Genomic DNA, 213,423 nt, shown 5'->3' with positions numbered 1-213,423 from the left:
AGGACCGAAGTACACTGCTGAGGGGAGCAGCGGGCGGCAGGAGAGATCCGCGTGCCATGTGGGACCCTCCTCCGGTGGCCAGGGAGCAGCCGGGGATCGAACTGGCGCTGTGGACTGCGGGCAGCTTCGCAACCCAGCACTCAACCGCTGCGCCACCGGGGAGGCCCTGGGCTGTCCTTTTAACAAAGATTTAAAGCCTGGTTCTCCACTTCCTTGTTCACCTGAATCAGAATTTCTTAGTGCTGGGAGTTGGTGATATTTGGTTTAGTAAGGTCTTCAGTTGTTTTTATACACCATAAAGTTTGAAAATCACTTTCTATTTTACTTCCATGCAGTTTTTGACATAGAAGTAAATACCAAATTGATTCAAATTAAGTTTCAGCAACTTTACTTTCTTAACAGAAACAATTTGCAAATTTAAAATACATGGAAAATCAAAACATCATCTACATTTTTCTCATATGAATGAAATAAGCCATGTAAATAAGACTGAAAATGATTTATTTAGGATATATATGTGTATATATATGTATATATATATAATATGTATATATATATAACTGTTACACTTTTATTAAGAAGGAATAAAAACACAAATAATTTGCAATTTTGACAGCATGGTACAAATATAAATCACTTACAGAGGCAAAAGTCATCAACATTTACTTCAAGACTTGTTAAGAACATTCTAAATAATAGATAGAATGTTTTTTTAATTCAGGAAAATTATAAAGAAACAGTTCTGTTTTGTCTGCTTGTCTGATAGATAGCAAAATGTACCCTCCCAATCATACTTCCTATTTCTATTTAAGAATACCAACCACAGCCATCTATTCTAATATATCTTTTGCCCGTCAATTTGGCTTCTTGGAAAGACCCTATCTAGAATTGGTTACTTAAAATTCTAGATTAGATAAGAGTGACTCTGAAACAACACCCATAACTCTAACCCAGGGGATAAAAGGTCAATGTCACTGTTACATAGAAAAAGCCCCATCACAAAATCTGTTTTGTCTTTTGGGGAGAAAAGTTTTTATGGGATTTCATATTTTCGTTGCCACAATTTCACACATTATTTTTACATTGAGATCCTTTATTAAACTGAAATGTAATGCCAATTTTGTCATTTTACCATTTCTGTAAGTCACCTACCTTTTACATTTGCTTCTCTATTCTAACACACACCCCACATTCATTAGCACAGCAGCTCACATATTTGTTCAAATGAATCCTGGTCTTTGTTATCCACTCTGCATGAGGCCTATTGCATTACATAATAGCAGCACCTGAAAGTCCTACTGCCCTCAAGCTATTGAATAAAGTTGTAGGCCATTTTTGAAGTAATTAGATTCAGGACATTGGAAACCATTTCTTCTTGCTATATACTTAAGTGGCTGCAATCTCAGTATTTTAAAACAAATCATCTTTAAACTATAATACTTCATTCTCATTTGCCTCATTCTTTGGTAAGAAGAACAGCAAGATACAGATGTGATGAAGGAAAGTATATTGGCCATACTGGTCAACAAGATACTCTTTTCTCCATTCCATGAATAGCACCTTAATTTGCTATTGCATTACTCATCAAGCAATTTGAGTTATCAATCTGCATTTGCCTGATCAGATAGCTACAATACCTCTTCTTACAGATTTTAATATTTATTCTGACATCCACAAGTATATTAATTTAGCAGCATTATGTCACATTCATATACATTAATTAGCCTATGTGCCCCAAACACCGAGTCTCCACTTGGCTTATAAATGTACCATATATTAATCACTCCTACCTGGATTTGTGTAGCCATCTAACAGGGCACATGAAAGCATTTGTTTTTCAGGTGTGGGGAACATCTACCCTACATACAGTTGCTGTAACTCATATCTCTACTGTTCCATTTATTCTTTCCACTCTTCTCATCAAGTCTACTGTTATTTTTTTCTTTACATTTAAGAGATTCAATATTTGATGAACAGAGAAATTGTTCTTATATGCAAGACCAATTGGAAATATATTGGAAATATACATATTATCATCACTGTATTTATAGTTAGTAAAATTACTACATTCTTTATTTTCAAGAGTGTGTAGTGAACTGATTCTGATAACACAAACCTCTCCTCCTTACATGTCAGGAAGAAAGAAAATAATGAGTTTTTATACTGGATAAAATGTAACTAAGTTTAAATGCTCTCTTATTCATGATATGGCTCAGTTTTGGAGAGAAGATTTTGTTGTTCAAATTCACAGTATAAGAGACTTTCAAAGACATTTCTGGGAGAAAGTTTAATCATCTGTCCTATGGAGTCTTAAGACCCACGCACCAACATGGAAATCTTGAAAGTGAAGCTTCTCAAGGCAAAGAATATCATTTGACATTTTGTTGGACTCAGACAATGGTGTAGTCATGCTGATTGGAGATCAGGACCAGAGTTAGATTCTCACACATATGGCTGCATATTCTGTAGGTGCTTCTTTCACATGTGTTTCCTGTCTTGGGTTCATTCCAATAACCGAATGGTTCAGGGAAGCATAAACAATGCCTTGTCTGTTTTCCTCCACAAATGTATTAGAATAAACCCCAGATACATCCTGAATCCTGGACCAGGGTTCATTATCATAAATCCCAATTTCTGATGGTAGTGCTTGGGAATTTTGCCTGGTGTCCACTTCAGTTTGTTCACCACTAAAGCTCTGGGGGACATTAACCTGTAAGGAAAGAAAAAAAAAAAACACCACCTAAAGATTGATAAACCATCAGCAAACTCTGAGAGTAGGCTAAATTAAATCCTCATATATTGAGAAAAATAATCTACTGTCCCCAAGTATTCTGCTGACACTATGTTTTTGGATTTCTACTTATTAAAGACCCACTGCTCTCCCAAATAATTATTTGTGCCTTATTATTAGTCACCGTTGAAGTCACAGAACACTTTTCAATTCCTCTACAAAATGAACAGCACAGCCCAAATTCATGAGAAAAACAAAAATGAAGCCATTATAATATAAACAATAGCATGAACACAACTTAGAATAGATGATTAAAGGTAAAGCAGAATAGATATACTGCAAAAGGACAGAAAGAATAAATATTATGAGCTATTCAAAAGACATGATTATGATTTGAAACCTGGAATTTAAAAATCACTGTCAATTTTGGGGCCAGGGGTGAAACTTAGAAAAAGTTCTAAGAGATTCTAGTTATTAATTCTATTACAAGGGAAAATTCTTACATTTCCAAACTGAGTCAAATATCTTCTGTGGAAAAAAAAAAGCTGAGAGTCTTTTAGTCTTAGAGTCAAAATATTTCTCAGAAGAAGTGAACTTATATAAAGTAAAAATAAAATGGGACCTGATGTTACACACTTTTCAGTAGTTAGCTATCCCTAGCTGTATAAGACACCCACTTGGTAAAAATGAAGATACTGGATTAATGCTAAAGGTTGTTATTTTAATTTTTTAAATTCAAATTTGCCATTTAATTATATTTTTGAAATTCAGTCTAATTTCTTTAAGGTATCAGATATACAGTTTTTGATGGTCTACCTGCCAATAGCTCCTCATTGTGAAATAAGGGGGGCATCTCCTACACCTCCTTGGCAGAGTTCTACACACAAGCACACCTGGTACTATTTTGAGAGGGTTAAGTATTAACTGCTGAATACACAGTCTCCTCTGATAAGGTTGCTACCCAGGAAACAGTAGGAAAGTTGGGGTTGCCCTCATCTTCCTTATCTCTGGACTAAGATGGAAAGTACCACAACTTCCACTCACAGGGACCAGGTTAAAGACTCTTGTCTCAAGGATTATGGGTGTCTTGGTGGTGGGTGTGAAGTGGAAATACCTGAAGGGAATGATCCTACACCTCTAAATCTTATACAACGTTGTAAACCAGTTACCTCAATAACAAATTAAAAATTAATAAAAATATTTAATCTTAAAGATTTAATATGATTATTTTCTGAAATGTTTGGCAACTTAGATATGGAAAAACTGAATTCTTGTGATAAACATGAAAAACTAAAAAAAATTCCCAAATAATTAGACACACAGGAAAAAATAACAAATATAAATCACTTACAGAGTCATGTGACCTAGTCAAGAGTTATAAATCCTTCAATAGCAACAAGGTCCCTGTTGCATTTTTCAACCTGTTTAAGTCTGTCAATTCAGTAACCTGGTTCCCTTCCCCAAATATGACTCATCCCCTTGGAAATTTTTGTTTAAATGAAGAGGGAGCCAAACACATGGTGCTTAGCAGCTGCACCTCACTAAAAAGAGTGGGCACTTCAGAGCACCTGCTGTGGTAAGGAGAAATTACAAGCACTCAGCAGCTTCTTACTCTACATTTGTATGGCACTTCACAGTTTATAAAGCACTTTTGAAAAAAAGTAAAAAGGATTACAATTAAATGTTCTTAGTATAAAGTAATTTATACCCTCAGTGAAACATTCTAGAATCAGATGAGAACTCTGGTTTTTATATTTACCTGCTATGTTTTCACCCATTCCTTTCTCCACTTTGGGTTTCTACTCGACTGGTTCCCATACAAATTCCTTCTTCTTTTTTTTTTTTTAAAGATTTATTTATTTATGTGTAGAAGAACTGGGATACAGGCCAGAGGTGCCAGGGGTGAGAGGATTCACTAGAGACAGAGCGGGGAACAGAACAGGCAGACTCACTTGTCAAAGACCAGCTTACGGCAAAATGTCGGGTCAGGTGTCCCTGAAAGGATGAGTCAGCCTAGGCGAAACTTTAAGGGCTGAAGGGAAGAGGAGGTGAGGCAGATACAAGCACTCTTATTTTGGTGAAAGCATCTCCTGCTGAAGGTCTCAGCGGGTCTTTATTTATACGTTAAGGCAAGCGATGGGATTACATCATCATATGCATAGAAGCAAAACAAAAACAATCAGTACATTCTTTTCCCATGGACATTTTGATGCCTACATGTTTTTGAGAAAAGAAACGACCTTAAAAGTTAATAGATAATTAAAACTTAGACTCATTATTTCAGCCTAAACAACTACCTAGGTCAGCTAACAGTCCTTGGTACATCCCTATTGCAAAGGCTACAATATCAGGAGACTCCTCTATCTATATGGCCTGCAGCTAGAGACCAGTTGCTTCCCTGTAATCAGTTATTAGAACTTTTTTCTTCTGCCTAGAAACTCCTAGCATAATCAACTTCATGATTCATTACAAGGCTTCTCTACGGAACTTCCATCTGAGGAATATTATTATGACCAGCTCTGGGTTGCTTATCAGACATGCCCTTGCACAGTAATTATTTCCCATTGTCAAGTGGGCCAAATTATTCAGTGTTTAATTTTTAAGCAAGTGTAGGGTAAGGAAAAAATGTCAGGCTTTTCTGCCCTCCCGCCATCAGGATAGATGATGGATCCTTGTGGTCCTGAATGCATGCCTGATGGCGGGCACCTGGAATAGGGTGTGGGCATAGGTAGATGAGATCCACCTGGGATAAGAGTGTGCTTTTAAGGGCGGCGTCACGGGGATGCCAGCAGAAGCCAAGAATGAACAGAAGCCAAAAGAGAAGCCAAGAGAGAAGCAAGAGAAGCAGAAGCTGAGAGAAGGCCGGAAAGCCCAGAGTGAAGACCTGCTGGGGGCTGGAAGGCCTGCCAGCCTCCCGACCCCCCAGCACCTCTGCCTGCCATATGCCTGGTAAACCCCAATAAAAGACCTGCAAAAACCACTGAGGACTCTGACTCCTCCTTTACCCAGTCTGCTGGTTCAGAAAACCTGCTCAGTGGTCTTCCTGCCCTTACAGCAAGTAATTTTCCATGCCACGTACTTACAATATTCATATACTTATAATTTTTTGCCCAATGTATTTATGGAGAAGTTCTTTCTTATTATGACCAAGAACAAAAAACAAAGGAATGTTTAATCTTCAGCCCCACGGTGTGAGGCTCTTTAAAAGTCTTCGGCTCCACGGTGTGCGGCCCTTTTTCTTCAGCCCCATGATTTGAGGCTCTTTGAGCTTCAGCCCCACCGTGTGAGGCCCTTTTCTTAGCTGCTTGCCAGTGTCTTACCTGGCTGGGGCAGCAAGGCCCCCTGCAGCACTCACTGAAACACACCGCTGAAGGGAGCAGTGGGCGAGACAGAGGAGGTCTGCTGCACTATGTGGGTAGTTCCCTGGCTGGCTGGGGGATCGAACTCATGCCACAGAGGCTGTGGACCGCTTCACAGTGCTGCGCTCAACCCTTGAGCCATCAGGGAGGCACCACAAATTCCTTCTTAAGAAATATTATTCTCAAACACATGCAATTTGCAGCAACATGGATGGCGCTGGAAGGGATCATGCTCAGCGAAATAAGCCAGAAAGAAAAAGAAAAATACCGGATGGTCTCACTCATAGCAGGAATCTAGAAAACTTAAATATGGGACCAGGTAAATGAATAACTATAAGAAAGTGAAAATCAAAATCAACAAACAACTATGAACCAGAGACACTCTATGGGGGGTGGGGGGCAGGGAGGGGAGGGATTGGGGTCAAAATAAGGGGGTTGCAATTGTATGGGGAATATAAAAATGAAATTTATTTTAAAAAAAGAAATATTAATCTCTTGTCTCAAGGATTATGGGTGTCTTGGTGGTGGGTGTGAAGTGGAAATACCTGAAGGGAATGATCCTACACCTCTAAATCTTATACAACGTTGTAAACCAGTTACCTCAATAAAAAATTAAAAATAAATAAAAATATTTAATCTTAAAGATTTAATATGATTTTTTTCTGAAATATTTGGCAACTTAGATATGGAAAAACTGAATTCTTGTGATAAACATGAAAAATTAAAAAAAAATTCCCAAATAATTAGACACACAGGAAAATATAACTCTGAATTCAATTTCAATTCATGAATGAGTCTTCTAGCTTATACAGGATGAAATATGATTATGTTTGAATAACCTTTACTTACCCAGCAAATTATTTTTTAATAATTTACATAACAGAATAAAGGGAGAAAGGGGATAATACTTAAGAAAATTTCCCTGTTTGAGGAAAATAAGACCTCAGCACCCAACACAATCACACCTTTTGATGCTTACTAAAAGTTGAATACATTTGACTACATGTAAAATAGACAACTGGCAAGGAGGGCTGAGTCCCAGTTAACATTATATGTAGAATTATTGACTACATCTGCCTCTGATAGCTCTGGAACTTTCTAGAAGTTATTACATTGTTATCTCTACTCTTTCTTACTGAAACACACCTGTGCATGCACAAATGTGCACATACCTGTGCACACACACACACATCCCTCATTTATGACTATTTGCTTTTAACCAAGAGTTTCAAAAATTTTTTCACCACTCTCTTGCCTTATCTTTCATTCTGTTTTTGAGTTCCAATATTTATACAACATTGAATCCAAAATAAATTTCAAAGGTTATATTCCAAGACTTGAAGGAAGACTTGGCACTGCTTCTACGGCGCTCTTTCCTTTGTTTGGGAGGTCTCTTCCTTGATGAACCCACACACATTACCAAGACTTTTGCAAAGTAACTAGACCTGTAATCAGCCCTATTTTTTTAAATACTGAGATTTGTGAAGGAATGTAGTAATTTTATGAGGTTACTTGTGTGTACATTCCTTTGCTAACTCCTAACTTTCTCCCAGATTGATTTTAAGGTGTTTTTTTTTTTTTTTTTTTTTTTTTAAGAATAAATGAATAGTCTGACATCACATAACAAGTCAAGGGCAGGTTACATGGTTCAGTCTCTAACTTTTTTGCTTAGGATCTACACTTGGCAGCCACACCCTTCCAGAGGACCACTCTCTGGAAGAGACATTACTCTTGAAGAGTCTTATCTGCAAATGGACGTGAATATAAAGTTAATACATTTTTAAAATGTCAACACATATCTCATTCAGAACAGTGCTGGCAAATGGCATTATAAAGAGTCAGTAAGCAGGCTCTGGTGAATTCTCTCACCCTCCCGCGCTCTGACTGTACCCAGTGCTTGTATAAATAAATAAATAAAAATAAATCTTTAAAAAAAAAAGAAAAGAAAACACACACATACAAGTATCGAGAAGATGTGGAAGGAAGGGAAAGGGAAAGAAAGCTTGTGTACTGTATGTGAGAATAAAGTGATACAACCATTATGAAAAAAAAAAAAAAAAAAAGAGTCAGTAAGCAAAAATATAAATACAAACATGGCATAACATATTGCATTTGTTTTAACAAATACAGCCAACATACCAAGTTAATTTCCCTTCCTGCTGTATCAGAAGACTTCTTTTGTTCCCCTAAAATTCAAAATGACAAATAAGAAATCAAATGAAGTAAAGAACAATATATCTCCTCCCCCATTCTGTATGGTGGGCTAAAGGTAAGAATATGGGTTCAGGAATAAGACTGTGAAGTTGATATTCCATCCCTAGAGCAGAGGCGGGATGCTTTCCCACCCATGTGCACCCATACTCTTGCACTTCAGGGACAGTTACTAGCTTGGACTTTTTATTTCCTGTGACTAGCCCGATACACATATCTCAGTGTGTGAGATTTCATGCTGCTTATTTTGTTCACTGTTTCTTTCCTTCACACATTAAGCAGCCATAGCGTATTCAAGAGGGAGGCCTGGGGTCTAATACATCGCTTTAAGAAAGGTTGGAAATTGTTATTCTGGGGACATTTTCTTCTTGATACCAGACACTTTTTGTGTCCTATCACCTACATAATTAGCATATTATGGTTTACTTCAGGTGTGGTAAATGAAAAGACTTATCCCTGCCTCTTTCTCTGAAATTCTCCAGGAAATTTCAGCAACCCCAGGAAAGCAGTGAAACTTGGAGAGGGGCCATGGGGAGGGCCAGTGGTTGCAAATGCAGACTTGGGGTGACGGAGGAGTCTCACAGAATTCTGAGTAATTTCTGGGTTCCAGAAGTCCTCACCACAAAAAGCAAGATGCACTTTTCTTTAGACAAAGCTTTCTGTTATGACAGAAACAATGGTTGCTCTGTCTAGCTTAGTATTTATAGCTACAATGTGGCTGCAGTTATGGGAAAAGAAGTGGAAGGAGATGACCACAGGGAAAAAGGAAAAGAGAAAGTGCGTGGTTCAGGCCAGATCAGATTCAGATGAGAATTCTCCACCTGCCTCTCTTTCATCATGTTGACACCTGCTGTTGAATGAATTCTTACAAAAGCTGAAAAAAATTGTTTTCAAAATACCACATACTTCCCATCATAGCAAAACCCACATATTTCAAATGAATTACTGATTAGAGAGGGTTTAGTCTAAGAATGTGTCTGTGATAGGAATAGCAAGTACAGACACAGGGATTTCCTCTGGGAATACTGGATCTTCAAGGGTGTGTGTGACTGGCATGAGGTGGTGTGGCTGTAACAAAGGAAGATGAGACCAACTAACTCAAATCAGATACGCTGACCCGCAATTATTTCAACCTCCCTCTCAACACCCTTAAAGTTTAGAAGAACTACTTTTCACACAAACCTAAGACTGACACAAATAGAACAGAAAGTCCCAGCAATGTACCCTGTTTACCACAACCTTCCCACTTACTGCGCTGTGGTGAGCATGCCTCATGATGACTACAGGAGACATGAATTCATCCTTTTGGCTTTTTGGTGGAAGGATGAGTTGTCCCCCCAGAAATCATTATTCATGGTTTATCACAGAATGTTGGGAAATAAGAGAAAAATGCACACCCTCATAAAATGCACACCCAGCTAAAAATGCACACCCTCATAATTAAACATGGAATATGTGACACACAGCAGCAGAGGAAAGATGGAACCCACCTTTGTGCCTCCTTAGGCGGTAGAATAGATAAATACAGGTTATGAGCACGAGCAGTCCCCCCAAAGCAACCAAACTATGAAGGATCCAGCGTGTGCCCATCTTCTCTTTCTTGAAGAGTGTTCCTGAGTCACTTGTTATATCTGAAATTTGAGATGTTGAAGACAGGATCTGATAATCAGATAAGCACATGCTGTGCATGCCAGAACTTGAACAGAGGAGATTTCTGGCTAAAGCTTCCATTTCTATTCCAGAAGACTTTCCCTAAGAATTCCAGGCCTCGGTGCTCTCCCCCACCTCTTGCTTTGCTGCTAAGCATATATAAGTGGCTCTGGGTTATAATTTATCTTTTGCAAAAGTTCTTTGTTCTGCTAGGGTTAACCCCCTGTAAAATAATATCCTTAACAGCTCACAGAAAGCACTTCACCAAGTCCTTTCATTGACATAATCATATTTAACTCTCACATTAACCACTTAAGTAAGGAAATTACTGATTTTGTTCAGTCCCATGCCTTGAGAAGAGTAGTATTATTTATGGACTTGCTCAACATCAGACAAACTAGTGAGCGCAGTCAAAACTCAAACGAACTGTTTCTGAGGCTAAATTCACGCTCCTTCAACATAGTGCCTTCTCATTCCATTTCTCCAAACACCAAATACTTCTGGTATCTCCAAATATGCTTTGCTGGTCACACAGCTGGTGCTCATTACTATTGATCAGTGTCAATGTGCTTTAAGACCCCGTTTGTCCTTGGGAAGTGGCTACCTTCTAGCTGGCCTTAGAATATTTTAATAGATCACAAATAACATTTTTTAAAACATGAAACATAAAAGAACAGGAAATATCACAAGGCATCATTCACTAGAGCAGTGGTTCTCAATAGACATTTTTACCTCCCAGAGGACATTATGAAAATGTCTATAAACATCTCTGCTGTCATAAGAGAGGAGTGTGGCCCCTAGTCAGTAGAGGTCAGGGATGTTGCTAAATAGCCTTCAGCATGCAGAGGAATCTCCACCCTGTCCATTCCAACAAAGAATTATCTGGCCTACTATGTCAACAGAGAAACCCCATCAGGCGGTAACTACGGCTTTGTAAAACTTTTAGTTCAGTTTGCATATATGTATGTGCATTGAGTTATGATGTAAGCGATTTTTTTTTTTATTTTAGATTGCTGCTAACACAATGTGAAAAATACAGGAGTAAGATGTTCTATTCTGATGCATGTGATTTGTTTCTTCATACGCTTGCTTTTGTAGTGAAGATGGTGAGGACTTCTGGAGCAGGGCCTAACGTGGTTTGGCAACACAGAGTGGGAGTAAATGCTGTATTGTTCATGCTGTAGTTGCTGTTTAGGTTCTGTGGGCAGCTGATTCATTATCATGAGAGGCAGAAGCAGATGTCTGGGTGCAGGTCATGGGGAGAAATAGTGATTAAGTTTCTACAACAGCTAAGATTGCCTAACAAACAAATCCACCCAATTAAGAAGATCCAACACTAATTATCCACCAAATAATCTAGTTTCCATAATTTTATTTGACTCGTTTGATACTTACTTCCTAGACAACGTTCTGAACAATTTTCAGTTTTTTCTGAAAGGGAAAAGCAAGATAAAGAATTAAAATTGGTTGTGAAAACATACATATGCTCATGTATATCCTAGACCAGACTTAGTTTCTGCGAGGACGCCTGCATCTGCCCACTCACTGAGAATCCAACAATGCAAGTCACAGGCAGTCTGCATGATTTGTAGAGATTTACCTTGATCAAGAGCACAGTAAATCCCTGGGTTTATTTTAAGGCTCAAAGAATGACTACAGAGATGTAACACAGCCTTCATCCATTTGCTCCGATTCTCTCTTCCCCATTCTGTCAGTGTGCGACAGCACTGGCCCCTGGAATAACAGGATGCACAGGTGCTCCAACTGGGGAGAGTCACAAGGATGCTTTGGATGACGTGCTGGGTACTCATTCAAAATACAGAGTTTGGTTCACTTCCTGCCCATGCATACCATCGCACTCCCCTTTCCTGCTTAGATAATAACCACCTGCTTTTAAGAAGCTCCTAATAAGGCACTGAATAAGGGCATGTAGAAGAGGATGAAGATGTGGGCCAATTTATATTCTAGTGACTATTCTGTAGTTCAGTCAACTTTCCTTCTGGGACTTTATTTTGCAAAGTACTTTTCTTTATTCTAGGAGAATATTGCTTTCCCAACAGTGTCCAAAACCCCACCCTGTCACAACCCTCAACCAATTTTTAATTTACCATAAAAAGCAAAGGGGTATCAAATACCAAAAGAAGAAAATTCCTGACATACTTAAAAAAGAGCTTTTTAAGGGGAGAAAATAAAATATTTATCACACCCTCAAAATTTATGAAAAGCACAGTTCTCAAACATAATTTCAGGGTATGCATTTTTTCTCAAAGCTCACTCAGCCCTAGGAACAGAAAGAAAAGGAAATTTCATTTGACCCTTTTCTTGTTATGTTTGTTTTCATCTTGTCATGAAAAGAAAATCCACACCCAATTTGAAGTCAATTCTCGAATAATTCATTTGACTTTTTGGAAAGGAAGTAGAGATAATCCAGAAAAATATGAAATATTTCTTGCTTTGCAGGACATCATAAACATTCATGGGATAAAACAGATTTCCAGACATTATTGCGGTACAAATAATTATGATAAATGAGAGGCATAGATATAAAATGTCATAAAATTGCTAGTAAAGAGAAATCACTTCCTCTAGGGTGAACATGGATAGCTTCATTAAGAACCAAGGAAATGAGCTTGATAGGATAGGTAGAATTGTCAGAGATGGAGGCAGATGAACGCTGAAGGCAGCATAAAGCCCTGGCAATGGCAAGTCGGGCTGCTAGGAGACAGTTGAGATATTTTGTGTGGAATCCAGAAGCAATCCAGCAAATCAGGTGGGGAGGGTCTGTGGAAGACCTTAAATGTTGCGCAACAAACCTGAGCCCCATAACATGAGCCCTGGGGATGCTGTGCCAGAGACTCAACAAGTAAGAGTGACATTATGAAAGAAGTTTATTGGGTAAATTAATTGCATTTGGAATATTTGGAGCTGAAATGGACCAAAAATTGGGAAACACTAGTCCATACAATTAATTGGAGTCCTTTTAAGAAGGAGGACAATGAAGGTCTAAGATGTTCATAGAAGTTATAAGAAGGAAGAAATCCCAGAGTAGAAGGTTGTTTGCAGACAAAGAAAGAAGGCTAATGTCCTGGGGGACTTCTGGTGGGGATGAGGAGCATGAGCTAACAAATCGGAAGAAAAAGCTGGTAAGAGAATAGGAGTGAGGACAATAGCACTGTTCCAAGAGAAACTTCATGGCCATTCATATCTCCTACTTAGTTAGCTCTTAGACTCTCCCTTTTACTACTTCATTCTTTACAATCTTCATTACAGTCATCCTTACAATAATAAGCACAAATCTTCAGGGTACAGGGTTTAAGAAGAGCACTCCACTCCCTTGAAGTTAGGGTCCCTCCTCCTCAAGAGAGACAGGTTTTTGATGCTAATTTCAGTCCCTACTTCATCCTTTACACAGACACCTTTGTGTATTTCACAAACTGTACCATTCTATAGTGGTCATAGAATAACCCAAATATGGAATAGCGGGGAGACCATAATATTCCTGGGATACTTCTATGTCCTAAGTACTTATTAGCTTCTCTCTGATCCTACCTAAATTCCTCCCTTTTGAACAGATACGGATTAGTTCCTATGAAGAAAGACTAAGTTACACAAGAAAAATTCTTTTCCTAGGAGAACTCAATAACACTACCTTTAACTTTCTTATACATATATTGATATATACTATTCAATGGTACTATTAAATAGTACTAAATTATGTTGTATTTAATAGTATAATATCCTGAAAACAATGTTTTTGCAAGTTATGATTATTCTTATCACTTATTTTGCCAACAATAAAAATCATAGTTCTTTACAAAATCAACTTTTTATCTCATTATGTGAATTAATATCACAGTACTCCCCAGGAAGTGTTCACTGCATAATATCTTCAACATAGGCTTCTCCAGGTTGTTAAGAGCAATCTTTTCACTTTTCATAAATTATGTTATTTCACACATTTACAAATAAATATTTATTGGGCATCTGTGACACTGTGCAACCTATTTACAGAGAACCAAAGATATTTAAGACACAACTTCCATTCTAAAGCCAGAACAAGGATGGCCCCAAGCAATTAGCATCAACTTTGATCTCAAATTTGCAAAAGTGGTTGCTCAGTCTTTTGTAAATCCCTTCTACACTTTTATGCTTCATAGTACAGGTTGGCAGCAAGCACTAGAGTGCTGTGCATTTCTGCAGTGGTCTACCTTAAGGGATGCTGAAGTTACTTAACTGATTTTTAATGGATTTAAATGGATTCCTTCACTTTAAGGGAGTTTAAAAACTAATTCCAAAATATACTTATACAATAATTTTTAAAAACACACACCAAAAATATGCATTCATTTACATGAATGATGGCCATGGAAGAAGTAACTGTATGAGGCTACAGAAAGATTTCAGACATGCTAACACTGGGCCTAACCTCTTTCCAACTTCTCCATTATATACAGTCAGATTATGGATCACAAATGAGATTCATTTCCTTTCTTCACTGTAGAGAGGAACATCCAAAAATTAACCAGAGGGACACTACACTGAGAAAGTCCTGTGACTCAAGGTGAAACTGCCATACATTTTGGATATCAGGGACCAGGAAAATCACACTTCATGGAGATGGGTGGAGAGAGATGTCTTGGGGCTGCAATCTGAGGCAGGAGACATGGATAGCAGGTCTGCCAGCTGGGACAGGGGAAGTAAGGGGATGAAAGAAAAATGGAGGCACACACTGGAGAACCCCATATAGAGGAGCCAGGGCTTGCACACAGGTCAGGACCTGGTAAGGTAAAGAATAAAACTTTTAATACATAGAAGGAAATATAGGTGAAACACTACATGATATGCACATCAAAGACATATTTACAGACACATCACCCAAAGCAGTGATAGTGAAGGCAAAGATAAACAGCTGGGACTACATCAAATTAAGAGCTTCTGCACAGCAAAAGAGACAATAACAAAAACAAAGAGAAACCCCACCGACTGGGAGAACATTTTTGCACACAACAGTAATGATAAAGGACTGATCACAAAAATCTACAAAGAGCTGATGAGACTCAACAAAAACAAAGAAAATAATCCAGTCAAAAAATGGGCAGAAGAGCTAAAAAGAAACTTCTCTGAAGAGGAAATGCAAATGGCCAACAGGCATATGAAAAAATGTTCAACATCACTTGTAATCAGGGAAATGCAAATCAAAACTACCATGAGATACCATCTTACACCAGTGAGAATGGCACATATTAAAAAAACTAGCAACAACAAATGTTGGCGAGGGTGTGGAGAAAAAGGAACTCTCCTGCACTGTTGGTGGGAGTGCAAACTGGTCCAACCACTATGGAGAGCTGTGTGGAGATTTCTGGACCTACTAAACATAGAGCTTCCATAGGATCCAGCAATTCCACTCCTAGGTATTTACCCAAAGGACACAGAAACATCAATTCCAAAGAACACCTGCACCCCTATGTTTATAGCAGCACTATTTACAACAGCTAAGCTTTGGAAACAACCCAAATGCCCAAAAATAGATGACTGGATCAAGAAGATGTGGTACATATACACCATGGAATATTACTCAGCATTCAAAAAAGATAAACACATGCAATTTGCAGCAACATGGATGGAGCTGGAAGGGATCATGCTCAGCGAAATAAGCCCGAAAGAAAAAGAAAAATACCGGATGGTCTCACTCATAGCAGGAATCTAGAAAACTTAAATAAGGGACCAGGAAAATGAATAACTAAGAAAGTGAAAATCAAAATCAACAAAAAACTATGAACCAGACACTCTGGGTGGGGGGGGGGTGAGGAGGGGAGTATTGGGGTCAAAATAAAGGGGTCGCAATTGTATGGGGAATATAAAAATTAAAAAAAAATTATATAAAAAAAGAATAAAACTTTTACATGCTAGTTTTTTTATTCTTTACCTTTATATGTATATATACACATATATAACTTTTTTATTCTTTACCTTATGAGGGTCCTGACCTGTGTGCAAGCCCCAGCTCCTCCATATGAGGTTGTCCAGTGTGTGCCTCCATTTTGCTTTCATCCCCTTACTTCCCCTGTCCCAGCTGGCAGACCTGCTATCCATGTCTCCTGCCTCAGATTGCAGCCCTAAGACATTTCTCTCCACCCATCTCCATGAAGTATAACTTTCCTGGTCCCTGATGTTCAAGAGGGAGGGAAGAAGGGGCACAGGGGACTGTGGTGATGGTGCATGGGTGTACTGGTGAAGGAAATTCTGTGGGGACTATACCTGAGGGCGGGGTGGGGAAGCAAACATTGTTGAAAAATGAACAATGATGTAAAAAATATATAAATAAATAGAAAATTAAAAAACAAAACAAAACAAAGGTCTTCTAGACTATCCTCCTTTATCCTTATGTCTCAAAACTAAAGTGACTTCTTGAAGCACTCTGACAGTGCATAGACTACTGTATCTCAGATCTGGAATCCCAGAAAGGAACGACATCAATGGTACCATAAACACAAGTCAGCCCATATCACTACCACATTTGCAACAGTGCTGAACCACTCCAGGCCCCTGTCCCACCCTGCTAAGTCAACAAATGCAAAAACTGTTCTCAGTACTAATGGAATATAGCAAAGGCCAAATAAAATAAAATGAAATAAGACCACAATGCCACCTACAGGAAAAGTGTTGAATTCTGTAAGCTGCTGCTACAGATAATTTTTTTAAATAGGTAAAGATAAGGCAGCAAAATAGGCAGGGAAAGAAAAAGACATAAAACATGCTATCTGTGACTTAAAGGAACTATGGCATCACAAGAAGAGAACAACTCTCCATAATCCAAGCACAAAGACATGAAAGATTATATTTCCTTATCAGAGAGTTCAAAATTGCTATAATAAGGAAAATCGAAGAGAAGAAAATGACAAAATGCAAGTCAAATTGTTACAGGGAAACTCAGAAAATCTAATCAAAGAGATACAATTTGGAAAAACAAACTAATGTGCTCAGAAATAAAATTAGCAAATGGAAGTCAGAAATGAAAAATTTAAATAAGAAAATAACAGAGCTGCGGCATTACACTGAGCTACATAGAGACAGCACCAGGGCAAGTGAGAGCCAGACAGGCACTGGGTGACTCTGTACTTCACTGAAGGAAAATATTTAAAAATGGGCAAAGGAGATCTTAAGAAACTGAAAGATGAAATGTCACCATATGTATTTTTTCTGTGCCAAACTTCCCAGGAAATGCACAAGAATACCAGGTGCTTCATCAACTTCTCAGAGTTTTCTAAGAAGTTCTCAAAGAGGAGGAAGATGGTACCTGCTAAAGAGAAAGGAAAATTTGAAGACATGTCAAAGGCAGACAAAGCCTGTTACAAAAGAGAAATGAAAACCTATATCCCCCCTAAAAGCAGACATTGAGAGCAACACAATAAAAGTCAGAGTCTTAAACCCCCAATTATACCAATGGACAGATCAACCACACAGAAAATCAACAAGGAAACAAGAAACTTATATAGAAATTAGATAAAATGGGTTTGATAGACATTTATAGAGCACCCTACCCCGCAAAAAAGCTATGTGCACATTCTTCTCAAGTGCACATAAAACATTCTCAAGGGTAGACCACATGTTGGCACACAAAAGAAGTGTCAATAAATTTCTGAAGACTAAAATCATATCAAGTATCTTCTCTGATTACAATAGTGCAGAACTAGATTTCAACCACAAAAAGAAAGCGGGGGAAAAAACCTTAGGTGTGGAAACAAAACAACATTCTACAGAATGAATTGGAGTAATGAGGCAATCAAAGGGGAAATTAAAAAATACCTGGAGACAAATGAAAATGAAAACTGAAATAGCAGACCATACACTACTGTAAAAGCTGCACTGAGAGGAAAGTATACAGCAATACAGACTATATAAAAAATAAGAAAGATATCAAGTAAATAATCTTATCTTTTACCTTAAAGAACTAGAAAAAGAACAAATAAAACCAAACACACACACACAGAAACAATCAGGAAGAAAATAATAAAAATTAGAGTGGAAAAAAAGATAGTTCGAAAGGTCAATGAAACTAAAAGTTGGTTCTTTGAAAACATAAACAAAATAGAGAAATCTCTAGCTAGGCTCATGTAGAAAAAGGAAAAAAATGCCTATGAATACAGCCAGAAGTAAAACAGGAGTTACAACAGATATTATAGATAAACAAGGATCGTAAGAGATTACTAAAAAGATCATTATACCAACAAATTGGATATCTAGAAGAAATGGACAAATTCATAAAATAATAAACCACCAGAGACTAAATAAAGAAGAATTAAAAAAATTGAACAGACCAATTACAAACAAGGAAATTGATAATTCTTTTCAAACTTTTCTCCAAAATGGAGGAAGAGGAAATATTTCCAAACATATGAGGCCAACATTAGCCTGAAACAAAAACAGACACATCACACACACAAAAAAAGAAAACTACCAAGATTATACATCATGATCAAGTGGGATTTATCCCAGGGATGCAACAATAGTTCATCACATGCAAATCAATCAGTGAAATTCACCACATCATAAAAAGGAATGCTAAAAATCATATGATCATATTCATAGACGCAGGAAAAGAATTTGACAAGATTCAACACACATTTATGATAAAAACTCTCAAAAAATGTGGATAGACATAATGTACCTAAACATAACAAAGGTCATCTATGGCAAATTCGTAGCTAACATAATAGTCAATGGAGAAATAATGAACAGTTTTCCTCTAAGATCAGTTACCACATGCTGTGCACTTTCACCAATTCTGTCAATATAATATTGGAAATTATAGCCAGAGAAATTAGGGAAGAAAAAGAAATAAAAGGAATCCAAATTGCAAAAGAACTAAAATTATAACCCTTCAGATGATATGAAAATATACATTTTAAAAAGAAAAATACCTTAAGAGTCCCCTGAAAAAAACTGTTAGAAACAATACATCAGGTAAGTGGCAGGCTACAATATCAATATGAGGTAATTGGTTGTGTTCCTATACACGATCACTTGGAGTCAAGAAAACAATCCCATTTACAATCACATCATAAAGAGTCAAATACTTAGGAATAAATTTAACAAAGGAGGTTCATGTACAATGAAAACTATTAGATTTTTTTAAAAGATTTATTTATTTATACAAGAACTGGGTTACAGGCCAGAGGCGTGGGAGGGTGAGAGGATTCACCAGAGACAGAGTGGGGAGCAGAACAGGCAGACTGACTAAAACACACTGCTGAGGGGAGCAGTGCGAGACAGGAGAGGTTTGCCATGCCATGTGGGTATCTCCCTGGCTAGCTGGGAATCGAACCAATGCCGCAGAGACTGTGGACAGCTTCATAGTGCTGCGCTCAACCCGCTGTGCCACTGGGAAGGCCCACTATTAGATATTATTAAAAAAAATAGAAGACACAAAGAAATGGAAAGATATTCCCTGCTTACAGACTGTAAGAATTAACATGGCTAAAATGGCCATCATAACCAAAACAATTTACAGTTATCAAAGCTGCCTTATATTGTTGACCAATATTGATATATTGTTCACTGTAATTTTTTCCATACTTCAGGATCAACATGTAAGTTTTATCACACCTAAGCAAAATACAAAAACTCTTACTGTATTTTTCTCTACTCTTCTCTAATTCACTCACACCAACACACACACAATTGCATTAGCACTCATCATGATCGGTGAAGTGTGGCAGTCTTCTGATGTTCTACATGAGTTCAGTATCTAACATAATTATTTGATAACCTGGGTTTTCCTTTTCCTTGAAACATGATGGGAAAAACAAGAGTTCGTCTTGGTGTCTACAACTCACCTGTCACATGGAGGGTTACTGTGTGGCTTTCCACGCTTGTATTTGTTGCACGAGCAGAACAGCGGTATGATCCAGTGTCATCAACACGCACTTGATTAAAATGCAAAACAAAAACTGAAATATCCATCCAACTCATCCAACTCATGTGTCCTTGAAGTTTATCTTCAATACTTAAACACGTTGCATTTAACTTGCACCAAGTCATGTTAGGTCTCTTGCCACAGTATTTCACAGGGCATTCCAAGTCAACTGATTGCCCTGCTTGGGCAGTGTATATAGAATTTCTCTTAACTCTGATTTCAAGGCATGATTTTTCTCCTGAAAGATGAAAACAAAATTAAAATCAAATCTGTTCTGGAAGTACTATATATTTGTCACTTTGAAAGTTTTGCCAACGATTTCTTAAGTATGAGTCTGTAGTTTTCCAAGATAACATTTTTTAGTAATTAATTCTCACTAGCACAGTGTCTGGCACATGGTAAATATTCATTGAAAAACCAAAATAGATAATTTTTTAATTGTCCAATCATTTCCTCAATTTCAATATTTTATTATAAAATTATATTTTACTTTTATTATTTTACTTTTATTTTATTATCACTACTACAATCTGTAGCAAATAATAAAAATAATTTCTTATCAATTATTTTTTATATTCCAGGAACTGTTTAATACACATTAAATATCTTCACTTGTATAATATGACAAAAATAATGTTATTATGAGCACTATCCTACAGATAAGAAAACTGGGGTAGTAAAAAACTTCCTCAAGTCATATGCTAATAGTTAATAGAATCAAGATTTAATTTTTAAGCTCATACTTAGAGCTGACTGATCTGTAATTAATCAATGATTCCTCTATATTGTTTCTTGAGCAGTAGCCAAGTTTAATGTTACTGGCTCTGATATATTTCAGTAAGTGGAAGAGAGAGATTTTTAGACAATTCTTATCTATAACAGTTGGCATTAGGAATCTTTTTTACCTGTTTTTTAGTGGCTTTATAATGCTGCCTTATGTTTTTCCCTCCATGGCTTTTTTCCATGCAACACAAGGTAACTCTCTGAAGATAGGATGTTTTGAAATAACCTAAATGATTTTGTTTTCCAAGTGGGAGGAAGAACAGTTATCCACATCCTTTTGAAGTTCTGCCTACTGTCTGACATACAGGAAATATGCCTCCCTTTGTCTGGTGGGGAAGACTTCCCTAGAAACAGATTTCTTTATCATCTGTGAATCTCCACTTAGTAATTACCAACTGTACATAAAATCTGCAACACAGAAATTTGTTTTTAATTCTCTATATCATTGAAAAATTGTGTTGCCCTGAACTTATCATGAAAGTATTCACCCAGTAATCTCAACATCTGGAATATAATTGAGACCCAATATAAACGCAAAGGAAATTTTCTCAAAACAAGCAAAAGGTCCAAATTGCAAGGTCCAAATTTTATCTCATTTTATACACGAGTCTTAAAATTCCATTGTCATTTTCCAGTTAGCTTAGAGTATTATAAAATAAAAAGTAATAACCATGTTCATAATGCTATGCTTAAATCAACTATAAAACCTGAAATTATGTTTAATGTTTTCCATTTTGGAAACAAAAAGTGTTAAATTTGTTTTACAAGGAAATTCACCAGAAACAGTTACTTAAAAATATTTTGGCCTCCAAAGGGCAAACTTCAATTACCTAGAATGTACATTTATTCATTTTCTGATCACTGTTAGGCTATAGTGTCCCTTTTGAGACTCACACTAAAAAAATGTGAGAAATGGCACCAATTTATAACAATCACTTAAACTTATTGTACCAGTTACATCAGGAGTGTACATAAAACATGGAATATTCTACCATGGAATTGACTCCCTGTGCTGGTAAAATATAATAAGCAAAATAGGTCAAAATTCCTTTGAGTGAAGCACTTTGTAGTGATTTATACCTTTGTATTTTCCCCCCAGTGGAGTTAAGGCTAAGTATGTGATCTTAAGGGCCTCTTCTCTAAGTTCTTTTCCTACACTCTTCTTATTCTCTCTTGGCTCTGTTTTGAACTCAATCTCTCAACTCTGTCCTAGCAGTCCTACTTGCTATTCATTCAACAATATATGTAATCCATCCCCTGCATTAACATCTTTCAATAATCTTCAAGCATCTTAACAGAAACACAACATCACAGGTAACAAAAACTTGAGATTATAACCAAGAGTCTCTTTTTTAAAACAAATCAAGCTAACCCTGATCAATTGTTGCACTGTGAAAACTTTTGGTGTTCCATACACTCCCCTACACAACATCACATTCCACTTTATTTCTACATTGTGTCAGTAAGAACATTCTCATTTGTTAGCTATTTCTTTATACCCAATAATCCTCGCTACGATATTTGTGCTCACATCTCATCAACCTCCAATTAGAATAATAGAAACCTGATTGAGTTTTCAGGAATCACATTGAGACAAGGGCCCTGCAGAAAACTTTTAGATCCTCCGAATACCACATATTTATAAGTACTTGGAGATTTCAAAAAAGTTCACTGTAAGACTTCCTAATTCAGCTGCTTCCATAAATTCAGAATAAAAATGAAAGCAAACTAATTTATGAGGATGAGGTTTTAAAAAACTGAAGAGAAAGGGTAAGATAACTTATCAAAAGGAAGTACATAACAACATAACACCTGAGTGTGGTTAAACTTACGGCAAAGAAGGGTGGACAGAAAGGCCAAGTGAAACCCTTGTTTTCCCAAAGTTCATTTCCCTCCCTAAAGTTAACTGAGACTGCCTCAGTCTCGTAACTTCCCTTTTCACTTACTTGGAAAGTCAATTATATATTATGGAGTCTATAACTCTGTGCCAGCGTTGTAAAAATATGTAAAGAATATGAAAAAAAAAGATACAAGAGTTACAGACAAAATCCTTCTTGCACTGTATTATTTACTGAAATAATTTTCAGTAACTGATAAATGAATTTTATTAAAACCAAAATTCTATAAAGGTGAAATTTAGCAATTACTAAATTGTACCATTAATATAAAATTTTATTTTCTTGATTCATTCTTTAATTTTAAAACAACACTTTAAAGACAAAAGTACATTTCAATTGTAAAAATATTAATCAATAAGACCTTTCATGGATGAACTAAAGAAAAAAAATAGACCTTGTAGTTTGCACTCTGTTTCACTGTTTTAAATAATAAATATTCAAAAGGCTGCATGGAATGACAGAAATGAAACCGCTCACATTCATTTCTTAGTGACTACAATTACTGTGCTATGATTGGTTCTTCAAAATGTTCTTTATAAATGCCAACATATGTAGCATCACAGGGATTAGAAAAACAAATAGGGCTTCTGAGTTGAAGTGATTCTGAACATCATGAGTTTACTCTTGAACACATGTATCTGAATCTGTGCCTCCAGGGGCGACTCCATAAATGAAAAGTTCTGAGTTGATCTTCATGTGGAATGCACTGCTTATCAAAGAGTAGCAATCATAGTAATTACTTAGATATTTGCTCAAAAATATTTTTAAGGTGAAGAATATTTTATCACAGATATTGTTTAGAATTGCTGGTACATAGTGATAATTTTTTTTTTTTATAGAGGCATGTTTTTATTTATTAATTTGTTTGTTTGTTTATACATGCACTGGGTACAGTCAGAAGCGCCGGAGGGTGAGAGAATTCACCAGAGCCAGAGCGGGGAGCAGAACAGGCAGAAGGACCGAAGTACACTGCTGAGGGGAGCAGCGGGCGGCAGGAGAGGTCTGCGCGCCATGTGGGACCCTCCTCTGGTGGCCGGGGAGCAGCCGGGGATCGAACCGGTGCCGCAGAGGCTGTGGGCAGCTTCGCAACCCAGCACTCAACTGCTGCGCCACCAGGGAGGCCCCCATAGTGATAATTAAAAGTAGATCAAACTTTTAACTGTTTCAAAAATTCTGTACAATGAATGACTGCACAAACCCAGCGCATGGACTTCCCACTGCCTAGGAGTCTTTGGTAATGTGATAAATCCCAGTGCAAAGGAGATGTGGGAAGAGGCTTGTATTGACCATTAATTTCCCCATCAGACTTCTATTATCTTGAACAAGATACGATCTCTCAGAGCTTTCAAACCTCTAAGAGGGAAGGGGTCCTTCTGGCTGGGTCAATCAGGAAAGGCCTCATGGAAGAAGTTGAAACTTCTCCTACACTAAACCCCACCAATGGGTAAAACCAAGCCTGCTCCCATTGTCACAGTATACCATCATCTACCTACTCACAGAAACCAGAAGCTGGGAGTCATGTTGGTTTCTTTCCCCTTTACTGCCCTATTTCCCCTTTACTGCCCTATCAGTCACCAAGTTGATACAGCACCCAATATGTCTATCATATTTGTTTTTATGCTGCTGTTTTAATTTAGTTCCCATTCTATTTCCTGTCATTATTGTCACAGCCTACCAACTAGTCTTTTACATTACAAATTTGACCTTGCTCCACCCATTCTGGCCTGGTAATCATTATCCACATCACTTTTACAGTTTGTATTCATAAAATAAAAATGTAATCACAAGATTTTTGTGCCTAAAACCCTTTAGAGACTCTTCAACATCTTCAGAAAGATGATTCAGACTCCAACACATGGCATTTAGTTCTGCCTCATTATCCAAATGTATCCACCCCCATACTCCAGCAATCCAAATCTACTTGACACCCCCCCACCCAGGTGAATGTCCCGTGCTATTTTGTGTGACATGCATCACTATTATAATTTAATATGTGTTTATACATCTGTCTTCCTATCTGATCTCTTGCCTTTCTCTTGGGATGGTTCCTGTCTACAGCAGGAGATGGCCTTAGAAAAGGCATAAAAATGAGAAATTATGATGTACCCTGAAATTTAACACAAAGAGCTTCATGAAGAGACACTGCCTGCTCACAACAATGACTAGTGCTCCTGATCATGAAGGGTGCAGAGCTGGTGGCTGAGCTCTTAGAGAGGTGGCCCAAAAGACACTGAGGTGAAAAAATGAATATATCTCCACATACCTTGTAGTGGTTAACTTAGAACCACTAAAGAAAAACTAGAACTTACAAGTATGTACTGTGGTAAGGCCTGATTTATGTCCCCTAGAGTGACACTCAAAATATTTAAGAAATGACACTCCATGGCCATCCAAGAACGCAAATCATCCAACCAGAAAGGAATGTTTGCCACAAATAGCTGCTTGGTTCAGTAACTTAAAATGGAGCAAATGTAGCTTCAGGTGTAAACACCACAAGGAACTAAAAAGAGTAGGTAATTTGTGAAACTTATTAGCTATTTTTAAAAACATATTTGTGATTATGAATCTTATAATAAATAAGAAATGCTATATAACATTTATATAGCATTTATATAACATATATAACATTTATATAACATTTATTTATATCTTATATAATTAAGATATAATTATTAAAATAATTAAATATAATTATTTCTTATTTTTATAAGCTTCGATTTTAAATATTATCATGAAGAAAATCCTCAGTTTCATTATCTCAGGACTTGACTCAAGAGTCACATGAGACAGTGACTTGAGCACAGTCAATTCCCATCCACATACAATGGCTACCATATCATCCCTCATCAAAGATCCTAGAAGGACGTGCCTGGATGTCCTTGGGGAATCACATGCATGGCATCTGAAAGCCCACATTGCATAATAAGATAAAACACTTAACATTCCCATGCATGGACCTGGCAACCAACATGTAACAGATCACAGGAACAGAAGTAGTTTAAAATATAGTCCTTCTCAAAAAGAAAAATATCGGATGGTTTCACTTATAGGAGGAATAAAGGGGAACCAAATAAGACATCAGGGGAAAAAATAATAATAACAGTACAAAACACAACAAAACAAAATCAGACAATTATAAACCAGAGACATCGTTCAGGGGAGGAGGAGGGAGAGGGATCAGAGGGTGGGAGGGAGGAACACAGGGGACTGAGGTGATGGTGCACAGGTGCATTGGTGAAGGAAATTCTATGGGGACTACATCTGGAGGGGGCAGGAAAAAAAAGCAAACATTGTCTAAGAATGAAGAATAACATAAAATTATATAAAAAAAATGTAAAACAAAAAAGAAAGTTAAAGAATAAAAAAAAATTCCCTCTCTATGGCTACTGTCTAATATTTTTCTTTTGACAGAGATAGGTTTCGCCTCCCTTCCTAAATGTGGAGACATTAGAAAGAGAAAGAGCATCTCACAAAATATAAAGTTCCTCTAGTAAAAATGGAACTGAAAACAACTTAATTCACATCCAGAATGCATATGTGTGAATCCATATTTAGTCCTTTTACTTAAAAACAAAGATCTTGAAATGAGAAAATTGAGTTTCAAAACCACCTTCTGCTACTATTTTCTCTTGAAAATCTCCTTATAATGTTTTGTGAAAACTTTGAATTTGTTTTAACATGGTATTTATTTGTTTTAACATGGTATTTAACATGGTATTTAAGCAATTTCTTCTAGGGCTAGATTTTCTCATAGTGTATGTGATATTACTATTTGGGGAAATTTGAAGATTATCTTCAATCAAGTTGTAACACTTTAACACTTCAAACCCTATGTCTCTTGGTTTTTAGCTTAGGATAATTATGAAATTGTTTTGTCTTGAAATAATCATTCAAGTATTTGTCATTGCTTTTACTAAGTTAGCAAAGCTAACAAAGTACCTGTGTCAATTCCTCTCCTTGAGCTACTAAAGAACAGACCAGGAGAGAGTTTTAATGAAAATCGGGTCAGGTAGCATGTTGATCGTCTAACTCATATTTGGAGAATGTCCTGCACAATCACTGTAGGATTGTGATTCACATCCATTGCCACTTGCCCACAGGACACTGCATCTCTCATTGTCAAAGTGCTACTGACCCAGGCTAGTTCCCCCTAAAGGAGAGAAATAGGGAAGTAAAATGTGTTTTGAAGTCTCATTATGTGCTGTGCACTTTTAGTTGCCATATTATACTGTTTCATTTGATCTTCACACTTTATGGGATAGTTACTACTATTATCTGTAAGTTGGAGACACCACATAGTAGAGGAGCTAAGACATTTGCTCAAGATCACCAGCAGCTAGTGGCACATACAGTCAGGCTAGGACTTGAACCCAGGCCTGGCTAAGTCCTAAACACAAATTTTTATCTGATAGGATAGTTGTAGAAATAACTGAGAACATACAGGAAGAGTTCTTAGCACTATGATTGTCTCAGAAACAGCAATAAATACTTAGTTGGATAGTATTGAATGATTGTCCAAGATTCAAGACCTGTACGTGGCTGAGGCAAGATGGAAACCAGAAAGTCTGCCAATTGACTCTGTTCCGAGCATTCCCAGCTGCTACTGGCAGAGATGCACAGGTAAACAAATACAGTAGAGAGAGAAAAGGCAGGATATCCCATTAAAAAATGTTCTTTTGATAGCTAAGCTTTGGAAACAATCCAAATGCCCCAAAATAGATGTCTGGATCAAGAAGATGTGGTACATATACACCATGGAATATTACTCACGGATGGAGCGGGAAGAGATCATGCTCAACAAAATAAGCCAGAAAGAAAAAGAAAAATACCGGATGGTCTCACTCATAGCAGGAATCTAGAAAACTAAATAAGGGACCAGGAAAAAGAACAACTATAAGAAAGCAAAAATCAAAATCAAAAAACAACTATGAACCAGAGACACACTATGGGGAGGGGGGGAAGGAGGGATTGGGGTCAAAATAAGGGGGTTGCAATTGTATGGGGAATATAAAAATAAAATTTTAAAACATATATTCAATTAAAAAAAAGAAATGATAGCTAAAGTTTCAAACAAATAATAAGAGGGGGTGCAATTGTATGGGGAATATAACCAAAATGAAAATGCATACATTGTGCAAAAATGAAAAATGATGTAAGAATTATATAAAATATCAAAAAAAGTTCTTTGTATGAGAGATAAGATCTTAAATCATACTAACCAGCAGCTATATAATACTGAATTATTTGTAGTGACTTTTGTTAATGCCAAATGAGAGATGGGCTTTCCAATACTACTTTAAGGCACCCATCAAGATAATTAAATTTGGACTAACAAGAAAAATAGCATTACTAGGTAAACTTACACAGCATTTATCGTGCATTAGACACTGTTTTAAGTGCTTTGCAGAATTAATTCACTTAGTATTCACAGCAACTCTGTAAAGTGAATATCATTGTTGTTCCTATGTCTTAGATGAGGAAACACTCTTAGAAAAGAGTGTGTGTAGGAAACATACAGAGAGGCTATAGTCATGGAAGCAGTGGCAGGAATGGGGCAGGGCAGGGATGGGGCAGCAATCCAGGCAGCTGGCTCTGGAGTTCCTGATCTTAACCACTCCACCACTGTCTCAGCAAGAAAAAAAGTGAAAGGTTGATTGCATTTTGGGACCTGATCACAAATGCTTGTGAACATTTTTCTTTCAGCCATTCTGAAATTAAGTCGGAAAGTCCCAGTGAAGCAAAATAAACAGCATTTGATTTCAGCATTGTAAAACAGAGGAAATTTTGATGGTGAGACAGAGGAAGCAACAATTAAAGAACTTCTCAGTACCAGGAAAGTCTGTTCAAGCCTGTGATCATCACAGGGGTTAATCTTTTCATTCATTAATCCAGGAAATCCTGTGCTACAGAATGCATTCCTAGACATTTACGTAAAAGATACACCTATTTTGTGGCGGGCATCTTTGTGCATAACATACACAAGCATTTGACAGAAGGACAAGTACTCCCTCTAGCACACTGTGTGAATAATTCAACAGGAACAAATAAAGCCATAGAAATAAGTCTGATAAAGACCCTGAGGCACAACAGTATAACTTCAAGGGCTGCTAGACAGCTGCATAGCACCTTCAGCTCCCCTGTTCCTGCTCTGACACAAAGATACGGCCAGTTCATGGCAGAGCAAGAGTGTGTGTAGAATGTGTAGTGCTGATTCCTAAGCCAAGCTGAACTATCTCACCAAGGAGAAAGAGGACATAGGTGAGACCTGAATGGAGACAAACTATTAGTGTCCTCTGCTATGAGAGCACGGTATTTTCTCAGGGTGAACAGATCATCCAAACATTTCCTGCTGCCTTTATGCCAGCAGCACCCAGATATTAATTGCAGTGCTCGGGCCTGCTTGCAGGAGGAATCCTCAGTTAAACCTCAACTGAACAAGTGGCATTTGTTGGACCACTCTCAGCTGGAGCTTCTTGTCAGCCTTGTGGCACATGATTGACTAGTATCCCCACCTGCAGCCTCATCCTTGCCAGCAAGATCTGTCCATCTGCCTGTAAAAGGAAGGTACTAACACTTTTGGTACTTTCATTTTGTCCCTCCATAGGCCAGATGGCGAAGGACAGAATTCCCTCTATTTTTTTTGAGATACACAAAGCAAGTGAACATAATTTCATTAGAAAGAACGACCTTCACAGGAAGTTTGCAGAGAACATTATACATATTTTTAAACTTACTATAGATGCAGCCTTAGCTCCAGGAAGGGGCACACAGGTCTCATGTTGCTTTGAAGAGGAGAGGGAAAAAAATCTTTACAAATTATTTTTAAACACCTGGAGACTGTGTCAATGTAAAGATTCTGTATTTTAGTTAGTCATAGGAAATATCCAAGAAATAAAGGTTAAAATGAGTGTGGTTTTAAGGAATAAAGTCATCAGTTCTGAGAGAACAAATTCTCTAAACTGTCCTTATCTCCACCATGTCTTTTAAAATGAGCCACGCTGCAGTTCATCAGTCGCAAGACAAGATCTTCAGCCGGCACTCTGCCCGAGGCTCTGTTTCCTTTTCCAAATAGATCAGCTCATTCTATTTTGAGCTAAATGTATTGTACAGTGTGTTTTGTTATTCACTCAATTTTAGCTTTAAATTCAGCTATTTTAAATGATGATGTAAAAAAATCACCTCTCTTTTACTATCCCATGAATCTTGTGGGGGTTGCTTGGTGAAAAGAAGATCAGCAAAAATGCCATTAACATTTTTTTTTTTTTTAGGGCTGTTACTTGAAATGGTCTTTATTTTCTTTTTTTTTAATAATAAATTTTATTTTTATATTCCCCATGCAATTGCAACCCCCCCATTCTGACCCCAATCCCTCCCATCCCGCCCCCCACCCCCAAAAAGTGTCTCTGGTTCATAGTTTTTTGTTGAAAAAATGCTATTAACATTTATCAAGCAGCGATTATGTATACTTCCCACGCCAGTCTCGGCACCCATGGCATTGCCTTTCTAGTCTTTACAAGTATTGGCCATAACTTCGATAAAAAACTTAACCTGGGAGGGAGGGGGAAGAGCAAAGGTGGACGACAGTGGAGGACAGTGGGTGCATTGGCATACAAGGTGTCCTGTTGTGACAGCACTTGAAGTTGTGACCCCAAATCTCTAAATCACATATTGTAAACCAATGTCACCTCAATAAAAAGAAAGAAAGAAAGAAACTTTACCAAGGTCACACAGTTAGTGGCAAAGTGGTAGCACCAAGGAATGAACCCAAGTCTGACACACAAGATAATTTTTGTAAACATGTTGGGATGTGGAATAGAAGTTGTTTTCTCTTCCAGTGTGATATAGCACTATAAAAGCTTTTACTTTATTGCACAAAGAATAATCTATTTGTCCCTCAAATAGATATAAAATTTATTTAATAATATTTGACTCCAATTGTATGGAGTCAAATGTTTCACTTTCCTGTATGGAAAGTGAAAAAAATTCAGGCAGCTATCTCAGCACCTCATCAAACTAATACCAAGTTCTTACAAACATACAAATGCTTAGGTGACTGAAAGGGATTTTTCTTTGCACCTGGTTGCATGCCATCCTGGCATCAGAGAGAGCACAATTCTAGAAATGAAGATGACAGTCTGACTATATTTTCTGATTTAAAACCACAGCATGCAAACTGATAAGATATGTGTGTCTGGTGGGGGATAATAAGGCATGATATTTGAAACCAAACCTGAGAAACCAGAAACTTGTAACTATTAATAGTTAGAATCTGTGGGTCTCTGTGCCAATGCAATGGGGCAAATGAACACACCAGGAGTAAGAAATTATCTTAGTTAGCCTCCATAAAATCTTGCAGGAGTGGGCAAACATCCTCTCTGCAGAAACTGAGCTGTTTTCTATTCAAATGATGCCCACGGAGGACCCATTTTCTTGCAGCACAATAAAAGCGACGATGGAATGCTGCAATCCTTTACTTGTCAACATTTTCTTAAGTCAGTTTTCTCAATGTGCACACTCCATTGAAGCAAGTGGTAGTATTTTATTTAGCAACATTATTCAAGAGTAACCAGAGTCAGGTATAACCCCATAATGTAACATTACCTACCCAAGCACTGATGCACTTCGCTAACCTTAACTTAGAAAGAACAGGCTATTTATTCACCATCAGTATGGCATCCAGAGCATTTCTGCTAGTAGTTGTGATAAATTTGTACTTAACTATTTATAACATTTGCCCAATTCTCTTTTCTTACAGTGAGAAAATGATTTGAAGAAAATTGGCAAAACTATGACTTGATTACCATATTTTAATTCGGTTGCTGTTCTATAAAGTCTCTAGTGAGCAAATCTAACTACATCGTTTCATTTACCATCATCCATTTGACACTATCTTACTAGGACTGACAAGGGAAAACATTGCCTCTAACACTTCCTGACAGATAAACAAGAAATAACATGAGTAAGGTGTCTTACCATCAGTACTCCAGATACCCAGGTATCGGTCTAGGAAGAGGACCCAAAACAATTTCCCAATTCCAAGCATGGCAGATGATAGCTTCACTTCCTATGCATATCAGGACTGGGAAAACTCAGATATCAGTCTTCCCTTTTTCACCTGAGTTCTTTAGGGTTGGATCAGTAACATACCACAGCAACATCTGTGAAATAAATGAAGAGAAAGGACATAAGAGAGGACAGTAGGAAGAGCCAGAATTGTTTTGTGAAACAAAATGAAGAGAAAGACAACGTGATACACTGTTCTGTGGTTTTGCTTCTTGTCAAATTGACTGTTCACTTTCAAATGCTCTGATCTGCAAAGCAGCTCCTTGTTTGACTTCTCCTTCCGTTTACTACCCTTTGTGCCCCACACTGAAGCTTTTCTCATTCAAAATTTAGTGAAATGAACAATTAAACTGTAAAGAAATCTGTATTGTTGCCATTTTTAGGTTGAGATTTTAATCAAATCAAAATCAGGAAAATCATGGTAAAAAGTACCTATGGCAAGCATACATTTTCCCCCTTCTGATATCTTATGATTATGAAACTTCTTTTATGTAAAAGAATTTGGGTTTTTCTTCCCAACCATCAAATCATGTCAAGATGAAAACGCCTATTGTCATTAAACCAGTGGAGATTTACTTGAGGTTATGGAGCAAATGAGTGACAGGAAGCACTTCCTCAACAGACGTGGGAAGGGCAAATGTCTTTAATCTCTAGATAATTATCAATGGAACAAGATCATTGCTAATATTGGCTACATGTTCTCTTTAAATAATAGTTTCAAGCTACAAGATATCTTGAATATCTATTAAGGGAAACTTCCATTTCCAAATTCTTCATGCAGTTATTTTCTAATTTAAATAAAATAAAGGCAATTTAGGAAGAAGCAGGAAATCTCAAAATCAGAAAGCTCGGGTCGATAAAAAACTGTTTTCTCTGGGCTAATTGTAATAATTAACTTACCTTCTGGTTATAGAAGCCAATCCATTTGAGATGCCAATGAAAAATCCAGATTTGTGACATCTGTGATCATCGACAGAAGTTTATTTTGTGAGTCCTTCTCTCAAAGGCTGGTGATATTTTTTCAAGGTCATACTTCAATGGTTTTAGGCACATAAGGTTAAAAATTAGTTACTGTAGGGCTTCCCTGGTGGCGCAGCGGTTGGGCGCTGGGTTGCGGGGCTGCCCGCGGCCTCTGCGGCGCTGGTTCGGTCCCCGGCTGCTCCCCGGCCACCGGAGGGGGGTCCCACACGGCGCGCAGGCCTCTCCTGCCGCCCGCTGCTCCCCTCAGCAGTGTGCTTTGGTCCTTCTGCCTGCTCTGCTCCCCGCTCTGACTCTGGTGAGTTCTCTCGCCCTCCCGCGCTTCTGACTGTGCCCAGTGCTTATATAAATAAATAAATTAATTAAAAAAAATAGTTACTGTATATTCATGGATTCAAATGGACATTGTGTGATGGCTGAAATCATAAGATGACTGAATAACTGTGCCTGATTTTGAAAAGCTCAGTCAACCAAAACTGTAATTTCCTCTTATCAGTCAAGTGTTGGAATTTAAATATTCATACAATTCAACTACTACGGGGTCACATAGAGCAATGATACATAACTTCTTAGCCCTTCAATTACTTATTAACATCCTGAGAAACATTTATACACCATTTATACAGCTTTATCCTCCTGTGTTCAAGGTGGGGTGCAAACTTCCTGTGGTGACTGAGACAAGGCTCATGTTCCCTTTAAAATAGTTCCAGAGGTGGGCATCCCTGGTGGCCAAGGGGTTAAGCATCAGCACTATGAAGCTATCAGCAGCCACTGCAGCATGAGTTCAATCCCCCGCTAGGGAGATGACCCACATGGCGCAGCAGACCTCTCTTGTCTTGCCTGCAGCTCCCCTCAGCAGTGGATTTCAGTCAGTCTGCCTGTTCTGTTCCCCATTCTGTCTCTAGTGAAACCTCTCACTGACTGACTGATGGTCCTGTTTATGTCTTCAGCGCTGGAAGGAGTCAGCATTGAAAAACCCAAATAATATATACCTAAATTGCACAACATAGTGGCTTGAAAGGAAAGTCCAGGTCCAAGGGAAGCATATTGTCCTCATCCTTTGAACAGGTTTTTAGCTGTCTGCTCAGCAGCCTTGTAGGATGTTCCCCTGCCCGTTCCATGAGCATTTCTCCAAGTGATTCAGAAAAAATGTTCTCCAGTAACATATTTAAACAGCTCAGTAATATTCCTTCTTGTAACTATGGTACTATTTAGTCATTTTCTTATTATAGGACATTTATGTTTGTTGAATTTTTCACCTAAAGATAAACATTTTTGTTCTGTAACATTTTGGATGATTTCCCAAAAGTGAAATTACATTTGTGTTACGAACATTCTTAGCATTCTTGAGCTTACTGCTAAATGACTTACCAGAAAGACAAACATACATTCCTAGAGGCAAGTAATGGGTATCCAGACCTGGTAACTGTACCCTTACTATTAGGAGTATCTTACTGAGAACATTACACTTTAAAAAGTAAAACCTTCCAATTATTCTGGACTTTTATGCCTAATGGGGACGAACAGACTAGGGGGTCTTTTATTATCTGTGAATTTTTATTCATGCACAATTAACTCCTTACCAAAATATTGGAGTCTTAGTTTTCTTACTATTTTTCAACTTCAATGGTGTATATATTGAATATATTAAACTGTTGACACATTGTGTTATATTTTCTGCACATCATTTTTGCTTTTTAACACTTTAATGTAGTTTTTGACTGAAGTTGCCTCTTAAAAATGTATGCCTATATGCCAATTTTGTTGCTTTTAAATTAGAAAAACCTTTTCCAATGACTTCTAATTAAGATTTCTAGGTGAACTGGTACAGCAAGTTTCTCAAATGTGTCCACATCATAAGCTCTGGAAATCAGGAACCCCATTACCTTATAAGGCAAGTCATTTGCACTTTTGATTAAATTAAGGATCTGTGTTTATCCAGGTGGGCCCCATGTAATTACAATAAACCTTAGAAGAGGGACATATAAAGAGTCAACATCAGAGGAGAGGGCAATGTGACAACAGAAACAGATGGAAGTGGCCACAAACCAAAAACATGCTAGCAGCCTCTAGAAACTGGAAGATACAAAAATTAAATTCTAGAGCCATCCGAAAGAACCAATCCTGCCAACTTCTTACTTTTAGCTTTATAAAACTCATCTTGGATTCCTGATCTGATCAAGAACTGTAAGAGAACAAATTTGTATTCTTAAGCCACTTGGTTTGCAGTAATTTTTTATGCTGGCAACAGAAAGTAGTGAGTGTTATTTTACTTTCCTTTCTCAGCAAATGTTAAAAGATCTAAGTCCAGGGTCTCCCTGGTGGCACAGTGGATTAAGCACAGTGCTGTGAAGCTGTCCGCAGCCTCTGCAGCACCGGTTTGATTCCTGGCCAGCCAGGGAGTTTCCCACATGGCACAGCAGACCTCTCCTATCTTGCCTGCTGCTCCTCTCAGCAGTGTATTTTGTCAGTCTGCCTATTCTGTTCCCCGCTCTGTCTCTGATGAATCCTCTCACCCTCCCACCCTCTGGCTTGTACCCCAGTGCTTGTATAAATAAATAAATCTTGGAAAAAAAACCAAACATCTATGTCTAGTAGTCTTACTAATACAAAAAGAAACTTGTGTCACTATAAAGCTTTTAAGGAATTTCTTTTAGAAAATCTGTAAATGATCTTAAACCATAAGAAGCTATGCCATTCTTCAGCCAACTAAGTGTCCTGTGATATTTACCTGGTAACTACCAAGGACACCAGGCAGTTCATCCCTAACTTTTCTCTGGAAGAATGACAGGTCAAAGGGCTATTTTAGGATTGTATTATGTGAATTCTGCACAATTTGTATGAGTTCAGCTCTATATATCAGAAAAGCCCAAAATAGTGATGTCTTTAATAAAACAGAAGACTGCTTCACATGCACATGAGGCTTAAGGACAAGTGGAATAGGGCTGATATTGTGGCTCCTCATTCATCAATGACCCTGCCTCCTTCCATCTTCTTGCTTCACTATCTTAGCTCTGATATTCACCCTCCAGGTCCATGGTCCAAGATGGATAGTCTCAACACCAATATCATCTGAATTATAGGCTTTCAAGAGCTGGCTTCCATTGTCAGGCGAAGAACACTTAAGGGACTTGTTAAAAAAAAAAAAAGAGTTGAGATCAGAACCTTATCTTCTAAGTCTGCAATTTTATAGTCACCACTGTTGGAGTGACTGATTTTTTTTAAAAGACCTTTTTTTTTTTAGCAGTTTTAGGGTTCACAGAAAAACTGAGTGGAAACTATAGAGTTCACCCTTCCCCCACACATGCAGTCCCTCTCGCCATCCACATCCTGCACCAGAGTAGTTCACTTGTTACCATAGATGAACCAATACTGAGAGATCTTTATCAAAATGGATTTTTGACAAATGAGATTAGATGAAAAGTTGATAATCTGGAAGGGGTAAGAATAACTGAGTGTCTGAGCTTGAGAGGCTGGAAAGAACTATGACTGGGGAGGAGAGAATTTTGTGTTTTATGAGCTTGAAATAAAGTTGACTATGAGGAACAGAGTAACTGAGAAACTGAATCAGAGGAGCTGGGGCAAGAAACAGAATTTTGTGAAACAGGTCCAGAGTTGACTCTGTGAATAAATGAGAATGCAAGGGAATGTGAAACAAGACAAGAAGGGAAACCAAGACAAACCCTTGAGACTGCTATTAGTGATTGTAGGGGTGAGGGAGGAGGATGGAGGAGAGGGAAGAGACGCTGTGCTATCCTGCTCATGCCAGTCTCCAAGCACCCAGGCTGCCCCACAGTAAAGATTAGATCAACCTAACCACCTCCCCCGGAGACCAGTCCACAGATGGCACATCATGGAGCAGGGCTTTCCAATATAAACCTGGTGAAAGACCAGGTTTTTCTTTCCAATTTGTTGCGATCAACACTTTTGTGAAGTCAGTAATGATTACCAATAATAAAAGAAGACCAAGGGCTTGGATGTCGTGACAATGTCAAATTTCTGTAAAATTTCTGCAAACTTACTTTCCTTTTCTGTATTTACCTTGCGGTCAATGAAAAATAAACACCAATACGTGTGCATAGGACGAAGAGGAACTGACACCAGGACAGGATATTATTCATGGCTCTGTAGTTAGTGCTTTACAAAAACATTGGCAAGTTTCTTCATTTCTCTGGGCCTACATTCTCTTGTTTGTAAGGTAAGGCAATTAAATTTGTGTGGTGCTTAAATGTTAGTTGACACAGAAAGCACCCAGCTAAAATTTCATTCTGCCCATTCCTTGTCTAAAGGAGAGCTGTTTGTTCCCCTGTGAATATTTTTCATGCTCTCTAGTATTTTGAGATGTATTGTGTTTTGAGATTGAAAAGAAAAGCAAATACAGGGAGCCAGATTTTCTGCAAAACCATTCTAGGCTAATTAAATTGTCTCTAATCATGATAGGTAAAAACCACAGGAAATCTAAAATAAAAAGAGTTCTGAACCACAGACACCAGCTTATGTAACAGGATCCACGACTCGCTAGTTCAGGATTTTAGGCTACCAGCACATTGCATAGATCTGAGTGCACATTTCCACACTTCCCAGCCACTTTGTGATGGACAATGGCTTTTCTCATTCATCTATCATGTTGTTAATGCCAAATATGACAGGCACTCAACTGATGCCCAACAATTGTTTCTAAAACAAATAAATGAAAATGACTGATTTCCTTCAAAATCTTTTATCTGAATTTAATATTACAAGTTTTTTTTTCATTTTTTTCTAAAGATTTATTTATTTTTATACAAGAGCTGGGGTACAGGTCAGAGGCGCGGGAGGGTGAGAGGATTCACCAGAGACAGAGCAGGGAGCAGAACAGGCAGACAACAGAAATACACTGCTGAGGGGAGCAGCAGACGAGGCAGGAGAGCTCTGTCCTGCCATGTGGGAATCTCGCTGGTCGGCCGGGATCGAATCCTCACTGCAGAGGTTGTGGACAGCTTCACAGCGTGGCACTCAACCCGCTGCGCTGCCAGGGAGGCCTTTTTTTTTTTTTTTTTTTTTGAAATTCAGTATCCCTCCAACACTAATTCTGTGAAGAAATTATTTACTGTCATTTACTTTAGGAACAGATCTGGGTTCAAATTTCAATTCTATTTTAATATGCATAGATTAGGCTTTGATACAATAACAAACTCCCAAATATTGTGGCTAAGAAAAGTTTAGTCTTTACTTTCAGTGTCTGCTTGAAGTTTAGGCAATCGTCTAGTCTGGGGTAATTAGTCCCTCAATGGTGACTTAACAATACAGGCTTCAGCTATTCAACATTCTATCAACTATTTTTTTTGTATGATTGGTTCTCAAGGCTGCATATGATTTAGGAGTACAGGTTCACACCTCTTCAGTTGTATGTTAACCACATCTACCATCAAAGCACTCAATCCTCCATCATAGTCCATTCAGGCCCCTCCAGCCTCATTCCCCACCCCACACACTTCTCATCTGGTAGCATCAATTCTATAGTCAGATTTCTTGTTTTGGTCCTTTGTTTTTTTTTCTCTATGTTCCACACAGGAGTGAAATCATCCAGTATTTGTCTCTTTCCTTCTGACTTATTTTGGCTAGCATAACCCCCTGCAGTTCCATGCATGTTATCACAAATGGCATGATTTCATCTTTTTTTTTCTTTTATAGCTGAGCAGTATTTCATTGTTCATATATGTATATATATCACATCTTCTTTATTCACTCATCTGTCATTGGGTACTTAAGACATTTCCATAATTTAGCTATTGTAAGTAGTGCTGCAATGAACATAAGAATGTATATTCCTCTTTGGGGCCCCCCTGGTGGCTTGAGGGGTTAAGATGCAACCTATGAAGCTATTCACAGCCACTGCAGCATGAGTTCGATTCCGGGCAAGCCAGGGAGCAGCCCACATGGTGCAGCAGGCCTCTCCTGACTCGCCCGCTGCTCCCCTCAGCAGTGTATTTCAGGCAATCCCCGTTCTGTACCCCGCTCTGCCTCTGGTGAGTTCTCTCACCCTCCACACCTCTGGCCCCAGTTCTTGTATGCATAATTAAATAAATCTTTTTTAAAAAAAGAAATGTATATACCTCTTGGAACTACTATTTTTGTACTATGTGGGTAAATACCTTGGAGTGGTATTTTTATGGTAGATCTATTTTTAATATTTTGAGAAGCCTCCACACCATTTTCCACAGGGGCTGGCTGAATCTACATTGCCACCACAAATGGATGAGGTTTTTTTGTCTACATCCTCAACAACACTCGGTTTCTAGTGTTTTTCATATGGGCCATCCTTATAGGTGTGAGGTGTATCTTATTGTGGTTTTGACTTGCATTGAATAAGTGATGATAAGCATTTTTGCAAAGTTCCATCACCTTAGTGTAAGCGGAAGAGAAAAACTAAAGACTTATGCAAGATCTATTCACTGTTCATGACTTATTGATAAGAACTATCACATGGCAGGAAGTGCAGGAAGTAAACTCGCCAGGTTCAGGAAGGAAAAACATCAAACTAAATGCTGGTGGACATAAAGCATTATCTCTGCCACACTCTCTAACCTATTATTCAGGCAGTTTAATTAATCCTTTCAGCTAGTAGCATGTCTAGCAATCAAAAAAGGTTCTGCTACAAATTACACCAAGATGCTGGAATGATGCATACATCTGTTTGTCTAAAGAAGAATAGAAGAAAAAAAAAAAAGTAGAATGGGACTTGTAAAGATCAAGCCAAAGGAGTGATTGAGGGCCCACCAACATGATCCCAGTAAGGAGAAGGCAGTGGCTGATGCCCATGCAACTGGCCCTAGTGAATCCCATGTTGGTACAAGTGAAGATGGGGCTCATGACAGGAACTGAGGCACAGCTATGGGAGCTCGGATTATTCTGTCTTTGCCTTGCCTTTTCAGTGCCCTTCACCCAGGGTACAAACAGGGAAGTTTGAGACAAGGAATCTCTCAACTATACATGCTGAGGGCCTCCCCGGTGGCACAGCGGTTGAGTGCTGGGTTGCGAAGCTGCCCGCAGCCTCTGCAGCGCTGGTTCGATTCCTGGCTGCTCCTGGCCACTGGAGGAGGGTCCCACATGGCGCACAGGCCTCTCCTGCCACCCGCTGCTCCCCTCAGCAGTGTACTTCGGTCCTTCTGCCTGCTCTGCTCCCCGCTCTGGCTCTGGTGAATTCTCTCACCCTCCCGCGCTTTTGACTGTACCCAGTGCTTGTATAAATAAATAAATCTTTAAAAAAAAAGAGAACTCCTAAAACAACAACAAAAAGACAAATCAACAACTATATATGCTGAAACAGCAACAGATACTAGGCTTAGATTAGCAAAAAACCTGAGGTCTTCCTGAGTCTCTCCCTGACTCCACACGTTACTGCATTCCCCACTTCTTCTGCTTCTTTGACTTTCGCTTCTAAATAAACATGAGATTGCCCTTGTAATGGGGTTGCACCTTGAGTCATCCAAGGAGGATACTGGCAGCAGTACATTACTCAAACTTGCCCTCTCCTGCCTTAGAAGTGCTCGAGCACCAAGTTAAACCAGCAGCTGTGACTACAAGCTGGTGGCCAAGAAGACAAAGTTAACAGTGGAAGTAATGCGCATGATCAGGACTCAGGCCTGAAATTCCAAGGAAGAAGGGAGAAATGGGTGGGTTTGCGCCACTGAGGCCTCCTTACCTTCAGCAGTTGCAGCTAGGTTATCTCCTCACAATCCTTCCCAATTACAATGGAGAGCCAGGTAGTAAACCCCATGACCCAAGTGATCCCCAAATGTAAATGAGGCCACCATCTATCTCTGTGACCCCAGCAGTGAAGCCCATGGTCATGGCACATGCAGCAGCAGTAGCACATCAGTGACCACTCTGGCAGGGGCAGTGGTCCCTGGATACTGCCCTAGAGGCAGAGGCAAATTAGATAAATCAAAAATTAATGCTATAGCATCACCTAGTGGAAGCAAAAAGGAAAGACTACTGAATTGGAATCAAAGCAAAAAAAAACTTGACAAAAATCAGGTGTTAAATATACTACGTGCACAGAATGAGGAACAGTTCATCGAACACCATTAAAAATCATGGCAACATGGCTTTGCAAAAAGAAAAAACAATTCTCTAGACACAGAAGATAGAAATGACTGTTCTCTAATTTGTAGAGAATTCAAAAGTATAATGATGAAGAAATTCAATGACCTAAAAGAAAACTCAGAAAATCTTTCAATGAGCTCAGGAATAAAATTAATGAGTAGGAGTATTTTGCAGAGGGATCAAAACTAAAAAAGAACCAAAAAAAATTCTAATGCTTTAAAAATTCAGTAAATTAGATGAAGAATACAATAAAAAGCATTGGAAATAGACCACACAAAATATTAATGATAGAAATTAAAAAAAAAATTAAAGTGGAAGAAGAGAAAGAAATAGAGTATCTGACACCATAAATAAAGGTGTAACATAAGGATAATGGGTGTCCTAGAAGAGAAGGTAGAGAGGAGAATAGAAACTCTGCAAATAAAGGAAAGCAGCTGGAAGAAAAATTGGTGGAGAAATTACAATAGGATATGGACATGGAAGATGTTTTTTGAAAGGCCTCACTGCAATAATTTTTTAAAAAGCATCTGAAAACATCCTTTGGAGACTTAGAATTTCTAAATTATTATTATTATTATTTTTTAAAAATTTATTTATTTATATAAGCACTAGGGTACAGTTAGAAGTGTGGGAGGGTGAGAGAATTCACCAGAGCCGGAGCGGAGAGCAGAACAGGCAGACTGACAAAGTACACTGCTGAAGGGAGCAGTGGGTGGCAGGAGAGGCCTGCGTGCCATGTGGGACCCTTGCCTGGCGGCCTGGGATCAAACCGGCGCTGCAGAGGCTGCGGGCAGCTTCGCAACCCAGCGCTCAACCGCTGCACCACCAGGGAGGTCCCAGAATTTCTAAATTATTTTTTTTAGTCACTCAAATGAAAAATGATTAAAAATACATCCACAATGCTATTTGAAAACATGAGATATTATGGATGCTAGATGGCACCTCACTGTTAAAAGTTCTCTGAGAAATATATTATGTAAATCACAAAAATTCTGTTTGAAATTACAGAGGTGAATCATGGACATAAAGTGGTCATGCCATTTGGATAATGGCACTAGCAGCATTTAGTTGAGAAATAATACACAAAGTCAGGGCTCGTGATCTGCAAAAATAAAATTTTCTTGGCATTAAAAAAGAAAAAGAAACAACAGTATAATAGCAGGAAACTTCCTAAACTTGGGGAAAAGGGAGGCAAGGAATTTTAGTAATGCATCACTTTATGACAGGGATCAATTCTCATAAATGTAGTTATGTGATTTCTCCTTTGAGCAAACAGCATGGAGCACACTGATACAAACTGAAATGGCAAAGCTTACTACACACTTAGGCTACATAGGGACCATCATCTACCATTATGTGGTGCATAACTTTATACAAATACATGAAGAATTATTCAAACACCTAAGTATTTAAATGCAAAATAACCTATTAAGTAAAATTGTCAAAAGTCAAAGATAAAAAATACTAGATTTTTCCCTTTCATCTTCACTATAGAAAATTCCATCCAAAACACAATTAGGGCCTCCCTGGTGGTGCAGGAGTTAAAGTCAGCGCTATCAAGCTATCAGCAGCCACTGAAGCATGAGTTAGATCACGCCAGGGAGCTAACCCACTTGGCAAGGCAGACTACTCCTATCTTGCACACTGCTCCCTTCAGCAGTGTATTTCAGCCTGTTCTGCTCCCGTCTCTCATGAAATCTCTCACTCCCCCACCTCTAACCTACACCCCAGTTCCTATATGCATAAATAAAAATCATTCTTTTAAAAAAACATACATATTACCAAACTCCAGAAGAAACAGTTGTATATTTATAATAAAGCTGTACCTACATTTAAGAGTTTCCAAGAAAATCTCGAGGCCCAGATAGTGTCACTGACAAGTTCTAATTCTGTACAGGATCTTTTTTTTTAGATTTTTATTTATTTATGCAGACAAGAACTGGGGTGTAGGCCAGAGGTGTGTGTGGGTGAGAGGATTCCCCAGAGACAGAGATGGGGACAGACAGGTGGATCTACTGAAATACACTGCTGAGGGGAGCAGCAAGCAAGACAGGGGAGGTCTGCTACTCTACGTAGATTAGCTCCCTGGATGGAGATCGAACTCATGCTGTAGTGGCTGGCAAGAGGCTGATAGTACTGACTTTAACCCCTGCGCCACCAGGGAGGCCTATAATTCTATACAGTATCTTTGAGAACACAGAGAGAAGGCTATACTTCCCAACTCATATCACGAAGCTAATAATACTATAAAACCAAGTCAGATGAGGACATTAGAAGAAAACCATTGCCAAGCTCTGTCACCCCGAGATGATGCAGGTGCCTCTTTTTCTTTCTCCTTTTCTTAATAAACGTGTCCATTTAAAATGTTAAAAAAAAGTGAAGAAAACCACTGCCAATATTCCTCATGAGCAGAAATACAAAATTTATCAATAAAACTTTAGTGAATTACCAAACTCAAGAAGATATAGTCCTATATACATTTTATCTGAGAATGCAGGGCTGCCTAAATAATCATTGTTGTTCATATTAACAGAATTAAAAAACAAACAAACTATATTGAGCCAATACAGATAACAAAGCTTAAAAAACTCAACATTTGTGATAAAACCTCTGAGTACACTAGAAGGCTACTCCTTAATCTAATAAAGGACATGTATAAAAACCCACTTAATAGTGAAAACTGGAAAACAGGAACAGGCAAGAATGTTCACACTCATTACTCCTACTCAATACTGACTGAAAGTCCTAGCTATTCCAATGAGGCAAGAAAAGTGTAACACATCAATTAGAAAGACGTAAAATTGTCTTTATTTAGAGATGGTATTTGTTTATCTAAAAGGATCTAACATAAACTGCAAGAATTAAAAATGCACTTAGGGTCTCCCTAGTGGCACAAGGGGTTAAGCCTCAGCACTATCAAGCTATCTGGAGCCACTGCAGCAAGAGTTCAATCCCCAGTCAGGGACCAATCCACATGGCGCAGTAGACCTCTCCTGTCACTCCCCTCAGCAGTGTATTCCAGTCAATCCACTTGCCCATACTGCTCTCCGCTGTCTCTTGTGAATCCTCTCATCTCGCTGTACCTCTGGCCTACACCCCAGCTCTTGTATGCATAAATAAATAAACCTTTAAAAAATAAAAATAAAAATGCATTTAGCAAGATTACAGAAGATCAGCATATGAAGTCAATTGTATTCTATTCTAAGCAATAAACCGTTGGAATTTGGAAGAAAAAAACATTTAGAATAGCACCGAAAAAGCACTTGTTATAAATCTAATAATGCAGTTTGTGCAGGATGAAAAAATTTAAAAGCCTAAATGCAAAAATATTTCACTTAGAGATATTCAAAGGCTTGAGGATTCAATAAAGATAAGAATTTCCCCTTATTTGAACTATACATTCAAAATCTCAGCAAACTTTTTTGTAGAGACAAGCTGATTCCAAAATTTATACGGAAAGGCAAAGAAACTGGAATAGCTAAAACAATTCTGCAAAGAATGAAGTTGGAAGAATCACACTATCCAGTTCAAGGCTTACTACTGTACCCAAGGCAGTGTGGTAGAAGCAAAAGAACATACACACCATAAAACACCACAGTAATTGCCACAGGTAAGATCCTGTGATGAATGCTAAAATTATTGGATGAAGCCTTACAGAGGAACTGGATATTCCCGTAACCTCAAAGTATTTCTTCCCAAATTTACCAACTACTATGGTGGTTATTTATGGCCACATGTTTTTTGATATTCCTTTCTTCAGGATGCAAAGCTTAATTCCTCTCCTATTGAGACTATACATCTAGTGACTTACTTCTAACAATGGAAAGGCACAAACAATAACTTTACAGTAGAGAAACCCAGCAGATACTACCCTAGATACAACCCTGATGTAAATCAAAATGGGCATTATTACCTCTGTGGTATTCTTCCCCCAAATTCATACTTAGGCTAATCATGAGAAAACAGACAAATCCAAACTAAGGAACACCACACAAGATTTCTAATCATTACTCTTCATGGTCAGGTCATGAAAGATAAAGACAGAAATAATCAAAGATTGGAAGAGACTAAAATATGACAATGAAAGGATCCTGGACTGGATTGTGAACAGAAAAAAATAAAAGATACTAAGTGGAAAAACTAGGGGTAGGACTTGCAATTCTTGTGCAAATCTAAATTTTTTTTTCAAATAAAATGCTTAAAAAGTAAAAATTACCAGTTGTTATGACTTATTCAAATCAGATGTTTAAAAATACTATGAAACTACAATTAAAAATAAACCAAATGCAAAGACTGGTAAGATTGTCATTCATAAGCTGAATTTCATCAAAATAACTGCATTGTTCATCAAAACAATCCATCATCCTTAATAAGCATTATCAAGTTGAACTCATAAAAACACATTATACCCACTTTTGTTTTATGTATTAGGGGTCCCTATAAAGATTTCATTGGAAAAAAAATCTTCTGAAAAAAGACTGCACATTTTAGTTATGCCACATGGTAGTGACTGAGATAACTGCTGACAAAAAATAGATTTGATATTACCTGTACTTCTGATAAATGACTTAACTGGGAGGAAAATGTTGTCTATGTGGAATATCCATATTGATATTATGAACCATATTGGTCATCAGTTAGAATAAAAAAAACATTAAAAAATTAAGACAGTCTTTTGGTGCTATTATTGGCTTCATAAGCTTAGAGGATATCTGAGGTATATTAGACGAAGCCCATTTTATATGTCCATATTATCCCTTATCAAACACCACCTTAACACAGAGTCACACATTTCTTTAGAAGAACTGAACTACAATTGGAAAAGAGGTGAAAATACTGGGGCATGGAAGAGAGTAATCTTGAATGCAGGGGAAAACCAAAAAAAACTAAGTTTATTTAGAGGCAGGGTTAATCACGCCATTATATACAGGATGGAAAAAACAAGGTGTAGAAGCAATGGAAACTGAGTATGAGAGAATGTAAAAGGTGGATTCAAAGAGCCTGTGCTCTACTTGACTTCTACTGTGATTCCCACTGTAGAACACACTTAGCCCCTCTGAATTCCTAGTCTCAGATCTATGGTTTGATGAAGAGATGTGATACAACAAAGGGTTCCCGTTAAATTCTATTATTCTATCAGGCAATCACAATTTGGGAAATATTCCCTAAACATAAAGAAAAATGTTGTTGGCATCAACTTAATAAAAACCATCAAGAAACAAGTAATATATATCACTAAGCATATTTCCTGTCACAGTGAGGACAGGAAATGGAAGGGAAAATAAAAGGAACAAAGAGGAAAAGGGAAGATAAGTTTAGCATGCAGTATAAGTCTAGCATGTCATTCTCACACCATCAGAGATTTAATACCTTCCTCATAAATGTCACCTAAAAACATCATTCTATATGAGGTATTTCTTTAGGAGTTTAGGAAAAATAATGTCACTTTCTGAGGGGCAAGAAAAAGTCTCTTTATACTCATTTTTATTAAACAAGGCTGATAATGGAACTTTGTTTATTTAATGCAGAAGCACATAAGTCCTTCTATTAGAGAAATTGTACATATTGGTGAATATGGTCAATGATCACATCTATTGGTCAATTCTTCAAAAATCAGAACCAGTATTTAGAATAGATTCTATGCTCTTCATTACATTGTGAAATGTCTTGTGTAGTCATATTCTATTGTTGGAATGACAGCTTGTACAAATTTCAAGAAAATCAAAAGATACCTAAAGGTCTTCAGTTAAGGCAAATAAATTAGCAGAACAGTTTTATGATTTAAGCAAACACTGTAATTATTCATTTTACTAAGGAATAATTTCTCAGGAAAAAATATAAAACAAAGTTTTAAACCAAGTATATCAAATAAATTCACTCATGCAACTTTATTCAAGATGAGGCTCCCTGTAACCTTGATGATTTACTATTTGAGTATAAAACTCCTGTAAGTCCAATTATTTTTACATAAAAATAGGGACAAGGTTGTTTATGTTTAAGTGAGTGGAAAATAGTCCCTTTACTACTTCTAAGGTCAGAAAATTAGGCAGCATAAAGAATATAAAAGTCCTAAAGAAAAAAAAAATTACATGTGCAAATCCTTCAAGAGGACTGAAACTGGGTTGGTATATGTGCATGCCACAGAATCTACTATAGTGAACTGTCTGGAAAGAAATTCTGAATTTTTTCCTATGTTCACTGAACTTGAAAACATTGAGCTTCACATTTATTGGAGAAATGGATGACTCAATTATGAATTTTATATTTGAATATAAAAGTAAGAATTTTCTAAGTTGCTACCTAGTTTCCAATTTGAATGTTTAAATTATGCTTAATAGGATTTCAGCAGAAAAATCTGTTTGGATTAAAAGTTCTTGTTTCCTTATTAAAGCAGTCCAAAATTCCTCTCAGGGACCACTTTATTAGCAATGCTTAGGTAATCTACAGTTCCAAGACAGACCCTTCAGTCTACATCTGACCCTGAATGGCATAAACTAACAAGTCTAGTATTGATCTACCACCAAACTAATTCAAGGTATTTGTCCTCTAAATCATTAACTTTGTGTCCTTTTGATGACTCCTTTGTACATGTATTTTTAGATCCTAGAGTTTATGTAATTTATTTTTCTTGTCTACCTCAGAGAAATGAGTAGGAAAACCAAAAGAAATTACAAGTATGTGCTCTTATCTGGAGTAAAATTAAAATACTGTTTTTTTAAGAATATCTGAAATATACTTCACATGCTTTACTTTTTAAAAAACCTATTGTTAAATTCTTTGCTTCAGAGACCTCAAACCAACATAACCTAACTTTTCTCTTACCTGATGGGAAAGCCCATTTTGGGCAAAAATGTTTAATACTCATTATGTTATCCTCTAATCTGGTAGGTTACTCCACTTTCACCAATACACTAATCCACTGAGAGTAATGGTTTGGTAACGGTTTGGAAAATTCTTACTTATTTATTCATTTATTCACACACTTACCCAGTGCCTCTGTAGCAAACAAAAGCATCTGGCAAGCCCGGCCTAGAAATAAATATTGATCTGAGGTCCTGAAACAAGATAGGGTTACCTGGTACACACAGGTACATTTGCTAACCAACGGAACAAAGCAGAATATCACAATCTAATGTTTCTACGTTAGTAAAAAGCTTCCACTAAGATTTTCAGATATTAGGAGCTAAAATCGAGATACAGTTATTGTGCATTAAGACTGTACTAAACTCCTCCCCTCCCCCACCAAAAGTAATCCTAAGAGCCAATCTATCAATATAGGTAAGGATACATATGAACACCAAGCTCTCCTCCTCCTTCTGCAACAGTCTCAATGATTTTTTTCATCACCTCAGCATGCCTAAAAGCAAAAGAACAAATCGTAGATAAATTAGATCAAAATAAAAGCAGTATTTTGTTTTGTGAAGATAGCTTCCTTATTATTGTCAGAATATTAATTTTAACAAATAAATTGTTCTTTCCCCTACTCTCCCAACATGTCAAGATTGTTTAGTCAGAAAGCTTTATTGGGGGAGGGGGTAATTTTAAAAAGCTACAGTAGCCACAAAGGAACACGGCACTAGTGAATTTTACTAAAGGGAGGAGGACAGTAAACCAGAGAAAGGGAAATCACACCAAGGTCTAAATGCAATGTCTGCTCTGAAAAACAAAAAATCAAAGCAGGCACATTTTTAAAAACTCCATGGTATCAGCTGGTCAAAAAACAGTTTTTATAATTCATAAAATTTATAATGCTGTGATTTTGAATATTTAAATATTTAGCTGAGACTAAATAAGAACTGGATTTTTGAAAAGCTACTTGATCAGCCAGCAATATCACATGATTTTTCCTTGTCTTAATTTTATTATAAAATTTATGATTTAGAATTATTTTTGGCTTTATATAAAAAATATTTGAAATTTGTGTCTGATCCACAAATCTATGCATAGCCAACTGATGTTTCTCCTTTGCTTTGGAAAAGAATGCTATCAAAATAATTGCCTAGGCATACAAACTAAGAAAATAGTAATGTACAAAGAAATGGGCAATCTTTCATACATACTCTGCTTGAATAAGGTCCCTTTAATTGTTACAAATATAGCCTCATAACAGAGGCAGTCAACTTAGAACAGTAATTGTATTAGCACTGAGGAAATGAAGGTATAATCTGGGTTCAGGATGGCCCATGACAAGGAAGGTCTAAAATATCCTTGAAGTCTTACTTTACAGGCTTCTAGTTTTTCTGCCCCCTTTACATACCATTATTAAATATTTAACATTAATTACAGTTAAATTATTTATCTCTTTTCCCTGATTGAGCAAAATTTCTACCTCAGAAAGAGACATTTGATAAGCACCAACATCCTAAAACATCTAACCAGAAAAGGAACCAACAGAAAAATTCTCAAATTAAAATCTTTTAGATCAGATAATTCAAAACCTAAAACTAATGAGTCCTGAATTTCTATTCACAGTTAGCAATATTGACAGTTTTTGACATAAGCTAGAAAAATGAACTAGGCTTTCTATGGGATAAAGTTATATAATAAAGAAACTACAAAAAATGAAAAACTGTTAAAGGATGTTCTTAAAAACTAGAATGTTGCATTTAATTAGTCAATGGGATATCAGTTTTCATCTAAAAAATATTATCAGTTATTCAATGATCCATTAGCAATAACTAATCCAAAGAAATTACATGTAACTTTTTTTTTAAAGGAAGATTGTGAATAAATCATGCATATAAAAAAGCCTGACTTACATGGCTCTGTAAAAACAAACTGCTACAGAGAAAATCCCAAATTATAAAATACCCTTGATTTGGTAGTGCTAAAAATCCTCTTAACAGAATAATAAAGACGACTAGAAACTCTGTATACATCTTCCTTCCCCTAACCAATGAGTGGGGGTAAATAGGGTATTCCAGGAAAAGCACAAGGTTAACTATATTCATTCAAGAAAAGGCACATACCAATAGAGCAAACCATGTCTAAATGATGAGTACTTTTTAATGGAAGAAGGATCTTCCAAACTAATGTTAGAACTAAAAACAGAAGCAAAATCAAAGAGAATACAAATTAAACACATGCACAGAATACACTTAAATTAAATAAATTTCAATTGATTAGGTTTTTTTCCTTTTATTTAAGCACAAGAACACTTCTAAAGAAGACAAATTTTATTTGCTTATTATTAAATAAAATTTGTCTTTAGGGTGATATGTTTATAGATTCCCAAGTAACAGGTCCATGGAGTGTGGTACACACAGGTACACACACTGTGTATATGTATATATATATATACACAAACACACACCTGCATGGGTGAACTGAACACATAGGAGGTGGTGGGAGATGAGGATGGTTTTCAATGGTCACTGTTTTCTTCACATGATCCTGACTGATGTCTTCATACATGTGCTCAACTGTTAAAGGCTGCCGTTGCTGAAACCATTAAAAGATGCCATGAAATGACTGTTAAAAAAATTTAGGTCTAAACGTCAATGGTTGCATTTATCCCCACCCCCACAATCACTTGCAATTTAGAATTCCAGCTTATTTAGGATTACCATATTATTATGGAGAAAGTTTAGAATTCATTTATACCAGGGAAGGCAAGGAGGATAAAGTCTATACATTAAAATTGTGTGACATCAGTCACCACCTATTGCAGTAAAGATCTCATAAAAAAGGCAGTTTCTAGGCTATTTAAGCACTTTATAACTCAGTTTTTAGGCCTATTATATTTTTTTGTTTTCCATTTAAAGTCACCAGAATAATGGGATAAAGTTAATTTTATTTCAGTTATCTTTTAATTCAATTAAGTGAATGAGTTAAAAGAAAGTTTTCTCAAAGAAATTTGTGACACAATCATTCTGTAAGTGCTTTATATCCAATAAATATAATCCTGAACAAAATTTAACACAACAAATCAAGTTCAATTTTCCTTCTCACTTTGAAGAGATAAATGCAGAGGCCAGGGAATAAATATGTAAAATTATATCTGCTTAATTCTTAGTATTGTTACATTGAATAACTCATAGCTGCTTCCAAATAAGAATCAGTATTATTCATAAAATTGTAAAACATATGATGTTTAAAAATTAAGACTAGAATATATACCCATATTCTATATTAACCCCCATATGGGGTTAATAAATAAAATATTAAAGCCAATAATTTAAAATATTTACATTAAATATATTTTTATCTTTACCTCATCATAGCCAAACAACCAAAGTCGTGGTGTCTGGTAATATTTATCATAAGTGATGTAAAGGTCGTAAGTTCTGGTTTGCAAAATAGCATCTTCACTTCCAGCATCAGTTTTAGCTTTACAAGATTCTACTATTTTCCTTGTGTCAAGGGTAGCCTGGTAAAAATGGAGAAAAATTTGCAATCATTAAAATCAATATAAATGTGGTATTTTAGAACATCTATTTTTCCTATCTTATATTTTATTCTTTTTTTAAAAAAAAACAATATAACATGACTCAAAACTAAAGTTATGTGCAATAATCAATGTAAACACACAAAAATTTATGTGCAAGATCAAGACATTAATAAGAATACTAATCCCTAAATTTGTTCATTAAAAGGAAAATTCAATTCACAAACCTCATCTGTTTCCAACAGTCCACTCTCTTCATACTCTGTTAGAAAAAGCAACAGAATATGATCAAATTCAAGATTATTTCCTAAACCAAATTATATATTACTTGATAATATCATTCAAAAAGTGGTTTTTGCTTTGGTTTTTTAATGAAGATAGGCAACAGATATGAGTGAGCTAATTCTATACTTCCAAAACAGTACATGCTTTCCCTGACAGACCCAGAGACAGTTAGCATGTCATAAGGCCTATTGTGCACTACTGTCTATTAGTAATACCAGTTGACACAATAATATTGGTGACTCCATCATACACAGGCTATTTATATAATTGTATAAAATGTGCTTATTAATGTTTTCCACTTTGCTGAATCCAGTTGCAAATATCCAGTTTTTATCTTAAATGACCTCCTGGGAACATCTGACATGATTTATTCCTTCCTCCTTTGAACAATTTCATTCTTCGGCTTTTGAGATACTTTATTTTCCTTCTATCTCTAGTTCTTCTTAACTATCTCCTATTCTGATTCCTCTTCAACACCTCATTTATTTCCCCCATTAACTTGCCATAACCAATGGCTGAGTTTTTGAACCTTGTCTCCTCTCTATCCATACTTACTTCCTTGATGATTTCATCTCAATGGCTTTAAATGCTGATGGCTTCCATATTTTACTCCCTGACTGCAGACCTGGAGAGCTAATGGTTTTCTTACAGTTCCACTAATTTACTGTTTACTTACAGTTCCACTAAATGACTAATGGACATTAAAACATAAAATATCTAAAACTAAACTCCTGACTTCTCCACTCAGTCCTATAATTATCCCCTAATAGCAATTTTCCAGATGAAAACATTGGGATCACACTTGACTACTCTGCCATATCCAAACTAGCAGCAAATCCTTTTGGCATTACTCTCAAAAGTATATTCAGAAAGCTACTGTTTCTCATCTCTTTCACTGTTTACTAAAAGCGACTACCCCAGCTTAAACAACTGTTCAAACAGTCCAGCAATTATTTGTTCAAGAAGATGATTCTGACATCTTACAAGATATCCAGAAGGAAATGAAACTAAATAAGCAGATATAGAGTTCAAGAGTTCTGGATTGGACATTTAAATATGGAAGTCTTGAGCACAAAGATGGTATATGAGGCTGCTGTGAAGATTTTGGTTTCAAGTAACTCATTTAGATTTCCTCAAAAAATGCAAACTTGCCATAGAAATAAGGACAATACTCTCACTAAAATTCCTCAAGAGATAAACAAAACTTTGGCTTTGAGACTCTTTAAGAATTAGCTTAAGAATCTATATCTTATAGCTATATCCAGCATTGAAGATTTAAGACTAATATTAAACCCAGTAAGAGTCAAGGCTACCCACTAGGTAGAGCGGATGTGTTTCAACATTAAGATAAGGCCTACAATGATTAAATTTAATCTAAACAAAATCCTCTCTGGGCTATTAAATGTTAAAAACTAGAACTCAATGGAATAGAATTCTTAATCCACATGAATTATAAATATTCCAAAGTCAATATTCAAGTGTTTAAAGCAAATTTAGAATAGAAATACCTTCCATATCTGCAGCTTCTCCTTCTTCTTCCTCTTCGTCCTCCTCACATAATGTGGAGCAATCTTGGAGTTTTATACTGTCCTTTGATATTAATTATATTTAAAGTTACTTAAATCTGTTCGAAATTCAAATACTGAATACCCATGTACCAGCAAAGTGCAACCACAGTGAAATAAAAATATGACAGTTCTTATCCTCAAGAAACTTCCATTTTAGTGGAAATGACAAACCTACAAGTCTGTCATAAAAGTGATGTGCTTAAGTGCTATGACTGAAAAACATAAAACAGTATTTCTAGCTAATTAATTCATTAGTATTAGAAAATCAGTTTCGGAGATGTTAACTTGCACACCTAATTTAAAGGAGAAAAAAGGTACATATTTATACATCACAATATATTTATAAATTACATTTCTTACTATAAATTACACTATTTTAACTTGCTAACATCTTGGCTACATTAAGCAAAAGTTATTAGACTTTATAGTTAGTACAACATATAAGAGAGATTTCAATTCTATATTTAACTATATGTAAGAATAGTGAGAATAATGCTAACCAAAGTCTAGTATAATATCCAAATATCACTTTTTCACAAAATTAGTATTTAAAAAATTTGAAGTCAGTGTAGTTAAGTCAAAAAATCACTTATCTAGTTTCACCAAATTAACAATTCACTTTGGCATGATCTTATTTACCACTAGAAACTTAAAACATGTGTGTCATTGTTATGCCCAAGATGAGAAACCATAGAAAAAGATGGTCAGTATCTTGGCAATTATTAAATGAGTGAATATTTGGCAATCTGATAATTAGGTAAAAATCTTAATTATGTTAGTGAGGTTCATAATTGATACAACAGAAACTGACAATAAAGATTAATATTTGGGTCTGGATGCAAGTATTCTAAGAATATAGTATTCTAAATTATAAAAAATAATGTGAATTCTACATTAAATGGGACATGACAATAAAGATAGATTCTAGTTGTAAATTATTCTAAGTATGTTGTCCCTCAACATCTAAGCAGGATTGGTTCTAGGACTCCCCTTACCCCTCCTTCCATATCAAAAATCCCCAAATGCTCAATCCTCTTACATGAAATGGCATAGTATTTGCACAAAATTTACACATACCCTCCAATATATGTTAATCATATCTAGATTAACCTAATATAAATGTTATCTATATAGTTATTATACTGTATTGCTTAGAAAATGACAAGGCAAAAAGACAACCAACCACTGTAGGCCTAACTAGACAGAACATATTTTCAATCTGAGATAGGTTAAATCCATTACTATAGAAACCCAACAATATTCATCCTTTAGAACCTAAGAATGTTGGGAAGAATACCAAGTACCTTATCACATATTTCAAAAATTTCTTAAAGAACTATCATAAACTTATCCAAAATAAGATATACATACTATTCTGCCACTTATCATTCTCAAAGTCTGATGTATAAACACTAATGTTGGTGCAAACAAGATATAAAGCAGCAAAGCCATTTGTGTGATTTCTCCTTAGTCATTCAAACTCTCCAAAAAGTAGAATTTTACAAAGATATATTCTCAGGCCAATGAGAGCATAAAATTGTATATTTAAAAAAAAGTTTTAATTTTTAAACACTTTCTGTTAAGTCCTAATTAAAAACCCCAAAATATTCAAATGACAAAAATGCACAAAGAATTATTAAATTGTAACCGTTGTAGACAATGTTTCATAAAAACAAAAGGGATGAGATTTTCTACCCAAATATTCTATCTTCTAAGAGATTTGACTGTTAACAAGAGTTAAGATAAAGATTAAGATTTTTTGCACTATTTTTCATACCATAACAACTATATTAAAAATCTGAAAAAACAAAAACTGTAATCATTCTTTTTTGAAATGAAGAATATAGCCTGAATTAACTGAAAACTTTCTTGTAGAAAAATTCCATCTAACTTTGTTTTAATCCTCCCAGTAAAATAAATCATATAATAAAAATCTAACTGACTTAGTTTTCACTCCTTTAAGATGTCACGATTTTGACGATGTTAATCATTCAAAATTTAAACTTTACCTTTCAATTTTCACAAAAGAAAAAAATCCATTCAAATTAGCAGTAAATTAAGAAAAAAATAAAGAAGGAATGAGTAAATTGCTTAAGGCAATGTCAAAATGTCAAAATTTAAACAATATACCATTAGCATTTACTAATTAGCACCTTCAAACACCTCCACTTTCAGAACATTTGGAACTTCAAAAATAAAGTTATCTCTTTTAAACTAGCTTAGAAGTCTTCCCCATTTATAGAAAATAAATGTTACCATTTATAATGTCAAAAAAAAGGCAGATTAAGGAAAAGAAGAGAGGCATTAGGAAACCGTAGTGTTCTGGTATGCCGATATAAAAAAAGGACAGTAAAAAAAAAATACCTGGAATGTAAAAGAACTTGATGATAAACAGAGCTCAAATAAAGACATGCATAATCTCAAAATGATGTACATTATATATATAAAATGTAAATATTATACACATTACACACATAAACTAGGTCACTGAATTTAAAAATGTAACTAATTAGCCAGTACCTTGCTTTCCAGTGTAATCTCCTTAACTGCTTCAGTTATTCCTGCAACACCTGTTTAAAATGCAGCAGAAAATAAAAGTTGTGCACATCCCCCATTTACCTGATTCAAGCAATACAATAACACTCAAAATATCTAAATTCTCTGAAATGAGGAATCAATGTTAGCAGCATTTTTTTCAAATGAACTCTAATAGGAATGAACAATTCCAAAGATACTGTTCAAAATAAAAAATAAACCAAAACATACCAATTTACTATTTTATCACAAATATCCTAATTTATCACAAAGTATCCTAATCTATCATTCCTCAATAACCATTGCTCATTTACTTTCCTTGTATGAAGTCTTATCAAAATACATATGCATTCTTAGAAAATGAAGAGGTCAACAAACTATAAGATGCATATTTACATTTTATTTAAACCTGCATCAAATTTTCTCAGTAAGGTATTAGTTCTATTAATATGCTTTTTGTTTCAGAAACAGGACTTCCAGAGGTAGTAATATCAGACTACATTTATTTAGAACATTCTATTTTAGTTGCCACATCTTAATCATCATAAATACTATTTCATAAGGTAGGTAGGATAATAATTTATCTTTAGAGAAGTAAAATAACTTGTCTGAGTCTCACAGTGAAGAAAATGGGATTCAAATCTAATGTGCTGACATCTGTCTGGCTCAATGCTTTGTCCACTGCACCTCATTAAGCAACTACCTTGAAATCTATTTTTCTCAATGAAAGGGTGATTAAGGCGATGGTAGCACCACAAGTTAGCTAAATAATATTTCTAATTCAAAATATATGTCAGTGTTCTCCATTAGATAGCTCAACAATGATGGGAAATATTTAAAATAATCACTAAGTATAAAATATACTTTGCTCCTTTGTTAATCTGAAACTGATTGATCCATTTAACTTGTCCAAATCAAAGCTGACTCACTCCCTCCCACCCCCACCGGGAATATGAATATTTTTTTAAAAAAACATTATTCAATGTTGATCTTCAAAAGCTTATATTACAAAATATCATAAAACCTACGGTGAGAGGATAACTCAGCAATTGTGTGGCCCAGCTTTTCCCCAACATTGTCCACATGTAGCTGAGCCTGGTGGTGAGAGGGAGTATGGTGAGTTGAAATAGTGGGCTAAAGAGGGGAAAGATAGCCATAACTACAAATACCGTCACACAGTCAGTTTCATTAAGAAATTCTGGATTTGCTCAAGATATATACATGGTGCCAGTGTGTACCAACTATGTGCCAGACTCTCTGCTAGGTGCTAGAACAACCCAGATTTTAGCCAGGATTTCTCAGTGTCTCTAATATGCCAGTGTTACTACGACTGTGAAAAACAAATGTCTCTGTCTAGACAGTTCCAGTTATTAACTGTTGTTTCAGCATCAGTAGCACCCCCCTTTCATTCCTGCCATCATACCTGTGACTCTAAGAGGGAGAGGGATAAATGCAGTGCACAGATTTTCCAAAACTTATATGATCACTGAACTACATGCATCTGCATTCCTACAATCATCTCCTACCTTAGTGTGGGAAATACTGATCTATTCCATTCTCCGCACTTGATAGCTGAGGAAACTAAGGACCAAAAGACTCAACTAGGAAAAGGTTGAGATAAGACTAAAGCCCATGACTCCTGGTCTCTCTTTCTGAGGTGCCATCAATTATAGATTGCCATACTAAACACTTTCAACATGAAGAAAATGTCCTGTGATTGGGTAACAAGTATTATATATTTTCTCCTAAGACAAAAATAAGTCACCCAATCATATATTCTATTTTTCATTAAAATGGAATTCAAGTTAATTTTTTCTTTAAAATCCCAATTGTAGAATAAACTGAAGATAGATTCAATGAGGAAAGTTGTTAGCTCTTCAAGCTTGTAAATTAGTCCATTTATTTCCTACTGTCAGCTTGCCTTCCGCTTGATCTCTGATAAATATGGGGTGTGTTTGGTAAGGTAAGGGAGGAATAAATTTACTAACCAACACACTTTTCACTCCCTTCTTTGATTTTAAGAGTACTTGAAAACTCTAAAGAGGTTGAATTACAATTACAATACCCTCAAAAGATGACTTGCTTTTACAAATGGAAAACATATCACAGCTCTAGCATGAAGCTTTTACGTTAGTTTTTCTAGAAATTTATTACATCGTAGGTATGATTATTTTATAACAGTAAAATCCTAATTGCATTAAACTTGTATAACAAAACAATTCACTGAATTGAGTACACAGAAACAAAGAAAACAGATTTGATCAATGTGTTTAAATATAATTATGCAGTACTATTGCATTAAACCAAACTCCTCTAAAAGTAAGGACACTGAGGAAGCAAAAGAAAGCTCAAAAGACAGTCCCAAGGGTTGTGGTTAATTTTATGTCAACTTAGCTAGGCTATGCATCCAGATGTTTGATCAAATACCAGTGTAGATGTTGCTATATAAACATTTAAATCAGTAGATTCTGAGTAAATTAGTCTACTCTACATATGGATGAGCCTCACATAGGCAGCTGAAGAACTAAGAGAATGAGACTGAGGTGAGGTAGCTCTTGAAGAGAAAGGAATTCTGTCTCCCGGCTACCTTCAAACTTGAGCTAAAGAATCAATCCTTCCCTAGATATTCAACCTGTTGGCCAGCCCACCCTATATATTTCAGACTGCTAGCTTCCACACTCACATGTCAATTCCTTAAGTTAAACCCACCTCTTACCTATACCTACACATCTATTTAGGTATAGACATACACATTCTACTGATTTTGTTTTCCTAGAGAATCATAATAGAAGGGTTAACAGAAATAAAAGAAACCTGAAAGAAATGAGGTAAGGAACCAGGCACCAGGCTTTGTGAGTCAGTTTGCAAAACTGCTTTAATGAAATCACCATATAGTTCAAATCTAAAATCCTCAAGGTATCTCATAAATATATGTTAAAATTTATTATGTATATCAAATTAACCACAATATAATATGTTTCTACATATGAAAGTGACATGTTGTCCTCCATCAGTGGGGCAAATATTTTAGTTGCTGGATTTCTTTAATAGATATTTGTCAATCTATCATAGTGATACCTACTTATCTCTGTAATGAAGACCTCTGTAAATATCCACCTAGATTTTGGAGTGTAACAAGTAACTAATTAACTTGGCACCAGAAACAAAATGCCCTTAGTCAGGCAACAGAAAATTGCCCACAGATTTGTTGCCCACATCTTCCAGTCATGGGAAAACTAAACAGAGCAGTTTAAAAATTTTGGAATGAGGGCCTTCCCTGGTGGTGCAGCAGTTGAGCGCTGGGCTGCGAAGCTGCCTGCAGCCTCTGCAGCGCTGGTTTGATCCCTGGCCACCGGCGAGGGTCCCACATGGCGCGAAGACCTCTCCTGCCACGCCTACTGCTCCCCTCAGCATTGTATTTCGTGAGTCTGTCTGTTCTGCTCCCCGCTCTGGCGCTGGTGAATGCTCTCACCCTCCTACGCTTCTGAGTATACCAAGTGCTTGTATAAATAAATAAATAAATCTTAAAAAAAAAAATAAAGATTTTGAAATGATCAGGGGGAAAAAAGTCTAATAGCATTACTCAATAAAGGAAAAGATTCATGGAATATTTTTGAATTTTTAAAAGTCGCTCAATTTGCTGTTTTCTGGGGGTTTTGACTTAACACTGAACTCATTAATAAACAAGAGTCTCAAATCAAGAAGCTCAAGTTCTAAGAGTATACCTATATTACTATAAGGAAATAAATGCCAATGCCTCTTTTTCAGAATAGAGGAGAAACTGATCTGACGAGGCACTTTTTCCCGTGCAGATAACTCAGCCTTCTGCCTATTACAGTGGGTTTCAATGGAGGGCAGCAATTCTGTTCCTCATGGAATATTTGCTAATGTCAGGAGGCATTTTTGGTTGTCATAACTGGGAGAATGCTACCAGTGACTAGAGCCGAGAGATACTGCTAATTATTCTTTAATGTATAAATGCGGTGAATACTATTACAAATAACTCAGTCCAAAATGTTAGTAGTATTAAGATTGAGAAACCCTGCTCTACTACTTTTGATATATCTGCTAGTCTCTAGGAATTAAGAAAACTTGTTTGTAAGTATCCTTGATTTAAACTCAGAACATATTTTCTTCATTAACACTAAAAAATGGTAATAAGCTATAGCAACACACAGCAATATTCATTTACACAGTTATATAAACACAGTGGCAAATAAACTTTTAGGACTTGGAATAAAAATCATATTCAGAACTCCAAACACTTCATGCAAACATACACTTATGAAAGGCTTAGTCAATTCTTTTAACAAAAATATATTAAATAATTTCTATAGATACTACGATAGATATTGAGGATTCAACAATGAATTTTACCTTTGTGGAACCTAGACTCCTTACAATCCATCTACTAGTGATTCAGTAAATAAAGAGTTTTATTTTTTATTTTTTTAAAGACTTATTTATTTATGCATACAAGAACTAGAGTATAGGCCAGAGGTGGGGGGGTGGGGGGTGAGAGGATTCTCCAGACAGAGTTGGGAGCAAAACAGGCAGATTGACTGGAATACACTGCTGACAGGAGCAGCATGCGAGACAGGCGAGGTCTGCTACGCCATGTCGGTCAGCTCCCTGGCTGGGGATCGAACTCATGCCGCGTGGCTGGCGGTAACTTGATAGCACTGAGACTTAATCCCTGTGCCACCAGGGAGGCCCCTAAAGAGTTTTAAATGCCCTCTAAGTAAAATAAATGTGAGGATGGTATGATTTTATCCTTCAGTTCATTATCCAGCAATGGAATATGTAAATAAGGGATTCTAAAACAAAGCAGTATTCTCATTATCTCTTATTGGCTTTCTTTTATTATTTAAGATGTTAAAAAAATACAGATATTTTGAAATTGCTACTGAATTACCATTACTTTAGAAATCAGGTATAATTCAAGGAAATTTTTTCTTCTTTTCCAATCTGTCTCCTGATTTTCAAGTAAGAGTCCACTGGGACAAAATTGTGCTTCCCTTTCTCTCTCTCTCTCATTTTTTCTTTTTTAATAATCAAGGCTATTATAAAAGATTGTAAAAGTTAAAAATTTAAATATGTGCCAACGCTCTATTTTCCTCTTACCTGTGTTATGGTAAGTATCTACCCATCCCCCATCACCATCATCTTCTTCAATAATAGCTTCCAATTCATCTGAGTATTCCATTTGTTTGCACCGCTTATAGCACGGTACTATTAAAAAAAAAAAAAGTTAAAGACAGTAGCACATAATCTTGCTTTCTATAAATCAATATAAGAAAACATTTATTGCATAAGATATAGTGTTTCCACCACCAAATATTAAGTGAATATTACATTTTACTTCTAATGAACCTGACTGATTAAAGAGCTTCATCCAGCCTATAGACATATATTTGATTACATTTATCTTTCCCTAAATAACTTTGTCAGAAGATAAGTAAAAAGGCTTTACTGGGAGTTTTTACTTTTAAGTAGTCTTTACTCTGATGACCTGTGAAGAACAACAGGCTGAAACCAGAGATAACTTTCAGCTTCAGATTAATGTGTAGGTTTAATGGCTTTACTTTCAAAACATGGAGATACCACCTGTCATTGCCAGCGAAGGTAGAGTTGACATTTAGTTTGAATTGCCAAAGTAACTTGCTATATGAATTAATTCATATTTAAGGGGCATTTATTCATAATGAATAAACCAGTATGTAATTCACTAAAATGCTAAACTATACTCTTTTATGTAACATTGGTACCAAGTTTTTCCATACAATTATACATTATCATACAATATCAACAAACTCAGTAATCTGATTTTTCTAAAACAAGCAGAATATAAATGATCAATATGAGTAAAAAAATATGCTACAGGAAGGAAAAAATTGATTTTTGGCACATAGTTTCTCTTTCCTATAAAGGCTAAATTAGAATAAAAATCAACGTACTTTTATGTGATAAAAGAGGGACCAGAATATCTTTCCTATAATGGGTAAATTAGAAAAAAAATCAATGTATTTTTATGTGATAAGATAGGGACTATAACAAACTTTTGATATTGTTTTCAAATTAACTTCCTAAATAAGATTATCTGTTTTAAAACATGTCGTGCACCTATTAGCAATCTTTCACTTACATAATAGCTAACAAAGCCTTTAGGTTTGAACTTTTATATTTCAAAAGTAGTAGTATCCATTCGTTTTCCATGAAAAATTTATATTTAAAAAAGGTTAAAATCAACAGCTAAAAGATTAAGATTATACTTTCAACTTTAAAACATCTAATCAAAAGTCTAACTCTATTTAGGACACTTTTCTTCCATAATTTAAAACTAAACCTTTTGGAAAAAGAAATTAAAAAATGGAGTTAAAATCAAGTAAGGAAAAAAATACTCTAGCAACACAAAATGCAGAGTGTCTCATTAAAGTATGCAAATATGTCTGAGAGAAGCTGTACACAGCTTTCAGCACAAATTAAATCTGTAAGTGCTAACATTTGTTTTTTATTTTAAATATAACTGTGCAAAATTTACAAATATATACAACATAATTCTTACCATTTTTTGTGACCAAAAATTGTTTGCCTGTTGGTAGGTATGCCTTTACTTTCAATTCTTCCCCTGCAGCCCTTTGAGTGAAAATCACCAAAACACAAAAAATATTTTAAAAGGCAAAGACAGAAATGATATCACATGTAAATTTCAAAACTACATAATCCATAGCCCTGAGAAAACTGTTTTAAGACCCATTTGAGAAGGATGCTATGAAAAGATGTGAAAGCATAGAGGAGCACAGTAACATTAGGTGAACTGCACTAGAGCTACAGACAGAACTAAGAGAATTAGGATTACATATTAGACCAAAAAGGCAGAATAATATAAACTATTAACCAACTATTATGCCTGCATCTGAGAAAAAGAAAATGCTCTTCCTTAGTATAATCTCATTCAGATTTTTAATCCTCAAGTACTGCTCATCCTGAGATCAAGAAGAGGCAGAAAAACAGCGGCAAAACTACATAAGAAAATAGCTGGTTGGCAAGATCTCTGTTGCTATCACTATTAAGAGATAAAAGGTGATCTGAATCACAAGATAATGTTGAGAATGACTGAAAAAAGAAAACTGTTACGGAGTGCTTATTAAATGCTGGACTTAAAATGTTAACATTCATTATTTTTATTTAATCCTCAGAATTCAATATCCCCATTTTATAGGTAAATGAAAACTTAAAAATGTCAGATTGTCCACTGTCAAAACCAGAAGGTAGAAGAACTGGGATCAAATGAAGTCCATGCTCTTAAATACCATTCCCTCTGAGTCAGAACCAGCTGTAACATTTCTTTTATTTCAGAGCTACTCTAGAATATCTCATTAACAATTTGTTCAATGATTCTTCTGTAGATCATCTAGAATTGGCCAAAACTGGGGTGGCATGTGGTGACAGTCACAAAGATATACGCATAAATTTGGAACTCTGTTGTCTTCTGAAGTTTCAGTCAAAAGTTCACACCACAGATTCGAACACAAAATAAAGTCAGGAAATGAGTTAATATCATTTGGTAGCTATCTAGACTCCTCTAGAACATTCCTAAGCATCAAATTCAACAATGTCATGCAATGACTAAAGTTCTGAAAGAAGATGCTCTTGCAGACATGAAAAACAGCATGGAGATAATCTGATTTAACAAGAGTTGTTATCTTGGCCCCGATCTGTTGAGTCAAAAATGTGGATAATGGCACAAGGTATTACTGAATTCTAAGCTACAAAAAATTATGACATGAACAGGACATTTCAATCATCACAATTCATAAAGTGTAACTATAAATGACCAATGTAGGGTAAATGGTTTTCAGGCTTTTCTGCCCTCCCACCATTAGGATAGCCCTGCCTACTGGAGCACCTGCATTTGTTACATTATTATAGCTGTGTTGTTTACTTCTGTGGGCCATGGCTGGAATATTGAGATATATCTGCCAGAAGATAGAGGCAGGAGAAAGCAGGGGAGAAAGAACAGAGAAGCCCAGAGTGAAGACATGCCTGGGGCCTGGAGGCCTATTGGCTCCTGGCCCCCTAGCACCCCTGCCTGCCATGTACCTTGTTGCTGCACTACATGTAAAAGCTCAATAAAAGCCTGAAAAAGCCACCGAGGGCTCCAGGACTCCTCCTTTACCCGTCCAGTCTGCTCAGATCATAGAAAACCTGCACTGTGGCCATCCTGCCCCTACAACCACCTGTGGAAAGAAGATCCTGTGCATAAATAAAAACCTCTAAAACAATACTACAAATCATATCTCTAAACTAACTGGGCAATTAAGGGCTATGACAAAGCAATTTGAATAAGGAAAATGTGTTATCACATTGAAGAAAATCCTAAAATAGTTCCTTTTGAAAAATGATTATTATTTAACCCTTTGCACTCCGCTGTCCCCTCTCAGGAGACATTGGTAGCCAATGTCCAGAATGGTTCGGAGTGCAAAGGGTTAAAATTTTATATACCTATTTGACTTGAAATATATATAAATTATAGGAAGAATCTTAAAGTTTTAACAGACAATTTAGGAAAGAGAAAAACAAGTTAACCACCCTTGAAATCAGAACGCATCTATAGGGACTCCCTGGTGGCACAAGGGGTAAGCACTGCACTATGAAGCAATCTTCAGCCTCTGCAGCACAAGTTCGATCCCTGGCAGGCCAGGGAGCAAGCCACATGGTGCAGAAGACCTCTCCTGTCTTGCCCGCTACTCCCCTCAGCAGTGTATTTCAGTCTGCCTTTTCCGTTCCCCACTCTGTCTCTGGTGAATCCTCTCACAACCCACCGCGTCTCTGGCCTGTACCCCAGCTCTTGTATGCATAAATAAATCTTTAAAAAAAAAAAAAAAAACACGTCTATAATAGTGACTCAATTTTAAATATGAAACAGATACATATAAGAAAAACCAGTGCATAAAAATAAATGAATCTGACATTTTGTCTTTTCTTGGTACATAGGAAACAATGCTATAAAAGATAAAGGGATATTGATAAAAAGCAGTAACAACTATTTTGGATGTGTTAAATATAAAAATTAAGGAAAACAGGTAACAGAAGACACAATTCTAACTCTGGTTTAAAACAGTTTATTTAGGTTCTTTGAAGAGATTAAGGAAAACATTATCAATTAGAATCTCCTGCTCCCAAATAAAAATTGTTATCTTACAACTGTAATTAAAAAGTGTCACTGAGGGGGATAAAAAGGATATAACAAATTGAATCATTTACATGCAAGCAAGTGATAATTCCAAACGATTTGAGTCTAATTAAAATTTTATAATTAAAAGAAAATTTTATGAATGAAATAAGAATTTTATAAAACAGTTACAGACAGATTTCCTATTAAAACTTTCATCAGCATTATGAATCTCTTAAATTTTGAGCTAATTCCTAAAAGGGAAGCATATTTGTGAGTCTTAATAGATCTTTAAAGAACATGACTGCAGAATTTCTGCATTTATGCCATAAAAATATTCACTAAAATTTTTAACTTGAAAAAATGAGCTGATCAAATGTATTAAACACTTGAACATTATTTTTAAAGATTAATCACAAAAGCAGACCTAGACAATATAAAGAAATATTAGTAAAGGAAACAAAGATACTTATCCTCAAAAATGTCCATTTTTTGTGCTAAAAGAGTAAAACAAAATAGGTATAGTGCTCAATTTTTTCTTTATTTTCCTTTGAGTGTCACTGTGACACTGCTAAAGAAGAAAATCTACTAAAAAAGCATTAAACTGGTCATTCTAACTTCCATGAACAAAACTATTTTGCAAACTGCCGTAATTATGAAGTCATGCCATTTAATAACTTTTTTTTCTTAATTCAAGATTACTTACCATTGCCACGTTGGGCAGTGGTGGACTAAGTGATCTCCAGCTGCCACAAACTATTCACAATTTAGAAGGAATATGGAAAAAAAGAAAAAGAAACAGCAAACATCACTGAATACAAGGTAGCAAAAACACCGAAGTAATTCTCCTCTGTAACCTTGATATCCAATAACCAGTTAAAATAAGAATAGCACCAAAATTATTCTACGAGTCTAAAGATTTATATTTGGTTATTATTAAAATTGTAAAAATTAAAATATCCATAAAAATAAAATACTATTGGAAGAAAATCGTGAGATATTTTTTAAATATCTGGATTAAATAAAGCCAAAAACATAAGGAGTCATAAAATGAATAAAGATAACACACAGGATTTAAAATGTCAAAAACCATTTTACGGATAAACAAAATATAGAGAAATTCTTACTAACGGTAAAAAGTTCAATGAAAATCTTCGAAAAATTATTAAATAAACAGGCTTATGATGTAAAAACAGCTTATTACATCATAATGCACATTTTTCCTTCCTTTTTTTTTTTTACTATTTATGTAAGAGACAATTTTGAAAGCTTTTTTATGCTTTTATAGGAATCATTAAGAATAGTGAGAAATGTCATCCAAGCAATGGAGAAAAGTTAGCAGCTTTTAAACCAACTTAGAAAACACCTAGATAATTAAGAAATTGAACCTTCTAAAACATCTTACACTTTCTGGTCAAGCTGAATAAAAAAAGTTTTGTTTTTCTATAGAAATAAAAAACAAACTCAAGAAGAAATAATCTTTTTGAGAATTTCCATTATACATGAACATGAAGTGACCTTACTGAAATCATGCTTATTTTGAGAGTAGAAAATGAAGTCTGTTAAGCATAACTGCAGTGACCCAACTCAAGCAACACGTGCACATACTTTCTCAATCACTTTTTATTTCAGAATAGCTTTTGATTAAAATGTTATTTGTGGGTTTATCACATGGCAAAAAATTATATTATCTTTAATTTTCTAATGTCTGAGAAATGCACATCTATAATACAACTCTATTCTGAGTGTAAAATTGTGTTAAGAATTATGAAAGTAACTTTGTTTGAGAAGATGTATCACCAAGGTTAAGACTTAACAGTATATTCCCAAGGAAAACTTTACACGTGTCACTGTTTTTTTAATTTCAAATAATCTCTCATTAAACTGGTTAAGTAAAGATAAAAACGCAAAAGAGAACAATATTCTCTTCCCATGTTGTATTTTTGGTTTGCTGCAACTAACTGCTAGGAAGGAATCTAACATTACCAAGAGTGTTAATTTAGCAAAATGCAAGCAAAAAAAAGAATTTTGAAACATATATTAATGATATCACCTTGAGGTCACAAAACTAATATTTTATTCATTGGCACCTCTGATGGCATCTATTTAAAAAAAAAAAACAACACTGGTAGGTAAAGAAAACTATGGGAAAAAAACAACCCACAGAATTGCTGATAATTAGTACATGTGGACATCTGCCTTCATTAACAATGGACACTATCACATGTTTCATATCCTCAAATTTCTAAATTCTCAATATTGCATACAGCTTTCTCTTAATGATTAATTATATAATAGTGAATGCTCCAGTAAGATGGAATCAATATTAACATTTTGATGAGCTATATTTCTCAAGCTACCCTCCATTACTAGTACTTTTCTTAATCAAGTCATACACACACTGACTTTAAGTCAGACAATATTATATTAGATAATGCCTGTCACTCCTTTAAACACAGTACTTGGGGGTGTGGGGGTAAGATAGCTGGAGGCTGCAATCCAGAAACCCAGACACAGTAAGATAAAAAAAAATTGAACAGATCAACTTAGTATTTATTCAAAGTAAATGATGCCTTCTCATTTTCCTCCTCTAGATTCAGTCTAATCTCACTCAATCCTGTAATTGTGCTCTATCCCAATACAACATTATGTGATTGGTACACAGCTGAAATAGTTTTACCTTGCATTTTTTTTTTTTTAAAAGAAAATTCACAAACCACTTAATGACACAATTAAGTATAACAAACATTCATTCTAGGATTAACAGCTGTTTTAGAAGTTTGCTTAATTCTATCCAATGACCACAGACTTCAATCTCCCACTCCAACTATCTATTTACCAATTAGTCATGTTCACACAAAGGAGATAGTCAGTGCATGAAGATAGCACACTTACATCTCTGTTGTTGATTTCAGCTACTTAGTTTCAAAAGTCACTTCTAAATTACACCTTTGTTTGGTATGAAAGTTAATGATATCCTTAACATCAAAACTTATCTGGCATTCAAGGTATTTATCTGGCATTCAAGGTATTAAACTCCTAATTTCTAAGGTAGAATGGGTGCTTTGAAGACTGTCTAGCCAAAATCCCTCGTTATATAGATGAGGAAACATAAGATTTCTCCCTAGCAAGTTAACTGATTTGCCTGAATCAAAATAAGAGATTTCAGATAAATACATATCCAGAAAGTAGGTCTCTTGTATTCTTCCCATACTATCGTGTCTCCACTAAAAATAGACAATTAAGACTTAACACAAAAATCACTTTAGCACATTGTTCTTAGAATTTCCAAGAATTTGGGACTAGAGATATTTATAACTGAAAATGGAAAACAGTTAATTTTCTGGCTTGACGTCCCGAAATGTGCAGCAACAGTCAGATCGTACAACACGGCTTATTTTGAAATGTTTTTTTAAAAACAGTGAATAAAATTCTATGGCAAATGAGTGGTGCTTTTAAAAAGCATTTCTTTATTTCTTTGTCAAATAATTATTTGCAATATATTATGCCAAAAATAAATATGATGCAATTATATTCATAAAGTTGGAACCTAAAAGGGTTTTTAGACCAGTATTTATTTCTTTAAGGATAACAAAAAAAATCACCCAAAGAGAACCTTTTTTATTATATAGATTTGGTGGATAAGTAAAACGATTCCTCAAAACATAACACCATGTTAAAAGTTCAATAAAACACAATTATCCTACAAAATAGATATTAGTTTCAGCATTAAGCATATTCAACATTACTTGGTTAGCAGAAAAAGTGAAAGAATGGTTAAGAATATACTACTGCACAAAAACTTAATACGCAAGCATTAAGTGAAATTTAAAATGGATAACCATGAAAACTGATGTTTGGTGTAGGAAGAGGCAAGAGATGGCAATTAACAGTGTTTACTGCACAGTTCAATTTAATACAAACATTAATAAAGGATTAAGTGACCTTAGGAATTTTTCCATCCCCTCTCCCACCCTCATTTCTAAATAAAGAGGAACCAGAAATATGAGAAGTGGAAAGGTGAAAGGGAAGTTACACAGGAAGTAAAAAATCCCTATAATATTGCTAATACACAGCAAACAATCTAATTTTACTCAATAAAGATTAAAGTTCAAATATTTTCTTGAGAGTATCTTCAACACTCACCTCTTCTGGAGTGATAACACCTGTTTCCTTAAACTTTGATTCCTAAAGAAAACAATAAGAATAACAGTGTTACACTGCTTTTCACTTGAAATTAAAAATGTTTGTGGGGCAATTATTTGCTTAGCACTCTTCTAGGCAATGGAACACATACAAAAAAAAATATCACTGGTATCTGACCTCATGGAACATACAAGTCTAATGGTGAAAATGACATAAAAATATTACAATATAATTTAATCAGTATTATAATACTGCAAAACTCTGGAAAAATATTCAAAATTTTGTGCAAACATTACGCCTTACAATGATTTTGTTTACTATTGTTTCATGAAACAATAAAAATGTCTTAAAGACTTAAGACATAATACAATTCAGGTAACATCTTATATAAACTGAGTAATACATTGGAAACCAAATCTAAAGACATGTCTTTTGATATTTTCCCATCTCATCTCCACCAACTTATTGTTACAATAGCCTCTCCTTTAAAGCAAAGGTATTATTTACTTTTTATCGATATTTTAAGTTATATGTAAGATTTTGTAGTAATCTACAAAGATAAAAATTTATGAACATCATTTATTCAACAACTATTCAGCAAACAATTACTAAGTGCTAGACACTATTTGAGCTAATATGAATGTTGGCATGCACAGACCTAATTCATCCTTGACCTCATAAATTTAAACTATGGGAGAAAAAAAGGCAAATTTTAAAAATACCTTGAAGAAAAATGAGCTAAGAAACTAGTAGAGAGATAGGAGAGAGATGACTATGAGAAGTAGGATGGTCAGAGAACAGACTTCATTAACAGGTGAATATTGAGCAGAGACCTAAACCAGTCACAAGGCTGTCTAGGGGAAGAACATTTGAGGCACAGGGAAGAGTAAATGCAAAACAAAACAAAACAAAACAAAAAAACCCCACAAATACAAACAAACAAAAAACCCCAAACAAATGAAAAAACACAAAGCAAGAGAGCGCATGACAAAATAACAAAAAGGACAGTCTGGTCTAAGAAAAAGCGAGCAAGAGATGGAGTAGCATATAAAACAGGGGCTTCAACCAGGTCAAGTATAAAGTCTTAAAGTTCGTTGTAAGGCCATTGGCATTTACTGCTAAGTCTTCCAAATATGACTATTCTTAATTTTGATTCTGGGAGAAGGCATCATTTCTCTCCTGGGGTTTTTAGGTTTTTTTCTCCTTGTTTCCCCCTATCTAGTAGTAAACTTCAAGGATCCTCTCTGTAAACCAATAGTTTACACAAGGATTGGTGGCAAGGAAAGGACATTTCTCTTTTTTATTAAAACTAAATACCATACATACTGACAAGTTAACACTTCCTTTTCAGTTTTGTGAAAAAGTAAAATGGATTTAATAAAGCAAAACTGCTAGTAAGATAGCAGTTTTCTATTTAACCCAGGAGATCTTTTTCTCTTACTCCTAGCTCCAGAAAATTAAAAAAATTGTAATAATTGCATATTATTCAAATATCTTATTACCAAGATGCCTGTTTCTGAAAAAAATTACATAATATGCAAAAGCAGCATTTGATTCAAATGTCAAAATTATTTTCAAATTCAAAGTTGATTGAAAAATCTTGAAAGGTTTCACCATGAGCACAGCAAGAGTTGGAATTCTCATTTATAAATTTTCTTTACTCTTAACTTGACCAAACAAGGTATCATTTTAATATCAATTTTAGAAATAAATAAAAAAACAAAGTATTGGGCAAACATTTTCCTATGTCATGGAAAGAGAGAAGTAAAACTGTTCAGTGTTCTAGGAATACCAAAATAACTTCTTGAATACTACAACTAAACATTTCAGCTGTATAACAAGATTTGCAAAAATTTAACTGAAAGCTTAAAAAAAAAAAAAAAGCGACAACTTGCTATTTACTATCACTGTTTGCTTTTCCAAAAGGGAGAATAAAGTTACAATAACAAAATGTTACTCTACATGAATTGAAAAGCCTGAATGCACTTCTTGAAATTTATCTTGAAAATAAGTCAGGCGCTGCTATAATAGCTAATATGTTACAATTTTTACTTTAAAGATGCTTTTTTGTCAAAGCGGGTAAAAATTATCTAAGTGGGTCAAGCTGCAACTTATGATCACTGACGTCCAATATCAACAACTCGTTTCGGCTATTTTTAAAAATTTATAGGGAAGGGAGATTTGGCTTGCTGAGTTCAATGGTACTGACAAAGTAACACTGCCAATGTTTCTTGTTCCTCTGAAATCGCACAACTTGGGACTCAGTCACAACTACGTCCAACAGTTAAGAGATTTCATGAAATTTGAAAGAAAAAGACGACATATATTACTTTATTTCATTTTTTTAAAAGGATAAACAAAATCCTTGTTTAAAAAGTTCAAACGACTTTCAGCTCAGGATTTCCTAACGTTTTTAAAACTACTCAGCTGCGGACCCCCTTCCAGTCCGACGTCCCCCGGATTCGCCGCGCTCCGGCGGGTGGAGACTCGGGGTGCGCCGGAAGCGTACCCAGTTTCCCAGCTGCCAGAAAGCCCTGGAGAACCGCCGAGCGACACTACGGGTGTGGGGCTGCACCTTTTTTGGCGTCCCATCCCGCCCGCCTTCCCACCCCACCTTTCCCCGCCGGGAAACAGGGCGACTCGCCGGGCGCCCGGCCCCGGGTCTGCAGAGCAGAGCGTGCGCCTGACAGCCCCCGCCCAGCCCGGCCCAGCTTACCTTGAGGACCGGGGTCAGGTACTCGGCCACTTCCAGCGCCTTTCCCTTCACCGTGTTGATCACATTCTGCATCCTGGGGCCGGAGTCGCGGCCGGCCCCGCGGCGGGGTGGGGAGGGCAGCCGGGACTGGGGTCGCAAAGTGAGAAAATGTCCCCGCGGCCGCTGACTCACAGAGGCGCCCCGCCAGCGACACCCGAGGGGACGGGACGCGACGGGACGGACGGGACGAGGGGGAGGGGTGGCCGGCGCGGCGCGCGCGAAGCCCGGCACGCGGAGGACCGGGCCCGGCCGTCACCCGGCCCCGAGGGCAGACAGTCGGGCCGAGGGGAGAGCTGGGGAAAGAAGTGGGCCCACGCGCCCCCCTCGCCCTATTGGGGGCTGTCGTCCCCCGGCTTCACTCGAGCCCCCTCCGACTTCCCCTTCTCTCTCTGTCTCTCTCTCTTGCCGTAGCTCCACAGCCACCTGGGCCTCACGTGACAGAGGCTCTCCCGACACGTGACGCGAGAAAGGCCGCGCTGGGGCGGGACCAGGCCGCCCTTCCCCTCCCTCCGGAAGCGTAACACTGAGCGCGCTTGCGCAATGGGCCGCAGCTCCGCTTTTTCCCTGTCTGGACATTATTGTGTTTTTTTGTTCCGGAATAGGAGGCTCGGGGGCAGAGGCTTTTTCGCCTTTGTTTCCCATCCATAGCTTCCCCGCCTGTGGACCCCAAAAGCTGCTGCTGCTGCTGAGGAAATAGTTATGTCAGCTCGCGTCTGTGCGCTCTTCCGCTAGAAGCTCTTCGGTGGGACCGAGGTAACCGCGCCCCGCGGGCAGCGATCTGCGCGTGCGTACGGGGGAAGGCGCGCCAGATGAAGTCTTCCCTACTGCGCATGTGTAACTAGAGGGTTTTCCTTGACGGGGAAGGGAAACCTACACTTCCGAAGGGGAGGAGTCTCATTGGCCTCTGTGCGCTTGCGCCGGGCTGGGCTGCCGGAGTTAGCATTTCAAATCCATCTCTGACCAAACCTCCAGGGTCTATGCGCCCTCCGTGTACTGGGAGGCTTTGGGCAAGTTACTCACTATGGGCCTTGGAGTTTAATGTCATAAGTATATCAGAACAGGGCCTTCAGAATCATTGATTTCTAAGATCGTTTCTATTTCCAACATTAACTAGTTCATTAAAAATTAACCCCAGTGTTTCAGGTATTTCCATTTTGGTCACTCTTGTAACGAATTATTTTCCAGTAAGCTTTTTTTTTTTTCCTCCTAAGGAAGCGCTGCTCCTTAGGAGAAAAATACTAATCTGAAATTTCCTTCTCCTAGAGCATAATTGCTAATGAGAATGAAAGCTGAAGAATTATTTTTCTGCACACCGAAAGTGTCAGTTGCTTACGTGCTGCCTTAGGCAGCATATCTAACTTAGCTCTTTTTCTATCTCTAGTGTTGCCCCACATGAAATTTTGACTTTTTTCTTTTCTTTTCTCAGTGTTTCTCCTGTAGACCTCAAGTTTCTTGGTTTTGATATAACAATAGACGAGCATCTAAAAAAAATCCTTTTTCTGGTCTTCACAAATCAATGGTATTAGCTTTACGTTCAGTTGGCCAACATGCTTATAAAAATGTTCTTCTCTTTAAGGCAGTTAAAAACCAGTGGAATGGAAAGCAAGTACTGTGGTCATCCTTTGTCATGCTCCTTTTCAACAATGTATACATTCCTGCTAGGGACCGTATTCATTGCTTTAAGTTCCAGTCGCATCCTGCTGGTAAAATATTCAGCCAATGAAGGTAAGAGGAGACTTGCAATATGTAGGGAGCACTTCATCTAATCACATACTAACTCTCCTGTCTTTGGTTTCTTTGTATATAAAGTGGGGATAGCACCCTTGCAAGTTCTGTGTTTCTCATGATTGCAAAGAATGTTTAAATTTGAATCTTTAGACATTCATTCCTTGGCAAGAAAAATGGTGATGCTGAGTTAAATTTGGGTCAGTTAAGTACAAGTTTTGGTCAATCCCTTTACAAAACAGATCATAGCATCTGACTGTTATTTCAGTTGGGATGCAGGGCAGTGCAGGGTAGTACTGGGGGATAATGGAGTGTGATTTCAGTGTAGCTTTGCATGCAGTAAAGAGAGAAGATGTTTTAACTAGGCTTTGAATGATGGAGAAAGTTTAATAGGCAAATATTTAAATTCAGGTGACCATTTATTAAGGCCTACCTGCTAAATGTAGAACAGTGTTAACAGCCAGGTATAAGAAGATCACTCTCATGGTCCCTTTCTTATAAAGAATTTATATTCTAAGAGTAAGACATACACATAAAAAACAACTTTCATAATTACAACATGACAAGTCTTTTAGAGGTAGTGCTTCAGGACCAGAGGTGAATAAACAATTGCTTATGCTTAGGTTGAGCAGGTCAGAAGAATCATAGAAAAGAGGGGAAAAGTTAAATAAATAAATAAATAAATTTAAAAATGACATATTTGTTAAATAAATAAATAAATAAATCTAAAATATGTCAAATTGACATATTTTCTCTATTTTATCAGTTTCTTTTTTTTTATTATGATAAGAGAAACAAGTAGTTATCAAAATGGGGGAAAAGTACATTACTCAACTTAGTCACTCATGGAGCAAGTTCATAAAGTCTCTTAAGAATTATATCAGCAGTAAAGTTTGTTTGTCCTTGGCAAATTATAGAGTAAGTTGTTTGCTAAGCACTTAGAAAAGAAGTTAGAGCTAAGATCAAAGCATGCTAACCACACCTCATTTCCTAATTCAGTTGACCTATAACTTAGGCTATTGCTTCTCAACTTGTCAGAGGGTTTGGCTCTTTGGGAATATTTTGTCTTGGCTTCAGATGTAGCCAGAGCTCTGGACCAGTTGCCTCTTGGCCTCAGGTAGCTTCCTTCTTCTACCCCGTGTACCATTCATTTATTCCAGAGTATCAAACAAATTTTCTATGTGTGTCAAGATATGAAACACATAGGAAACTCTGAGTAAGAGACAATCACAAAGTGTACCTTGATTTTAGCAAGACAAGTCACACAAGGTACCATGAACTGAGTAATAATTGGACCAGGAAAATTGTAACTATTTGATGAGTCAGACATTGAGTGTTAATGATCAATTTAGAACAAGATCTATTTAATTTAGAACACGATCAATTTAGAACAGCTCAGAATAGTGCCATGCCATAGAACTTTCTTTGTCCTTAACTCTAGCCTCCTCGGCTTGTTCAGCAACAACTTGAATGAAAATCTGAGAGGCATGTTTATCAAATTTAAGGATTAATAATGCTAAATGGGATGGAGATAACCAATATATGAGGAAAATTGATTTAAAATCTAAAAGAGCAAAGCCAATTAGATGAAGTTTCATATAATCAGTATTAAAATCCAACTTTTAAGTTTAAAAATAGCTATAACTTAACTGTATATGAGCATTATATTGAACAAAATTTTTGGTTAAAAGTCATTTTTATTGTATTTCAGAGAACAAATACGATTATCTTCCAACTACTGTGAATGTTTGCTCAGAACTGGTGAAGCTTGTTTTCTGTGTGTTTGTGTCATTCTGGGTTATAAAGAAAGGTGAGTCTTGAAATGATCTTAAAACCTTGTTAAAAATCACAGAGCCAAAAATTTTTAGGACAGGAAGGAACATTTTATATTGTTTGGCCCACTCATTTGCCCACTGATTTATCTGGGAAGATGCTAAGATATAAACATCAAGTATCATTACCCATGTTTTTGAAGCAAACTCAAAGAGAAAGTTACATTGTGGAAATTGAGCATTTTCTAAATCACTGCTGTCCACCTTGATAGGTAGTATATTGCCCATCTGTGTCCATTTCCTACACCGGAGTCAGCACAGTGTATTGGAGCCAGACTGTTGTAGAACGAATGAGCTTACGATCGCAGAGCTGCAGTTTTACCAGCTATCCAGTGGGGATACTAATCTTTATATCCATAGGATGTAGCATTTGTGACTCAGCATCCATGATGTCTCTTCCTCAGATCCCTGGTTATTGAGCCTCGGCTCTCTTATTGCTTTGATCTGCTTCCCATGTAAAGTAAACATAGAATTTAGAGTATTAAATATTGTACTCAGGAGGATAGGTTTTCATACTTAAGGATTTCAATCCATGAGGTTACTAGTTAGTGGAATGCACGCTTTATTTTATCTCATGGAATTCATGCATTATTTGCAGGACTTAACCTTAAAATTATTTTCAGTCTTTTCATTTTATTTTAGATCTGTTACATTCATTACCTTTCTAAGTTTAGAAATCTAGAGATGGAATAATAACTCATACCAAGATTAATAAAAGTTAATTTACTACCTCCATGTATAAATGAAAACTAGTATCTTCCTTCCCTAATCCCCCTAGAGGAAAAAAAATTCCCAGTGTGAATGGGTGATTTTTCCCCCTACTTATTCTAACTTGTTGCTCTGTCTCTTGGCTTTAGGCTTTGTATTAAAAGAAGCCATAAATGTATCCAGAGTTGCCTTAAGTGAAACTTCTTTCTCAAGTTAACAGGAATTAGGAGAACCAGTATTTCTTAGGATGATGATGAATGCCAATGCTTTTAAAGAATTATATCAGTAATCAGATATAATTTCTGTAAAAATTTGGGCATTCTCATCAAGTTCATTTATTGTTCTCTTCTTCTCTTTAGGAAATTATCAAAACAAAAGCTTGAAATGTGCTTCCTGGAAGGAAATCACTAATTTCATGAAGTGGTCTGTTCCTGGCTTTCTGTACTACCTGGATAATTTGATTGTCTTTTATGTCCTTTCCTACCTTCAGCCTGTAAGTAAATATGACAAAGAAAATCCCACTGGAAAAATGCAGAGAAGTTAATCCAAGGAAAAACTAATTTTTTTTAGCATTTTCCTTGGCATTGTTAGTTTCTCATTGCCCTCATTGTCTTTGCTGAGGTTTGTCCAGTATCATCTGACTACTGAAGTAATAATATGCTTGGTAGATTCTCTCACTGTTAAAGATTGCTGTATTAAACTGTATTATTGACTGGTGTGTTGGGGGATGGAGGGAGTGGTACTCCCTGGAAAATGAATCTAGAGCCATCTGTCTTTGTGAAACCTTAATCAGTCTGCCTAGTATCTGATCCATCTTGTGTCACCAACTTCTATTAGAAACTGCAGCATCCAGGCCTCCAAGCAGACTTCTGTGATTAACTCAGAAAATTACACACTTCATGTACGTCTCCTTCTTACCTGTTGTAATGTAGTTTATATGTATTCTATTTGTATGATTTTTTTTTCTGTTAGTCCAGTAATTTAACCAACAAGTTCTATAAGGGTAGAGATTGCATCCTTCCATCTGTAAATACTAACTACACTTGATTATACTACAAACTACAAATTTTTCTAATCTCTTGCCATATTCTTTGCCAATTTAGAGAGTTATCAATTAGCAGAAATGGTCTTCTGTTTTTACATATTAATATGTATTACATAAATATTTTCCCTTTGATTTCATTAAATGAAGATTTCTATTGCCATTTTTAGCTAAATGTGTTTTTAAGTTTCTTAAAAGTAAAATCAGACATTTTGATCATAAATAGGATTTTTATTGGTACTAGACCTCATGTAAGACCTCTTAAATATTGCCAACTCAGTTTTACAGTAGAGTGAAAGGGGGGATTAATAGAGCACTGTAATTAAAAACTGTTATCAAAATTGAAAACAGAAATTCTTTTTCACAGTTTAAAAGCTATGTAACTAGGCAAGCCCCAGCTCCTCTAAGCTCCAGTAACCCATCTGTAAAATAGGATATTAATACTGTACCAACCCAGGGTCAGAGAGCTGGGCTCAAGGTCACCCGAAGTTCCTTTCAGCTCTGTGATCCTGTTATTAGTTAAGTATATGTTCTGTCTATAACATATACAGTTCTAAATTCTTTCATTCCAGACAATTCTTGTCCCACCTACTAACATAATTATTCACTTTCAGTATGCATATGTTGGTTTTATTTGTAGTTAATAAATTAGTGCTATTTTCAACCCTTTTCTTACATCCCCAATACCAAAACAAGATCACAACTTCCTTGTTCTCCTTCTAACTTATTGCTTTGCTTTTCCTTCCTCATACACAACTATAGATATTACAAAATAAACCTTACATGGCATATTCTGTGGTTGTTTCCATGTCTAGTTGGAAAGAATTCAGTAGCGATACATGTAAGTTTGCTGGCAAGAGTTCTGATATTTTGTTTATTCTACTGCATGGGAAAAGTTTTCAGAATTCATCATGCCTGCTTGTGATGTGCATTTACAAGGCCATTATTTTGATTGATCACATCACCACTTACCCCCTTTATACCATCCACTTGCTGAACTCATCTCCTCTCACTTTTCTACGTTAGGGGATCACAGCATGCATTTGTCTACAGGGGATTGTGAAAGAAAGTCTTAAAATAGTAGTTCCCATAATATAGTAGAACTTCAATAGAAAAACAACAATGTTTATTCTTGGAATTCTTGCCAGTCTTTATTAGATTTGCTCTTATTTAATTAAGTTGCATATTCACAACTCTTTGGGATTTAATCAAGTTAAGATGACATCAAGGAAGAAAGAAGAGTGAACTAAATCAGTAGGCTTTGCTTTTTTAAAATATTAATATTAGAAGAACACATAAAAAATATTAGTATTGTCAGATCCAATAATGGGGAACAATGATAAAATTTCATACTTTCTGAGCTTTTATATATATATATATATATATATATATATGTTAAGATTAATTTCCTATGTGAAATATGACTGAATTCACAAAAACAACACTTCCAAATCTTTAGAATATTGTGAATAAATCCAAATGACTATCAAATATGAGTTTGATGTTTAAGCACATGTATTGAGTCACTATATTTCAATATTGAATATTGATTCAATTCTTAGAGTAATAAAGATGCTTAAAGACCTGTACCTCAATTTTCTGATGTACAAATGGACCTAAGAGTGCCTGCCTCCTCGCTACCTATAGAAATAATACTGTTGGCTTTGTGAGCTTGAAAATGCATGTTTCATAAGTATGATAACTGATATTTCTAGACCTAACTAAACTTTTAGTTTGTATTTCCAGATATTTGTATATGCACACATAGATGATTTACACATGCATTTGGGGATTTTGAAAGCACATTTTCAAAGCCTGAACAATAATTTGATCATATCTGTAAACATTAGTAAGTAATAAAAATGGAATTTAATCTTCTAGTGAAATTGCTGCCCTAATAACTCTGGTTTTTGGCTAGAAAGTTTTTTTTATCAAGTGAACCACAAAGCTGGGAAATTTCTAAGGTCAGTCTGTTGTTTGGATTGTAACTCTATCACATCTTTCTTTCTAGGCCATGGCTGTTATCTTCTCAAATTTTAGCATTATAACAACAGCTCTTCTATTCAGGATGGTGCTGAAGTAAGTAACTTGCTATGAAAGCATATATCGTACTTTAAAACGTCACAGCCTTGTAACAGATGATATACTCAGAGCACTGAAACCTCTGAATCCCAAGATCGGGATTTTCTTCCTACTTGGCATTGTGTATTGGGCAAGTTATTTAACCCCTCTGGAAATCAGCTCAGGTGCTAACATTTTGGAATCCTCAGTAATTCAATATATGAATTTCTTTCTTTTCTTTTTTTAGCATCTCAAAGATAATCGACTGGGTTATAATTAGCACTTTAATTTTTAGTGCCAGATTTTTCAACAGAGAATTTATGAGCCCTATTGTTTTTTGGATTTGGGTTTTTTTGTTTTTTTTTTTCTTTTGTTTTGTTTTGAGATTTGCTGTATACCAGTAGGGAATTAAGAAGTTCCTAAGATTGTTGCTACATTTGTTACTTGGAGTTTGGAGTGGCAAATTCTTTATTAAGCTTCTTACCATGAGTACATAATTTAAGCTCTTAACTGACAGAGAATTTGCATGAAGAGTTTGTCAGTATTACATTTAATGAGAGTGATAGGCTGTTAGATTTTTGAAAATGCTATAACCAGTCTTTCCTATCTCTAGGGAGACCTTTGAGTAAAATAAACATTTTAAGTAAATATCATGCTGCATAGCCATGAATAGGACAGAATGTCCTAAGACAGGATGGTAATACACATCTGGGTACTTAACTGTAGTTTAATTTATTGTTTAATAGTGATGATGATGATGATGATGATAAAAATAAAATTAACTTCTTGTTATATTTGTTGTGATTGGTTTTTTTTTATTTTATATTCACCTTATTTATTTCTTTGACTTCTTGTATCTTTATTATATAATAGTGTGTTCTTTCATAATTTATGTGGACAGAAGGATGAATGACTTGGTATGCAGGCATTCAGAAAATATTTGTTGAACCTATGATGCATGCAGTACATAAATTATATGGAATCCTTGAAAATTTTCTTTTACCCTAGGAAACATTCAATTTAATGGTTGATATAAGAGATGAAGAAATATATTTCATCTAGCTTAAATGTTACAGTACACTAAAATTTGCTTTTGCATCTTGTTTTTGTTTATGGATTATGAAAATAATTCAACTAGCAAGTTAAAAGATGCCATTCTAAAAAGATTTTGAAGTCTTTAAAATCAAAATGAAAGTTATTTTGTAGGATTAAAAAGTTGGCTGCTGTGGAAAAAAAAAAGTTGGCTGCTGAGAAAATATATGTAAATAATATTTTTATATTGATGCCGATGATAAAATTAGAGATACGCTTCCATTGAGGAAAAAACTAAACATGCAGTAAAAAGCCTACTATTTACTAAGGGGCAAAGTTTTCAAAAACATGTTTTCTTTTTTAGTTTTCATTTTTTTTCCCTGTGAAATGAGTTTGTGAGTGAGTACACATGGTGCTATACATAAGACATATAATACATAAGTATTTTGTCAAATCTACATCAATTTAAAACTGAATTTACCAAAGAAAATATGTATTGCCTGACTTGAAATTGACCAATATATCTAGTTGTACCTGAAGATGTTCTTTATTTTATTTGTTTTTAGTGGATCCAGAATCTTGACTGTGAGGCCTAGATGAAGGGGCCACTTGAAAAGGCCCTCCCCATGGCCAGCCATTGCTATTTATAGGCAACAGAGTCAAGGAAATTCTAAGTCAGGCTAGGAAGGGAGAACACACTAAGGACTCTGGGCCACGTGGTGCCCTAAAGGCCTTTCTGCCCTATTTCAACTTAACCCCATACCGCTTCCCTGAGGGCGGGTATAGTTATTGCCTGGAAAGCAATAGATTGTCCTAAGCTGAGTCTGTGACCAGATTCCAGAGCCACTGCGCATTTTGCATCCTGTTGGTGGTTCCCTGTGACTATTGGGGAACACTGGGAGCATCCCAACACTGGGATGGGCGAGGCTGGGGACAAAGGGACCAATTCAAAATGAGCTGCCACTTATTAATTTATATTAATAAGGAAATTCTTAAAACCAAATCCAAGTGTATTTATACTGTAAACATTAAATGTTTGCTTTTAATGCTATATTAATACCTTAATGCTATTATATTAATACCAGTTGTATTATTGCTTGTTTTAGTAATAATTGACAATGTTATGAACTAAAGTTTAAATTTTTACATATTTTGCCCCTTAATATTCAGAATAGTAATGATTCTTTTGTAGTAATAGTGAATGTGTTGGCCTTGTTGTTAATGTATATATTTTAAATTCTTGGAAGTTATTTATTTTAAAGAAACAATAAAAGCACTCCATATCATTTCCACAAGTACAAACTTAGCTCCCAGAGTGGATCCTAAAAATCAAAATGGTTTTTCACCGATTCACAAATTGGCACTGAAGCTACTTTAATGGAGCTACAATATGATAATCTGTCATTGTCTTTTATGAGAATGCTTTTTAAATATTACCGTTTATTATGTTTTAAAATCAACTTTGTTCTATTTTCATCTCTCTGTTGTTGGCAGTATGTGTTGTTTTTGTTTGTTTTCTCCTATTAAATCTACTCTTTGTGAGTCATTTGATGATTTTTTTTCCCAACCACGGAATTTTGAAGAATAGGAGTACCAACTTGAGTTCTATAACATTTTTAATTAATTTACCATAAATAACTAATTTTTTAATAAGGCTGTTAATTGTGTACTTTAAAAAGCCATCAAATACCATTCCCATACAGATAAAGAATGTAAGACTACAAAGATAGGAAAAAATAAGTCTGGTGACTAATGTAAAAATTACTTGCAGAAATTGACAAGTAGGAAAATGAAAAATATCACCATTCAAATATCTTACTATTGACTTTTCTAGAGAAACTCCATGTGAATATATAGAGCTATTCTATGAAGTATAACCAGTGGTTCAGATGAAACTAGTGGTGGGAATTATGCCTCAAAGCCATACTGGTTTGCTCTTAAGACTTGACAGCATTGTATGATCTTCTTTGTTTGGGCTTTTAGTACAAAAGCTAAAGTCCAATTTTGAGTTGTGGGGGCCAAAGATAATTAAGACCAGCAGATATTTTTACCTAGAGATAATATATATTTTTTCTTGATTTCTTCAAAGAGAAACTATGGGGAAAACATTCCAAAACACATTTGAAAACATAGTGGGTGTTTTGGAAGTTGTGATAAAGATTAGTTAATCTCCAAACCAGCAGAAAAATAAAAATGCTAGTCAGTCATATAAGTATTTCTCCAAGATCATTCACATTTGTGTGACTAGTTCACAGTTTCTGCTTCCCTTGCATAGGGCCCCATCACCCAGTACTAGATCTGAGTATTTGAAAGCAGATGCACAAGAAGACATGATAGTGCATGGAGGTGTGCCATCTAAACTAGCCTGAATATTTAGCAGTTCCAAAGCATGGAACTGTTTGGTGAAATCAGACACATCTTCCTATATATTCATCCCGGGAACTCAGAATTATACTTAAGAGGTGCTTCGGTCAAGAAGGAAGATAAGCACAACCATGGCTCCAATCCCTTATTTTTTCATAAACGTACAGCCTTAGGATGGCAGTTAATCTCTCAGAAGTTTCCTCTCTTACAGTAGGAATTGCCTGATGCAGTGGGCACTAAATAAATGTGGTTTACACTTCCACGTTCTGTTTTTCTCTTTTCTTGCTGTCCTTCTTCACTTGACAATTCATCTTCAAACGTCAAGATTTTATTTCCTCTGCAGGCCTCCCTTTTTATCCCACGCTTTTTGCTTAGTCAACACTGTTCATTCTTGTTGCCTCTGAATATACTTTTTTCTCAGCTTAGATATGTCACCAATTCCCTGTTCACATGGCAAACTTGAATTTATTCATCTTTCAGCTCAAGTATCATTTTTCCTTTGAAGAAATGCCCACATTCTTTATAGACCCGTGTCCCTTCCTCAGTGTTCCCCAGTTATTCCATGTATCATTTGTCACACATTATATTGTCATCATTTAGTTTCATCCTCTCTCCTTATTAAAGTGGAGATAGAGATCAAATCTCTTTATCTCCCCAGGGTGCTTAGCACATAGTAACTTCTGATTAAATGTCTACTAAACTGAATGAGTTCACAAAATGAAATAATACATTGCCCTATATCTTACAAGTTTATCTTTAGGCAAAATAAGTAAATCAGTCGTTGTTAGCACTTTGTAAATTGAAACACTAAAAATAATTTTTTCTTGCCTGGTAAACATTAGTTTGCTGTATGCTGCATGACTAGCCCATGGCTCTTGGAGCTAGCTTCCTCCTTAAATCTTTTTTGAATCATGAATACCTTTGAAAACTTAACAGTACTTTGAAGGGTCTCCTGGGGACTAGAGGAGGGCTGGGAATTCACCTATATATTAATAGAAGATTTGGCACACACAGCAAGTATTCACAGATTTCTGTAATTCATCACATTCTTTCTGTTTCATGGAAACCGGGGTGAGAATTCCTCCTATAAATTACTTTATAGTAAGCAAGATTAGAAGTTACTGTACCAAAGACCCAAGGTCAGCTCTAGAGTCAAAAAGGAGGCTTAGTTACACCTATTGGTTAAAGGAAACCTACAGTGAAGTGGACTAACTGAATGGCCTTAAGGGACAGTTATTATAAAATTGAATAAAAATGTCAAGTTTGAGAAGCAGAGATACCACCAAGTTTTCTTTGAATTTTGGAAAATGCTAATTAAAATAGAGTATAATTTATTCAAGTACTCAGGTGTCTAAGTTTTCAGTAGAAACGGTTAATGTGGGAGGGGGATAAAAGCAGTAAAATATGTTTTTCATCTTTGAACAGGAGGCATCTAAACTGGATACAGTGGTCCTCCCTCCTGATTCTCTTTCTATCTATTGTGGCCCTCACTGCTGGGACTGAAACTTCACAGCATAACCTGGCCGGACATGGATTTCATCATGATGCCTTCTTCAGCCCATCCAACTCCTGCCTTCTTTTCAGAAATGAGTGTCCCAGCAATGGCAATTGCACAGCAAAAGAGTGGACTTTTTCTGAAGCTAAATGGAACGCCACAGCCAGGGTTTTCAGTCACATCCGTCTTGGCTTGGGGCATATTCTTATTATTGTTCAGTGCTTTATTTCCTCAATGGCCAACATCTATAATGAAAAGATATTGAAGGAAGGGAGGCAGCTCTCTGAAAGCATCTTCATACAGAACAGCAAGCTCTATTTCTTTGGTGTTCTTTTTAATGGGCTGACGCTGGGCCTTCAGAGTGGTAACTATGATCAGATTAAGAACTGTGGCATTTTTTATGGCCACAACGCATTTTCAGTAGCCCTTATATTTGTAACTGCATTCCAGGGCCTCTCAGTAGCTTTCATTCTGAAGTTCCTAGATAACATGTTCCATGTCTTGATGGCCCAGGTCACCACTGTGATTATCACAACAGTGTCTGTCCTGGTTTTTCACTTCAGGCCTTCCCTTGAGTTTTTCTTAGAAGCTCCATCAGTACTTCTCGCCATATTTATTTATAATGCCAGCAAGCCTCAAGATCAGGAATATGCACCTAGGCAAGAAAGGATCCGTGATCTCAGTGGCACTCTCTGGGAGCGTTCCAGTGGGGTAAGTAGGAGGGGATACTACATTTTGTCTGTTGTTGACAAATTCAAGAAAAGAAATCAGTCAGTACTGATTTATCAAAAGATCTATCTCTGTGACTTAAAAATCATTCAACATTCATTGAGCTCCTTATGTTTGCAGGGACTCATGATAATGGTATCAGGTAGATAAAAAAGTTTAAAGCACAATCAGGGTTCTTATATGTTAATTATATCATAGGCTATTAGAGATCCACAGAGTTAGAAGATTTACCACAGGTTATCTTGTCCAAAACTATCTTCCTACTTTTGCAAACCAAGAAACAAACTCAGGCTGAATGGTTTATAGCTAAGTAATGAAAGAACTGGTACTAAATGCCTACTGTCTGACTCCTACACCATTACTCTTTCTGCTTCACCATAGCTGGGGAAATGAACCTCACTCACAAGAAAATTTGATCTTCTGCATGAGTACATCTTACTAATTAAAGTGGAAAGCTTGGCTCCTTCATTTTCCCCTGTATTATTTATAAAACAGTCTGTCAGAAGGGTACCCTGTTTATTGCACTAGGAAAAGAGTGTTCAAAAGGATCACAAGTAAGAGAAAATTATTTTTTAGAAAAATATGTATGCTTATAAGCATCATGCACATAAGCAACTACCAATTGCTGATAATTGGAGAAACTGCTAGACATATTATTAGCAAATTAATAATGCTCTTTTGAAGCTAGTAAGGCATTAGATGTAAGTTTAAATAAAAGATAAAATACACTCTAGTTTTAAATTTACAATTTTCATGAACATACAAAGTATGAAATATTTCACAAAATGAATGTCTCACTGGGGGTATTATCTGTTGCTTATTAAGAGTTGTGGCAGAGCTTCCCTCAGTAATTCTGAAGTGGTGATTACAACAGATATTTAAGATGGCAAAACTAGAATTTTGGGCCCTATGTGCCTTGATCACAGCCAGAAAAGACATTTAGAACTCATGTACTCCTTTCCAGTGTTCTGATCATACTGTTTGCCCTACTATTTTAGGTAAAAGAAAAATCATCCGACCTATCTTTAGTCATTTCCCCTCAAGACCAGCAGAGGGTGCTCCTTCTCTCATGTTAACTTTGAAACTCAAGCACTGCGGTGTATTTCGATTTTTCACGAACCCATTATCCATCTAAAATTAATTCTCCAAGAACTAAAATATTTGATTTCATTTGACCAAATTATAGTTTAATGATATAAAATCCATGATTTGTTAGTAGTTTCTTCCTACTAAAAGTGCTACATTTTCTACTTTTGTTTTAATTACTGATTTCATGTTTCCTTTTAGGATGGAGAGGAACTGGAAAGACTTACTAAATCCAAGAGTGATATTGAATCAGATGAAGATGCTTTCTAATTGCTCTCACAAACCTTATTTTCACATTTTAAGCGTGTGTAATATTTATCTTTTCTGTTGATAAACCAAGAACATTTCTAAAGCATAATATTCTTTGCATATGTCTATCTACTCTAAACAGTTCCATTCAGACTTACAGTACCTGAAAACTGAAAGGCTTTAAGGAACTGACATAGGAGTGCTAGGGTAGAAACTACTTTGACACATAGGCAAGATATATTCACAAATTGTTTTCCTTGTTCTCTAAGGTTCCAGAATGCTTATACAGTCACGTTAACTGTACCCTATAAATATGCAAATAGTGATCAGTGTGCCAGATATCCATAATTAGGTAGTTTTGCTTTGCATGCCAAAATCTTCCCTTTTATCATTATTTATTATTACCTCAGTCCCTTGAATTTTGGGACCCTGGAGATACTCATTTTGCAGTTAAAAAGTGGCATGACTAAAAAATGTGCTTGATGGACCTTAATATTTGTGTACAACATTGATTTAGGGTAACATAGTCTGTGCTAAATGTTTTGCCAAAGAAGCAATTTTTCAGAAACAAAATATAGAATTTTAATTTTTAGAAATTCATAGGGAATTTGATTTTTAATAATAATCTTTTGATGTTTTTCTACAAAAATAAGCTTAAATTTAGGTGGAAGTTGATTCCCACAATTATCACTTGTACTTTTAAATCACTTAAGCTGTGGTAGGTTTTTTCCTCCTCAGTTTGACTCCATTACTATTGGACGATTATATTTTGGAAAATTAATGAGGCATTTCATTTTATTATTAATTAGAATTTATAATTATTATCTATCTCGATAGCCTATCTTTTTTCAAGAGTCACATTGACATCAGAGTCAAACCAGATTGTCAGTAAGACTACTGCCTAACGGTTTCTTCTAAAAGATTCATTTTGCAAATAAGTGAGTTTTACTGAAATATAGTTAGTATTACTCTAAAAAGAGGAGGATCAGTAATAAAGTACTTTGCAGTGATGATATATTGCACATTAAGTACATGGTATTCTTCAAGGTAATTTTGCATGCAGCTAGTTCATTATGAGGTAGAGAAGTCAGGTGATAGATTAAAAATGAGAAAACGTAAGTCTCTTGTCCAAGGTTGTGCAGCTGGGTGCTAATAAGATAAAAACTGAGTCTTTAGGTAATAGGCCTGTGTGTTTACAGAACACTGCACTGTAAATATGAGCTTTCAGATGTCATTCTCATGTAATATATACATTTCATCTCTTCTTTCTCCTAACTTTAATACAGATCAGTACAACATAAGCTATTATGTAATTTACCTGTGATGTCCAGAATAATATGACTGGCAAGAGTTGGTGAATATTTATAAATAAAACAATTATTAAATCTATATCACTGTCTCTGTTATATGGAGTGGGATGCAGAGGACTTTAAATTTTTAAAAGTGGCATGAGGTTAAAACTCAAACAACTTTTAAAACTTTCCATAGATCTTGACTTCTGAGAATACAAAGGTGTTCTCTTATCCCAGGTCTTCCCATCAGAGTTAGATGAAACAGGAAAATTGTATATGGCAATCTATTTTAAATATATTTTATTTTAAAATATATATTTTAAAGATCTATTTTAGATATAGGAAGACCTCACTTTTAGGAAATGTAACATAAAAAACATGTATCAAAAAGATAAAATTACAATATAATTTGCAAAAGTATTGTCTATAAAATATATTAAATAGAAAATTCTACTACTTCATCGAGAATATCTGGAACCTGAGAGCTCTAATATCCATACCCTATAATCTTAGATGATCTTGGAGAAAAGAACAATTGTAATGTGGCAAAAGAAATAGACTACTTTGCTATTATGAAGAATCAAAAATTAAAGGATGTTGTTGACTCTCTTTATGAGAAAGACCCTCCTGTCAATACTTTCCAATCATAAAAAAGGGTCTTCCTGAAGAGTAGTACAGAGTATTAGTAAATACTCTATCATAAGAGTTTTAGGGAAGAGATTATATACCAGGATGGTCTTAGAAGAGAGTCTTTCATTGGTATAGAAGTTGGACTAAGTGATTTCTTAAGTCCCTTCCTATTTTTAGATTCTAAGCAGTTTATAAGTAATACACTGAATATGCTCTCTTCGTAATTTCTGAATAGCCTTTATTGGGACAAGTATGACATAATTCCAGCATTATCTTTGGTATTAGGCCCAAACTTCTGTCCAGCATGTGCCTAATCCTAAGGGGAGACAGGAAGTAGCTGTTGGTTATAGAGGGAAAGATGGCTGACACCCAGGATCCCAGATCCTTGGCCAGCTGCATCCTGCTGCCAAATGTTTCCAAAGTCCACGTGCTGTAGAGACACTTGGGGCAGAATTATTTTGTTTATAACTCTAAGGCATTTGTCTGATTCCCCATGTGGAAGCCCTGTGGCTTGTGAATGGGATTGGACTCCATGAAGCCACAGGGAATTCTTTTATCCTTCGGTACAGAGCCAATGGACTTGACCAAACACAGTCCGGGTTCTCCCTTGCCACCTTTCCTATTTATGTTCTGAATGGCCCACATGAATTCTTATTGGTCTGTTGAAGAGAAGAGGCAGAGAAACTCAAAGGAATGAATGATTTTATAAAATTGAGTAATGAACATTCCTTCTTTAAAGGACAAAATTTTCACAGTTCTCAGGGTAGACCTTTATTCTATTTTACTCAATACCTACAAACATAAACTTCTTTGTATACACACACACACACACACACACACACACACACATACTGCAAAGATTTCCTATGTTCTTATATTTAAAAGGACTCACTGACACCACAGAGCACACCTACATTATACTTTTATTAAAGGCAAGGAATATAGTGCAGCAAGAAGTAGAAAGTGTGAACACTGCAGTCCCAGAGACATCACCACATTTTTGTTTGCTCATATAGACCACAGTCTCCACTATCTCCAGCTTGAACTACCAAGACCTATGAGGAAACTTGACTTTGGAATAGCTCAGAATTTGGAGATAGCTCAGACTTTGGAATAGCTCAGATTTCTCAGAATTTGCATACCTCACTGGCCATATAATCAATGAGATTTACTTAACCTATTAAGCCAGTTGGAAACCATATTAAAGAAACTGACCCTGGGGAGCACCAGAATAGTCTCAGACTTTAAATAACACCCTATAAATCTCACTCTGTTTATGTTGGCCAAAAGCCAGATGTCCTGGTGGTCCAAAGATAAGATAAAATTTTTCCAAGCTAACTGTAAACCAACTTTGTCCTCTATAGACACTTATCTCTGAAACTGTCCTGCAATTAGGAAGCACAGGGGTGGGAAGGTGGGGAGGAAAGGTAGAACACAGTCATGTCATTTATCTTTGGCTTCTCAGTCACAACTGATCCTCACAGGAACAGCAAGTGTATTACTAGTCTTTCTGAGTGCCCAGTTCCCCCAAGTTGGGGATGGTAAAGAGGAACACATTTTCAAAGTTCATGCTAGGTTAAGGCTATTCCTTGCTTTCAATCATGATGAAGTTTTCTTTGATAAATTCATTTTCTGTTCATTTTGGTTCTTTTTTGAAGGTGGTGGTATTTATAAATGAATACAAGTGCCACCAACTTTCTGGACATCCTGACAACTTCTTAAATCTGGAGGAGCTAAGAAGTTCCCCAGGTAAGCAGTGCCAGTGTGGTGACTGTCCAAGGGCCGTTGACCCTAGTGACAATGGTGTGATTATGAGTTACTTGCTCAAATCAGAGGGAGTATGACAGGGAGAGCAATGTAATAATTCTAGCCTCTGAAATACTAAAGAACTGTCCTCACTCATCTCTCTCTGCTTCCTTCTACCCCTCATATCAGGTCCCATCATTGATTTATACATACTATTTTACAACTAACTGTGTACATGACTGTCCTTTACTGCTCTGTGTACTTCTGTACAGGGAAATGCCTTTTTCGGTTTTGTATTTCTGGTTTTTAGCAAAACACATAGAAAATATAAGTAAAAAAATCTAACCTGATTCTAAAAACGACATCTGGGTTCTCTGAGAATTAAACACCAATTTGATCAAGGGAAGCTTCTGATCTTAACAGTCTTAACTGTAATAGTAAAAAAAAAAATCCATTAGAGTTAGACAGAATTTAGAGATCTAATCCTACTCTTCTATTTGGAGATGAAAAACTGAGAGATAAAATGAAACCTCAGGTCGCACAGATAAATATATGGCAGGACAAGCACTAGCAATTTCCCCAAGGGCAGTGACTTTTAAAGGCATCCATCAAATTCTGTTACAACTGACCCTTTGTCCTCATTACCTATGGTCTAAGCATCTGTCAGCTTTTCTGATTATAATGCAATTTGATATGCCACATATAAAAATTAAATTCTTTTTCAAAGGCAAGGATTATATTTTGTACTCCAGCTACTCTTTTATACACTGTTTAGTAACATTTGCCTTTGAAAAAGAATCCCTGCATATAATCCCTGGATATAATCTCCTTCACCATACTTTCCTTTTCTAAGATGGTGATAGCATGGTAATAGGCCCCTTAAACAATTAAGTACAGAGGATCAAGCATGAGGAGTCAAGGTTTTCTAGGCCAGGAGTCCATGAATTTGACCTGCAGTGCCAGATTCTCATGGTGATTTAGGAATTCTTTTGACCTGATCTAGCTCTGAGAAATACTAAAGATAACAGAAACAGGGCAGGAAGCTGATTTAGGTACTCTGCTGGCTTTGGTAGCCAATATTACTGGACTCCCAAGGTACTGAGCTTCATAAAAGAGACATAATAGAAAGCAGAGCCAAGTTAGATTGGATTGGCATTTCAAAAGGTGGTGAAACTATTAATATCTGTTTCATATGTTCAGGTGTATCCTGAAAACATCTGTGCTGCGATTTCTAATTTTTTTTTTTTTTTTTTTTGGTGGGATCCTTGTCGGTGGCCGGGGTAATGAACCGGTGCTGCAGAGACTGCAGGCAGCCTCGCAGCCCAGCTCTCAACCGCTGCGCCACCAGGGGAGGCCCTGTGATTTCTAATTTTAACAACGATGGTTTTCAGTTAAACCAATTAATCCCTTTTAAAAAAGTAAAAGGAAGGTATAAATACTAATAATTTTGTAGAATTTGTATGCTAAAACTCCTATTTTTGTAAGCAAAGGAAAATGTCTATTTTCAGGACCATTATTCAGCCCTAGGGCACCATCCAGTTAGAGAAGCAAACAATTCTTTCAAACATCTTTATGATTTAAGAGTTCAATAATTCACAAATAGGCAAAAATTTGCTATTTATTTAATCGTGGAAGAACTCTGAAAGAGAGAGGCAAGGAAGGTAGGCAAAGTGGAAGAACTCCCTCTGTAGCTGGCCACACGTGGCTTTAACAGCCACAGGGAAAACTGGGGCTAAGTTTACATACTTCTGTTCAGTACGGGTATCCATGGTGGTAGCTCTCATGATGACGGTAGTCATCCTGGTAACCATCCTGGTAGCCTTGGTGGTAACTATGGTAACCATAGCCTGCATACTCATCTTCCGGGCAGCGCATTCCCAGTGACTGCTGAATGGCCATTTCCTGTCTCCGGAGTTGCATGGAGTCAATTAAGTCGTACACGATCACCATGGACCACATGGGGGAAGGATACCAGGATTTTACATTTCCATCCTTCCCAACTAGAAGCATGGAGAAGTATTCCGGGCTCACTTGAAAATAGTTACGAATGTCTTTCACCAAATGAGCTGGTATGTCTTCCCGATCCACGACAGAGCTCCCTAGAAGAGAAACAGAAAAGGTGTTGGTGGATTCAAGTTAGAGCTCAAGCAAACCTCCACTCGAGAAAAAAAATCCCTGTGATAATACAGGACCCAGGAGTCTGTTCTCTTTAGCTCAAAATTCAATTGAAGAAGTTTATAATATTTTTTCTACTAGAAATAAAATGTCCCTGATCTTCTACAACATTATTAATGTCAAATGTTGGGGCAGGTAATGTCTCTTTTATAGGAATGTTACTAAATATAAAACTAGAATCTTAATTTAATCTTAGAAAGATTCATTAAAATTTACCATGAACAAAGATTTTAATATTTACATTTCTAAGTTTATTTCCAATTAGCTTAGTTACTTCTTTGCAAGGATAGTTTTCCTTTTGATATTATTATATTTATAACGAAAAGTGTATTTCATTGTCAAAGGTGGAAAACACCAATTAGGATCAAGATAAAGGTATTTAAACTCTAATGATTAGTCAAAAGAAGAAAGAGGGAGAGGGGAGGGGACTGACACCTGCTGGGCGTCCACTCTGCCCAGTACTGTGCCAGGGATTTTATACACATTGTCTCATGTAAAGAGTTTAATCTTAGAGTAGATTTGCTTCTTGTAACTTCTAGTCACTAGTCATTTTCTTTCAGTTTCTCTGAGCCTTTTTGAATATGTCTTCACATATGAAAGGGAATCATTCAGATGATTCCCTATCAATCATGCAATCTATGGCCCACAAAACTCTGTGCCTCATAAAATTACTGTAAGAATTAAATGAAGTAACATAGATGAAAATGCTTTGTAAACCCTAAAACCAAATTTATACAAAAAACATCATCTTAGTTAAAAAAAAATTTACTGTCACTTATGAATGTGTTTATATTACAGGTATTAGGGGTTGTGTTTCATTCACACACACACACACACACACACACATACACACACACACAACTTGGGGAGGATTCAGCGAAAGTTCTTTATTACAGTCATACCACTTCTTGCATATAGCTTGATATGATTGAACTGAACTTAAGACTGCTTGAAAATTACAGTACCATACCATTAATGGGGAACAGTTCTAAAACTCCCCCAACTTCCTCTCCAACACCTAGAAGCTTCAGAATGGTTATGTGACGCAGACCTGAGGGGGGAAAAAAAGAAAGCCATAGAATTAGCAAGCCATTTTTTTACTTCCCAAGATTGGATGCCTGAATTAAAAATCTCTAAGTTTAAAAAGTATATAACCTGATTTGGTAAAATAATCCATTTTTAAATTTTCCCTAAAAATGAATACCTTTAAAATCTTGGAAAAGACAAATTGTAGATTTTAGGGTTAACAATAGAGTAAGATGTGGTTTGGTTTTGTTTGTAGATTAAAATAGAATTTCCTCTTAAACTGTGATTCTCACTGTGATTAAGTGACAAACAGGAACATTAAAATATCTGAGATGGTCTAAGCTGATGAGTGTTCTGAAAAATGTCAGACCTGAAGTCATAAAAACTAATCTGGAAAACCCAACTGTCTCTCAGGAAAGACTGCAGACCCCAAAATGTGAGTGTTAAAGCAATAGGTCCTGACTTCCTTTGCACAAACATTTGTTGGCTTAAAAGGCTGGTTCTTATCATTTATTTTGAAGATTCAAAGGTGCATTTGCTTCTCACCCTTGGCTAAGGTTGCAGGAAAGGAGAAAAGGTCATGCTTTGGCAGCTTCTTGGAATTCTTTTGAAGATGAAGAGCATGTGAAGAGATTCAGAAAAAAGAATATAGGAGGACAAAGAAACCTACACTCATATCAAGATTTCATAGTTTCAGAATCCTAGACTAGCAGGATCATAACTCAGCACTAACACTAAGAATGTCAATGATCCCAGGGAGAAGAGAACTAGAAGTTGTCTGGGGTAGAAGAGTGAAAATCTTTATAAAGAAGAGTGAAAATCCAACCAAAATGCTATTCCTTCCCCTCACAAATGTTGTGGCCTTTACTCTTCTCTCAGAAAAGTGAAACATTCCTTTTTACATGTTGTTGAGCCATGTGTTTAATAGGGGAGATTATAGATTTAATTATAACTGGGAGATGTGAATTGTTCTTATTTTCTGCATGTTATATTTATGTTTGCCCACACTAACATGACTTAAGTTCTGTGTGCGGACATTAAAGATAAAACACCACTTAACAGCTGTTGCAAAGAGACCATTAAAAATTAACAAGTCATGATTTTATTTATATTTTTATTGTGAAGGGTGATTAACTGTTCTGAGAACTGTTACCTAGCACCACTGGTGGCTATCAATAATTTAAAATATGCTTTAAAATACTGGCACAATCAAATCTTATATATTGAATATAAAGACTTAAGTCATTAACCTTGATTAAAGGGATAAAGGCAAAATTTCACAACTATTCTAATTATTCTTAATATTATAAACATGTTTTCTGTTTTGTTTTATTATTTCACATCTCAAAACTTAAATGTGTTTACAATTTACAGAATCTGGGTCACAGCCATGCCCCAGGCTCTGTTGATGCTTTGCAAAATGTTTACTTACTCTCTCACTTAATAACTCAAGAACATGTTGCTTTGAAAATAACAAATGATTATTCTTTCTAATAGATGCATCAAAATAAATTTGATTCATATAGGTTCCAATTATAAATGTTTAAATTTTGGTCACCAGTTATTTTTTCTCTTCTTTAGTGACTTGCACAAAATTTTTCCTCTGTGGAAGTATATCAATTAATTGAGATTTCAGTTGTGTTTTCCACTTTTGAAATATCCATTGTCTCCTTGGCTCCCCACTGACTTTAACAATAAATTCAGTGTACTATGCATTTACCTTTCTTTATGTTGATATTCAAAATGATTTAGCTCTTTCCACCACTAGGATAATAATGTTTGGGAAAGGAAGGATACATCAAAACACTTAACTACAAAATAATCAAAATAACTATGTTTCTCTTTGACATGCTTCTCTCAAAAATAAATTTCTGTTTAACAGATCTTGCTATCTTCTTGGTGCCCAATTATAAATCAAGTACTTTTTAAGGGAATGGCAATATAATATAGTGCGCTTCAATGAATACATTAACTCCCAAAAACCCTGTTTTACAAAAGACAATTTATGTATATGTACCCAATGTCAGGTAAGTACTGTCTAAGTGAATGATGATACCTAAAGATTTATGATCTTGAAACAAAGTAAAACAAGTAAGACACATACTATAGATCACTGAAAGCCAAACAGCAAATATTTTCAAATACTTCAACAAAGAACCTGAAAGGATTGAGAGGGAAAAAAAAAAAAAAATAGAGCCAAGTTGACTAAGGCCACAGTCTGAAAGTAACTTTATACTCAGTAAAACTGAGTAAGTGTCTGGAAATCAGTCTGAACTGGGGAATATTTAGATGATCTAAGCTACTATGTTCCATTTCAGAAATGACCAGGATGAGAGGGTGGTATGGGAAAGCAGGGAAGATGAGGCGCCCCACTCACCAAAATTGCATGCCTGGCCACTGAGGGCAGAGAGCTGCTGTGAATAGGCCCAGTCTTCATCATTAGGAGCAGAGATCACCAGCAACCGCCGCCTCCATCGGAACCTGGCAGAGAAGCAGAAGCTACCATTACTGCTTCAAACAAACAATAGAGGTCAGTGTGAGGAAGCAGGGTTGTGTTGCCTGCCAGTTTTTCCTATGCCCAGAATTAAAAAAAAAAAAAAAAAAAAAAAAAAAAAAGACTGTCCCTGAGAAATACCTCATTGCTCCTCAAAGCCATTAAACTGTCCTACCACATTACTTGCCCTTTTTCTGTTGTTATTTCACAGTCTCCCTCTGTGGCAATTGCAGGAGGCCTCAGGCCTGAGTCTGGTCATCACACCTGGTGGGGTCACATAGGGAGAGATGAAGCTCTTGGGGAGAGATGAAGACTGGCCAAAATGATATGCTAAATTGTAGCAACAGAAATAGGGAAATGAGAAGAGAACTAAAGAAAACTTAAGTTCCAGCAGAGTGCCCTAGAGTTTGGAGGGTGTTAAGAAATGACACTACGGGTATCAAATAGAGTAGAAAAAGAGCTGCATGTAAGTAGATGACAGTGGCAGGGGTAAGGAAAATATGAAAGTATGGGTCAAGGAGGTTTTCTGGGGGAAAAAAGGTGTGTGTGCCTTCCTCAGTAGCCAGTGGTTTCTTTCAGAGGCCAATGTAGGTTCTAAAATTTTCATTAATTAGGACCAATGCACACAGAGTGCTCCTATGATGTGGAAAGGTCTAAACCTAGAGCCACAGGATTTTAGAACAAATAGTAAATTTGATTCTGCTATTCCAGTTCCAACACAATAAGGTAACAGACAGAGTATTGTGTTGTACCTTGAAAACTTGAGTTCATGTTTTGGTACCCCTACTTTTTGGGTGTCCTTGTGCATGTCACCCAGTTCATCCCAGTCTCAGTTTTTTGCTAGTCAAGAACAACTACTTCAAAGAGGTGTTAGAAGAAATAAACTCTAAAACCCATCGATGTAACCTCTCCATGTTATGACATAACTATAGGCCACGTCTTCACTGGCTGATGTCTCCATGTAGAACTTTGCCTATTAAAGACTTTGGACATTATCGATCACAATGCTCTATGTTAATCTATTTAATCCTTATGTTGTATGTCATTTTATAGCTTTCCTTCACCTACAAGGTATGTGTTCCCTCATTAGAGCTCAGTGAAGGAATGGCTTATTTTCTGCATTTTACAGATGACAAGATGAGACTTAGAGAAGTGAAGGAGTAGCTAAGAGGTGGTACCAAAATACAGATTTCTCCAGTTTCTGGTACAGTGGTTTCCCTAGCTGGGCACCCATAGAGATGCAGATACTTGACTGGGCTGTCATATCCTTAAGAGGATATGAAAAGGGGGGGTTACATCCAAGGGACAGTTGAATGCAGTTGTCTCAAATTCCACCTTCACTAGAGAAGAGGTTTTGTTTCTGCCTTCAGGGCAGGAGACTATGGGGTATTAGTGCACTCACTGAGCTGAAGCCAGTTGATTTTATTCATGGCTTCTTTCCCTGTGCCCCTTCCAGCCTCAGAGTGAACATGAGCGTTTTCAACCCCAAAGAAAATGGCCTCTTAGGGGAATAGTGGTTTGGGTGAATGAGAGAAAATGATAGTCTGATGAAATCCAGCCTCTGAATGGACGCCTGTAGCAAGGCTGGCCAAGAACTGCTTGCTGTGGCATTACATTCACTTCCTCAGCTTGTTTTGCTTCAAAGGGAAAGAACAACTAAAATCTCCACTGAGGATAGAGAGACGAATGTATTTGGCACAGAGGAGGGGAGAGGAGCGTCTGAGACTGTCCGAGTTTCCTGGGAAAGGGAACAGCAACTGCTATTGGGTCACAAATACCCTCTCCAGTACTTTCTCTGCTTCCTTAGGAGGCATGCCAGACCAGCACCAGCCCCTAGTCGGCCTCCACACCAGGCCAGCCTTCCTGGCCTCACACAGAGCTGTAGGGTGTCCTTGAGGGAGTTATTTTGGGAGAGGTATATTTTAACTTGTTTACCTGTGTGCACCACTGAAAGCTGTCGTGATTGGCGAGGGCTGGGCTCTGAGACACAACCAAGAGAAGGTTGCTTCCTCCTAAGTTAATGATGCTTCCACTCACAGACATCTACATTAAGATACTAAACCCCAGGACAGACACTGAAGGAAATAACTTCCATAGGATGTAACAAGAGATATTGAATGTGATGCAGAGCCTTATTTTAGACAAACTGTTCTTCTGTCACTTTAGGCTCTTTGCAAATAAAAATTCTATAAGCTGTGCTTGTATGTACTTCTCTTAACCAATATTCCCAAATTAGTCTGCATCTGCCCACCCTCTGTGGCTTCTGTCACAAAGAAAGGTAATTATAGCCTGAACCAGATTAGTGTTGCTAAAAACTAGACTAACTTCAGAATCTGGTCAGCTGAAACCAGGCTGTACAGATTTACCAACAACTCAGCAGATTTGAAGGAAAATTCCCATTGGTTATTGGTTTATTTATAGACCTGTTATTTTTTTTTTTAATGTCAGTTTTATTTGCCTGGGTTTTAATTTCAAGGTGCCTATTAAATTTCCTTCTCTTGCCTCCACCTTTATGACAAAGTTCTCTAATGTGGAGCTTAATAATTGATCTTAATACTACTGAAAGCCAGAATTTATTGATTACTTACTTGTTCTAGGTTTGGGTGTTCATTATCTTTAGTATTGAAAGACATCTTACTTAGTGAGAGAAGATATTTGCACATCTTATGTTTGACAAGGAGTTAATAGCTAAAATATACAAAGAACTCATAAAACTCAGCAATTAAAAACAAAAACCTGATTAAAAATGGGCGGAGGGGGCCTCCCTGGTGGCGCAAGGGTTAAGATGCAACCTATGAAGCTGTCTGCAGCCATTGCAGTACTAGTTCGATCCCCAGGCCAGCTAGGGAACAGCCCACATGGCACAGCAGACCTCTCCTGACTCGCCTGCTGCTCCCCTCAGCAGTGTACTTCAGTCAATCTGCCTGTTCTGATCCCCACTCTGTCTCTGGTGAATCCTCTGACCTCCCACACCTCTTACCTGTACACCAGCTCTTGTTGCATGAATAAATATTTTTTTTTTTAAATACATGGGTCACTTTATATTGGTCTCTTCTTGAGATTTATTTATTTATTTATATAAGCACTGGGTACAGTCAGAAGCGCGGGAGGGTGAGAGAATTCACCAGAGCAAGAGCGGGGAGCAGAGCAGGCAGAAGGACCAAAGTACACTGCTGAGGGGAGCAGCGGGCGGCAGGAGAGGTCTGCGCGCCATGTGGGACCCTCCTCCAAGTGGCCAGGGAGCAGCCTGGGATCGAACCGGCGCTGCAGAGGCCGTGGACGCTTCGCAACCCAGCGCTCAACCGCTGCACCACCGGGGAGGCCCATGAATAAATATTTTAAAAAAAATTGCAGAGGATCTAAAAACATACTTCTCTAAAGAGGACATTCAGATGGCTAATAGGCAAAAGAAAAGATGTTTAGCATCTCTTACTATTAGGGGGACACAAATCAAAACAACAATGAGCTACTATCTCACACCGATGAGAATGGTATTTTCAGAAGATATTGGTGCAGTCATTATGGAAAGCAGATAGAGATTCCTTAAAATATTAAAAATAGAAATTCCATATGATCCAGTTATCCCACTCTGAACCTCAGTGACTCAGCAGAATTTTGATCCAACATGGAGGAGGAGTGAAGGGGGAAGTTGGTGATAGCATTTACATTTTTCTCTGTGTACAAACTGGAGTTTCCCTACAGTGGTTTTCAAAAATCACACTTCCCTAGGAATAGGGAGCTGGGTCAAGAGGATTTCTCCTTTTGCAGTCCTAGTGGGCTTTTTTGTCATTTTCCACAGAGTTGGAAGGAAGCATTCAAATCCTTTTTGGAACTAAATGGGACCTAATAAATAAATATGTAAGTAACATCCTGTGTAGAAAGCCCTCCAATACACTGACAGAATAAATTAATCTTCACAGCTCAAAACTCTATCATCTGTGCTCAAAAAGGAGAGGAAGGGAGAAAAAACTTCTCCAAAGCTACCAATCACCATTCAAGCTTGGAGCTGGCCCCAACCAGCCTTGTGACCAGAGCTACTCCCAACAGGACTAGACTGAACCCAGCGGCCAAAATGCTGTGGATAAGACTGCTTTCAGCAGGAAGTTCACAGGCACACAGGTGCTGCTGTATTACTGGGACATTTTCATTAGCTCACTCAGAGAACATTCCCATCTGCCTTCTGGAGGTCTCCAAAGGTGGGGTACCTGGATAGAAAGTTCTCCAGTGACTGCTTCTTGTCTTCCTTGCAGACAATGCCCTCCTTCTTCTGCTTTTCCAAGTCTTTGATTCGGGACTGAAAAGTGTCAATCAAGTCGAACACAGACTTCATTGCTATAGGCACCTCATAGTACTGCTGTTTAAGACAAAATAGAATGGATATAATGTATAAGTGTGTTTCTTCCCTCTGTTTAGAGGACAGATAACCTGGAAGAATTCAGGGGAGGTCTGGGGAAATCAGAACCTAGAAAATTAGATGATTTATAAACTTTCTCCTATAGTGGCACCTCTTCTATGTTTTAAGGCTCACTATCCATGAAACAAATGCCCCTTATATTTTACAAGGATTTCTTTTCAACTGCACTCCTTTTATTGGAAAGGGTACATGCCTTCCTCACTATACATATCAGATTCATTACCATGCCTCTGGGACCAAGCTGTTCCTTATTCACTATACCACTGGAGAAAAAGTGGGAGAAGCTGTATATAACACAGGATGGAATAAGATGAGAATCTGACCTGAGCAAGAAGGGTAATTTTCCACTAGAAGGAAGCATGTTCTGTGTCATCAGGAAGCCACATAAACCACTCAAAGAGTACTTTATTGAGTGAGTATTACTAAAATTAGGTCATGTTTGTTTATGTATTCTCGGGAAAAAGTTGGGATCAACTTAAGGATAATGAAAATCAGTGTCCTGGATCATAACTGTCTGGATTTACAACAACAATCTGAGATGGATTTGGGGCTGGATAAACAGAACCAGCATAAGCCAAAGAGCAGCTTGGAACGCGACTTGGAGCTATGACCTCATTGGGAATTCAGTAAACCATAGAATGTGAAAGCTGGCAAAGACCTTAGGGATGATCCTCCAAACTTCTACATTAGAGGTGAGGCAACACAAATGTGGATTGAATTAATGAGGAGATCTTGCTCCAGATCTAGAAAAATATTGCAAGTTGAATCAGCTTTTCAGAAAGCCCAGGCAGTCTTTTTCATAAACATAATAATATCGACATATTAGAGTCTTAAGCCAGTGGGCTCTGGAGTCAGCCTCTGTGAGTATCAAGTCCATCTCTTACTGGGTGAACATGGGCATATTATTTAATAACCCTGAGTCTTTGATTGTTCCTCTGTGAAACAAAGATAATACTTGTTATTCATCTTAGAGGTTTGAAGTAGGGGTTGTAAAGACTTTAAGTGAGCACCTGGCAAATTGAAAGCACTCAAAAAGTGAATTATTTTTGTTATTATTCTTATGATTACATGGCACAGTTTTTCGTGGTTCAGAACCTTTGTCCCTAAGTATAAGGAGAAAGTTGTTGTAAAACCCTGCTGTCTTGTCCATGTTAGATCAGGGGGCAATCTTCCAGAATCTTGCAAAATAAGCCTAAGTTAAACCTGGCTTTCCTGAAGGCAAAGACCAAACACTCTCTTTTTAGCTCCACAACCTGGCACATCATAGCTATTAAATGTCTGATGAACACATGTACTGATGTTAGAGAAGAATTTAGTCTGAGTTAAGTAGTTGGCCTATGGGAAGTCATCCAACCCACTGTTTTATAGAAGCCACATTTCTAGACACAAATTTTATAAGATAAAATGGAATATTTTCTCTATTTCAAGTCCTTTCCATTTATAAAATAATCTGGGTTTACTCATGAGTCTAAGACTCATTGAAAAATAATTTAGTCACTATCTTAAGGCATGACACTGTGTTATCTCAAACAGGAGCCCATACCTTGACTCTCAGGTCTGTATCCGTCAGCACCATGAAGAAGTCATTGTAGGTCATTCCGTATTCTTTCCTCAGCTCGCTGATGAGATGCTGGTCTACCAAATCCTCATCATCCACCACTCGCATGGGTTTCTCATTATCTTAAGGAAAATGAAATGTGAGTAAATCTGGGTGTGTCAGGACAGAAATCAGTGGGGCATAAGTGAATAGAGGCTCTGGGCCTCCATCTTGAGACTTAGAACAGTTTTTATTAGTTGCACTTTTTCATTAACATTTTGTTTGAATGAAAACTTTCCAATGTGAACACATAAATATAAAAATAGATAAGTGAACCCATTTTGAAAGTCCCTCGTCTAAAGATGATGAAGCCCCAAGTCTGCCCATCCTGGTGGCAGTGAATCAGAAGCAAAGCCAGAGTGAAGACTGCCGAGTCACCCCTGGGAGAAGACTTGCCGTCTCATCCCAGTAATGAGTCATCACTCCCACTCACCAGGGAACTAGATCCACATACAGAGCATGCAGAGAGTAACACAGGTGCATGGTAACTAATGATGAAATTGTTTATAGTAACAAAATATGAAAACAATCCAAGTGTCCATCAACAAGGATACTGGTTAAGTAAACCATGGTAGACTCTCACAGTGGCTTAATAAAGAATGGGATGATCTCTAAATACTCATAAGGAAAGACCTCCAGGAAATATATTTCAGTGAAAAAGTAGAGTGCAGAAAAGTACATATAAAAATAAAGGAAACAGAGATATTTATAATTATTTACATAGAGAGGCACTAAATAAATAAACAAGGAGTCATAAAAATAGCCATAGAGGCAGGAGTAATAGGATAATGGGGTCAGGAATGAGTAAGACTTGTCTATGCATACTTTTTAGATAGCTTTGACTTTGGAATAAAAAGCAACATCATTTATTTTTAAAAACTAAAGACAAAAAGTACCTCAAATAGATTTATCACCTCTCAAAAATCTACTCAGTTTTCAAATCCCCTCCAAAAAATCCACTCAATTTAAAAATTCTCTTAATATCTTCTAAGATGACTGCAACTGGAGAGCTAATCTCTTCCCTACATTCTTCAAACACTTATATTTTTTTATATTTGATTGATCAGGTGCTTTTTGTCCCTTGATTGTCGGGGGTTGACCTTGACATACTCTTGATGTTGGAAATATCCAGGGCAGAAGAAGGGTAATGAACAAGTTAGGGGAAGTCTCTCTACCTTCTCTACCCTCTAGATTATCAATCTAGAGTGACTGATAATCAGGCTGAATAATCAGAGAGGGACACCATAGCCGGAGACTGGAAATTTGATCACTCCCCCAGCATTGCCTCCCCACACAGGGTGCAGGGGCTATGGAAGGCAGTTAACTGCCAGGCATTGTCACCACTGGTAAAAGGAGGATTTGGGCAAAGTCCCCTCCTAAGTGAAAGCAGCATTTTTACACTGTTATAGATCAATCCTGGTAGTTGTGAGACATTCATAAAGAACAGTTATCTTCCACAGGATCAAAGTCAGAGTTGTTTAGGCTGAAATGTATTCCATCATTCTCACAAAAGTTATTTTAAAAATTCACCTATGAGTTCCTTGCTCATGTAAATAAAGAATCAACACTTTCTCTCCTGTTTCCACATTCCACTACCATCAACTATTCTACCTTCTTCTTTATCTATTACCCTCAAAGTCCTCTTTCTTTAGAAAAAGTTATCAAAGAACTTCCTTTGCCTCATAAAATGTCTTATGGGTTCTAGTCCTTAGAATTTGGTGATCAAACACCAGCGTCAAAGTATTTTTTATCCCTATATTTTCCTCAAAAAGAAGCATGACTGCTGGTTTTCCCCCAACTTCTCTTTCCATTCTGAAATAAAGTACATTTAATCAGCTACATATCCCTATTTGACAATAATTAATCCTCTTAACATATACACCAATGTTTCTATTCTAGATTGTTATGTTATTATTATTGTTATAATAATTAAGAATGCTGTTTAATGTCCAATCATTCTCAACCCTCACATATATTTGGGATGGTTAAACTAGATGGACTTATTCTGCTCTGGAATTTGCTGAAGCATAAAAAAAACATTTTATGCTGATATCTGGGACCTTAAGGTAAGTGTCCTGGTATTGTAGGTCCATCACAGATGTTTCAAATACATTTATGGAGATTGAACAGCTGGTGAGTATAGCTCATACTGGAGTTGAATATGAGGCTCTGCTTTTAAAGTCCAGTAAATATCTGGAAAAGTAGAGTGTTTTATTTTTTAAGGAAAGTAAGGCCATCTGATAGACATCCAGTTGAAAATTGGTCAAGGCTGGAGTTTGGTTCACTGAGAACATGGTGCATGCCAATTCCTGTTTTCCCACGGCAGACTCCCAGACTTGGCTGAAAAATACTCCAGTCTTGCCCATGAAGGTAACTGGGACATGACACAAGGAGAGAAAGACCTTCCAGGAATTAAATGAGGAACAAAATTAAAGGCCCCCCAAATCATGTCCAAGCTGCCACTCAATGAAAGCCAAACACCCAAATTGTAATACCTGATTTCCAATAAGACAGAAAAGAAAACCTCAGTCCCTCTAGAATCGTATTCAATCCAGATGTCTAGTCTAAAAAGCAGCAGGAATGGTGCTAAAAATTGCCAAGGCTGCACCAGATGCTTATAACAGTTAAGACCATATAAAGGTTGAGGTGGAAGATATAATGATTTTTCCAAACTTCTCTGAAATGAGGAATGAGAAGGAACTCTGTGTAACAGTTGGTGGAACACATTTGACACTGGGAACACCTGGTGGAAAAGGGCTTTTATCACCAGCCAACACCAATTCTGTATGGGGCTGAAGTCCTACTTCCTTTCTAGACATCTGGATTATAATTAAGCTTGCTGGCTCATGCTACTATTTGAAAATGCAGGAAGCAAACAATGGAATCCTAGTTAACCACTAAATTTGTGGCCTTATAATATTAGTCTCATGGGTTTCAACTTTGTCACCAGGCATTGTCAGCCTGACATTGAAGAGCAGCTGTGAGAGTTCGTTGTCAACATTTGTCATCAGCAGAAAGCAATTATAAGTGCTTTTCAGTTGTAAGAGCTCTAGTCTCCCGTGACAGTTCATCAATCTCCAGATAACTGCCAGAACAAATGGTGGTAATGATGACCACAATTATGTACTTAGTACATGACAGATATTCACACACATGATCTTACTAAATCCTTACCATAGTTTGTAATAGATATAATTATTTTTTAAGCTGAAATTTAGGAGATAGCTTGCTTAAGGTCACCCAATAAATACATTGTTACTGTGAATTTGAACAGGTCTGTTTGACTCCAAAAGGCCTGTGCCTTCTGCTAGTATAATTATTGTTGATTTGGTTAAGGATAGTTTTGGTGGTGGTGGTGTCCTACTCCCCACCCCACCAAATATACACACAACACAGAAATAAATGTCCACAAACCAATCACCAATTCAAGGATTTATGATAGGACATTGGAAAGAGAGCTATTTATTTCTTTTGGTGCTATCTCAGTGAGAGGTGAGCCAATAAATGTAGAGAACACATAAATAAAACTTTCTTCCCAAGTTAAGTCCTAGAGATAAACTGGCCAGCATTGTGCCTGTAGCTAGTAATACTGTACTATCACTTAAAGGTTAGGAGAAGATAAATCTCATGCCAAGTATTTCTATCACAATAAGAAAAGCTTAGATCATATTCAAATCAAATTATGGCATAATTATGACTGATTGATGTTCAATTTTACCAGGATCACAAGACAGAAAAATTGGCGAGGTAATGTGTTATATGTGCAGAACTTAAATGTTCACTATTGGGGAAAATATATTTTGTCTTAATGCAGATGTTTTCAAATTAAATATTTTATGAAAAATATGCAGAATATGCAAATAGTGGAACAGGAAGGACTTTCATTGTAGTTAAAAAGAGAACTTTTTTAAAAGTAGAGAATGCATGTAAGAAAAGATTTAAAAATAAAATTCTAGAGATGGAATAATTATAAAAAAACTGCATGGGTCATATTTGGAGATTCTGACTAGGAGGCTTAAATACTTACAGTAATTCTTACCATGTGCCTGTAAGAACCACAGTAAGTTAAATTTCAATTGCCCAATGCCAATTGTGGGCCCCTCAAGTCTCACATGCATCATTAATATGAGAAATCATGAAAACTTTATATTTAGCCAATTTTTTTTGTTCTCCAGCATGACTTGGGCACACTTCTAGCTATATTTTCAGTGACTTTTTATTTAGCTTTATATCTTCTTTCAGCCCTGGTTATTTCCCTCTATTACCTGGCCTTGCAGGTCCCCACCTGTAAGTGAGTCACTTGCAACCTAAAGGCTGTTTAGGCTGTTTCTAAAGGAACAGGAGATAGTGATCTGGATTCCTCCTGACTGGGTCTGAATACTTCTCTGCTTCTCTCCTACCCCAGGCCCTTGCCCCCCTGCATTACTGCCCTCATTTTTTTCTCTACCTTACTGACTTTCAAACCTCAGAGTACTTGTAGGTTTTTCATTTGAAATTGCCAAAAATTTAATTGCCAGAACCATCAGGAATGAATAAACTGACCTTTGTTACCACAACAAAAGAGCCTTCTGTACATCTGAATTTTTCTTTTGATTCCCCAGCAACCTCTCCAATAGTTTGTCCCACTTTAGAATGAGAACTATAATATAATTCAAATTTTTAAGCAAACCTAGTTGGAAGTGGTCGATTTTCATGGTGCTGTTGTGGATAGGGCCAAAGATAGTGATCACGGAGATTTTCCTGGTGGCCATCTTGCAGAAACTTTCCAGATACTCATCTCGCTGTTGCACATACATGTTGTTCTCAACCTTAGGAGCAGTGATCAGCTGGGGTTGAGTGAAGACAAGCATAGGTTAGTTCATAGTGATAGTTTCACACTGAGGCAAAATTTCATCTTGATTTGGAAGAGAGGGTTAATAGTGACTGACAACTAAATTAAAGTAAATAGCTGTTTTGTTGGACAGTTCACATAATTAGGTTCAAAAAAGAACACTGGAAAGGCTTTTTTAAAATGGCTCCACACAACTTAGAATTTTCTATTAACTTCCACAATTTACTTTCACTACTAGTCTATGTGTGTTTCGTTTGTGAACTCTGTATAGGAATACTTATTTTGCAAGACGGTTGTAAACATTACATGAGTAGTTGCCATGTAATAATTATTCAATAAATGCTATTTCCCTTCCTTGATTTTGATGTTCATTATCCTAATGAGCTCAGATTTTTGTGAATTTAGAGTTTACTGTTATTATTATTCTGATCATGCCTCAAAGAATTGAGGGAATTTTGTACCCAGGCCCTGGGCACTATGGAACATTCTATGCTTTAGAAGTTGTATTAGCCCACCTTGTACAGAGCTTTCATGATGGTCTTTTGGTCAGTGTCTTGTCACATTGAATATGCTCATTGTCACTGCACAGAGTTCATGGTGGACTCCAACAGGAAAGATTTTTCATTTTCACTTCAGCCTTCTCTCCAACTCTGACATGATATTTTTCACCTAGCCCCTGTGTCTTTCCCCTTCACTTTGTAACCTCTAACTTCTTCTTGGGAAAAAGAGGAATAACAGAGCAATAGAAAGAGATGCCCAAGTCACCAGCCACTTGGGAAAAGGCACATTCTGTTATTTTGGATAAAATGAGGATACCACTCTTTCCTACGGATCCTTTTGCACCCTCTCACAAAAATGTCTCAGTGTTTTCATCTAGCCAAATAAAAACCTTTACTATTCCCTTGATTATTTTAGTTGCCCTTTCCTGAACCCTCTCCAGTTTCACTAAGTTTTCCCTAAACAGAAACCAGAACTGTGTATCATACTCCACAAGTGTATGGGTATGGCACTGTTTATCCTGGAGGTGGGAAGACATGAATTTTTATTCTGGTCATGTGCAGGTCTTGGTTGAGCTTTTTGATTCTAAATAACTCACTAGGCTGATATCTGCAAAAAGCATGTCTTATTCACCCTTTATTGGCTCATCACTGAGCTCAGAGACCAGACTCTTTATTTTTTTTTATGCCCTTTCTTCCATTAGACAACATTTATATTTATCAGTTGCTTTTCTATTTACTCCATCTAAACTTACAAAATATATCTTGAATTTGGGGCTATTAACTTGGTATGTTTTACAAAAGGGAAATCACAAGTGGTTAATAAATCAGCTTAATCTTATTTTTCTCTGTCAGAGATGTGGTTATTGCTACCTACAGCTTTCCCTTCTAGGAATTCTCTGTGTCTGACAAAATATTTTCCCTCATGAGAATTAAAATGTGTTCAATAGAATTTGAGTGGAACATTAGCAAAGGTTTTCTGGGATGAAGTTTGTTTTTTGCTTTTCTTAGACCATTGAGTAGACATGATTTAGTTATTTTTGATTACATATGTATATGACTATTCAGAAGAACAGGGTGGGTAGGACATACTTGGTTTAGAAATGCATTCTCCCAAGAGGAAAAATAATAAAATATCCCTAAATTTATTCATTAAATCATACTTAGCCTTAAAAAAAGATTTACAGTGGCTATAAAAAGATGTGGTGATGGTATTTTTGGTTTGTTTTTAATTAACTATATGACATTTAAAAATATTTCTTCAGGCTTTGATGGTGACCCAAACCTTGAAATTTTTATTGTCAGTCAGTATGTTTTAGGTTTTTCCTTCTGACTATTCTTTGTTCATAAACATACTGAATTGATATAAATAAAATTAACGTTTAAGGGAGAACACAAACTGGTCAAAAGTAAGTAAGAGAAAGGTTTACTATTAATGACTTTTGAATATCTTCTAAATAAAGGAGAAACCCATTTCAGAATACATTTAGAGGAGTCTCTATGGCACAACTGCCAAGATGCTGGATGACTGATAATGACCTGCCTCTGTAACTGAAGTTCATATATGGACTGCATTTTATTCTTCTCATACTTTGCTCTGGACCCTTAAAATCCACAGACATACCCTGATAAGATCTGATTTCAAGAATCCGCAAAGCTCTCTCAGTTCTTCTCCATCTTGTGCATAATCGAGATTTGCAGACAATATATAATCATACAGAACCTCACCCTTTCCTTCCTGACAACTTCTCCCATGAATCTCTGAACACAGTGGCAATTGGTCATGGACAGCCAGTCAGTGGAAATCACACTTAAATAAAGAGCTCTAATGTTTATTTTCACCTTGAGACCTTTGCCTCAAGATTCTTCAACCCACCAGTGAGGGGACATTCATTCTGCATGACTCATTTCCTAGCTTGGGCCCTCCACAGCCTGGCTTCAGACTCTCTTGCTAACCTTTCCTCCATTCCTCTCTCAGGTGACCTCTTCACAACATAGCCAGATTAATCTAAATTATTAAATGAAAGGAAGCTTGGCAGAGTGGCACAGAGTAAGGGTGACTGTGTCCTTGCTGGAAGGCCTGCATTTCAGTCCTAGTTCAACCTCAGCTACTTTGTAGCCTTAGAAAGTCCATTTACTATTATGCACCTCAGCTTTCTCATACTTATGTAGAAAAACTTCTTTGCCAACTTCATAAAGTAGTGAAAATCAAACAAAACAAAAAACAAAATGTATGTGTATGTGAATGTACAGGAGCACATAAATATCTAGGTGCAGCCCACAAACCATTCAGCAAAAACACTCTCCCTTACCCTGAATCTGCTCCTGGAGTTTGCAACAGGGAAAGTAGAAAAGGCTGATGACCTGAACGTATTTCCAGGACTTTTTCCCTATATATTGACATCCCCATTCCATTTATTTTCTAGTTTGGAAATATTTCAAACTTTTTAAAATGGTAACTGTTTTCAGCCTCCTCTTCCTAAAAGAGACCCTAGAAATTCTCAGCAAACATTGTTGTCCAGCATTGGCCTCTCTCCAGTTTGGAGTTGATAAATCAGGGCATGAATCATTAGTTAGAATTGTGCTGTGGTTCTTTTTCATGTTTCTGTTTCAACCAGTGTGCTCACACAAGAAGTCAGTTTGCATAAGTAGTGAAGGGACCAACCAAGAATAGGAAGATGCTGGGGAAAGGGAGAGGTGTTCTGAGTCTCAGATTAGTTTAAATACTGTGTTAGGCTTAAATACTAGGCTTTCTAGAATTCTGAAAAATAACATTCATGCAAGTGCCTTAGTAAAGCAGCCCTTAATATTCTCTTCCAGAATTAAGCCAAATAAGTAGATTATTGTCCCAATATCCAAATTTCTGAGAAAGGTTGAAAGTATAACTCACTTAAATGACAAAAGATTTGATCTCCAAAGAATGCTTAAACCTGAGCTTAACCAATGCAATTTCAGCCTCATGAGGACTCTTGTTGCTAGAAAAGCAGGTACATCTCAGGACACAAAATGATAGTTTATCAGTTAGACTCCACTTAGTGCTATGTCTTAGCGATAAACAGTTTACCTGTGTTCTCACTATTGTCAACTCCAAACTGACACCAATCAGTCTGAGGGATTAGGTTCACTGGCATTCAATCTAGCGTTCTCCCCTAACTGCCAGGAAAGTCAGGTAGTGGAGGTTCAGAGAACTAGCTGGCTATTAAGGCAGAAATGCCACATCTGTACTGAGCACAAAATGTTGCCAGTAGATATAGCCCAAATATTGGGGTAAGTCAGGTTGAAAATGAATTTTAAAATATCTGTATTGATTAACAGGATAATTTCTTGTCTTTCTACTTTATTGCATATGTCCAGATGAAGCTCACTCCCCGCAGGAAGACAGGATGAGGGGATGGCTTGAGCAGGAACTTGGAAGACAAAGTCTTGGGTTCTAATTCTGACTTTGCCCCTTATTATCTGTCCACCTTGGGAAACGTCTAAACCTCTCTTAACTTCCTTTTCCTCATCTGTAAAAAGGAGTTAATAAGTCCTTCTGCCTGGGATTGTTATGCAAATTAAACCACACAATTTGGGCAAAGCACCTTGCAAGGTATGTCTTTTGTGGTTGATGGGCTGAGAGGCAGGGGAAATTGAAGGACTGATTTTTGACCTAAGAATAGGATCCCTGGCTCTACCTGCAGCTTCTTTGGAGGCCTCTAGACTGTTCACCCAACTGTTGTTGCTAGCATTTCTCTACATAATTGGTTAAATAGCCATCATGTTTTCACATATAAACAATGATATAAATAGATGTAAACTACTACAGGCTTATGACAAATTGTAGTTGGACACAAGGTTACTGAAAAACTGGAAATCTGGGCTAAAAAAAAAGCACAATTTTTTTGGAACGCAAATTTCATTTCAGTTTGAAAACACTGAGTTAGGTGGAGGCTAGTTAGAGTTATACGTTGTCAACAGTACTTGTCATTTTGCAGAGTGCTAAGTCTTAATGAATATTAACTGAATCATGGAACTTCCTGAAAAATATCAGCCCTATTTGATAGGAAAAATAGGTGAAAAAAGATAAATGGCACCAACAAATTCTTTTATCCAAAAACACTGGTCTCCTCTGTTTCTGGGGAAACAGATTCTACTTTCTACAACTTCTGTATCATATCATTACACTTTGTCTTTTCTACCTCTTTGCCTCTTCAGAAAACACATTTCTGATATGACCATCAACTGGGCCCATGTGTAACTATGAGATTGAAATGTTTCCTGTTGGTACTTTCTAATAACAGACCTGGTTCTCTCACCAGCCCTAAAGAGCAGCACTACACAGAGCAGCTCCAGCTGGGTTCTGTTTTGCTTCACATGACATCAGCAGAAGCTGTCATCTGAGTTTCATTTGGTAGAAATTTATGATCAGGAATACAGTTAAAAGCAGAAAAGACCCAGCTGGGCTTTCAAATCCCTGACTAAGGGAGTGGAGAGAGGGCAGAGTGAAAGGCATGACTAATATCAGACAAGCAGTTTGAAACCCTTTTCTTTTGACTCACAAACTAGGGGCAATGGGCTATTTGCCAGATGGGTGCACAATTACAATCCTGGCATTCTACCTATTGTTATGTGCCCCTACTCAAAACCTGATGTTGAGGAATACTTCGCTTGCCCTGTCGCCTGAATGGGTGATGTGCTTTAGCAGATTGGACAATGTCCCAAGTACTCAGGAAGGAGGAGAGCAACAGAGCACACCACTGATATGCTAACACTCAAGCACCAGGTAAAGTTCTACTCTGAAATCAGTGATATTTTAGTACTGATGGAAACATTTTCATTTACATTTATGTGCATGGAATAACCAAACAGCTGTTAAACCACTCTAATAGCAGCCTATCCTCTGCTAACCCTAGTTTATATGGTTACTTTAACGTTGTGGTTAAAAATAAGGGACAATAAAGAAAAAATACACAGTAAGACTCAACACACACACACACACACACACACACACACACATACACACCCCTACGCAATCATATTTAGGTTTTGTTATAATACACAGTCAATGGAACAGTTAAGAGACTTTTCGGACACCAGGGTCTCTGCTCTGAATAACATTTCAAATGTACATGTACATATTTTGATGCCACTAAGGATAAAAGGGCACCAGAGTTGCTCTGCCAAGATCATTAATCAAAATTTAGGCCAAATGAGAAAAACTAGGGCTCTGAGAGCTGAGTGACCCACTGTTTTTGCTGAGGGGGTTACAGGGTATGGAGGTGCCTTCCACCTTCAGCAGGAGGGAAATTGCCCCTGACAATGTCTCCCTTTAAAGAGATTCATTATTGAATCATATTACCCAACATGGATTTTTCTCTGAAGTAATTGTACCACACTCTTTTCCTCCTTGACAACCTAGAGTGTAAAGATAGCATAAGAAGATGGTGTAGACCTCTTGGAAGAGCACTAAAGGAGTAGGCAAGGACACACAGAGCGGAGAAGGAGCCATGCTCCCACCACTGATGAGAACCACCTTTGCATTTAGGATGGCATGTCTCCTGTCCAAAGCCTGCTTTGGGTTTGACTAGATTCTGTTATTGTTCTTTGGATCTAGTAAGTTAGGACCAAAAGAGAGCTACTGAGAAGGACCTGTGACTTGCTTGATACGCCTGACACTCAGAAACACGGGCAAACTGGAGAGTAAGAAATGCCTATGTCCTCTGCATATACACATGCCACACATACACCAAGCCCATCCCCACACCCCCCCCACATCAGACATACCAACGTACCCACACATACCACACACACCCACAAACTCCCACATACTACACACAGCAGCACACATACCACACCCACCCACATATATCACACCCACACACCACACACCACACACAACCACATATACCACACCCCCACACACATACCACACCCCCCACACACATATACCACATATACCATATACGTGCTCATTGTGCAGAGATTCAGGAGAAACGGAAATCTTGACTCCAAATTCAGATATGTCTCTAGGGTACTAGAAATCAGAATAATTAAACCAGTTCCCCACTCTCCATCTTTTTGAAAGCTTTTTACTGGTGTTTGGGTAGTGATGGGGGAAGACAGCCTTACAGGGGAGATTTCATGCAGCGGTTCTCAAAGTATTTGTGAGCGTCACACAGACAAGGACCCTTCCCTACTCACACAAGTTGCCTTACTTTTTCCCTTCAGAGGCTTCCAATTGTTGATATAATTAGAACTAATTAGAGAGGAAAGAAGGAACCTTGCCATTTCCCCACACACATGCTTTTAGTTCTTAAGTTCACACAGAGAGAATCCCTTTTCCTACATTATGATTAGAGTTGATGCATGCCAGCTTAAGAACTCGTTCATTCTTTTATTCTTTGCACTTAGTAAAAGGAAGCCACACCCAGAACTATCACTAGGAAGAGTGCAGTAAAGACAGGGGATGGGTACTGGTGGGTTTGGAAGCAACTGACCACAGGGGCTTTCTTCAGCTTATATCCCCAAATATTGACTTGTGCCTTAGGGATGTGAGTTTGTGTGGCTAGAGGTTCACAACTTATCTATGGCAAAAGTTGCTGCTGGTCTGGCTAGGCTTTCTTGACAGACTCCTGACCTTCCTGAGGGGGGTACAGGTTCAGCCATGGCTGCCATCTAGCAATGTGATCTCAGAAAAACAGCAAACCAAATTTTAACCCGCACTGCCGTTCTGCCACAGAACAATGTCAAGGAGATTACTTACAAGGAGCCTTCGTTTGCCTTCAAAGGACCCCAGCAGGTCAGTCACCGACTTCTTGGGACTCTGGGTGAAGAGTTTTGTGGTGGGCTTCAGGTAGCCATCCTGCTCTGTTTTACCTGCCTTTTTCTTCTTGTTCTTCTCTTTCTCCTGTTTGCTCTTTTTCTCAGCCTTGTCCTTCTTCACTGGCTTTTCACTCTTGAGTAACTTCTCTGCTTTCTCATTCTTTACCTTTTTTTTCTTCTCCTTCTCAGGTTTCTCAAGCCTTTCATGCTTTTTAGTCTCCTTTGCTTTTTGGGAGGGAGTGTTCCCCACCTGCAACTCCTCCTCCCCCTGAGAGGCAGTGGGCTGGCTGACGTCATACTTGTCCTCGTACTCATTGCTAAGAATTTTGTCTTGGACCTTCTTTTTGGGAGGTTTCCCCTTTGTTGGTTTGTGAGGCCCTGGCACCACAATTGGGTCCCGGGGGCCATGCTCCCGCCTGTCTGTGCGATTGTCCCTGTCTCGGAAACGGCCTGTGCCAGTCCTGGCTCCGTGCTCCGAGATGGTGGTGGGCGGGGCAGCCGTGAAGCTCTCAAAGCTCGTGGCCTTGCTGGGCCTCCTGGTGGCCTGCGGCCTCTCCCTGTGCTGCTCCTTCCTGGGTGGAGGGTAGAGATTTTCTGAGGCCACTGGTGTCCTGACAGTGGTGACCTCAGCCGTGGCTGGAAGCTTGTGGATATCTAAGGAAGGGTTCACCCGGGGGGTCCAGGGCCTCTGAGTGGTCGGAAAGGTCGTGGTGGTTGCAGGTCTCGCAGCCACAGTTACCACCCGAGAGGTGGCCCGAGTCACTGTGGTGACCGGCGCAGGCGGTGGGGTGGTGGCTCTTGGGGTTGGAGGAGGTGGGGGAGGGGCCTCCGTAGTGGTGATGGGTTTTCTAATCACCTTCACCCGACTGTCTCTGGTCGGTGGGACTTGTGCTTTCCTCGGGTCCTCTTTCCTCCTCTCACTGCTCAGGCCTGGTCTTCCTGTCCCTCCACCGTTGTTCATTTCCTCTACCACCTGGCCCTCTAACCCAGAGGCCTTACATTTTTGGACAAAACCTTTCTGCCTGATCTTCTCTATTTTGCGGATGGGACCCTGGTCGATGACCTCATACATGGCCTCCAGCCTGACTGGGTAAGGGTAGCGCTCCTCTACCTGCAGCGTCTTCTTCAGCAGCACCATGCCAAACTTCCCCTTCTCCAGCTTCAAGAAACTCATCAGCTTTGGGATGAGGCTGGGGTCCAGGGGCTGCTCTAGCACCTGGCCCTCACTGGTGATCCTGCGCACCTTGCCTCCCTCCTCGCCCGCCTGGTGGAAGAGCACAATCTGCTGGATGTGCCTTTCTGCCAGCTCGCAATACACATCGTCCTTCAGGAGGCTCATCATGAGGCGGTAGTAGCCTTCTGAGGGATGAGGGGCGGAGATGACCCACACTCGATTCTTCCCTGCAAAGCTGGCGAGGATGTTGGGAGAGCTGGACCCGGAGGGGAAGCGCAATATTCTTGACCGAGCGGAGGCCCCCTCGTCTCGCACCATCTCACGGGGTGGACTCCGGGCTGTCGGTCTCAGCAGGACTCTGTGGTTGCCCAGCGGGGCCGGCAGTGCAGTTGCACGAGCTACTTTCAGCAGAGGCACACCCCTTCTTCTTTGGAGAGGCTGAAGGTGTGGTTCTTCCAGAGTGGTTCCCTCCATTCCCTGAGACGTCCGTGCCTGCCTCAGAAACCGAGCTGGCCTACTGTTGACTGGGGAAAAGAGAGGTGTTTTCCGCCCTCCGTGGCTCCCTCGATTCGTGGCCTGGGGGTGGGGCTGCGATCCGCACACCAGCCACATTGCCAGCAGCATGGTGAAACTGGGTCCCATTCTCCATGTCATTGTGCAATCCACTTTGAGAAACATCAGGATCAAAAGACAGAAGGGGGTGGGGAGAAAGAAAATCTTTTAATTGCAAACAGACCTGGGCATTTTCTCTCTCTCTATCTTGGCTAAGGGGAGGGGAAAGGAGGTGGTTAAAGGAGGGAGATCAGGGAATGGAAAATAGGATGAGGTCCTGTTGCTTTTAATTTGTCTGTGCTGTAATTTGTCAGTGCTCAGCAGAGGCAGTTACAGTAAGCATGCTTTCACTCTTTCAGCGGACTCCCTGATGCCCCAGAGCAAATGCCCACTGAGCATATTAATTATGACAACATGCATGTTTCATTTCTTCAAACAAGCAACAAAGAAACAGACAAACCCAGCAAAGACAGAAAGGATCACACACTTACATTGTGGCTCATGGAGATGGAATGCAGAGGTTTAAAAAGCAATCTGGAGTGAGGTCCCAGGACAGTTTCCTAGATGCAACGCTTTTCTTCCAAAACTCTCTCTCTTGGAGGTTGAGTGATGCAGAGGGGGTGAACTGCAGTTCCGGTCCTAGAGCACCCCAGACCCACACCCTGTTCTGACCTGAGGGCTCAGCTGCTTCTTTTTCTCTGGCGCTGTCTTTTTTACCTCCTTGACAAGTTGGAGGAGGTGAAAGGTGCTGGCCTTTTAAGTCTTCGCATCTCCATTTGTCTGTAGTCTCTGCTCGATGCTGTGTCTGTGGCCAGTTCCCTGTGCCGACACGGGATGTCCCTTAACGTGGAGCCCCAGCTATTTCTGAATCTCGCTCTCTCTCTTTAAGTTCCAGGATCCTTCTTATCACCCTTTCCCCCACAGTCTGACTCAGTCCCTTTGTCTCGGAGTGTAGAAGCACTGGGATTAATATGTTTTCCAGGCTGGGGGAAAACACAGGAATGTGATGCTGAAAGGATTTTTTTTTTCTTTTCCTAAGTTTCTCTCCTCCCTTTATTTCTCACCGCCACTCTTTTCTTCTCTTCTCCTTCTCCTTCTTTTTCTTCTTCCTCTTGCCTGGATTCAGTCCCAGAAATGCCAGGACAACCTCAGTTTTGATCCAAACCAAACTCAAACAACAGCAGCCGCTGGAAATCAAGGAAACTTGACTAAGAATTTAACAGATCAGCAAAACACGCCTCCTTCCCATTTCAGCACGTTGAGAGAGGACTCAGTGGGGAGGGAGAGGGCTGTTCACTGGGGTGAGGGAGAGTTTTGAAACACTACACATTATCATAAATCACTTTAGAATAGGATGGCTGAGGACTTAACCCCTTCCATACCAAGCTATCAGGACACTTTCCTTTCCTGTCTGTACTCATGCTGCATTTTGGAAGGGGAAAACGTTTGAATTTTTGCATCTGGCTGCTTGGTTTTCCTAGAAACAGAGACTCATTTGGGTCAGGGTGCTTTATATACACTGACAGTAAATAAATATGGTTTTATAGTTTATTTTATCTCTTTCTCCCTGTTTCATACGTTCATTTGAAGTTGGAAAAGTCCATGGAAAACATGACTGGTTGTTTTTATTTTATGCTAATTGGGGATCATATTACCATGTTCTTGTTCCTAGTTTCTCCTTGGCATGGAAGGAAGCTGGTAAAAGGTTAGAAATGCAGGCAATGGCTGCTGTTCCCCTGAGAGTGTGCTCAGTCATTACATGGGGGAAAGAGCATTCTTATATCCAGTTCTGGGGTCTGACTAGAGATGGTAGTGGAAACCTTCCTTGAGGGTGTGTGCGTGTGTGTGTGTGTGTGTTGTAATATTTTGCTCTTTAGAGGCTTCAGGTGTCTGGAGGGTTTTAGGCCATCCTTAGAAATAGCCATACCAGGTGTACCGGGTCTGTGTGTCTACCTCCTGGACCAACCACGGGGACTCAGCTTTTAGTGAGGAAAGATGCATCAGGTGATACAGATATTTCTTCCATCCTCTCCAAGTGCATTCAGTTGGTATTAAGTATCACAAGCAGTGTGAGCTAGGATCCTCAGGAGTTTCCTTGCAGACTAATGGCTACTCTCATTGACTAAAACCTGGTCCCTTGTTGCTACCCCCTGAGTAGTCATATCACCAACTTTTCCCTGACATAGACTTGGAGCACTGTGCTGAAGACCTATAGGACATTGAGTGCAGGGCTGTCAGCTTATGGCTTGAAGCCCAAGGGGGTGCCAAGGAGGGAGACTTTCTCACACATATGTGAGTACAGTAACAAAGATGGGCTTCAGAGACCCTCCATCCACCAGTCAGAAGAAATGTCTCCTTCCATGGGATTTACTTGCTAAGTTGATCAAATGTCTTGTGCTAAGTCAGACAGTCCTAGATTTATTTTCTTTCTATATCATAATACCTTCCACACAAGTCATTACAGCTCTTCTTTCTTTTCTTTTCCTTTTGTTTTCTCTCTACTAATAACAATAATAACTGCCATTTATTGAATCATTTGAGATTCTGGGCTTGGCATTTTCATATATCCTTTAACCTAATCCTCACAAGCATCCCTAGGAGATAGGTGAGATGATCTCAGTTTAACAAATGAACAAACTGACGCTTAGTGAGTTTAAATAAATCACCAGCTATCACATAATGATAAGTATTCCTCTGATATAAGAACCCTGGCTTAGAACTGTGATCCCATCTCTTCCCTTCATTTTCTTCCTACATCTTCTCTTTTTTGCTCTTCTTTCAATTCCTTTTTGGTGTTTCCCATATTAACAGAGTTTCATTTGTTTGCTCAACCTAGAGTTCTACTTTCTGGAATTATTGTGGAGCAGTAATTTTTGCCTTTCTTAATAGATTCTTAAAGTTTTTACCCTTTGTTTTGAATACTCCATGACTTCCAGCAACCTCCCAATGATATGTACGACATTCATCACCTGTGCACTGATGAAACTGAAATACAGCCACTTTGGTGAGGGCGAGTTGACCCAGGGGAGAAGCCAGAGCCCCCCCTGAGATTCCTGGGGAGCGGGGGTGGTGAGGGGGCACAGTAATCTTCAGCCACTAGATGGCGCGCTGAACACACACGCGGGAAGTAGCTAATGCTCTGCTCCCTCTTGAGTCTCCCCAAAATGCTCTGCCTCACCAGACACCCTGGTAAAGTGAGATTTCTCCTTCCCGCTCAAAATTTCCCAGCCCCAAAGCTTGGGACCTCAGAAAAATCCCCCAAGGAAGCACATGCCTAAAAAGAGCACTTAGGAAGCAAGTTAACATCCACTCCTTTCTTGAGAAGTGGAGAATAATTTATAGCTTATAATGGTTCTCAATTTGTAATCCATGATTTAAGAGTTCTGTATTAAAACGTCCCCCACTTAGATATTTCCAGGTTTTTTTCTGCAAGCTTAGAAACATTAACCAATTAGCAAAAGAGAATAAAATTTAAAAGCAAATTTTAGAAATGCTAATTAAAGAATTCACTCATAAGAAAATGTCCTTATCTACACTAGCCACAAAGTGATTCTGAGAGAGAAAACCTAGGATGAGGGTAGTTATTTCATGAAAGTTGGGGTAAAGGTAATGGGGTATCCGGAAATGGGTGTTTTACCTGGTCAGACCCACAAGGACCTAAGGTTGTAGCTAGTTCTCTTGTGCAGAATAGTAACATGAGATAGATGTTATTGAAGTAGACTCAAGTCATTGTTGTATTATTTGACAAAAATAATTTACTTAAGAAAAAAATAGAAAAGAAGGAAAATACATACTTTTCTGTGTGGTCTTAGAGGGAAACCACACCGCCTGATCTGTGATAACCAGTTCCTCCCCCATAAGAAAAAAATAGCAGTCATTTTTTTCACACCTTTGTGGCAGAGACAAATAATATTGCCCACCCAGACTAGTGCTATGTGATTTTCCTTTTCCTTTGTAGACCTTAGACAAATATTTAGTCTTAAGAGTGTTGACCACATTTTATGTGCTTCAAATTGAAAAAGGACTTTTTTCTTCTTCAGTAATCGTAGTATACTCCAAAGTAAAGGAAATAAACATTCAGGTAAAGGGAAAAGTCAGTACTGGCTATTATCTCGGGGTACTGCAGTAACCCCTAGGACCCCTGAGAAGGATAACACCCAGAAAGAAGCACTCTGAAATTGTTTCTTAAATCCCAACAAGATCACATGTTTAACCCAAGGTTGAAGGACATGTATACTTTTTAAAACAAATAAATAATAACTTACCAGATTGCATAGTGGACAAGCTATTGGGAACAACAGTTTTTTAATATTCTGTTTTTATTGATTTACTTAAAATTACTGTGCACTTTTCTGGGGGCGTGGGGGAGCATGAAGTTATTTTTTTCCCAGGTAGAAAATTATTTCATTAAGAAAATGTTGAGCTCCTATTTTGGACAAACTGTAGGAGGGTTTTGCCCTAACAGAGAGCTAGGTAATGGACCTGTGTAAATAATTTAATGATTCATTTTAAATCATAAATATCAATGATTTGAAGTTCAAATTTTTAATGGTGTTATTCTGTGTGAGAGGTATAAGCTTGTATGCATATCAATTTGCTGCTTGCGCGATCAGTTCTGGTCTGGGAAAGAATGGAGAGTAGTGGGTTTAAAGTCTTAATCATTGGCCATTAAATGCATATAAAAGATCTCTATCCATCAGATTCAGAAGGAGAAATTCCAATTATGCAGTTCTCCATGTGCTTAAGTATAGCTAAGAGGAGAGCAAGGTCCAATTTCTTTCTCTCTTTTTTCAGTCCTTCTCTTAAATGTTTGACAAGAGTGCAGACTTTGTACCAGGAGAGAAAAAGAAGCAATCTCTTCCTTTTAGAAGTTCACAGCCCATTGGAGACGATAAACAAGTATTAGTCAGGTACACTCTCCATAGTAGGACTGCTAACTTTCTCTTCATGTAAAATTTCAATGCTGACTGTGACTGTAGCTAATATGTAGTCTTTGTTTGACTTATGGAACAGACTGAATTCACTGCATGATCCCTGGAAAATATGGCCTGGCATGTTCCATTAACTCTAGAGTCCTCTAAAGTCTATGGAATTCCAGATATTCTGCCTGACAGTCCTTTCATCCTCATTTTATCAGTTCTCATTTTGACTGTCTCCTGCCCCTGCCCAGCCAAAATTGTCCTGTTTTTGTTTTGCTGTACTGATCTAGTACTGTAGGTTTTGATCACGTCATTCAGAACAATCACTCATTCAACAAATATTTATTGAATACTAGACATTGTTCTAGTCACTAGGGATATAGCAATGAACACTCTGACCTCATGGAGCTTATATTCCAGTGGTAGAAAACAGGCAATAGGACTATAAACAAATATTTATAAATGTGTCTAAACATGTATATGCAGCTGGAGCAGTGTATGGTTTTCACTAACCACTAGCTTGAACTACATGACCTCAGACCTGGTGTGCATAGGTCTTAACACATAAGTCCACACACAGCTCATTCAGTGTCCAGCTCTGACTTATCTCTTCCATGAATTTTCTCAGAAGCTCCATCCCAAACCACTCCCCCTTCTCTCGGAAAGTTTTCTGTAGAGCTTCACTCTTCTGATCACTTTGTATTTCAAATATGGTTCTTGTTTTTCTAAACAGATCTTTAAGCCTCTGAGAACATGGAGCAGCTCCAATTATATTCTCCATTCTGCTCAGCATAATGCATATCATGAAGGTACCAAATTTATAGAAAATTGTAAGACTATATCCAACCAAATAAAAGGAGAGATGGCAAAACCCTAGGAGGCAAGCCAACTATCATATTTCACTTTAAAGAAGGAAAGAACAGGAGAAAAAAAATCTACATTGCTGGTGAATCAAAGATTTTCATTATCTTTATTTATTAGGTACTAATAATAATATGCACATAAGACATAGTGCTATCAATCATTAAAATTTTACCTTATGTCTACATTGAATTATTGAACTGTGAAATCAAACAAATACATTTTATGTAAAATAATATAAATCATTTTATTGACTTATTTATTCACAAATTATTTCTGGAGCACTTTTTATATGTTGGACATTATTCCATTGTTGAGAATACTGCAACAGGTAAGAATCACTGCTCTCAGGGAATTCACGTTCTATCAGTGAGAGATAAAATCTCTAAAGAAAAACAATGCTGGGAAATGCAATAAGAAATGAAGAAAGAAATGACTGGTGAAGATATAATAATCAGACATTATCAAGGGGTAACCTCATCAAAGTAGTTACATGAGGAATGTAAAGGAATCTTTGGCATATTTTCAATTTTGTCAATTCTTCAACCTTTGAAGTTGGAGACTTATGTCTCCAGGAGTCTGAAGGAGGTAGATGATCAAATTGTATAATTCTGATGGAGTCATAATATTGGATGGTTATAAAGTAACATTTTCTTCATGGTTCATTAACTGTATTTGGAAGAAACATAAAAAAGGAATTTCAAAAATTCTCTGAGTATTTGGAATAGAATAAGTGCTTATGAGTTTCAATGAATGAATAATCAGAAATCATGTCCTGCAGTCTTCTAAGATGACTGCTTTGAAGTTATTTAATTTGAACTATGTTATATTTTTTAAAAAAACAGTTACATTAGTTTGTAATCACATCTCAAAAAGTTGTTTGAAAACCTATATTGGGCCTCCCCTGTGGCTCAGTGGTTGAGCGCGGGGCTGCGAAGCTGCCTGCTGCCTCTGCAGCACCGGTTCAATCCCGGGCCACCGGTAGGGTCCCACATGGTGTACAGACCTCTCCTGCAGCGCCCACTACTCCCCTCAGCAGTGTATTTCGTCGGTCTGTCTGTTCTGCTCCATGCTCTGGCTGTGGTGAATTCTCTCTCACCCTCCTGTGCTTCTGACTGTACCCAGTGCTTGTATAAATAAATGAATAAATCTTTAAAACAAACAAAAATACCAACAAAAAAACCTATATTGCTCTAACTTAAGTGCTTTAAAAAATTTTAGAATAAAGATCAAATACAGTGTAGTCTTCAACGTGAGTTAAGAAGTTCAAAGTAGAATTCATTCTGAATAAATGAACAGGTAATGTTCCAAAGTTTTAAATAATTTTTTATTTAAAAGTGGAGTGTGGAAAATAAAAGCATGTGGTTCTTTTGCAAATAATTTGTGATGGTGGATTTTGGCAGAAACGTTCACATTAACTACTGGGAAAAACCAGAGTAGTACAAATAAATAAGTAACAGTATCAAAAATAAGAAAAACAATTTAGCATGAAAAAATGTATCCTGATTAGAGAACAGTTCACAGCTTTGGAGATTTCATTCATTCATAGGATAAGATTTATTTTGCCTATCAGGAGGCAGTACAAAATTTGTAGCCAAAAAAACTTTTGATTCCCAGGCTCTTCACTCATGAGTTGTATGACTTGGGCATGGTGTCAACCTCTTGAACCTCTTCTTCATTTAAGAAAAAGTAAATGGTTACTTTATATTTCTATATAAATAATAGGGTGAAAATTTTTAAATTATGATTTTATTGGAGTGCTTCATAGTTTAAATAACAGAGATCCACAGCTCACTGCTATAAACAATAGGAAATTTTTGTCAGTTCTTACAAATAAAATGTCCCAAAGTAGTTCAAGCTTATTGGTTGGTTTGCTCTTCAAGTTTTTGTTTTTTGTGTGTGTGTTTTGTTTTGTTTTTGGTGTCTTGTGCTTAAATATGCATTACAAAACATATAAGATTTTAATGATTTTGAAATGTAGAGTTCAGAAACACTAGTACATTTATATTGCTGTGCAACCATCACCACTGTCCATCTCCACACCTTTTTTTATTGTCCCCAATTGAAATTTTCTGTACAAATTGATATTCTGGATTTAACAATAACTCCTTGTTCCTCTCATTCCTTGGTGCCTGCTAATCACCATTCTATTTTCTACCTCTATGAGCAGGGCTAAGAATGGCTATTTAGTGTAAGAAATGTGCCCACCACAATGCTAATCATCAGACAACCGACTGTGCCTGCAGCAGAGCAGCCATCAACTCAGATGTCAAACCTAAGGCGAAAGACTTGTAAAACCACACAAGAAGGAGTTAAAGGGCCAGACTGAGGGGCTAAGCACCAAACATAAATATTCACCTATTAGCTATTTGGGCCCAGTCTGTCATGAAATCAGAAGCCAGAGCTTCCTGTATCTTTTAGTTCTTACCTCTCTGGCTGTGGTCCTCTTGCAGTTAGTCACCTGACCACCAGACTTGTCCTCTCCCATCCACCCTCCAAGTGATCATCAGTACAATTTTCTTTAAACATCAGTGTTTCATTTTTGTTGCAAATTCCTCAACAGTGAGTAGGGAACTTCAGAGAGAAAACTCAAGAGTCCCCTGGTCTAAGAGTGAATGGGAAATAGGAACGGACACCAATGGCATGGATGGAAACCTGGTGATGGCATGCAGTTGGATCAGCGTGAAAGGAGTAGTAATGAGACCGTGTGCCTGCAACATAATATGGCAGTGGGGTGTGGCTCCTGGGAAATCCTCTTGCTGAGAAGGTTTTTAACTCCAAACCACAGAAGAATGTGGTATTGAAGGTGCCATACGGGAGCAAGGGGAGTGCCCGGCCTCAGGGCCATAGTCCTCAGGAGACAAGCACTTTATGGTTTGAGCATGAACTGCACAAAATGGACTGGAACTATGACACACCCTCGACACATGTCATAGGGCACAGGGAACATCCCACATATGCAGGGCAAGTAGAGCCCCTGGGTCTTTGCTTCCAATGAAAGAGCAGAGCTATTGCATGGTTTGGAAATTGGAGGACAAGGAGAAGGATGCCATTAAATAAGGGTTTTAACAGTTCAGTTAATGAGACAGTATGCCTGAGTGTAAACTTGGAATAAGATGAAAAGAACTTGTTTTTGATATGTTAGACTTGAATTAACCTGACTATACTTAAAACTTAAAAAAAAAGACAATAAGCAAAAGAAAATTGTGTTTTTAACTAAATAAAATTATTTATAAAAGATTGTAGCTCTAATTTTATTTCAAATTTAAAGTTGCCTCAAAATAGAGGGGCTTAAAATATGGAACATGTATACCTATTCAAAATATGGAACATGTACCTAACTGGTACATATAAATGATCAAGATTTCTGTAGAAGAGATTAAGATATAAACATAGCATAGAACAATATTTTAAATCCAGAGGTGACTTTAAAATTTATTTTTTAAATGGCTTTTATTTTGGGTAAATGAGTAATATTCACCTAGTTTATTGAAATAACACAAGCACTTAGAGATTTAGAACTCTGTTCCATAAATATTAAGAGCATAACAATCTGAGAGAAGCTTGCATGAACCAATCTCTTTCCTGTGTTTTCAGCTGCAACAGAGACAGCGAATTGTTCACCTAACAATTCTAACTTTGTTTCCCTTGATGGAAAAACTAATCCTGTTGATTATTTCCTTCCCTATTCCCCATTATTTTTCCAGCATTCTCAGAGCTGTGCTTTCATATGCCCAATTACTACATAACATTTCAGCTTCCTATAAGAGAAGAGTCATAAATATCAGAACTGTTCAAAGATGAAGAGACATGCCTGGAGAGGTCTAAGCTCACTGATGGAGTTCATTTCTACTCCCACAATTCTCACAGGTGTCACCTAGGTTTCCTCAAGTGAATTGAACTCTACCACAAGGCTCTACCTTAACAGTGACTGTCCAGGAGAGGTTCAACTTCTAGATTATTGGAAGTCAGTTTGGTTCTTCCCTAATTATAGGCTATAGTGCACCAGGAGAGAGTTGGGCAATCAGGAATTGCTGGTACTAAGGTGAAGGCTTTGGTTTACTCACGAATTAATTAGGAAGACTTTGGAGGCAGTTTCAGAAAATACAGAGGCACAAGTGTAGACTAGAGCCCGAAGATCAGTCCAGTCTTTTAAGACCTTTCTGGCACCTTCCTTGCCCTTTATAGAACTCATGACCTCACACATCAGCCATGAACACACTGGCATTGGGCCAAGGCAACAAGGTGAGGCTTGAGAAGAACAGGCCCTAAGGTGGCACTTTCCTCTCTGGGAATTTTTCACTTACTTGCTCATCGTTGGGAGAAAGGGCTTAACCTCTGGCTGCCTCCCTTATTACATAATCTGTTCAACACTGAGAACCCACACCTAGTTGCTGGTTGCTTATTTGGATGAAGAGAACTTTAATTATGAAATTTGAATTATTTAAACTATTATCTGGGTAGCTTAGTGTCATTTTCCTCTAAACGCATGCCAAAGATTTTATTTAATGTGGTGACTTTTGCATGAATAAGATGGAGTCCTCAGCTACCTATCTTGCTCCTACTTAATGAGTTCTTCTTGCCTGGGGAATAGGAAGCCCATGTCTGCCCTTGACTCCAAACAAACCCAGCACAAACCCTGAGCCTTCCTCTGTTGGACATACCAAGACAGTGTCTCACACTCTCTGGAGTTCATCATGGAAAAGTGACAGAGGTTAGAAATATGTGGATCCTTCTCTGTGTGTGTCTTCCAGACACCCTGTGAGGGCTGGCAAAAGTGTTCTTACTCTCCAAATATGCACTGGCGTGGATTTGTATAGTAAAATCATGTTTTGGGCTTGCAGTTTTTTTGTTTTTGTGTTTTTTTTTTTTTTAAATGAACATCTGTTCTTCTCTTTCATTTGAAAACTCTGAACCCAGCTGGGCAGGGCAGCTTGGCTTCCTCTGCCTTCTCTGTAGAGTCACAAATGGAGCCTGTCATCTGTCAGCTGTTGGTTGATTGGCTGACCAGCCACCACTCACGTCGCACAGCTGTTTGGCTCTGAGAAGCTCAGGGGTAAAAGGGGGTTAGGATCAGCTTGTTCTGTGCATATAGCCCATGGGACTTCCAGAAGCAGGGATATTTCATTAATTTGCCCTGATCAGCCATTACTAAATGCTACTCACAGCCCTGAGTGGGTGTGAAACAGGCAGCGGGTCTGTAGCTTTTAGAATGGTAAGTCATAATAGCTTTGGTTTTAGAAAAATTTGTTTTATCTCTCTTCCCTATTTCTGTGATATAAAATTATAGATCATGTGACCCATGCTGACAAATGAAAGAAATTACAAGAATGCTTTAACTTCACAAGAAATATGCTCTTTGACTCTATATTATGAACTACATGTTATTTAGGGAGTAAAGTTTATTTTTTACATGTCTTGGCATAAGAAAATACAAATATACTTCATATTCTCTGGACTACCTGAATTCTGATGGCTTCAGGATCCTGGATTTCAAAAGGACCAAAATAAAGGGACTTCAACAGCTCTTTCCCTAACCCTTCAGCAAAATTGCATCAATAGTCATAATGATCCAGGCAACATGCTTTATAGAGTGATTACTCTTCCTGACCTAGTGTCTGTCATGTCTTGCTCAAATTCCTTCAATGGCTTGCAAGCTGTCAAAAACATAGGTCACACTCCTTAGCTTGGCATTCAAGGTGCTTGATGATCTGATCTCAAACTACTTGTCTAAATTCTTATTGCCAACTATTGCCTCCTTCAGTTAAGCCAAAATGCACCTCATACTTTTCTCTGTTATCCTTGTTCTTTCATTTCTCTGCTTTTGCTTATTATATGTCCTGATCTACTGGAGTCCAAATGCCCCCATCTCTCAAGGCAAATTCCAACAAACCTGCTCTATAAAGTCTTCTTTGATTCCTCCCAAATGAGTCCCTCTCTGCTTCCTTCAAATAGTCAATTGCTTTCTTCTGCCTCTAAGTACCTTATGGTATGTTTTGCCTGGGATCATAGCTTAGCATGCCCAGTTGTCCTACGTCCCTCAGTAGAGTGAGGCAGAACCTGCGTCCAATTTGTATTCTACCTAGGTCCTTGTGTTGATAAATTTTTGTTACAAACATAGCAATTGTAGGGTAAAGAAAATGTCAGGCTTTTCTGCCCTCCCGCCATCAGGATAGATGATGGATCCTTGTCTTGAATGCATGCCTGATGGCGGGCACCTGGAATAGGATGTGGGCATAGATAGATGGGATTCAGCTGAGCTAAGACTGTGCTTTTAAGGGCGGTGTCATGGGGACGCCAGTAGAAGCCAAAAAGAGAAGCCGAGAAAGAAGTAGCAGAAGCCCAGAAAGAAGCAGAGAAGGCCGGAGAGTCCAGATATAGTGAAGACTTGCTGGGGGCTGGGAGGCCTGCCAGCCTCCTGGCCCCCCAGCACCCCTGCCTGCCATATGTCTGGTGAATCCCAATAAAAGACCTGCAAAAAACTGCTGAGGACTCTGACTCCTCCTTTACCCAGTCTGCTGGATCAGAAAACCTACTCAGTGGCCCATTCCTGCCCTTACAGCAATAAAAATTTGTAGTGAGTTTTAGAATTTCCAAAGTGGATTGATAATTATTAACACATTTAAATCTCATAAAGGTAAGTAGGAAAAACAAGTGTTTTCTATATTACAAACTAGGAGAAGGGGAGAGGAACTAATTTTTGGTTAGAATTAACTTTTACTTATTTACCAAATGATTTGTGGCATTCTTAGAGTCAACCTCTTCTATTAAGCATCATGAGTGGGGGAACCAAGTCTATTTTTTGTATTTGCTATGCCTAGCACATTGCCAGACACACTGTATTCAACATTGCCAAATGAATAAATAAGTGAATACTATGAGATAAGCAATGTGGTCTTAACCACTATTTCAGTACATATCAGAGTGTGTGTAAGCAGCAGCCAAGCTGCATATGGGGCTGTGGGAGAGAAGAGAGGTGGCAAGTGTGTGCATGGGGCAGAGAGGGGGGAACTGAAAGGAGTGGGGACATGCACAGATATGGCCCAGAAACCCCTCTACTCCCAATGTGGGTGACAGACTGAAGCTGTTCACTTCCAGATTTTCAATGGGCTTTCTTTAATATTTGCAAACATGTAATTTTAAAGTCAAAATTCAAGAGGCAAATTTTAAATAATCAAGGGCTACAGTAATAGTGGGTTTGAATGGGAAACTGGGGAAGGCATAAATACAAAAATGATACTAATATGGGCTTCAAGTCTGAAAATATATAATTTAGAATTTCTCTAGAATTTGTGTTTCTAGAATTGACAAGTATGTGACCTTTAATTTTAATTAAACGCTGTTAACAAATGTCTTTATGTTTGGCCTTTTCATTTAACGATCTCTTTGGTGCTTTGCCTTTTTCTGCCACAAGCCATGGACAGCAGGCAGTGCCTATGACCATTCTGAGCTGGTCATGTTACTGAGCAATCCCGACATAAAACTGGTTGCCTGACTGTGGGTCCTCGCCTCTGCACTTAAAGGGGACTTATTAATGCTAAACTGCAGGAACACACAAAAGGTTAATAAAAGGTTTATTTACAAGGGAAGGGGAAATAAGGAAATGAATAACTCAGGGAAAAAAAGAGGGAGATAAGTTCATAAATGTGTCCTACCCATTCCGCTGACCTGGAATCCCAATGACCCACTGAGCTGGCAAAAAAACACGCACTGTCAGGCCAAGAGAGAGAACCCCCAGCCACATGGCAGGTTAAATATTCAAACAGAAAACCTGGGTGCTTAACTCCGCCCTCAGGTCCTCGCAACCTCTCTTTGGGGATCATGGGATTTGTAGTTCCCAGTGTCTTGCTGGAGTGAAGGTGGAGTCCACAAAGCCTGTATGGAGTTTGCCTAGGACATCCTTTTCCCCAGTCACTCAGCTCACTAGGGTTCCTTTTGAATGGGCACACTGCCAGCTCCCCTCCTCCCACTCAGTGACAGAACCCTGCTGTAGCTAAAGGAAAGGAGAGGCAAGAAGGGGGATGTGGCAGAATGGGAAATCCAGATTTTGTTTTGGTTGAAGAAAAACTTAACGATCAAACAGTGAGCCTCGATTACATTGACACTATCTATTCTGGAATAAATTTATAGAACTCTTTTCTAACCCGAAGCTTGTTAGCAAAACTGATCACATCTGAAGAGGCAGAGAGTGGGTAGATGACAAGCTTCTTGAAGAGAAAAAAATAATTATCGAGAGTTCACATCTGCAGTCCATAGCTCCTGCCTACCCTAAAAAGTCTGCTGGTGGAAAAGTTGAGAACTTCATCCTCTCTACTCTTCCTCCTACTCTAATTCAAAAGCCTAACAAAACGCCCACATGTTTTGAGATTTGGGGGTCTTCCTGTAACTTTGTCTTTCCCCAGTTTGAGGTACTTAATATTTTGAAAAGCTTTCAATTATATGACCCCATTTTCATCCTTTGACAGCTTATATATTTCTGAGCCTACTTTCATGAGTTTGGTCTCCCAGACTTGAGCCCCACATGCCAGGAGTGAGAGAAAATGCCTCTTTTTGTCTTAGAGTCTGGTCAGGACCTCCCTACATAGCCCTGCAACACCATGGAGCCCAGATTAGACCTGGCCAATGACCAGTTTTTACAAATATTCTTGCAAACTGTTTAGGAAGAACCCCTAATAGGCATCCCCACCCTTCCACAGAGTAAAGTAAGAATGTGGAGAGTGTTTGTGGTCCTCAGTACTGACATTGCAGGGGAGGTGCCAGGTTCCCTGCCCCTACTTGCCTGCAGTCACTTTGAACTAGCTACTGTAAACTAGGGGTGAAGTTGAGAGGCCTGGTGAATCTATACAACCTAGAAGGCATGTGGGCTGAGAGAAAGAGCTCTCTCATTCCTGCTGCCTGGCTTGAACCCTGAGAAAGAGACAGAAAGAGACGCATGGAGGAGAGACATGCAGAGACACTTGGAAGAGACATGGGTGGTTGACAGTAACAGTTATCTTGATGTGGTATCTCCTTTTGTCCCAGCTTTCTGGGATCTACTTCAGAATCCCTTTCCTATGGTTCCCCACCAGAAGTTGCCTCATAATTGTGAAGTTTTTGGACATCGGTGGCCCTGCTTCCAGCCAACCCTGTTTGGCTGAACATTTACCCTCAGGGGATGGGTAACTTAGGGGGTTTTATTAGGAAACCATTATTCTTTCTTTTCTTCCTTCTCTATGCACACTAATTGTATACAAGTACTTTCACACTGAAAATCTGCTTTGCTTTGTACACACAGATGGCCAGATCCCTTTAGAGTATGCAAGTTTGGGGACCCCTGGGTACCCCTTGGTCACTCACTGAAAAAATTGCCATTAATTGTTCAGAGTTCTCTTGAAATAAGAGAAAACATAAAATTGTTCAGAATTCCCTGGAAAGAAACAGTGTTAGATATTAGTGGCTTAAAATAAATCCTAGGGGTGGGTGAATGAAAGAAGTAATTGCTGCTTACAGAATAGAAGCAGAAATAGCATGGCTCTCAGGAAGAGGAAGTAGGGCAAAGGACACCTGGAGGCTTAAGGGGAAGGAGAGGGGAGAGGGAGTGTGGGAGCCCAGCATGTGGATTTGGAAAGTCCAGGGGTGTGTCTCAGCCTTTAGGAAGAAGTAAGGGTCCTCTGCTCTCTGGTGGCCACAGGTCCAGACAAGACATTTCAGCCTGGACTAAGGGAAGAAGCACAGCGGTAGTCTTGAAAATCCTGAAAAGATTTTCTGATATTGAGGATTGGTGATGATCTGGTCTTAGATGCTGAGACAGAAATATGTAGAACAATAACTTGGTAAACCCTAAACTAAACCACAGTTTCATATCTAGTTTATAACATTAGGTGTCCTAATTTTCTAGAAAAAAATTTCACACATTCTCATTTTCTTAGTCATTTTCCAGTCTCGCTTCAATGCTCCTCGTTAAATTTTTATTTCAGTCTCTTTTCCTTTAGTCATCTTGTATTTGAGTCTTCATTTTGAGATAACTTTGTTTTCTTCTTATGTTTCTTTCTGATTCAATCAATACTCATTTTATCTCTTCTCGACTGGATTTGCTTTGAATCACTCCAAGGCTTGAAGGGAGAAAGGGAACAAATTTCCTGATGTCTGTAGAAGTCAAGGCTGTAAGGAGCAAGGAGCCTTTGCAAAGGCACTCATGCAGGTGCAAACCTGGCTCATTTGAGTAAGCTCAAGAAAGCCAGATGGCTGGAGCAAGAGAGGAAGTATGTAAGGCACTCCCTTCAATATTTTTAAAATACTAACATCCTTTCTCTTCATAACAACCCTACGAGCCTGATACAATTTTTGCTTCATTTTACAGATGAACAAGGGACCCACAGGCCAATCAATTTACCCAAAGACACACAGAAAGGGCCTCCCTGTTGGTGCAAGCGGTTAAGACGCAACCTATAAAGCTATCTGCAGCCACTGTAGCACGAGTTCGATCCCCAGCTGGCCAGGGAGCTACATACATGGTGCAGCAGACCTCTGCCTGTTCTGCTCCCCACTCTGTCTCTGGTGAATCTTCTCACCCCCCACACCTCTGGCCTGTACCCCAGTTCTTGTATGCATAAATAAATAAATCTTTTAAAAAAAGAAATTAAACATACACACACACACACACACAGAAAGTAGGGCCAAGGTTTAACTCTGGGTAATCTGATGGGGGAAGTGGGACCGGGAAGGAGAACAAGAGTGGCAAAGTGTCCCACCAAGTAGGGTCACAGAGAGCATTTCTGGGACTTTCAGTTTTTTGAGTGAGATAGACATTACAGAAAGATTTTGATGAGTAGAGTGACATGCTTTGATTTCTATTGTAAGTTCCCTCTGGCTAATATGTTTAAAACAGAGTTTAGGCAGAAAGAGTGGACAGGAAGCTGTTAATATAGATGAGGTTGCCAGATTAGTTATTATTCATCAATTCTGATATTTTTATGTAAAAGAAAAATTCCATTTAAAAAACACATTGGCAACTAATTCAGGTCTTTGTAAAACACTGCAATTGCCAATCAGAAGACACGTCTATAGAGCCCTCTGCCAGCCCACACACCTCTGCTCCTAAAAGTGGGCCTTGTGGCCTGCACCTTACCCCTTTCTGAAGTCCTAAGTGCTCTTCTCCATCTGAAATGGATGTGCACAAATGAATCAGCTTAGTCATGGCTCGAGTGAGGGGGCGAGACAGCAAAGAGGAGGCACAGCAAAGATGGTCCCAGTAGGGATTTCACTTCCTTTAGCAGAGTTTACTCTGCCCCCACATTTCACACTGCAGAAACTGTTGGAGAAAGGCCCTGCCACTTTTTCTGCCTGTCTCCAACCTGTAGTCACCCAAACGTAATCAAAGAGAGGAAATGGCAGGAACGACCCAGATGGGAAGCAGAGATCATCCTAGTTATGTATTCCCTGCCCTGGGGGACCTGAGATCCTGAGCTATAAATGCTCCTTCTGTCTATGCAGCCTTCACAGTAGAAACTATATTTTGCAATCCCATGTGAGACAGCTGTGCAAGGTTTATAGGGAGGGGAGAAGTGAGTGATCATTTTTACCTCCTTCCTAACAGAACGAGACAAATTGATGAGGTGTGCCTAGTACACTCTAAGGAATATCCCTATTGATTCAGCTCTCAGAGGTGCCAGTGAGGGGGGTACTAGCCTTGACCTCCCAAGGACTGAGAGTCTCCAGGAATTCTTTTGTAGGTGTTCACAACAGCAACACACAGTTAGATCAGCCTTGGGAAGACTACAGAGAGCTTCTATCAGGATGGAGGCAACTTTATTTTCATAGTAACTGACAGAATTTCCTAAGAGACAAACGGCCCCAATGGGCTTATAAGGAGGGTAAAAGCCATAGTTTGCATTGTAAGTGGAGAAAGAAAATACAGGAACTATCAGGACCAAGTGCTGCACGGCAAATAGGAGAGATGGGACACTGGCTGAAGAGGGGTAGTGAGCCTTACAGTAGAAGATGCAAGCCCAAGGTAGAGGGGTAGAGTAGATGCTGTGTGCTGGGAGGTGAGGCCCTCTTGCACAAATGCCCATGTCTTTGTGAAAACTACAAACAAGATTCAGGATATGCTAACTGTATTGAATTTCTTGTGCAAGTTGGTGAGTATTGAGGTTGACCTGGGGTAAGAACAGTCCATCTGCACAAACAGGGGACAGAAACAAGGTCGAGGCTAACTCACTGAGGAATCACGCACAGAACTAGGTGGGCATGCAGGTCCAGTGTATAGCAGATCTGGACTACTTGACACTGAGAGTGCAGACCTGGGTGGGTGTCTCTTTCTGGACATCATTTAGCCTTTCTCTCTGGCTCCCTGAAAATCTCCCTCCTAGTCCTATTGGTGCTACTTCAAGCAGGTGAGTTGGGCAACCATTTGAGTGCTGTGCCTGTGAAGCAGTGTAATGCAGTGATAAGCAGTGAACATGAGTGCCAGATAGTCTGGATTTAAATCCTGGCTCATCTAGTTTCAGCAGTGAGTTCTTAATTATGTCTACCTGTGCCTCAGTTTCACCAATTGCATAATACTATAATGGAGTCATCTACCTCACAGGCATGTTGTGAATATTAAATACACTTTTACAAGCGAAATACACTTACACTGAGTTCATGGTAATCTTTCAGTATGTACACTTGTTTATTATTACTCAACACTGGTAGGAATAAGGAAATTTATTCAAAATACCAAAACTTACTTTTTTGATCACTGAATTAATTTTTGTTTTTAATTTATAGTCATAATTCTGTTAAAAATATTTGTCATTGTGGCATGGGTTGATATACAATAAGCTGCACATATTTCAAGTATAAAATTTGATAAATGGGCCTCCCCGGTGGCGCAGCGGTTGAGCGCTGGGTTGCGAAGCTGCCCGCAGCCTCTGCGGTGCCGGTTCAATCCCCGGCTGCTCCCTGGCCACCGGAGGAGGGTCCCACATGGCGCGCAGACCTCTCCTGCCGCCCGCTGCTCCCCTCAGCAGTGTACTTCGGTCCTTCTGCCTGCTCTGCTCCCCGCTCTGGCTCTGGTGAATTCTCTCACCCTCCCGTGCTTCTGACTGTACCCAGTGCATGTATAAACAAAACAAACAAACGAATAAATAAATAAATAAATAAATAAATAAATAAAAACATGCCTCTATTTAAAAAAAATTTGATAAATTTTGAGAATATGTGTTTTTGTATTTACACACACACACACATCCCTGAAATCACCAGCAAAATTGAGAGTGAATTTTTGAATCACCCAAAAAGGGTAATCCCTCCTTCCCAGAAACTCACCCCAACTCTCTGTTATGAGCAAGCTACTGACCTGTTTTCTGTCATTACAAATTAGTTTGCATGTTCTATATTTGAATAGACTCATACAGTATATGCTCTTTTTGTCTTCTTTCACCCAAAATGCTTATTTAAATATCCATCCACACTGCTGGATGTGTCCGTAGTGTTTTTCTGTTTATTGCTGAATAAGGACTATTCCCTTGTATGGGTATATCACAATTTATATAGTCACCAATTGATTGATACTTGGATTATCTCTAGGTTTGAGTTATTTCAATATTTGTAGAAAAGTCTTTCTGTAGACATAGGTTCTGTATTTTCTTGTGTAATTAAGAAAAGAAGACTTGATTGTAGAGAAGACATAGTTTTAGCATTTAAAGAAACCACCAAAAACTGTTTTCCAAATTTAGTTGTGTCATTTTCCATTTCACCAGCAAATGCTTCATATCCTTACTAACTTGATATGGTTAGTCTTTTTAGTTTTAGCCACTTTAGTCGGTATGTAGTGTCATCACATTATGATATTAATTTGCAAATATCTAAAAATGTTGAGTATCTTGTCATTTGCTTACTTGTTATCTGACTATCTCCTTTGATGAAATGGAGTGCTGTTGCAGCATTTTGTCCCTTTTTAAAAATTGAGTAGTTCACTTTCATATTATTGACTTTTGAAAATGCTTTATATATTCCAGATTCAAGTCCTTGTTCACATATATGTTTTGCAAATATTCCATCCCAGTCTGTAACTTGACATTTCATTCTCTTAACAATGATTTTCAAAGAGCAATTTTAAAATTTTTCATTAAGTTCAATTTATCTTTTTCTTTTTCCATGTAGATAGTGGTTTTGGTGTTAGACAAAAGAAATTTTCCTTAACCCATGGTATCAAAAATTTTCTTTGATGTTTTGTCTAGCAAGTTGGTTGTTTTGCTTTTACCTTTACGTCTATGAGTCATCTTAATGTTTTTGTATGGTCTGAGCTATGGTTCAAAATTCTTTTAGTTTACACACAAAAAAGATATTCAATTATTATAGCATAGTTTGTTGTTCTTTTCTGATGTGTTCATATGGTTAATTACATTGACTGATTTTGAATATATATTCATGAGATAAACACAATTTGTCATTATATTTTATTACCCCCTTTAAACATTGTTGGTTCACATTGCTAAAACTTTGTTTTGAGATTTTACATCTATATTCATTGCTCTGTAGTTCTCTATTTTTGTAAACTCTTTGTATGGTTTGATATCAAGACAATGCTGCCTCATAGAATAAGTTAAGATGTATTCCTTCCTCTACTATTTTTCTTTTAATCTGAGAAGAGTTGGTGTTAAATTTTAAAAATATATTTGGTAGCATTCCATTCTGTTCTGTGCTTTCCTTTCTTGGGAGGTGTTTAATTATTGACTCGCTCTCTTCACCTGTTATAGATGTATTCAGATTTTCTGTTTCTTCATAAGTCAGTTTTATTAGTTTTTGACTCAGTTATTTAGAAGTATGTTTCTTAATTCCATATACTTATGAACTTCCAGAATTCATTTGCTATTGATTTCTAATTTTATTCCACTGTAGTCAGTAAGCACATTTTGTATGATTTTTAATCATTTTAAATGTATTGATCTAGATATATTTTCTAAGCTAGGTCTGTTAAGGTTGAGATAAATGCTCTGAACTTTCTCACATTTTACTCTTGGATTTTTGGAGTTTTTTGAAGCAAACTTGGCTTCAGTAGGTAGCATGTAGCCAGTAAGGGCAGGGCTCAGCTTTTCTATCTGTGCTTCTTCCTGGCTTAGGCCACAAATCACCTGGCTGGGGTATTGTTAGGAATGCCTTTGGCTGTCTGCTTGATAGAGCAGAGGGCATTCTCAACCTGGCTTAGTGCACTAGATGGGTATGAATGTAATGTTTATGCTTGTCAGGCTACAAATTCAAGTGTGTGTTAGGATATATGTGGTTAGATTTCTGATGGTGGGATTTTTGCCGTTACAGCTTTCATTTCCTTATCTGTTATCCAATCAACATCCCCTCACTGAAGCGGTTGAAATTAAAACAAATTATTTCCTCCTTCAGAAGTTTCAATAAGATTCTCCTTCATAACGTGATTTTAGCCAGTTTACTAGGATGTTTCAGATGTTTTTCCATTTCTCTGAGGATCTTAGAATCAGCAGTTCATGGAATAGGTATATGCAGATATTCTGAGGCAAGTAAGATTCAGGGTCTACTCTGCAGGGTTATTTTGAGAGGAAATAGCAAAGCCAGTGTCTCTGAGACCCAAATTGAGCTCTGCAAAGAAAGGGGAAGAAATGGAACACACTCTTTCCTAGAGCAGTTTGCAGGTTCCTCTTTGGCACATCACACAACTGTGATCATGCCCAGGGACCTCCTATAGGCTCTGGTTACACCACTGGGAAACAGGAAAGTTAAACCCAACTTCAGAGCATCATGGGATATTTGCCACAAATAAAAAGATACCACTTTGCTTTTGTTGCATTATTTCAGCAGCTGCCACCAAGTGAAGGGGGTGGTCTTAGTTACAATTATGTTTGGCCTATGCTGTTTCCCTGACTCAATAAATATTTCCTCAAAATTTTAACTTCATATGAAATATCAAGTTGGAGAAATTAATGCTATGCATAAGAATGAGCTGAATAAGTTAGAACAGGATTTCAGAGAAAAATTAATTTCCACCAACCTATGACTGTTATTTATCACTAAATTCAACTGTTCAAATCATGATTTAATTTATCTAACTTTAATTCCAACTCTGAGATATAAAAATAAAACTCACTCTGACTTCTTGCTAGATTTAGAAACTGAGACCCTAGATAAATAGGTAAAAACCAATAAATAAAGCTACACTGTGGCTATGTTCTATATAGAACAAGATATTTGTAGAATATGAGCAACTATAGAGGGCATTTAGTCCTCTAAACTGCTTTTGAGTGAAAATCAGCTGTTCATTACAACAGTGATCAAGAAAAATTAAAATCTGTTTTGCCTGTAACCAATTCTGTGAAAACTGTATAATTCTATGTCCTAAAACGATCTCCTTTCCTTAAGGTATCATAGCATAGGAATCCCAAAGGCTAGCAGTATTAGACAAAAACTGACCTGAAAATTAGGACTAGAAACCTCAGGGAGACAGAGCATCTGGAGCAGTCACTCTCCACTACACCAGTGTCTCATACCTCTACTTCCCAAGTCATCAATATGGCCCTGATGTTCATCATAAGGTAAACTGCCATAGGGATCAGAAGGAAGCAATAAACCAGTCTTAAAGAACACTTGCCATCATCTGCCTCTGCCCTATCACCACCAATTTTGGTTGGAGGAAGCAGAGCTGAGACATAGTGAGACATAGTGTCCCACCATCTAACTCTGCACGACCCCATAAGTGCTTTCTCTTGATTGGGTCCCAACTTTTTCACTCAGAAACCAAGATGATTGGCCCAGGTGATTCAAGGTTTGCCCAACTCTTAGACTCAGAGATCTTAGAATTGGGAGCAATCAACCTGAATCTATGAGAGAAATATTAAATAATAAACATAAAACAGAAACTGAAAATAATCAATAGGAAAAAGTCATAAAGTAAAACAAAAATAACACAAAGGAAAGAGAAAGATTTACATTGTAACCTTGGTGGACTCCACTAGCTAACATCTCTTCCCAATGTCCTTCCCTTTTAAAACACAAGTTGAATCAGTCAATTCAGTGTTTAGGCAGTGACCTCACAGATAGTCTTTTCCGGGAAGACTATTGTTCTATTATTATGGATTCATGGCTGTTTTTACACTTAATTTTAGTCAGACACTAAAGAACATCTGGCGTTTCATAAAATGTCACCTTTGAATAGAAATTTGGCAGTCACATACTGAATCCTGGAAAATGACATACTGTCTAACCAGAATCCAGGTGTGGGTTTCTGTAATAGATCCTAAAGCAAATAACTTGATGTAACCCACCTAGAAACCCTACTGAAGGTTCCATGCTATGGTGACTCTTCTTAGAAGTGGACACATGCCACATCCCCAGCATCATTTCAGACATAACCAGCCCTGAGCTACCAGCTGGGACATGGAATAGATGCCTGCCTGGTCAGGGAGGGGTTGGTTTGGAAAAAGGGGCACAGAACTAGATCCACAGCCTGAGTGTCAGCACTGGTTGGCTCATGGTGTTTAGTTCATGTCATGCAAATGTGAAACATGACCACCTAGAACATACAAAAAAAAATGTTCGAGGCTGCTTTCTGTCTTTAAATTCTCCCTTTTTTTCTGGCACATGTGGTTGGAGCATCATAAGTCTCTGTCTGGATTCAACTCCTGACTCTCCTTACTCACTTATTTGGGCAATTTATTGATCCTGCCTGCACTTAGTTCCCTCATACTACTATAAAATTAGTACTCACTTTATAGAGTAGTTTCTGTAAAAATTTAGGGACTTGATACATATAAAATATTTTAAAAGCACTTAGACAAGTGTCTGGCATTGAATATACTATTGGAGAATTCTTAATTTTTTTACCACCTGGATTAATGTCATTCTTTCTGCCACACAACTTGCTTCTTTGCAGATGAAAGAAACCTAACAAAGTTCTCAGACTTGAAACAATCGGTTGCTATCCTGAAGGTGACTTTCCTCTCCTATCCTTGGGTGTGCTCAGAAAAAAAAAGCAACTTATGAGTAGGAAATTAAAGTTTTCCTTTCTTCTAGTACTTCACTGGTGCAAATAATATTACAACTACTCCCTATTTCCCAGAAATGGGCTTTGTCCTGCCAACCAGCCTGAGTTGTCTGCCTGAAGATTGACAGCACTATATTGCTGGTAAGCCACAACCCAAACAAAAACTTTGGAGTTTAGACAATTAACTGGGCACCATCCCAGAAGAGACCAAGCTCATTGTTACAGGTCTAGACAATAAAACAGCTGTGTTTTTTAAACCAGTTGCCCAGATATTCACTATATTGGCATGGGATGTGCCTGTCCCATGACAGTAGAGATTCACAACAAGGGGAGAAAGCAGGTTCCTGTTGTATTCTCTAGTATAGCTTGGTTGACTAGAATTGCAAGCTGTGTGACATCAGCAGGGACTGACTCCACGATTCTCAGGGTCCAGGGAGAGGGTCATCTTGATTGGCATTTCAGTCAAACAAGGAGGAAATTGCAAACCTAGATGAGTGGAAAATTGCCTAGAAATTCTAGCGGATGTGCTATGATCTGAGATAGGTGAGCATTATGCCCAAACCATAATGCTCAACAAGAGTAGCTGGAGTCAAGTAAAACACCTGCTTAACAGCCCTAGGATCAATCCTAGGGTCCAAATGGCAATGGGAGACTCATTGGCCCTCACAGCATTAGAAGCACCCTTCAAAATTCCTAAATTCTAAGATGCTTATCTCCTGAGGGGAAAAAAAAGACTGAAGAAATTAACTCTCATGAAGATGTTCAGCCCTAAAGTTGAACTTCGATCAATACCCAGGAGTTATGCACTCTGTGAAGAGAACTGAAAAAGGAGGTAATTAGTCACCTCACACAGTAATCCCAGAGGCTGAACTCCAGGTTACATGTAATCCATCATATAATCATCACCTATGTCACCACCTTTTCCTCATTCACAAGGCTGGCTCTGCAGCGCTTTCCTGTGTAAATAGTCTAATTCCACAGATGTATAAGTGTGTCAATGTGCAAGAACCTGTGACTCCAAACTAATAGAATGAAGCACAGATTTCAAGGGCACTGGAGCGAGAGTTAAACCTTTGGTTAAAGCCTCAATTTGCCCAATACTGGTTCTAGAAACTGGGATAAGTTATTCAATTTCTTGAGTTTTAACTTACAAAATAGAACTGACAAATTTAGCCCTTATTTGATTGCTGCAGATATGTCACAGGATGAAGGTCTTTGTTCAATATCTGCCATGGAGGCAGGGCTCAGCAGATAGTACCTGCATGTATGAAGTAGAACCCAAATGCATATAAGAGTAAGTCCCACAAAGCTCAAGAGCAACTACCTCACAGACTACTGAAGTCTTAGCTCTTTGCCCTGGGTAGATAATATTTGCTAAATAAATAAAGTTATGAATGTGTTTCTGCTTCATCTACCTATCAGTCTCTCATCCTCAACCTCTGCTTCTATTAGAGCCCATGGAAAAACTATTATTAATAGTTGAGTTGGATATGGCAACAGGTTTTGTCAAGACTAGGGCCAAAAGCAAGATCCCAGCAACAAAACAGGAACCAAAAGTAGCCAGATATCTGGGGAGGTCACAACTAGGAACCAGGCTTGGAGCAAGACTGAGGTGAGGGCCAAGTCCAGGACATGTGAATCCTGTGTGCTTCTCTCTCTGAGGGTTGCTGTGCCAGGAATCCTAACAAGCTGAACCCACTAACATCAAAAATTAAGGTTTCTCTCAATTTTTTTGAGGAACTGTTTTGTGACTCATTCCAGGTAGGATATACAGGATCATGCTCAACATGCAGACACTTCAGCTTATGAATTTATTGCCTCCTCCCTCAGTTTCCCTGATACCATTCTCCCTCTATCTCCAGGGCTTCCTTCTCTCATAGGCATGATGGGGGTGGAGAGAGATGGGAAATTCTTATTTCCTTGCATTTTTGAAGTTGAGTGAGAATCTGCTTTATAAGCATCAGTAAGATCCAGAGTGTCTACCCCCAGTTGTGCAGAAATTTATCACAAACCCAATTCAGATAAATAAAATTAATGATCTGCAGCCAGATGAGTGGGCAGGCAGTGTTGATCACCAAGTATCACATGTTAGTCCTGGGTCTACAATGTCCCTGTTCCAGTGACACTTTTTTATGCACTGTGTCCTAATCTCTTATTAGGGATGTCCCTTCAAAGAGACATTTCCAGTCTTGGTTTCAAAGTCTTCAACTTTGAGGAGGGGGTGGAAGTGTCAAAGAAATGTTTTTAGCCAACAGATGGTAGTTGACTCTTGCAAGGCCAACTTGAAATAGGTGTATTTTTTTAAAAGAGGTGTATTTTAAAATAGGTGTATTTTTTTTAAATAACCTATTGGTATTGGCAAGGAGTTTAGTACAAAAGGAGGGAAGAATTTGTCCCTGGTAGCTTTTAATTCACAAAAATCCATCTTTTGCTTTGCAAACACATTTCTCCAAGGCTTTGTGGGCTCCTGCCCACAGTAGGAAAGCAGTTTACTCTTTTCCTCAGCAGCTCAACATGTTCCAAAGGCTTCCTTTGGTGCTAATTTCTTATTCAGTGGGAGTTCTGAAACCTATGGAAGTCTCATTAAGACATCAGCATTCAAAAAAAGATGCTCACACACATGCCAGCAGAAAAAGACTCTTCGATTTTTTTTCCACAACCCATTATTCAACTGTTTGTTTATAGGCAATAGTGTTTTTACTTGCTTTGTGATTCTGTAGCTACTCTCTCTAATTCCATAGTCATACTTGTCAGATAACACCAAAAATCAATCAACATTTCGCAATGACCCTTGAGAAAGTTGAGGACATACAGGGTTAGAAAGAGGTTTGGAAGATGGGAATGTTCTGTGAGACATAAAAATATTATGCAATGGTCCTGTGATTGACATGTGATATATATGTGGATGGCATGAAATTTCCACATGAATGTCATGTGATATTCAGGCAAACATCATGTGATGGTCATGTGATGTCCTCGAGAATGTCATGTGATGCCATTGAATGTCACAAGATGGATGAGCATCACATGACAATCTCAGGACCATCACATGACATTAGCATGAGCATCACATGACAATCACATGAAACTCTCATGATGCTTTAATAACATTGGCAAGAACACCATCATTGTGTGACATTCCCATAACAATCACATGACCATCACCTGATTTTCACATGACCATCAAGAACGCTGAGTGGCATTGTGTGACTAGCATGACCATCACATGACATCCACATGACCACCATGACAGTCACGAAATTTCACATGACATTCACATCACCATGCAGCCCTAATTAGATGCCAGAAATATGAATATACATATGGCCAAGAGTACAAGGAATACATGGAAGATGGAGAAGCAGAGAACCTTTGGATAAATGTCAAAAATTTTGGAACTTCAGAAACAAGGAGAGGTGATGGAAGGGGCTTTGGCATTCACTTATGACTGACAGTTTCAAATAAATATTCTGACTTAGAGTAAGGTCAGTTACAAAGTTGATTAGTAAATGACATTCTTTAGAACTCTACTTGAAGTACTTGCATTCTCATACTGCAAAACAAGTTAGCTCATCCTTCCTTTAAAAAAAAAAAATGTATATCTTTTGTAAGAATCACCTAAATTGCAGCTGGCTCCTGTTTGTACAATAAAATCTTTTTTTAAAAATCTTTTTTTTTTTTTTTTTTTGCTTTATGACAACCAAATAAAGTCAAAATGCTTCTTGAATTTTTGCATTACGTGGTTTGAGGGAAATTATTTCTCAGCTGCCTATTTTGAACATTTTTCTGCTTATTATGTAATCATATTGAAAAGAACTAGAAACTTTCAAGTTTCCACCAACTGGCACCAAACCAATCTCAGAAGCCAAGACTGGCTCCCCCAACCACACTTAGTTCCACCCTACTCAAGCCCTTCCCTGACTAAAAGACAGTCACATTATTTCTTTGTGCCAATAACAATCAATCAAATCCAGGCTGAGTTATTGGGTTGAAGAAAAATAATGTATCCCATAAATAATGCTAAGGCCTATAAATTATCAAAGTTATCAATAGCTTATGACTTACTAAAACTAATGGTTACATTGTATTCATTTTATCAAAACTTCTATTTCTTTGGGGAAAAAAAGATTGGAAGCTTACACTAAATGAGGAAACAAGAAAAGGATGGGGATAGAGAAGGTAGAGGGAAAGCAACACAGGCTGAGCAGTGGGTAAATCACAGCCAGAGGAAACCGCAATTCCAGTCTGAGTTACATTTTCCAGAAAGCAAAAATTAAGATAAAGGTTTTGAAATAACACCAGCTGATAACCAGAGGCAATGTCTTTTTCCTCAGTGTTTTTAGTAGGAAACAAACCAATAACCACAGCTAAGAAATAGATTCTGACATTAATTTGCCAAATAGTTATCATAAAGTACCATATGCAGAGTACTCAGCTAGACTGGCAAGTGAGGTATGGAAAAAGTGAGAAAAACATGATATATTTCCTCTATAAACTTAAAATGTAGTGGAGATTCCAATAAATACAAAACTAAACAAAACAGAGAAGAGAAAGTAGGGAGCGGGGAGGGCAGGGCAGGGCAAGGGGTAGAGAGGACAGGTGGAAGGAAAGATACTGAAGACAAGAAATTTCCTGAGTAAGTGAAGAAATGTGGTATAGCTTCTAAACATAAAAGATCTGAAGAAGTGTTTTAAGCTTGCCAAAATTAAGATGTCTCGCCTCTCTGGGCAAGACCCTACTTTGGATTCTGATGAAATGGAAATTTCAGGGAGAAAAAGCATAAGATTTTATAGGGTCTTTATCACCCACCAAATGAAGTACAGCACCACCCCCAGCAGAAACTGCCATGGCTTCTTGCCCTCTGTCTGAGGACAGACTTCTTCATTTCTCCAGAGTTCCTGGGCCCCAGGTCTGGCATTGCTTCCTGAATGACCTGAGATAGTATGTGAAGGAGGGTATGCTACTCTCCTGTCCAATCTGAAATGTGGAAAGTTCATTCTCTTTCCTCCTTCAGAGATACAAAAAACAAGAAACAGTGTTTCTAAGTCAACAGGACATTGTGGTTTGCCAATATCACATATTTAGTTTGCCAATATCACATATTCTCACTTCTTGGTGCCCCATACAGCCCAGCACTTGAAGACCTACTGTGTAGTGGCTCAAAGGACAGATTTTAGAGCTAGAGAGGGGATGAATTTTGGTTTTGCTGCCTCTTCACCTCACCTATAAAGATGAGTAACAATAGTACCTACTTTATAGATCATTATGGGGATGAAATGAAGTAATAGATATCACAAATTTAAAATAGTACCAGGCTTAAAAAAGACTTCAGTAAGTGCTGCTCATTAGTAAAGTTGCTTTAGGAAAATAACTAATAATAGTATCATGCTAATTTCTCATGTTTACCTTAAGAAGAAATAATTATGGGTGTTAGGGCAGCTCAGATCCCAAAGGGAACACTTCCCGAGCATCTCACAGTAGGCAATCATGGAGTCAATAATAGCCCACATATCTAGAGATGAAGCTCTGTTTTCTCTAGAAGCCCACATCCTGCCACCAGATTCCTTCTCTCTGACGAAAGTATCTTCCAGTTAGCGTCAGAGAAGATGACAAAACCTGGATGCCACATTTCTTTAGCTATCCCCAAAATTATCAAGCACAATAACAGTTTATCCCAGATTTGTTTCATAGATAGCTGATGAGTATACTGCTCTTTACATCTGAATATACTTCTCTTTACATTTTTATTTAAATTACTGATAAATCATTAGATAGGCCTTTTCTATCATACTCATTTTACCAAGACATACTCGTATTATCATGTTGGTCTGCCCAAGATTTCTTTTCTTACCTCTATACCCCAACCTCTTCTTATAGGTAACTGCTCTCATGTTTAATAAATGTGTGTGTGTGCACACATGTGTGTATGTGTTCGTGTGTATGTGTCATACGTGTACTCTCAAAATGTGCATGTTTTTTCATGTGGATGTTTTTTGTTTTTAAACTATATAATTGATATCTTGTTAGATATCTCATCACATTTCCTTCTGTTTTTCACTCAATACCTAAATCTCTTTAAGTTCCAAACAAGTTGCTATAAAGCTCACACTTTAATGCACTTTGCAGATATTGCGTTTTTTACAAACTGAGGTTTTATGACTACATGTGTAGAATGAGTCCATACATGTCATTTTCAACAACACAGGCTACCTTTGTGTCTCTGTGTCACATTTTGTTAATTCTCACAATATTTCAAACTTTTTATTATTAGTACATCTGTGGTGATTTGTGATGAGTGATCTTTGATGATATTATTGTAATTGTTTAGGGGGATGCCATGAACCCCACCCATATAACAAACTGAATTAATAAGTATTGTGTATGTTCTGGCTGTTCTACCAACCAGTCATTCCCCTGGCTCTCTTCTCCTTGGGCATCCCTATTCTCTGAGACACAACAATATCGCAGTTAAGCCAATTAATTTTTGAAAGTGTTTGAGATGAAGAGTGACATGTCTCTCAATGAAAAACACAACAACAGGGTGCCTCCCTGGTAGCCTAGGGGTTAAGTCTTAGTGATATCACCACTATGGCCTGAGTTCCATCCCAGGCCAGGGAACTAATCCACAAATGGCCCAGAGGAACTCTCTTGTCTCTCCTGCTGCTCCCCTCAGCAGTGTAGTTCAGTAAATCCACCTGTCTTGCTCCCCACTCTGTCCCTGGTGAATCCTCTCACCTCCCACACCTCTGGCCTACACCCTAGTTCCTCTATGCAATAAATATATATATATATATATTTTTTTTTTAAAGAAAACATAACAATAGCTAAGATAACTGCAGAGCTAGGCCTCTTGGGCCAAGCAGCTAGCCAAGCTGTGAGTGTAAAAGGGAGAGCTCATGAAGGAAATTGCAACTGCTACTCCAGTAAACACATGCATGATGAAAAAGCAAAACAGTCTGGTTGCTGCTATGGAGAAAGTTTAAATGGTCTAGGTAGAAGACCAAACTGGTCAGTATTCCCTCAAACCTAAGTCTAATGCAAGGTAAGGCCCAACTTTTTAAATTCTATTAAACCTGAGGAAACTACAGAAGAAAAGTTTGAAGGTAGCAGAGACTGGTTTATAAGATCTAAGGAAATAAGCCATTTCCATAATATAAAAGTGCAAGATGAAGCAGCAAGTGCTGGTGCAGAAGCTACAGAAAGTTGGCCACAAGATGCAATGAAGATCATTGATGAAGGGAGCTATACTAAACAACAGATTTTCTGTGTAACAATCTTGTTTTAGAAAAAGGTGCCAGCTAGGGCTCTTGTAGTTAGAGAGAAGCCAATGCCTGGCTTTAATGGACAGATTGACTCTCTTGCTAAGGGCTAATGCAGTGGGTGACTTTAAATTAAAGCCAATGCTTATTTACCATTCCAGAAATCCAAGGGTCTTAGGGAATTATGCTAAATCTTCTCTGCCTGTGCTTTTTAAATAAGACAACAAAGTCTGGATGGCAGCACATCTGTTTACAACTTGTTTTACTGAATATCTTAAGGCTAGTGTTGAGAATGACTGCTTAGAAAAAAAAAAAATTCCGTTCAAAATATTACCCCTTATTGACAGGGCTCCTACCTGGTCTCTCAAGAGCACTGAGACAGAGGTGCAAGGAGATTAATGTTGTCATGCCTGCTAACACAACATCCGTTCTATAGACCATGGATAAGGAATAATTTCAACTTGTCAGTCTTCTAATTAAAAGAAAATGCATTTTGGAAGGCAATAGCTGCCATAGACGGTGATTTCTCTGACAAAGCAATTGAGAACCTTCCGAAAAGGATTCACCATTCTAGATGCCATGAAAAATATTTATGATTTGTGGGGAAGAAGTTAGACCCAACATTAACAGGAGTTTGGTAGAAGTTGATTCCCATTTTCATAGACGACTTTGAAGGGTTCAAGACTTCAGTGGAAGAAGTAACTAGATGTGATGGAAATGTTAGGGGGAAAGGATGACCTGAGCTAATCCCATACAGGCTTTGTGGAACCCACCCCCACTCCAGACTAAAGCCATCAAGACATTGGGAAAGACAAATCCCATCACCACCAAAGGGAGGGTGGCTGGGACCTAAGAGTGGAGTTGGGCAGCCAGGTTGGATATAAAAACCGAACACGTGGGCCTTGGGCTGGCTAGCTGTCGCTTGCCTCCTGGCTTCACAGCTCCTGGCTTGTGGCCAGCTCTCAGAGAGCCATTTGGGATTCCAGATCAGCGGATCGGGTAGGACTCATTTAAAATTTTGTCTCCCCCTTTTCTCCCCGAGCTGTACATTTCCTCATTTGCCCTTCCCTTGTAAATAAACCTTTTATTAACCTTTCGCGTGTGCCTACAGTAGAGCATTGATAAGTCCTTTTAAGCGCGCGGGTGAGGACCCACAGTCAGGCACCCCGTTTTGTATCGGGGTTGCTCTACAACAGAAATATCAAGAGAACTGCATTCAACGTGGAGCCCTAAAAACATGAGTGAATTGCTAGAATCTCATGATAAAACTTCATGGATAAGTATCTTTTAGAGATGATGAAAGAAGTGGTTTCTTGAGATGGAATCTACTCCTGGTGAAGATGCTGTGAACATTGTTGATAAGACAACAACAGATTTAGAGTATTACATAAACTTATTTAATAAAACAGAAGATTTTGAAAGAATGGACTGACTCTGATTTTGAAAGAAGTTCTACTGTGGGTAATTGTTGCATTGACTGATAAGCGGGAGTTGCATCCACACTGATAAGCGGGAGTTGTGGAAAAAGCTGTACAATGCAGGAAGCCCTTGAAAGAGCAAGATCCTGGCCTTTTTATTATTAAAATAATCATATAGCATCACTGTGTGGGGAAGGAAAACAAAGAGAAAAGGGAGGGGTGAAACTGGAAAATGTGCTAAATCATCTACTGTACCATGGGTCATGAGTCTGTCCCTCAGGCACTTCTCATTTGCTTGATGACTCAGTATTGAGATTGAAATCAAGCACTACTTTCCCAACCATGGTTTCAATCTTATCAAGGCAGTCCACTGATCAGTTTTAGGGGCCCATTGTCATGCATAAGTCAGTGGCCCCCAGAGCGTTCCCAGTCATACTTTGTGATGTATAAGTTGGGAGTAAGTTTATGCATTGGTCAATGCCTCCCCCCCACCACCCCCTCCACCTCTGGCCCTGCATTCCCGGTCGCCCTTGTGATACATACCCTTCCCTGGGTGATCAAGCTTTCTGCTCTTTTTTTTTTTTTTAGGAAGTGAGGTATAGGCCAGAGTCCAGGGGAATGAGAAGATCACCAGAGAGAGTGGGGAGCAGAACAGGCAGATGTGCCGAAACACACTGCTGAGTGGAGCTGTGGGCGAGACAGAAGAGGTCTGCTGCACCATGTGAGTTTTTCCAGGCTGGCCGGGTATTGAACTCACACCACAAAGGCCATGGACAGCTTCACAGCACTGTGCTCAACTCCCTGCACCACCAAGGAGGCCCCTCTGTTCTTGATTGATTTGAAAGGCACCTTGTAGAGTTGGGCTCCTATAACTGATTGACCGCGTAGTTCTGACCTTATATAGGAGTGCAGAACTGTAGGTAACAAAAATGGTGGCCGAACAGGCTGCTTAGGATTAGCAGACCCACAGGTTAAAAAAAAACACACACAAACCAGCATCTCATGCTACAGAAAACCTTCATGAAAGGAAGAGTCAATTGATGTGACAAATGCCATTGTCTTATTTTAAGAAATTGCACTGTCACTCTAACCTTCAGCAAGCCACACCTTGCCCAGTCAGCACTGCCCCCCTCAATACTGAAGCAAGACCCTCCACATGCAAAAGGATTATGGCCCACTGAAGGCTCAGATGACAGCACCTTTTAGCAATAAAGTATGTTTTAACTAAGGTAACTACATTCTTTAAGACATAATGCTATTCCTCGCTTAATAGGCTGCAGTAGATAACGTAACCTTTATATGCACTGGGAAACAAAAATAATTGAGTGAGTTGCTTTATTGCCATTTTGTTTTATTTTTGTGGTCTGGAACCAAACACATTCTATTAATATCTCTGAGGTAAGGATGTAACTCCTTGCACTCTGCTGTGTCTAACTGTTGCGAGATGCTCCACAGAATTCCCCTACACATTCTGATCATCGACTTTCCCTCAGTGAACACCCTGATTGCCCCCAATTGCCACCCCCACCAAAATAGTTGCAAAAAATTCTTATGGACTTGGATAAGACCCTCTGAGTATATCCAAGGGACAAATTACTGGATTCTAAACAAACTTACAATAAATCTGAATAAGAACTGTCACTTTATGCTTCAGTATGCTTGTGCAAGCTCGAGGAATCTTAATTATCATTCCCTAAGATATATGTCACAATCGTAAGCCCTGTCCTGTTGCATCTTCAAATGATGCTCACAAAATCATATTGACCGTGCTGTGTTAAATGTCACGTTCTCTTAGTTTTGTACTGATTCTCTATGAATTGGGACATATGTACATATATATGTACATACATACATGTATACCTTACACATACCTACCTACCTACCTACATACATACATATATGGCACAGCCACAAATTGATGTGTTGCTTCTCTTCATTGCTATTTTCTTGTTAGAATAACTGACAATTTTGTTGTGATTCCTCCAGTGTCATATCAATGACCAGACTTGTTCAGGGCTTTATTTATTTATTTTCTTACTTTCTTTCATATTTCAGGTTAAATCCCTTTTGAACAGGTTAGGAATTCTCCTGTCAAACACAGTTTTCCTCTTCTCATGGGCCGTACTTCATCTCTTGCCAAGGCTCAGATGTTCTGGCATAAAAAACCATGGACCAAAATATTTTAAAACCATTTCTGTGGCCAATGGTTCACTTCCCCAATGCCTTTTTCTCTTCCAAATGCTTCAGTTTGTAACCTGGACTTCAAAGTCACCAGCACTACATTCCAGATTTCTTTGGCTCCTGTATTATGAATTCCCGAAGAGATCAGCTATACAGCCAGAAGTTGGTGGGTTTGAGAGAATCAATTGCTGTTATTTTTTCAGATGATTCAGTCACCCTGTCCTCTGAGTCACTTTCTCTGCACATTAACTTCTTGATGTTCGCTTCAATTCAATTCAATTGCTTGGAATAATTTTTCCTTCTGACTTCTCTTTTAGATAACTTTATCAATCCCATTATAACTGGTTTGATATTTCTCCATTGTAGCTGTCCACTTAACTCAAGAGTTCAAAAGCCTAGTTTACTTAATAATGTCAGATAAACCTTGTGGCCCTAAGTCCTCGTTTATGCTGATTGCAAAGATTAATCCTGTCATTTTCAGATACTCTCCTCCAGTCAAATTCAAAGTTTTATCTCACCCAATAGTCCAGCACACAGATGCTTCTTTCTTCTCTTCTCCAAGTCAATTTGGTATCAACAGCCCTGGAGAGAACAGAGGTAAGTGCTTCACCTTCTCAACATCTGCCCTGCACTATCTCTAACATCTATCCTGCACTACCTCTTTGTAGTTACTCAAGTCTCACACAGTCTGGTCCCAGGGTCAGCACCAGTAGGTGAAAATTGGCTGATCTTATTCTCACTAGAAGATCCGTGGCTTCAATTGATTCCAGGAAGCTGGATCCTCTTCTGTCTTTTAGCCAAAGAGAAGTCCTGTCCCTTTGGCTAGGCAGGTGATCTTTTATATTTGGTTAATAAATATACATTGCCATCTAATATCAAAGATTCTGGTGAGCCACAAAGAAATTAGAAAGTTCCACAAATTGCCAATCCTAGAGGGAAATCAGGGCCCGAAGTGGGGGAATCTTTGCTTCTTTTAACCTAACTTCCCTATTTCCACACAGTTCTGAAATTCTTAGGCTGACTCAGCAAGTTCATCCAGAGTATGAACTTTGTTCACTATTCTTTGCAGTTAACACTCTAGCTGGTTAACACTCCCCTTACTCCACACTACCAATTCCCCACTGTTTTGCATATTGAAGCACTCTTTCTTTTGCCTTCTGCTGAAACTTGTCAGTATCTCCCCCTGGGCAAGCCAAGGGAGTTTGGGGTGGGGGCAGGCTCACTAGGACTTCCTTTGAATTTAGTCATTTGGATTCTGGGTCACTGTATTTTGGGTAATTTGTATCCACAGCAATCATTTCCAACTAAACCTCCCAGTGATGGAAAATGGAACTGGTAAGGACTCATTTCATTACTACTATACACATCATCCTGCTGCATTCTCAAGGGTAAAAGCCTTCCTGTCTATGAAGCCAACTGGTAGAAAGACCTTCAGCAAGCAATGGATGGGATAACTTTTACATCTATTTGCAAGGTGAGCCCTGGAAGAGTTCAGACCCAGTTAAAAATCTTTTGGTGAAAATTTACTTGGTTCTGAAATATGGTGCTTTGCATTGCAACAATATCCCTTCCAGGATGCTGAATTCAGAGCAGGACTATGTGGATAACTAGTCTAGACAGAAACTTCAAACATAGGACCTGCTCAACCTACAGTACTGCTCAGCAAGTAGTGTATTATAACCAGTGTTTACTGACTCTAAGCAAAAGCAATATAACTTCATTCCACTTAAAATTATGAAGATTAAAGATTTTCATAACATAATTCCAATAGTTTGAATTACATCTTTAAAAAAAAAAAAGACTTATTTATTTATGCATACCAAAGTGTGGGGCATGAGAGGATTCACCAGAGACAGAGTGGGGAGCAGAACAGGCAGATCTACTGAAATACAGTGCTGAGGGGAGCAGCAAGAGAGACAGGAGAGGTCTGCTGCCCCATGTGTGTTAGTTCTCTGTTTGGGGAGTGCGGCATGGCTGGCAATAGCTTGATAGTGCTAAGACTTTAACCTCTGTGCCACCAGGGAGGCCCTGAATTACCTCTTTTTACTGTGCGTGGCGTTTTCATATTTGGTATATATTTTAAACATCTTTGCCTATATTTTCATGTGCTATTGTAAGTATTAAAGGAAACATATATAGGTTTTTTAATTCACTTGTTACAGGTCTGGTACTTCTTATTAGGGCAATATGTAAAAGGGGTTGAAATGGGCAGAGAGAGTACTAGATGCCTCTATTGGTTTTCTTGTACTGTTGTAACTAATTACCACAAACCTGGTAGATGGAAACAATACAGATTAACTGTCTTATACTTCTGGAAGTCAGGGTCTGAAATAGGTCTCACTGTATTCCAATCTGGTGATGCAAGGGGTTAAGACGCAGCCTGTGAAGCTGTCTGAATCCCCTGAAGCATGAGTTCAATTCCCGGCTGGCCAGGAAACAACTCACCTTTCGCAGTAGACCTCTCCTGACTCACCCGCTGCTCCCCTCAGCAGTGTATTTCAGTTAATCTGCCTGTTCTGTTCCCTGCTCTGTCTCTGGTGAATCCTCTCACCCCCCTACACCTCTGGCCTGTACCCCAGTTCTTGTGTGCATAAATAAACTAATCTTTAAAAAAATGTCAATAGGGCTCTATCCATACTGGACAATCTGTTTACTTGACTTTCCCACCTTCTGGAGGCCATCTGCTTTTCTTGACTTGTGGTCTCTTTCTCCACCTTTGAAGGCAGTAGGGGTATCTTCAAATTTCTGACTGTGACTTCTTTCTTTGCCTCCCTTCTCCTCTCTAAAGGACTTTATAGTGACCCCAGGTCCACCTGGATAAACCAATTCAATTTCCTTTCCTTAAAATCATCTGTTCAACAAGCTTAATTCCATTTGCAACCTTAATTTACCTTTCCCACATAGCAACATACTCACAGGTTCTGGGAATTAGTGTTACTGAGCAGTGGGGTTTGCTACCCAATGTGCATCAGAGTTTTGAGAGGAGAAATCAACTTTACTGGGAATAAATTAGCAAGGAGACAGGAGATAAACTCAAATCTGCCTCCTAGACTAAGAAAGGAATGAGTCTATATAGGTTTTGGGGACCAGGATTGAGAAAAATATTATAGCCAAAAGGCAGGTTAGAACCAAAGAAATATGGACTTGGCTTAATTAAGTTTATTGGCTACTTTCATTGGCTTGGTAGATATATAAATAGATGGGTAATACATGTAAAGAGGTACTTGGGGGAGACGCATGAAAGAGATATACAGTGATGTAACAGGGTGGTCTCCAGATAAGGGGGAGGTTTCAGGTTCTCTGCCCCACTCAAAGGAGGATAGAGCTAAAGAAAAGAGAAGAAGAAGCTGCAGAAGGGATGGAGGAAGGAAGGAAGCTGTATGGAGAGCCAGAAGGAGACCTGGAGGAGGCACATGATGCTGAGAGACAAGTGAAGAGACTAGGTTGCCTTTTGGCTGTGGACTGGTTGAAACAGATGTGGGTGAGAGACCCATGGGGAGGTGACAATGGCAGCTTTTATCTTGATTTTGATTTTGCTCTTTTTCTCCCAGACTTGTCTGGTTGTTTCTGATCCTTTTCTATGGGTCCCGGCTGGAAGGTGCTTTAGACTTGTAGCAGGCTTTGGGGCCTTGCTCTGGGCCAATCCTGCTTGGGTAGACTTTTACCCAAGAAGGGATGGGTAACTTTGGGTGCTTGATTTAGAAACTATATTCTTTGCCTTTCCTGTATTGTTTACTAATTGTACTAAAGTTTTGTTTCACTAAAGTTTCATATGTTTTGTGTTGATGTAGCGGATGGCAGAACCTTTAGAGCAGGAAGGTTTGCGGGGTCTGGGGTGCCCCTCTCCTTGCCCTCCAACAGTGACACTTAAAAGATAATTGGAAGATATAACATGGGTGAGAGACATGTGGGGAGGTTCCCAGTCCTTGGCCGAGATAATGGCAGCTGTTATCTTGACTTCATGGTGAGTTATGTGGTATCGTAGTGCCAGCAAGTCATGGGGCACATTCTCTATCAATTCGAACAGGTGGGTAGATGGGAGTCCTGGCACTCTCAGTGGCTTTTTCAGGCTTTTAATAATCTTTCTACACCATTTGTAGTGACACAACCAGGTACAGGGCAGGCAGGGGGCTGGGGGGTGGGGGGGACCAGGGAGCTGACAGTCCTCCTAGCCCCCAGCAAATCTTTATACTTCCTCTCTGGCATTCTTTGTGATGCTGCCTTTGTAGCCGTGGTCTCAGCTCAGGCGTGCCACTTATGCAGGCCCACACCATACTTCCAGTGTCCACCATAAGGCATGCGTGCCCCAGGCTTACACTCCCCAGCGTCTCCTGCACCAAGGCCACAGGTGATAGACACAGAGGCCAATGGTGCAAAAGCCTGAGCAATCTTCATGTACCCAGCAGGTGTATTTTGAGTTTTGATTCTCTCCATTAGTCACAGCTCTCTGGGATCTACTTAACCCCTGCAAAGGGAACGCAGACTTGTGACAAGCTTTGAGGCCAAAGCTCCCCCACTTTAGGCCAAGACTGTTTGGCTAGACATTTGCCAAATAGGGGATGGGTGTGTAGGGTAAAGAAAATATCAGGCTTTTCTGCCCTTCCGCCATCAGGATAGATGATGGATCCTTGTCCTGAATGCATGCCTGATGGCGGGCACCTGGAATAGGGTGTGGGCATAGGTAGATGGGATTCAGCTGAGCTAAGACTGTGCTTTTAAGGGCGGCGTCACGGGGGGACGCCAGCAGCAGCAGAACCTGAAGGAGAAGCCGAAGCAGAAGCAGAGAACGCCAGAGAGCCCAGATAGAGTGAAGACTTGCTGGGGGCTGGGAGGCCTGCCAGCCTCCCAGCCCCCCAGCCAGCACCCCTGCCTGCCATATGCCTGGTGAACCCCAAATAAAAAACCTGCAAAACTACTGAGGACTCTGACTCCTCCTTTACCCGGTCTGCATGGGATCAGAAAACCTGCACTGTGCCCAGTCCTGCCCCTACAATTGGCGTAGTCGGCAGGATACATGCAGACAGGTATTGGAGCCCTCCGAAGACCTGGAGGGACTAAGGAGTAAAAGACTGCCTGTGACGACGCTGGAGGCACCATGGCGGTATAGAAGATGGATACGTCCACGAGCTACAGGATGAGACCTGGCGTGAAGGAGACGCCCGAAAGGACCAGCCAACGACACCAGAAAGGACCAGCCAACGACACCGGAAAGGACCAGCCAATGACCCCTGAGGCAGCAGGCCGTTGCTGAAGCAGGGAGAGGCCAATGGACTTGAACTGATGGACTGATGGACTTGGACTGATAGACTGATGAACTGATAAACTTGGACTGACAATCCCGCCAGAAGGCGGAGGACCTTGGCAGGTTATTTTTTTTTTGAGAATCCGGGGGTGGCCAGTGGGCCTAGATGGCCAAAAGCAGCCTGTGCATGCCCAGCAGCCAGGTGGAGGAGAAAAGCCAACTAAGAAGGCAAAAGCTGGTACTGATGATAAGTTGAGAAGCCCTGAGCGGCTGTTAAGCAGCCTGGGTATGCTGAAGAACTGTGAGTCTCGTAAAATCACCTGTGGGTGATGCCCTGCTCATTCTTGAGCGAGGGTGAGGAGCTGAGGAACCTGTCCTTGGGGGACGGGTGGGGAATGTGGCTTGGGGTGGAGCCCAAGCCGAATGCAGAGTTTGGATCCCCGACCCATGTGATTGTGCAGTGGGTTGGCTTGAGTGCAGGGGTCTGTGAGTCGCATGGGTGGCCATGAAGGCCGAGTGTTGGAGCGACTGCACACAGAAACCCTGAGGGTTGGCGATTACCCCCAACAGAATAAAATTGCCAGTCCCAGAGCTAGTGCATCCTGGGGGTGGATGCTGTGTGTGCCTTGTACCGAGACTACAGCCAGAGAAGGCCAGGAAGCCTGACGGCTCCTGGTGTGATATAGTAGATGCCGTGAGTGATTCCCCTCCCTCGTATGAGCAGTGCCTTCGGCAGCAGATTTGGTGGCTCATCTGCTGGTACCAATAATTGTCTTTTGCACTAGGTTGGTGCCCTGCCTGGACTTATTTGTGTTTTGTTGTATTTTGTTATATTTGATGTATTTGCTTTTGTGGGCCATGGCTGCATTGTTTGTTTGCTTAGAAAATTGTATATATGTATAGACTATATGGCAGAAAACCCTGAGGGGGTGGACTGTAGGGTAAAGAAAATATCAGGCTTTTCTGCCCTTCCGCCATCAGGATAGATGATGGATCCTTGTCCTGAATGCATGCCTGATGGCGGGCACCTGGAATAGGGTGTGGGCATAGGTAGATGGGATTCAGCTGAGCTAAGACTGTGCTTTTAAGGGCGGCGTCACGGGGGGACGCCAGCAGCAGCAGAACCTGAAGGAGAAGCCGAAGCAGAAGCAGAGAACGCCAGAGAGCCCAGATAGAGTGAAGACTTGCTGGGGGCTGGGAGGCCTGCCAGCCTCCCAGCCCCCCAGCCAGCACCCCTGCCTGCCATATGCCTGGTGAACCCCAAATAAAAAACCTGCAAAACTACTGAGGACTCTGACTCCTCCTTTACCCGGTCTGCATGGGATCAGAAAACCTGCACTGTGCCCAGTCCTGCCCCTACAGGTGATATTTGGAGTTTTTTGGGGAAACTATTATTTGAAATCCTCTTTCTCTATGCACACAGATTCTATTTGAAAAGTCTTTCATACTAAGAGTATGCCTCCTTTGCCTTCATGCACGTGGATGACTGTACCCCTTTTTAAAGCATGCAGCCTTTAACAGTTTGGGGCCCCTGGGTACCTTCCGTCATGTGCTAATACTGATACACCAATTGGTAAACTTATTTCAGCGTTGTTGATTGCCTACATGTGAGTTTGTTCTTCAGAGTCTCCTATGAATCAGTTTTAACATCTTACCGATTCCTTTATTTATTAACTAATGTGTTAAATAAAACCTTTCACATGTATGCATTTTATATTTGTATGAGACTATTTTACTTTAAACTAATTTAAAAATTCAATATAACACACCTGAAGTCACCCAATAGTCAAGAACTATCTTCCTGGAAAATATACTAGAAGCTGACACTATCCAGAATGTATTTCCCAAAGTACACTGGATCTAACAATAATTTCATGGGTGTTAATAAATGTTCCCTGAGAGAAGGGTTTCATTTTAAAATAATTTTGGGAAAATATTTTATTTTCAAATCTCTCACAGGGCTAGTATTCTTTGTAAAACATTTTGGAAATTCTAAGTTATTGGACTTTTGCTACACTGTAAACAATGTAGCCATTATTAACAATGTTAACAAACCAGTAGCAAAGACTCTCATAAAATTATAAAGTTGGTATAAAAAATCCTTTCTCATAGTTTCTTTGCCTCAAAATGCTTTGGCTGTCCTTACCTAAACTTTCTATCAACCAAGCAGGTATAGTAGGCATGGATCTCAGAAGTGAAGCTACCTCTGATTTTTCTTTGATTTTGGTTTTTTTAGTTAGATATTCAAGGGATTCAACTGGATTTAGGATATCAATTTATTAATTTATAATTAATAACCATGGCCCAAAAAATCATGTTCATTATCTATGTCTCCACCTTCCCAGTAGCAGAGGCCTCCAATCTGGTAGGCAGTTTACTACTTGGTGACTATGACTCAGAGAAAGATGAGGTAAGCATTCACTTTTTCAGCTCAAGTAAGACAGTAAACACTAACATTGGAAGGTGCTTACCAGTTGTAGGTTCTAGGCCAAACACTGAATAACCACATTTAATACCCAGACTAGTAATATCCTCATCTTACTAAAGAAGAAACCAAACTGAGTATCAGTAAGTCATTTGTTCAATATCATGAAAGAATCCAGAGGGAAATCCCCTGCCCTCTGGGTTCTCAGGCTAGACTAGTAATAACATATGTGTGGAGAGTTTACATGACTGTAAATTCTAAAGAATGTGGAACAAACTGGGGATATTTATTGTGTGTTTAGGGACCTTATTAGGTGGAGATGTCACATGATAAAGAAGGAATTAACTCATTTTTAGTTTTTAATCTCATCTAAAAGATGAGATTCTCAGATAGAGAGGACCTGTTCACTGATAAACCTTCACTTAGATGTTACTTCTCCAAATGCTATCTTTTATATCATAAAAAAAGTAGCAGGGATTGCTTTTTTTGTTAGTAAAATGGCAGAAGTTTACTAAGAGGTGGGGATCTCTGTTTAGGGTGAAGGATTCAGGCAAGAACAAAAACTTCTCCTCACCCTCCAGGACTGCTCTTAACTCAAAATAATCTGCATTAGGCTCACCGGGCTTCTATTGACCTACATCTCATGCCGAGGTGATGAGAGGCCTACTCTGGGCACACCGAATAAAAGCTCTTAGCTGACTCTTTTTTGGGGGTCCTCCAGTCAGATGATAAATGAGTGACTGGGCTGGGATTGAGATCCACACAGTATCAAGCGCTAGGCTATACCCATTTACAGTCCCTTAGCTGACGAGGCCAGATGCATTTCTTATTCAGAATTTATAAGATTTTAGTAACATGAACAGTTCATAAACTGTACGTACAGTACAACACTGCTAGTGGGATTGGGGCAGTATCTCATGATCAAATACATGTCTGTATCTGAAAAAAAAATTCACATTGCAATAAAGACTGCAAATTGTCTCACATTAGTTCATGTCAATTTTTGTTGCCAAGTGAATCACAAAGCAGGTTATGCTTTCAGAATGTTTTGGATTTGGGAACTGTTCACAGAATATTGGTGGTTCTTATTCTTTTGTTTTATGTTTTGGAAGTTGTCAGCTCTGTAATACTAGGTTCCATTCTCAGTCAGGGTCAAGACAACTAGCCCCTAGGGGGAGCTCCAGCCCTCCTGTTTCACTGCCCTTGTCCCCACCACATCCCCATACCCCAGGGCACACACATAAAAGCAAGCTCTCCAAACTCGAAAAGGGGTAGTATAACTGGACATGCCTAGAAGGACTTTTACAGCACCGCCATACTGAAGCCATGGCCTCTTCTTCCCAGTAACTTATTTCTTGGGAGTCTGTCTTGTCTCTACATACCCAGGACAATAGATGCCCAAAAGCTGCCCATGGTTGTGGACAGCGGATGGGCAGTGTGGCTGGGCCAGTTTCCCACACCCCTTAAGGAAAGCCAGGGTGACCCTCTTTTTCCCTTGGAGTCCTTTTGTGCTGCCTTCCCTTGTCTTCAACATGGTACAGTTGAGAAGACAAAGGCTTCAGTTTGAGCCCAAAAGAAAATAGGAAAACTGCGCCTTCCTCTGCATCTCCCCTCTGGTTACTGCTGGTATTTAGGATAAAAGTTCACAGAAACAAGTGCCCATTTCCTGCTGTTGTCATTGACACCTGTTTCCCACTCAAACTTCAGAGGGAGGTGGCGATAGCAAAACTATTAGGTAATTTCCGGGACAAACACAGTCCCAACACCATTTAGACACCATTTGTAAAAAGAGTTGTCTAGGTGTGAATTTTCTTAGTATCAGTCACTTTCCAGAATGGCTTCTTTCTGTTGACACCTTGAATTTTGGTGTTTTGGTACTTTGTCAGGCCCACATTTGTGAAACCTCTTTCAGGCTGTTTCAGAAGATGGTTGGATGTGTTCATGATTGTATTATAATTTACCCCATTGAGGAAAGACAGCAGAAATTATTTCCATTGCAGTGGAACCAATAATCTGGCATTGGAAAAAAAACAAAGGTAGTGCTAGCTAGTCTTAATAGCAAGAGTAGGTGTAATATGAAGGATCTCTTCTCTGATAACAAGCTGTTATCTCTATCTGAAAAGCAGGATGTGGCCTTTAAGAATCTGCTTTTGCTTCTAGGAGGACAAGTCCTAAGATACTGCATCAAACCTAAATTTCACAAAGAATTGCTGCTGTCACCATTCACATTATTCGCTCTAGAAAGCTCCAAAAATATGTTCCCTCATCCTGCCGACTGGAACCTTTTCCTGCAGCCACAAAGACTACCAGAAACCAAAATTATGTCTCATCTAAACAGATTTGAACTTCTTGAAGTGTTAACTTCATGTTGATCACTGTAGGTGATCTGAAGTGTCAGACTCAAGGTTATTTTTAGCACGTTAGTCAGTGGCACCTCTTGACCAAGTATGACACTTCACTGTGGCTCTAGTAAGTAACAGGAGAAAAAGAGAGAACTGAAATGTGGGAGTAAGAGCAAAGAGACTTGAGTAAGAGCAAGGGAGGAGCACTAGGCAGAGGCGCGCCGCCAGGAGGGGCAGCCAAGGGCTCTCACCAGTTTCCTCTGCTTTGTTACAATATCCAGGCACTAAGTCAGCTTCCACGTCAAAACCAGAAAATGTTAACATCGGGATGAACGTTAATGCCGCCTCCCACTCTCCAGAAGACAAAATAAACACATCTTCCAACTTCATCTCGGTTTCAATTAACTGTCAGAGACGTTTTCTGGTGGCTATGTATAAAACCTACTTGATAAAAATTGATTTTATGGTACCCTTGATAGGAACATTTCTATTGAGTAAAACATGGCGTAACTGCTGTTGGAAAAAAAAGTTTTCTTTCTATTTCTCTCAATACATGAATGCTTTGAGAGACAAGACTATAAAGTGTGAAGAAACTTTTGTTTCTTTCCCATTCTTGCTTTCCTCTGGGTGCTCATTTTTTACCTATATTTATAGGGTTAAGGGCAGCTCTGTATAAAATTCATTCAAAATTTAACTCCCACTCATTCCAGATCATCTAACCCAACAACTACTGAAAGTATGTTCATAACCCACCCCCAACATTTTAAAATCAGTTGTGACAAAGTTATACAGATTGGGAATAACATTTATACTTTCTTTCAATGGTTTACCACAATAATTTTAAATCCTTAGTCATAAAAAAACTAATCATAAAAAAAGAAGTGGCTGATGTTTTGTATATTCATCCATGAAAAACCAGAAATTAGAAGCACTGACTGATTTTTAACCCTAGCTGGCTTGAGAAGCAACACTCTTTCCCGTTCCCAGCGCCTTGCCCTTGATCCATAACTATGTGATGATTGACTCTGACTTCGGATTAGCAACGCCTAGAGTGCAAAACCAGGTACAAAGTTTAAAAGACCATTACCTAATCTCAGTAATTTTGGCTTTTTTACCTTGAAAGTGCCTCTACTCATTTTAATGTTTGTAACCATATGAGATAGGAAAGAAAATATGATTTACATTTGATATTGATTCAGCTGAGCTTAGAAATAGTGTGCCCTGTCTGAGATGACAAAGTGGAGAAGGCCAGGACAAGGTAGAAAAACCATTTATTAGATTAGTGGCCATGAACAAATTGCTTAATCTAGATGAAGTGTGCTTTCCTTACCCAATAATAAAAATAATAATAATACTTACCTTGCTAGTTGAAGGCTTAATGAAGAGTAAATTGGAAAATATGACAAACATGGTAAAAAATCATGGTTTTTGTCCTTGTTAAGTATCTGTTCACTGGAACTACAGACAAAACAATGATCTCACAAAAATAGGATCAGTTTTCTAGGCCCTGGCAAGGAACAAATTTTCTATAAGTATTAGTAGGATGAATGCCCAAATGAGCGCAAGTTTTCCTCTGTAGTAAATACTTTCTGAAGCACACAGAGCTGAACTAAAAGGAGCAAATCCACCAGTTCTGTTCCTGATTAGAGTATCACATAGGATTTCATGGGCTGTGTCCAGCTACACATAGATTTCTGGACACTCAATTCAGAGGTCTGCAAACACATTTTAATTAAAGCACTCTGTTCTCAAAACAGTTTTATATAGAGTTCCTTTGTTTAAAACACACAAATAAAAAACAGCCAAGTGCCAGAAACAAGGTGATCTGGTTCCTGACTTACTCAGCTTCCCTTAGGCCCACCAATAGCCACCGGGATGCTTCCTCAGACTCTGGGGCTCCATGGTGTAGAGTCTGAAAATCACTGTTCCTCTAATAGTGGGAGTGTAAACACTTGGCAGTCAAAACAGGCTTAGCCAAAATGACCAGAGCAAGAATTTAGTAAATTAGAAAAAAATAAAAGGCAAATGAATAGGCCTTTAGGAGCATAACGATCTCTCCTGGAAATCTTTAAGAAGTGATATTTGAAAATTAATTTTACATTTACCTTTAAAAGTCCAGCCTGTAGTGAGTTAGCTACACCTGTCCTTTGTTCCACCTAATTATGCTATTTACATGTTTTGAGAGAGATGCAGAATTTCCTGTTGGGTACTGTGGTTTCAGTTAATTGATGATCCAATTTCAGATTTCCTCAAGTTCAAAGACAGGAAAACACAAGAAACTAGAGAAGAGGTTACAAACTTCTTGAGAATCGATTAATTAACCTGTTGAGTCAGAAGAAGTATTCTTCTGGAGAAGTGGAATGAATTCTTCAACAAAAATTATTCACAGATCATGATGCAGCCTGAGGTCAAATACTAGGTAAGACATTGCAGCTTCCAGGCAATCTGCCATGGGGACAGTGGTTGGTGCTGCATGGGGAGCAATAGCAAAGGATGACCCTGAAAAAGACAGTCTCCAGAGCCCATCTGTAATTCAAAGTGGGCACATGTCCTCTTTGGGTCTAGAGGAATTTAGCTTTAGCCTTCTTGAGTTCATGGAAAAGGTAGGACATGCAATTCATGGAAGTGCCAAAAAGTTGATAGGATCACTTTGTTCTGGTCTTTTTGTTCCAGTTTTCTTGTCTATGTGGCAGACAGATGCCTCTTACAAGCTGCCAATTATAGTATGGTTTGAATTAGCAACTGCTACTCCAACACACTGTCATTCCATTGGTTGTTCCCCAGAGATTTCTTAGTTTGATAATTGGAAAAACTAACATATAAGTTGGGGAACTCAGATCTTACTCTAGACTTTTTTTTTTGTCCTGGAGAGAATGGAGGAGGTGGATAGTAAGACACAAAATATCATCAAGAATCTATTATATCTCTTCAATGACTGAGAGTCGTTATATATGGTTTCATTTTCTTCAGATGCAAATGATCTTTTCTCTTCAAATTATGTAGAATTGTAGTAAAACTGCACAAAGTGACATATGAGATAGTGACAGATGCTATGAGAGTTCATAACGACTGTGTGATTTTCATCTAGCATGATCTCAGTGCAATTTGCAAGATATATCACCTTCTAGCCATGGGTTATAAATTACACTAAGACAGTTGCAATAGCAGTTTAAAAACAGACAACGTCAGTGTTTTTACATAACAACTTTTAAATTATATGCTTGAGCATCAATCTGAATGTTGGTAAAGAAACCTGGCAAATGTGTCTTTCATTTGAAGCCACAAGATATTTCATTAAGGGAGGTACTGAGGAGTATTATATTTTCCATGGTAGATAGGCAAAATTTAGGCCTAGAAATGTTAGAGGCTATTGTAAATTCTAAGACTAGACTCCAAATTTCCACATGATGACTCTTGACCTAAACATTAAGTCAAGCCTTCATTCTTGTGGTATTCTTTGCATAAGCAAGATTTTTTATAATTTTGCATAGCTCTCAATTTTCTGGTCCCCCACAGAGAATCAAAAACAGGAAAAAATAGACATATTCTAGGGCTAAGAAAATTTAACCATCTTTCAGTATTTTGGGATTTCCAAGCCAATTTTATATTGTTCACAAACTTTGTCACCCACAATAGTAAGTTTTGAGGGAAGAGCTTATTTGTCCTTTTAGATAATTCTTCTTTTAACCAGAGGACCTAAAAACTTCATATGGACTTAATACAGACTCCAGGGGCTGGTAGCCCTATAGAATCTTAACGTCATTTGATTGTGATTCTTTCCCTGGAAGGGATGACATGTGGTGAGACAGAGAAATGTGTAGGTCACAGGTCATGATAAAATAGTCATTTCCATATGGATAGCCAGAAATTTGAGACTTTCATGGAAGTAGTGTCTTTTGGGCAGTTAGTAACCTAAAAGGAAGTACACACAGGTGAAGCAGAGAAGTAAGACAAGGAGGAGACATGAAACTTGTTTCATTTTCTTAGGCCAAGGGAAAGGAGCTAGAAAGGGAAGATGAAAGTTGAAGTGTTTTTGGCTAGAGTGAAGCAACTTATGTTGCAAACTCTTGATTACCACTATGTAAAAGGATTAATGTACTTTTGATGAAAGCCTAGGATTGGGTTGGGATCAAACGGAGGTAAAAGTTTGGAATCAACATTTATGCTCCCCTCCTTTGATGCCAGAAAGACTGATCACAGTCTTTAAAGCCAAGAAGATGCAAGTTGCCAAAATGAACCCATCTTGAGTGATGATGTATATGAAACCCCCAAATTATTTTCTAGTGGCTTTTCACAGAGATTATAAAAATATAAAATAGTTATACCATACGGCCAACCAAGCAGGCTTTCCCCACCCCTTAGAGATCTATTCGTAATATAAACATTATGATCAGCTGTCTTTTCATGAAAGACAAATAGTCTTTCTATTAAACTGCTTTAAGGGTCTTCAACTATCACAGTTGTCTATATCTAGTTATTCAGTGGTTTAAGTTCCCAGATGAACAAGGAGAAGGTCAAAAATTTGATCTCAGAAAGTCAGCTGTTCTTTTTCAATTCTGCATCACTTACAGGAATAAGAGCACCCTGGCCCTGAAACGTGTCAGTTTCACCTTCTTTTTACAGATGTAACTACTATTGTCAGTAGTCTCATAATCAATATCTAAAATAATAGCAGGAGGTTTTGCTTATGGACTCCTTCTGCAAATATTTCTTAGCAATGTACTACACACCGTGCCCAGTAATGGATTAGGAAATAAATAAAAGGAAAAAAAAAATTGAAAACCTAAGCTGTTCCAGACATTATGTCACCTAATTTACATTCAAGTGGTCTTCTCATGCTAAATCAACCACAAAATGTACACATCACTGTACCACTCTGCTTTTCTTCCTTAAAAGATAAAATTCACTTTCCTAAAAGTTATAAAAGTAATATATGGTCACTATAAAGAATACATAAAATGTAGAAAGATACAAAGAAAAAAACTAACATCATCCCTATTAGTGATCCCTGGAGATCATTTAAGATTATTTTGTGCTTGAAAAATTGTAGAGAGCCTTGAGGAGATGTATTGTTTGGCAGAGTTGTTGACAGGGATTAGACACTGAAGGCTTAGTGCTAACTTGGCTGTTTATTTGATTTGCTCCTCCTCAATCTCAGTCCCACCCCCTTCATTGTCCACCGAATAACTAACTCCTCATTCTCCTTTAAGTCTAAAGAAATGTCATTTCCTGTGGGAGCTCTTCCCTGACATTCCTCCCATACATTCAGCAACTAGTTAGGTTCTCCATTCTGTGCTGCTGGGAGACCCTAACTTCTTCTATTTAGCACTGTGGTAACAGTAACAAAATAATCAGCTACTCTTCCTTTAAGGTCTTCTTCTGTCAATAAAGTGGGGCAGGGGAGGGGATAGGGTGCAGGACCCGCTCATTTACTGTTACATCTTCACTATCTAACACAAAAATATTCTTTGGATTAACACGATGAATGGAAGGTTGTATAAAGACCAAGTTTTCTATAAAAATTCTGTCAGAACCAGAGGCCACAAGAGTGGGCTAGGAGATGTGGCTGTAAACTCTGGTGCATATATTGAAGTGGCAGAGGACTGAGAATAGCAGCAGGATGAGGAACAAGTGACACAGAAACTTTGTGTGGAGCCTTAGGGAAGAGAATAAAAATATGCTGTTGGACTTAATTTAAATAAAAGATAAATTTCTGAAGCTTCACTTTTTTTGAAAATTAATTCATTTTGTGTTGATAGGCATAATAAATTTCAAGACCTGGATATATACCAAAAAAGAAAAAAAACTAATGCCAGCATTTTAAAATGTCATTTATTATTATGCCTGAAGTTTTTCAAATAAAAGAGCATCTGAAAATAACTTTATAATAGTCATAATTTCATATAATAAATCAAATACTTTACCAAATAGCTGCAACAAAGAAAACCTAGAAACTTCCTGAAATCAGGACATATGGATAAGAATAAATCTCTTAGGTCTGCAGATATACTTACGACATTTATGAGAAAAAATTCATTAAGAAGAGCACTTTTGGGTACATAGGTTTTTAAATATCTTTTGCTTTCTGGCTTCTTTCCAAACCAGGTAAGTATCAACTGAGAGGTCTAAAGTCTGCTGCTTAGCACTTTCTTACATTTGCAGTAAGGAAATGCAGTTTCTTGATGAGAGTTCTGTCCTCCCAAATCTGACTTGCCTCACTGTGGTCCAGGCTCCATGGGTAGAGCAGTGTCAGAGCTGGTGTTGCTCAGTGAGAAAGGAGTCCTGTTCCATCATTTTGCAGTTGAGGAAAATAGAGGGGTGCAGAGACTTGCTATATAGGCAAAACCTTGCTGGCAACATAAGCCCAGGCCTCTGGAACCCCTGACCTTTGCATTCTTCCATGTATTTTGGGAAAGGAGGGTAAGGCGATGCCCGCCCAGGATTTGGGTCTGACCAATCAATTGTGTGGCCATGACCAGTGTTAAGTGAAAGACACCCAGACTCCTGTGCCTCGAAGAGTCAAATGAAATGTAATGTTCTAGCAAAAAAAGGTGGAGGCTTGAAGTGCTGCCAGCTACCTGTGAAAGAGCTCCTGACAGCCTGAAGGAACTCAGATCTAGAATCACTATTCCCCCCTCAAACAAAAAGTGACAGGACAGGAACTTGGAATGATATCAATTAATTATTTAAATTGAATTTACAGAATTGGATCTTCATCCAATCAACATTTGGAAAATACATTTCACCTTCTTTAAATATATTTTGAGAATAGCAGCAATAACAGATAAAAGTAATATTAGACAAAAATTAACAACTGCCCCAAACCTTATGTATTTGACTCCCATTAGAAGAATATAAGAGAAAGAAGACAAACTTGAAAAAGAAACAGCTGGGGCCATTTTATCACTTCCTTTATGGGACTCAACTTCCTGGGATATTGAGTCATAGATGGTACTTGTAAAACATGCAAAGGAATACAAGCCTAATGAAGATAAATGTAAGTGAAGTCACCTAAGCAAAGGTAATATGTGACGAATGGCAAAGCACCAAACCAGGTTCTCCTGTGCAAAGGGAATGCAGAGAGTTGACTTCCATCCTTCTGTCAAGTAAAAATGCAGCTGAGATTGGGCCACATGCCCTGTCAGCTCCTCCCTGGAACTCAACACATCTGGATTTTGGCTTTACAGAGAAAAGCAAGAAACAATGTAATCCTCATAGTCTTCTGGCCACAAAGATCTTCAAACCCATTCCCAATCTGTCAGGATGCTAATGTGTTTTGAACATTTGGTCTTTCTTTCCAGAAAGCCTTCCCAGAGTAACCCAACCCTTCCTCCAAACTGCCAACACAGCCTGACCTCTGAGTTCCCTCAGTTGGAATTCTTCTTGCATGTACGGCTGGCTGGCTAATCTGCTTCTCTGTTAATTTAGAAACTGCTTGACAAAAATTTGATTCTTGATATGCATATTGGTCAGTGGTCTGTAGCACTTTGTTCTATGAGCATCCATTAGAAGACGTAGCTTCGTATATACCTAGAGGGAAAGTCGGCTTCTACAGGTCAGGAGTTTATTGTACTCTCTTTAAACTCTCCTCAACAGCTGCAGTACAGATTTTAAGAGTGTGAGGTTTGTGGGGAACAAAGGGTGAAAGGGAAGAAGAGTGTAAATTTAAATGTCCTGAGAAACTAATTTACATGATCTATTTTTAAACTCTCATAAGGTTATAACCTATATAAAACAAGACCTGGTTACCCAAGCTTTGAAGCCAGGTGCAGCCAAGACATTTAAATCACATTACTGTGACTCAGAAGGCTTTCAAGAATTTACTAGATCTTTGTTAGGATTTCCTTAAAAGTTCTAAAAATTCTCTAAACATCTATTCTCCCCAAGCTGCATATTACCAAGGGCATTTTCCTTTAAATTTTGGTGAATAAAGTCCTCCATCTAGTCATATACTGACATAATGAAGAACGGATTTAATTGACAAAGGGGATCCATGTAAATTGTTTTCCTTTTTAGCTCAATAAATATTTATTGAGCACCTGCTGTGTACCAGTCATTGTTCTAAGCTTTGTAGGTACAAAGACAAATATAACACAATCCCTGTCTATTAGTGATGAAAATAGCAGAGCAGGCAACATAATTGACTCCATCTTTTAGGAAAAAATCTACCCTCAGAGATTAAGGGAGGTAGCTAAAGTGGTGATATCTGAATGAAACCCAAGACTATCCAACTCTTGTATCATTACTCTTTAGTTATCTGTCTCAGAGTTTGTTTTTCACAGGTTGAGAGATTCTGCTATTTGGAAAAATAACAACTAAATCCTCTTAGTTATACCCAATTAGAATTCTTGAACTGACATAAAAATAATAGTTACAGCCAACCACAATTTGAAATGGCTTTCTGTGTGGCATCTTGATTCAAGTGATATTCTATGACTGTGCTATCGAACAGAATTTTCTGAAAAGATGGGATGTTCTATGCTGTCTAGCATAGTAGACACTAGCCAGAGGCAACTATCAAGCCCTTGAAATTTGACTAGCGCAACTGAGGAACCAAATTATTTTATTTTAATGAATTTAAATTTAAGTCGCCTCTTAGGTTCTATGGTGCACAGATTGTTGATGGTGATCAGGGAATTTCAAATCTTTTCTAGGAGAAGAATCCCTTAACATACAGGATATTTAAACTGTTTTGATATTTTAAACTGTTCCACCCTACAGGGTAGAAGTAAAAGTGCAGTAAAATATGCTGATAGGCAGAGCCCAAAAGGATGCAGCCTTTTACAAAACAAAGTAAGTAACAAACAACAAAACAAAACAACCCATCATCCCACATACTAATTAACCACTGGTAGGAAAAAAAAAAAAAGATCCTCTCTACATAGACAGAAAGACAGTAGGGGGGCGGGAGGGAAGCTTGGGTTTACAAAAGTCTGTTTCTAAATGAAACAGCTTGGCTATTTTTAGCCATACAAGCCAAGACATATTATTGAACGTTAATAAATTCTTGATAAAAAATGAACTGGTTGAATGTGAGAGGAAGAGAATTTATTCTTTTTCCTGTTAGTAAGAGACAAACCTGAAACCTTAAGTTTTTACCCTGTGCACACCAAGTACAGATTTCAGCTCCTCAAGATTCAGGGGTCAGCTCCACACATGGCAAACCCTTCATTCCCTCACTATTTCCCATAATCCTCTGATTGCACATTTTGGTAATTAAGGATTTTTCTAATGAAAGCATACTTTTTCTTATTAACTTTGTACTTACACACCACAAAGATATCTGAATCACTCAGTGTGATGATTTTTCACCATCATGGTCCTGAGCTGAAGCTGTTCAGGAGATTTGGTGACCAGGGTCCAGACAATATAATAAAAAAAAAAAAAAAAAGAGGAGTTAATAATGGAATCACTGACATCACTTCAGTTCCAACAGCTTCACATAGACCATCAATCACCAGGGCAAACAGTGCATAGAACCTTCAATGCATCAAAACTTTCTCTCCTTGGGCCTCCCCGGTGGCGCAATGGTTGAGCGCTGGGTTGCAAATCTGCCCACAGCCTCTGCAGCGCCGGTTTGATCCCCGGCTGCTTCCTGGCCACCGGAGGAGGGTCCCACATGGCGCATAGACCTCTCCTGCCGCCTGCTGCTCCCCTCAGCAGTGTACTTCGGTCCTTCTGCCTGCTCTGCTCCCCGTTCTGGCTTGGTGAATTCTCTCACCCTCCCGTGCTTCTGACTGTAGCCAGTGCTTGTATAAATAAATAAATAAATCTTTAAAAAAAAAAACTTTCTCTCCTTTATTATAAGTACTCCTAAGGAATGTGTCTTATATACAAAAGCCATATTATACAGTAATATAAAGGCAACAGAATATGAATTTGTGACCTGCTTTATTATGGACTGGAACATCACTTCTGTTTTCTGTTTTCTTTGCTTCTTTACATTGGAAGGAGTGATTCAACCTGTTCTAGGAGGGAGGGAACTTTCTCTATCCTGACATTCCCATCACTTTCCACCCCCACAAGGGAAAGCAAACATTCCTCCTTCCTCCCAGGATGTGTCTAATGACTAATGTCTCTTCCCTGGGAAGACAAAGTAGTGTTTGGTTGCTGGTGACCCAGAATCTGGCTTTATGGCTATGGAAGGTTATTTCATGAAAGGAAATTAAATAGTGCAGGACCACAGGCTTGATGGATAGAGAGCCTAAGGCTAGAGCTCTAGAAAGCAATAAATTTGGGGGATTCTGGATGAGCACTAGTGAGGTGATTGGCAGGATAAGACACTCCCCTCTTTCCCCAATGGGAAGTGGCTTTGTCTAAAATAAACCTTCTTTTCTTTTGCCAATTACTTTGTCTCACCCTCTTTCTGACTGTAAAAACCTTCCATTTTGTCTAGTTCCTTGCAGCCTCTTTCTACTTGCAAGAGAGGATGCCTCTGACTTCATGACTCATTTAACAAGTCAATAAGATATTTAAAATTAACTCAGCTGTATTTTTGTTCTTCAATAGGTTTTTACAACAAATTCTAAAAATTACTGAACATACTTCAGAAGACGGATGTTAACACATTAGAACTCAAGGATGACTAAATAGAAAAAGGAGAAGTAGTTTAAGAAGTGACCCGTCCATATGTGAAAGTCACTCCTACTGATAACGGAGTAAGAAAGTCCCTTCTGTTCCAAAATATCTTCTCCACCCATTTAATCACCTGTTCAGCCACCCACTTCCTTCTGTTTCCATATCACAGTTCTTTAATTTATTATGTTTGGGGCTACTGTAATTTTATTTTTTAAAGATTTATTTATTTGTGCATACAAGAACTGGGGTACAGGCCAGAGGTGCAGGAGGTGAGAAGATTCACCAGAGACAGAGTGGGGAGCAGAACAGGCAGACTGACTGAAATACACTGCTGAGGGGAGCAGTGGGTGAGACAGGAGGGGCCTGCTGTGCATGTGGGTTAGCTTCCTGGCCGGAGATCTGACTCATGCTGCAGTGGCTGCAGATAGCTTCATGGTGCTGAGACTTAACCCCTTGTGCCACCAGGGAGGCCATACTACTGTAATTTTAAATCATATTGTGGGAGGAGTAGCATATAAACCAGTTGTAAACACCTTTATTTGAATCTATATAACAATTACTTAGAAGGAATGACTGATGTTATGACATCAAGGTCAATAAGCTTCAGTGGGGGGTTGTCTAAATTGAGTTCTCTCAGAAGCAGTTGCTGAGACAAAGATTTAAGTGATAATAATTTATTTGAGGTCAGCTAGAAGGAGTCAATGGTAGGAGAATGGGGAAAAGAAACAAGGAAAAGAGAAAAGCAACATAGGGCATGATAAGCAATTTACTACTGTGACAACTGGGGCTTGTCTCCTAGGGGGTCTCTAGGACACTGCACTACATATCTTGTTACTGAGTATTGTGGGGTTTGGTATCTGATGTGCATAGATTAGTTTATGACATCAAAATTCAGAAATCAGCTTTATTACAGTTTATTTGGTTAGGATATAGGAAATAAACTCAAATATACTTCTCTTGTTATGAAAGGAAGTGAGGTTATATAGGTTTTGGAGGTTGATATTGAGAACAAATGAATTAAATTTTATTGGATAAGGAGTAGGTTAGGGGAAAAGAAATGTGTACTTGACCAAAATTCATTGGCAAGTTACAGATCAATCCATCCATTAAGAAGTATGAAGAGGTTTTTCTTCAGACAACTGGAGTTTTTCATTTCTGCTGGTGGGCTGATCACCTCTGGGTAGCCCCCCTCCTCTGTGTTTGCATCTCCCAACTCCAGTCGCCTTAGAACTCAGCTTAAGTTTAGTCAAATAACCCTCCAGACTGCCATGTCTATAAAAGCAACTCAAATGAAAAGTCTGGATTCACTTTTGATTTCTTTTGTGCTTTAGGGTCTGAAAGCAGTTTAACATTCAACCTTGTTTTCAATGTTGGAGTTTTCTCAAGCACAGTATGAGGAGCTGGGATACTATTCACTAATTCTCATCATCTCTGGTTGAGAAATGTTCCAGGGCATTAGCCCCACCCCCCACAAGCCATTCATTGTTTCACTTTATAGGGGCAGGACAGGACACGGAGCAGGTTTTCTATTACCAGAGCAAAGAGAGTAAAGGAGAGAGAGTCCTGGAGCCCTCAGTGGCTTTTTCAGGCTTTTATTGGGATTTACCAGGTACACAGAAGGCAGGGGTGCTGGGGGACTGGGAGGCTGGCAGGCCTCCCAGCCCCCAGCAAGTCTTCACTCTATCTGGGCTCTCCCACTTTCTCTAGTGGTCTCTGCTTCTCTCGTGGTTCTGCTTCTCTCTCGGCTTCTGCTTCTCTGCTTCTGCTGGTGTCCCCATGACGCCACCCTTAAAAGTCCAGTCTTAGCCCAGGTGAATCCCATCTACATATACCTACACCCTATTCTAGGTGCCCACCATCAGGCATGCATTCAGGACCACAGGGTTCCATCATCTATCCTGATGGCAGGAGGGCAGAAAAGCCTGATACTTTTTACCTACCCTACACACTTGTAAGGACCTGGATGGACTGAGTCTCAGGGGTTTGAAGAAGTGAGTAAACAACACACAAGAAACAGATGAATGCAGAGGGTTTTGGGGTTGGGTTCCAACAGCGCCTGCTGTAGTCTCCCCTTTGGTTCACTTAGATCCACTGGGGCCCCATGCTAAATTGATGCAGACTGGAATCTGATTGTTTGAGGAGGTGTCTCATTAGCACTTCAAAAAAAGAAAAGCTAGGGGCCTCTCCTGGTGGCACAGCGGTTGAGCGTGGGCTACGAAGCTGCCCGCAGCCTCTGCAGCACCAGTTCGATCCCTGGCCGCTGGCGAGGGCCCCACATTGCGAGATAGACCTCTCCTGCCACGCCCACTGCTCCCCTCAGCAGTGTATTTCGTCAGTCTGCCTGTTCTGTTCCCGGCTCTGGCTCTGGTGAATTCTCTCACCCACCTGCGCTTCTGACTATACCCAGTACTTGTATAAATAAATAAATAAATCTTAAAAAAAAAAAAAAGAGAAAGAAAAGATAAAAGACCATAATGAGGTTGATGGGGTAAGATACAGTCTCCACTGATGGAGTTGGTCCAAAGTTATAATTGATAATTATCATCTCCTTCCTCTACCACTTGTTTAGCATTTTGGCTGGTCTTGATTGCTGGTTTGATGTGGTGATCCAGACTTTCATCCCGCAGGAGTCTGAGTCTAATTACCATGCTCTTGTTGAACTGAGACCGCTTGACTTGCCTGGTCATGATTATCACCATATATGAAATCAATGAATTGTCCCAGTGAATTTCCTGGCTTCCAAATACTTTCTACCTCACTTGTCATTATCTATTAACAATCCTGTCTCCTCCCACTATAGTAACTCTTCTTTGTTTTCTGGCTAATGAACATAAAAAGTCCAAAAATGAGTAGGTAGAAGTCATAACTTTGGGTTAAGGGAGCCCAACAACAGTTACAAAGAGTTCCCAACACAGTATCAGGGGCTTGTGAGTTGCACCATTTCCAACCTGCAGAGAACACATTGTGTGAACAGACTGTATAAACTGCATGACCAAGAAAATGATGCTCAGTCTGTATTTTCAACTCCCTGGCACCCGAACAAGGTAGGAACAAGACTCTCACAGGGCTCAGAACCATCTATGCCAGTGCCTGTCCTGTGCTCCTGCATCCCACCCTTCAGCATGAGTGGGGAGAATCACCGCAGAATCCCAATCACTTCACACTGTGGCTGTTGGGGCCCAAACTGGCTGATAACAGCAAGGATGGCTCAGTTCATGAAGCCCACGAGAAGGCTCCTACATTCGTTATGAAAGCTTAAGGCCCTAGATGTCCTGTTTGGTGCTGGTGTTCTTTCAAGGGAGACCCTTTTTCTGGTTTACAATATTCTTGGTTACAATTTATATTGACTCAGCTGCAGGCACTCTAGCTGACACAGCTGTGTTCTCAGCTGTGTTAATTCCTCATAAATGTAATGATATATAAGCTTTGGTCTGGATCTGTCTGAAAAATAATTGAGCAAGTGTCCCCTCTCCAAAATTACATAGGAACCGCAAAACCACTGGTAGGAGGCTACTACTAAGTTTAAACATCATATACTGTTCAATCCTTTCCTAACAAGGCTTCAAATTGACCCATTCAGTTGGAGGTTATTCTCTCTCACATCCATCTCTTCTAAAGACTCCTGTCCCTCCATCCCACCTCAGACATTTCTGTGAGGTATGTGGAACACAGCTCAAGAGCACATTTTGTAACAGGAGAGTAAAGTCTAAGGAGAAAGACTAACTTGCTCCAGGTGAAGCTGGACCAGAACTCACAAGCAGGAGTCCTCACTGATTGAGTTTGCAGCAGAGTACGGCACTTTGGGTGAGACGCCGAGCCTGTTCCCACATGGGGCAGGAACTGTCACTTCCACAGTGAGGTCAATAAAAAATAGGCACTCTGCTCTTCCTATATTTTCTGTAGAATCCTTTATTAGTTTCTTGTGCCTTCCATAACAATTTATCACAAACTCGGGTTAAAGCAAAGGAAATCCATGCTTTTACATTTCTGGAGTCCAGAAGTGAGAAATCAATGTGTTCACAGCATTGATTCCTTCTGGAGGCTCTGAGAGAAACAGCTCCATGCCTCTCATCTAACTTCTGGTGGTTTTGTGGTTCCTATATAATTTTGGAGCAATGATTTAACAACAACGATGGCTGTTCCTTGACTGAGATGCATCACCCCAGCCTCTGCCTCCACCTTCAGAGCAGCTTCCTGTCAGTGTGTCTCTTGTAGGACACTCATCAGATTTGGGGTCCACCTGGGTAATCCAGAATGATTTCAAGATCCTTAGTTTAATCACACATTCCAAATAAAATAATATTGACAGTTTCCAGGGATTAAGAGGTAAACAAATCTTTTTAAATTTTCTTTAAAGCCAACATTCACCCCACCACAGAACCTTTGTCTCTGTGACCTTCCTTTGGATTTATTGAGTCTTCTTGGGCTTCCTATATGTTAGAGTTGAGTAGAATACCAGAACCAAGTTCCAGCACTAAGTTAGGTGAGAAAATTCTTTTTTTTAAATTTTATTTTTATATTCCCCATACAATTGCAACCCCCTTATTTTGCCCCCAATCCCTCCTTTCCACCCCCCACCCCCCATAGTGTGTCTCTGGTTCATAGTTGTTTGTTGATTTTGATTTTTTCTTTCTTATAGTTATTCTTTTTCCTGGTCCCTTATTTAGGTTGGTGAGAAAATTCTTATAGAATTTCTACTCAACAAAAAGAATGGAGCTAGGATCTGGGAACATAAAACCAAATGACATCCTACTGCTCCGCTCCCTCCAACTGTAATTTAACAACAGGTACACCAGGGCTGATCAAGGGCACTGTTGAGGCCTAGGCACAGCAGCAGACATTAGCCACCCTCCCCTTGGAGACATGCTTTGCTTATATGAGTGACTTTAACAACAACTATAGTGAAGGTTAAATGGCTTACAGGACACATAAAGAAAAAAAAAATCTAACTTTTTCTCTCTGAGGCTTGTATGTAGAGATGAGTAACAGCAAACACCTTGAACTGAGCTCCATGGCCAGCTGGGAACTGAAAACAGAGAAAGAAGTGGCTTCCCAGAAGTGGGGCTCCTTACAAAAAACTAAATCCTGGTCCTTAGACTACTATTCTAATTGGTTGGGATAAATTAATGAACCCATTCGATCCCATGGCTACTGTAGAGTATGCTGACTTCTTTTTCTCCTTGGCCCTTGCTTCTTTAATTACATAGTCCCCTTTCTCTCCAAAAGCCTATAGAATCCAAGGGATGTTAAATCCATAGGACTGGCTTACAGAGTGGTGATCTTAGGTCTCCTCTCTCATGGGGGTCCTGGGAGTTATTCTCATTCTCGTAATGGCACGGGCTTGTGTGTTCAAACTCTTGGTGTCAAACATTCAACAACTTCACATAAAAAGGATATTATGGGGGTTTCAACCGCACCCAAGCCTCAGTACTGTCTCACGCTCTCTCTCGCTCTCACGCTCTCTCTCTCTCTCTCTCACACACACACACACACACACACACACACACACACATAGGTACAGATATTCAGTGGGAAGGAGCTACAGAAGATTGAGATGGATGTCCCTTTTCCCCTGTGAGAAATAAAGAGGATGAAAATGTCTCAGGGGAGTGAGACAGGAAGGGTTCTGGGATCACACAGGACTCAAGGACAAAATTTTGCTGTTTTTCCGAGGATGGTAAATAAGAGATTAATTAAATATTGAGGGGACTGAAATCTTTGAGGGGGAATGAGGTAACCTGCAGCCCTATCCCCCAACTCAGTAACCCTGGAAGAAATGTTTGTGCCTATGCCTGGACAAGATGACCCAAGCCCTCCTTGTTTAAACGCTATCTTGGTTTAACTTGCAAGGTCCTGTTATGACTCAACAGTCTTGCTAAACAAAAACTGGTCAGAACCAGTTGCGAACCCCATCTATGAGTCCCCTACTAAATGTGTGTGTTTGTGTGTGACCAAATCTTTTTGAGCAATCTCAAAACCCAAGGTGTGATTCTCTTTTAAATCGTCCCACACTCTCTTTCCTCACTGTGTACTGTTACAATAAAAGCTTCATTTCTATCTCACCCTTTCTGACTTCCTCATGAATTCTTTCCTGCACCCAAGTCAAGGATCTCTGGGGCTCCTCAGCACCCAGGGCCCCAACAGAACAGCAAGTCTCTCCTAAAATCCCACACAGTTAAAGAAAAATGCCATCATTTCCTTTGCCTTTGCCTCTGGGGTGAACCCACAGTATGGGAGATGATATTACAGGAAGTTAGCTGAGTTAGGACACGTCAAACTTGACACATTTAAAAGATTTTTGTGGTGTGTAGCAGCAATGTGGCTAGTTTAATCTCTTTGATTCCTGTGACCAGACACTCTTGAACTGAATGTGGAACTCAAAAAACCTTTCACTGTATCCAGTAGTCAACCTTCTAAATCATACCCCAAACGCAATGAAGAATCCAAAGATGAGACAATAAACTAGCCCTATAGCAGGAATCACCATTTCCAAACTTTTTTCTTGTGAAGCTAACTCAGGAGGCCCTAGAAACAAGGACCAATTCCCTAGAGTTCCACATTCTTCCCTAGTAGGCCTCTCCCTAAAGTTTTCTGTCAATATGAATTTCAGGACTAATCCACTAAGCCAAGACTACTAAACCACCAGAATTTAAAAGACTCAAGGTCAGGCCTCCCTGGTGGCACAGGCAGTTGAGCACAGAGCTGTAAAGCTGTCCATAGCCTCTGCAGTGCCGGTTCAATCCCCACCAGCCGCAGAAATACCCACATGGTGGGAGAGACTTCTCCTGTCTCACCCGCTGCTCCCCTCAGCAGTGTATTCAGTCAGTCTGCCTGTTCTGTTCCCCACTCTGTCTCTGGTGAATTCTCTCACCCTCCCACACATCTGACCTGTACCCCTGGTTCTTGTATAAATAAATAAATCTTTAAAAAAAATAAAAATAAAAGACTCAAGGTCACTAAATGAATTGTGTCAGAAAATAAAAGAAGTGCCAAATGCTTATAATTCCACTTTATATTCCATTCGTTACCCCAGCTATGGTACTTGGTGTATTTTCCTTCCTATTCTGAGACCTCAGTTCTGAAAGATGGTGCTGTTTTATAACAAATGCTGTCCAGTGTCTCTTATTTGTAATGAGCTCGGCTACACAGTATTGGTATGAACAGAAAAGAAGACATACTGTTCATACCTTTTTGGATGCATATTTCTCAATTTTGCAGGAGTGCTAGGAAAGGGTTACCCATCTACAATTCTGGAAGAGTAATGCTTAAAGACAACACTTGAGCAAAGCAGCATGTTCTACCACCATTCTGCTGGCATAGGCCAGGATGAACCTGAACTTCTTGGGTTGGGCTTCACAGTGAATTAGAATGAGAAGAGAGAGGGGAAGAGGGAACTTTTGAATTGGGTAAATGTCTGTTGCTGACTCAAGGCCCAACTTGCCAAAGCAGCCAGCCTGGACCAGGTGTTTCAGAGAGAGGAGGCAGGAGAGTTGTGCCTACAGGAAAGATCTTGATTCAGATTCGAACTTTAAACTGCTTTTCCAGACACAAGAGAAGGATGTTTCCCCGTCAAATCTTCCTGTCGTGATCATGACTGTAATTCATCTGGTCCACATTCATGCTTAATTGGTTGGTTGCATTTGATACTAAATTCCAATAAATGATTTTACCCTGTAACTGCAGCTCTCGATGGGAGCTCCATCTGGCCGTGCACAGGATGGGACGCTGCCTTGTTGCTTTCACTCCTTTCCCACAATGTATTTCTCCCCCCAAAGTTAAGTATCCTCGTGCCCTTGACAGTCTCCTTAGAATTCTTCTTTAGGATTGTTTAGCCCAAGATCACAGGATTATGAGAGACTTACTCAGGCTCTGAGTACTCACCCCATAAAGGGTGACTGTAGATACCCTCAATACACCCATAGCTACAAGTACTCAGTATTTCTTAGGCAAGTGCACTGCAGCTTTGATATTCTCTTAATAAGATTTGGCAGTACCTGCTCCCACATGCTTAGTTTTCTTGGGATACTTTCCAAATGCTTCTTGCTAACTATTCAGTCCACAAAAGATCTGCTTCTCAGACCTGCCTCAGACTTTTGCTTCCACTCTCTTCCCTGTGGGAAAACCAGGACAACTTGGGCCACAAATCATGCTCTCAGTTGCCTGTTCCTTTTTGATACCAAAAATTCGTCCAGCAACAAATTATGCTATCAATACTGTTCTTCCTGTTGTAATTTTAAGGGCAAATTAGTAACTACAGAACAAAAAAAATTGTTAAGCAAGTTATGGAGTATGGCTACGCCAGAGAAGGAATAGAAAGAGGTAGAAGATTGTGGTTTGATTTGATCAAGTTATCAGGCCAGTTTGATTAATGCACATTTGCTTTCATTTTCATCTGTGTGTTGACTTTAATGAATTTATCTCAGATTACAGGTTTTAGAGAATCCAGGTAAGATCTTGGACAACTTTTGGATCCAAACAGCAGGAAGTTGTTGCTCAATTCACATATGAAGGTAATAACAATAAGAATATGCCAGAGCTGAAGTCAAGTAAAAAAAAAAAAATGTGCAGAAGGTACTAAGTCTTGAGATTAAGCCCAACTTCTGTTTTTGCAGCCCTCTTCCTGAATTTACTTGGGTCCCTTTTATTATAGTGCCCTTTTAGTAGGAAGAGAAACTAGCCCTATAGATATAGGCTTTTAAAGACCAACTCTTCAGTCACTGCTATATGAACCATTCTTTAACCTTAATAATGAAGAGTCTTTCACTGCGGTCACTTTTGTCCACTGGAGAATTTATGGCAGAGAGAGAGAGAGAGAGAGAGAGAGAGAGAGAGATTTCAACTGTGCTTTGCCTAATGGAGAAGAATAAAGAAAATAGAATTGAGCCTAAAGTGATGGCTCCAATATGACCAAGTGAAGGTGCTTGTTAGAGTAAGGAACTTAGCAAACTAGAAGTGTATTGCAAACTAAAATATTTTGAGATCGTAGAGACAGAAAAAACTAGTACTGGAAAATGAATTTGAGAAAGTTGGAATATTGTTTCTTTTCTGGACTGGAAGTAATTCTTGATGGCATTTTTTTTTAAGAGTACATTGAGTTTACTTTTTGTTAGAAAAAATTCAAAAATATAAAAAATCAGGGAGGAGAAACATCTTATAAAAACCAACTCCCTATAGTCCCTCTATGCCAGAAACCATTATGGGAGTCTATGAGACTTTGTGAAAAGGACATGGCCTTTTAGGATCACAAAGACCTGAATTTAATTCTACTCCTAAATTGTATGATCTTGGATAAATAACTTCAACTTGAGTAATTGCTTAATAAATAAAAGTTGAACCAAAAACCAAAACAAAACCTGATCATTTTTGCATATCAGAGTCAATGGAGAGGAATAGTCACTTTCATATACAGCACTGGTTTAGGATCAGTGTTTAACTTCCTTTAAAATATCCTTACTTTGGCTTATTTTTTTTTTATTGTTATGAGCTGAACTCAATGTTCCTGCCTTTCTTATTTATCATGTCCATTCATTATAGACTTATTTTTAATACCTGCCATGACTCTTCTTTAACTCTTGCCTTCATCCCCCAGGATGCCTTTTCCAAGACACCTCAGACTCCACATGCCAGCCAGGTCTCAATCTCCATCTAGAAAGAGGGTGGCCAATCTGTGAGCTTGAAGCTGTTAGTCCCTCTTTATTCTCAAAGTAAACAAAGGTTAAAACTAACCAATATGATAAATCATATTGATGCTGTGTTTCAAAGAACTTACTGTGGCATTCAAGTGCTGTCAAAGCTATGGCTCCTTATGCCCATTCTGCCCTCATCTGACGTGTAGGTGTTTTGGAGAAGCACGATGCAAGTCCCCCTCAGTAGCTTGCAGTGCAGCACTCCAGAGTGCCAGGGGCACCCTCCTAGATAGGAGAAAGTGGAAGCCTACATAGAACCTCTTTCCTTGACTCAGGTTCCTGAGAGAACCTCCTGGCTCATGGATAAAATTGCAAAAGCTTTAGCAGTGGTCAGACCTTTGTGCTTACCAAACACCAAGCAAAGCAAAAGTCTACCTTGCTTATGAACACCTTCCCTGAATGAAATTAAGCAAGTCGTGTGTTGTGTAACTTAGTTTGTTGGATGGATTTCAGCATTTTTTAAAAGAAAAAAATTAATAAAATGGCACAGGTAGATAATTTCATGGACTTTTTGAAGTGCTGTATGAGTCTTTGTAAGGCAAAATATTTTTCCCATGGTTAGTTAAAACTGCTTGAGATGGGAAATTGGCCTCAGGTGAGAGTGGGGTGATACTAGAGGTTGAAAGAGGCAGAGTGGGAAGAGCAAGGCAGCAATGGGGAAATGTAGGCAAAACAGACTACCGAAAATAGACTATGCCTTCACAATTCTGCTAAAGTTTCACATCTGCACCTCCCTTATCATACACATGCCATCACTGTCCACACTCATTTACCAACCCCTAGTCTCCAATGCCTAAAATACCACCAATTGCTGCCTCTCAAATAAATGCCATAGACCCTTGATCTGAAGAGTCTTCTTGGAAAATACCAGGCCAATACCAGATGGATGTCCACAGGAAAAAGACCTAGAACACCCAAACTCTGGTTTCCTTCCTGGGCTGGGTATAAACAGTTAATGAAGGGGTGATCAACCCACCTGCTTATTAGCTAGTTATTTTAGACTATCTAGTTATTTTAGACTTTCTACTTTGGAATATTTTGACTAGTAAGAATATCATACACAGAACTTTCAGTTTAGATGATAAACAGCTATGATTCAAACATGAGAAAATGTGAGGTTCCTAGCCACCAATATCACTTTTTCTACAAAGACTGCAAAAAGTCCTTCCCAAGGACATGCCCAGTGAGACCACATCTACCACTTGGCTCTCGCTCATTGCACAAGAAGTGTGTTGTGGTTCCTCTACTTCGTGTCTGGTCTCAGCCAGTATCTGAGGAAGAATGCTGTTCAGGCCACAGAACTCAAGCCACAAGCATCTCTTCTAATACCCCTCATCTGAGGCCACTAGATATTTTCTTACCTTTCTTGCCACAGTGAAAACCCCAGAGATAGAGAGAATGTAAGCATGAGGTTGAGAGTGTTTGGGGAGAGGGGAACTGAAAAGCACCCCTCCATGGAGACACCGTCACCACACTCAGAGCAGCTTGGAGAGCCATAGTGGCAGTTCCTAGGGTCTCCTCAGCTGTTGCCTCTCTCCAGAACTCAGTAGAGTATGGATGCCCAGTCTTTCCCACCCTCTTCCTCTCCTAGGGAGCCTCTTTGGGTCTTTCTCATTTCATTGTTCCACTCTTCTCCTCCCCTCCCCTCACCACTACACACACCACCCTAGGACACTTTTCTGTCACAGTTCCTGCTCTAGAGGATGCTTAGGTCACCTTACCTGGGAAATCTCCTTCAATGGCCTTATGTCTTCCATTAGCCTCTGGAAGGTTAATTTTACAAGTGCTTATCTGAAATTTGCTCTGCTTTATAGCATGTTTCAGTGTTAGCGCTCTTATCCGGGATATGAAGGGTTCATCCAGGTGACAACATTATTCTATTTCTTTCTGGGTGGTGATTTTGCAAGCATGTTTGCTTTGTGATAGTTCATTCTTCTGAAAACTTGTGATTTGTGTGCTTTTCTGAACACCATATATTTCAATAAAGGATTCAATATTACTCTTTTCCACTAGACTATTCACAGAGAACAATAGTCTCTGTATGCCCCCTAACCTATAGGAGAAATGCCTGACATTTAAAGAGTTATTGGGAGGCATTGATTTAAATGTTAGTGACCCTTACTCTAGAGGTAGCAATGTCCAGTAGAAAAACCTTAGTCTGAAATGGAGACTAGAATTCTGGTCCTCCTCCTGTTGCCACTTGTTTGAACTCATTTAGGCAATTTGTACACTCTTAACTCCTTCCTGAAATCACAAAGATTTCAGGATTAAATATATGCTTGACATAAGAGCATTTGAAAGACCTCAATTTGAATACTAGCTCTGTAGCTTTACAGTTAGAGACCTTGACCTCCCTAAGCATCAGTTAGTGGGGTAGCTGATGAGGTCTGCATGAGATAAAATGAAAGCATGCATGGGAGGCATTTAACACTGTGTCTAGCACATAGTATGTGCTCAGTAATATTAGCAATTCTTGTTCCTATTAACTGCAAGGAAGTGCCTCATGAATGTTTAAAATAGAACGCAGGGCCTCCCTGTTGGCGCAAGGGGTTATGACGCAACCTATGAAGCTATCCACAGCCTCTGCAGCATGAGTTCCAGCCCTGGCCAGCCAGGGTGCTACCCACATGGAGCAGCAGACCTCTCCTGACTTGCCTGCTACTCCCCTCAGCAGTGTACTTCAGTCAATCAGCTTGTTCTGTTCCCCACTCTGTCTCTGGTGAATCCTCTCACCCCCTGCACCTCTGGCCACAGCCCAGTTCTTGTATGCGTAAATAAATAAATCTTTAAAATAAAATAATACAGAACACAAAGGTAGCCCTGGAGGGGAGTGTGGGTGCTAAAATAATAGGAAGGACAAACAGGAAACACCACAGAGTGAGATTTATTTTTATTTTTTATTTATTTGTTTATTTATTTATATTTATACAAGGACTGGGTACAGTCAGAAGTGCAAGAGGGTGAGAATTCACGAGAGCCAGAGCGGGGAGCAGAGCAAGCAGAAGGACCGAAGCACACTGCGGAGGGGAGCAGCGGGTGGCAGGAGAGGTCTGCGCGCCATGTGGGACCCTCCTCCAGTGGCCGGGGAGCAGCCGGGGATCGAACTGGCGTTGCAGAGGCTGCGGGCAGCTTCGCAACCCAGCGCTCAACCGCTGCGCCACCAGGGAGACCCAACAGAGTGAGATTTTAAATCCAAGTGTGAGTTTTGTGAGAATGGAGAGGGAAGGAAATTGAGTCAAGAGATGGCATTTATACCCTTTAAGAGGATTACACAATGATTTGTCAAATGGTTTACCAGCATCATTAATATGATAAGTTCTTGTCAGTTTTTAATACATGGTATGGGTTGATGAAATTTACTAACTTTAAACTGGCTGTATCAGGCAGGGAAATACTTCTTTTAAAAAGAAAAAAAAATATGTGTATATATATGTATATATATATTGCATCCTTCATCCTGCTTCCTTTTTTGTTCAATGCATCCTTTCTCTTCTCAGGTGTAGTCCTCGTAAAATTCCCACCACAAATTCACCTGCGCACCATCACCATAGTCCCTTGTGTAAGAACACATTCCCTCCCCTGTTTTGATCCATCTTCCCTCTGACAGAGTGCCTCTGATTTATAGTTGCCTGTTAATTTTGTTTTTTAATTTATTATAATTATATTTTTTCTGGTCCCCTAATTGGTTCACCTATATTCCTCCTATAAGTGAAACCATCCAATGTTTTTCTTTTTCCTTCCAGCTTATTTCACTGAGCATGACCTCTTCGAGCTCCATTCATGTTGCTGCAAATGGCATAAGCTTATCTTTTTTGATTGTGGAATAGTATTCCATTGTGTATATGAACCACATCTTCTTGATCCAGTCTTCTATTTTTGGGCATTTGGGTTGTTTCCTTAGCTTAGCTATTGTAAACAGTGCTGCAATAAAGATAGGAGTGCAAGTATCCTTTTAAATTAATGTTTTTGTGTACTTTGGGTAGATTCCTAGGAGTGGAATTGCAGGGTCATATGGTAGCTCCATTTTTAGTAGTTTGAGCAATCTTTACACAGCTTTCCATAGTGGTTGGATCAGTTTGCACTCCCACCAGCAGTGTTGGAGAGTTCCTTTTTTTACCATATCCTCGCCAACATTTGTTGTTTCCTGTTTTTTCAATGTGTACCATTCTCACTGAGGCAAAGATTTCTTAAACAGATTATAAAGTGAATACACTCTTAAAGGAGAAGACTGATTAAAATTTATTAGATTTGATAACTGCTCATAGAAACCACTATTAGCATGTTAAAAGATAAGACACTGAGTGGAGGGAAGAGGTCATTTGCAACCCATGCATGTAATTTTATTTAGATAAAAAGCATTTGAAGAAAACACATCAATATGAAAAAGACAGCTCATCCAAATAAAATTTTAAGAGGGAACAGTAAGTAGCAAAAAGCTTGAACTTCACAAAGAAGATATCCAAATGACCAATAAAAATGTGAAAGGATTACTCATAAGAAAATATTTTTTTTTATTTTCTTGTCCTCAAACTGGGGTGGGAAGCAAGGTGTTGGCAAAGAGAGGGAACATCTGGTACTCTCATGCATGATTACTGTGAGTGGAAAGTGGCACTAACACTTTGGAAAAGGGCTTAGGATTATCTACTATTGTTGTACATATGCATATCCTAGCCACCCAATTCCACTCTTTAGTGCAATGAGAATAAAGCATTCCAGCATTATTCACAATAACCCCAAACAGAAAACAGTCCAAGTAACCATTAACAATGGAATGAGTGAGTACCTTGTGATAAATATGTAGAAACGAACTATTCAGCAATGAAAAGGAACAAACAACTACTAACGTAACAACATGGAAAAATTTCACAAATATAATGTTGAATGAATGTACTTGAACACAAGAACACAATTTCACTTGTATAAAGTTGAAATGGCAAAAATGGTCCATGGTGATGCCTGGCAAGACAATGGTTTTCTTTGGAGGAAGGTAGGTTACTGAAAGTGACACTAGTGGGGGTTGGCAGAATGATTTTCATTTTCTATTTTGTGATTTTATAAAGGTAACAAAAATTTCCCTTTTCTAAAACCTCATTGATTTGCCTATGTATGAATTTTGCATTGTTATAGATTAACTTATTTGTCTATTTATAAATTTTGCGTTGTTATAGATTAACTTATAAACCAGGGAGAACCTGCCCTCCCATCCACAATCCCTTAAAAGAAAACAGCATCACTGTGACTTGTGACATGTGGCTCCATGTGTGCGGGCTGACCTTGCCAAATGGCATGGGACTCTGCAGTCTCTCTGAGAAGGACGCATCAATCCCTCCATGATTCCAGGGCGTTGGCAGCAAGATCAGGAGGCAATGAAAGCACATCAGGCACAACTCCATGAGAAGTCAAAGAATTTACACATCTGAGCCCATGTAGCACACGTGTCCTGCAGTAGTACCCCCTATCCCACCACTCCCTCATATGGAAAACAGGGCTGAAGCCAGACCCCACTGCATCCAAGGGAGGGAATGCATCTTCTGAAGTTTTGCCTCCCCAACTTGCTGCCAGATGGATATTAATGTGTGTCTCTGTGTCAATTTTCTGGAACCAGACCTTGCTGGATCCAGCCTCATGGTTCTCCATGTGAGGTTTCTCAATCCCCATCCAAAAGTTTATGCTGCTCCAGAAGAGGCAGAGCCACTAGGAGAAATTTAAGCTAATGTTACTCAGCCACCTGAGATTTGTCCTACTTACTGTGGCCCCTGGTCTCTCTCCCACCTTGACCCACAGTTCTGAAAACTGGCCTCAACCTTAGCTTGAAAACATTTCTTGACTCCCTGCTGTGAACTAACCCTTTATTGGAGATAAAGTTATGAGTAAGGTACTGGCCTAGCCTCCTGGGGACCCTGGGCTGTGAGAGCCAGAGCGCAGTGAAAAGGAAGGTGCAGTGCACTGTGATTAATGCTGGGGTGGGACAAAGACATCACACAGTGGGGTGGGATAAAAATTTCAAGGAGGCCGCAGAGCCTGCATCTAGCCCTGCACCTTCCTCAGAGGCAGGCAGTATTGTTAGAGAGGAGAACACTGATGCAGGGAGAGATAAAGCACCCAGCTCCATGCCCTTGCTGTGAAGGGCAAGATCTGAGTTCAGATCTTTGGCAGCCTGGCTCCAGGGCATGGAAACTCAGCCACTATAATGTGCCACCTCTTTACCGGTGCATGAAATCTAGGGCGGGGCTGTTCAAGTGGACATGTAGCATGAGCTGCACAGGTGATTCAGATTTTCTAGTGGGAAATTTAAATTTTCCTATGGAAAAATAAGAAGAGGTGAATTAATTTTAACATTATATTTTATAGAAACAGATATAGCCAAAATATTCTCATTTCCACTTGAAATAAAAAAAAATCACTGAAGAGAGAGTTCACATCTTTTAATTTTTTTATTTAAAGATTTATTTATTTATGCATACAAGAGCTGGGATACAGGCCAGAGGTGCAGGGGGTGAGAGGATTCACCAGAGACAGAGTGCGGAACAGATCAGGCAGACTGACTGAAATACACTGCTGAGGGGAGCAGTGGGTGAGACAGGAGAGGACTGTGGGTTGTTCCCTGGCCGAACAGTGCTGCAGAGGCTGCAGATTGCTGCATAGTGCTGTGCCAACATGGAGGCCCGAATTCACATCTTTTAAATACTAAGTCTGACCTCCTGTTTTACTCTCACAGTACAGCCCCATCACAATGCACGAGTGGCTAATGACCACTGATCCAGAGTCAGTGTTGCTCTAGCGAACTGGGGAGGGATGAGGAGCTCTGTCCACATGAGGGGAATGATCAGTGCAAAGGTTCAAGGACAGGATGCTGACTACTGAGGTGGGGAGGAGGTATCATCCATGAATTTCCTGCATCTGAGCATCTGGCCCTGCTCCCAGGGAAATTTGTTCTGCCACTTGGATGACCTCTTTCTGCCTCTAGTGATTTAAGAGAATGGAATCACATATCCAAAGAGTCTCTCCCAGTGCCCGTGACCTTAGGTTTTCACACTCATACTCAATAGGAGACCCATTTCCAAGCATGTCCCGGAAGGCTTATAATCTCAGCTCATGTCTTTTCCCCCTTTGCCTTCTAAAAATACCCTCCCTCTGCCCTCCGGGTATGCCCTTCTCAGGCCAGCTCATCACCATCCTGTCTTCCTCTTCTCTCCCACCCACCTCTACCCTCTTCCTCATTCTTGACATTGCAATGCGGGGGCTGCTACTCTGCATTCTTGCCTCCTCCTCTCTGCCTTTTCAAACTTCAACCCACCCCTACTAACTTAGGAAACTGACACAGCTTCTTCACAAAAATTATGAGGAACCTAAACCAGCAACTCCCAGCTTGCACAGCACAACCCAGCACTAGTATCCCTTGGGCCTTTGTCCTTTGCCCAGTTCGTGACCGATTTGTCCCTCAATCAGAGCTGTATTTTCTGTCAGTGTGAGATAGCTGGTGACTTATAAATATGTCAGAATTAAACCTCCAAGGGTTCAAAGAAGCCAAATTCTCATGCCAACCTGACTCTTAAAAGAGGGCGAATGAGGTAACCACATTTTATAGTCATTGCACATTTGCCAAATAATGTCCTGTTGAATCATTCCCTGGGGTCTGTCTGATTACACCGTTAGCTGTGAATTAATTCTCCATCTGTATAGGAAACAATGATATGCAGTAATGTGAGCTATGCCCATGTTTAAGTCATTTAGAAATGTTAGAATTCACATTTTCAGATGCTCCAACAAGAATGGACTGAGAGATGTTCATTTACAGATCAGCAGGCTATGAAGGTGTGGGCATGTCCACAGCGTGGTGTTGGGATCAGCCGCTGCCAAGGATACACGAGCTGTAAATAAATAATTTTCTCAAAAGGTTTACAAGAATGCCCTATTCCTTTGTAACTCTAGAAAAATTTTAATAAAAATATTTTATTGTTACCCTTAAATGTATAATTCTTAAGATCCTCATCAAACAATACCAGATTAAAGTCTTCTGACTCTGGGAAACAATGACTGTTTGTACAGAGGAAGTTGGTGGTTGATTTTCCTGGTTGTTACAGTGTGTATGTGTAAACCACAGGGTTGAAACTCCACGCCTGGGATCTGGGTCAAGTACCAGTTCTGCTGATAATTTGCAGGATCACTACCTGTCTGAATTGCTGTTCTTTTTATCTGTAAATGAGAAAAAATAAACTCACATCTTGATGTGTCATAAAACATGAGGTTGGGTGCACGTACTTCTTTGCAGCTCACCAAATGGCACCCTGAGGAAGAGAGGGAAAAAGAACTTGCCTTACCTGATCCACCCAAATGATGGGACAGAGCATGGCCTCTAGTTTCATGAAAGGAATTAAAGGAAAAAAAATATTAACCTCAGGAGAAGAGAGCAGAGTTAAGCATCTCCCCAGTTTATGACACCCAATCATCAGTCTTCCACACAAGGGCTTTTATTGTTCTTTAACTTTGTTTTATACATTTGCTCTTCATCTGTGGTTGCTACTTGATCCTACCCTAGATACACATTAATATACTCACTAATATGAATTTTATATATATTGTCTTTGTACATAGAGACTTGATTTATATAGGTAGGTAGGTAGATAGATAGATAGACAGATAGATAGATAGAATATGATATAGTTGTGAAGGATAGAACTCAGTTTTCTTTTTTTCTCACTCACCCTTGTGCTTTTAAGATTTGTCCATGTGTCTGATGAACCACATTCCACATTCATTTATTTATTCCCCAGTGATGGACACATAACGGTTGGGAGTAAACACTCAAGAGTCATCGAACCCATTTACCAAGTGTAAGAACTTATCCCATTTACACAACCTGCCCATAACTCAGTCTTCTCTTCTAAAACAGAGCTAGGAACAGTTTCTACCTCATGTGACATCCTGAGAACAGGGAAAGAACTGAATACACATAAGCAGCCAGTCCACGTTAGCTGTCATTATCATCATCATTTTTCCCACACCCAGTGCTAAACTGAGCCCTTCACACACATATCTCTTAACCTGTGCCTGACTTTCTCTGCGGTACAGACTCCAACGAGGGGTGGCTGGGTCACAGGGTGTATGCACACTTAGTTTCAGAGAGTAGTGCCAAATTGCTTTCCAGAATGACTGTCCCCAGCTGCATTCCTACCACCAGTACCTGAGAGTTCCTGGAAAAGTTCTTTCATCCAGTGGGTGCACAGATTGCAATAAGTCTCCTCTTCAGTTGCACTGACATCATCTGTCTGGGAGATTCCTGTCCAAGTTGGATGGAGAAACAGCTCTAAGACACATGAACAATTTAGGAATCTGCTGTTCTGCGCTCCAGACCCCTGAGCCCTTAGTGAACTCAAATAATGGACTCAGAACCTTGGGAAGCAACAGAAACACACTGGAGGGGTGTTCAAAGTGCTCCCCCAGGGGATACTAACCAGCACACCTTACGATAGCGACAGCCAACTACCTAATCTCAAGAGTCCCTATCCCTGGGAGCCACTGTTTCTGCCGGACAGGTTTTGTGAGCACAGAACAAATGGGGGAGAATGCCTAGGTGGGAGGGAGGCCTGCACTGGCCAGCACTCTGGAATTACCACAGGCTGCTAGTGCCACCTGAAGGTCCCCTTGTCCAGGAAATAATCTATGGTCAAAGATCTCTGTAGAGCCTGGGTAACACCAGAAATGTCACTACTTAGTCAAAGTTTGATTTAAACCCATATTTTCTCTTGAAAACTACGTATTATCAATGCATTGCCTGAGCTCTAGATATTGAAACTTTGTTAGTACCACAGGGTGTAATCATCCAAGCAAGAGTCCTAGATGGCCTTGGGTGCTTGGTAGGCAATGTGGAAATAAATGTTTGATAGATTTGGGAGATGTGTATCTCAGGCTTCCCAGGAATAGTGAGTACAGCTCCAGAGGAGATTCTGAAGCCAACATAATGGTGTGATTTAAATCCAACCTGGCACACACATCATCATAAAGATGCTAAATTACATAGTTAATGGCCAGTAAGCCCAGATCTACACCTGGGATTTAGTAACCTGCCAAATACCCATTTTTATGAAAGGTGAGTCAGTAAAATTTCGCTCCTTCTGTGTCTCATTCCTAAGAGTTCATTAAACTTCAAAAGCAGAAACCAGGTAATTCATCCACTGCCTCACCCGTCAGTGAGCTATTTCTTCCCCATGGCACCTTTCATCTTCTGAAATGAAATGTAGTGTCTGCCCAGATATTCAAATTGTTGAAGATGGAAAAATATTTAAGTTGGCTGGGTAATGGGTAACTAATTTTTAAATATTGCTTAATCTTATTACTTTTTACTATAATTTGGATCAAGAAGCAGACAGTTAGTAAGGTCTCTATAAATATCTGTTGCATGAGTGAGTGACCAGTCAGTAAGAGAAAAGCTCCTCATTCTGTTCTCTGGATCTATCTCTGGATCTCACCTTTACCTCCCCATATAATCTCTTGATGCCATAAGGCACATATTGGTTAAATTAAAAAAAAAAAACATTGGAATATTGCACAAAAACTTAGCCTAAGGTTGCTCCAGTCTCAGCTAAAGAAGTAGCATGAGGTATGGTGGGACAGGGATCTGAGGGACCCATGACTGGGTCATCAGCTGACCCAAGGGGAAGAGGCCAAGACCCTGGAAGTTCCCTTTTTAGGAAGAGGCTTAGCCTAAGAAATAATATTGCTTACAATGAACCTTTGGAGAGTTGGATTTAAATGACATCATTAATGTGGCAAAGGTAAGACTGAATTAAACAGGAGGCATCTGCTGAAAGAGCCAGATTGAAAACTAATATAGGGATTGGGTTTGGATGCAGGAGGCACAGGCAGGGACCCGGTATTCAGGGTGTGAGAGGTTGATGAGTAAACTAGCAAGGAATAAGAGGTAAAGATTTGAGAACTGGGTCTAGAGGTCAAAGTGAGAGATTCTGTTCTAGTTTCTCTTTATCCATATTTTCTCCCTTTATAACATATTCTATTTGCATCCCACCCCTCACTCCCACATATTGAGAACTGGGCTAAAGTTAGACCCCATTGCATCCAAGGTAAGGAATGCATCTTTCGAGGTTTTACCTTCCCAGTTTGCTGCAGGTTGGGTATCAATGTGTGTCCCTGTCACAGTTTTCTAGACCTTGCTGAATCCAGCCTTATGGTTCTCCAAATGATCCCCATCCAAAAGAGGCAGAGCCAATAGGAGAAATTTAAACTAATGTTACTCAGTCACCTGGGATTTGACCTAGTTACTGTGGCCCTTAGTCTCTCTCTGACATTGACCCACATTTCTGAAAATTGGGCCTCAGCCTTAGCTTAAAAGTATTTCTTGACTTCCTGCTAGAACTAACCCTTTTACTGGAGATATAGCTATGAGTAAGGTACTGATCTAGTCTCATGGAATCTCTGGGCTGTGAAAGCCAGGGTGCAGTAAGAAGGAAGTTGCAGTACACTGTGGTCAATACTGGGATGAGGAAGTACTTAGAAAGGCAGCTAGCTCAAGCTGGGGAAGGGAGAGTGGAGCAGGAAAGACTTCCGAGAGGAAGTGATAACTAATAAGCTCACAAGCAAAGAACAAGTAGAAGTGAACCCAGCAAAGACGAGGGCTGTGGGTGGAGTTGGGACAATGATGTTGGAAGAAGGAACAGAAAGTTTAATGATAGAAAGATTAAGCAAAGTGGGACGGCTTCAAGGGTCTGAATATAATTCAATATGACTGAAATCATATTGAGTCATGAGGATCACAGAGAAAGGATTGCAAAGAAAGAGATGTGATTCAGGTAGTAAGTAGGGGCTAGATAATGGCCAGCCTTAAGGTAGAGTAACCATCTATCAACTGGTTTTGCTCTAGCAAAACAATTCAGATGATCACTTTACGTATAAATCAGATTAAGAGATTTGGCTCTAACCGAATCTGGGTCTCTTTATTTCTGCATAGAGTATCACCCCAGATGCCTGCCTGAAATGTTTAGTTCCTTCAGTATGAAGACCTTGACTTTAAACATTTCCAGAAGGAATTCAATATGGTGGATCATTGCATGAGTAGTGTTTTAGTCCCATCATAAATAATAGAGCAAACTCTGGTCTCAGTCAGGTAATGGTGGTGCATTAAGAATGGAAACACAAGCTCCAATAAACTGGTTCCATATTTCATGAATTCAGTACATTCCAGAAGGGATTAATGCAATACTCGGATTCTCCCACATAGCACCATATGTGGACACTATGCTGTTTTATGTGCGTCTCTGTTTGGAAGTCTGTTTTTTTCAACCCCATTTGAAATTTCATCTAAAAATTCTTTGAGAGTATGGTGGTCTTGTAGCAATAATCCGGCATGACCCTTCCATATTCCACAATTAAGTACTGTAAAAACCAATACCCAAAATTTGCCAGTGAGTTCCTCAACTGTCTTCTCTATGACCTACTGTAATAGCAGTGGCTTCTTCTACCATCAGCAGGTAGTTGGCTGAGACTCAGAGAGCAACACAATCTTTAAAAATTTATCCAACTCCAGGATAATAGACAGGGCTTGAATTACCTTGGTTTTTATCTTTGAATGTGAATTCTAGGTTACTTCAAAACATACAATTATTACTGACATTACTAGGAATATAGAAAGAAGAATATTTCTAGTAAGAATATTCTTGACAAGAGAAAAAGGAAAGAGAGAGCATGTATTTAGAAATGAGATGGTGATGAGTAAATAGAGGACAGAGAGAGTAGGGCAACACTATGGCTTCCAATTCATATGAGAATTACCTTTTTTTTATACAAGAACTGGTGTACAGGACAGATGTGCAGGGGGGTGAGAGCATTCACCAGAGACAGAGTGGGGAATAGAACAGGCAGACTGACTGAAATACACTGCTGAGGAAAGCAGCAGGCGAGGCCAGAGAGGTCTGCCGTGCCATGTGGGTATCTCCCCGGCTGGCTGGGATGGAACCCACACTGCAGAGGCTGTAGACAGCTTTATAGCACTGCACTCAACCACCTGTGCCACCAGGGAGGCCCGAGAATCATTCTTGATCTTCTCAAAGAATAAATTACCTAAAAGTCTGGGTTACCATGCTTGGGATTCATCAGGGGCACCTGGCTACTTTCAGGATTGAGGAGGCAGTTCTGGACCTAGTTCTGGACTTACTGTAATGACTGGGCAGCATAAGAATATAACACAAGCTAAGGCCTGGTCCAGTTGGAGTTGATGAAGAGTCATATAATAGGTAAGAGGTTGATATCCATGCAAAGTGTCAGTAAAACTTAACCCTATTAGGGCCTCCCGGTGGTGCAGCGGTTGAGCGCTGGATTGTGAAGCTGCCCGCAGCCTCTGCAGCGCCAGTTCGATCCCCGGCTGCTCCCTGGCCACTGGAGGAGGGTCCCACATGGCGCGCAGACCTCTCCTGCCGCCCGCTGCTCCCCTCAGCAGTGTACTTCGGTCCCTCTGCCTGCTCTGCTCCCTGCTCTGGCTCTGGTGAATTCTCTCACCCTCCCACACTTCTGATTGTATCCAGTGCTTGTATAAATAAATAAATTAATTAATTTTTTTAAAAAATTTTAAAAAAACAAACAAAACAACCCTATTACCTAGCAATCATTTTTATACAGTACCACCTTGGGGAGGGAAAAAAAACCCTAGTCAGATCACAATTTTAAATTGAATTGTGTAATTAAGCATAAAATTAGCATGAAGTCAGCAATTGGAAATTCTTAAGGTATATCTCTATTTCACAATTGCAAATCTATTTTTAAAAAATAATTTCATTCAAAAATATTAACATAAGTTATATGTGAGTGGAAACTAATCAAACTGTAAAATTGCTAGGGACTGTAGATTTATTTTTTAGAACACTGAATTATATTTAGTTGTTTAATACATTTTCTTCAGCAGTCTGAAACAAATAACATAAATCCTAGCTCCAAAGAATAGAGAATTTCTACTCTTCAAAAGAGAGAAATTCTGAATACAAAAAAACATAAACAAAAACAAAACAAAACAAAAAAACCCTAATTCTCATAGCTTTCACCAAGATCCAAAAGAAATATGAGGGGCTCTAGCTAAGGAAAAAACCAGGTAGATTTTTTTTTTTTCTAGAAGAAATGGAACCATACTAATAAAAGTCAGATGCAACTACAGCATAAAAGAGCCATACCCTGACACCTTATTTACAGCTGCAAGGATACCTGTCTTGGGACTTCCCATCCTATTTTCTTTGTCTGTTTGGTTAGGTTTTTTGGGTTATTTTTACCCCCTTAACACTTCTTCTATTGGACTATGTTTACTTTTTATTGTCTGTCACGCTTCACCAGAATGTAAACTCTACAATTGTTAAGAGTTTTTTGCCTATTGTGATCATGGACCTATATCCACTTTCTAGAATAATGCCTGATACATAGTAGATGCTTGACTAAATAGGCATTGAATACTTGTTCAGTGAGTCCTATGTAAAACAAACAAACAAAGCAAAACAAAGGAAGACAACACCCCAGGTAGGCAAGGGCAGTGAGTTAAGAGTAAGTGTTACTGATTCAAACTCAGCTATGAGCAAATGGTGAAATATTTAGCAGAGATGGGCCAAATCTTGAAATTCAGTGAATACCGGATGACAAGTTTCTCTGAAACTTTGAAGTCAGAAGAAGTCAGCAATGAATGGAAATCCAGAAGACTTTTGACTCTGGAGATACTGCCAGCTACCTACCCACTTTCTTCTTCCTACTCTCAATTCCGTCTGAAACCCAGTTTTGCTTATAATGACATTATGCACAAATTCAGGTGGGAAATCATAATTAGTCTACGCCAATTAAACCATTCTTTACCATGTTCAGTCTTTCATTCTAGACCAGTGAGAACTTAATGAACATCAACTAGGCATAAACTGGAAGAAATTAATTATTCTGATAAAGAAATTAGTTATTCTGATAGAGAAATAATTCACCTGGTCCTTCTGTCTTCTTCCTATTTAAACATAGGACGTAAGAACTGAGCTGCTCTGATGGGAAGTTAATAAAATTTCAAGATCATCAGCCTTTAGCTCACAGACACTGAACCAACATTACTAATAAGTGTCTGCCTTAGATTGCCTTATTCAGTAAGAAAAAGAAATCTTTATTTAATGCATTATATATGTGTATATATATATTTATATCAATCCATTTTTATGAACTGATTCAGCATGTGGACTCATTTAGCATAGGAAAACTGTTTTCCTAAAGAAAAAAAATTTTTGAGCAGACAATTGTAAAGTTAAGCATAACTCAAGAAATTGTTTCTAAAAACAGACATAACACTTCATATTTAATTAGAACAGCATGTCTTAATCATATACAAAAATAGCTACATGTGTGTGTTCTTAGAACAGGGTCACAGTTTTCATGCTGTTGGTATCATCACTAAAAGTTAATAACAGAGTAGGATGTCTGCTGTATTCTCCCCAGGCTTCCGCAGAAAGTCAAGCATCTAGCATTACTACCACTTGAAACTTCTGCCTAGTCTGCTTAGCATAGACTTTTCAGCCTACACAGTAAATAATTTTTTTTTGGATCTTGGCTAGTCACTATTTCTCTTTCTGTAAATAAGATGATTTCCCCAGTGAAATGAATATGAAAATAATGGCTAATAGGAAGCTGAAAGTGCTCTAGGACCCAAAAGAAAGGTTTCTGAAGACAGGGCCCCAAACACATCTATCCATTTGCAAGCTTATCAGGGGCCCGGCTCCAGGAACTGGTCTAAGAGGCTGCTGAAGAACTTTCCACTCTAAGAACCCTTGTTTTCCAAGTTCTTTATCTTTGTGTCTGGGGATAAGTAGCAACAAAACTATGTATATCACTCCTAAAGAATCTTTGCTCTCTTTTTTCACATCCCTTCATCCAGTTTCAAAAAGGAAATACAATAGACTTCTTTGCCCTCACTCATTGGCCCCATCACAGGGAGTCATTGCAGTTCATAGCATAATTTTCCTTGATTGATTATTGGAACAGACCCATTTTCCACATCTTTGTGAACACAGCTGCTGCTTGCCTTATCAGAGGAGGCAAGGAATAGGCAGTGCTGTCCAACAGTTTATTTTTCCTAGTTAAAAATAAAGGCCTAGCCAGACAGCAGTCTGGGGTTGGGGTGGTGAATGGAAGGATGTAGAACATCATTAAGGAAAGGAGAGGAGGATGGGATGCCAGAGAGAGAGAGTAAACGACAACACTCAGCTCTTGAGAAGTGGGGGCTGACTTTTTTGTTATTTTTTCAAGTCTGTGAACTGACTTCTGTTGATGGGGTTTGTGAGTTCAGTTGACTCCAGCTGTGCTGAATCTACACTAGCAATCTGTCCTATCCTCAATTGCCCAAAACTTATAGGATCCTTGTAGGGTAAATAAAGTATCAGGCTTTTCTGCCCTCCTGCCGTTAGGATTGATGATACCACCCTGTGGTATCGAATGCATGCCTGATGGCGGGCACCTGGAGCAGGGTGTGGACATGCATAAGTGGGTGCGCCTGGGCTGAGAGATGGAGCTTATAAGGGCAGCTTCATGGGGACACCAGCAGAACCACAAGAGCAGAGAAGTAGAACGAACGGAAGAACCACGAGAGAAGCAGAGAGAACATGAGAGAACGCTGGAGAGCCCATATAGAGTAAAGACTTGCTGGGGCCTGGGATGCCTGCCAGCTTCCTGGTCCCCCAGCACCCCTGCCTGCTGTGTACCTGATAAATCCCAATAAAAGCCTGCAAAAGCCACCAAGGACTCCAGGACTCTCTTCTCCTTTACCCCGTCTGCTCGGATCATAGAAACCCTGCCCTGTGGGCATCCTGCCCTTACAATCCTCCAACAAAGTGTCAGCCACATGCCACAGGTTAGGAGATCAACAGTGTTGGTTTGCTAAAATTAAATGTAGAACTTGAGAACAATGGTTCTTAACTTGACTTACATATTGGAATCCCTTGAGAGCTTTAAAAACTTCTGGTACCTAGGCTCCAGCCCCAGCATTTCTGGCTTAATGTAGTTAGGTAATCCTAGGCATCAGAATTTTAAAACTCCCAGGTTTTCCTAGTAGACAAGCATCTAAATTACTGCTACAGAATGCCACATCTGAGATTCAGACAGTCGACATGTAGACTAGGGGATTCCACTGGGCAGAATCCTTGGCATGGGTGTCCTTTATGGCTCTGCAAACCTCTTCTTTAAATGATGACTAAGAGCCTCCCTGGTGGCAGAGGGCTTAAAGTCTCAGTGCTACCAAGGTATCACCAGTCACTGTGGCATGAGTTCAATCCCCAGCCAGGGAGCCAACCCACATGGCACAACAGACCCCTCCTGTCTCACTCGCTGCTTCCTCAGCAGTGTATTTTAGTAGATCTGCCTGTTCTGCTCCCCACTCTGTCTCTGGTGAATTCTCTCACCCCCATACCTCTGGCCTACACCCCAGGTCTTGTATGCATATAAATAAAAATAAATCTTTAAAAATAAATGATGACTGAGGAGTGAGAATGAAGTCCACCCAAGTGTGCCTACCATGTGTGTACAAGTGCTTCCAGAAATACAAAACTTCACAGATTTGAGTCAAAACTACAAAGACTAATCAGAACTTCTCCACCTTCCTACCAACAATTCCATAATGAATGAATTTTACTTGATCTGCAAATGAATTTGCAGATCATAAATGAGTTTTGCTTGATCTGCTATTTGCTTCCAATAGCTGATTTTTGGACAAACCGAACTTAAACCAAAACCAAACCCTGACAGTACATCTTTTGCCCTATAATTCAGGTTCAACTGGAATATATGCCACCTCTTCTGTTATTGCTGTGCCAACTTCATGCAGCTGAGTCTCAGAGGGTGAGGAGGAAAAGGGCTTCAAATTTCTCAAAATTACAGTTTCATCCAATTTGACTTTAAAATTTACTAAAATCATGCATTTATAAAGGGCCTAACATCTCTCCCTCTGGTGCCATTATGAATACATGAGTAATAAGCAGATTATCCATGCTACATGAAAGTCCTTTGTGGATTTTTCCAGAGTCTCAATCTAATCATGGCTAAGCCAACAAAGAGATTACAGCCTTATCGGGAGTTTGTTTTGCAAGAGCGCCACAGAGCTCTGCCAAAGACGCTATCCTGTTTTTCCCACTATGCTGAGCTCAACGATCCAATTAAAGTTGAACCCTTCAGTCAATTATGCAGAAATACACACAGATTACTCATTATGTTTGGGGTTATATTTAATATTTAGGAGAATATTAAATAGTGTCAATCCCAGTAACTCAGAAATCTGGATATGATAGAAGAGTATATTTCAAAGTTTCTCCAGTGAAAAAAAGGCAGACCATATTCAACACACACACACACACACACACACACACACACACACACACTTTGCCATTTCTGTGTCCTAGTCATGGAGACTACTAGATGATCAGCGATGCCTAGAGAGTTTTTCAGAGGATCAGCCAACGAGGGCAGTGTATACTCATTAATACAAGAAACAAAATCAGTAGAAAGCTCTGTGAAATCAAGTCTAAACCATTCTTTCAAAATACAATTTATTAGTTCAGTCTAATATGAGCACACTGTATTTTGTGGGCTCAGTATAAAGAAACTGAGAAAGACATTACAGATAGGGTGGCATATCTCTACTAGGTAGGTTTCTGCAGACTAAAGATCTAATACTGCCTTGGGCCCAGGTAGACCATATTAGCAGAACAGAATTCTAGCCCATGTCCAGATAAGACTAGAACTAATCAACCGCTTTAACTAAAACAAAATGATTTTTATTTTGGTATGAAATTATGAACAAAGCTCCTAGAAAGGGAGAACAAAACACACTGCAAATCTTAACTCAAGGAAATCAACTTTTAAAATGGGTCCTCTAGCACTCCTCAGGGCAGACATTCCTGTCTGCTAAGGCTCCATCAAGTTTGATGCACAAGGCACTTGAGAACACCCTGGATTTAAGGATGTTGCTCTTACAGTCACCCCATGGGGAAGGAGACATGGTCCTGAATCATCTCTGAGAGGTAAACATTTAGGAAGACCTTTTCCTGCCCGAGCCTCTGCCCTCTGGGAGAATGTCAGCAATAATTCTGGATTAGTTAGCCAAAGGCAGGCCCTGCCCCACCTGGCTCCTGCCAGAAGCCTTTGAAAATAGCAAAAATAACTTTCTGTGTCAGGAGAAAGCAATAAGACTCCTGGCACTGGGCAGACCTCACACTTCCCCCATGCCACTTGTTTACAGACAGCAGGGGCGAGGGAAAATAAGGTCAACTAGCTACTGCTGTTCCCTCTTCACTAGGCCCTGGTCACCTGGAAAACCATCTCCAGACACAGACATCTTGATTCACTGCCTTGGTGCTTGTGAGATTTAAAGTGACATGTGACTTCAGAGGGGTTCTGCTAAAGACCTCTGTTAAACTTCTGAGAATGGAAAGCTTAAAAATCTAAAAAGATACAGTTTTCACATGCAAACTAAGAGAGGTAGCCTAGTAAGTCACAGATTATATTTTTCACAGGTTGCTTTGCTTTTTGCATTTCCCTTTCATCAAGGAACAGTACCCCAAACCCTTATTCTGTCACTTATTTGAACAGTCTCACTTAACAGACAAGGTAAACTGAGGCTCAGAGGAATTAAATGACACATTTGAGGTCCCACAACTGGTATACTGTGTAGTCTGGGATTACAAACTAAGATTTCTGGTGTCTTTACACATTTCTAGCCTTTTTGGATGTATATTTCACCAAAATATTTTTGGTTTATATGTTATTTTAAGATAGGGGTTTGAAGAAGAAAGAATCTTCCTAAGATTAAGAGGTTGAACCCCTGTTAGAAAAACCAGACGTGTATTTATGAAAATTCTAAGCAAACACCACTAGATCACAGTTGGCGAGAGAATTCTAAACAAGTCTTTCAATTATTTTATAAAGAGTTGCCTTCTGTTTACGAGCTGCTAGCCCAATTTAAGCATTAGTGTGTATATTGGGTGTGTTTGTGTGTGTGTGTGCGTTAGAGGTATCCATGGGGTAGACAAATAAGCTTTAATATAGAGCTGGGTAAAGCCAAAGAATAAGCACATTGTATACAATAGAACAACTAGAGTGTTCTGTAGCCTTGGAAAACATTGTGGCCAAACAAAATGTTCTGCCAGGGGCAACATGAGTTAGCTTTCTATCATCTCAATATGAACGGGTTATATATTCAGGTTCCATTGACCTTCCAGGCCCAGCCTAATAACCATGCTTTTGTGTACCTGGCTTGCCCAACAAGACCAACAATTCCATCTGAAGAGCTGAGAAAAGAGGAACAAATTTTCAGTTCCTTTCACCCAACTGTGCCTTTTCCAGAAAAATTCTTAATCTTCATCAAATACCTCTAAAGATGGGAAAAGAGAGGCTTCCTTTGAGAAGTTGTGGCCTTTTTAAAGCACTTTTTTTTCAATTGGGTGAGAAGTTTATTAGGGCCATGAAATAGTCACCCCCGCTAACTGAATACTCTGCACAAGCACCCCACAGACGTGATCTCATTTAGTCTTCCAAGGAAAGCTCACACTAAAGGCAGTGTTAGTACATGACTGAGGAGTACCCAGACACCCCAAACAATTAAGCTGTGCATGCTCTGAAAGGGATTCAGCTATTTGTACACATACAGGCAAAGGAAATAGAGTTAGTGTGGAGCGAGAGAGACAGTTTCAAACAATGGTTTCCAATAAAACTGCAATTTTTTGACCCATGTCCTTGAAGGCAGATGCCCAAACAGTGTTGACCTGAAGTGGGGCCTCTAAGGCCTGAACACTTGCCACGGTCTAAGATACTTTCTGGCAAGGAACCACAGAAAGAGGTTAAACAGGCGTCAGTGACTAGTGACAAGAGAGAGTTGAAATTTAAAATATACCACATAGTGCACAATAAGGTCAAGGGAACATGTGCCATTGCCTCTGCCAAGCACAAGGATCAGCCTCCCCACATGTCTCTTCCAAGTATCTCCACATATCTCCTCCATGTGTCTCCTCTAAATTCTTGCAAGCAGCTCCTTCCAGCAATACTAGGGTAGAAGTAGAAGCCAGAAAAGGACACCTGTGTTAGTTATAAGCCAAGCACGTTTGCTGAACTACACCCCTAGTTCCCAGCAACCCCTATTCAGTTAGTAGGATTCAGGTCATGGGAGTTGTAGTCCTTGGCTCCTGAGATACCTTTAGCATAGAGGTGGGGGTGAAGTCAGTAAAAAACATCAGGGGGTTCATTCAGACTGTGTTCACCGCTCAGAGTTTTCTCCTCACTGTTGCTCTGACAGCAGCAATTATGCTTTCAGACACAGAAACTGGGGCTCAGAAATTTTAAATAATTTGCTTTAAATGGCACTGTGAAAAGTGATGGAGCTTTCTGACCTCAGCTCAAGACTTTCTGACACCCAAAGCTGTAACCACCATATTCTGCCTTCCAACTTGACACTTGGGGAAGGATAAGTTATCCATACATTATATGTATTGCTATTAGAATGATTCTGACTGTCATTGAAATGAAGTGACTTATGCTATCAATTAAAGTAGACTCTTGGTTATTTTACAGGACAATAATAAACAGATGCAGGAGAGGCAAGGATAAATAAAAGCCCAGCTGTGCCAAGAAGCCAAGCCCAAAATAAAACTAACAGAGGCCCTGCTATTACACTTCTGGAAGAAGTATAAGTATCAGAGCTGAATTAAATCACTCTGAGACCCATGCCCACGAGGTGTCTGAGCCACCTCCAGGATTGGCAATGGTCTTCAGGAGGTTTTGCCGGGAGGGGCAGCCTTCCCTTCCCTGTCCACACTGCTCAAGAAGCTTGGGACTCCACCTGCTCACAGGCTGAACCTTGCCTTACTGTTTCATATGCCTTTGCCTTTTATTGCTAATTGAATTGTACACTTATATTATTGTTTGCTAGACTTCCCCCAAGTAACTTTATATACACATTCTGTGCAAAACTATGAACTTACATGCAAAAGAGGAAATCTATTTTGCACCTTCAGATATATACTCTCCACTCTCTGCAGCTGTATACACACATATGGCTTGAGTTGTTAGTAAAACTTCTCCACCCAAGTGGAAGTTAGCACACTGAGATCCAAACCACATCTTACACCACATGGAAGAGGGGAGAGTCAGCATTAGATGACCAAGCACCAAGATATGGATAGCAAACCTTCCAAAGTAGAGAACAACTATAATCTTAATCTTTTTCTTAAGGAGAATGCTTTCCCCTGAGGACAGTCTGTATTTTGCATTTTTCCAGAAATCAAATTGTATGTTGTGTAAATGTCCAGTATTTGCTTGCATCATATGAATATATTTTGCTACACATATTTCTCTGGTTCCTTCTATTTTGTTGAAAATGGCTACATTTAGGGATATGTAATAACTGCACAGTGTGGATATACTACCTTTCTTGATCTAACCATCTATTGAAGGACATTTAGGCTACTTCCATATTTTAACTATTATAAATAATGTTACTATAAACATTGTGGAACATAGGGGTTTTTGGTTGATGGTTTCATATCCTGTAGATAGAGTGGGATTGCAGATTATACAGTATTTCCATTTTTAGTTTTTAAGATAAATCAGATTGCTTCCTGTAATGTTTGCCCGTTTCATATTCCCACCAGTAGTTGTTATAGAAGTCTAAACAAATTGTGTTATAGTCATAAAATGGAATACTATTTAGCACTGAAAATAAATGAACTAACTATAGTAAACACATTATCATGGATGAATACTGTGGGAACATAATAAAAGCAAAATGAAGAAATTTCAGAATATACACACATGAGCCCATTTATATAAAGTTTAAAATATGAAAATTAAATAATATATTTTAGGGATAGAAATGTGTGAAAATTATAAAGAATTTCATAACAATGATACACACCAAATGCAGATCAATAGTTATCTCTATAGGGGAGGGAAAGAGGTGAAATTTGGGTGGGGCACAAATATGGTTCTAACTACGTTAGTCAAATTTTATGTCTTAAGCTGGGAGATGACAGGGGTATTTCTCTTTTACTATTTACATCTTCTGGCATTTTAAGCATTTCAAGATTTTTAAGAGTTTCTCCATAAAGCAGCCTTCCCCCTCCAATAAGTAAAGCGAAGACTCTTCAGCATCTTTGGAACACATTGCCTTCTTATGACTATCCTGTTTGTAAGTTCCTGAGAACTTGCCTCTCAGATGAAGCAATGAAGACAACTCAGAAGTTCCCATTCTGGAACAATGTAGAGCTGGACACCCCTTCAGTTGTGCTTGGAAACTCTCATGTATATTCCATGCCCTTGCTCTCAGCCCTAGAGCTAGTAGAGAGAGGGACTGATTTTCAATACAGAGAGAGATTTGAGTTTAAATTCTAGCTTTGCCACTATCTAACCTTGGTTTCCTCATCTGTAGAATGAAGCTAGTAAGACAAACCTACCTCTATGGATTTTTAGAAGGATGGAATTAGTTACTACTTGCAAAGAACCTGGCATGTGATAAACACTCAAACAATATTGTCAGGATTAATACAAATCACCAGTCTAGGAAAACCTGTTCTAATTCTTTCTTGTCTTCTTTCTCCCAGATACCTACCATTTTCAAATTTAGCCTCTAACTAAATATTTTCACTGAAATCACTTTTCTGAGGTTTAAGGTAACTTGCACTCTAATTTGTTGTTTGGAAAGCAAATTTTCTAGTTAAAAAAATAAAAATATATCAATCTATATATAAATGTTCTACTTTCTTTTCAAAAAAAGAATTCAGGTTTCTTTCGTCCTTAAAAGCACTAGCTGAGATCATGAAACCATTACCTCAGAGTGCTCAGACATCATTAAAACAAATTACTATGGGTCAGTGTAAGGGGAAATCTAACACTTATTCTGACAGAGGAGGCCGGGAGACCCCCTGAGAAGTGAAAGAATAGATCTCTTGTTGGCTCACACATGTCATTATTTAGGAATGGTTTGTTTTGCTAATATGACCAGATGGCTTCCAGCCATATATAAAAACAGTGTAATCCACACTGATTTGCTTAATAAGTATACCACAACAAGGTAACTTACTAGACTGAAGGGTACAGGTCTGTTTGGGTGTAAATTTATTCAAGAATTGCATTGTCTGCTGATGAAAGCTCTTCTTGGGAATGCCAAAATCCTAATGTTAGGAACAATACTTGCCTGAGGCAGAAATTAATAGCTTTGAAATTTTAGTTTGTCACTTTCTGACGACATGGCATGAATAAGCTTTTTAATTTCTAGGCATCCATTTCTTCCTTTGTAAAGCAGGAATAATGATATGCATCTCCCAGTGTTCCAGTAGGATTTAAGTGAATATTATGAAAGAATCTGGAACAAAGCTAGAGAACTAGCAAGCATTCAACAAATGCTAGGTGAAATATTAGTTGATTCAGTAGATGAACTCAGACATGTTTTCAAATTTCAGATTCTAGTGTGGAAAAAGTATTAGACTTTTAGACATGGAAAAAAATTAAATTGTACCTCTACTTGCTATTTGGCTTTGTAATTTTTTTTTTTTACTTTTCTGGGACATTTTCTTAATGTGCAAAATGTGGCACATTATAGAAGACACAAACAGAAAATGAAATTTTTCTTTCTCTACTTCCAAGGATTATTGAGAAGGGTAAAGTTTATATTTCCCAACCTTCAGATTTTGCATTCCTTTTGTTTCCAAAAGTAACCACTATTAAACATGAATCGGTGTTTTCTCAAATTACTAACTTCTAAAGGACTGGATGACTCAAAAGCATCCAGAGGAATAATTGTAACTAAGCCCTGGATTTTTACAGTCTTTTCTGAGGGAGCATTTTAATGCAATAGCAAATAGCAACTGCACAACAGAACATTAGTAATAGCAATTATTAAGATAATTATTCATTTCTGGAGAAATGCCATCACCTCCTACGACCTTATGCATCCAATTTCAATAAGATGGAATAAGTCCATCATAATTCAAGTCCCAGAACTAGCTTTACTAAAAGTCTGAGTAATAGTTTCTGAACACTACAAATCAAATGTTATGGTCAATTGGCTGCATTTTTGGGTAATTCAAAGAATAAGATTCGTGATCTTTAAGATTTCAGAAAAAGAGAATTGGGTGGTATTCTAGAATCTGAGATATGCATGATGGTTTATATAACATTGCCAGGAGAACAATAATTTGTATGAGATTTATCTTATTTGAATTAAAAAATGCTTAAGCTAATATATCTTCTTCCATTGGTCAAAAAAAAGACCTAACTTTAGTTTCTAAATAATGTAAGACAGTCTTTTTAGAAAACTGTCCCTAAAGAGACAGTCTTTTTAGAACAGTCACATGCAACAGAATGAAATTGAACTCTAATTTTACACTATACACAAAGATCCACTCAAACTTAGATTGAAGACTTTAATATAAGACCTAGAACTGTAAAACTCCTAGAAGAAAACATAAAGGATAAATTCTTTGACATTTGTCTTGGCAATAATTTTTTTTAATTTGATACTAAAAACAAAGGCAATAAAAGCAAAAATTAACAAGCAGAACTACATCAAATCAGAAAGTTTCTGTTCAGTTTAAGAAAACAAAAGGAAAAAGAAACATGAAATGGAAGAAAATATTTGTAAACCACATATCTAATAAGGGGTTAATATGCAAAATTTATAAGGCATTCATAGAACTCAAGAGCAAAGCAAAAAACCAATTAAAATGGAAAATGGAAGGGGGATCTTGAGAAATTAAAAATAGAACAACCGCAGTTCTAGTCCTGGGTATATATCCAAAGGAAACAAAATTATTATCTCAAATAAATATCTCTACTCCCATGTTCATGGCACACAATTCACAATAATCAAAGAATAGAAACCACCTAAGTGTCTATGGATAGATGATGAGGAAAATGTGATATTTACCTGCAAAGAACTATTAGGATTATTAAAAGAGGAAATTCTATCATTTGTGACAACATGGATGAACCTGGAGGGCATTGTACCATGTAAAATAAGCTGCATGGAGAAGTTTAACCCTGTATGATGTCATCTACATAGAGAATTCTTTTAAATTCAAACTCACAAAAACAAGAGTTAAAAAGTGCTTGAAAGAGGATGGGGATTGGGAATATAGCGAGTTACAAACTGAATAAGATCAGTGGAACTAATATACAACAAGGTGACTATAGTTGATAGCCACTTTTGTATAAATGAAATATGCTAAGAATAGAACTTAAATTCTCTTACAAAACAAAAATATGGGCCTCCCCTGGTGGTGCAGGCGATTGAGCGCTGCATTGTGAAGCTGTCTGCAGCCTTTGCAGTGTGGGTTCGATCCCAGCTAGCCGGTGAGGTTCCCACTGTCTTACCCGCTGCTCCGCTCGGCAGAGTATTTCATCAGTCTGCCTGTTCTGTTCCCCGGTTCTTGTATAAATAAATAAATCAATCTTTAAAAAATTAAAATAAAATAAAATAAATTAAAAAACCCAAAAATATGTTAACGAGGTGAGATGATGTATCTTAGCTAACTCAATGTGTGGAATCATTCCATCAAACATACAAAACAGTGCTTGAATTTTTAACATAATTTGAGCCCAGCGACTCAGATTTTCTACAGTGTAAGTTGCACTGAAAAAAGGAAAAGTCCACTACAGAACCATAAATCACCTGGCCAAAATTAATATCTCCTGATTATTCCTGGGTCCCAAACTTGGCCATCTCACTGGTTGTGTTCTAATTGTAGTCTTCAGGCAAATTCCTTAAGCTTTTTGTTGCATTTTCCATTTCAATTCATTATAAATAATAGATCAGAACACATGTCTTGAATAGCCTAAGATCTAAAACATATGTTTGTACAGTGAGACCACAGAGGTAGAAGTACAGATCCCAAAGCCAATTTTATTTTTAGAAGAGACTTTAGATGTCTGTTCAACATATTTATTTAAAAAGTAATATTTGTTCATCCTGCTGTCAAGAAACTTTCAAAGAAGAAGACAAGTTCATGTCTTCCAGGAGCATGCAATCTTGGTGGAAAGCAAGTGTCTCATTTCTCAATTCCCTTTCTTCGTGACAGAAAAGTTTGAAGAACTAGAGATTTAACAAGGTAGTGGAAGTAAAATCCAGTTTTCCCATTAGTCACTCTCAAGTCAAAAAGGAATCCCTACTAATAACCTTTAGGCCCTACAGGTCCTAGGAAACTGGTGCATTTGTTTGCTCAGGCTGCCTTGATGGAATACCAGAGACTGGGTGGCTTAAACAACAAAAAATTATTTTTTCATAGTCCTGGAGGCTAGAAGTCCAAGATGAAGCCATTAGCAGGGTTGGTTTCTTCTGAAACCTTTCTCCTTGTCTTGCAAATGTCCACTTTCTCCCAGTGTCCCACATGGTCTTTCACATGCCCAAGCACATCTCTGCTTTCTCTGTATAACCAGTTCTCTATTGTTTTAAGGTTACCATTTAGATTAGACTAGAACCTCTTATTACAGCCTCATTTGAACTTAACTGTCATGTTAAAAACCCTATCTTCATTTAGTCACATTCTGAAGTACTAGGCATTAGGAATTCAACATACACATTTTGGGGAGACACAGTTCAGCCATTACAACTGGTTATTTGGCAAAGGGAGAGGAGCGGGAGCTAAGATTTATCCTAGAAAAATGATGTTCTTTTTCTTTTACCTTTCATCTCCAAAGACACAAATTCTGAACATTATGGGTTTTTAAGACTTCTTGATCATTGAACACCCCTCCTATCTTTGTGATTTCTCTGCCTCTGGGTCTTGGTGGGAGACAGAGAATTTCTTTCCACTGTAGACCCAGAAAATATAAGACACTTAGTTTGCTAATTGGTGGGTAAGTGCTATGATTTTTCAGGTGCACTTGTTTGCCCAGGACCTTGTGTCCAGATTTTGTGATGCAGACAGGCAGATGATGAGAGATAGTGTTTGTTGGAGTTAATGTATCTAAAGTCATAATATTTTGTCTTACATATGTTACAAATGTTTTCTCCCATTCTTTGTCTTTAACTTTGTCATATAATGCTTCTTTATTTGTGTAGTTGAATATAACTATGTACCCCTTTAGTCATCTTACTTTCCAGTATTTATTATTTTGAATTTTTAAACTCAAACTTAACATGTTTACGTTAATATAATTAACACTATCTGGAAGATAGTTTGAGAAGCAGTTTGGAAGATACAAAAATGATTAAGACCTGACATCTGCTCCCATGGATATTGCAATTTAGTTTTTGGAGACATGTGTACACAAATGTATATAAAGCCAAGGGTCTTGATAATCCATGGAATATTATATAAAGAAGCACTGCAGTGGAGCAATGCTTAGCTTGGCACAAAGTATCTGAGAAGATTTCACAGATGTGTTGGAGAGAGGCAGACTTTCAAAAGGCAGGGATGGAAGAAGAGGTGTTTGCTACAGGAGGAACAGCAGAAGTCAAGTAGAAAATGGTGCCAAGAATGGCTGGGGAGACATTTCTGGAAAAGCTGGATAGTGACTGTAACGGTAGGAATGAGAGGAATGGGCATAGTGGGAGACCCACTGTAAAGGTAGCCATAATTAAGAAGCACCATGATAAAGTCACACTTCCTAGTCTCCTTGAAAAGTGGAACACTATGGATGATGAGAAGTTAAGAACTGGAGTGATTTGATGCATATGGAGAGCCTCGCCCTCAGACTTGACGACAGCCTGAAGATGAGCCATCCAGCGGCTCGCAGTGTGTGGTGTGCAGTGGTTCTCTCCACTGGCTTCCGCTGGTCAGGGTCCCTGCCCAAGAACAGCTGCAATGTGCACATCTATTTTACCATCCTGCAGAAGTAAGAGTTGGATAGTCTATGAGTTATGACTTCAGAGTCCTCTGGGGAAGCTGCCAAGGAAAACATGTTTTGGATAGAAGTATGAAAAAATGTAAAAATAAAAAAAAATTAAAATTTTAAATATCCCAGCCAGTTTTGGCAGAGGCTTTAAGTTTCACATCCAGCTCCTCCCTAGGCTCTGCCATTTCATCATCCTCAGGATGCAGGCACTGCCATGGGTTACTAGGAATGGAGATCACAGTTTTTTGGGCTGCATCAGCAAACACCCTCCTTTGATAGGCAGTTGGAAAGTAATGGGATTTGGGATTTAGTTGTAAGGGAATGGTGGAAAATGTTACAAATAGCTGGCCTTTTCGCCCCCAATGAATGGTTGCCTTTCTCCACACATTTTATGTTGCTTTGGGGAAACTGACAAAAGACAGATGACTCTTGCTGCAATGCTATTTGTTTAATCCCTTTCTAGTCCAAAGACATTTGATGTAGTTCTGTAGTTCCCTGAAGTGACATCTTGGACTGTGCCTTGGTTTTCGATGTCTTGTAAGTGATGTGGTATAATGTTGTGATTTTCCATTACACAGAATATAAGAAAGTCAACGGGACAGTGTTTTTCAAGGTGTTTATGTCACAGATAGTAGTATCCAGCCAGAAGGCTTAAACTGGAGTGCAAGACTAGTGAGCAAGTTGTGAGCTGTCAGTCAGACACAAATACACAAGCTGGAGTGGCTCCCATCTTCCCCAGAGCATCACTGGGGTTTACAGAAGTGATGTATCTATTCCAAAGGCCAGCAGCAACAAACAAAATTAGTCTTTCCAATAGCATGACCTGTGCACAAGACTCCGAAAAAGGATGAGACATGTGCTCTTTCCAGTCTGATGGCCCTCAGAGAACCCTGGGAATCTGCAGACCAGATGCCCCTGAGAAACGTCATAAAACTCTTGTGTCAGCCACAAACCATCCTTATCAGTAGGTCTCTTACTCTGTTTTTATCACCAAGGTAGCATAAAAGAGAAGCTGAAAAGATGTGCTGTACACAAACATTTACATCCTCTTCAGAAGCAAGAGTAAATGAATGATGTCATGGTCGTATACAGCCTTCTTTTCCCAGGCAACTAGCTCACACTGTTATTGAAAGACAAGCCACAGCATTCAGGAAGCTCTTCATTTCTCTGCCATTAATAGTCTGAACATTGGGCAGAACGTCATGATTCTTGTTGTAATATTTCTTCTTTGCATTTCTTTTTCTGATTTTGAGCTGTATTTTTTTTCCTCTATTTGTGAAGTTCTCAAGCTTTTCTTGGTTAGTCCCTTGACCTCCCTCAGCAGATGTGGAGGTGATTGTTTATTTCCTTTCAGTGATTATTGCACCTCTAAAGAGCCTTCAATATGTGGGAGCAATATAATGGAGAGGAACAACTGGAAATGGGAATATGTCTGTGGCATCCACGTACGGGGTCCCCTTAGGTGGGAGGGGAGATTCTGGGAAGAGCAAGTGTCAAGATTTTCCTACACATTATTGTGTGCATAAGGTGCGCTAGAAACCAGGAAGTGAATAACAAGAACAACTTCCTTCAAAACATTCTCTTCAACTGATCAAAGAGCAAGGATTATTTTTATATTCCATGAAGGAAACCAGAATAAGGAGAAGTGTCTCAAGTCTGCCAGCTAGACCCTGCTCAGCAACTGAGCCACCACCCTCCTGAGATCAGTGATGTCATCCAGCAGACCCACAGCCTCTCCAGGCTGAGCTCTCTGACCTCTGCTTCTCCATTGTGTATAAACCAATGTTCTTGGCTCCTCATATGATCTTAAAGTCTGTGCTGGGTGAATCAGTCAGAGGATTTGGACATTCTGTTCAGAAAACATTATAAATTCAAGATTTGCTGGATCTTCAAAATTCTGGCATTCTTAAAACAATAGCAGTCTTCTGTCCCCAGATGACTTCATGAGATGAAGGACTTGTGTGGGGAGATGCTGTGGACAGTTTCTCCATTACCTCAAAAGAGACAGACCCTGTCACAATGCTTCCCTTCCCACCTTCACCCATCTGTATTTTTTCTAGCATGCCTTTCTCCCTGCCCTGGTCCACCTGCACATGCAACATTCTCCCACGTCTTTTAAAATGCAGTTTGACTGTTGTCATCTCCTTCACCCTGGCTTTACATGAGTCCTCCAGTTTACTTTTTTTTTTTAAAGATTTATTTATTTATTTATACAAGCACTGGGTACAGTTAGAAGCGTGGGAGGGTGAGAGAATTCACCAGAGCCAGAGCAGGGAACAGAACAGGCAGACTGACAAAGAAGTACACTGCTGAGGGGAGCAGCAGGAGAGACAGGAAGAGGTCTGTCGTGCCATGTGGGACTGTTGCCGGTGGCTGGGGATCGAACCAGCTCTGCAGAGGCTGCGGGCAGCTTCACAGCCCAGTGCTCAACAGCTGCGCCACCAGGGGAGGCCCCCTCCAATATACTTTTTTAACAAGACCCCAATTTTGCTCACATCTTCACTCTCTCTGCTCCCACTGTGTCTCTGGTGAAAGGTACTGACTTTAGCCCAGCTGCACTGGAGGTCTAAGCAACATACGCTTTGCTAGAGGTTCAGTAAAGAATTTTCATGTGGCCATGGCCATTTAGACAAGACAGTGGCCATGAAAGGGCCCTTGGCGAGATGGGGTTTGGGGAAGAGATGGTCAGCCTCCTCCTCTGGCCATGCTGTGCCTGACTGTGAGCTTGGTGGGCCTACCTTTGTCTCACTACCTACCTGAGGACGAAACAAACACAGATGATGGCAGAGCAGAGAAGAGGATACAACCCAGGTCCTTCAAGGAGCCTTTGAAGAGCCATTGAAACTGAAGTTGGCCTTACTTCTGGATGTCTTCTTATGTAAGATGATAAATGACCTTATTAGTTAAGCCAGAGCCCTACTTTCCATTTCTTGCAGTTAAAAGCCTCGTAAATCATCCAGTGCTTTTCCTGAACTACAAGCCATGTACATGTTCAGTCAGAATGAGTATTCCTTTCTTTGATATGTCAGTGTGAATATAGCTCTGTTATAGCATTAATACTGGATTTTAATGATCTGCTTGTGTTTCTCTCTTCCTCACTATGAAATCTTCAAAGACCACATTTCATTTACTGTTGATTCACACTTTGCTTGACATGTATTTTTAGAGTTTAGTATTGTACCAAATATTTAACAAATATCTGAGTGAGTGCCTGAATTTATTCATATTATATCTAAGAGTGCCATATGCATAAGCTACTTAATCACTCGAGACCTAGCTCTTTAGATGCTGCTTCCAACTAATTGTGTTTTTTTTTTTCTATCATATGCCCATTCTTCTATCCAAACCACAGTTGTACCAACTGCCATGCTAACCTCTAGAAATTCAGAGTTATACTCTCCTTTGCTGGCATAGATTTAATTCTGCCCATCACAATACAAATTATGGTCCTTCGATACCACATTAGTTGCATGCTCTGTCTGGGTGCATGTGACAAGATGGTGACAGGCAGAACTACAGCCCTCAGTATGGACATATAGACCAGCAAGTGCTGCCCAAGAAGTACAACTGGACATCCATCCAAAAGAGAAAAATAACACAGGGTGCTGATTCCCACCATGGGCAGAGAAAGCAGCTAATTTTATTTGTAGCTTCAACCAATTTGCTGCCATGACACTAACAAGCACTCTTTGCTAATTAGTGACTGAGTGATTGCAACTCCCTAGTTTATGAAATAAGTGAGTAGTACTAACTTCAGTTTAACCACTGAGAGAGCCTCACATTTCCTTTTCCTCTGAAGCAAGACTTAATATCCACCCCTATCTTGTGCTTCTCCTAAAATTAAGTGACAGTATAATTCTCCTTAATTTTAATTTAGACCATTTTTTTATCCTCCTGTTATTATTTCAAAACTACCAAAGAAGACCTAAAGAATTATAAGTGGAGGGGCAGTTGTATGGAAAAATTAAAGTAAAAATGGAGAATTATTGTCTGAGGTAATTAGGTTTTAACTTACTTCAAAATGCTAAAAGAATTACGTTGAAGCACCATCTAGTGGCTCTCAATTATGTTTTGCCTAAAGTTGTTTCCTCAATTTCAAACCTAAATTAATTTTATTGCGTGTATATATATATATATATATAGAGAGAGAGAGAGAGAGAGAGAGAGCACTCTTCCAATGTAACAGCATCCAGAAAATCAAGCAATGGGACTAGAACAGAGAAGGAACATGCATTCAGATAAATCTGTTCCAAAAATGATGGCGCCACTCAAGTGGAAAAACACAATAGAGCCCCACTGATTTCAGTCCTTCGGCTTCTTCTGTACATACCTCTCAAAGAGCACATAACACAGATATCTTTCTGATCCATGCACATATGTCCTCATATGTCGAGATACTGACTATTAAATGATCTTACACACCCCATAAGCCCATAGCATCCCTTGAGCTTATGTACCCAGCAATCCTTCTGCAACCGTCATATAGATGGCTTCATATTTATGATTACTATCTTCTGAAGTTACCTCTGCTTCATTATTGCAAAAGAAAGAAAGAAAACGGGCCATGAAAATGCACATGAATCAAACAGAGCCTATTTTTGTGAGATGGACAGCTAACCTTGAGATTAGCA

At 38.7% G+C, this 213,423-nt stretch overlaps 4 protein-coding genes across 6 annotated transcripts; 1 reads left to right on the top strand and 3 right to left on the bottom strand.

Annotated features, from left to right (window-relative positions):
• Nucleotides 1-578: 578 nt before the first annotated feature.
• Nucleotides 579-32,673, bottom strand: BTLA (B and T lymphocyte associated). Of its 2 annotated transcripts, XM_037525557.2 has the most exons (7): nt 32,512-32,673; nt 31,522-31,706; nt 19,788-20,105; nt 11,347-11,382; nt 9,792-9,932; nt 8,230-8,276; nt 579-2,710 (listed from the first exon to the last, which is right to left on the bottom strand). In XM_037525557.2, the coding sequence occupies exons 2-7, from the start codon at nt 31,589-31,591 to the stop codon at nt 2,435-2,437; spliced, it is 888 nt and encodes a 295-aa protein (XP_037381454.1). In that variant the 5' UTR covers nt 31,592-31,706; nt 32,512-32,673; the 3' UTR covers nt 579-2,434. The 2 variants fall into 2 exon arrangements, with proteins under 2 accessions (XP_037381454.1, XP_037381455.1); XM_037525558.2 differs by lacking the exon at nt 9,792-9,932.
• A 13,471-nt stretch (nt 32,674-46,144) lies between these two features.
• Nucleotides 46,145-71,969, bottom strand: ATG3 (autophagy related 3). The gene is made up of 12 exons (XM_037525556.2): nt 71,490-71,969; nt 68,774-68,815; nt 65,334-65,383; nt 62,018-62,088; nt 60,577-60,684; nt 55,438-55,487; nt 52,858-52,939; nt 51,292-51,326; nt 50,891-51,046; nt 49,991-50,118; nt 47,966-48,034; nt 46,145-46,409 (listed from the first exon to the last, which is right to left on the bottom strand). Exons 1-12 carry the CDS (start codon nt 71,559-71,561, stop codon nt 46,328-46,330), a joined length of 945 nt encoding a protein of 314 aa, XP_037381453.1. The 5' UTR covers nt 71,562-71,969; the 3' UTR covers nt 46,145-46,327.
• On the top strand, nt 71,963-85,907 carry SLC35A5 (solute carrier family 35 member A5). 2 transcript variants are annotated; one of them, XM_037525555.2, is made up of 7 exons: nt 71,963-72,281; nt 73,105-73,253; nt 74,965-75,063; nt 76,153-76,286; nt 78,847-78,914; nt 83,718-84,498; nt 85,804-85,907. In XM_037525555.2, exons 2-7 carry the CDS (start codon nt 73,124-73,126, stop codon nt 85,870-85,872), a joined length of 1,281 nt encoding a protein of 426 aa, XP_037381452.1. In that variant the 5' UTR covers nt 71,963-72,281; nt 73,105-73,123; the 3' UTR covers nt 85,873-85,907. The 2 variants fall into 2 exon arrangements, with proteins under 2 accessions (XP_037381452.1, XP_054556575.1); XM_054700600.1 differs by lacking the exons at nt 71,963-72,281; nt 73,105-73,253; nt 74,965-75,063; nt 76,153-76,286 and adding an exon at nt 76,295-76,694.
• Nucleotides 85,908-91,119: 5,212 nt separating this feature from the next.
• CCDC80 (coiled-coil domain containing 80) lies at nt 91,120-116,484 on the bottom strand. The gene is made up of 8 exons (XM_037525554.2): nt 115,572-116,484; nt 113,296-115,193; nt 105,895-106,051; nt 101,172-101,308; nt 99,420-99,568; nt 95,098-95,201; nt 92,665-92,745; nt 91,120-91,618 (listed from the first exon to the last, which is right to left on the bottom strand). The coding sequence occupies exons 2-8, from the start codon at nt 115,180-115,182 to the stop codon at nt 91,272-91,274; spliced, it is 2,862 nt and encodes a 953-aa protein (XP_037381451.1). The 5' UTR covers nt 115,183-115,193; nt 115,572-116,484; the 3' UTR covers nt 91,120-91,271.
• Nucleotides 116,485-213,423: the final 96,939 nt, after the last annotated feature.

Source organism: Talpa occidentalis, unplaced genomic scaffold, assembly GCF_014898055.3.
Source record: "Talpa occidentalis isolate TD23 unplaced genomic scaffold, MPIMG_talOcc4v2.1 talOcc4.4, whole genome shotgun sequence".
NCBI classification, from domain to species: Eukaryota; Metazoa; Chordata; class Mammalia; order Eulipotyphla; family Talpidae; genus Talpa; species Talpa occidentalis.
Note: the sequence above shows the minus strand (reverse complement) of the source record. Positions and strands in the feature narration are given on the sequence as shown.

Bases quoted from the DNA above. Each gene is read 5' to 3' on its own strand.
- BTLA (XM_037525557.2), bottom strand. From the start codon at position 31,591: ATGCTTGGAATTGGGAAATTGTTTTGGGTCCTCTTCCTAGACCGATAC. The intron at 11,383-19,787 runs GTGAGTTGTAGA...TTTCCCTTTCAG, and splicing joins AGTAACCCTCCATGTGACAG to AAAAAACTGAAAATTGTTCA. The intron at 2,711-8,229 runs GTATGTTGGCTG...CTTTCCTTACAG, and splicing joins CAGGAAGGGAAATTAACTTG to GTTAATGTCCCCCAGAGCTT.
- CCDC80 (XM_037525554.2), bottom strand. From the start codon at position 115,182: ATGACATGGAGAATGGGACCCAGTTTCACCATGCTGCTGGCAATGTGG. The intron at 101,309-105,894 runs GTTTGCTTAAAA...ATTTTCCTTAAG, and splicing joins AATCGACCACTTCCAACTAG to ATAATGAGAAACCCATGCGA. The intron at 92,746-95,097 runs GTGAGTGGGGCG...TTCCCCCCTCAG, and splicing joins TGGCCAGGCATGCAATTTTG to GTCTGCGTCACATAACCATT.
- SLC35A5 (XM_037525555.2), top strand. From the start codon at position 73,124: ATGGAAAGCAAGTACTGTGGTCATCCTTTGTCATGCTCCTTTTCAACA. The intron at 73,254-74,964 runs GTAAGAGGAGAC...ATTGTATTTCAG, and splicing joins AAAATATTCAGCCAATGAAG to AGAACAAATACGATTATCTT. The intron at 75,064-76,152 runs GTGAGTCTTGAA...TCTTCTCTTTAG, and splicing joins ATTCTGGGTTATAAAGAAAG to GAAATTATCAAAACAAAAGC.
- ATG3 (XM_037525556.2), bottom strand. From the start codon at position 71,561: ATGCAGAATGTGATCAACACGGTGAAGGGAAAGGCGCTGGAAGTGGCC. The intron at 51,327-52,857 runs GTATTTCTATTC...TTTTTCTAACAG, and splicing joins AGAAGCTGCAGATATGGAAG to AGTATGAAGAGAGTGGACTG. The intron at 51,047-51,291 runs GTTTGTGAATTG...CATTTTTACCAG, and splicing joins GACTGTTGGAAACAGATGAG to GCTACCCTTGACACAAGGAA.